Below are 288,358 nucleotides of genomic sequence, written 5' to 3'. Positions count from 1 at the left end.
ATGGCTTGCCGCGATAGGCTTGGAGTCCAGAGTCAATAAACTAGCTGCTGGAGGACTTGGGCGGTTTACACCGATTCATATTAACTGACTCAAGTTTGTTAGTATAGTTAACAAATGCATCTAGATACATCCATATCTAGACAAAATTGAGTCAATTAATATGAATCAGAGGGGAGTGCCTAAAAGTGTTTCATGCTACCAATTAATGCGCTGGCAGGACTGGCTGTAGAAGTAATTGTGCTACTACTCATACGATGAACTGATTGTGTGGGTGTCAAATTTTGCAACGCGATCATCCACTGAGTACTTAATTATAGTTCTAGCACCAAAGGCATACAAATCATAACAAAGATAGTACATACTACAGCACCAGAACATAAAAGTACGAATCATAAAGTAGCTCAACATTTTGCATCAGGGCTAGGTGGTCCTGAGACTACCGGGACGCCCCTGATGATCTCCGGGCGTGCATCCGCTTCAACGCAAAGCTGTGTACTCGGTCCACGGCCTCCTTACGTAGGCTGGATAATCTCAGGTGCAGGGACCTTCGTCTATGAAAGGCTCGTCATCAGTACCATCCACAGGTGCATCAGGGCTGGGTGGTCTTGAGACTACCCGGACGCAACTGATGATCTCTGGGCGTGCATCCACTTCAACGCAAAGCTGTGTACTCGGTCCACGGCCTCCTTCTGTAGGCTGGATAATATCAGGTGCAGGACCTTCGTCTATAAAAGGCCCGTCATCAGTACCATCCACAGGTGCATCAAACTGAGATTCATCTTCAAATCTCCCATCAAACTGAGAGACCTCTTCAACTCTATGCTTCTGCAATTAGTACATCAACAGATTAGACAAACATCTAAGGGATGCAACCTTGAACAAATGCCGTTTTACATATTTACCTTCTCATACGGCACTGACACATGTCCCAGAGCTGAAACCCGGTTCCTGAAGCAAGCGCTTTTTCTCTCCTTCCCGTCCATCCATCTGCAACAAGTTAGATTTGAGTACAGAACTTGCACAGCAATGCAAACTATTGATCGAAACAGCGGTAGCATCAATATAAATAATTAACTACATATGCCAGCACACATACAGTGTGAGCAAGATCTGCTTCTCCCGCTGAAGGATCATTATGTGGTTCACCATGATAAACCCACCTAACATATGTGCGGTCCATCCCAAAAATGTGTAAATGATCTTCCACTACATGGTGAGGCCCCTTCTCACCATTCATACATGTGCAGCGCGGGCAATACACGTCCAGGTCGTGACCTTCATGAGCTCTAATAAACCCCATAAAGGGTTGAACACCATTTATATATGAAGGGGAACATAAGTGTCCATGCAGTATCCAAGTTCTGTCCATCTGTTGAATTATGAGATACAATGGTTGGTGATTAATTTAAGGCGAAGTAGGAAATGTATATCCATCGAGTACAAAACTATACTAGTACATGATTATGCATTTCAGCAATCATGTCGAGTACAAAACAAAAAATGCCCATCGACATTTTAGCAAACAGATCATGTACAAATCTCTGCCATGGCATTTCAGCAAATTAACGGATCGAGTGCAGAACTGACTCTATATGCCCACGCAAATGAACAAATTGATCGAGGACAAATCGAGCGGAAAACTATAAAGTGCCAATTAGTTCGAGCATGCGACGATTTTTAGCAGCATCAAGAAAATATAAATCGTTAGGCCGTCTTGCCCGATGCATGATTGAGCTAGAGATAGCAACCCTACCGTGGATCAACTTGACCGCCGGTGCGTCTCGAGAAGAACGACGGGGAGGGGAAGCTTCTTCTTCGCACGGACGGGACGGGGAGGGGAAGCTCTTCGCACGGACGGGGATAAGTTGTGTAGCGGTGGGTGGGGGGTCATGCGGCCGGGCCGCCCGGCAGGTGGTGTTTAATGGAGTTGCGTATGTAATTTGCCGTGCACAAGGTTGAGGAATAGGCGGTTCCCTTTTCCGCGCGCACAATTCAAACTATCCCGCCCATGTAGTTTAAATTCGCCCTATTTTCGCTAAATCGACATAAAGTCATGTGAGTGGGTGGAAATTAGCAAAGTTGCTTGAAAAATAGTAAAACTCTGGAATTATCCTTTAAATATGCTCTACTTCCTGTGAAAATCGGGGTGTGGAGGCATGTTGAGCTGTTTTATTTGTACCTTCTTCATTAAAACTCCCATTTTATGCACTTTGGATGGAAAGAAATCATTTGTACATAAATTTTGACAACGCCATTTGCAAAAATTAATTGTTTTACATGCCAAGATGCACCCATCCACCAAATATGGGGCAAAAGTTTATCACAATCTAGATATATATGTATAATTAGTGAGGGACCCCTTTTGATTTTGTGCAATTTCCACTAATTAGCTAGAGAGAAGGGGTCAGTTAATTAGGCCATGTTAGGGGCTATGTGTTTTAGATTAGGGTTGTGTGGATTCAAATACAACTTCTATATTTGTGTGCTATGATTAATCAAAACTAGACCGATCGACTGCGCACACATTATTAGAGGCACATGCCTTTGCGCACAAAGTGCATGTGTGTGTTGTTGGCCACCAACGAGAGAGCGGCGAGAGAGCGATTGAAATCTCCAAATTAAACACATATATAAGCATACATGGTTAGGCCATGCATGCATATTTATTATATATATTGTGAGGCAAATAAATTAAAGTACATGTGTATATATATAAGTGTGTTTCTTGGCCACCAATGATATATAGATCGAGAGAGAGAGAGATTGAAATATATATATCCCCAAGAATATCTTCAAACATGTATTGAAATATATGCACGAATGATATGCAAGGTATGCCATGCGCACATGCACACTAATTATATATATTATGAGACAACTTAATCAAATGTGTTTTCATTGGAGATCGAGAACTTGTCAAAAATCAAGTTAATTAATTTATCAGCGCTAATTAGTTAATTGGTCGCCTACTTGATGAGCAATTAAGTGTCGTTGGCCTATATATATATATATATGTAGGGTTTAATTAGGGTTTAGGGTTTAGGGTTAGCTAGCTAGGGTTTTAGGGTTAGGGTTTACGGTCTAGGGTTTAGGGTCTAGGGTTTAGGGTTTAGTGTTTAGGGTGTTTAGGGTGTACATTTAGGGTTTATGATCTAGGGTTTAGGGTCTAGTGTTTAGGGTGTTTAGGGTGTACGTTTAGGGTATAATTAGGGATTAGGTATTAGGGTTTTAGGGTTTAAGGTTTAGGGATCAACGATCGAGTGCACACACACATTATTAGAGGCACCCGCGCCTTTGCGCATAAAGTGCATGCGTATATATATAAGTGTGTTTCTTGGCCACCAACGATATATAGATCGAGATAACAGAGAGATTTAAATATATATATATCCCCAAGAATATGTTCAAAAATATATTGAAATATATGCATGAATCAAGTTAATTAATTTATCAGCGCTAATTAGTTGGTCGCCTGCTTGATGCGCAATTAAGTGTCGTTGGCCTATATATGTAGGGTTTAGGGTTTAGGGTTAGCTAGGGGTTAGGGTTTGGGTTAGGGTTTAGGGTTTAGGGTTTAGTGTTTAGGGTTTCGGGTTTAGGGCTTTAGGGTTTAGGGTTTAGTGTTTAGGGTGTTTAGGGGGTGTATGTTTAGGGTATAATTAGGGATTAGGGATTAGGGTTTTAGGGTTTAAGATTTAGGGATCATCGATCGAGTGCACACACACATTATTAGAGAGGCACCCGCGCCTTTGCGCATAAAGTGCGTGCGTATATATAAGTGTGTTTTTTAGCCACCAATGATATATATATAGATCGAGAGAGAAAGAGATTGAACTATATATATTTATCCCCAAGAATATGTTCAGATATATATTGAAATATATGCACGAATGATATGTGCAAGGTATGACATGCGCTCATGCACACTAATTATATATATATTATGAGGCAACTTAATCAAATGTGTTTTCATTCGAGAGAACTTATCAAGATTCTAGTTAATTAATTTATCAGCGCTAATTAGTTGGTCGCTTGCTTGATGCGCAGTTAAGTGTCGTTGTCCTATATATATGTAGGGTTTAATTAGGGTTTAGGGTTTAGGATTAGCTAGCTAGGGTTTTAGGGTTAGGGTTAGGGTTAAGGTTAATTAATCAATTAGGGTTTAGGGTCTAGGGTTTAGGGTTTAGGGTTTGGGGTTTGGGGTTTAGTGTTTCATTAGGGTTTAGGGTATAGGGTTAGGGTTTAGGGTTTAGGGTGTAGTGTTTAGGGTTTAGGGTCTAGGGTTTAGGGTTTAGTGTTTAGGGTGTACGTTTAGGGTATAATTAGGGATTAGGGTTTTAGGGTTTAAGGTTTAGGGATCATCGATCGAGTGCACACACACATTATTAGAGGCACCCGCGCCTTTGCGCATAAAGTGCATGCGTATATATAAGTGTGTTTTTTGGCCACCAACGATATATATATAGATCGAGAGAGAAAGATTGATATATATATATTTATCCCCAAGAATATATTCAGATATATATTGAAATATATGCACAAATGATATGTGCAAGGTATGCCATGCGCGCATGCACACTAATTGTATATATATTATGAGGCAACTTAATCAAATGTGTTTTCATTCGAGAGAACTTGTCAAGATTCAAGTTAATTAATTTAGCAGCGCTAATTAGTTGGTCGCCTGCTTGATGCGCAATTTAGTGTCGTTGGCCTATATATGTAGGGTTTAATTAGGGTTTAGGATTTAGGATTAGCTAGCTAGGGTTTTAGGGGTAGGGTTAGGGTTAAGGTTAATTAATTAGGGTTTGGGGTTTGGGGTTTAGGGTTTAGGGTTTGGGGTTTGGGGTTTGGGGTTTAGGGTTTAGGGTCTAGGGTTTAGTGTTTAGTGTTTAGGGTGTTTAGGGTGTACGTTTAAGGTATAATTAGGGATCATGGATTAGGGTTTAAGGTTTAAGGTTTAGGGATCATCGATCGAGCTAGTGCACAGACACATTATTAGAGGCACCCGCGCCTTTGCGCATAAAGTACATGCGTATATATATATAATAAGTGTGTTTCTTGGCCACCAACGATATATATAGATCGAGAGAGAGATTGAAATATATATATATCCCCAAGAATATGTTCAGATATATATTGAGATATATATATGCATTAATGATATGTCCATGGTATGCCATGCGCGCATGCACACTAATTGTATATATATTATGAGGCAACTTAATCAAATGTGTTTTCATTCGAGAGAACTTGTCAAGATTCAAGTTAATTATTTTATCAGCGCTAATTATTTGGTCGCCTGCTTGATGCGCAATTAAGTGTCGTTGGCCTATATATATGTAGTGTTTAATTAGGGTTTAAGTTTTAGGGTCTAGGGTTTAGTGTTTAGGGTGTTTAGGGTGTATGTTTAGGGTATAATTATGGATTAGGGTTTTAGGGTTTTAGGGTTTAAGGTTTAGGGATCATCGATCGAGTGCACACACACATTATTAGAGGCACCCGCGCCTTTGCGCATAAAGTGCATGCGTATATATAAGTGTGTTTTTTGGCCACCAACGATATATATATAGATCGAGAGAGAAAGATTGAAATATATATATTTATCCCCAAGAATATGTTCAGATATATATTGAAATATATGCACGAATGATATGTGCAAGGTATGCCATGCGCACATGCACACTAATTGTATATATATTACGAGGAAACTTAATCAAATGTGTTTTCATTCGAGAGAACTTGTCAAGATTCAATAAAGTTAATTAATTTATTAGCGCTAATTAGTTGGTCGCCTGCTTGATGCGCAATTTAGTGTCGTTGGCCTATATATATGTAGGGTTTAATTAGGGTTTAGGATTTAGGATTAGCTAGCTAGGGTTTTAGGGGTAGGGTTAGGGTTAAGGTTAATTAATTAGGGTTTAGGGTTTAGGGTTTAGGGTTTGGGGTTTGGGGTTTAGGGTTTAGGGTCTAGGGTTTAGGGTTTAGTGTTTAGGGTGTTTAGGGTGTACGTTTAAGGTATAATTAGAGATCATGGATTAGGGTTTTAGGGTTTAAGGTTTAGGGATCATCGATCGAGCTAGTGCACAGACACATTATTAGAGGCACCCGCGCCTTTGCGCATAAAGTGCATGCGTATATATATAATAAGTTTGTTTCTTGGCCACCAACGATATATATAGATCGAGAGAGAGAGAGAGATTGAAATATATATATATATATCCCCAAGAATATGTTCAGATATATATTGAGATATATATATATGCACGAATGATATGTCCACGGTATGCCATGCGCGCATGCACACTAATTGTATATATATTATGAGGCAACTTAATCAAATGTGTTTTCATTCGAGAAAACTTGTCAAGATTCAAGTTAATTAATTTATCAGCGCTAATTATTTGGTCGCCTGCTTGATGCGCAATTAAGTGTCGTTGGCCTATATATATGTAGTGTTTAATTAGGGTTTAGGTTTTAGGGTCTAGGGTTTAGTGTTTAGGGTGTTTAGGGTGTATGTTTAGGGTATAATTAGGGATTAGGGTTTTAGGGTTTAAGGTTTAGGGATCATCGATCGAGTGCACACACACATTATTAGAGGCACCCGCGCCTTTGCGCATAAAGTGCATGCGTATATATATAAGTGTGTTTCTTGTCCACCAACGATATATAGATCGAGAGATAGAGATTGAAATCCCCAAGAATATGTTCAAATATACGCACACACATGAATTATTAGAGGCACCCGCGCCTTTGCGCATAAAGTGCATGCATATGTGTGTTGTTCTGGCCACCAACGATAGATCGACAGAGATAGATAGATTGAAATCCCCAAGAATTAGAGGACCCCTTGCACAAGTGTTGGCCATCTATATATAATATGATCCCAATAATGTTCATACATGATAGGGCATATGGTGTGAAGCAATTTTTTTTGAGAACTTGTAAAGATTCAAATTTATCAGTGCTAATGGAAACTAGTGCACATTAGAGGACCCCCTCTTACACGTGTTGGCCATCTATGTATAGTTTGAATCCAAATAATGTTCATACATGATAGGCTATATGTGAATCAATTTTTTCTTCCAAGAACTTGTCAAGATTCAAATTTATCGGTGCTAATGGAAACTAGTGCGCACTAGACGAGCCCCTTGCGCAAGTGCTGGCCATTACATATAGTTTAAAACTCAAGAATGTTCGTACATGATAGGCCATATGTGCAAAGGAATTTTTTTCCCGTGAACTTGTCAAAATTCAAGTTTATCGGTGCAAATGGAAACTAGTCCAAAAAATTACATAGAGGTCCAAGAGAACTAGACAATAACTAATAGGACCTGCAACTTTACAAAAAGGACCCCAAAACATATAGCAGAAAATCAATCGAGTCCTTCTGGACCGCACATCAGATCTCAGCTCCGCATCCTTTCCAGCAACTCCGTCGCTGGGGACGCACCACTTGGGACGGTGTCGCCGGTAGTCGCCAGGACGAAGGAGAAGAAGGGCCTCAGCAACGGCACATTGGCTCTGAGAAGGGCCGCTGAAAGGCCAAGATGTTCACGGGCAAGACGTATGACGCCGTCGTATGCGTCGAGCTTGTGAACGTTAGCAGCTTGACTTCCCCATTGACCAGATCTGAAGCACTGACCAAAGCAAGCCTCACCGTTAGCGCCATCACCTTGATGGCACCAGATTGGGGTTTGGCCGGCAAGATCCGCCAGATTCACCGTAGGCCAGATCTGAAGCCGATGACGAGATCCCCGACTCCATTGCGCCATTCTGCTCATGGGAAACACTGGATCTAAGCTTACAACAACATGAACTCCCTCGGATCCAAATTAACTGACTCAACTTTGCTTATCTAAATATGGATGTATCCACACATGTTTTTACTCGAGATACATACACGTCTAAGGAAAGTTGAATCAATTAATTTAGTTCGGAGGGTGTACGATATACAGAGAGAAGTCGGCCTCGTCTCCGGCGGGCGAGGCTGCCGGAGAGAAGGGGGAGAGGAGCCAGGGGAGTGGGAGAGACTCGAGAGAGAAAGAGAAGAGGAAGAAATGAGAGCTCCCTGGGGAAGAACATTATTTTTGTCGTTCTGCTCGTAGCTTGAAACTAAAAATTTCGGCCGCGCGCCAAATCATCCCGCCGCATCCATTCGAAAATCCCGTGACCAGTTTTACCCTTTTAACCCTGGTCCGGAAGCTACAACCCACCGAGCATGGAGGGCTCATTCGGTAACAATGAAATATCTTGCCTAGATCCCGAACCCTCCCCACAGGCCCACACCCACCCACCAACCATTCGCCCCATTAGCTCAAAAATACTCTCACACGCCAAAGCTCTGACTCTCTACAGTACTAGATCTGCTTCGTCGGCGGCATACTCCTCCACAGCCTAGCCTTGATCGTGTTGGCTGTCCACCCACCTGATCCGCTCCCCCGCCGCCCTCGCCACCGACGGATCTGCTTCACTGCCGACCTTGCCACCGACGGATCTGCTTCACCGCCGACCTCGCCACCGACGGATCTGCTTCACCGCCGACCTCATCCACAGCGTAGCAATCAACGCCTTTCCTGTCGACGCACCAGATCCTCTCCAACGGAACCGTGTCTACTTCACCGCGCCCCCCCCCCCCTCCACAGAAGCCGATCTATTCCACCGACTACCTCGGCGCAGCGGCTGTATCAACTTCACCGAATCCCTTGCCAGCCAACCAGATCTACTTCACTAACGCCCACTTCTACTGAAACAGGGTCGACTCATCGTCTCCCGCGTTCGCCGCCGCTGGAATGCAAGTTGCCGCCCCCGTCCACCCCGCCGCAGCTTGGTTAGTACGCTGGCCCGTTAGATCGCGGTGTTTCTTTAGCCATGTTTTGTGTAGTTATTTGCAGATCTCATATGCCATTAAATTTCTTGATGTGTTACTTCGCATGAAGTTCGTTTAAATATTGTACAGTACCAAAGCATTATCCGGTCGCTACCATCCTGTTCATTCTACTGACACCTGTGTGCATCCACATATTTATAGGGGACCCATTCATTTGCTGCAAACTATTTTTGTACTGCATGCTATTCCTTTTATAGTCATGCTATGGGCATTTCCAATCTGGTTGTTCTTATACCACGTCATTAGCTCACCGCTAGCCGCTAGCTGTTTTCTCGTGTCTGCTATTCTTTTACTGCTTTTATAATCATGCTATGTGCATTTCCAATCTGCTTGCTCTTATACCTCGTCTTTAGCTTATAGCTATTTTTTTCCATGAATGCTCTGTCCGCACAGACTTGTATAGTTATTGCTGCGTGCATGTCTGGTCTTTGTATTATCGTAGACTAACTTGTCAATGTTATTTTTCCTAGGGATTGATCATGCGAACCACTTATTAGAATATCCAACATTAACAGCGGGGACGCTAGGGAAGGTTGGAATCTGAGTTCTTGGTTGGTAACTTTGGCAGTTTACTTCCGTTATTATCTATAACCTATATGCATTGTTCCTTATGCAAGAGATAAACACTTGGAACCCTGCCATAGCAATGCCATCCATGCTTTACTACGTTTCTGCCTATTTGATATGCTTGTCTTGGAGCAACTGCGAAGGTGATTTGAACCTGACATTATTAGAGGCACCCGCGCCTTTGCGCATAAAGTGCATGCGTATATATAAGTGTGGTTTTTTGGCCACCAACGATATGTATATAGATCGAGAGAGAAAGATTGAAATATATATATTTATCCCCAAGAATATGTTCAGATATATATTGAAATATATGCACAAATGATATGTGCAAGGTATGCCATGCGCGCATGCACACTAATTGTATATATATTATGAGGCAACTTAATCAAATGTGTTTTCATTCGAGAGAACTTGTCAAGATTCAAGTTAATTAATTTAGCAGCGCTAATTAGTTGGTCGCCTGCTTGATGCGCAATTTAGTGTCGTTGGCCTATATATATGTAGGGTTTAATTAGGGTTTAGGATTTAGGATTAGCTAGCTAGGGTTTTAGGGGTAGGGTTAGGGTTAAGGTTAATTAATTAGGGTTTAGGGTTTAGGGTTTAGGGTTTGGGGTTTGGGGTTTAGGGTTTAGGGTCTAGGGTTTAGGGTTTAGTGTTTAGGGTGTTTAGGGTGTACGTTTAAGGTATAATTAGGGATCATGGATTAGGGTTTTAGGGTTTAAGGTTTAGGGATCATCGATCGAGCTAGTGCACAGACACATTATTAGAGGCACCCGCGCCTTTGCGCATAAAGTGCATGCGTATATATATAATAAGTTTGTTTCTTGGCCACCAACGATATATATAGATCGAGAGAGAGAGAGAGATTGAAATATATATATATATATCCCCAAGAATATGTTCAGATATATATTGAGATATATATATGCACGAATGATATGTCCACGGTATGCCATGCGCGCATGCACACTAATTGTATATATATTATGAGGCAACTTAATCAAATGTGTTTTCATTCGAGAAAACTTGTCAAGATTCAAGTTAATTAATTTATCAGCGCTAATTATTTGGTCGCCTGCTTGATGCGCAATTAAGTGTTGTTGGCCTATATATATGTAGTGTTTAATTAGGGTTTAGGTTTTAGGGTCTAGGGTTTAGTGTTTAGGGTGTTTAGGGTGTATGTTTAGGGTATAATTAGGGATTAGGGTTTTAGGGTTTAAGGTTTAGGGATCATCGATCGAGTGCACACACACATTATTAGAGGCACCCACGCCTTTGCACATAAAGTGCATGCGTATATATATAAGTGTGTTTCTTGTCCACCAACGATATATAGATCGAGAGATAGAGATTGAAATCCCCAAGAATATGTTCAAATATACGCACACACATGAATTATTAGAGGCACCCGCGCCTTTGCGCATAAAGTGCATGCATATGTGTGTTGTTCTGGCCACCAACGATAGATCGACAGAGATAGATAGATTGAAATCCCCAAGAATTAGAGGACCCCTTGCACAAGTGTTGGCCATCTATATATAATATGATCCCAATAATGTTCATACATGATAGGGCATATGGTGTGAAGCAATTTTTTTTGAGAACTTGTAAAGATTCAAATTTATCAGTGCTAATGGAAACTAGTGCACATTAGAGGACCCCCTCTTACACGTGTTGGCCATCTATGTATAGTTTGAATCCAAATAATGTTCATACATGATAGGCTATATGTGAATCAATTTTTTCTTCCAAGAACTTGTCAAGATTCAAATTTATCGGTGCTAATGGAAACTAGTGCGCACTAGATGAGCCCCTTGCGCAAGTGCTGGCCATTACATATAGTTTAAAACTCAAGAATGTTCGTACATGATAGGCCATATGTGCAAAGGAATTTTTTTCCCGTGAACTTGTCAAAATTCAAGTTTATCGGTGCAAATGGAAACTAGTCCAAAAAATTACATAGAGGTCCAAGAGAACTAGACAATAACTAATAGGACCTACAACTTTACAAAAAGGACCCCAAAACATATAGCAGAAAATCAATCGAGTCCTTCTGGACCGCACATCAGATCTCTGCTCCGCATCCTTTCCAGCAACTCCGTCGCTGGGGACGCACCACTTGGGACGGTGTCGCCGGTAGTCGCCAGGACGAAGGAGAAGAAGGGCCTCAGCAACGGCACATTGGCTCTGAGAAGGGCCGCTGAAAGGCCAAGATGTTCACGGGCAAGACGTATGACGCCGTCGTATGCGTCGAGCTTGTGAACGTTAGCAGCTTGACTTCCCCATTGACCAGATCTGAAGCACTGACCAAAGCAAGCCTCACCGTTAGCGCCATCACCTTGATGGCACCAGATCGGGGTTTGGCCGGCAAGATCCGCCAGATTCACCGTAGGCCAGATCTGAAGCCGATGACGAGATCCCCGACTCCATTGCGCCATTCTGCTCATGGGAAACACTGGATCTAAGCTTACAACAACATGAACTCCCTCGGATCCAAATTAACTGACTCAACTTTGCTTATCTAAATATGGATGTATCCACACATGTTTTTACTCGAGATACATACACGTCTAAGGAAAGTTGAATCAATTAATTTAGTTCGGAGGGTGTACGATATACGGAGAGAAGTTGGCCTCGTCTCCGGCGGGCGAGGCTGCCGGAGAGAAGGGGGAGAGGAGCCAGGGGAGTGGGAGAGACTCGAGAGAGAAAGAGAAGAGGAAGAAATGAGAGCTCCCTGGGGAAGAACATTATTTTTGTCGTTCTGCTCGTAGCTTGAAACTGAAAATTTCGGCCGCGCGCCAAATCATCCCGCCGCATCCATTCGAAAATCCCGTGACCAGTTTTACCCTTTTAACCCTGGTCCGGAAGCTACAACCCACCGACCATGGAGGGCTCATTCGGTAACAATGAAATATCTTGCCTAGATCCCGAACCCTCCCCACAGGCCCACACCCACCCACCAACCATTCGCCCCATTAGCTCAAAAATACTCTCACACGCCAAAGCTCTGACTCTCTACAGTACTAGATCTGCTTCGTCGGCGGCATACTCCTCCACAGCCTAGCCTTGATCGTGTTGGCTGTCCACCCACCTGATCCGCTCCCCCGCCGCCCTCGCCACCGACGGATATGCTTCACTGCCGACCTTGCCACCGACGGATCTGCTTCACCGCCGACCTCACCACCGACGGATCTGCTTCAGCGCCGACCTCATCCACAGCGTAGCAATCAACGCCTTTCCTGTCGACGCACCAGATCCTCTCCAACGGAACCGTGTCTACTTCACCGCGCCCCCCCTCCACAGAAGCCGATCTATTCCACCGACTACCTCGGCGCAGCGGCTGTATCAACTTCACCGAATCCCTTGCCAGCCAACCAGATCTACTTCACTAACGCCCGCTTCTACTGAAACAGGGTCGACTCATCGTCTCCCGCGTTCGCCGCCGCTAGAATGCAAGTTGCCGCCCCCGTCCACCCCGCCGCAGCTTGGTTAGTACGCTGGCCCGTTAGATCGCGGTGTTTCTTTAGCCATGTTTTGTGTAGTTATTTGCAGATCTCATATGCCATTAAATTTCTTGATGTGTTACTTCGTATGAAGTTCATTTAAATATTGTACAGTACCAAAGCATTATCCGGTCGCTACCATCCTGTTCATTCTACTGACACCTGTGTGCATCCACATATTTATAGGGGACCCATTCATTTGCTGCCAACTATTTTTGTACTGCATGCTATTCCTTTTATAGTCATGCTATGGGCATTTCCAATCTGGTTGTTCTTATACCACGTCATTAGCTCACCGCTAGCCGCTAGCTGTTTTCTCGTGTCTGCTATTCTTTTACTGCTTTTATAATCATGCTATGTGCATTTCCAATCTGCTTGCTCTTATACCTCGTCTTTAGCTTATAGCTATTTTTTTCCATGAATGCTCCTGTCGCACAGCTTGTATAGTTATTGCTGCGTGCATGTCTGGTCTTTGTATTATCGTAGACTAACTTGTCAATGTTATTTTTCCTAGGGATTGATCATGCGAACCACTTATTAGAATATCCAACATTAACAGCGGGGACGCTAGGGAAGGTTGGAATCTGAGTTCTTGGTTGGTAACTTTGGCAGTTTACTTCCGTTATTATCTATAACCTATATGCATTGTTCCTTATGCAAGAGATAAACACTTGGAACCCTGCCATAGCAATGCCATCCATGCTTTACTACGTTTCTGCCTATTTGATATGCTTGTCTTGGAGCAACTGCGAAGGTGATTTGAACCTGACATTTGGTCATTCTTAATGCCAGTTTACTTTATGTGGAAAACCTTGGCATTACCCTACTCTAAATCTGAATGTCTGAAATTCGTATCTCATGCAAAGCAACATCTAGTTGGTTTTAATCTGATATCTGGTAAATATTGGCTTATTCATTTGGCAGCTCAAGTTTTTTGTTATTTGAAACCAGCTGACTTGGTCTTAAATGTGATATCTAAACACAGATTAAGGACAATGGAGCAGGAGGATTAGCATTTCACTTGATGGCTGAACCTAAAATGACAGGCATGTCGACCACGACTAGTGCACGCAAGAGAAGGACTGCAATGAGCCAAGATGTTCTGCTACATGCTGTTATCTGATCTCTACATTGCGTAATACATGTTTGAATAGTTAATTGTTGTAACTATTTTTGCAATATTACCAGAATGCAGTTTTAGTGAAGCAGTCATCATTAGAAGATAGTCGCCAAAGCGACCCTGTGCAACATTATGATGTAAGTCTGCTTAGTACAAGTTCCATACATTGTCTTATTTATGCAACTTGTTATTATCTTATATCTACATTGCATAATAAATGTTTGAATAGTTCACTGTTGTAACTATGTTTGCAATATTACTAGAATGCAGTTGTAATGAAAAAGTCCTTAGTAGAAGATAGAGCGCAAAAAAGGTTCCGGCGTGAGCCTATGCAACGATATAATGTAAGTCTGCGCTTAGTACTTGTGACTATCTCATATCGACAATGCTTAATACATGTTTGCATAGTTCATCGTTTAATCTTTTTGCATTATTATCAGAATGCAGTTCTGCTGAAGCAATCTTCATTAGAAGAGAAGCCCACAAAAAGTTCTGATCTTTGTTCTGATGCATCCTCTCATAGCCATCAACCTAGACCATTCTTTTCATCAAATAGTGAACATCTCAAGGCTGTACTTTATAAAAGACATGGTATTCACTACAAGAAAAGTTGCCATGGCCGACGAAGTTGAAGTCGCGCCGTGGTTGCTGGTGTACCATGGCCGACGATTTTGGGTCCCTCCGTGGTGCATGTCAAAACTTTTTTTTTCTCGTTTTTGAGGCCACCTAGCCCGACGAAAGCGGCCAAAACGTCGCGTATGGTGGCCCGGGACGTGGTGCATCTCGAAATCTCGGGTTCGCCGGCCGAGTAAACGCAAATCCGCACCGCCGAGGGATGTAGGGCCCAGATGGCAGCCTCTCTGGCATTTTTTTTTTCTCGATCGCGCCATCTCGTTCAACGTTCTCCGATCGAGCCATTTACGATGCAGGATCATGGGTCCCGCATGTCATCCTCTATGAACCAAAATTCTTTCTATTCTTGGATTTTTTTTGACCCCCTGATTTCTGGCTACTTCCTTTTTCTTTTGATCCCTTGCCGCCTTGGAAACGTTGAGACCGCTGCTGCTAAATGGGACCCGCATGTCATCCTCTATGTGCAATCAACTTTCTTTTCTTGGAGTTTTTTTTGGCACCTCATATTTGGTCACTTGCCTTTTTTTTCGATCCCCTGCCGCCTCTCAAACGGTGATACCGCTGCTGCTAAATGGGACCCGCATGTCATCCTCTATGTACTATAAAACTTTCTTTTCTTGGATTTTTTTTGGCACCTCATATTTGGTCACTTGCCTTTTTTTTCGATCCCCTGCCGCCTCTCAAACGGTGATACCGCTGCTGCTAAATGGGACCCGCATGTCATCCTCTATGTACTATAAAACTTTCTTTTTTTGGATTTTTTTTTGGCACCTCATATTTGGTCACTTGCCTTTTTCTTTCGATCCCCTGCCGCCTCTCAAACGGTGATACCGCTGCTGCTAAATGGGACCCGCATGTCATCCTCTATGTACTATAAAACTTTCTTTTCTTGGATTATTTTTGGCACCTCATATTCGTTCACTTGCCTTTTCTTTCGATCCCCTGCCGCCTCTCAAGCAGTGAGACCGCTTGACTAAATGGGACCCGCATGTCATCCTCTATGAGCAATCAACTTTCTTTTCTTGGAGTTTTTTTTGGCACCTCATATTTGGGCACTTGCCTTTTTCTTTCGATCTCATGCCACGTTTGAAATGTTGAGGAACCTGCTGGCTCATGGGACCCGCATGTCATCCTCTATGTGCTATAAAAGTTCATTTTCTTGGGTTTTTTCACCCTCTGATTTTTGGCAATTTCTTTTTTCTTTTGAACCCCTGCCGCCTCTCAAACGGTGATACCGCTGCTGCTAAATGGGACCCGCATGTCATCCTCTATGTACTATAAAACTTTCTTTTCTTGAATTATTTTTGGCTCCTCATATTTGGTCACTTGCCTTTTTCTTTCGATCTCATGCCACGTTTGAAACGTTGAGGAACCTGCTGGCTCATGGGACCCGCATGTCATCCTCTATGTGCTATAAAAGTTTCTTTTCTTGAATTATTTTTGGCTCCTCATATTTTTTCACTTGCCTTTTTCTTTCGATCTCATGCCACGTTTGAAACGTTGAGGAACCTGCTGGCTCATGGGACCCGCATGTCATCCTCTATGTGCTATAAAAGTTTCCTTTGTTGGATTTTTTTTCACCCTCTGATTTTTGGCTTGCCTTTTTCTTTTGATCACCTGCCCCCTTTGAAACGTTGAGTAAGCTGTTGGCTCGAGGGACCCGCATGTCATCCTCTATGAGCAATCAACTTTCTTTTCTTGAATTTTTTTTTCACCCCCTAATTACTAGCTACTTTCTTTTTCTTTTGATCTCAAGCCGCATTACAAACATTGAGACCGCTGCTGCTAAATGGGACCCACATGTCATCCTCTATGTACAATAAAGTTTCTTTTCTTGGATTATCTTTTGCTCCTGATATTTTGTCACTTGCCTTTTTCTTTCGATCTCATGCCGCCTTTGAAACGTTGAGTAAGCTGCTGGCTCATGGGTCCCGCATGTCATCCTCTACGAACAATAAAAGTTTCCTTTCTTGGAGTTATTTTTTACCCCTAATTTCTGGCTATTTGCCTTTTTCTTTTGATCTCCTGCCCCCTCTGAAACGATGAGGACGCTGTTGACAGGTCGGTCCCACATGTCATCCTCTATGAACAATAAATGTTTCCTTTGATGGATTTATTTTGAACCCCTAATTAATTTCTGGATATTTCCCCTGCCGCCTTGGAATCGTTGAGGATGCTGCTGCCTCATGGGTCCCGCATGTCATCCTCTCAGAACGGTAAATGTTTATTTTCTTGGATTTTGTTGACCAAACGATTTTTGGCTTATTTTTTCTTTCAATCACCTGCAGCCTTTAAAACGTTGAGGACGCTGCTGGCTCACGGGTCCCACATGTCAACCTCTGTGAACAATAAACGCTGAGGATGCTGCTGCCTCATGGGTCCCGCATGTCATCCTCTCAGAACGAAAATGTTTCTTTTCTTGGATTTTTTACCAACAGATTTATGGTTTATTTTTTCTTTCCATCCCCTGCCGCCTTTAAAACGTTGACGACGTTGTTGGCTCATGGGTGACATGGGCATACCCTTCAGGTACCCATTATTAGTATACCTGGCTCGGCCCAATATGGAGAAGACCCAATATGGAGAAGGCCCAACAAGGCAACCCGAAGAAGTAGTCGACTAGGACTCTTGTAAAACCCTAGGCTGGTTGCATATATAAAGCTAGCCAAGACACCCGAAATAAGGGAGACAACATATAAACATAGAGATAGACAACATAGCTCCGCATATGGCGGCACCCTGTAAACATACATATGATATTATACTGGATTGCTAGCAGCACGTAGGGATCCTCCACCGAGGGGACCCGAAGCTGGGTACGTCGTGTGCCTAATCTCGACCCCGGAATCTCCATCGTCGCTCTCTCCCGAAACCCTAGTCTACAATACGTAGGCATTGCCGAGGTATTCCCTTGTCAATTGGCGCCGTCTGTGGGGATCGCGACGACTGGATTTTGTCATCCGGGCGGGATCCATCGAGTTCGTCATCAACTACTTCATTGATCGACCGGCCAGATTTTTTGTTTTTGCGTCGCCATCTGACTTCTTCGGCAGCTTGATCGGAAGAGAGCGTCCTGCTCTAATCTGAACTACTTCGACTTCTCAAAGGCAGCCCGAGTCCCAGAACAAGTTTACTCTAGCAGCGATCGGATTTAGACGACAACACAGCGAATCGGGCAGCCCCACGAGCTTGACGACAGAAGTTTTCCTTTTAATCTTTACCTCTATTTTTCTTTCATTAATTATTGTGCTCATTAAATCTTTTATCTAACCACCACCTGCATGCTGATTTGATGTGCACGCATCACATGGGAAACGAGGCCATAGACGTGTACTAGTTGGCTTTTTGGTGATCACACGAGTCAGCCAAAGGAGGTGGATCGACCCACTTTTCCATCAAGCGAAGACAAGTGAACAGTTCAGTAATACCGACCACCCGATAACTCTGTTAACGGATCGTCTTTCGCCAACTTGCTGTCCGACAAAAAGACTACCAGGTGCTTCGTATTCAATTTATACCGTTATTTTCTCAAATTTATTGCGTTTATCATGTTGATTCTAGGAAAAAATATAATATATATCTACAGCTATATTATTTGTCGCGCACAAGTATGTCTATTCCAGACTCTTTCAGGCGCTGGAAATAAGCCCGAACCACAGAGCAAACGATTTTCATCCCAGCCTCACCCGACGGTGGTGGAGTTTTGCTTTGCATCCGCGACCAAGGACTCCGCTGTCGCAACTCCATCCGATCATATCCCAGTATTTAGGGCTCATCCTTGGCGGATTCACCCGTCGGGAATTGGTCATTTAGCACAAAGATCATCGGGTGCTATATTTCTACTTCGACTACTTTGCTCGGACGACCGCGCCAGCCGTCACGCACTCGTCATATTCGGAGGCTCGCCCGTCGTGGACTCGACATCACGAACTCGATATATTCGGATGCCCACACGACGCGCGACCATATCAATTGCGTCCTCTTCATCGACTACTTCCGGCCAGGCGCCACGCGACTACATCGACTGTGTCCGCCACATGATTTGCTTCAACGTTGGCTCCACTGCAGCCGATAAAAAAAGTTAAGTGTTCCTCTTCCGAGAGTCAATTATTATTTACTTTCGTCACACCTGAATACTCGGGGGCTGCGCCATTACATTATTATAGCAAATTCACCGACACTCGGGGCTGCGCCATTACATCGTTACGGCAAGTACACCACTGGATTTATTTTCTTCGGCTTAGTGGATTTATCTTCTTCGGCTCTGGATATATCTTCCCCGGCTCAAAGGAATTATTTTCTTCGGATCAATGGATTCATCTTTTTCGGCTTACTGGATTCTTTTTCATCGGATTCATCTTATAAGATTCATCTATATGAATATTACTGGCTTACTCTTATACAACATTACCTGAGGCGTTTCGGGTCACTGGATTTATCATCGAGGATTATTACTGGATATATTTTCTTTGGCGGATTCATCTTATAGATTACTGGATTCTTCGGTTCAATGGATTAATCTTTTATGATTATTACTGGAACTATTTTCTTCGGATCAATGGATTCATCCTGTATGATATCAGCGAATTCATCTTCTATGGGTATTATTGGATTCTTCGGGTCAATGGATTCATCCTCTATGATATCGATGGATTTATCTTCAATATATGCTCTATATTTAATGGCGTAATCTTCAATACGGATTCATCTCAAATACTTCATCTGGGGTTCATCTTCATATATTATTGTCTATGGCTTCATCTTAAATTGTGTCACCATATATGACGTCGCAACTCCGTCAACTTCTTTCGACATCATGGCTAAACACTCGGGGGCTCGACCATGACTTCGCCTCGGGTCGCAACTGCGACACAACATCTAAGCAACAATCATGATATCACCTCAGCAGCGTTTGGGGGCTCGGCTATTTCTCCATCAATAATTTGGCGACATCTACTTTCATTATTTTATGGTTTCTACTTCGGCTCGACTTTTTCGCTGCATTCGAAGACCTCATCGCGCATCAACTTCGTCGTGTCCAAAAAGCTAAGTGTTCTTTTATTTTGCACAAAGTTGATTATCATTTACTTTCGCCGCACCCGATGCTCGGGGGCTGCGCGGCGTATATTCACTTTACATAAAAGAGAACCCGACGAAATTGTCTACAGGGAGAACTCGACGAAATTGTCTTCAAGAAAGGACAGGACCCGACGAATTCAAAAAAGCACCCGACGAAATCTTCTTCAAGGAGGAACCCGACGAATTCAAAAAAGCACCCGACGAAATCTTCTTCAGGGAGGAACCCGACGAATTCAAAAAAGCACCCGACGAAATCTTCTTCAGGGAGGAACCCGACGAAATCAAAAGAGTACCCGACGAAATTGTCTTCAAGAGGGAACCCGACGAATTCAAAAGAGTACCCGACGAAATCTTGAGAGAACCCGACGAAATTTTATTCAAGGAGAACTCGACAAATTATCTTCATGGAGGTCCCGAAGAATTATCTCCAAGGAGGTCTCGACAAATTATCTTCATAGAGGTCCCGAAAAATTATCTTCAAGGAGGTCCCGAAAAATTGTCCTCAGGAAGGACCCGAAGAATTAGGGAGGACCCGAAGAAATTTTCCTGAAGGAGGAACTCGACGAAATTATCATCACGGAGGAACCAAAAAAAAAAAAAAAAGAGAGAGAGAGAGAGAGAAAAGAAGACAGACAAATCTTCGGGTCCATTGACTCGTCATTTGTTCCGAACAAGAGTATCAGCGATGTGCCTGCCGACAATATAGAAGAACCCAATATATTTGGATGTCTCATCACGCTCGAGAAAAATATAGAAGAACCCGCAAAATGGGTCATTGCATTAGCCGAACAAAGCACTTGACAAAATATTCTCAGAGCGCCAAAGTCGCGAACAATCTCTGAATGCCGCAAAACTCTGCGAAGGTAAGACCCCAGGTCCGTCCTGTGTGGCGTGGCATCGCCAAAGACTGCGCTCTGCTACTTTTTTCCACATCAACAGATGTGAAGAAATATCCCAGCGGACGCGCTGTGGACCCGATAAAACATGACTGGGACTCGACAGAATGGTAAGACCTTAAGCGGCACCTGTCGAGTTTACACCAGTATCCCGAGATCATGTCCGGGGACGTGATCTTGAAGTAGGTTTTTGCGGATTGCCACTAGAGCAGTTAACTAGTACCTGATCCGTCAGATGAACTAGCCCCAACTACCATTATCCCTGTACAATATAGATATGGATGTCAAATAAAAATAGCAACGGCTTGGAGTCGATAAAAAGAGGGGCTGCGCCAAGTTCTTTATTGAGTAGTACAACTTGAGCCTATGCCAGGTGCAAGCACCTGTTCATAGGCTCGGGGGCTACTCTTATCGAGAGCATTGTTTACCCTCTCGATAAGATACAAGAAAGAGAAAAATTGTGGAGTCGATTAAAAGCAAGTTGAGCCTACACCCAAGTGCAAACACTTGGCTGTAGCCTCGGGGGCTACTCCCATCGGGAGCGCTGGTCGCGCACCCGATAAATGTGAAAAGCTCAAGAAAGAATGAAAATATAGCGGCATAAAGAGTTGAGCCTACAACCAAGCACAAGTTCTTGGCCGTAGCCTCGGGGGCTACTCCCATCGGGAGCGCTGGTCGCGCACCCGATAGAAAAGTAACTTCGACAGCATCTACAACGATCAGGGTTTGTAGACTCAACTCGATTCTACGACTCGAGTGGAGCCTACTCCCATCGGGAGCGCATGATTTCATCAAGTCCTCCAGAAATATAGTGAAGTTCTTCATCGAGTAGTACAACTTGAGTCTATGCCCAAGTGCAAGCACTTGCCCATAGACTCGGGGGCTACTCCCACCGGGAGCGTTGCTGCGCACCCGATAATTTCAAGAATCATCGACATCATCTACGCTGCACATGATCTTCGACATGGACCTCGCCTTGTATTTCTTCGAGATCAGAGATGGTTATGCTTGGAGTTTCTACGCAAGTCTTCGACTTCCCTATAAACTCGGGGGCTACTGACATGGGCATACCCTTCGGGTACCCATTATTAGTATACCTGGCTCGGCCCAATATGGAGAAGACCCAATATGGAGAAGGCCCAACAAGGCAACCCGAAGAAGTAGTCGACTAGGACTCTTGTAAAACCCTAGGCTGGTTGCATATATAAAGCTAGCCAGGGCACCCGAAATAAGGGAGACAACATATAAACATAGAGATAGACAACATAGCTCCGCATATGGTGGCACCCTGTAAACATACATATGATATTATACTGGATTGCTAGCAGCACGTAGGGATCCTCCACCGAGGGGACCCGAAGCTGGGTACGTCGTGTGCCTAATCTCGACCCCGGAATCTCCATCATCGCTCTCTCCCGAAACCCTAGTCTACAATACGTAGGCATTGCCGAGGTATTCCCTTGTCAATGGGTCCCCGATGTCAGCCTCCCCGTACAAGAAACATATGATATCTTGATTATTTTGCAGATAATAAACAATGTATTGCGCTCTGAGCTATTTCAAACGGATAATTAAATCTTTATTTTTACATAAACAAACTTATATGTTGAATCTCCTTGTTTTTTCGTCTTTGCGAAGCATAGGACTTTCCTGTTTTTTTAGAAAATTCGGAACTTTCCTGTTTTGGAGTGGGCTGAAATTGTACGAGTCAAAAGGCCCAGAAGGATAGTTCGAAGGCCCAGATGTCCAGATGCAGCCCAATTGAAATCTTTCTTCTTGGATATTTTTCACCCCCGGATTTCTGGCTACTTCATTTTTCTTTTGGTTCTGTGCCGCCTTGGAAACGTTGAGACCGCTGCTGCAAAATGGGACCCGCATGTCATCCTCTACGTACAATAAAATTTCTTTTCTTGGATTATTTTTGGCTCCTGATATTTGGTCACTTGCCTTTTTCTTTCGATGCCGTGCAGCCTCTCAAACGGTGATACCGCTGCTGCTAATTGGGACCCGCATGTCATCCTCTATGTACAATCAAGTTTCTTTTCTTGAATTATTTTTGGCTCCTGATATTTGGTCACTTGCCTTTTTCTTTCGATCTCATGCCACGTTTGAAACGTTGAGGAACCTGGTGCTAAATGGGACCCGCATGTCATCCTCAATGTACTATAAAACTTTCTTTTCTTGGATTATTTTTGGCTCCTGATATTTGGTCACTTGCGTTTTTTTCTTTCGATCTCATGCCACGTTTGAAAATTTGAGGAACCTACTGGCTCATGGGACCCGCATGTCATCCTCTATGTGCTATAAAAGTTTATTTTCTATGGTTTTTTTTCACTCTCTGATTTTTGTCTATTTCCTTTTTTCTTTTGATGCCCTGCCGCCTTGGAAACGTTGAGTAAGCTGCTTACACATGGGACCCGCATGTCATCCTCTATGTACAATCAAGTTTCCTTTCTTGAATTATTTTTGGCTCCTGATATTTCGTCACTTGCCTTTTTCTTTCGATATCATGCCACGTTTGAAACGTTGAGGAACCTGCTGGCTCATGGGACCCGCATGTCATCCTCTATGTGCTATAAAAGTTTGTTTTCTTGGATTTTTTTTCACCCTCTGATTTTTGGCTATTTGCCTTTTACTTTTGATCCTGGCCCCTTTGAAACGTTGAGTAAGCTCGGCACATGGGACCCGCATGTCAACCTCTATGTCCATCAACTTTCTTTTCTTGGATTTTTTTTTGACCCCCTAATTTCTAGCTACTTTCTTTTTCTTTTGATCTCAAGCCGCATTTCAAACATTGAGACCGCTGCTGCAAAATGGGACCCGCATGTCATCCTCTATGTACAATAAATCTTGGATTATTTTTGGCACCTCATATTTGGTCACTTGCGTTTTTTTCTTTCGATCTCATGCCGCCTTTGAAACGTTGAGTAAGCTGCTGGCTCATGGGTCCCCCATGTCATCCTCTATGAACAATAAAAGTTTCCTTTCTTGGAGTTATTTTTGACCCCTAATTTCTGGCTATTTGCCTTTTTCTTTTGATCCCCTGCCCCCTTTGAAACGATGAGGACGCTGTTGTCAGGTCGGTCCCACATGTCATCCTCTATGAACAATAAAAGTTTCCTTTGGTGGATTTATTTTTTACCCCTAATTAATTTCTGGCTATTTCCTTTTTTTTCTTTTGATCCCCTGCCGCCTTGGAAACGTTATGATGCTGCTGCTTCATGGGTCCCGCATGTCATCCTCTCAGAACGATAAATGTTTTATTTTCTTGGATTTTTTTACCAACTGATTTTTAGTTTTTTATTTTATTTTCGATCGCCTGCCGCCTTTGAAACGTTGACGACGCTGCTGGCTCATGGGTCCCCGATGTCAGCCTCCCCGTACAAGAAACATGTGATATCTTGATTATTTTCCAGATAATAAACAGTGTATTTCGCTCTGAGCTATTGCAAACGGATAAATTAAATCTTCATTTTTACATAAACAAACTTATATGTTGAGTGTCCTTATTTTTTGTTTTTGCGAAGCATAGGACTTTCCTGTTTTTTTTTGAGAAAAAACCGAACTTTCCTGTTTTGGAGTGGGCTGAAATTGTACGAGTCAAAAGGCCCAACAGGATAGTTCGAAGGCCCAGATGTCCAGATGCAGCCCAATTGAAATCTTTCTTTTCTTGGATTTTTTCACCCCTTGATTTCTGGCTACTTCATTTTTCTTTTGGTCCTGTGCAAAATGGGTCCCACATGTCATCCTCTATGTACAGTAAATTTCTTTTCTTGGATTATTTTCGGGTCCTGATATTTGGTCACCTGCCTTTTTCTTTCGATCTCATGCCGCCTTTGAAACGTTGAGGAAGCTGCTGACTCATGGGTCCCGCTTGTCATCCTCTATGAACAATAAAAGTTTCCATTGTTGGAGTTATTTTTTACACCTAATTTCTGGCTACTTCCTTTTTCTTTTGATCCCCTGCCGCCTTTGAACGTTGAAGAATCTGCTCGCTAATGGGTCCCACATGTCAGCCTCTATGGACGATAAACCTTTCTTTTCTTGGAGTTATTTTGACCCCTAATTTCTGGCTATTTTGCCTTTTTTTTGGATCCCGTGCTGCCTTGGAAACGTTGAGGATGCTGCTGCCACATGGGTCCCGCATGTCATCCTCTCAGAACGATAAATGTTTCTTTTCTTCGATTTTTTTACCAACTGATTTTTGATTTATTTTTTCTTTCGATCCCCTGCCGCCTTTATAACTTTGACGACGCTGCTGGCTCATGGGTCCCGATGTCAGCCTCCCCGTACAAGAAACATGTGATATCTTGATTATTTTGCAGACAATAAAAAGTGTATTTCGCTCTGAGCTATTGCAAACGGATAAATTAAATCTTTATTTTTACATAAACGAACTAATATGAATCTCCTTGTTTTTGTTTTGTTTTTGCGAAGCATAGGACTTTCTTGTTTTGGAGTGGGCTGAAATTGTACGAGTCAAAAGACGTCCAAGAGTTAGAAGGCCCAGATGGCCAGGCTTCCCCATTTTATTTCTTCCTTATCTTGGATTATTTTTTGATCTAAAGGCCCAGCTGGTGTAGATGGATTTTCTTTTGGTACTGTGTGCCGCCTTGGAAACGTTGAGGACGCTGCTGCCTCATGGGACCCGCATGTCATCCTCTATGGACTATGAACTCTAAAAGTTTCTTTTTTCTTGGATTTTTTTTTCACCCCTCTGATTTTTGGTTATTTCCTTTTTCTTTTGTTCCCCTGCCGCCTTGGGACCCGTATGTCATCCTCTATGTACAAAAAACTTTCTTTTCTTGGAGTTTTATTCCCCCTAATTTCGGGCTACTTTCGTTTTCTTTTGATCTCAAGCCGCATTTGAAACGTTGAGACCGCTGCTGCAAAATGGGACCCACATGTCATCCTCTATGTAAAATAAAAGTTTTTTTCTTGGATTATTTTTCACGCTCTGATTTTTGGCTATTTCCTTTTTCTTTCGATCCCCTGCTGCTTGGAAACGTTAAGGATGCTGCTGCCTCATGGGTCCCACATGTCATCCACTATGAACAATAAAAGTTTCTTTTCTTCGATTTTTTTCACCCTCTGCTTTTTGGCTATTTCCTTTTCATTTGATCCCCTGCCGCCTTGGAAACGTTGAGGATCTTTGCGGCGTCATGGGACCCGCATGTCATACTCTATGTACAATAAAAGTTTCTTTTCTAGGTTTTTGGCTCCTGATATTTGGTCACTTGCCTTTTTCTTTCAATCTCATGCCGACTCTCAAAGGTACAATAAAAGTTTCTTTTCTTGGATTATTTTTGGCTCCTGATATTTGGTCACTTGCCTTTTTCTTTCGATCTCATGCCGTCTTTGAAACGTTCAGACCGCTGCTACAACATGGGACCCTATGTCATCCTGTATGTACAATGAAAGTTTCTTTTCATGGATTTTTTTTTGCTCCTGATATTTGGTCACTTTCCTTTTTTCTTTCGATCTCATGCCGCCTCGGCCCTCTGAAACGACGAGTAAGTTGTTGGCTCATGGGACCCGCATGTCATCCTCTATGTACAATAAAGTTTTTTTCTTGGATTTTTTACCCCCTGATTTTTGGTCACTTGCCTTTTTCTTTCGATCCTGTGCCGCCTTTGAAATTGTGGACGCTGCTGGCTCATGGGTCCCACATGCCAGCCTCTATGAAAAATAATATTTCTTTTCTTGGATTAATTTTTACCCACGATTTACGGCTATTTGCCTTTTTCTTTGGATCCCCGACCGCCTTTGAAACGATGAGGACGCTGCTGGCGCATAGCTCCCACATGTCAGCCTCTAAGAACAATAAACATTTCTTTTCTTGGATTTATTGTTGACCCCTAATTAATGGCTACTTCGCTTTTTTTTTCGATCCCCAGCCGCCTTAGAAACGTTGAGGACGCTGCTGCCTCATGGGTCCCATATGACAGCCTCTATGAAAAGTAAAACATTTACTTTCTTGGATTTATTTTTGACACCTAATTAATGACTACTTGGTTCTTTTCTTTTGATCCCGTGACGCCTTTGAAACGTTGAGGGCCCTGCTGGCTCATGGGTCCAACATGTCAGCCTCTATGAACAATAAGAGTTTCTATTGTTGCATTTATTTTTGACCCCTAATTTCTGGCTATTTGCCTTTTTTCCATTGCCTGCCACCTTAGAAACGTTGAGGACGCTGCTGGCTAGGTCCCACATGTCAGCCTCTTTGTACGATAAAAGTTTCCTTTGCTGGATTTATTTTTGATCCCTAATTTCTGGCTATTTGCCTTTTTCTTTCGAACTCCACCGCCTTTGAAACGTTGATGACGCTGCTGCAAACTGGGTACAATATGTCAGCCTCTTTGTGCGATAAACCTTTCCTTTCTTGGATTTTTTGGACACCTGATTTCGAGCTACTTGCCTTTTTCTTTCGATCTCCTGCCCCCTTTGAGAAACGTCGAGAACGATGCTGGTTCGTGGGTCCCACATGTCATCCTCTCTGAATGATAAATGTTGAGGCCGCGGCTGCAAGATACGTCCCACATGTCAGCCTGACTGTTGAATAAACGTTTCCTTTCTCGAATTTATATTTGACCCCTGATTTCTGGCTACTTTGCGTTTCTTTCGATCCCCTGCATGTCTGCTACTCCACCGAAAAACAGACCGGCATGTATTCATTACAATACTGGTAGCTAATTTAGGAAAAATGTGTTCATCACGGGATTCAAACAAAGATCTTCATCTCTGCTAAATTTTGATTTCACCAAAAACCGAACAGCGTGTGTTCATGACTTTAAGTTCACAAACACTATGGTTTCTCTATAAAATAAGGTCACCATCCGTTCCTTTATTGAAGGCATTTGCGAAAAGTGTCTTTGGCTAATGGGCACCAGTGCTCCTGCTGTTTTAAAAAAAATCAAATATCATACATATTTGTTTCAAAAAAATCTGAAAATGAATGTAGACATAATAAATAAAGTAACCTACAAGCGTGTAAAATTTTAATATGACATTCTTTATATTGTAGACTACACAAAAAAGACAAAATCTGTTGAAATTTGGAGATTTGAAATATGCATACCCAGATCCACACGTTTGTTACTTTTGTGTAGCCCAGAATTTTTTGTATTTGAAACTGAAATTTTGCACGTTTATGGGACAATTCATTAGCTACTCCATGATTTTTTCTAATTTTTTGAACAAATAAATATATTTTTTATTTTTTCTAAAATAGCAGGAGCACTGGTGCCCAAGAGCACCAAATCTCTTAATAGGCATTTGCGCCTAATAGCGTGAGCTTAGCTAATTTTTGAAGAAAAAAAAGATGTCCATTGTGGTATTCAGGACAAAGATCTTCATGTCTGCTACGGCACCAAACAACAAACCAGCATGTATTCATCACAATACGGGTAGCTAATTTGTGAAAAATATGTTCAGCACGGGATTCAAACAAAGATCTTCATCTCTGCAAAATTTTGATTTCAGCAAAAACCGAATAGCGAATGTTCATGAGGTTAAGTTCACGAACACTATGTTTTCTCTATAAAATAAGGTCACCATCTGTCTCTTATTTCTCAAGGAAAAACAGGTGGAAGTGTTGGGACGAACCACATGGGTGCTTCGGCTCTATGTTCAATCTTCTCTTTTTGTACTGCAATCTTGAGCCTATGGCAGGACCTCCATTGACGTGCATTCTGCACCAATTTGGCCTTGGACGTATCCATGTATCACGGTAGCGATTGTGGGTAGCAAAGACACGATCAGGTTTGAACAATTGGAAATCTGGTTCTGCAGCCTCTGCGTCGATTGGCGGGGGTAGCATGAAAATTGGGTGATTGAGTCCAAGAAATAAAGAACGCCCCTTCAAATTGTTCAATCTTTCCCACCTTGCCTCTTCTACAGGGTCCAAGGTATGGGCAGATCTCAAGAAAACGTAGCACCGTACCAAAGGATAAGACCTCAGCTTGTTACCCATATGTAATATTGAAGGACCGAGGATGGGCCGATAACCTTTAACCTGAATCCACGCGAGATCAGATTCACCAGTAATGGACTCTGCTCTCATTGGTGCCAGGAACCAAGTGCGCTGGTCAAAAAATCCAAGAAATACATCTTCATCTTCATAATTATGATTATCACCATCATCATCTAATTCTTCATCATCTAATTCTTCATCATCGAATTCGTCTTCTTCTAATTCTTCTTCTTCTAATTCTTCTTCATCAGCATCATTATCTTCATCGGCACCTCCATCGCCTTGAGCCACATTTGCTTCATCATCTTCCATGACAGCATCTCCCTCGATTTGAGCGAAAATTGCAGCCACTTCTGCTTCTTCATCTTCAATGACAGGGGCGTCAATGAGACGCAGGGCTGCATGTGTCCCTGCAATGCACAAAGATCAACCACAATGCAGCAAGTAGGAACTACACTGAAAATTATCTCTTCTCTTCTATCTTCTATTTTCTACTACTATAAGGCACCAGTTTTTAACAAGACATGTAGCAGCAATTCCAAGCTGTTGGTGTCCAAAATCTAACGGTTGGGATTAGAGGTATTCGCGTGAAAAATACCACACCAGTGTCCACTTGTTTCTAGAACCGTCATGTTTCCATTGTGAAGAAAAATCAGAGCAGTCTCACACCGATATCACACGTCCCACTTGATAGTGATTAAGAAAGGTTCCAAATTTTTGTTCATATTTATAAACTGTATGCTCACACTTATTTTGATGGTATAACCAAATTATTAGTTGTATTGAAAGTTTGAACAACATTTAGAACGCAACTTTTGTACATCGATTGCGAATCGTAATTGGTCCAACATGTGCAGCATGCCATTTACTAGTTAAGACATAAAACAAAGACTCACCACAGGTATATGGTTCCCAAACCAGAACATCTCCATACGGATATGTAACTGCGTATACACGATGTAGGTGTGAACTTGTACCATATCCAGGAATGCCCATGGCATCGACATAGCTGTTTCTATCAAAGAATTCAGGGTTTCTCAGGATATTCCACTCCTTTTCTAGGGGCGCTTGTAGGATAGCGATCAATTCGTCAAATACAACGATTACCTCGTAATGCCATGGCCCTGCTAGATCATCTTTGTACGGCCTCTTGACGATCCGTACTTTGAGCAGTTCCAAACTTTTATCTATTTTGTATTTGAACAGGAATGGTGGGCTGCCATGCCACCATTCACTAGTAGGGCCCAAAGAAATTCCTGCATCTTGCAGAGATGGAAGAGGTATAATAGTATCTGATATGTATATGTTGCGGATCGTCAAGTGCCCGTCCTGCTGGACAAATGCCACCCAGTCGCCGTTACAACCCACCCAGTGCATGGGTCCATGTCCATCCAGTTCCTCCTTGGTATGGATAAATGCTGGAACTGTCGGTTGTCTAATGGCATCAGCAACGCGTGAATGCCCTGCAAATAGGATTTGTTTCAAAATTGTCTATGCATGCAAGGTATTCGACAGAATGAAGAGCGGATTGTGCAGAACTGAAGCACAGATGTAATGGATAAATAAAGCAATTCCGAAGAGTACATGTGCATAGTGAAGGCAGCAAACCTTACAGTACTCCCAAATCAGGTGATGATGTTGAGTCTAAATTCATGCATGATGTTTGGCAATAAGAAAAGTTGATTGAAAAAACACAAGCTGAAACGAGATGAGTAAATAAATAAATACTCTTACAGTATTGTCGCGGTCGTCTGGCCATGTCTCGGGGTCGCAGTGGAGCAGGCTCGGTAAACCGAACGGAACCTTATGCGCTCCGCGGATGGCATGCCGCATGCCGATCATGCCTCGAGCGAGGCGACCAGTGCTGAGGATATCCGCCCGCTCAGCTATGTTCTCCACCAGTGGGTAGTGGAGGTTGCCCCACCCCATGGACTGGTGGTAGCAATCAGGAATCTCCTCAACCTTACGCTTCTGCTTCATTGGAGTCGGTAATCTAATGCAAGGGAGAGAGGGGTGAACGGGAGAAAGAGACAGAAGAGGTTTTTTTTTGGAGAAGATGCAGTAGTAGTACTACGATACTAGGAGGTGGAGATGCGGGGCATGTTTCCGGGGGAGAGGAACCACTATTTCCCTTTAAGAAAATAACAGCACTTGCGCATTAGAACTTGGGGCGGGGATATAGCGGTAAGAGGTATTGACCAACTTTCCCTCACCTTGACCCCACGTGGTTGTGAACCCGAGATAATTCTTTTTGATGAACCCGATATACTTATTATAGTACTAAAATAGTACAAGCATATACCTTGTACTCCTATATACTAGTAACATTACTATTTTAAGGACTTTTGTTCCATGAGCAACAACTTCCCCCACTCCGCTCATCCGAAATCCTAGCCCCTCCAACTTCAAGGACTAATCAACATAGCTATGGCCTTCTAATTTGGCTCAAGTCGCCGCACACATAGTCCTCCCGCCGACAAGGAATAGGAGCATCAGCCCTTTCGTCGCTTGTTGTTATACATAATCATATACAGTACCATATATATTTCAAATTTCCATATCAAAAAATAGTTCAAATCTGAATTTTAACATCTCAAGCTAAACCCTCGCTTGCTCTTAAACATAAGCATACCATAGTTCTACTTTTGTCTTCACCGAACAACGAACACAATGTGTTCATCACAACATCGCCAACCGGAGTACCTAGTAATGTAACTAGAGAAGTGAACCTATAGTTGATCAAGCCTTCAACTTTAACACAATAATACCCCCACATTATGTGTTGAGGAGCCACACCAATATATTTAAGAGTACCATCATGTAGACCACAAATGCATCAATGAAGAGAGGGGTATACTTATAGACCACCTCTTTACAAAACAGTTGTAATTAGTAGACCACAATTGCCTCGTTCATTAGCTATGAAATTACATACTATCAGTAGCTACAATGGCTCAGGGCCCTGTTTCAGAATTAAACATCACACTTGTTCCAATCCGGGCGTTGGCGAAGTTTGGGATGAACCAAAGCGGTGTCTTTACCAGGTACCTATCTTTTTTGTTTTGCATGTTTTCTCCAAGGCGTTGGTTTGGAAACCAACGGCGCAATCTTCACGATTCAGACCGAATCGGCATATTTCAGCAGCTGCGAATTGCAAAGCCATGCTTCATTCGGCAAGGTGTACACACAATTTCTTCTCGTCGGACATCACAGGGACAACATCTCGCACCGCCTAATGGCAGCATAATCGGATAGTTCACTCCAAGGAAAAGAGAATATTCTCCAAGGTCATCAATCTTTTCCCATGGAATACCTTCATTTAACTTACTAGTGTCCTTCGTGAACACTAGGCAACCAAACCCAGAAGCATAGTTGCCAACGGTGCGACCATGATGAACACGACGATCGAAGCGTATGGCAAACTTTACAGGAATATTCCCTTTCATCGGCAATGCCCAGTGTATGGATCAGGAAGAAGTCTAGAACCATCTATAGATCTTGCTAACCACCACATGCCATAATCGACCTCGTGATCATGGCCAAGAGCATCATCAAGTGCACACCGCCATTCAAACACAATGGGCGGTGGCTCTACGATCAGCGGAGGACCTGCTTGAAAATGAAATTACCGTTAAGAAGGGTATGTTTGGTTTGCACAAATCTGAAAACGTAAGAATTGGGAAAACGCATTAGGATTCAGAAGGGATGATATAATGGCATTTCCATTCAATAATACAGCATATTGGTGTATTTGAGTACATCACATGGGAAACCAAGGATTCATTTCAAGAAGTTCAAGTAGAGGTCAAAATCCAACATAATTCAATCTGAGAATAAAACTCCTAATTATACAATCCTCAAATTTTTCTATGGTAATCATCTCGAATAAAAAGTCTAAATACCAATGAAATTTCATCCGAAGCAAATATGCCCCAAGCCTCCAAGTCAGATCAGTCAGGTTCGAAAATTAATAAGTTTGTGCATTAAAATTATCTTTACAGCCATCAATAATGAAGCTCATCATACACTACGTCCGGAGGAAAATTACCAGCTTGCTGAGGATTCCATGCGTGAACAGTGCCAGTATGAGTTGTGGCAAACACAAGCCCATTGTGGAGAATTGCATCGCTATAATTGTAAAAGATGTGGGACTTGGGCTCTGTAAGAACTGTCCATCCAGAATCTTCGCCGCAAAGGAGGGCAACTCTGATGTCAAAAACAGCAACAAGAGAGAAATTTTTGTACCCCCAAGAATTTGTGGGAACTTGGCAAATATATATCTTGTGAAATATAATAGCACGAAGGTTGTGGTGGTATATATTTGGAATGTGGGTGGTTTCAAATGGCACAGGGAGAGGAATTTCACGGCGAGTGTAGACGTTGACAAGTTTCCATTTGCAAGCAGGAAAGCCAGTGTCAACCATGGCAACCCAATCTCCATTGGCACCTACCCACTGCTTACCCGTACCGTCTGGCATCACAGCGTCGGAGGAGAACCTGTCCAGTGGCGTCAGCTTGCAATCCCGTGCTACCTTCGTCGGGTGAGAATGAAGAACACATGGCAGGCCAAACGGGAGAGAAAAAGATAGAGTTGCACTATCATTTGCAGAGTCGAAAAATAGTTTGGACGAACCGACGAGGCTCGCGGCGGTGATGACGTCGCATCTTGTTATGAGTTCTTCAAGGGGACCTTCGGAAAAGACCTTCTGAAACAGTTCAGAGTCATCATTTTCCTTGTTCGATGCCGCCATCGCAGGGCAGGGGGTGGGTCTATGAGGTTTGGGTTCAACTGATTGGAGTTTAATTTGGGTTCGATGGCGGCAGGTGGCGGGGAAGATGAAGAATGGAGGCTCTCAAACTGGGCGGTGGAATTGATTCTAAAGCTGCATGGCGGCGGCACTGGCGCGTGCTATGGAAGGTGGTCGATTGGTGCGGGCGGGGGCGGAGGTAGACGATGGAGGTGAACCGAAATAGGGCAGGTGGGGGCGGGGCGCTTGACTTCGCTCCTCTACACTCTACAGCATCTCCTCCTGTTTCTTGGAAAGTGTATAGACCCATAATAAAAAGTCACTGTTCCCTCTGAAAAGGTGAAGAACAAGTCACTGGTCTAACGTGCAAATTTGGACATCCCAAGCTATGTGTTGTCATGTCAATTCAATGTCCATGGCAGTATTTTGAATTTTGCGTGACCAAAAGAAGTACGCCTTGGCCTTTCACAATCGGGGTTTCTTTAGAGCAAGAACAATAGAAGAGCCAACAGCTGGCAAAAGTACCACGTAGGCGGGCTATAAGCGCCCACTATTGTCCTACTTCCTCTTGGCGTGATACTCCCTCCGTCCACAAATAAGTGGACGTGCGGGATTTTCAAGGTAAATTAGTAAAAGGAAAGAAAAAAATGCATTGGAGCACTCGTATCTTAAGAAACACATGTACTCAACCACGGTTGTAGATTTTCTCGGCGCAAGACTTTTCCCCAGCTGTTGTGGCTTTCAGTTATTCGTGGTTGTGGGGAGGAGCTCTGCCGCATCGGTAGAAAGCAAAGAGGGACGGCGGCTCTCGATCGTGCGGTGTACTCGTAAATCATGTGTGACCCATGCCCTAATAATTCACAATGCATTGATGAGGGCTATCACTTCATCATCCAATAAAATGTACTTAGTAACTATGGTAATAATATTGTCTTCTCGCAAAAAAATGGTAAAAATATTGTCTCTTAAGCCATGTACTAGTACAGTGCAAGATGCTTTAGAGAAATAAACCTATATTTTATTGCTACTCCGTAATACACATGGTTATTTATTCTAGGCAAATGCCTACCGAAAGATGTAGGAATAGGGAAATGTAGGATTGCAATGTCATGTCCACTCCAATCCTATAGGAATTCATAGAATCCAAACTTTGTTTGATTCCACCATAGGAAAAGTAAAGCATTCTTAAAAAGAGGCATGAGTAGATGATTAATTTTCTATGGAATCTGTGCAAAGAAATCCTTAGGAAAAATTCCTATCGGAAACAATCCTACAAATCAAACAGCCAAGGATTCAATTGTACCAATTTCCTATGCAAATCCTTGGTGTTCACCCAATCCTCTCGAATACTCATCCAAAAAATGCACTAATACTTTGATGGGGAGTTTTTGTATTCTAGGCAAGAATAGAGGGTTTGCGGGGATCACTTGAGAAGTGTATTAACCAAAGAAGGCATAAGTAATACACCAACACACACTAACATGCCCTTAATGGATGTATCTCCATAAACTCCCTCTATTCTTTATTACTACTACTAGTTTATGTACTTCTTAACTAATATGGGATAATCATGAAATATATTTTCTAACATTCAGCCAAAATATAGTGTTTTGACATTTTAAAATACTGAAAAACTAGTAATTAAAAATATTTGAGCTATCAAATCTAGGAAGTTTGAAAATATTTTGTATTCCGTCTGAAAGTTGTGTTACTTGGTGTAAGATTCACACAAAAATGATGAAAATATCAAACCTTCAAAAAAATTGTAGTAATTCAAACGTTATGTGCGTTTCATAATTTTGCAAAATCGAATCTATTTGCAATTAAAACTATAGTAGTTGGTGGTCCCCGATCATCTGATTTGCTCTTAAACAGCTCAATCCTAAATTTGAACCTCCCTGCAACAGAACACGATAGTTGGTGGTTTGTGCGGAAAAAAATTACAGTTTAAAAAAGTGTTTTACGCAACGAAGGCAGTAATATGGGGTAGTTTGTGCAATTTCCTCGTGTAAACAACATGTAGCGTCGAAGTAATAGTACTAGGAGTACAGAAATCTTGTGTAATTTCTAGTTCTACATATTACTAGTGTCCACTGTTTGAGAGTTGATGGTGAATGGGTCTAATTTTCAATCGAATGAGAATTAGCAAATTGATTTTTATGACAAAAGCATACAAAGGGAGTAAAACAACATACCCGCATTCGCCGCTGCTACCAGCATGCGATGCCTCCACGAGTGCATTGACGGCTGCTGCAAATCCTCGGAAGGCATCTAGGTTTTGCAGATCGTCGATTGCCGCTGTCCGGCTAAGCTTAACCAGCATAGCTGCCGCCAAGATATCTTGGATTTGGACCACAGGCAGAAGCTGATTGGGGTCGAAGGATTGCCTGATTCGGAATTTGAAGTACCAAGCCCTCGGCTCCGATGATGGAAGTTTGGAACTCGGCCCGGCCAGAACCTCCCAAATCTGTGTGTGGCATTGGATGCCCATCGGCATCCCCAATGCTGCCGACACCGTGATGTGGTCGGTCGCACTTTGGTCCCCACTAAAGGCTGGGGCTGCAGCACGTCGCCGCCGCCCCCGACGTCCCCACGACGGCAACGCCATGGACCGAGGCGCTGAGTTTGTTGGCGAACCCGAAGCCCTGGATGGCAAGTGCTTCTTCACAATGGAAGCATCCTCACCCGGCGAGGTTCGCCCCCGGCGCATGCCTATGCTCCGACCAGCCCACTTTGCCGCTGCTGCCGCCGATACCTGGGCCACCGCCGCTTCATGGGACCCCCCTCCCTCCTCTCCCTCTCCTAGATCAAAGGGCGCCAGGAGTCTAGCCACAGCAAGACACAGAGCCGCCTGCTTCATCGCACACCAATGGCACACAGACATTTGCGAGCTTTTAGCGCACACCCCTCCGAGGCTGAGTCATGGAGCCTGGGTGCACGGGGCTATGGCTGGAGGAGTCGCCATGGGATGAGGGGTGTCGAGTGCTCGGGTAAGTACGGGAAAGGCGAAGTTTTGCATAACCTTATATGATCACATCAATGCTTCTCAAGGAGCCAAATACTGTATGAGAAACCGGAAAAGTTTGAATGTTTGAAAACTTTGCCGGCATAATGCATCCTTCCAATGCACGCCTACTAAGGTAGAAAGCCAACTCAATTGCGGAAATTCAATTCGGCTCCCGGGTGCATATGCTCCCTCTACCAAAAAATTATATTTCAAAATGTCAAAAAACTTGGACAAAACATTCTACATGTACATCTCCATAATATACGTGTGTTCGTCAAGTTTCACGAAAAACCAATATTTTGTATGGTCTATATAAAAAAGAGAAAGTTTATCTTGTAAAAAGCATTATTTTTAGCACTGAATTTTGTCTTTTTTACACACGTCACATGATAAGTCGATTTGTTATGAAACCACTTTGTGAGCACGTAGCACGTGAAGATGTATGTGCGAACTTTTAGTTTCAATTTTTAAAAAATTTAAAATGTATGTAAGATGCATTTCAAAATATAGGGAGCATATGCACCCATGTTCCAAAACACCGCTCCCAATTGATTGCGGAAATTCAATTCGGCTCCCGGGTGCATATGCTCCCTCTACCAAAAAATTATATTTCGAAATGTCAAAAAACTTGGACAAAACATTCTACATGTACATCTCCATAATATACGTGGCAAAATGTACCATGGCTCAATCTTAGGTCACACACCCATGAAGCCAAGTTAACACATCTATCAATTGGTATATTTTGGTCATATTAAAAAATTTACTTGAAACTTGTTGGTCATGCCATTCTACTACTCGCCTAACACTTTTTCTACGCGGGAAGGAGGGGGTATGATGCTACCCTGAATTTTTATGCCCATTTGTATCTTGGTCAAATCCTAGGTTTGACCAAAATTTAAAACATGAAAATGAAAAATTAAGCCTGGATCCACTACAAGAAAAGTTGCCAAACTTTTCTTGTAGTGATCCTTCTTAATTAGTAACTTCAAAATGAAGCTTTTGGAAGGTTTTTGAAATTTCCATGTCTGAAACCCAAAACACCTCTTCATGATTGACTTCATAAGACAAATCGAGTTTAGGGTTAGCGGTAGATACATGATTTTTCTAGTTTGAATATGTCTAGACCTGGCTTATCAACTTGAATGCTTAATATATGACATAAGAAGATGTACTATGTGCATTGGTTTTTCATTTATTTGATTTGTTTTGAATTTTTATGCCGAATCAAATTTTGGTCAAATCATAGGTTTAACCAAGATTTAAACAAGTTTAAAACATTAAAAAGAAAAATTAAGCATCGATCCTTCTTAGTCACTCCAAAATGAAGCTTTTGGGAGGCTTTTGAAATGTCTATGTTTGAAACCCAAAACCACTTCTCTTCATGCTTGACTTCATAAGACAGATGAGTTTAGGGTTAGGGGTAGATACATGATTTTCTGGTTTGAATAGGTCTAGACCTTGTTATCAAGTTGAATGGCTTACTATGTGACATAAGAAGACTATGTGCTTTGGTTTTTCATTTTTGATTTTTTCGATTGTTTTTATGCCCATTTGAATCTTGGTCAAATCCTAGGTTTGAACAAGAATTTAAACAAGTTTAAAACATGAAAATGAAAAGGTAAGCATGGATCCTTCTTAGTCGATCCGAAATGAAGCTTTTGGGCGGTTTTCGAAATTTCCATGTTTGAAAACCCAAACCACTTCTCTTCATGCTTGACTTCATAAGACAAATTTAGGGTTAGGGGTATAGATACATGATTTTTCTTGTTTGATATGTCTAGATATTGTTTATCAACACTTGAATGCTTACAATATATGTGACGCAAGAAGACTATGTGTTATGGTTTTTCATTTTTGGGGTTTTTTTCGAATTTTTTATGCGCACTTGAATCTTGGTCAAATCCTAGCTAGCTAGGTTTGACCAAGCTTTAAACAAGTTTAAAACATGAAAATGAAAAAGTAAGCATGTATCCTTCTTAGTCACTCCAAAATTAAGCTTTTCGGAGGTTTTTGAAATTTCCATCTTGTAAACCCAAAACCACGTATCTTCATGTTTGACTTCAAAAGACAGAGTTTAGGGTTAGGGGGCAGATACATGATTCTTCTTTTAATATGTTTAGATCTTGTTTTATCAACTTGAATGTTGACTGTATTACATAAGAAGACTATGTTTTTGAATTTTTTATGAATCTTGGTCAAATCCAAGGGTTGACCAAGATTTAAACAAGTTTAAAACATGAAAATGAAAATGTTTCAAGTTCACCTTTGGTTCGATCTTTCAGTAACCAGGCGCATATATATATGGATGCAAATTGAGATAATTAATTCGTGAAACATTGGAAATGTCCATCGTGTGTCATGTTTCCCCCTCACATGAAAATTGGATTGGTGGCAGACAAGTAAAAGCACATTTATGTGCGACAACCCAAAATGCACATATTTTGCTGAGTTTTCATGCATGCATTAAAAGTTGTGAATATATACATAAAATGCATGTGGGTCATGATTGAAAAGTTTGACATGTATATGTTTCTTGTGTAGTAGTACTATAGTAGGTACGCAAACTCCCAGCCATCTTCTTTGTCAAGAGAAGACGCGCACCAGGATGCGTAGTGGAAGTCGTCTCTGGATCCTACAGATGTCCCTCTCACGGAAAAGAAAAAGAAAAAAACATCTCTCTCATTCTCGGCCTCGCTCGACTCGCTCGCTCGCAGCCTCGCACCTCCTGCGCACTGACAAACGTGCACAACAGTCAACATCATTAGAAAAAAGATATACACCATAAATAATAAGAGGGGCCCCGTGACTGCTATCCCTTCTTCTCCTTCCGTGTGATCCCTCTTCCTCCGAGTTTCACTGGACGGGCAAACACACATGTGCTGCATAGTAATAATAAAAAAGTAAAAAATCGACCTATGAATCTATGATTAAATAGGTAAAATCCTGGGTTTTATCAAGGTTTAAACAAGTTTAAAACATGAAAATGAATAGGTAAGCATGGATCCTTCTTAGTCACTCTAAAATGAAGCTTTCGCGAGGTTTTTGAAATTTCCATGTTTGAAACCCAAAACCACTTCTCTTCATGCTTGACTTCGTAAGACATAGTTTAGGGTTAGGGGTAGATACATGCTTTTTCTGGTTTGAATATGTCTAGACCTTGTTTATCAACTTGAATGCTTACTATATGACATAAGAAGGCTATGTTCTTTGGTTTTTCATTTTTTCTGTTTTTTTCTGATTTTTTATGCCCATTTAAATCTTGGTCAAATCCTAGGTTTGACCAAGATTTAAACAAGTTTAAAACATGAAAATGAAAAGGTAAGCCTGGATCCTTCTTAGTCACTGTAAAATGAAGCTTTTGGGAGGTTTGTGAAATTTCCATGTTTGAAACCCAAAAGCACTTCTCTTCATGCTTGACTTCATAAGACAGAGTTTAGGGTTAGGGGGTGTAGATACATGATTTGTCTGGTTTGAATATGTCCAAATCTTATTTATCAACTTTTGAATGCATGCTACTCTCTCAAAGAAAAACTTTTGAGTGCTTACTATATGACATAAGAAGACTATATGCTTTTAAAATTCAAACATATGGTAAGCATTCTTATGTCATATAGTAAGCATTCAAGTTGATAAACAAGCAAGGTTTGGACATATTCAAACCAGACAAATCATGTATCTACCCCTAACCCCTAATTAAATTGTCTTATGAAGTCTAGCATGAAGAGAAGTGGTTTTGGGTTTCAAACATGGAAATTTCTAAAACCTCCCAAAAACTTCATTTTAGAGTGACTAAGAAGGATATACAAGCTTCCCTTTTCATTTTCATGTTTTAAACTTGTTTAAATCTTGGTCAAACCTCTAGGATTTGACCAAAAGATTCAAATGGGCATGGAAATTCATAAAAAATCAAAAGAATGAAAAACCAAAGGACATAACATTATTATGTCATATATATATAGTAAGCATTCAAGTTGATAAACAAGGTTTAGACATATTCAAACCAGAAAATAATGTATATATCTACCCCTAACCCTAAATTCTGTCTTATGAAGTCAAGCATGCATGAAGAGAAGTGGTTTTTGGTTTCAAACATGGAAATTTCGAAAACCCTCCCAAGATCGAGCTACATTTTGGAGTGACTAAGAAGGATATATAGATGCTTAATTTTTCATATTCATGATTTAAACTTGTTTAAACCATGTTCAAACCTAGGATTTGACCAAGATTCAAATGGGCATAAAATTTTAAAAAAATAAAAAAATAAAAAAACAAGGCACATAGTACTCTTATGTCATATAGTAAGCATTCAATTAAGTTGATAAACAAGGTCTAGACATATTCAAACCAGGAAAATCATGCATCTACCCCCTAACCCTAGCTAAACTCTGTCTTATGAAGTCAAGCATGCATGAAGAGAAGTGGTTTTTGGTTTCAAACGTTTAAGCCAAAAGCCCCTTTTCAAATATTTCAAACTTATTCAAATTTGGTTCAAATATGAAAGACATACAAGTTATAGCACACATAGTGCATACATTTTCACACATACTGCACTAGATGCTAACCCTATAGTTTGAGGCCATTTGGGTGACCTAGGTCGAAAAAATTCTTGGATTAGAATCGTGTTGTTCGAACCCCGTAGTTGGATTTTTTTGAACCCTTGATCTGTAGAACTGGGCAAAACCCTAGTTTAACCTATTTAATTACAGATTCGTATATCGATTTTTCTATGAGTACTACCTTTTTATTACTCCACTATGCAGCACATGGGTGTTTGCCCGTCGAGTGAAACTCGGAGGAAGAGGGATCACTCGGAAGGAGAGAAGAAGGGAGAGCATTATGGTGTCTCCCCTTTTTCGGGTGATGATGTTGACTTTTGTGCAGGGTTTGTCAGTGAGCAGGAGGTGCGAGCGAGCGAGCGAGTCGAGCGAGGCCGAGAATGAGAGAGATTTGTTTTTTGTGAGAGGGACAACGGAAGGATCCGAAGGACCCACAGACTTCCAATACGCATCCTGATGCGTCTTCTCTTGACAAAGAAGATAGCTGGGAGTTTGCGTACCTATTGCACGTGACTTGTGCTCACTGAAGTGTGGGACCTCAAGCGTGGGCACCACACGTAAGTGACAGACCTGTTGGTGTAAAAACTCGATTGATTATAATAGTGCATTAGAACAAAGTTTCCTATGGATTCAAGGGTAGGAAATCCAAGTTAACTCATTTACGTGTTAAACTCGTCTAAATCTTGGTCAAACCTAGGATTTGACCAAGATTCCAATGGGCAGAAAAATAAAAAACAGAAAAATGAAAAATCAAATCACATAGTCTTCTTATGTCATATAGTAAGCATTAAAGTTGATAAACAAGGTCTAGACATATTAAACCAGACAAATCATGTATCTATACCCCTAACCCCTAAACTCTGTCTTATGAAGTCAAGCATGTGAAGAGAAGTGGTTTTGGGTTTCAAACATGGAAATTTCAAAAACCTCCCAAAAACTACATTTTAGAGTGACTAAGAAGGATACATGCTTCCCTTTTCATATTCATGTTTTAAGCTTGTTTAAATTATCTCGGTCAAACCTAGGATTTGACAAAGATTCAAATGGGCATCAAAATTGAAAAAAATCAGGAAAAAGAAAAACCAAAGCAAATAGTTTTCTTATGTCATATAGTAAGCCAATTAAGTTGATAAACAAGGTCTAGACATATTCAAACTAGACAAATCATGTATCTATACCCCTAACCCCTGAACTCTGTCTTATGAAGTCAAGCATATGAAGAGAAGTGGTTTTGGGTTTCAAACATGGAAATTTGAAAAACCTCCCAAAAACTTCATTTTAGAGTGACAAAGAAGGATACATGCTTCCCTTTTCATATTCATGTTTTAAGCTTGTTTAAATTATCTCGGTCAAACCTAGGATTTGACAAAGATTCAAATGGGCATCAAAATTGAAAAAAATCAGGAAAAGAAAAACCAAAGCAAATAGTTTTCTTATGTCATATAGTAAGCCAATTAAGTTGATAAACATGGTCTAGACATATTCAAACTAGACAAATCATGTATCTATACCCCCTAACCCCTAAACTCCGTCTTATGAAGTCAAGCATATGAAGAGAAGTGGTTTTGCTCCCAAAAGCTTCATTTTAGAGTGACTAATTAAGAAGGATCCATGCTTACCTTTGCATTTTCATATTTTAATCTTGTTTAAATCATTATCAAGCCTAGGATTTGATCAAGATACAAATGGGTGGGCACAAAATTCAAAAAAATCAGAATAATGAAAAACAAAAGCACGTATAGTACGTCTTCTTATGTCATATCGTATGCATTCAAGTTAAACGAGGTCTAGGTATATCCAAACCAGACAAATCATGTATCTACCCCGTGTTGATCTTATGAAGTCTAGCATGAAGGAGAAGTCGTTTTGGGTTTCAAACATGGAAATTTCAAGAACATCCCAAAAGCTTCATTTTAGAGTGACTAGAAGGATACATGCTTCCCTTTTCATTTTCATGTTTTAAACTTGTTTAAATCTTGGTCAAACCTAGGATTTGACCAAGATTCAAATATATGAGCATAAAATTCAAAAAAAAAAAACAAAAAAATGAAAACCAAGGCACGTAGTCTTCTTATGTCATATAGTAAGCAATCAATTAAGTTGATAAACAAGGTCTAGACATATTCAAACCAGGAAAATCATGTATCTACACCCCCTAACGTACCCTAGCTAAACTCTGTCTTATGAAGTCAAGCATGCATGAAGAGAAGTGGTTTTTGGTTTCAAACGTTTAATCCAAAAGGTAAGCATGGATCCTCCTTAGTCACTGTAAAATGAAGCTTTTGGGAGGTTTGTGAAATTTCCATGTTTGAAACCCAAAACCACTTAAGACAGAGTTTATGGTTAGGTGTAGATACATGATTTTTCTTGTTTGAATATGTCTAGACCTTGTTTATCAACTTGAATTTTTTACTATATGATATAAGAAGGCTATATATATGTGCTTTGGTTTTTCATTTTTTGATTTCTTTCGAATTTTTTATGCCTATTTAAATCTTGGTCAAATCCTAGGTTTAAACAAGTTTAAAACATGAAAATGAAACGGTAAGCATGAATCCTTCCTTACTCACTCTAAAATGAAGGTACTTGAAAATTTTATGTTTGAAACCCAAAACCCCAGTTCTCTTCATATGTTTGACATCATAAGACAGAGTTTAGGGTTAGGGGTAGATATGATACATGATATTTCTGCTTTGAATATGTCTAGACCTTGTTTATCAACTTGAATGCTTACTATATGACATAAGAAGGCTATATATGTGCTTTGGTTTTTCATTTTTTTGAATTTTTCTGAATTTTTACTCCCATTTGAATCTTGGTCAAATCCTAGGTTTGACCAAGGTTAAAACAAGTTTAAAACATGGCAATGAAAAGGTAAGCATGGATCATTCTTAGTCTCTCTAAAATGAAGCTTTTGGGAGGTTTTTGAAATTTCCATGTTTGAAACCCAAATCCACTTCTCTTCATCCTTGACTTCTTCATAAGACAAAAGTATAGGGTTATATATATATGCATGTGTAGATACATGCTTTTTTCTGGTTTGAATATGTATAGACCTTGTTTAAAATTATCAACTTAATTGAATGCTTACTATATATATGACATAAGAAGGCTATATATGTGCTTTGTTTTTTCATTTTTTCATTTTTTCCTGATTTTTTATGCCCATTTGAATCTTGGTCAAATCCTAGGTTTGATCAAGATTTAAACAAGCTGTTTAAAAAATGAAAATGAAAAGGTAAGCCTGGATCCTTCTTAATTAGTCACTGTAAAATGAAGCTTTTGGGAGGTTTGTGAAATTTCCATGTTTGAAACCCAAAAGCACTTCTCTTCATGCTTGACTTCATAAGACAGAGTTTAGGGTTAGGGGGTGTAGATACATGATTTGTCTGGTTTGAATATGTACAAATCTTATTTATCAACTTTTGAATGCATGCTACTCTCTCAAAGAAAAACTTTTGAATGCTTACTATATGACATAAGAAGACTATATGCTTTTAAAATTCAAACATATGGTAAGCATTCTTATGTCATATAGTAAGCATTAAAGTTGATAAACAAGCAAGGTTTGGACATATTCAAACCAGACAAATCATGTATCTACCCCCTAACCCCTAATTAAATTGTCTTATGAAGTCTAGCATGAAGAGAAGTGGTTTTGGGTTTCAAACATGGAAATTTCAAAAACCTCCCAAAAACTTCATTTTAGAGTGACTAAGAAGGATATACAAGCTTCCCTTTTCATTTTCATGTTTTAAACTTGTTTCAATCTTGGTCAAACCTCTAGGATTTGACCAAAAGATTCAAATGGGCATGGAAATTCATAAAAAAATCAAAAGAATGAAAAAACAAAGGACATAACATTCTTATGTCATATATATATAGTAAGCATTCAAGTTGATAAACAAGGCCTAGACATATTCAAACCAGAAAATCATGTATATATCTACCCTAACCCTAAACTCTGTCTTATGAAGTCAAGCATGCATGAAGAGAAGTGGTTTTGGTTTCAAACATGGAAATTTCGAAAAACCATCCCAAGAGCTACATTTTGGAGTGAGTAAGAAGGATATATAGATGCTTAATTTTTCATATTCATGATTTAAACTTGTTTAAACCATGTTCAAACCTAGGATTTGACCAAGATTCAGATGGGCATAAAATTTTAAAAAAATCAAAAAATAAAAAACAAGTCACATAGTATTCTTATGTCATATAGTAAGCATTCAATTAAGTTGATAAACAAGGTCTAGACATATTCAAACCAGGAAAATCATGCATCTACCCCTAACCCTAGCTAAACTCTGTCTTATGAAGTCAAGCATGCATGAAGAGAAGTGGTTTTTGGTTTCAAACGTTTAAGCCAAAAGCCCCTTTTCAAATATTTCAAACTTATTCAAATTTGGTTCAAATATGAAAGACATACAAGTTATAGCACACATAGTGCATACATTTTCACACATACTGCACTAGATGCTAACCCTATAGTTTGAGGCCATTTGGGTGACCTAGGTCGAAAAAATTCTTGGATTAGAATCGTGTTGTTCGAACCCCGTAGTTGGATTTTTTTGAACCCTTGATCTGTAGAACTGGGCAAAACCCTAGTTTAACCTATTTAATTACAGATTCGTATATCGATTTTTCTACGAGTACTACCTTTTTATTACTCCACTATGCAGCACATGGGTGTTTGCCCGTCGAGTGAAACTCGGAGGAAGAGGGATCACTCGGAAGGAGAGAAGAAGGGAGAGCATTATGGTGTCTCCCCTTTTTCGGGTGATGATGTTGACTTTTGTGCAGGGTTTGTCAGTGAGCAGGAGGTGCGAGCGAGCGAGCGAGCGAGTCGAGCGAGGCCGAGAATGAGAGAGATTTGTTTTTTTTGTGAGAGGGACAACAGAAGGATCCAGAAGGACCCACAGACTTCCAATACGCATCCTGATGCGTCTTCTCTTGACAAAGAAGATGGCTGGGAGTTTGCGTACCTATTGCACGTGACTTGTGCTCACTGAAGTGTGGGACCTCAAGCGTGGGCACCACACGTAAGTGGCAGACCTGTTGGTGTAAAAACTCGATTGATTATAATAGTGCATTAGAACAAAGTTTCCTATGGATTCAAGGGTAGGAAATCCAAGTTAACTCATTTACGTGTTAAACTCGTCTAAATCTTGGTCAAACCTAGGATTTGACCAAGATTCAAACGGGCAGAAAAATAAAAAACAGAAAAATGAAAAATCAAATCACATAGTCTTCTTATGTCATATAGTAAGCATTAAAGTTGATTAACAAGGTCTAGACATATTAAACCAGACAAATCATGTATCTATACCCCTAACCCCTAAACTCTGTCTTATGAAGTCAAGCATGTGAAGAGAAGTGGTTTTGGGTTTCAAACATGGAAATTTGAAAAACCTCCCAAAAACTACATTTTAGAGTGACTAAGAAGGATACATGCTCCCCTTTTCATATTCATGTTTTAAGCTTGTTTAAATTATCTTGGTCAAACCTAGGATTTGACAAGATTCAAATGGGCATCAAAATTGAAAAAAAAAAGTCAGAAAAAAGAAAACCAAAGCAAATAGTTTTCTTATGTGATATAGTATGCATTAAAGTTGATAAACAAGGTCTAGACATATTCAAACTAGACAAATCATGTATCTATACCCCCTAACCCCTGAACTCTATCTTATAAAGTCAAGCATATGAAGAGAAGTGGTTTTGGGTTTCAAACATGGAAATTTGAAAAACCTCCCAAAAACTTCATTTTAGAGTGACAAAGAAGGATACATGCTTCCCTTTTCATATTCATGTTTTAAGCTTGTTTAAATTATCTCGGTCAAACCTAGGATTTGACAAGATTCAAATGGGCATCAAAATTGAAAAAATCAGGAAAAAGAAAAACCAAAGCAAATAGTTTTCTTATGTCATATAGTAAGCCAATTAAGTTGATAAACAAGGTCTAGACATATTCAAACTAGACAAATCATGTATCTATACACCCTAACCCCTAAACTCCGTCTTATGAAGTCAAGCATATGAAGAGAAGTGGTTTTGCTCCCAAAAGCTTCATTTTAGAGTGACTAAGAAGGATCCATGCTTACCTTTGCATTTTCATATTTTAATCTTGTTTAAATCATTATCAAGCCTAGGATTTGACCAAGATACAAATGGGTGGGCACAAAATTCAAAAAAATCAGAATAATGAAAAACAAAAGCACGTAGTCTTCTTATGTCATATCGTATGCATTCAAGTTAAACGAGGTCTAGGTATATCCAAACCAGGACAAATCATGTATCTAACCCCTGTTGATCTTATGAAGTCTAGCATGAAGAGAAGTCGTTTTGGGTTTCAAACATGGAAATTTCAAGAACATCCCAAAAGCTTCATTTTAGAGTGACTAAGAAGGATACATGCTTCCCTTTTCATTTTCATGTTTTAAACTTGTTTAAATCTTGGTCAAACCTAAGATTTGACCAAGATTCAAATATATGAGCATAAAATTCAAAAAAAAAACAAAAAAATGAAAACCAAGGCACGTAGTCTTCTTATGTCATATAGTAAGCAATCAATTAAGTTGATAAACAAGGTCTAGACATATTCAAACCAGGAAATCATGTATCTACCCCTAACCCTAGCTAAACTCTGTCTTATGAAGTCAAGCATGCATGAAGAGAAGTGGTTTTTGGTTTCAAACATTTAATCCAAAAGGTAAGCATGGATCCTCCTTAGTCACTGTAAAATGAAGCTTTTGGGAGGTTTGTGAAATTTCCATGTTTGAAACCCAAAACCACTTAAGACAGAGTTTATGGTTAGGTGTAGATACATGATTTTTCTTGTTTGAATATGTCTAGACCTTGTTTATCAACTTGAATTTTTTACTATATGATATAAGAAGGCTATATATATGTGCTTTGGTTTTTCATTTTTTGATTTCTTTCGAATTTTTTATGCCTATTTAAATCTTGGTCAAATCCTAGGTTTAAACAAGTTTAAAACATGAAAATGAAGCAGTAAGCATGAATCCTTCCTTACTCACTCTAAAATGAAGGTACTTGAAAATTTTATGTTTGAAACCCAAAACCCCAGTTCTCTTCATATGTTTGACTTCATAAGACAGAGTTTAGGGTTAGGGGTAGATATGATACATGATATTTCTGCTTTGAATATGTCTAGACCTTGTTTATCAACTTGAATGCTTACTATATGACATAAGAAGGCTATATATGTGCTTTGGTTTTTCATTTTTTTTGAATTTTTCTGAATTTTTACTCCCATTTGAATCTTGGTCAAATCCTAGGTTTGACCAAGGTTAAAACAAGTTTAAAACATGGCAATGAAAAGGTAAGCATGGATCATTCTTAGTCTCTCTAAAATGAAGCTTTTGGGAGGTTTTTGAAGTTTCCATGTTTGAAACCCAAAATCACTTCTCTTCATATGCTTGGCTTCATAAGACAAAGATATATTAGGGTTTAGGGGTAGATATATACATGTTTTGGGAGGTTTTTGAAATTTCCATGTTTGAAACCCAAATCCACTTCTCTTCATCCTTGACGTCTTCATAAGACAAAAGTATAGGGTTATATATATATGCATGGGTAGATACATGCTTTTTTCTGGTTTGAATATGTATAGACCTTGTTTACAATTATCAACTTAATTGAATGCTTACTATATATATGACATAAGATGGCTATATATGTGCTTTGTTTTTTCATTTTTTCCTGATTTTTTATGCCCATTTGAATCTTGGTCAAATCCTAGGTTTGATCAAGATTTAAACAAGCAGTTTAAAAAATGAAAATGAAAAGGTAAGCCTGGATCCTTCTTAATTAGTCACTGTAAAATGAAGCTTTTGGGAGGTTTGTGAAATTTCCATGTTTGAAACCCAAAAGCACTTCTCTTCATGCTTGACTTCATAAGACAGAGTTTAGGGTTAGGGGTGTAGATACATGATTTGTCTGGTTTGAATATGTACAAATCTTATTTATCAACTTTTGAATGCATGCATGCTACTCTCTCAAAGAAAAACTTTTGAATGCTTACTATATGACATAAGAAGACTATATGCTTTTAAAATTCAAACATATGGTAAGCATTCTTATGTCATATAGTAAGCATTAAAGTTGATAAACAAGCAAGGTTTGGACATATTCAAACCAGACAAATCATGTATCTACCCCTAACCCCTAATTAAATTGTCTTATGAAGTCTAGCATGAAGAGAAGTGGTTTTGGGTTTCAAACATGGAAATTTCAAAAACCTCCCAAAAACTTCATTTTAGAGTGACTAAGAAGGATATACAAGCTTCCCTTTTCATTTTCATGTTTTAAACTTGTTTCAATCTTGGTCAAACCTCTAGGATTTGACCAAAAGATTCAAATGGGCATGGAAATTCATAAAAAAATCAAAAGAATGAAAAAACAAAGGACATAACATTCTTATGTCATATATATATAGTAAGCATTCAAGTTGATAAACAAGGCCTAGACATATTCAAACCAGAAAATCATGTATATATCTACCCTAACCCTAAACTCTGTCTTATGAAGTCAAGCATGCATGAAGAGAAGTGGTTTTGGTTTCAAACATGGAAATTTCGAAAAACCATCCCAAGAGCTACATTTTGGAGTGAGTAAGAAGGATATATAGATGCTTAATTTTTCATATTCATGATTTAAACTTGTTTAAACCATGTTCAAACCTAGGATTTGACCAAGATTCAGATGGGCATAAAATTTTAAAAAAATCAAAAAATAAAAAACAAGTAACATAGTATTCTTATGTCATATAGTAAGCATTCAATTAAGTTGATAAACAAGGTCTAGACATATTCAAACCAGGAAAATCATGCATCTACCCCCTAACCCTAGCTAAACTCTGTCTTATGAAGTCAAGCATGCATGAAGAGAAGTGGTTTTTGGTTTCAAACGTTTAAGCCAAAAGCCCCTTTTCAAATATTTCAAACTTATTCAAATTTGGTTCAAATATGAAAGACATACAAGTTATAGCACACATAGTGCATACATTTTCACACATACTGCACTAGATGCTAACCCTATAGTTTGAGGCCATTTGGGTGACCTAGGTCGAAAAAATTCTTGGATTAGAATCGTGTTGTTCGAACCCCGTAGTTGGATTTTTTTGAACCCTTGATCTGTAGAACTGGGCAAAACCCTAGTTTAACCTATTTAATTACAGATTCGTATATCGACTTTTCTACGAGTACTACCTTTTTATTACTCCACTATGCAGCACATGGGTGTTTGCCCGTCGAGTGAAACTCGGAGGAAGAGGGATCACTCGGAAGGAGAGAAGAAGGGAGAGCATTATGGTGTCTCCCCTTTTTCGGGTGATGATGTTGACTTTTGTGCAGGGTTTGTCAGTGAGCAGGAGGTGCGAGCGAGCGAGCGAGCGAGCGAGTCGAGCGAGGCCGAGAATGAGAGAGATTTGTTTTTTTTGTGAGAGGGACAACGGAAGGATCCAGAAGGACCCACAGACTTCCAATACGCATCCTGATGCGTCTTCTCTTGACAAAGAAGATGGCTGGGAGTTTGCGTACCTATTGCATGTGACTTGTGCTCACTGAAGTGTGGGACCTCAAGCGTGGGCACCACACGTAAGTGACAGACTTGTTGGTGTAAAAACTCGATTGATTATAATAGTGCATTAGAACAAAGTTTCCTATGGATTCAAGGGTAGGAAATCCAAGTTAACTCATTTACGTGTTAAACTCGTCTAAATCTTGGTCAAACCTAGGATTTGACCAAGATTCAAATGGGCAGAAAAATAAAAAACAGAAAAATGAAAAATCAAATCACATAGTCTTCTTATGTCATATAGTGAGCATTAAAGTTGATAAACAAGGTCTAGACATATTAAACCAGACAAATCATGTATCTATACCCCTAACCCCTAAACTCTGTCTTATGAAGTCAAGCATGTGAAGAGAAGTGGTTTTGGGTTTCAAACATGGAAATTTCAAAAACCTCCCAAAAACTACATTTTAGAGTGACTAAGAAGGATACATGCTCCCCTTTTCATATTCATGTTTTAAGCTTGTTTAAATTATCTTGGTCAAACCTAGGATTTGACAAGATTCAAATGGGCATCAAAATTGAAAAAAGTCAGAAAAAAGAAAACCAAAGCAAATAGTTTTCTTATGTGATATAGTATGCATTAAAGTTGATAAACAAGGTCTAGACATATTCAAACTAGACAAATCATGTATCTATACCCCCTAACCCCTGAACTCTGTCTTATGAAGTCAAGCATATGAAGAGAAGTGGTTTTGGGTTTCAAACATGGAAATTTGAAAAACCTCCCAAAAACTTCATTTTAGAGTGACAAAGAAGGATACATGCTTCCCTTTTCATATTCATGTTTTAAGCTTGTTTAAATTATCTCGGTCAAACCTAGGATTTGACAAGATTCAAATGGGCATCAAAATTGAAAAAAATCAGGAAAAAGAAAAACCAAAGCAAATAGTTTTCTTATGTCATATAGTAAGCCAATTAAGTTGATAAACAAGGTCTAGACATATTCAAACTAGACAAAACATGTATCTATACACCCTAACCCCTAAACTCCGTCTTATGAAGTCAAGCATATGAAGAGAAGTGGTTTTGCTCCCAAAAGCTTCATTTTAGAGTGACTAAGAAGGATCCATGCTTACCTTTGCATTTTCATATTTTAATCTTGTTTAAATCATTATCAAGCCTAGGATTTGACCAAGATACAAATGGGTGGGCACAGAATTCAAAAAATCAGAATAATGAAAAACAAAAGCACGTAGTCTTCGTATGTCATATCGTATGCATTCAAGTTAAACGAGGTCTAGGTATATCCAAACCAGACAAATCATGTATCTACCCCTGTTGATCTTATGAAGTCTAGCATGAAGAGAAGTCGTTTTGGGTTTCAAACATGGAAATTTCAAGAACATCCCAAAAGCTTCATTTTAGAGTGACTAAGAAGGATACATGCTTCCCTTTTCATTTTCATGTTTTAAACTTGTTTAAATCTTGGTCAAACCTAAGATTTGACCAAGATTCAAATATATGAGCATAAAATTCAAAAAAAAAATGAAAACCAAGGCACGTAGTCTTCTTATGTCATATAGTAAGCAATCAATTAAGTTGATAAACAAGGTCTAGACATATTCAAACCAGGAAATCATGTATCTACCCCCTAACCCTAGCTAAACTCTGTCTTATGAAGTCAAGCATGCATGAAGAGAAGTGGTTTTTGGTTTCAAACATTTAATCCAAAAGGTAAGCATGGATCCTCCTTAGTCACTGTAAAATGAAGCTTTTGGGAGGTTTGTGAAATTTCCATGTTTGAAACCCAAAACCACTTAAGACAGAGTTTATGGTTAGGTGTAGATACATGATTTTTCTTGTTTGAATATGTCTAGACCTTGTTTATCAACTTGAATTTTTTACTATATGATATAAGAAGGCTATATATATGTGCTTTGGTTTTTCATTTTTTGATTTCTTTCGAATTTTTATGCCTATTTAAATCTTGGTCAAATCCTAGGTTTAAACAAGTTTAAAACATGAAAATGAAACGGTAAGCATGAATCCTTCCTTACTCACTCTAAAATGATGGTACTTGAAAATTTTATGTTTGAAACCCAAAACCCCAGTTCTCTTCATATGTTTGACTTCATAAGACAGAGTTTAGGGTTAGGGGTAGATATGATACATGATATTTCTGCTTTGAATATGTCTAGACCTTGTTTATCAACTTGAATGCTTACTATATGACATAAGAAGGCTATATATGTGCTTTGGTTTTTCATTTTTTTGAATTTTTCTGAATTTTTACTCCCATTTGAATCTTGGTCAAATCCTAGGTTTGACCAAGGTTAAAACAAGTTTAAAACATGGCAATGAAAAGGTAAGCATGGATCATTCTTAGTCTCTCTAAAATGAAGCTTTTGGGAGGTTTTTGAAGTTTCCATGTTTGAAACCCAAAATCACTTCTCTTCATATGCTTGGCTTCATAAGACAAAGATATATTAGGGTTTAGGGGTAGATATATACATGTTTTGGGAGGTTTTTGAAATTTCCATGTTTGAAACCCAAATCCACTTCTCTTCATCCTTGACGTCTTCATAAGACAAAAGTATAGGGTTATATATATATGCATGGGTAGATACATGCTTTTTTCTGGTTTGAATATGTATAGACCTTGTTTAAAATTATCAACTTAATTGAATGCTTACTATATATATGACATAAGAAGGCTATATATGTGCTTTGTTTTTTCATTTTTTCATTTTTTCCTGATTTTTTATGCCCATTTGAATCTTGGTCAAATCCTAGGTTTGATCAAGATTTAAACAAGCAGTTTAAAAAATGAAAATGAAAAGATAAGCCTGGATCCTTCTTAATTAGTCACTGTAAAATGAAGCTTTTGGGAGGTTTGTGAAATTTCCATGTTTGAAACCCAAAAGCACTTCTCTTCATGCTTGACTTCATAAGACAGAGTTTAGGGTTAGGGGATGTAGATACATGATTTGTCTGGTTTGAATATGTACAAATCTTATTTATCAACTTTTGAATGCATGCATGCTACTCTCTCAAAGAAAAACTTTTGAATGCTTACTATATGACATAAGAAGACTATATGCTTTTAAAATTCAAACATATGGTAAGCATTCTTATGTCATATAGTAAGCATTAAAGTTGATAAACAAGCAAGGTTTGGACATATTCAAACCAGACAAATCATGTATCTACCCCCTAACCCCTAATTAAATTGTCTTATGAAGTCTAGCATGAAGAGAAGTGGTTTTGGGTTTCAAACATGGAAATTTCAAAAACCTCCCAAAAACTTCATTTTAGAGTGACTAAGAAGGATATACAAACTTCCCTTTTCATTTTCATGTTTTAAACTTGTTTCAATCTTGGTCAAACCTCTAGGATTTGACCAAAAGATTCAAATGGGCATGGAAATTCATAAAAAAATCAAAAGAATGAAAAAACAAAGGACATAACATTCTTATGTCATATATATATAGTAAGCATTCAAGTTGATAAACAAGGCCTAGACATATTCAAACCAGAAAATCATGTATATATCTACCCTAACCCTAAACTCTGTCTTATGAAGTCAAGCATGCATGAAGAGAAGTGGTTTTGGTTTCAAACATGGAAATTTCGAAAAACCCTCCCAAGAGCTACATTTTGGAGTGAGTAAGAAGGATATATAGATGCTTAATTTTTCATATTCATGATTTAAACTTGTTTAAACCATGTTCAAACCTAGGATTTGACCAAGATTCAGATGGGCATAAAATTTTAAAAAAATCAAAAAATAAAAAACAAGTCACATAGTATTCTTATGTCATATAGTAAGCATTCAATTAAGTTGATAAACAAGGTCTAGACATATTCAAACCAGGAAAATCATGCATCTACCCCCTAACCCTAGCTAAACTCTGTCTTATGAAGTCAAGCATGCATGAAGAGAAGTGGTTTTTGGTTTCAAACGTTTAAGCCAAACGCCCCTTTTCAAATATTTCAAACTTATTCAAATTTGGTTCAAATATGAAAGACATACAAGTTATAGCACACATAGTGCATACATTTTCACACATACTGCACTAGATGCTAACCCTATAGTTTGAGGCCATTTGGGTGACCTAGGTCGAAAAAATTCTTGGATTAGAATCGTGTTGTTCGAACCCCGTAGTTGGATTTTTTTGAACCCTTGATCTGTAGAACTGGGCAAAACCCTAGTTTAACCTATTTAATTACAGATTCGTATATCGATTTTTCTACGAGTACTACCTTTTTATTACTCCACTATGCAGCACATGGGTGTTTGCCCGTCGAGTGAAACTCGGAGGAAGAGGGATCACTCGGAAGGAGAGAAGAAGGGAGAGCATTATGGTGTCTCCCCTTTTTCGGGTGATGATGTTGACTTTTGTGCAGGGTTTGTCAGTGAGCAGGAGGTGCGAGCGAGCGAGCGAGTCGAGCGAGGCCGAGAATGAGAGAGATTTGTTTTTTTTGTGAGAGGGACAACGGAAGGATCCAGAAGGACACAGAGACTTCCAATACGCATCCTGATGCGTCTTCTCTTGACAAAGAAGATGGCTGGGAGTTTGCGTACCTATTGCACGTGACTTGTGCTCACTGAAGTGTGGGACCTCAAGCGTGGGCACCACACGTAAGTGACAGACCTGTTGGTGTAAAAACTCGATTGATTATAATAGTGCATTAGAACAAAGTTTCCTATGGATTCAAGGGTAGGAAATCCAAGTTAACTCATTTACGTGTTAAACTCATCTAAATCTTGGTCAAACCTAGGATTTGACCAAGATTCCAATGGGCAGAAAAATAAAAAACAGAAAAATGAAAAATCAAATCACATAGTCTTCTTATGTCATATAGTAAGCATTAAAGTTGATAAACAAGGTCTAGACATATTAAACCAGACAAATCATGTATCTATACCCCTAACCCCTAAACTCTGTCTTATGAAGTCAAGCATGTGAAGAGAAGTGGTTTTGGGTTTCAAACATGGAAATTTCAAAAACCTCCCAAAAACTACATTTTAGAGTGACTAAGAAGGATACATGCTCCCCTTTTCATATTCATGTTTTCAGCTTGTTTAAATTATCTTGGTCAAACCTAGGATTTGACAAGATTCAAATGGGCATCAAAATTGGAAAAAAAATCAGAAAAAAGAAAACCAAAGCAAATAGTTTTCTTATGTGATATAGTATGCATTAAAGTTGATAAACAAGGTCTAGACATATTCAAACTAGACAAATCATGTATCTATACCCCCTAACCCCTGAACTCTGTCTTATGAAGTCAAGCATATGAAGAGAAGTGGTTTTGGGTTTCAAACATGGAAATTTGAAAAACCTCCCAAAAAAACTTCATTTTAGAGTGACAAAGAAGGATACATGCTTCCCTTTTCATATTCATGTTTTAAGCTTGTTTAAATTATCTCGGTCAAACCTAGGATTTGACAAGATTCAAATGGGCATCAAAATTGAAAAAAATCAGGAAAAAGAAAAACCAAAGCAAATAGTTTTCTTATGTCATATAGTAAGCCAATTAAGTTGATAAACAAGGTCTAGACATATTCAAACTAGACAAATCATGTATCTATACACCCTAACCCCTAAACTCCGTCTTATGAAGTCAAGCATATGAAGAGAAGTGGTTTTGCTCCCAAAAGCTTCATTTTAGAGTGACTAAGAAGGATCCATGCTTACCTTTGCATTTTCATATTTTAATCTTGTTTAAATCATTATCAAGCCTAGGATTTGACCAAGATACAAATGGGTGGGCACAAAATTCAAAAAAATCAGAATAATGAAAAACAAAAGCACGTAGTCTTCTTATGTCATATCGTATGCATTCAAGTTAAACGAGGTCTAGGTATATCGAAACCAGACAAATCATGTATCTACCCCCTGTTGATCTTATGAAGTCTAGCATGAAGAGAAGTCGTTTTGGGTTTCAAACATGGAAATTTCAAGAACATCCCAAAAGCTTCATTTTAGAGTGACTAAGAAGGATACATGCTTCCCTTTTCATTTTCATGTTTTAAACTTGTTTAAATCTTGGTCAAACCTAAGATTTGACCAAGATTCAAATATATGAGCATAAAATTCAAAAAAAACAAAAAAAATGAAAACCAAGGCACGTAGTCTTCTTATGTCATATAGTAAGCAATCAATTAAGTTGATAAACAAGGTCTAGACATATTCAAACCAGGAAATCATGTATCTACCCCCTAACCCTAGCTAAACTCGGTCTTATGAAGTCAAGCATGCATGAAGAGAAGTGGTTTTTGGTTTCAAACATTTAATCCAAAAGGTAAGCATGGATCCTCCTTAGTCACTGTAAAATGAAGCTTTTGGGAGGTTTGTGAAATTTCCATGTTTGAAACCCAAAACCACTTAAGACAGAGTTTATGGTTAGGTGTAGATACATGATTTTTCTTGTTTGAATATGTCTAGACCTTGTTTATCAACTTGAATTTTTTACTATATGATATAAGAAGGCTATATATATGTGCTTTGGTTTTTCATATTTTGATTTCTTTCGAATTTTTTATGCCTATTTAAATCTTGGTCAAATCCTAGGTTTAAACAAGTTTAAAATATGAAAATGAAACGGTAAGCATGAATCCTTCCTTACTCACTCTAAAATGAAGGTACTTGAAAATTTTATGTTTGAAACCCAAAACTTGATTCTCTTCATATGTTTGACTTCATAAGACAGAGTTTAGGGTTAGGGGTAGATATGATACATGATATTTCTGCTTTGAATATGTCTAGACCTTGTTTATCAACTTGAATGCTTACTATATGACATAAGAAGGCTATATATGTGCTTTGGTTTTTCATTTTTTTGAATTTTTCTGAATTTTTACTCCCATTTGAATCTTGGTCAAATCCTAGGTTTGACCAAGGTTAAAACAAGTTTAAAACATGGCAATGAAAAGGTAAGCATGGATCATTCTTAGTCTCTCTAAAATGAAGCTTTTGGGAGGTTTTTGAAGTTTCCATGTTTGAAACCCAAAATCACTTCTCTTCATATGCTTGGCTTCATAAGACAAAGATATATTAGGGTTTAGGGGTAGATATATACATGTTTTGGGAGGTTTTTGAAATTTCCATGTTTGAAACCCAAATCCACTTCTCTTCATCCTTGACGTCTTCATAAGACAAAAGTATAGGGTTATATATATATGCATGTGTAGATACATGCTTTTTTCTGGTTTGAATATGTATAGACCTTGTTTAAAATTATCAACTTAATTGAATGCTTACTATATATATGACATAAGAAGGCTATATATGTGCTTTGTTTTTTCATATTTTCATTTTTTCCTGATTTTTTATGCCCATTTGAATCTTGGTCAAATCCTAGGTTTGATCAAGATTTAAACAAGTAGTTTAAAAAATGAAAATGAAAAGGTAAGCCTGGATCCTTCTTAATTAGTCACTGTAAAATGAAGCTTTTGGGAGGTTTGTGAAATTTCCATGTTTGAAACCCAAAAGCACTTCTCTTCATGCTTGACTTCATAAGACAGAGTTTAGGGTTAGGGGGTGTAGATACATGATTTGTCTGGTTTGAATATGTACAAATCTTATTTATCAACTTTTGAATGCATGCATGCTACTCTCTCAAAGAAAAACTTTTGAATGCTTACTATATGACATAAGAAGACTATATGCTTTTAAAATTCAAACATATGGTAAGCATTCTTATGTCATATAGTAAGCATTAAAGTTGATAAACAAGCAAGGTTTGGACATATTCAAACCAGACAAATCATGTATCTACCCCCTAACCCCTAATTAAATTGTCTTATGAAGTCTAGCATGAAGAGAAGTGGTTTTGGGTTTCAAACATGGAAATTTCAAAAACCTCCCAAAAACTTCATTTTAGAGTGACTAAGAAGGATATACAAGCTTCCCTTTTCATTTTCATGTTTTAAACTTGTTTCAATCTTGGTCAAACCTCTAGGATTTGACCAAAAGATTCAAATGGGCATGGAAATTCATAAAAAAATCAAAAGAATGAAAAAACAAAGGACATAACATTCTTATGTCATATATATATAGTAAGCATTCAAGTTGATAAACAAGGCCTAGACATATTCAAACCAGAAAATCATGTATATATCTACCCTAACCCTAAACTCTGTCTTATGAAGTCAAGCATGCATGAAGAGAAGTGGTTTTGGTTTCAAACATGGAAATTTCGAAAAACCATCCCAAGAGCTACATTTTGGAGTGCGTAAGAAGGATATATAGATGCTTAATTTTTCATATTCATGATTTAAACTTGTTTAAACCATGTTCAAACCTAGGATTTGACCAAGATTCAGATGGGCATAAAATTTTAAAAAAATCAAAAAATAAAAAACAAGTCACATAGTATTCTTATGTCATATAGTAAGCATTCAATTAAGTTGATAAACAAGGTCTAGACATATTCAAACCAGGAAAATCATGCATCTACCCCCTAACCCTAGCTAAACTCTGTCTTATGAAGTCAAGCATGCATGAAGAGAAGTGGTTTTTGGTTTCAAACGTTTAAGCCAAAAGCCCCTTTTCAAATATTTCAAACTTATTCAAATTTGGTTCAAATATGAAAGACATACAAGTTATAGTACACATAGTGCATACATTTTCACACATACTGCACTAGATGCTAACCCTATAGTTTGAGGCCATTTGGGTGACCTAGGTCGAAAAAATTCTTGGATTAGAATCGTGTTGTTCGAACCCCGTAGTTGGATTTTTTTGAACCCTTGATCTGTAGAACTGGGCAAAACCCTAGTTTAACCTATTTAATTACAGATTCGTATATCGATTTTTCTACGAGTACTACCTTTTTATTACTCCACTATGCAGCACATGGGTGTTTGCCCATCGAGTGAAACTCGGAGGAAGAGGGATCACTCGGAAGGAGAGAAGAAGGGAGAGCATTATGGTGTCTCCCCTTTTTCGGGTGATGATGTTGACTTTTGTGCAGGGTTTGTCAGTGAGCAGGAGGTGCGAGCGAGCGAGCGAGCGAGTCGAGCGAGGCCGAGAATGAGAGAGATTTGTTTATTATGTGAGAGGGACAACGGAAGGATCCAGAAGGACCCACAGACTTCCAATACGCATCCTGATGCGTCTTCTCTTGACAAAGAAGATGGCTGGGAGTTTGCGTACCTATTGCACGTGACTTGTGCTCACTGAAGTGTGGGACCTCAAGCGTGGGCACCACATGTAAGTGACAGACCTGTTGGTGTAAAAACTCGATTGATTATAATAGTGCATTAGAACAAAGTTTCCTATGGATTCAAGGGTAGGAAATCCAAGTTAACTCATTTACGTGTTAAACTCGTCTAAATCTTGGTCAAACCTAGGATTTGACCAAGATTCAAATGGGCAGAAAAATAAAAAACAGAAAAATGAAAAATCAAATCACATAGTCTTCTTATGTCATATAGTAAGCATTAAAGTTGATAAACAAGGTCTAGACATATTAAACCAGACAAATCATGTATCTATACCCCTAACCCCTAAACTCTGTCTTATGAAGTCAAGCATGTGAAGAGAAGTGGTTTTGGGTTTCAAACATGGAAATTTCAAAAACCTCCCAAAAACTACATTTTAGAGTGACTAAGAAGGATACATGCTCCCCTTTTCATATTCATGTTTTAAGCTTGTTTAAATTATCTTGGTCAAACCTAGGATTTGACAAGATTCAAATGGGCATCAAAATTGAAAAAAAAGTCAGAAAAAAGAAAACCAAAGCAAATAGTTTTCTTATGTGATATAGTATGCATTAAAGTTGATAAACAAGGTCTAGACATATTCAAACTAGACAAATCATGTATCTATACCCCCTAACCCCTGAACTCTGTCTTATGAAGTCAAGCATATGAACAGAAGTGGTTTTGGGTTTCAAACATGGAAATTTGAAAAACCTCCCAAAAACTTCATTTTAGAGTGACAAAGAAGGATACATGCTTCCCTTTTCATATTCATGTTTTAAGCTTGTTTAAATTATCTCGGTCAAACCAAGGATTTGACAAGATTCAAATGGGCATCAAAATTGAAAAAAATCAGGAAAAAGAAAAACCAAAGCAAATAGTTTTCTTATGTCATATAGTAAGCCAATTAAGTTGATAAACAAGGTCTAGACATATTCAAACTAGACAAATCATGTATCTATGCACCCTAACCCCTAAACTCCGTCTTATGAAGTCAAGCATATGAAGAGAAGTGGTTTTGCTCCCAAAAGCTTCATTTTAGAGTGACTAAGAAGGATCCATGCTTACCTTTGCATTTTCGTATTTTAATCTTGTTTAAATCATTATCAAGCCTAGGATTTGACCAAGATACAAATGGGTGGGCACAAAATTCAAAAAAATCAGAATAATGAAAAACAAAAGCACGTAGTCTTCTTATGTCATATCGTATGCATTCAAGTTAAACGAGGTCTAGGTATATCCAAACCAGACAAATCATGTATCTACCCCCTGTTGATCTTATGAAGTCTAGCATGAAGAGAAGTCGTTTTGGGTTTCAAACATGGAAATTTCAAGAACATCCCAAAAGCTTCATTTTAGAGTGACTAAAAGGATACATGCTTCCCTTTTCATTTTCATGTTTTAAACTTGTTTAAATCTTGGTCAAACCTAAGATTTGACCGAGATTCATATATATGAGCATAAAATTCAAAAAAAAACAAAAAAAAATGAAAACTAAGGCACGTAGTCTTCTTATGTCATATAGTAAGCAATCAATTAAGTTGATAAACAAGGTCTAGACATATTCAAACCAGGAAATCATGTATCTACCCCCTAACCCTAGCTAAACTCTGTCTTATGAAGTCAAGCATGCATGAAGAGAAGTGGTTTTTGGTTTCAAACGTTTAATCCAAAAGGTAAGCATGGATCCTCCTTAGTCACTGTAAAATGAAGCTTTTGGGAGGTTTGTGAAATTTCCATGTTTGAAACCCAAAACCACTTAAGACAGAGTTTATGGTTAGGTGTAGATACATGATTTTTCTTGTTTGAATATGTCTAGACCTTGTTTATCAACTTGAATTTTTTACTATATGATATAAGAAGGCTATATATATGTGCTTTGGTTTTTCATATTTTGATTTCTTTCGATTTTTTTATGCCTATTTAAATCTTGGTCAAATCCTAGGTTTAAACAAGTTTAAAACATGAAAATGAAACGGTAAGCATGAATCCTTCCTTACTCACTCTAAAATGAAGGTACTTGAAAATTTTATGTTTGAAACCCAAAACCACAGTTCTCTTCATATGTTTGACTTCATAAGACAAAGTTTAGGGTTAGGGGTAGATATGATACATGATATTTCTGCTTTGAATATGTCTAGACCTTGTTTATCAACTTGAATGCTTACTATATGACATAAGAAGGCTATATATGTGCTTTGGTTTTTCATTTTTTTGAATTTTTCTGAATTTTTACTCCCATTTGAATCTTGGTCAAATCCTAGGTTTGACCAAGGTTAAAACAAGTTTAAAACATGGCAATGAAAAGGTAAGCATGGATCCTTCTTAGTCACTCTAAAATGAAGCTTTTGGGAGGTTTTTGAAATTTCCATGTTTGAAACCCAAAATCACTTCTCTTCATGCTTGACTTCATAAGGCAGAGTTTAGGGTTAGGGGGTAGATACATGATTTGTTTGGTTTGAATATGTCTAGACCTTGTTTATCAACTTGAATGCTTACTATATGACATCAAAAGACTATGTTCTTTGGTTTTTTCCGTTTTTTTGAATTGTTATACCCATTTGAATCTTGGTCAAATCCTAGGTTTGACCAAGATTTAAACAAGTTAAGAAATTGAAAATGAAAAAGGTAAGCCTGGATCCTTCTTAGTCACTGTAGAATGAAGCTTTTGGGAGGTTTGTGAAATTTCCATGTTTGAAACCCAAAACCAGTTCTCTTCATATGTTTGACTTCATAAGACAGAGTTTTTATCAACTCCAGTGCTTACTATATGACATAAGAAGGCTATATATGTGCTTTGGTTTTTCATTTTTTGATTTTTTCTGAATTTTTATGCCCATTTAAATCTTGGTCAAATCCTAGGTTTGACCAAGGTTTAAACAAGTTTAAAACATGAAAAGAAAAGGTAAGAATGGATCCTTCTTAGTCATTCTAAAATGAATGAAGCTTTTGGGATGTTCTCACAAATCGATCTAGTCTAGTACATGACTTTGATAAATTTTAATTAAGAAGCAACAACTTAACAATAATTACCCAAAATCTAACAGCTGGTTCGACAACAACCTGGACGTTACGCTAAAATGAACTGCGAAAACAACGAACAGCACTTTTGTAATCTTGTACTCGGTACTCCGTACTTGCTCGAGATAATCCCCATTGCTTCACTACTACGAGTAATCTTTGTACTACCACGGCTCGCATTCATTGTTTCCCACGACTATTCGAGCTTTGGACGTCCATCGAGTTGTACTCCGATGGTACTGATCGCTAGCTCGATTAATGGCGTGCTATAAAATTCTATACTAGCCGACGAGATGTCCATTCCTCGGGTTGCGCGCAGAGCCTTGAAGAGAAGGTAGCCGCTCTGTCCCGTTGATTTGCGGTGGACGGACAGGATACTCCGGACCGCTCTCGATTCATTTGCTTCTGCTCCCGCGTCCTGACCCTTCGCGGACTGAGATCCAGTGACTTCACTAAGAGAAGTCACCATGCGACTTTACACACGTGAGCCATTCGATCAAGATCCAACGCTCGCGGTTGATCCAAATTTCGAACTTAAACTAAACTAATATTTTAAATGGACTGGAACTTTCCGAGAATACGTCTTAATGTAAAGTTTTTCTATTTTTTTCTGAGCTACATAAATTTTAATTTCAAATTTTAGATCGACCATGTTCGTTGGATCTTAACCTGATGGCTCGTATAGGTAAAGTTCATGGTAACTTCTGTTGGGTAAAGTCACTGGATCTCAGTTCGCAAGGGAGCCCCCTCTCGGCCGTTGATTTAGGATGGGCGGACCAGGTTGCTCGAAGCGAGGGCAGTAGACGGTTGTCTGGTTTTAATAGGGGGGAGTACTTCTTCCATCCCCTTCTTGCTTTCACTTCCAGTCTCCTTCCACTTCCAGCGATGCCTCCGAAGTCAAGGCCACCATCTCGCTTGAAGAAGCACCATCTAGTGTTGACCAAGGACGCGGAGAGTTCCCGCCAGCGGTCTATCCAGATGCTGGCCGCGAGAAAGGGCCCGCGTAAAACGAAGGCCCCGCTTCACGCTCGTCTCGGAACGGCGTCGGTCGTGCGGTCGAAGATTCTGGTTGGTTTCCATCGCCATGTTTCTTGATTCTTCTGGCCCGGAGGTCCCAACTCTTTATTCCGTATTAATCCTTTTTATACATATCTCAGTGCCCCACGACGCACCCTGACATCTTCTCGTGACGACTTCAACCCCTGTCTCCTGCGCTTAGAGGTTACCACTGATTGGACATTTTCGTCTTCCTCTCGTCACTTTGTTTCGGTACTGATGATATTGCCATGCAGGAAGCATCGGCGTGTTTCAGAGATGAGCTTAAAACTCTCGTGGAACTCGCCTCCAACTTTTGCGATGATGTCGATACTTTGAAGGACGAGGTCACCGGCCGGGGCAAGCTGCATGATGTGAGCGTTCCATCAAGTGAGGAAACGAACTCTGTCATCAAGAAGCTCAAGGGCGAGAATTTGATGCTTAAGATCGAGTGCGGCTTTCTTCGCGAAGAAAACGTCGAGCTATCAAACAGGTGCGTTCAAGCTCTCAACGGGAGCCTCAACACCCAACATGATGCGGTGAAGAAGATGATGGATGACAGCATCTTGAAGAAAAACAATATGGTGGAGGACACGCGCGGGATGGTCGATCCAATCCAGGCACCGCAGAGGGAAGTCGATGCGCTCCGAGTCCAGCCACCTTTGCGTAGGTCGCCGAGGCGCCCTCGCGCAGGTCACTGAGGAGCGCACGTCGCCGAGTAGGCTGGGGGATAAGGAATTCCAACGAGAGAAGCGGATCACCACCTGTACGTCCTGATGGAGGGCCACTCCGCCAAGTAGGCTGGGGGAGAGAAACACTGCCTCTCATTGTTCTTTAGCTAGTCCTCCGATCCATATTACTTGATGTTAAAATGGATGTATCTACAACTGAAATATGTCTAGATACATATATTTTAGTATCACAAAGTAAGTATCAACGTTTATATTGCCCAAGTCTTATTATCCATCCCTAAGGTGGGTCGCTTTTGTAACTACTGATTGCAGATTTGACTCTTCTGCAGACCGAAAGATTTTTAGAGTGACTAAGAATGATTCATGCTTAGCTTTCCATTTTCATGTATTAAACTTGTTTAAATCTTGCTCAAACCTAGGATTTGACCAAGATTCAAATGGGTTTAACAATTAAAAATCAGAAAAATGAAAAACCAAAGCACATAGTATTCTAATGTCATATAGTAAGCATTCAAGTTGATAAACAAGGTCTAGACATATTCAAACCACACAAAACATGTATCTACCCCCTAACCCCAAACTCTGTCTTATGAAGTTAAGTATGAGGAGAAGTGATTTTGGGTTTCAAACATGGAAATTTCACAAACCTCCCAAAAGCTTCATTTTAGAGTGACTAAGAAGGATCAATGCTTACCTTTTCATTGCCATGTTTTAAACTTGTTTTAACCTTGGTCAAACCTAGGATTTGACCAAGATTCAAACGGCGTAAAAATTCAAAAAAATAAAAAAATGAAAAACCAAAGCACATATATAGCCTTCTTATGTCATATAGTAAGCATTCAAGTTGATAAACAAGGTCTAGACATATTCAAACCAGAAATATCATGTATCATATCTACCCCTAACCCTAAACTCTCTCTTATGAAGTCAAACATATGAAGAGAACTGGGGTTTTGTGTTTCAAACATAAAAATTTCAAGTACCTTCATTTTAGAGTGACTAAGAAAGGATTCATGCTTACCTTTTCATTGTCATGTTTTAAACTTGATTAAACCTTGGTCAAACCTAGGATTTGTCCAATATTTAAATGGGCATAAAAATGAAAAAAATGGAAAACCAAAGCACATATATAGCCTTCTTATGTCATAAGCATTCAAGTTGATAAACAAGGTCTAGACATATTCAAACAAGAAAAATCATGTATCTACACCTAACCAAAAACTCTGTCTTAAGTGGTTTTGGGTTTCAAACATGGAAATTTCAAGAACATCCCAAAAGCTTCATTTTAGACTGACTAAGAAGGATACACACTTCCCATTTCATTTTCATGTTTTAAACTTGTTTAAATCTTGGTCAAACCTAGGATTTGACCAAGATTCAAATAAGTAAAAACATGAAAATGAAAAGGTAAGCATCGATCCTTATTAGTCGCTCTAAAATGAAGCTTTTGGGAGGTTTTTGAAATTTTCATGTTTGAAACCCAAAACCACTTCTCTTCATGCATGCTTGACTTCATAAGACATAGTTTAGGGTTCGGGGTAGATACATGATTTTTCTGGTTTGAACATGTCTAGACCTTGTTTATCAATTTGAATGCTTACTATATGACATAAGAAGGCTATGTGCTTTGGTTTTTCATTCTTACGATTTTTTCTTAATTTTTATGCCCATTCGAATCTTGGTCAAATCCCAGGTTTGACCAAGATTTAAACAAGTTTAAAACATGACAATGAAAATGTAATCAATCCTGGATCCTTCATAATTAATAAGTTAGTCTAATTAAAATGAAGCTTTTGGGAGGTTTTTGAAATTTTCGTGTTTGAAACCAAAAACCACTTCTCTTCATGCTTGACTTCATAAGATAGAGTTTAGGGTTAGGGGTAGATACATGATTTGTATTATTTGAATTGTCTAGACCTTATTTATCATCTTTTAAATGCTTACTATATATATGACATAAGAAGACTATGTGCTTTAGTTTTTCATTTTTCTGATTTTTTTAATTTTATGCCCATTTGAATCTTGGTCAAATCCTAGGTTTGACAATGATTTAAACAAGTTTAAAATATGAAAATGAAAAGATAAGCATGGATCCTTCTTAGTCACTCTAAAATAAAGCTTTTGGGTGGTTTTTGAAATTTCCATGTTTGAAACCCAAAAGCACTTCTCTTCATGCTTGACTACATAAGACAGAGTTTAGGGTTAGGGGTAGACACATGATTTTTCTTGTTTGAATATGTCTAGACCTTGTTTATCAACTTTAATGCTTACTATATGACATAAGAAAACTACGTGCTTTGTTTTTTCATTTTTCTGATTTTTTTTGGAATTTTGATGCACATTTGAATCTTGGTAAAATCCTAGGTTTGACCAAGATTTAAAAAAGTATATAACATGAAAATGAAAAGGGAAGCATGTTTCCTTCTTAGTCACTCTAAAATGATTTTTTTGGGAGTTTTTTGAAATTTCCATGTTTGAAACCCAAAACCATGCACTTCTCTTCATGCTTGACTTCATAAGGTAGAGTTTAGGGGTTTGCGGATAGATACATGATTTGTCTAGTTTGAATAAGTCTAGACCTTGTTTATCAACTTTAATGCTTACTATATGACATAAGAAGACTATGTGCTTTGGTTTTTCATTTTTCTATTTTTCTATTTTATGCCCATTTGAATCTTGGTCAAATCCTAGATTTAACCAGGATTTAAACAAGTTTAAAACATGAAAATGAAAAGGTAAGCCTTGATCCTTCTTAGTCACACTAAAATGAAGCTTTTGGGATGTTCTTGAAATTTCCATGTTTGAACCCAAAACGACTTCTCTTCATGCTAGACTTCATAAGACAGAGTTTAGGGGTTAGCGGGTAGATACATGATTTGTCTAGTTTGAATAAGACTATACCTTGTTTATCAACTTTAATGCTTACTATATGACATAAGAAGACTATGTGCTTTGGTTTTTCATTTTTCTATATTTTTATTTTATGCCCATTTGAATCTTGGTCAAACCTATATTTGACCAGGATTTAAACAAGTTTAAAACATGAAAATGAAAAGCTAAGCCTTGATCCTTCTTAGTCACACTAAAATGAAGCTTTTGGGATGTTCTTGAAATTTCCATGTTTGAAACCCAAAACGACTTCTCTTCATGCTAGACTTCATAAGACAGAGTTTAAGGTTTAGGGGTATAGATACATGATTTGTCTGGTTTAAATATGTATAGACCTTGTTTATCAACGTGAATGCTTACTATATGGCATAAGAAAACTATGTGCTTTGGTTTTTCATTTTTCTGATTTTTTTAAATTTTGATGCCCATTTGAATCTTGGTCAAATCCTAGGTTTGACCAAGATTTAAACAAGTTTAAAACATGAAAATGAAAAGGGAAGCATGTATCATTCTTAGTCACTCTAAAATGAAGTTTTTGGGAGGTTTTCGAAATTTCCATGTTTGAAACCCAAAACCACTTCTCTTCATGCTTGACTTCATAAGACAGAGTTTAGGGGTTAGGGGGTAGATACATGATTTGTATGGTTTGAATATGTCTAGACCTTGTTTATCACCTTTAATGCTTACTATATGACATAAGAAGACTATGTGCTTTGGTTTTTCATTTTTTCTTTTTTTTTTAATTTTCTGCCCATTTGAATCTTGGTCAAATCCTAGGTTTGACCAATATTTAGACAAGTTTAACACGTGAAAACGAACTGATAATCCCATTTGTTGACTCATTTAACTAGTTAATCCCATTTGTTGACTCTCTGTTGACCAGGCACTTGAGGTAAAACTGAGTATATTGCACTAGCCAGTATTAGTACTCAATGGGAAAACTGAGCACACAAAAAATGCTACGGTATAAGACTCGAGAGTATATCTAAATTTCCAGGGTTAGAATCGAGTACGCGTGTTGCGGTGCGAAGTGGAAGACGTGCAATTGTTGACGGCATCGACGCGAGTCGCGGTGCAGAAGTCGAAGACGTGCAATCGTGGACGCGTGTCGCGTTGCAGAAGCCCAAGACGTGCAGACGTTAAATGGTGGACGCGTAGGACGCGGGTCGCATTAACCACCCCTCCCCTTTATAGAAGCCTCCTCGCACTCTCTCTGTCTCTCTCACTAGCTGATGCAACGCTTCCTCTCACGTCCCATCATCATCTTTTCCAAAGAGAAAAACCCTCTCCCTCTCTGCCGGCGAGATGATGTGCAAGGAGAATGCGAATCCCATCGTCCATGACGCCGTCGGCTCCAAGCGCGACGCCTCCCTCTTCGATGCCGTCCCCTCAACGGCCGTCGCCGCCGCCGGTGGCGGTCGGATCCCGCCGGGATGGGACCCCTATGAGGTGGTGCCGTACATCCCGCCTCCGAACCCCTACGACACCTGCATGGACGACCCATGGAACGAGGTAACTATGGTTTGCTCCCTTTTTTTGTTCCCCATTCCTCTTTGAACCCTATTTTTGCTGGTTCCCTAGTAACTATTAGTGCCGATCTGTAGATGGATGAGTATTGGGTTAATATTTGCGCCGATTTTATTCCATTTTGCTTTGACCCCTTCTTGATTTCGTCGAAGATTTGGAGTTCGGCCGTTCGGTTAATTTATGCAAGTAATAATGAGATCTCAATCAGTTAATTTATGCAAGTAATCATGGGATCTCAATCAGTTATTTTATGCACGAGTCAAAAGATATAAACCATTTAATTTTGCAAATAATCTGGATTCTGTTCAAATTCAGATCTGGAATCTGTTTCTTTGCCTATGATGAATCGTTGGGCACAAATTTTTACAGAGTGGGTTCAGCGAACCATTGCTGTGTACAAATCTGTTATGCATGAGCTTTGGTTCGCTAACACCATCCCTGTAGACATATAATCGTCTCCACTCTAACTGAGGCTGGCTCTGTTTTTCCTTACTTTGTTATCATGCACGTTAGACATCGTTGCAACTCCTTCACTCAAGTTCCAGTTTGATATGGATCAGGTGTCTGGCAGCGACGTCGGCAGCGACGACGAGGACCATCACACCAAGACTCGCCAGGTGCTGCGGAGGCTGCAGGTCGGCCAGTACGTCTCCTACCTCGACGTCGCCAAGGGTGTCTACAGGTGCCCCTTCTGCACTAAAAGACTCGGCGGCACTGACTTCAACTGCCTCCTCACGCATGCCGAGAACATCGGCAACATCTTCCCCAAGGTCGGCGCGTCGGTGAACCCCTACTCCTTCCGCGCCAAGCACAAGGCGCTCGGCATGCACCTCCGCAGCGTCCAGCGGGTGGAGATCTCCGCCGGGCGCATGCCTCCACTCAAGCCCAAGGCTCCCAAGGGGAGCAACAAGTGGAGGCAGAGGCAGATGGGGTAGGCGGAGTCCTGGACGTGTGCTGCTGCTGCAAAGCAGCTTCTATTTTGTTGTTACCTAGGGATCCCTTGTTGTTATATTGTTAGTATGATGGTGTTGTGAAGAACCTGGAACCTGTTACTATGTTGGCTGTTGTGTATGCGGCTTATTATCTATGGAGGGATCCCTATTCTACTATATTTTGTTGGCCCTACTATGTTTTCTAGATTTACTATGACTGTGAATTTGGCGTACATTACCCTGGAGATTTGCTTCTAGATTTAACTACATACATATGGACCAGAGGGAGTACTAGATTTGCTGCCATATTGGGCAAACAACGAGGGCCAAAAGGCACAAATAATTGAAGAAAGACAGAAATGCAAGCTTCTCTAGATTTGATACTAATTTGGTTAATAAAGACAAAGAGACAGAGGGGGAGAAGGTGCTCTTAAAAATGCCAATTCGCGCCGAGAGAGACAGAACCTAGCTCCTGCTCACGTACAACCAAACGCGGTCTCGTCCTGTCCCACGCGGTCCCTTTCTACTAGCCCCACACGTCAGCACGGAACGGTCAACTAAACTGGAATCCTCCCGTCTGAGCTCCTTCTGCGGGTTACAAATAAGGGCTTGGAAAACTGAGGAAAAACATAAGGCAATCTTATTGACTAATATAGCTGCTTATAATTAATAAAAGGATTAGCTACAACGTGCTCAGTTTGCCCATTTATTAAGGTATAATAAGACTGGCAGGAGAGAAAGTAATCGCTAGTTTCCTCATTTTGCCCCTGCATGCTCGCACGATTAAAGCTCCTTGCGCACGCGCTGGACTCCTCGTTTCCTTAAACCTCCTCGTTTCTCGGGATAGACCAACAGTTTTTCAGGATCTTGGTTTTTTTTTTTTGACAATCAATACCACATATATTCATAGCAACAAATAGTACATGGTAGAGATACATGAACTGACTCCAACGATTACAAAATAAAGTCTAAAAGATAGTAACAAATCTTCGAGGTCTTCAATTTTTTTCTTCTTCCAGAACACAATCTTGTACTTTTCTGAAGGCAGCCAAAAATAGATAACTAACCATAGACCTGTAGATACCGATGAAAGTTCTCCCATGATTTTTTGAGCCGCAATGCCAAAGCTGCGTGCACGCACGCAACCATTAAAGCAGTCATACAACATCGGCAAGAGTACCAACACCAGTATATCAGGGAATAATAACTGACTAGCTTTGTCATCGTCGATGGAGAGCCGAGAGTACGAATCACCATTGTCGAGGACGTAGCAGCTGGGACAAAAACTGCGAGGATAATCCTCCCCACGGCAACAAAGACAAAAGATCCAAAATCGATCTGGCGAAGCAAGATCCAATGGCCCATACCTAGAAAATTGTGATCGTTCAAGACCACCATTGACGCCGGGAAGAAGATCTCATCGCCGAACGAAAGGCCGAAGATCACTTATTGCAGACGATGCCATCTCCATTGAGGGGAAACCAACAAGAAGGCGGCTACCAAAATCCTAACATAATCTAATATAATCTAATGAAAACAGTACTTTTATTCGGAACTCCACGCATAGATCGGGTTCCCCACTCCTCCTGACGCCGGCGAAGCCAACCGGAGGAGGGGGAACCAATCTATGGAGGAGGAAGAACTGGAGGCGGCTAGGGTTGAGGCGGCGGCTTCAGGATCTTGGGTTAATGTGGCCAGGTTTCGACTTTCGACTAGTGGAAACGGGAAAGCAGGTGCAAATTAGGGAGATAACTGAACCACAACCACCCGCGCCTTAAGCATCGAGTAATATCGGGAAAAATGCGCCTTTTGGCTATGATTACGATTTGACAAGGGCTCCCATCAGTATGGGGTGAACAAGCCCTCCCATCAGTATATCAGAGGAATTTGACAAGGGCTACATGACGACTAGATACATCACCAAAAAAGGTGATGCATGTCTCCTTCACCAAAACAGCTGAAACAAGTACATGAACGCAAGTACACCACCATAATAATACTACTACATTAACACAAGTACGAGTAATAAAGTAAGAGTACTACTCCCTCTAATCTAATTTAAACCAAAATAAAACTTAAACTTCATCCTAAATTTGAACTAGTGCCTCGTCCTCGTTCTTCGCTCATTTTCTGATCCAAGACGGCGCAGAGTGCCAGAGTGCATGGCACAGAACTCTTCATCGGTGGCATGCCATGGGCATGTCACCGGATGCATGATTTTTTTTGCAATGTTTTAAATTTGAATTTAGGCCGCATGTCACCTGGTGGTGGTAGGCAACTACCCTCATTTACGGCGGCGTAGGCGACTGGACGCCGCGTGGCCAGCCGCTGCCTCGTGGCCGCTTCGGTTTCCACGCGGGAGACCATTAAACGCCGACGACCAACATTCCCGCGTCACGGTTAGCGACTATGACTATAAGGGCAAAACGCTAAACTCTCTCGTTCCATTCACTTTCTTCCTCTCTCCACCTAACAAACATTTGTTCGTCGCTCTCTCCTCCAGCAATGTCTTCAAAATTCAGGTCGTCGGCGGTCAAGTACGCGAAGAAAAAACGCCGGCTCGAAATTTCGAGAGACGCTTCCAGAAACCAAATGGGCTCGCCGTCGCCACCGCCGCCGCCGAAACGCGTCCGTGCTATGCTCACCGGGTTAGTTTCCTTCGCCATGTACTTTCGTTTCTTTCGTCGCTCTCTCCTCCAGCAATTAATGTGTTCAAACTTCAGGTCGTCGGTGGTCAAGTACGCGGATAAAAAATGCCGGCTCGAAATTTCGAGAGACGGCTCCAGAAACCAAGTGGGCTCGCCGTCGCTGCCGCTGCCGCCGTCGCCGAAATGCGTCCGTGCTGTGCTCACCGGGTTAGTTTCCTTCGCCATGCACTTTCGTTTCTTCTTGCCCGGGCTCAAGCTCTTTAAGAGTCTCTATGGTTATACATCTTAAAGGGTTGGAAGTTCCAACGACGCCTGTACTGCACCAACTTCCACGACCAAGGAATCATCGTCGTCCGATGATTTCAACCCGGCCCTACCCCGGCGAAATGAGGTAGCACCAAGCACTGTGTAGTTATCTTCTTCTTCTTCTTCTTCCTTTGCGCTTACTTGCTACCGATGATTTCGCCCTGAAGGAAGCGGCACCGACTATCGACACCACTGTCGCCATCTTGATGGAAAAAAACGAGGAGCTCAGCTTAGAGTGTGATCGCCTCCGAGACGATTTGGCTGCCAAGAAGAAGAATTCGAAAACTCTTGTGGAGCTCATTTGCAGCCTTCGCAATGAGCGCGATATGTTGAAGAACGAGCTGATTAAGCAGAAAGAGAGGAACATTGCATCAGCGGAGAAAGCCAGCAGCATACTCAAGACTGTGTGCCTCGAAAGAGACAAGTCTGATATAGAGTACAAAATCCTTCTTCAGGATAAAGTACAGCTCCAAAAGTTGAACCTTGAATATGCTGACATCGCCATCCTTGCCCTTCTCGAGAGGCAGAAGGCACAAGATAAGTTGATGCACCTGATATTGGAGAGCTGCAGTGAAAGAGAAGAGACATTGAAAGAAGTGAGCAGTTTGGTGGGATACATGAGTGATGTCGGGCGAACTTCGCAGAATCCACCCCGGCTGAGCTCAAATTCCAGCGGAACCAGATTTCAGCAATGCATGTTATGCGCACCTACAACTTCTACTCATTGATTAGAGGTCGCACGACATGGCATTTTCCCTCGAAATAGTAGTACTGTACTAATAGTTGTACTACTTAATATGTACCTTTTTGTAAAATAATTTCTTACATGTATTAGAAACTACCCCTCTCGTTTCTGGATGCACCCGGGACATTGTCATCCGGCCCTCTTACGGACAAACCCCTCGGGAAGGACGGTATATTTTGCACATTTCGCTACTAGTACTTCTAATTCCACCGCTTATTTTTCTAATCCGTTAAATCGTTAATTGGATGACCAACTGATGGAAGCTGCGATAGATTAGACCAACAAGTGGTGAATTGTGCAAAAGATATGTCCGTGTTTTATGCAAAAGAGTGATATGGGGATCTGGTGGAATCTTGAATTTTCTCTTCAGTGGTAGGCATGCTTCACTTGTATAGCTGGAGTACATTGCGGACCTGGTGCATTTCGTCAGTACCGATCAGCTATTTTTGCTTATCCGGGAAGAAAAGGTAGTACTAGCCTTTTCTGTGAGATGTCTTTTCAGTGCTAAGGAGTTGTCACATTCCTTTGCTTGCTTTGTCTGTCGGTGACTTTGCCAAGCTGACTTTGCCATGACTTTGGGTGACCGATATGTGGACCACGGTTGTAAGTGACTCAAAGTCAACGACTTTGGGGACTCCTGAATGCTTCGTAATTTCGATCAAGTTTTCGAATTATGTACTCCGTACAACTTTTGTAATATTGGTCAAACTAGTTTTGACCAAGGTTTGTGTAGGGTGTTTTTTTTGGTTGGTCCAAATGGTGTTGTGTGGTCCAAATGTGATGTATCATCACACCACCATGTGCCCCCCCTCCCCCCACCACACCCCTAGGTTTTGGTAATGCCATTCTAATACATGCTTCTTAGAAGGAGTACATTTTTTCCGTTAGGGCATGACAATTTTGAAAAATTCAAAAAAAATGGGAAGACAGAATGGTAACATCATTTTCCATGTGATGATGCACCCCTGTGCCAAATTTTGGTTCATTTTAAGAATGTAAGGTGACAAATTACTCGAGGAAGCTAGTTGGAGTAGACGGGCATGATCGGATTGGCATAGGGGATTTATTTTTTGAAGGATGTTATTTTTCATAGACAATATCTGACACAAAAAATAAAATGTTAAGGTCTCATATTATTCTGAATGATTTTGAATTACTTATGACGTTTGGAAGTATTGGTATACATGAGTCCCACATGAAGTTAAATGGTCCCAAAAAAAAGTTTCGTACACGTCTCCCGTAAAGTGGAAAGTCGAGCACATGCATGACTTCACGCGTCCACTACGGATACGAGAGAGTCAGAGGCTATAACATAATCGGCCTCATCATCTCTCGCGAGCTCGTCCTCTCCACTCCCCCAACTTGCCTCCCCCACACTGTGAAAACCCCCCATCCACTCACCGCACCTCTGAGGCATCGACTTTCCCGTTTCCAACCGCAGCAGCATGAAGATAGGTATTGCATACGAGGCGGAGCAATAGGCGACCGCCCACGCAGAGGATGCCTCTACGGTAGTGGTCGTCGCGGTGGGTGAGGCTTCACCGGGCACCCAGGCCGCTCGTCTCCTCTGCTTGTCGGATTCTTCGACCTCGGTCGAAATGGGCGTCCTGGCCGTCACGACGGGTGAGGCTTCACCGGGCACCCATGCCGCTCGTCTCCTCTGCTTGTCTGGTTCTTCGACCTCGGTCGAAACGGGCGTCCTGGCCGTCGAGCAGAAGGTGGATACCAATGTTGTTTATCCCGCCGAAGATGTGCACGGCGTTGCAGGCCACCACGGCGAGGTCTTCCTAGGCCCGATGCTGGACGCGAACCTCGACCCCTTCGACGATTTCGGCCCAAACGTTCAGTTCCAGGAGGATGTTGAGGGTGATGACGAGGAGGTACTTCTCTTTTACCGAAACTGTCCCAACCCTCTTTGTGTCATATTGCTGTTCACATGGTTTGCACGAGCCTGGTTCTTGATTGATTTGATATCCTACCTTGTTCTTGTAGATGTAATTGATTCTACGATTCGTAAGATCAGATTCTAGTTTAATTTCGACTAATCTGCCATGTAGTCATATAATCAATTTATGTGTTCATACTTAGTGGACTTGCAATTGTTGTGGCTTATGTTCATGGTTGTTCATCGGGTTTCTCATGATTTATTATGATTTCTTCTGCCATTTACTTGTTCTACACATTTAATTTTAGGGTTTCTAAGGTTTGATTATGTTAGTGGAGTATTTATTCGATCTGTCATAAAAAACCTGATTATGTAGTACTTAATAATTCATAGGAGTATTCTGATGACATGGACAACAACAAGGTGCGCAGGGACCGGAAAAGCCGCTATGTTCTCAAGCGGCTGAAGGGTGGTGAAATTCGTTTCTCCATGCGCGGGGAGCTATTTTGCCCATTATGTGGCAAATTTCTCTAGAAGGACATCCACAGCCTGATCCAACATGCGATGGGTGTAGGCCTAAGTACATAGGGGGAAACACCGCCCTGCAACCAAGGCCAAGCACGCATCATATGGCCTCTTCCTCCAGAATTACGTCTTGCCTAGCTTGCTCCACGTCAACGCCCCTGCTGCTGGCCGTCATGCTCCTGGTCATGTTTAAAGTTCATATGTGTAATCTTAATCCCTTTGGAAGTTCAGCATTAAACTCTACTAGTACAACCGTGGTGGTCTTGTGATGTAGTACTCTTTTGATGCATTTGTGATGTAGTAGTACTTTTTTTGAAATGATATAGTACTATCTAAGAAAAGTACTCCCTCCGATTCACATTCATTTCACATCAAGAAATATGGATCAGAGCGAGGGAGTAAATTAAACATGGCATCTCGTGCATGAAGCTTGACATATCGATCAGGTTGGCTAGAATAGCAATACAATGCTGCTCATTAGGCAAATGCATGCCATGTACGATAGTATACATCCAGTAAAGAAGTCTATACTGACATAAAAAACTACTTTGGGGATGAGAGTCAATTGGGGCATCTACAATATAGAAAATCTTGCTCGTAGATGATTTTGGCCAAGAGGGTTTTACTCACATTACACGTGCCACTTTCCTTGTCTGCAAAACAAGTTCCAATAAAGGGAGAGGAAAGAAGAGGGTATTGTGGGCGAGATTGAACACCTTTTTTATGTGTTAAGCTGAGGCCTCGTTTAGATGAGGATTTCGACTTATGCCTAACAGCTCAACACACCCACAAATAATTCTGCTTGCGCGCACCACCGTTCATTAAAATAACAATATTAGCTCGCAAGATTAAGAACGAAGTGAATTTAAGTAACTTGGTAAGCTTTTCAAGCAATATATTCAGAGAAAAAGCACACATGTTCGGCTCAAAATAATCATAAGAGAAGAACAATAAATCTAAGGCACCACATGGATTCATACCTTGAGTCGACGCTGGCTCGTAGAAGGGCGGCCGCGCCTCGAGGATGCCGGGGACGTCTCCACCTCGGTCTCACATGTGACTGCTTATCGGCGGGTGGTGCGCCGCGCCATGTAGAAGATCTATCAAGAGAGGAGAGCCCGATGACGCTACCGACGCCTCAACCTTGATAGCACCGACCTGTTGCTCCGCACCGAGATGCGCCACGTGCAAGATTTAGCGGATGCACCAATTTTAGAGATATGTCATGATCATTGTAACAAATTTCAACGTGATGATGATTTGATCTTGTACTCGGCCTTGAACATAAGAACTAGTACAATCTCACATTTTTTATCATTATCCTTTGCGAGATTTAGCGGATGCGCCAAATTCAGAGAAATATCATGATCATGGTAACACAATTTTCAATGTAATGATGATTTGATGTTGCACTCGACCTTGAACATAAGTACTAGTACGGTCTCACAAATTTGTATCATTATACTTTGCAAGTTTTAGTGGATGTGCCCATTTTCAGAGGTAGATCATGATCATGGTAAGTTGGTAACAAATTTTCAACGTGATGATGATTTGATTTTGCACTCGGCCTTGAACAGAGGTACTAGTACGGTCTCACAATTTTTTATCATTATACTTGGACGGTGGCCAAATTCAAAATCTCATAGCGGCAAAACTTCCCGCCCACAAAATACAAAAATTTCACACGCTTCCAAATTCCCATTCTACCCCTGTGGAGATGGCAGCAAAGTCGGTTGGTGGGGTCTGCCCGTCATTTTTGGATCACCACCTCCCTAGCCCGAAACCCTCCCAAAAAAAATACATTTCCTTCAGACCACCCACCGGAACTTCCCAAGTCCCTCTCTCCCACCTCCACGACCACCGCACCGGAACATCCCCGCCGGACTTCCCTGGCCTACCCGAGCCCTCGCGATCCTCGTCATCCGGCTGCTCGCCGAGCCGCTTCATCGACGCCGTCATCAACCGGACCGGATCATCCCTGCCGAACCTCGAAACCATATGCTCATCCAGCAGTCTACCGCAGTCGCTTCAACTGCGGTATCGTCCACCCCACCGGAGCCGCTTCGCCGGATCCGTCGTCCACCGCATCGTATCTTGCTCACCGACACCGTTGTGCATGAACCGGATCTGCTTCACCGGCGCCTTGCATGATCTAAACTCTTCTACTGTCGCTTTTCTATTGCTTGCCTGCAAGTTCTTGTTTAATCTTGGGGGAACCTGTTTGTGCTAACCACGCGCCGTTACGTTTTTGCAGATGAGATGAGTAATCATGAAGTGTAATGGCCGTCTCTCCAACCCCAAGTAGCACATGTAGCGTACTTCATCACCGGATCTATCAACCCCAGGAAGATCTGCTGTGACTCCCACAGTGCTTCTCCTAATGTAAGTCCCTTGTTTTAGCGCCATGTTACGGGTTGGATGCTTGTTTGTCTGAAGCTCTTTTAGTTCATTCCTAGCTATGACCGTAACACGTTGCTATTTTCTACTTCATTGCTAACTTTAAGCGATTGAACATTTTGGTTTGCATTCCTGCTCCGTAGATGTAGCCATCATAACTTCTATCTTGCTCGATCGTTGTGACAAAAATTATAGGTATTATAGTAACATCCTGCTATTATTTAGTTCATGGCCAATTTTAAGTAATTGCACATGTTGGTTCGCATTCCCTGCTCTATAGCTTTTGGCATCGTAACTTCTATATTTGGTTTACATTCCCTGCTCTGTAGATCTAGCCATCATAACTTTATCTTGCTCAGTCGTTGTTACAAAAATTATGGCCTGCTACTATATTGTTTGTGCCAATTTTTTACTCCATGAACATGTTGGCTTGCATTCCCTGTACTACAGGTGATGCCATTGTTTTGTATCTAGTTCATTGTAAGCTAACAAAGTAAGGACTTAGTTTGGCATGCTATCACTCTCCTATCTAGCCTGTAGTACAAATAAACTTGTCATACTACTAGATAATAATTTTGCGTGCCATCTTGTTCTTCAAAAGCTGCATTATTGACTTGTTTCTCTGACTTGGCATGACGCTCACATATGGAAAGCTGAACATATTGGTTTGCATTCCCTCTTATACAAGTTCACGGGGATCCCACTATATTACATGTATCTGGTCCATCCTAAGCTCCAGCATTAACTATCCTCTATGTGTTGCTCATTACAAGTTTATATCCGAAACATCTTAATTTGCATCCCCTTCACTATAAGTTCAGGAGTATTATTTAGTTCACGGCCAAAATGAAGTAATTGCACTTGGCACATGTTGGTTCACATTCCCTCCTCTTTAGCTTTTGCCATCGTAACTTCTATTTTTGGTTTACATTCCTCGCTACGTAGATGTAGCCATCATAACTTCATCTTGCTCGATCGTTGTTACAAAATTTATAGTCTGCTACTATGTTGTTCATGCCAATTTTGTACTCCCCGAACATGTTGGTTTGCATGGGACTCGACAAAGTAGTAAGTCTCATTGTTTCATTCTAACATGCTCTGTTATATTGGCTGTTGGTATGCGGCATGCACTCTTTGTTTGCTTATTGTGCGCATTACTGATCTTGTTATAACGACGAAATGATGAGTTCCAAATTCTTTGACAAACAATATTGCGGTGTCTTTGCGTTTCCATTGTTCTTTGTCTTAACTTGTAATGTCTTTGTTTCAGATATAGGTGCTGCATGGACAACTTAAAAGATTGCCGGATCGCTTCATTGTATTGCTAGGTTTAATTACCATTCAATTTCTCTGGGTTCTGTAATATTTTTTCAAAGCCTTGCAGCTGATGTAATATTTAGTTAGTTTTTATAGTTCTTTCGCGCATTTTTTCTTTGGTGCTTGTGGTAAGTGAGGCTATCCGACAGAAATCAATGCTGCGTAAATATTCTCAGTATCTAAATCACGAATTCCTATCCCTTAGACCGCCCAATTAAGCGAAATCACATACGTGCCGGCCCGCAAAATCCTAAAGCGCCTTTTACGCCGGCATATAAACTGCAACTAAACGGGCTGGCCCACTTACTTATTGGGCCAGCCCACTTGATTTACTGTGGACCCCACACTTTTATTGGGCCGGCCCACTTGCTTTAAGGTGGACCCCACCCACTACTGGGCCGGCCCACTAACTAGTTGGGCCAGCCCAATTGCTTTTGTGGTGGTCCCCACATACTAAACGGGCCGGCCCTTTAAGACGAAAGTGGGACCCACCTGTGTTTTTGGCCCGGCCCACTAGCGTGTTGGGCCGGCCCACTTGCTATATGGTGGACCCCACATACTAAATGGGCCGGCCCTTTAACAGGAAAGTGGGACCCACCTGTGTTTTTGGCCCGGCCCACTAGCATGTTGGGCCGGCCCACTTCCTATACGGTGGACCCCACATACTAAATGGGCCGGCCCTTTAACAGGAAAGTGGGACCCACCAGTGTTTTGGCCCGACCCACTTGCTATATGGTGGACCCCACATACTAAATGGGCCAGCCCTTTAACAGGAAAGTGGGACCCACCTGTGTTTTTGGCCCGGCCCACCATCTTGTTGGGCCGGCCCACTTGCTATATGGTGGACCCCACATACTAAATGGGCTGGCCCTTTAACAGGAAAGTGGGTCCCACCGGTGCTTTTGGCCCGGCCCACTGGCTTGTTGGGCCAGCCCATTTGATCAAATGTGGACCCCACGCACTAAATGCGCCGGCCCAATAGCAGGAAAGTGGGACCCACATGCTAATTGGGCCGGCCCAATAACTTCTTGGGCCGGCCCAGTTGCTTTAATGTGGACCCCACTTTATAAATGGACCGGCCCGATACCAGGAAAGTGGGTCCCACATGTCTTGTGGGCCGGCCCTTTTGCCTGTTGACCGGTCAAACGAGTGCATTCGGCCCAGCCCACATGCTTAGTGGGCTGGCCCATTAAAGTTTTGACCAGTCAACCTTAGAGGTTAGGCCCGGCCCACGTAACTAATGGACCAGCCCAGCTATATAGTTGACCGGTCAAACTAAGTCAGCTGGCCCGGCCCGCAAACTTAATGGGCCGGCCCGCTTAAGACGTGGCAGGCCTCGTGTGGGCCTACCATCTACCACGGGGTTTCAGGTTAATGCACGTTGCGCGATTAACGGCGTACGCACGTGTCGGTTGCATGACGTCGACGGTCCAACGGGCTCCCGGAAACACTTGGGCAACGGTCCGATTTTCCGTGGCTGAAGGGCGCCCAAGCGCGACGGACCGAAAAAATCGTCGTAGGACTTTGCCTGACGCAGTTTCCACAACAGAACCCGTATCGTCGGGTTAGGCCCATAGGCGACGAAAAATACCCCTTAGCGGACGATTTTGAGACGTTGTCTATCAGAACTTTTCTTGTAGTGATTGCTGCTTTAAGGTCTGTAGCTGATATGTTGACCAAGAGTACACAAGATTCAATCAAGGCGATTGCCAAATGTCAACATGTTATTGATGATGCTAATAGAAGTCCTCAATGATTCTATGTAATTTTTTATTTGGGCACATTAATTGCCTTGTAATTTTCCTAGTTATTTTATTTGTGTATGTAATTGTGTGTATCATTGATATCAGATTTTAGGCTCATGAAATTTAATGCAAGTTGACTAGTCAAACAACCAGGGCCCTATAACAGATTGGGCCGGCCCATTAACAGTAGTGTGGGACCCACTTTCATTTTGGGTCGGCTCACTTACTTACTGGGCCGGCCCGTTAACAGGAAAGTGGGACCCACCTGTGCTTTTGGCCCGGCCCACTCTCTTGTTGGGCCGACCAACTTGCTACATGATGGACCCCACATACTAAATGGGCCGGCCCTTTAAGAGGAAAGTGGGACCACCTGCGTTTTTGGCCCGGCCCACTAGCGTGTTGGGCCGGCCCACTAGCGTGTTGGGCCGGCCCACTTGCTATATGGTGGACCCCACATATTAAATGGGCCGGCCCTTTAACAAGAAAGTGGGACCCACCTGTGCTTTTGGCCCGGCCCACTATCTTGTTAGGCCGGCCCACTTGCTATATGGTGGACCCCACATACTAAATGGGCCGGCCCTTTATCTGGGAAGTGGGACCCACCTATGTTTTTGGCCCGGCCCACTATATTGTTGGGCCGGCCCACTTGCTATATGGTGGACCCCACATACTAAATGGGCTGGCCCATTAACAGGAAAGTGGGATCCACCTGTGCTTTTGGCCCGCCATCGGCTTGGTGGGCGGCCCATTTGATCTAATGTGGACCCCATGCACTAAATGGGCCGGCCGATTAACAGAAAGTGGGACCCACTTTGACTAATTGGGCGACCCAATAACTTCTTGGGCCGGCCCACTTGCTTTAAGGTGGACCCCACTTTGTAAATGGGCTGCCCGATAACATGAAAGTGGGTCCCACATGTTTTGTGGGCGGCCTTTTACTGTTGTCCGGTCAAACGAGTGCATTCGGCGCGGCCCACCTGGTTAGTGGGCCGGCGCATTAGTGTTTTGACCGATCAACCTTAGAGGTTAGGCCCGGCCCACGTAACTAATGGACCAGCCCGGCTATATAGTTGACCGGTCAAACTAAGTCGGTGCCCGGCCCGCATAAACTTAATGGGCCGGCCCGCTTAAGACGTGGCGAGCCTCGTGTGGGCCTACCATCTACCACGGGGTTTCGGCGGTTAACGCCGTTGGCTTGCGATTAACGCGTACGCACGTGGCGGTTGCATGACGTCGGCGATCAACGGGCTCCCGGAAACACTTCTGCAACGGTCCGATTTTCCGTGGCGGAAGGGCACCCAAGCGCGACGGACCGAAAAATACGTGGTAGGACTTTGCCTGACGCAGTTTCGACAACAGAACCCATATCGTCGGGTTAGGCCCATAGGCGACGAAAAACACCCCTTAGCGGACGATTTTGAGACGTTGCCTATCAGAACTTTTCTTGTAGTGACCCGCAGATGACGCCGTCGTCGGCACAGGTCAGAACCATGTGCTGCTTTCGCCGAGGTCCAAACCTAGATAGAAATTCCGGACACCGTCACGAGGACGTAGAGCGAACAAGGCGGAGATCACCGCCGCGCCTCCAACCTAAGTCACACTATGAGCTAGCCCCAACTAAACTCATCCGCAGGAAACACGTGCTAGCTGGCAGAGGTATCGGCCAGACCCAGATCTAGACGTCCAAGACCGTAGATTGGCGGCACCACGATGTACACCATCCCCAGCGCGCGAGCACACCAGCACAAGCACGACCACGTTGGTCGGAGGGAGAACAGACTGCAGCCGCCGGAGTAGCTACAGTACCGAGCCGGCCCAAGGACCTCGTCCCAGATAACTAACCCCAACGGCGCCCCACCGTCGGAAGCTCAACCGAGCTCCGACAAGCCCGAGCGGGCAGATCGCCAAAACCGGCGTCGCCAGTCCAGTCCGAGCACGGCACAAGCCGCGACGGATGGTGGGCGAGGAGGCCTCTACGTACAGACAGAGAGAGACCCCAAAAAGGTCGGGCCCGACCGGCCCAGATCTAGGCCCGCGGGCCCAGATCGGCCGCCGCCACCATGGACGCAGGAGCGTCGGCTGGCGAGGCGCAGGGCACCACCGCCGCGACCGCCCGCCTCGCCGCCAGCCACGGCGAGATCCGCCGGCCCGGGGCCGGAGCCGGCGCCCTCCAACGTCGCCAGGTCGAGCCCGCCCCGTCGGGCCTCCCAAGCGCACGGGAGAGGAGAAAACCGCCGCCACCAGCACCGCCCGGGCTTTGCCCGGCGGCTCCCGCCAGCGGCGGCGGCGGGGGAAGGAGGGGGAAGGGGGAGAGGGTGGGGAGGCCGGGGCGCCCCGGTCGCCCACAGGGGAGGCGATGGGAGCGGGGGTCCTTTTCATTATCCTTCTTTACAAATCAACATATGTAACTTGCAACATAACAAGTCACAAGATGTTCATTTCATTGTCAGTTCCTTCTATCCCAAACATAAATATAATTCTTTACAGATTACACACACAGTACAACTGATATAGCAAACGAGCTCATCTGATTTCATTCGAAAAGAAGAAGCTCATGGAGATCAATATCTGGCGGCCGAAGACAAGAACGTCTAGGACGGCAGAGTAGAGGTCTTTGTGGTGGATGAAGCTGGAGACGACGGGACGGCTGCCGATCTCGCCCACGAGGTAGGCGTCGGTCATGTCGTAATTGGCCTGTCGATCGGCGAGCATGGTCGCGTAGGGTTCGCGCTCGTGTTTACTTCGGCGTGAAATATGTGACATGCCTTCCTTTTATCGTGGGGTGAGCAGAAGTGAACTCGTATATCGACAAGGAAAGAAAAGAAACCAACAGTGTTCCAAACTCCGCGAAGCGCATCGTGCGTGCCCATTAAGTCAAGTTGTCTACACACACACCACACTCACACGCGTGTGCGCACAAACACACATACACACATATTTGAATATGAGAAACTGGGTCATCAGCACTCCAAACTCCACGAAGCGCTTCGTGCGTGCCCATTAAGCCAAGTTCTACACACACACACCACACCACACACAAACGCATGCCAAGTTGTCTACACACACACCACACACATGCACCCGCGCGCACGGACACACATACATATCTGAATATGAGAAACTGGGTCAATCATCGCGCGCACGGACACACATACATATCTGAATATGAGAAACTCATCAGCACTCCGACTGCTACACCTGTATAAAGGTAGTAGGGAACCACCTAGCGAAGAGGCGGCGCTTCAGTATCAGTGCAACCATAAACCCTACGTAGCAGGGAACCTGGAGCAGTCCCGCTACAACGTACCTGCACGTATAGTACGTTAAGATCCTTTTTCAGCCTGTTTACCTTTTGAACAAAAATGTAACAGAAAATTCTTACCACAGAGGCGCCCAGGGACTCGACACGTTGAGGAAAGGGTACGGCCACCTGTACAATTTTAAATCACTGATTATAAAATATGTCATTTATTTCGATAAGTATGAATATCAGTTCATTAATTGAGGAAAGAAATGTGTTAGGGATCTGACTACTCTAGAGTTGTTGCCGGATGAGCTACAGAAGCCACCTGAAGAGCTACCAGAACCAATAGCAGATGAGGTAGAGCAATGGGCTGAAAGTTCATTGGGCCAAGCCCAGCCCAGAAAGTTCAAGAGGGGCCTTGCTCCATCACCGTGCTACATAGACCAAGACTGGACTTGCTGAGATAAAAGGGAAGGCAGAAGCTACAGACACAACATGGAAGATCATGGCGAACAAGCGGCTTGTTCCTCACCGACTACTATGCTACTCGCTAGCATGGTTGAGTTCCCAAGGGAACAAGTCTATTGGAGCGATCAGCAATTGACCACTGTGGTCACGAGGTCAGGCCTTGGGGTGGTCACACTGATGCAGCACCAGCAGCCCATACTACCGAGACCAGACGGTGGTGGGGCTGGATCTGCAGGCCTAGATGGGCATCATGTGCACACTGGATACCGTGGGTCTCAATCTAGACATTCGGACAATGGTAAGCTCATCACTCCCCTAAATGATTCAGGTGGCGCTGAAGTGATAGAGTTTGATTCAGCAGATGCTAGAACTGATAATATGACGGGGATATGATCTCGGTCTGATATTCATGGTTTTCAGGGGGATAACCCAAAGTGGTGGAAACACAATTGTGACAAATACTTTAGACCGTGTAGGATCCATTCTATGTACTGGAAGGACCTAACCACAATGAATTTTACTGGTCAAGCTACTCTCTCGTTGCAGTCAGTGGAAAATAAAATTGAAAACATTAATTGGAAAGAGTTCTATGAATTTCTACGTGAAAAAATTGGGAAAAATTAGCATAAAAGTTTGATTAGAAGGATGAGGAATGTATGAAATGTTGGCCCATAACGCCAATATTGATCCTGAAATTTTCACCACTATCTTTATTGATGGGCTCAAAGATGAATTTCGTTCAGTAGTTGTTATTCAACAACTAGAAGATTTGGATGCTCCTAGTTCTTTGGCTATAATGCATGAAGGGCTGCTGAAGAGCTTGAAGCACGAAGACAACAAGAGAAGGGATGCCTCAGATTGGGCAAAGGCTATGTCAGTATTCTAGTGTATCCAATTTCACTCCAGTAGTTGAACGGAACGCTATAATCACTCCCAATGCGAAATGCAGGAGGCTCCTGGGAACTCCAAGAGCTCACTCTTCCGATGAGCAGGCCAATGCTCTGATATCTTACGAGAAATGGGGACAACACAAGTGTGGGCAAACTGTACAACTAAAAGTAGTTTGCGAATTGACGCAAAATGCTGCAGGCAGAGGAGCCTATAGTTACTGAAACTACTGAAGGCAGTGAATCTGACACAGAAGAACTGCATGCAATATCATAATAGGCTCAAAAGAGGATAGAAGGAAATGCTACTATGAGGTTGAAGGGAAAATTCAAGAAATATGCTGTAATCATATTGATTGACTCTGGCAGTTCCACCAGTTTTATCAGTGACATATGCTAGCAAGTAAGCTTACAGGGATACCACCCTTGCAGAAAAATGTAAAGGTAAAGGTAGCCAATGGCGGAATCTTGGAGGGCACTGGAATTTTCCCTAAGTGTGAACGGAAGTGCCAAGGGGCTACTTTTCAGGCCGATTAACTTCAAGGTGCTGCCATTAGATTGTTATGGTGTCATCACTGGTATGGACTGGACTGGTTAGAGGCACATAGTCAAATGGAATTGGATTGGGGCTGAAAATGGATGGCAGTTCCTCATTTGAAGCAGATAGTTACAATATTATGCCCAATGTGGCAGAATGTGCAGAGATACCAGGAGGATTTGGAAAAGTATCCTGAAAATTTTGCTGATTTGTTTGAGGAGCCAAAAGGTTGGTTGCCACCTAAAAGGGAATTTCACCATGCAATACCTTTATTGCCTGGGGCACAATCAATTAATGTGAGACAATTAGTTACAACATGTAATCCTGTTGCAAACCTCAGGCCACTTCCGTTTCAGCTGTTTCAGCCGTTCGATCCGTAGCTACAGCAATATGGGCCGTACACTTTTTTGGTCGGTGAAATTTTCGTCACTTTACCCTGCGTCTCTTTACTGTCTGTCATTAGGACCCATCCTAGCAGGCCCATAATTTCCAGTGTACATATATAACCCTGAGCAAAAAGATGAGATTCAGAGGCAGATTGCCAAGATGTTAGCAACTGGAATAACCCAACCCAGCACAAATCCATTCCCATCTCACTTATTGTTGGTAGCTAAAAAAGATCTGAGTTGGCGCTTACGCACTAATTTCGGGGCATCTAAATGCAATCACAGTCAAGAACAAAAATTTCCAATTCCTACAGTAGAGGAACTATCAGATGAATGACAAGGGCTTCTTATTTCACCAGTGTGGATATGAGAGCAGGCCAGATCCGAATGAGAGAAGAGAATGAAGCAAAAACTGCTTTCCAAACACATGAAGGTCATTATGAATATGAAGTAATGCCTTATGGGTTAACTGGAGTTCCAACTACATTCCAAGGAAGAACGAAAAAGACTTCGGCACTCTCGCTGGGAAAGCCGGTTCCAGATTTTATTGATGGCATTCTTATTTAATCACCTCAGTGGGAAGAATACCTGACACTAGTCAAACAAGTGTTTTTGGTGCTGCAACAACATTAGTTAAAAGTGAAAATAACAAAGTATAAATTTGCTAAGAGGAAGCTGGCTTTTATAGGACATGAGATTAGTGCTGATGGAGTAGCAAAAGATAGTAGCAAAATTCAGGCAATTAAGAACTGGACAGTGTCAACCAATGTAAAGGAAGTGAGAACTTCTCTGTGCATGGTGGGGTATTACTGGAGGTTTGTGAAAAGATTGGAGTCTGTAGTAGATCTTTATTTGACATGCTCAAAAAGGGACTGTACAAACTGAAGAATCATTTCAAAAACTAAAGCAAGCATTAATATCAGCTCTAGTGCTAGCCTTACCAAATTCAAGGAATCATTTGAAATTGAGACTGATGCATACAATAGCGTGGGAGCCGTACTAATGTAAAAATACCACCCAATAGCACTTTTAAGCAAGGCTCTAGGACCCAAAAACAGGGAGTTGTCAACTTATAAAAAGGAGTGCTTATCAATCTTGATGTCAGTGGAAAAATGGTGATCTTATTTGCAAAGAGAAAAAATTATTATCAAAACTGATCAGAAGGCATTGACTCATTTAGATGATCAAAGACTATCAACTCCATGGCAACACTAGGCACTTACCAAATTGTTGGGGCTGAATTAGAAAATTGTATACAAGAAGGGACATGAAAATAAAGTAGCAGACCTCCTGTCCAGGTCTTGTCCACTTGAACTCCAACATGGTTAGGGGAAATCATGGAAAAACATTTGCAAGATAGTAGAGCTAGGAAGAGCTACAGGAATCGATAGCAGATGAGGTAGAGCAACGAGCTGAAAGTTCATTGAGCCAAGCTTGACCCAGGAAGTCAAAGAGGGGCCTTTTTCCATCATGGCGCTACGTAGGCCTAGACAGGACTCACTGAGGTAAAAGGGAAGGGAGGAGTTACGGACACGACATCGAAGATCACAGCGAACAAACGGCTTCTTCCTCACCTACTCCTCTCGTCCTCACCCCTTGCTTGTTCTTCCTCCTCACCTCCAAATTCCTTGTATCTTTCAGATCTAATTGTGTATCTGGAACCTGGTTTGTAATAGCTAATGCCTATTTCGTTATCAAGTAAATAAGATCATATCAGAGCGGAAGAAGTAAGACTTACCAGATCATTGCTGATAATGCATGTAAAGACAATTGGAATATGACATATATAGAAGTCCAAAGCAGGAAGTAGCCTATCCGGAACAATGGATAACGCTGTATAGTTGATAGAATTAGACTGTATGAGTAAACCTTAAATTACATACATCGGTTGAGTGATCAAATTCAGCAACTGTCGTCTTACCATGCTGTTAAGGGCACCATCGCCAAGGAGGAAGATGAAGTTGAACGAGTGTGGCATGATGTTCCACTGTCACAAAATAAGAGTTAATTAGTGAACTAATGAACATTGTGATAGTAAGTAGAAAAGGATAGAAGCATTTTTCACTTACGAAGGTTACATGGTCACCACCTCTCTTGTGAATTATGTTAGGAAAAATGATAAGCCAGTAGATGGTGTCAGTAAACATAACAGCTCCTGCGGTTGTCTGTGAGTAATAGACAATAGTTAATAATCAATCATAATACTATGTCCAGATGATCCCTTTATATGGACTGCCCAAACGTCCAATGTGATCTATGCCAAACATTTTTACCTGGAGATCTTTATGCAAAGGTGATAAATAGACTAATGTTACGATGTATTCCGAATTGAATGCTAGATGGCCCACGCGAGTTCTTTTTTCCTGAGGAACCGTGCAAGTTCAAATTTGATGGTGAAACAGTGACACGTTGACGGAGAGTTTGGGCTAGGCCTTCTTGGACCAGTGGAACAGATGTGGTCTGCTACTTGGACATGATCCAGGATTCAGGCAGTGTGTGGGCCCACCCCGTGTGTGAGGGCAGAAAAATTAGGCCACGGAACGGTTCAGGAAAGACATTCTCCTTCCAGGAAACAGAGTAGCTCGTCTTCCCCCGAAACTAACTAGAGCTTGGAGCTCGAAAAGGAGAGGGGAAGTGGTGGATGTGGATGGGTGATGATGATGAAAGCTGCATGGCTCAGACAGAATTTCGTCTAGATCCAGTTCGCAGGTAGGGGATAATTTTCTTTTTCACCCCGCAGCCCCGAAATTTCTTTCTCGGTCAGTGATGTGGGTGTATCAGGCCATATTGTTTCTGAGCGAAGGTGAAGACATGGATAGCAGCACCATTGGTGCTATGATGGCGGGCATGGGTGCGATTGGTGACATGGCAGCAGAGCAGTCTACGATTCGTGCTGTAGCGACAGCAAAGCAGTCGGTGTTTGGTCCCATGAGGAGGGAACTGTACATGTTGGGTATAATCCTACCAAGGAGGATCTGCAACGAGGCAAATGGAAAGGTTTGGCTTGGCAGGTCCTGCCGAGGATGGACCAGCAGAGTCAGCTCGGTGAACTGAGAAATACGGATTATGGACCGGAAAGCTCCACGATGGACAAAAAGGTACATTATCGTTTCAATTTCGTATTTGAATTCTGAAATATGTAGGTTAGTTAGTGTCCAATGTTTTGTTAATGGGCAACAAAAAGTAACCTGGTGCAACAATTCAACCAATCAACCCTTGATGCTGCGAACACAAACTTAAGTATGTATCCCCACTGTACGATTCGACCCATTCTCATATTGTTGTAGGAATCACAGCTGGGAAGCTGGCCTACCATTTTGCGTTTCCTCTTATTTATTTAAAACATTTGGCAGTGCACATCATTGTAAATTAACAGAAAATACAATGAGCTAGTGAATCCTGAGATAGTGTGCCGGCACTGTAAGATGAGCATTTTTTCAACTTTTTCTATGAAGAGAAACTGACTAAAATTGTATGTTTAGTTTTATGTGTTCCAAACTAAACTGAGAGTAACAAGAACTATGCTAACTAATTTCCTTTTGAACAGAGTGGTGTTGTGGTGCAGTTCAGTTTTACTATCAAAAGGTATATGCTAGCAAGATATGATCAGCACGACCGTGGAGCTGCAGCCTTTCACTCTGTAGCATATGTGCAGAATTGAGAAGTAATGACTAATGTTAACTCAGATGCAAAAGCTAGAAAATTCAGATGAAATGATGAGTCTTGTTCGGGGCAGAATTCAGATATCGTAACCAAATAAATTTGTAGTTCATGAGTGTTGTTCTGGGACCAACCATACCAAGAAAATTGCAATTAGAAGTGCTGCTACCGAAGAAAATGCAGATGTATCATTAATAATAACTCGCATACAACATGACGATATTGAGCTTGGAGTTCGTTCGAAACTGCCCATGATTGTGAGGTTTATAGTCTTTAGTTCTTTACACTTGTTAACAATTTCGTTGAATTTATCATTCTAAGCCAACTAACTAAATTGGACATAGCAGCCTAAAGTTCAATCTAGCTCAGTCGCCAATAAAATTTGACAGATTGGACATCACCTTATTGTGCACCACCAAATCACGCACCAAATTTAACTTATATACACAAAAGGTACACCAAATTTCTCTACTGCTATACAAACAGAGAAGAAATTCTCAGCAGGGGAAAAAACAGAGCAACGTATAGTGAAGAAAATAAGGCAGAGGTGAGCATCACCTTCAAGCGAGTGGGCGCTCCGGGCAGATGAGTTAGCGCATCACCTTATTGTTTTCTTGCAGACGAGATAAACGTGCAGCGCGCGTGGGGGCAAAACGCCGGCGCGCCTAGGTGAACTCTTGGAGGCGGCGCGATTGGGGCAAGCGGTGGTGGGTTGTGCCCATTATTTCTTCCATGATAGGCAGTCGCTCTGGGTCGAAGTCGCGCCGCTACGGAGGAGCAGCTGGCCGGCGCCGTGCGGGAGGAGCAGGGAGCGCCCGAGCTAGGTAAGCAGCGGCGACGTGGAGTGGCGGGGGCGGCGGCGGCGGCGGCGGGGTTCAAGTATTTTTTTTTTCTCTTGAGGGGAGCGGGGTTCAAGTGCTGTGTTCGGTCGCTCGTTTCCTTTCCACGTGAGAAGATGGGCCAACTAAGTGCTGGGCTGCAACTGGGGCCCAGTAAAAATCTATATACCTAGTAGGCCAAAATATTTGCTGCGTCCTGTCCATGGCCTTTGCTACCCGCTTCGGCAAGACTTTTACTTGGCCTCCTCTACCATGTAGTTCTGGTTGACTAATTTGTTACTATTACATTCAAATTTGTGTTGACAGTTTCTTTTACTGTATCTATGGCGGCCAAGCATCCACACGGAGGTCAAGATGATGCAAAGTTTGCGTTTTCTTTCAGGGAACATAAACTGAGATGTTTATAGTCATTACCTGGTAAAGAACTTGGAGCAAGTACCCAAAGAATCCAGCTACCTCTCGTAAGCCCCCTTGTCCATCCAAACTTGGCTTCTTTCTCCATCCGTAGATGGACATCCCTGTGGCAAGCTGCGACGAATGTGATTTTTAGTGAATGCATGTATCAACGTCAGATTCATTGGAATGCACAGAGGTACTCAGTGAAAATTCAATATATTTCCTACCCAGAAGTACACCGTCGCAAGAAGAAAAGTCCACCTGCACAAAAAAATTACCGATGATCAGTTCCCTCAAAAAACATTACCGATGATCAATGTCAAGTGTTTATGAGATACTCACCAAGTGTAGAAGTAGAGGAGAGTGTGTAGGCGAGATATCGCGATAATACCGAGCGTGGTAAACATCGCTGAGCAGACGAGCCGGTAGACCATCAGCACGCGTGGGTCGATCTTCTGGAAACACGTCCGCCACGTCTCGTCATTGTACACGATCCCCGGGGGCCTGCAAGAGAAAATCAAGTGGGCCTTTCTATGTACTCCGTATATAAATGTACACATTTTTTCTTTACCAACAGCAAAACAAATCCTTAGGTTAGCTGTTGGTACTTTACACTCCTGTTTCTTTTATACAGAATACACTCTTGGTTAGTACAATTTAGAATGGCTCTTAATTTAATTTATATTGAAGTTTCTGTCATCTTCTATCATCTAGGATCTTGAGATTATACAGTTCCATATATCTTAAGAAAACAAAGCACCCATTTATTGCTGGTGTACTTGTGCATTTAGTAAACTATCAACAAAAATAGAATCATATGAGGGCATGTTGTATATGTGCAGGTGCAAGAATATATTTATGTATTTACTGTGTAGGTACATTTTTCTTCTATTCTCATGAATGATAAAACAGCACAGCAGGTTCTTCAAATGTTGTTGTTTCTTCAAAATCTCATGAATAATGCAACAGAAAAATAAAGTTCCTAATCAGTACACCATCAGTGCAGGTTCTGTTACAACCCGGTCCCCTAAATTATCGTTGCATTATGTTGAGATTTATTCTTTATTTTCAGAGGTACGCACTTCATGGTATTTATCCATGAGATACATCATACATGCCACCCACAAGAATCCCAATTCTCTCTATGTATACCTTTGGTAAAAAGTTTTTAAGGTGAGCATCGGAAACACATAGGAAGACATGCAAGATCACACTGTGAACAACCTTGTACAAAGTGGTGGTTTGATTATGGATTTGGGAGAGATTGGGTGATAGGGTCAAGTACCTCAAATACGTTTGATATGCATATATACAATACCTGGGCTGTGGCCCCTCAGAACTCTGGCCCTGCGCAGCTGCCCGGCCTGAGCCCTCGTACCTCCAGATGAGGTACACGGACGCGGCGACGCAGGCCAACACGCAGACGGCGCAGAGCGCCAGCTCCCAGGTGAAGTGCAACATCCTGCATGCATCAATACAATGGGAAAGAAAGAAAACCACAAGTCATAAGCATACAAAATACGTAATCGGAATTCAAAACCGGAGTATTTCAATGCCCGGCCAATGAATAATGAGCGGAATTTGGACGAAAACAGACCGAAAATGTACCAAACAATGGAAATACTGCAGCAAAGGAAACAGAGCATATCTAAACTGAATCGCAACAATCCTTTGATTGCTTACACCAAGGAATCGACTCAGTTGCCCTAAACTCCAATCTGGGATTCGATTTAGCACATTACTTACTACTCATCTTGCTCCTGTGTTAGTACATCGATAGAGCTGCCTAGGTACGAGCTCCACCCTCCTGTTCCCCTTCTGCCCGTTTGGACTAGCCCGCCTGCGTTGCAACCAGCCGCGTAAGCAGGCGCTCGCCGTGGACACTCAGCGGGAACGGAGCCGTTCTACCTAGCCAGACTCGCAGGGACACCGCGCTCGTCCTTTTGGAGGACGACCGCGTGGAGGCCATCCTGGCGCTCCTCGCTGCGGCGAGCTGCCGCACTCACATCACATGTAGACAGCATCAGCCAACGTCATGAAGCTGTAGCAGAGGCTATGCGCTCCAGGAGGAAGCGACCCGGCGGTGAAGCAGAGGCTATGCTTGGTTGTTCTTTTGCTGATCATATGAATGTTTTTGTGTTGCTGTTGGTGAATGCATATACTAAATCCTAGTTCACAAAAGGTACAATCTTATTCCCGTGATCACACCAACAAATTCAATCTAATCCCATTCTGGTTGAGGCAGAATTAGGAGAGCAAAGAACCTTAATTCAGACTACACAACGGATCGGAGCGGTAAGGCCCGGCACGAAATAACTCACCGGCGACGGGCCGACGGCGATCCTTTCTCTCACTGCCGATCGCTGCTGATCCCTGTCGCCGTTCGCTAGCCTCTGCACACCTTTCTCTGGCTTGACGATGTTGGAGGCCGAGTGGGTCTGGCATCGCCGGCAAGTTGATTGCTAGCTAAATCGATCCGTTCCATTTCAAAAAGGACTTGCTAATTAAGTTTTTTTTTCCAGAATGCTCCAGCAAGTTTTAGTTCATGCTCTGTTCACACGGAAGTAACTTCATGTTCCGAAATAGAAGCGAGGTTATCAGTTCGGGATTGTGGAATCGTATGGTACTGTCATAGGGTGTGTCTAGGGAGCGCATGGGCGCTAGATGGTCGATTCTGGCACACCCTCCATATAAGGCAATATTTTGTCCGACTGATGTCCGAAACCCAGAAAAGGAAATTCCTATCGAAGCAAACCGGTTCATGACCGCACCAAAAAAACCTTAAAAAAACGGCCACGATGAAGTTACGTGCATGCAATTGGCCAGCTGACAAAATCTTCGTGTCCATGCACTTGAAATGTCAATACAGATCCCACGCACATACACTTATTACTTATTGATTTTAAAAAACTGCAACTTTTGAATCCGTTGGTGAAATTAGGATCCGTTTTCATATTTGGATCTTGGAGATGAGATCTTTAAAACTAGATTCCACTTGCATATGTTTCGATGAATAATTTTTAAAAGCAACTTTAGTGCGCAACAAAGCAAGTTTGGTGCGCGATGAATCAACTTTGCTAGGAAAATTCATATCAATGGTAGGCAATAGGCTCACCGTCCCCAACCTCCCTCGAATCCCATGCTCCTCGTCGCCCGAAAGGCTCCATGCCTTGCTGCCACCCCGGAGTCTCTCCACCGCCATCCCTAGCATCGGCGCCGCTGAAAGAACCAAAGTTGCTCGGTCACGCTCCATAGTTGCTCTGTTGGCACCAAAGTTGTGTCGTCAGGCACCAAAGATGCTATGTAAGACATTAAAATTGCTCCTACGGACACCAAAGTTGCTTTGTTGAACACACATTTGTTATGTCGGACACCGAAGTTGCGCCTCGGCTCACCAAAGTTGCGTCACGTACTAGAATTGCATGCTAGAGTTCCAAAATTGCCTTGTCAGGTACAAAAATTGCTTTGTCGGTCACCAATGTTGCTGCACCAAAGTTGCGTCGTTGGCATCAAAGTTGTTGTCTTGGGCGCCAGAGTAACTTCTCACAGCAACAGTAGGCATCTTCAGTGCTAATGTAGGCAAATTACAGCGGCATGGGACGACTCCAATGCAGTTGTAGACAACTTTACTATAGCGGTAGACAACTATGCAACAACACAAGGCAATTTTAGTGCGGCCATAGAAAACTTCACTATTTCGGACTAGGTTAGACAACTATGCTGCGTATCAACTGCTGCAGGCAACTTTTTTTAAAAAAAGAAGGCAAAAGTTTTATCTCATCCATTAATTAAGAAGAGGATGTCTGATTTTTAGGAGAAAACAGGTTAAAAACCTACAACTACTGGGCCAAGCCCACATAAACAACACACCCTTATAGACCACAAAGCGACTCCAACAAACACTCAACACAACACTCCAAAGCCGCACCGAAAAAGACAGGCCACGACAACTTAGGAACAACAATAGACGAGTTGTAAGTATTGATAAACAACTTTACACCATCGCTAGGCAAGACAAATTTTTAATAAAGAGTAGCAACTTCACATCAACAGAATTACTCGGCCACGGAGTTGGAAAAATAGCACAAAAAATCCAAAATACCATTACGCGTTCGATTTTTGTTACCAAAACACGAGCTGATGCGCCTTCGTCATCACCGAATCTGTTGGAGACTCCTACCGTTGCGGCGTTGCGCATGTGAGCTCGAAAATGGGAAGCGCTGCAATTTTGACGTCGTGTGCTGCACGTACTAGCGGCGGCTTGGGCTGGAGTATGGAGTTGGAGGCACAAGGGCTTAGACTCGCTCGCCACGGACTCCACGAGACCACGAACTGATCCGCATCTGTCGCCGCCTTCCCGTGCGACTCCGGCGCCGGCCAGGCGCGCGTCGCCGTCGACGACCGAGGGCGAAGAAGCAGCGGTGTGCGCTAGCCAGAGAAGCGCGGCGGCGCCATCGGCCTGGCTCGCCGGCACGCGCTCTCCTTCCGGCTCCTGACGGCCAACTTGCCGGGACGGCGGGATGGCCCAAGTCGGGAGTTGGGGAAGACGAGGCGGTGGGTGGAGGTGGTTTCGTTTCTCTTTTTTTTTAATCTTTTCTTTTCTGTGGAGACGCGGGGTGAGTCGAGCTAATTTCCTGAGAAGACAGGTGCCCATGCGGTGATGATGCATCTCCTGTCCTGAGAAGAGCGAGCAGAAAGGTCTTCTGGCAAGGATTTTCTTTTTTGCTTAAATCGATATTAACAAAGATTTGGACGTTATATATGCGCTGATGATGCATCTCCTGAGAAGAGCGAGCAGAAACGTGATGGGACATCTATCAGCTATCAACTTTCTCAAAAGGGAACCTTAGTCCATCCAAATTTGCTGTACAACTACTATTCTGAAAGAGTCATCCTCATAGACCATTTTGTTCTGTTTTAGGAAAGATAATTATGATGAAAGTTTTCTTGACCGTGATTATGTACATTAGTGGATGACTGTGACACACTAGTGGAGAAGAGGCCTTTGGTCCCAAGCCCCTGGGAGCAAATGTCCCCGTTCTGAACCAAGCCGGGACTAAAGGTGAGCATTGGTCCCGGTTCGTTTCGCGGTGGGCGACCCCACTCGGTGGCGTTTGTCCGTTAGCGGCCTTTAGTCCCGGTTTGTACTAAAAACCGGGACTAAAGGGTCGGCGGCAGGGCGCGGCAGGCCGTGTCAGGCGTCGGAACCCTTTAGTCCCGGTTTGTAATACAAACTGGGTCCATAGGCCCACCCTTTGGACCCGGTTTGTATTACAAATCGGGACAAAGTCCCCAATCTGGCTATATAACCTTGCCCCTGCCCAAGTGTGAGCCACACTTGGCCATTTTTTCACTTTCTTCACAAGAGGGGTGTATTGCTTTGCTCTCTTCTTCACATGCAAAAGAGGTGTTCGATGAAATGCTTAAGAGGATTTGCCACTTGAGTTTACACAAATCAAGCCACACTTAACTTGCTTTTTTCTTCTCCATCGAGGTTAACAACTTTATCCTGTTCATCTGTAATTGATAAAATGCATGTGTATATATACATCGTGATGTTCTGTAATGGTTTTGATCAGCTTAATTATATCATGCAGATAAATCGGCAATGGCTGTACATTGACCGACGCTTTGACGAGTTCACTTCGGGCCTGAGTAATTTTATGGCCGTGGCTGAGGCAAAAAAACATGGTGGCTTCATGTATTGTCCATGTGTTGACTGCAAGAATACCATAAATTACGCTCACTCGAGTACCATTCACGGCCACCTTCTGCGATCTGGTTTCATGCCCAGTTACTATTGTTGGACCAAGCACAGAGAAAGAGGGGTTATGATAGAAGACAATGAAGAAGAGGAAGAGGATGATGACGGTTATCCCAATTTCCCTGAATACGATGATACTGCAGAAGGCAATGAAGACAATGAAGTAGAAGATCAAGAGGCACCAGATGAGTCTGCTGATGATGATCTTGGTCGGGCCATTGCTGATGCAAGGAGAGAATGTGAAACTGAAAAGGAAAGGTTGGCCTTCGACAAGATGATAGAAGATCACAACAAATTGTTATACCCAACTTGCGAAGATGGCCATAAAAAGCTAGGCAGCACACTGGAATTGTTGCAATGGAAGGCAAAGAATGGTGTCACTGACTCAGGATTTGGAAAGTTGCTGACAATAATTAAGAGGAAGCTTCCAAGGGGTAACGAATTGTCCGCCAGTACGTACGAAGCGAAGAAGATTGTCTGCCCTCTAGGATTAGATGTGCAAAAGATACATGCATGCATTAATGACTGCATCCTCTATCGCGGCGACTACGAGAATTTGGATGCATGTCCGGTGTGCACTGCATTGTGGTATAAGATCAGACGAGGTGACCCTAGTGATGTTGAGGGCGAGCGCCCCAGGAAGAGGGTTCCTGCCAAGGTTATGTGGTATGCTCCTATAATACCACGGCTGAAACGCTTGTTCAGAAATAAAGAGCACGCTGGGTTGTTGCGATGGCACAAAGAAGACCGTAAGAAAGACGTGATGTTGAGGCACCCTGCTGATGGATCCCAATGGAGAAAAATCGATAGAGAGTTCCCAAACTTTGCACATGATGCAAGGAACTTAAGGTTTGGTCTAAGTACAGATGGCATGAATCCTTTTGGAGAGCAGAGCTGCAGCCATAGCACCTGGCCTGTGACTCTTTGTATATATAACCTTCCTCCTTGGTTGTGCATGAAGCGGAAGTTCATTATGATGCCAGTGCTCATACAAGACCCGAAGCAACCCAGGAACGACATTGATGTGTACCTGAAGCCATTAGTCAAAGAACTTCAACAGTTGTGGTCCATAGCAGGTGTACCTGTGTGGGATGAGCACAAGCAGGAGGAATTTGACCTACGAGCGCTGCTTTTCGTAACCATCAATGACTGGCCTGCTCTTGGTAACATTTCAGGACAGTCAAACAAGGGATACAATGCATGCACACACTATTTACATGAGCTCGAAGGTGATTATTTGGAAAAATGTAAGAAGGTCGTGTACCTGAGGCATCGTCGATTTCTTAGGCATACCCATCCCGTAAGAAAGAAAGGCAAGCATTACAACGGTGAGGCTGATCACCGGAGGAAGCCTCCCCATCGTGATGGTGTTGATATATTTGGTATGGTCAAGGATCTAGATGTAATATTTGGAAAGGGTCATGGCGGACGGTCTGTTCCGAATGACGCTGCCGGACACGCGCCCATGTGGAAGAAGAAATCTATATTTTGGGATCTACCCTATTGGGAAGTCTTAGAGGTCCGCTCTTCAATCGATGTGATGCACGTGACGAAGAATCTTTGCGTGAACCAGCTAGGCTTTATGGGCGTGTACGGGAAGACAAAAGATACACCAGAAGCAAGGGAGGACCAGCAACGTAGGAAATACCCCAAAAAACTACATAAGACAGATAAAGGACGTCATTACTCCAGCTACGCTCTTACAAAAGCAGAGAAGGAAATATTTTTTGAATGTCTGAGCAGTATCAAGGTCCCGTCTGGCTTCTCCTCCAATATAAAGAGAATAATAAATATGGAGAAGAAAACATTCCAAAACCTGAAGTCTCATGACTATCACGTGATAATGACACAGTTGCTTCCGATTGCATTGAGGGGGCTTCTACCGGAAAATGTTCGACTGCCCATTGTGAAGCTATGTGCATTCCTCGATGCAATTTCTCAGAAGGTAATAAATCCAGAAATTCTACCGAGGTTGCAGAATGATGTGGTTCAATGTCTCGTTAGTTTTGAGCTGGTGTTCCCACCATCCTTCTTCAATATTATGACTCATCTCCTCGTTCACCTGGTCGATGAGATTTCCATTCTCGGTCCTGTGTTTCTACACAATATGTTCCCCTTCGAGAGGTTCATGGGAGTCTTAAAGAAATATGTTCATAACTGTGCTAGGCCAGAAGGAAGCATCTCCAAGGGCTATGGAACAGAGGAGGTCATTGAGTTCTGTGTTGACTTTATTCCTGACCTTAAGCAGATTGGTGTTCCTGAATCGCGGCATGAAGGGAGACTAAGTGGAAAAGGCATGCTAGGAAGGAAATCAATGATATGTAGGGACGGGATTTCTTTGACTCAAGCACACTACACAGTTCTCCAAAGTTCCACATTGGTGGCTCCGTATATCGGTGACCACAAGAACTTTGTACGCTCCCAGAACCCGGGGCAGTCGAACGATTGGATTAGACGTGAACACATGTCGACTTTCGGCGGTTGGTTGCAAAAACATCTCCTGAATAACATCGATATTGAAGATCAGCTGTACTTGTTGGCCCAGACACCATCTTCGACTGTAGTGACTTTCCAAGGGTACAAGATAAATGGGAATACATTTTACACGATCGCCCAAGATAAAAAGATAACCAACCAAAACAGTGGAGTCCGATTTGATGCAATAATGAATGAAGGCCCAAATGACACATATTATGGTTACATAGAGGATATAGGGGAACTTGACTATAAACCTTCTTTTAAGGTCCCTTTGTTTAGGTCCAAATGGGTCAACAAAACAGGAGGCGGGGTTCAGGTAGACAAGGTGTATGGAATGACAACAGTGGACCTCAACAATCTTGGGTATAGAGATGAACCATTCGTCCTAGCCAAGGATGTGGCCCAGGTTTTCTATGTGAAGGATATGTCTACCAAACCAAGAAAAAGGAAACATAAGGAAACAAATACATCAAACGATGAGCCAAAGCGCCACATAGTTCTTTCTGGGAAAAGAAACATCGTGGGAGTGGAGGACAAGACAGACATGTCAGAGATTATAATAAGTTTGAAGAAATTCCACCCTTTAGAGTGAACATTGTTCCAAGCATCAAGTTAAATGATGAAGATGCTCCATGGTTACGGCCGAAAAAGGTTAAATGATGAAGATGCTCCATCATCAAGTTAATTGAAGAATGTTCATGGCACAAATGAGTATCTCAACATGGCAATCAATTTCCCATTTATTTTTGTGTAATCATGTAACTGTATGTAAGATATTAAAAGTGGAGATGTGTTTGGCTTTTTGTACCATATATATAGAGGAGATGTAGTCGTTCACGGGCTTGCAGGGAAAAAATTCCGAGGCGCAGTTTCCGAAGATGCCGTAGGGCGTGTGCACCAACGACATCTTTGAGAAACTGCGCCATGGGAGATTTCCCAACCCTTTCCCCAACACTGTTAGAGGAGATGTAGTCGTTCACGGGCTTGCAGGGAAAAAATTCCAAGGCGCAGTTTTCGAAGATGCCGTAGGGCGTGTGCACCAACGACATCTTCAAGAAACTGCACCACGGGAGATTTCCCAACCCTTTCCCCAACACTGTTAGAGGAAATGTAGTCGTCCACGGTGTAGGGATTCGTTGCATAGAAAACAAAAAATTTCCTACTGCGAGAACGCAATCCAAGCCAAGATGCAATCTAGAAGACGGAAGCAACGAGGGGATGAACGAGACTCACCCTTGAAGATTTCCAAAGCCTACAAGATGAGGCTCTTGTTGCTGCGGTAGACGATCACTTGCCGCTTGCAAAAGCGCGTAGAAGATCTTGACGGTGCCACAATCGGGCAGCACCTCCGTACTCGGTCACACGTTCGGTGTTGATGAAGACGACGTCCACCTCCCCGTTCCAGCGGGCAGCGGAAGTAGTAGCTCCTCCTTGAATCCGGCAGCACGATGGCGTGGTGGCGGTGGCTATGGAGATCTCCGGCGGAGCTTCGCTAAGCGTTGCGGGAGAGGGGGAGGAGTGGGGTGGCTAGGGTTTGGGGAGAGGGGGTGGCCGGCCTCTATGGGGTGCGGCCAGGCTGGTGGCTTGTGGTGGCCGGCCCCCTCCCCTTGGCCCCTCATTATATAGGTGGAACCCCCAAGTGTTGGACTACAAGTCTTCGAATAAGACCCCAACCCAAAACCTTCCATGTGTAGGGAAACCTACCCAAGGTGGGACTCCCACCTCAAGTGGGATTCCCACCCTTCCATGAGGGGGGGGGGGGTGGCCGGCCCCCTTGGTGGAGTCCACCTCGGACTCCCCCCTCTAGGGTTGGCCGACCATGGGTGGTGGAGTCCCACCGGGACTCCGCCTTCCAAAGTGAATTCTTCCGGACTATTCTAGAACCTTCCATAAATTCACCGGATCATTTTAAAACTTATAAAATGACTTCCTATATATGAATCTTATTCTCCGGACCATTCCGGAACTCCTCGTGATGTCCGGGATCCCATCCGAGACTTGGAACAATACTTCGAACTCCATTCCATATTCAAGTTCTACTATTACAACATCAAACCTTAAGTGTGTCACCCTACGGTTCGCGAACTATGTGGACATGGGTGAGAACTCTCTCCGACCAATAACCAATAGCGGGATCTGGAGATCCATAATGGCTCCCACATATTCAACGATGACTTAGTGATCGAATGAACTATTCACATACGATACCAATTCCCTTTGTCACGCGATATTTTACTTGTCCGAGGTTTGATCATCGGTATCTCTCTATACCTTGTTCAACCTCGTCTCCTGACAAGTACTCTTTACTCGTACCGTGGTATGTGGTCTCTTATGAACTTATTCATATGCTTGCAAAACATTAGACGACATTCCACCGAGAGGGCCCAGAGTATATCTATCCGTCATCGGGATGGACAAATCCCACTGTTGATCCATATGCCTCAACTCATACTTTCCGGATACTTAATCCGACCTTTATAACCACCCATTTACGCAGTGGTGTTTGATGTAATCAAAGTTCCTTTCCGGTATAAGTGATTTACATGATCTCATGGTCGAAAGGACTAGGTAACTATGTATCGAAAGCTTATAGCAAATAACTTAATGACGTGATCTTATGCTACGCTTAATTGGGTGTGTCCATTACATCATTCATTTAATGATATAACCTTGTTATTAATAACATCCAATGTTCATGATTATGAAACTAATCATCTATTAATCAACAATCTAGTTAAGAGGCTTACTAGGGACTCATTGTTGTTTACATAACACACATGTATCAATGTTTTGGTTAATACAATTATAGCATGGTATATAAACATTTATCATAAACACAAAGATATATAATAACCACTTTTATTATTGCCTCTTGGGCATATCTCCAACACACGGGCTTGCAGGGAAAAAATTCCAAGGCGCAGTTTCCGAAGATGCCGTAGGGCGTGTGCACCAACGACATCTTCGAGAAACTGTGCCACGGGAGATTTCCCAACCCTTTCCCCAACACTGTTAGAGGAGATGTAGTCGTTAAGGGGCTTGCAGGAAAAAATTCCGAGGAGCAACTTCCGAAGATGTCGTAGGGCGTGTGCACCAACGACATCTTCGAGAAGATGCACCACGGGAGATTTCCCAACCCTTTCCTTCATCCATGGGAATGAAACTCTGCTTGGCTTGTTGATCTTCTTGGCAAGGCGTATCGATGCTCCTTTTATAGGCACGACACCTCTTCTACTTTGTCTTGTTCCTTCGACAGGGCGTCGTGCACTACATGCTTTATCTCATCGAGCAGTGCGTCCACCCATGCATTCTTATCCTGCCGACATCTTTAGTCCCGTTTGCACCCACCAGCCGGGACTAAAGGTTACCCACACGTCCTTATCCCACCGACAGTTTTGTTAGATGACAAAAAAAGATCTTTAGTCCCGGTTGTACCCACCAGTCGGGACTAATGTTTGCCTGACTAATCCTCCCCAGATAATGCAGAAACCAGATAAGCCTCCCCCAGATAAGTTTCCGGCGCCACTGCGTTCCCGCCTATTTTTCTTCCCGCGCTTTCCACTGCTTCCCGCCTCCGTCCTCCCGCCATTTGTTCACTATATATTAGGCTTGGCCTTCATTTACATCTCACATCTAGACTCATATCTGCAAACCTCATCACTCTGTCCCATGGCTTCCATCGTATCTCTAACCCTCCGGGAGGCGGAGGCGCTTTGCGCGTCGAACTGCCCCTGCCCGCCGGGCTACCGCGTCCCGACCGACTGGTTGCTGAGCGTCGGAGGCGTACCGGTCCCTCCTGTCCCTCTAGGTGTGGCGCGCGAGATGGCCATCACGAACCACTACTACTTCGAGCTCACGCCAGAGCAGCGGAGGAATCCCCAGTGGCATCCCGACTACAGCCCGACTTCGGAAAGCTTCTTCATCAGTCGGCGTGAGAGGGCGCTTGCCAGGCACAAGGAGGGCGGCCCGCCTCCTTCGAACTTCAACGAGGCCGGCCGTCGGCTGTGGTGGCGCGGCCGGACTCTCCAGGGCGTCATGGCCTACCGTGGCCCCCGCCTGCGCTACCCTTAGTCCCAGCCCACGCGTGCTCTCCCGCCGAGGTTCGACTACCGCGACCCCGATGCCAGCGATGATGATGACGACGACTACGACGACTACAGTGGCGACTACTATAGGGCTAGGCACGAGTATGACTGAATGATTCGAACAGTCGAATCTGGCCATGTATCTTAATTTTCAGTTGAGCTCTGTACTTTAATTCCAGTTCAATCGTAATAATTTTTTATTCTGCCCATTGTTTCCCGCCCTTTTCCTCCCGTGCGCCGTCGTGGCGGGAAACTTTTCTCATCATCAGCGTCTGCCACAATGACTTTATTGAAAATACAATTAAAATAGATAAACAACTAGTCTAGTCGATCTACTCGTCGTCGGAGGTTGTCTCGGTCCAAATGTCGTCCCACCGAGGGTCGTTGTCGGCCCAAGTTGTATTCGGGTTGTCAAGCTCGAACTCGGCGACGGCTCGACGGTGGCGCCTGTTGGACCTGCGATGTGCCCGGAGGTCAGCGAAGAACGCGTCGGTGTTGTCGACGTCATTGGGGAACTGCGCCCACCACTGGCGCATCAACTCCTTGTCGTGCTCGGCGATGGCGATCCGGCGCTGCACCTGGCGGTGGCGGCGACGGTCCTCCTCGTCGACGAGGCACGGCGTCGGCGCGAGGAACTCCGCCTACTCTAGCGATTCGACGTCTGGGAAGTTCATGTCGCGTCGTGGCCGCCGAAATCGCCATGCGGCTGCGTCGTAAGTGCGCACCGCCAGCTCCGGGGTGTTGTACGTGCCGAGGGTGAGCCGGAAGCCACCGGCGCGTATCTCGGCGTAGAACCTACCGTTCGGACGCGCTCGTACGCGACGTGTGATTGCGCGCGCACGCGGCGCTTTATAGCACACGAAGCGACGCGGCAAGTTTGGCGACAGGTGGCACGGGGAAACGGCGGGGCGTGGCACGTGGAAGCGGCATCTACACGTCGCACGCCGGCGGCGGCGGGGCGAGGCACGTGGAAGCGGCGGCGACACGTGGCACGGGGAAGCGGCGGGGCAAGGCACGTGGAAGCGGCGGCGACACGTGGCACGGGGAAGCGGCGGCGGCGGTGGACACGTGTTGCACGACGGTGTACAGTACGTGGCCTTTTTTTGATTTGAAATAAGGCGGGAACGAATTTTTTTTTTAAAATTGGCCTTTGGTCCCGGTTTTTATTACAAACCGGGACTAAAGGCATATTTTGCGCGCGCAGCGAAAATCGCAGCAAAATAGGCCTTTAGTCCCGGTTTGTATTACAAACCGGGACCAAAGGTTTTGGTCCCGGTTTGTAATACGAACCGGGACCAAAGGGGGTATAGTGCAACCGCTTCGTCTCCGCGGAGATCAATCCCGCGGAGACGAAGCCGACACGCACTGACGCGCGCCGCCAGGGCTACTTCCGCCCGCGCGCCCACGCGCCGCCGCCGCGCACTGTCGCCGCCGACACACCGTCCTCCGCCGCCGCCTCCGCCACCGCCCCCTTTCCTGCCAATGGCTACGCCCTCCGTCCGCATCCTCCCCGCATGGCCGCGCGCGTCGCGTTCCCGCCGCCGCCCGCCGCCCGCTGTCCGGTGCCGCGTCGCCTCCACCACGCGCCGCTATCGGCGCCCTCCGCCGCCGCCCGCCACCGCGCCTCCCCGCAGGTATGGCGCGCCCTCCCTCTCCCTCCTCCGGCCGGCCGACCGGCGGCCGCGGCCAAGTTGCATTTTTTTGTTTTTATGTTAGATTAATTAGTTTAGTTACAAAAGTAGTTAGAAATAGTTAGAAAAGTAGTTAGTAAATTAGTTAGAAATAGTAGTTAGTAAATTAGTTAGAAGAGTAGTTAGTAAATTTGTTAGTACAAAAGTAGTGAAGTTTTTTTTATTTAGCACAATATCCCGCCGTCGTTCCCGACCCCCGATCCGGATCGATCGATCCGGGGTCGTGGAACGCGGCGTCAACCCCGAACCGGCCCGAACGCGGTCGTGACATTATATGTTAGAAATATTTGTTAGTACAAAAGTAGTGAAGTTTTTTTATTTAGCACAATATCATGTTTTTTTATTTATATTAGTACATATATGAATTGGTTTCGTAGCTCGATGCCGCGACAGCTGCCGCGCTGTGGTGTGACTATTATGGAGGAGATGCAGCAGATGGGGGAGGTCCGGGACTGGGCTTCGCCGGGGTTGCACTGGGAGGTCTTAGCTTCCGGGGCGCGCACCTTGGTGCGGAATCCGGATCCCATCGTCGACCCGGATATTCTCTGGTGGAGGTCTTATGGGCCACGATCGTTTCAGAGGGAGCCGGCCCCGCCGGAGGAGGTAGCTCAGTGCATTGCAGCGGAGGACGAGCACGTTCGCCGTTACATGTATGCGTTAGACCGGATGGTCAGTTATGCGGGGATCTCATGTTAGCTATGCTCCCGTGACTGTTTCGTGGCTTTGGGGGTTCACCCGGCGCGGCTCAGGACCCGGTCGGCGCGTTATAGGACCCGGTCGGCGCGGTTGAGAGGTTGTAGTAGTGATTGATGTATTAGGGTTAAATAAACATGAACCCGATCTATGTATGCATGAAACTGCACTATCTGCTTTCAGCACTATATTATCGATCCTTAGTTAAGAACTACATATGTAACTCCATTTTCAGTTTTCTGCATTATCCTTAATTTGATCATATGATGGTTCCTATATATAAAATGCAAAGTCATTTATAGCTCAATGCGGGGTGCTTGTTAGGGACCACGTCCCGATCACCATTCGAGAATGGAACAAGCCGAAGGGACTACTGCTGTCTGTAGAGGAAGAAGCTCAAGGTCTTTATATCGATGATGTAGCCAAAGATAGCATTCTGACCAAGCTCATGGCACATTTCAACATAGTACCTCCAGAGGGGGATACCTATGAAAAGGCAAAGATGGAGCAGGCCCTCTGATGACCCACAAGTATAGGGGGTGTATCGTAGTATTTTCGATAAGTAAGAATGTCGATCCCAACGAGGAGCAGAAGGTGTTGACAAGCAGTTTCGATGAAGGATTCACTGTAAATGCTCACAGACAAGTATTCAGGGGGTTTTAGTATAGCAGATGAATAAAGTACGAGTAAGTAAAGTGCGAGAGTAACAATTGCAGCGAGTGACCCAATCCTTTTTAGCACAAAGGACAAGCCGGTTTGTTTACTTATAATGACCAAACGTTCTCGAGGACACACGGGATTTTAGTCTAGTGCTTTCGCTACATACGGCTAAATAATCTTCATTGTTATGATAAGTGTTGTGTGGGTGAACCTATGCTAATGTACCGCCCTTCCTAGGACTAATACATACTTGTGATTATATCCCTTGCAAGCATCCGCAACTACAAGAAAGTAATTAAGAATAAATTTAACCACAGCCTTAAACTCTGAGATCCTGCTATCCCTCCTGCATCGATATACCAACGGGGGTTTAGGTTTCTGTCACTCCGGCAACCCCACAATTGGCAAACGAGTACAAGATGCATTCCCCTAGGCCCATAAAGGTGAAGTGTCATGTAGTCGACGTTCACATGACACCACTAGAAGAATAACACCACAACTTAAATATCATAGCATTGAATATTACTCAACCATAGTTCACTACTAACAGTTAGACTTCACCCATGTCCTCAAGAACTAAACGAACTACTCACGAGACATCATATGGAACATGATCAGAGGTGATATGATGATGAATAACAATCTGAACATAAACCTTGGTTCAATGGTTTCACTCAATAGCATCAACAACAAGTAGAAATCGATACCGGGAGAGTTTCCCCTATCAAACAATCAAGATCAAACCCAAATTGCTTCGGCGGTGACGATGTCCAGCGGTGGAGACGGCGGTGATGATGGTGGAGATGATGATGATGGTGATGGAGATGATGTCCAGCTCGATGACGGTGACGATGGCGTCGATTTCCCCCTCCCGGAGGGAATTTCCCCGGCGGATCTCAGCCCGCCGGAGAGCTCTTTTCTCTCTGGTGCTCTCCGCCCCGCAGAGGCGGCTGTAACTCTTTGTGAGGTATCCTCTGTGGCTTAGGTTTTCGGGACGAAGGGTTTCGCGAAGAAAAGGAGGCGAAAGGGGCTGTGGGCCCCCCCACACCACAGGGTGGCGCGGCCAGGCCATGGGCCACGCCGGCCTGTGGTCTGGCCCCACCTTGGGTCTTCTCAGCTCCCCCTTCTGGCTTCCTTCGTCATCTGGAAAAATAGGATTTTTGGTATAATTTCCTTCCACAGTTGATCTTCCGAAATATTGCGTTCTGACGGTGCTTTTTCCAGCAGAATCCTGGCTCCGGTGCTTGATCCTCCAATAATGATGAAATATGCAAAATAGATGAAATAACATAAGTATTGTGTCCAAATATGAAATATATCAATGAATAACAGCAAATTATGATACAAAATAGTGATGCAAATTGGACGTATCAACTCCCCCCAAGCGTAGACTTCGCTTGTCCCCAAGCGAAACTGAACTCAGTAAACAGGACCGCATGTTTATGGAGTGAAGAGTCGATAAATAAAATACGGACAAGAAGCATCATATTTATTCACACAAGACATTCTAGTAAACAACTTCCTCATATAACTCAACTTGAAACAAGTATAAAGTAATCAAAAATAAAGGTGCATAAGAAATCATTAGTTGGTGATGGCAAACTTCGTTCTTGGTCAGGGAACAATTAACAGATTATACTTATCTCATTGAGCAGCGCTCTCATGTTAAAGTTTATATGGCACATCTTGCATACTCAATCATAATAGTCTCCTCATGATCATTGATAACTTGCAAAGCTATATTCATTCAGATAAAACTTGTACTAAACAAAGAAGAATAAAAGACATGATGAAGCAGATCACAGTATAATGGTTTGATCACAACTACTCAAATGCTTGCTTGAGATGGAGGGAAATAGGTTTACTGACTCAACATAAAGTAAAAGACAGGCCCTTCGCAGAGGGAAGCAGGGATTAAATCATGTGCTAGAGCTTTTCAGTTTTGAAATCATATAGAGATAATAAAAGTAACATTTTGAGAGGTGTTTGTTGTTGTCAACGACTGGTAGCGGGTACTCTAACCCCCTTGCCAGACAACCTTCAAAGAGCGGCTCCCATTTTATTTTTATTTTGTGTGGCACTCCTTCCAACCTTTCTTTCACAAACCATGGCTAACCGAATCCTCGGGTACCTGCCAACAATCTCATACCATGAAGGAGTGCCTTTTTATTTTGGTTTTATTATGAATGATGACACTCCCCCCAACCTTTGCTTACACAAGCCATGGCTAACCGAATCCTTCGGGTGCCGTCCATCAATCACATACCATGGAGGAGTGTCTATTTAGTTTAATTAATTTGGGACTGGGAATCCCATTGCCAGCTCTTTTTGCAAAATTATTGGATAAGCGGATGAAGCCGCTAGTCCATTGGTGAAAGTTGCCCAACAAGATTGAAAGATAAAACACCACATACTTCCTCATGAGCTATAAAACATTGACACAAATAAGAGATAGTATATTTTGAATTATTTAAAGGTAGCACATGAAGTATTTACTTGGAATGGCAGAAAATACCATGTAGTAGGTAGGTATGGTGGACACAAATGGCATAGGTTTGGGTTAAGGTTTGGATGCACGAGAAGTATTCCCTCTCAGTACAGGTCTTTGGCTAGCAAGGTTAATTAGCAAGCATAAGAGTCGAAGGAAACAAACAAATATACATGTGATATAAACAATCATGCATCTTCCTTGTAAGCACAAACAATTTTAACTTCAGAATAATAAGCTATGAGCTAACAAGAAAGAAAGACAATGAAACATCTACATGTATTTCTCTTTTCTACTTAAACCTCAAAGTGTTGTTGCTATTGACCAATGCTAAGTTTGCCAAAACCAAATAGATTTATTCAATGCTCCCAAAGTGATACCAATACTATCAACAAGGTAAATCATATAGTAGAGATTGCAAACTAAAATAAGATGTGCAATATGTAAATGATAAGACTTCTCATTAATATTCCATAACGATAACTCACACCAAGGGATACATAGACAACCAACTAAAGGAGAGATACTTCCAAACTGCAACCCATCTTATATGATAACTTCCCTACTCATGATATGACACTACTTGACAGTAAAAAGTAAAAGGTAGTGATGATGTGATACCGCGGCACTCCCCCAAGCTTGGAACAAACCAAGGGGATGCCAATACCGATGATGAATTACTCCTGCGGCGATGGTGGTGATGAATTCCTGACAAGCTTCTCAACAAGCTCCTGAAGCTCATCAATCTTGTATGTGAGGTTGCGAATCATCTCCGAATTGTGCTCGACGCGGTTAAGAAGTATGTCCGACGGCGAGTCCCAACTTTTGGAGCTATTTCCCCACTCTTCACCCTCAGGCTTCGTCCTTCCTGCAGTGTTAGAACGATCTATATCCCAATCGCTAGGCAATGCTACCCTGGGTATCCTTTCAATTTGATTATTGAAAATTAGATTGTGGAAGGGATGGTGAGTGCCTGAGAAAGATGTCTTCGGAGATAGGTAATGACGTGGAACTCCTCCTCCGGTGCTAATTCTTACGCTCTTGTTTGCACTGAAGGGGTTGTCCACCACCTTGACGCTTGCGATGGTAGCACGCGGATGTGTACGCGAGTCTTCCTCCACCTCTTCTTCATCCTCTTCCTGACGCTCTTGTCCTCCTCTTTCCACTCAAGATCTTGATTATCTTCATCCGGAAGCTCCTTGCCCTTGTTCTTGGAGACCATGGTGCTTCTAAACTGAAAACAGATCCTGGCAGAAACAGCTCAAAACAAAACACGTCGAGAAAACGATACACGGACCTCCAGGGGTCCGGGGGATTATATAGCAAAAATTTTCACGACAAAAGGAAAGTACCAGATCGAACCAGAGTCGGAAAGGGGCGATGAGGCGGCCAGACCATAGGTCGGCGCGGGCCCAGGCCAGGCCGCGCCGGCCTATGGTGGCACGCCCTCGTGCGTCTTTTCCACTCCGTTTCGATCTCGTAATTTTTCATATTTTCCAAAAACAGCAAAAATATTGTTCGGAAAGTAAATTGCGAACTTTTCATTACCAGTACTGTTACCTATTCAAAGTCGAGTTCTGGCGGACTGTCAATTTGTCCTTTGATGAAAGCCTCCGGTGTTTCCACTCGAATAATATCAACATCAACATTATAAGAATCACCTGAGATATAATGCTTGAGTCTTTGTCCATTCACCACTTGCGTGGCATTGCCTTGGAGAGAGCTAATTTTAATTGCTCCTGAACGATACACCTCCTCGACAACATACGGTCCTTCCCATTTCGAAAGTAATTTCCCTGCAAAGAATCTGAGACGAGACCGATACAATAGGACTTTATCTCCAATATTAAATTCTCTTTTGATAATCCTTCTATCATGCCATTTTTTAACTTTCTCTTTAAAGAGTTTAGCATTTTCATAAGCTTCACTTCTCCATTCATCTAGAGAACTCAATTGCAACAACCTCTTATTACCGGCAAGTTTAGGATCTTTATTTAATTCTCTAATAGCCCAATAAGCTTTGTGCTCTAGTTCTAAAGGTAAATGACAAGCTTTCCCATAAACCATTTTATAAGGTGACATTCCCATGGGATTTTTATAAGCAGTTCTATAAGCCCAAAGTGCATCCTTCAATTTACTAGCCCAATTCTTTCTAGTTTTATTAACAGTCTTTTGCAAGATAGATTTAATCTCTCTATTTGATAGTTCTACTTGCCCACTAGTTTGAGGATGATAAGTGGAAGCAATTCTATGATTAATACCATATCTAGCAAGAGTTTTTCTAAAACCACCATGAATAAAATGAGAACCTCCATCAGTCATAATATATCTAGGAACTCCAAATCTAGGAAAAATAATATCTAAAAGCATTCTTAAAGAGGTCTCACCATCAGCACTTTTTGTAGGTATGGCTTCCACCCATTTAGTAACATAATCAACAGCAACAAGTATATGAGTGTTACCTTCTAAAGAGGGAAAAGATCCCATGAAGTCAAATCCCCAACAATCAAACGGTTCAATAACAAGAGTATAATTCATAGGCATTTCATTGCGTCTAGAGATATTACCAACCCTTTGGCATTCATCACAAGATAAAATAAACTTCCTTGCATCTTTGAAGAGAGTTGGCCAATAAAAACCTGATTGTAGAACCTTTTGCGCGGTTCTTTCTCCGGCGTGATGTCCTCCATAAGGACTACCATGGCATTTACTCAATATCTCTTGTTGTTCATATTCGAGAACACATCTTCGCAGAATACCATCCACTCCTTCTTTATATAAGTGTGGGTCATCCCAGAAATAATGCCTCAAGTCATAAAAGAATTTCCTCCTTTGCTGAGCTGAAAAGGTTGGAGGCAAGTACTTGGAAACAATAAAGTTAGCATAATCAGCATACCAAGGACTGTCTCGCGCACTCACCTTTATTGCAGCTAATTGTTCATTTGGAAAACTATCATTAACAGGAACAGGATCATAAGCAATATTTTCCAATCTAGACAAATTATCAGCAACAGGATTATCAGCACCTTTCCTATCTACAATATGTAAATCAAATTCTTGCAACAGAAGTACCCATCTAATAAGCCTTGGCTTAGCATCTTTCTTTTGCATAAGGTATCTGATTGCAGCATGATCAGTATGAATAGTAACTTTTGAATCAACAATATAAGATCTAAACTTATCACAAGCAAAAACTACAGCTAACAATTCCTTTTCAGTAGTAGCATAATTTCTTTGAGCGGCATCAAGAGTTTTACTAGCATAATGAATAACATTCAGTTTTTTATTTACCCGCTGTCCAAGAACAGCGCCTACAGCAAAATCACTAGCATCACACATAATTTCAAATGGTAAGTTCCAATCAGGAGGTTCAACTATAGGAGCAGTTGTTAAGGCTTTCTTAAGAGTTTCAAAAGCTTCCTTACAATCATCATCAAAAACAAAAGGTACATCTTTTTGAAGAAGATTAGTAAGAGGCTTTGAAATCTTGGAGAAATCTTTAATAAACCTCCTATAAAACCCAGCATGACCAAGAACACTACGAATACCTTTAACATCCCTGGGATAGGGCATCTTCTCAATTGCTTCAACTTTAGCTCTATCAACTTCAATACCTCTCTCGGAAATTTTATGTCCCAATACAATTCCTTCATTAACCATAAAGTGGCATTTCTCCCAATTAAGAACAAGGTTAGTTTCTTCACATCTCTGCAAAACTTTATCGAGGTTCCGCAAGCAATTATCAAAAGAATTCCCATAGACAGAAAAATCATCCATGAATACCTCTACAATACTCTCGCAAAAACCATGAAAAATAGCAGACATGCATCTTTGAAAAGTAGCAGGAGCATTACATAAACCAAAAGGCATACGTCTATAAGCATAAGTTCCATAGGGACAAGTGAAAGTGGTTTTCTCTTGATCTTTAGTTTTAACAGCAATTTGTGAAAATCCAGAATAACCATCAAGAAAACAAAAATGAGTATTTTTAGATAACCTTTCTAACATTTGATCAATAAAAGGCAAAGGGTAATGATCTTTCTTAGTAACCTTATTAACTTTTCGATAATCAATGCACATTCTATACCCTACAACCACTCTTTGAGGTATGAGCTCATCATTATCATTAGGCACAACAGTCATTCCTCCTTTCTTAGGAACACAATGCACAGGACTAACCCATCTACTATCAGCAATAGGATATATAATACCAGCTTCAAGAAGTCGTAATACCTCATTTCTTACCACATCCTTCATCTTGGGAATTAGACGACGCTGGGGTTCAACAACAGGCTTCACATCTTCTTCCATATTGATAACGTGTTGGCAAATAGAGGGAGAAATCCCCTTCAAATCATCAAGAGTGTAGCCAATAGCACCTCGGTGTTTCTTCAATATTTCCAATAGCCTTTCTTCTTCAAACTCTGTAAGCTTAAAACTAATAATAACAGGATATATTTTCTTATCATCAATATGAGCATATTTAAGATTATCAGGCAATGGTTTTAAATCAAAGACAGGATCTTCCTTTGGTGGTGGTGTTGTACCCAGATCTTCCACCGGTAAATCATGCTTAAGAATAGGTTGGCGGAGAAAAATTTCCTCAAGATCATCTCTTTCTTTCCTACAAACTTCACTCTCGCTATTCTCCAAATGTTGCTGCAAAGGATTATTAGGAACAAGAACAATAGATGCACACTATTCCATTTTAAAATCATTACTAGGCAAATTAGCTTTATAAGGAGTTTTGGTAAATTTAGAGAAGTTAAACTCATATGATTCACCAGCAAATTTAGTCAAAATTTTCTCTTTCTTGCAATCTATAATAGCTCCACAAGTATTTAGAAAAGGTCTACCAAAAATAATAGGACAATAATCACTAGCAGCAGAACCAAGTACCAAAAAGTCAGCGGGATATTTAATCTTACCACATAGAACTTCCACATCTCGAACAATACCAATTGGAGAAATAGTTTCTCTATTGGCCAGCTGAATAACCACATCAATATCTTCAAGTTCACAAGAACCAATTTCGTGCATAATCTCCGTGTAAAACTCATAAGGAATAGCACTAATACTTGCACCAATATCACATAAACCATAATAGCAATGATCACCAATTCTAACAGATAGCATAGGAACACTAGCTTGCTTGGGTTTATTAGGATGTGAAACAATATTAGAAGCATCTTCACAGAAAATAATATGACCATCCTCCACATTTTTAGTCACAAGATCTTTAACTATTGCAACAACAGGTTCAACTTTTATTTGTTCTTCAGGTTCTATAGGTTTCTTTTCACTTTTATGAACCGCACTATTTATGACAGAGTACTCCTTCATTTTAGCAGGGAAAGGTGTTTTTTCAATATAAGCTTCAGGAATAACATGATCAACAGTTTCAACTACAACGCATTTATTAATAGATGAATCAATTTTATCTTTATACGGTTCATGATCCATAAAGCTTTATAAAGATTTGCAGCAACTTGAGAATCAAGACCATAAGTAGCACTCATATTACGAAATTTATCAGTATCCATAAAAGCTTCAATGCATTTGTAATCATAATTTATACCTGATTCTCGATCTTTGTCGATCTCCCATCCTTCAGTATTTTCCTGGATCCGATTAAGAAGGTCCCTCTTAAACTCTTCCTTATTGCGCGTGAATGATCCAGAACAAGAAGTATCCAGCAAGGTCTTGTCTTCAAAAGAAAGTCTTGCATAGAAATTATCAATAATAACATTACCAGGAAGCTCATGAATGGGGCATTTGAGCATTAAAGACTTCAATCTCCCCCAAGCTTGGGCAATACTCTCTCCATCATGAGGCCAAAAATTATATATGCGATTCCGATCCTTGTGAATTTCACTTGGAGGATAGAACTTAGAATAAAACCGGGGCACAATATCATTCCATTCAAGAGAATCCCCATTATCCAGTAATTTATACCAATGCACCGCTTTACCAGACAGCGATATAGCGAATAGTTTCTTCCTCACTTCATCCATAGCAATACCTGCACACTTGAATAAACCGCATAATTCGTGCAAGAACAATAAATGATCTCCAGGGTGGACAGTTCCATCCCCTGTATAACGGTTATTCACTACGCGTTCAATAATTTTCATAGGTATTTTGTATGGTATCTCTTCTTTACCTGGCGCCTCATCCACTACCTTTGCAGTAGTAGCAGATTTTCCAAATAAACATTCGAGAGAAGATCTCTCCATAATGAATTATGGCAGCAGGCAGAAATAAAATCAGCACAAATAGTAGATATTTCCCTTACCAATTCCACTTACCAATAGCGCTTAGCTCCCCGGCAACGGCGCCAGAAAATAGTCTTGATGACCCACAAGTATAGGGGGTGTATCGTAGTATTTTCGATAAGTAAGAATGTCGATCCCAACGAGGAGCAGAAGGTGTTGACAAGCAGTTTCGATGAAGGATTCACTGTAAATGCTCACAGACAAGTATTCAGGGGGTTTTAGTATAGCAGATGAATAAAGTACGAGTAAGTAAAGTGCGAGAGTAACAATTGCAGCGAGTGGCCCAATCCTTTTTAGCACAAAGGACAAGCCGGTTTGTTTACTTATAATGACCAAACGTTCTCGAGGACACACGGGATTTTAGTCTAGTGCTTTCGCTACATACGGCTAAATAATCTTCATTGTTATGATAAGTGTTGTGTGGGTGAACCTATGCTAATGTACCGCCCTTCCTAGGACTAATACATACTTGTGATTATACCCCTTGCAAGCATCCGCAACTACAAGAAAGTAATTAAGAATAAATCTAACCACAGCCTTAAACTACGAGATCCCGCTATCCCTCCCCGCATCGATATACCAACGGGGGTTTAGGTTTCTGTCACTCCGGCAACCCCGCAATTGGCAAACGAGTACAAGATGCATTCCCCTAGGCCCATAAAGGTGAAGTGTCATGTAGTCGACGTTCACATGACACCACTAGAAGAATAACACCACAACTTAAATATCATAGCATTGAATATTACTCAACCATAGTTCACTACTAACAGTTAGACTTCACCCATGTCCTCAAGAACTAAACGAACTACTCACGAGACATCATATGGAACATGATCAGAGGTGATATGATGATGAATAACAATCTAAACATAAACCTTGGTTCAATGGTTTCACTCAATAGCATCAACAACAAGTAGAAATCGATACCGGGAGAGTTTCCCCTATCAAACAATCAAGATCAAACCCAAATTGCTTCGGCGGTGACGATGTCCAGCGGTGGAGACGGCGGTGATGATGGTGGAGATGATGATGATGGTGATGGAGATGATGTCCAGCTCGATGACGGTGACGATGGCGTCGATTTCCCCCTCCCGGAGGGAATTTCCCCGGCGGATCTCAGCCCGCCGGAGAGCTCTTTTCTCTCTGGTGCTCTCCGCCCCGCAGAGGCGGCTGTAACTCTTTGTGAGGTATCCTCTGTGGCTTAGGTTTTCGGGACGAAGGGTTTCGCGAAGAAAAGGAGGCGAAAGGGGCTGTGGGGCCCCCACACCACAGGGTGGCGCGGCCAGGCCATGGGCCGCGCCGGCCTGTGGTCTGGCCCCACCTTGGGTCTTCTCAGCTCCCCCTTTAGCTTCCTTCGTCATCTGGAAAAAATAGGATTTTTGGTATAATTTCCTTCCACAGTTGATCTTCCGAAATATTGCGTTCTGACGGTGCTTTTTCCAGCAGAATCCTGGCTCCGGTGCTTGATCCTCCAATAATGATGAAATATGCAAAATAGATGAAATAACATAAGTATTGTGTCCAAATATGAAATATATCAATGAATAACAGCAAATTATGATACAAAATAGTGATGCAAATTGGACGTATCACGCTCCGCGACTTTGCCAAGAAGAAGATGGCCGAACTATTCAAAAACCACAAGAAAAGATTGCGCGGCTTTATCAAGAAAGACAAGACTCCGGACAGTGAGAAGGTAAAAAATCACTGGGATGAATTCGTGAAGTACAGCACGGAGTCAGAAGAATTTAAGAAAAGGTCGGAAACAAATAAGGCAAATGCTGCGTTGAAGAAATATCACCAAGTTATGGGTCTAGGTGGATACAGGGCTAACCGTCTGATACGTCCAAAACGTATCTACTTTCCCGAGCACTTTTGCTATTGTTTTGCCTCTAATTTGTGTATTTTCAATACAACTAACACGGACTAACGCTGTTTTCAGCAGAATTGCCCTGGTGTCTTGTTTTTTTGCAAAAACTCAACTTTCAGGAAAATCCCCGAAAATAATTGCAATGGGCCTATTTTCACAGAAGATCGTCGAAGCCAGAAGACGAGACGGAGGGGGGCCACGAGGCGCCCACCCCACAAGGCGGGGCGGTGGGCCCCTGGGCCGCGCCGCCCTATGGTGGCGACGCCTCGGGCAGCCCCCGACGCTCCCCTCTGGACTACTTAAGGGTTTCGACCTAAAAACGCACGGGGGTTCGACGAAATTGCCAGAAGACATCCAGAACTCCACCCCCATTGCGAAACTCCGTCTCGGGACCAAAAACTCCGTTCTGGCACTCCACCGGGACGGGGAATTGGAGGAGATCATCGCCATCATCACCACCGACGCCTCTCCATCAACCAACCATGCTTCCCCCATCCATGTGTGAGTAATTCCCCCCCTGTAGGCTGAAGGGGATGGTACGGATTGGATGAGATTGGTCATGTAATAGCATAAGATTGTTAGGGCATAGTGCCTAGTATCTGTTGTTGGTACTTTTATGATATTGTTGCAACTTGTTATGCTTAATGCTTGTCACTAGGGCCCTAGTGCCATGATCTCAGATCTGAACATATTATTGTTTCATGATGATATTCATTGTTTTATGATCTTACCTACAAGTTGTATACACATATTGCTGTCCGGAACCCGAGGCCCCAAAGTGACAGAAATTGGGACAACCGGAGGGGAATGCGGTGATATGAAGATCACATGTGTTCACGGAGTGTTAATGCTTTGCTCCGGTGCTCTATTAAAAGGAGTACCTTAATTACCAGTAGATTCCCAAGAGGCCCGGCTGCCACCGGCTGGTAGGATAAAAGATGTTGTGCAAGTTTCTCATTGCGAGCACGTACCACTATATACGGAACACATGCCTATGGTTGTTTAGTACTTGGATACCGTTTTATTATTATCTGTAAATGCCCTACCTTGATTGTTACATGAGTTCTCTCATCCATGCGGTGCCCGTTCATCCATCCTTGTGCCTACAGTATTTTAATCCAGATGTTTACTATAATCACTACTACTGTCTTTGTTACACTGCTGCTGATATTTCACCACTGCTACTGCTATAAAACTGTTGCTACTGATAAACTCTTGCGAGCAAGTCCGTTTCCAGGTGAAGTTGAATTGACAACTCCGCTGTTAAGGCTTACAAATATTCTTTGGCTCCCCTTGTGTCGAATCAATAAATTGGGTTTTACTTCCCTCGAAGACTGTTGCGATCCCCTATACTTGTGGGTTATCACCGTCCTAAGTGGCAGGTAGCTGAGGCGGAACTGACCAGGAAAGGGATCAGATTGGGGACACACGGTTGGACCGAACGGTCGAAGGAGTGGTTCTACGGGATTGGGGGAAATTTGGATCCAGAAACAGGGAAGTGCATCTATAAGAAAGCTCATCTGAAGCATCCCATTATTAAAGCCCGGGAACAAGCACATAAGGACGTGGAGGAGGGGAGGTTCCAGCCCGAAAGATAGAACGATGAGCTGACATGCGCCCTTGGGAACAGAGAACACGCCGGACGAACACGGGGCACAGAAGGCTCCGTTCCGTGGAAGTATGGCTTTCCTGCGGAAAGGAAGAGATTTCCTGATAAAAGCCATGAGAGGAGAAAGGCAAGGGAAACAGACCGCATAGCGTCCTTAGAGGATTCTATGAGCACCATGGAAGCTCAATTAACCATAGTAACCCAAGTACTTACATCCCATATGGCTCAGGGGCAAGCTGTAGATCCTGCATTGCTCAATGCTATCGTCCCGCTGCAATCTCAACACCGGAAAAGCAGTGTGGCTTCCACTCAGCAGGTGGATAATGATGATGATGACCAGGTGGTCGAGCCTCCTCGCTACCCCCCCGTGGATGATCTCACTGAGAGCCGTCCTTGTGAGCCGCATGTTAAAGTTTTCAACCTATCCTTCTGTAGGAGAACGTTGCAAAGAAAACAAAAAAATTCCTACCGCGAACACGCAATCCAAGCCAAGATGCAATCTAGAAGACGGTAGCAACGAGGGGATAATCGAGTCTCACCCTTGAAGAGATTCCAAAGCCTACAAGATGAGGCTCTTGTTGCTGCGGTAGACGTTCACTTGCCGCTTGCAAAAGCGCGTAGAAGATCTTCATCACGGCGCCACGAACGGGCAGCACCTCCGTACTCGGTCACACGTTCGGTTGTTGATGAAGATGACGTCCACCTCCCGTTCCAGCGGGCAGCGGAAGTAGTAGCTCCTCTTGAATCCGATAGCACGACGGCGTGGTGTCGGTGGTGGTGGAGAAATCCGGCGGAGCTTCGCTAAGCATGCGGGATGTGGTGGACGAGAGAGAGCCGCTAGGGTTTGGGAGAGGGGGGCGCCGGCCTCAAGGGGTGCGGCCACCTTGGTGGTTGTTGGGGTGGCCGGCCCCCTCCCCTTGGCCCCTCATTATATAGGTGGAAGCCCCAAGTGTTGGACTACAAGTCTCCGAATAAGACCCGAACCCAAAACCTTCCATGTGATAGGGAAACCTACCCAAGGTGGGAATCCCACTTGGGGTGGGATTCCCCCCTTCCATGTGGGGGGGTGGCCGGCCCCCATAGGGGGAGTCCACTTGGGACTCCTCCCCTTCTAGGGTTGGCCGGCCATGGAGGTGGAGTCCCTCCCGGACTCCGCCTTCCATAGTGGTTTCTTCCGGACTTTTCTAGAACCTTCTAGAACCTTCCATAGAACCTTCCGGATCATTTTAAATCTCATAAAATGACTTCCTATATATGAATCTTATTCTCCGGACCATTCCGGAACTCCTCGTGATGTCCGGGATCTCATCCGGGACTCCGAACAAATATTCGAACTCCATTCCATATTCAAGTTCTACCATTTCAACATCCAACTTTAAGTGTGTCACCCTACGGTTCACGAACTATGTGGACATGGTTGAGTACTCACTCCGACCAATAACCAATAGCGGGATCTGGAGATCCATAATGGCTTCCACATATTCAACGATGACTTTAGTGATCGAATGAACCATTCACATACGATACCAATTCCCTTTGTCACGCGATATTTTACTTGTCCGAGGTTTGATCATCGGTATCACTCTATACCTTGTTCAACCTCGTCTCCTGACAAGTACTCTTTAATCGTACTGTGGTATATGGTCTTTTATGAACACATTCATATGCTTGCAAGACATTAGACGACATTCCACCGAGAGGGCCCAGAGTATATCTATCCGTCATCGGGATGGACAAATCCCACTGTTGATCCATATGCCTCAACTCATACTTTCCGGATACTTAATCCCACCTTTATAACCACCCATTTACGCAGTGGCGTTTGGTGTAATCAAAGCACCTTTCCGGTATAAGTGATTTACATGATCTCATGGTCATAAGGACTAGGTAACTATGTATCGAAAGCTTATAGCAAATAACTTAATGACGTGATCTTATGCTACGCTTAATTGGGTGTGTCCATTACATCATTCATACAATGATACAACCTTGTTATTAATAACATCCAATGTTCATGATTATGAAACTAATCATCCATTAATCAACAAGCTAGTTAAGAGGCATACTGGGGACTCTTTGTTGTTTATATATCACACATGTACTAATGTTTCGGTTAATACAATTATAGCATGGTATATAAACATTTATCATAAACATAAAGATATATAATAATAACCACTTTATTATTGCCTCTAGGGCATATCTCCTTCAGTCTCCCACTTGCACTAGAGTCAATAATCTAGATTACATTGTAATATACCTAACACCCATGGCATTCTGGTGTTGGTCATGCTTTGCCCTAGGGATAGCTTTAGTCAACGGATCTGCTACATTCAGACCAGTGTGTACTTTGCAAATCTTTACTTCTCCATCTTCGATGTACTCGCGAATCGAGTGGTAACGCAGCTTGATATGCTTCAGCCTCTTGTGTGACCTTGGCTCTTGTGCATTGGCGATGGCACCCATGTTATCATAGTAAATGATTAATGGGTCCAATGCACTAGGAACCACACCGAGCTCTACAATGAACCTCTTCATCCATACCGCTTCTGATGAAGCCTCTGAAGCCGCTATGTACTCTGATTCTGTTGAAGACTTCGCCACCATGCACTGCTTCGAGCTTGCCCAGCTTACTGCAGCACCATTCAATATAAACACATACCCAGACTGTGACTTAGAGTCATCAGGATCAGTGTTCCAACTTGCATCGGTGTAACCACTTACAACGAGCTCTTGGTCACCTCCATAACAAAGAAACATATCCTTAGTTCTTTTTAAGTACTTTAGGATATTCTTGACCGCTGTCCAGTGTTCCATTCCTGGATCACTTTGATATCTGCTAGTCAAACTAACAGCATGTGCTATATCCGTGTTGGCGTCAGAAACCCACCGGCGAGTAGCGACGGGCAACACGTAGAGCCGGGAGGCTCCCAAAACTGCGGTTGGCCCTGGTCCCTCGAGCGACGGCCCGCAAAGCTCCGGCACGCACGTCCGATGCTGGTGCAAGGGCGTGCCACCTGACCTATACCTGGTCAGGAAGGTGATGGATTGCTTCGCTTAGCTTCCTGCATGGCATACACGTAAACATTAAATACGAGCCTCAATCGGCTCTCAGGTTGTCCTGTGAATCGGCTCAAGGAGCCAATCCACCCATGATTCGTATGAGGTCTACGATAACATGGTGGTCCTGCTTGATCAATATAAAGCTAAAACGACCTACGACGATTTAGGGTTTTCACCACATAATCGGAACATCCTACACGTGATTGAGCCTGGCAGCCACGCAAGATGATAATAAACCAGCCCTAGATAAGGCCTAAAAACCAACACGGAGTTGATTCCCGGAACATCTTGTCTAGGGCTAGCAAACTACACCCTACATGCTACTGGATCCTTCAACCCGTTTGCAAGGCCTAACTATGTAGATATTAAACTAATCCTTGAAGAACAAGGAGTAATCTTAACGGATCGGATCTACTAAACAATGACTAAGCAGGGTGCCACCCTTGCACCTCAGATTGGTACAAGGGTGGCTAGATATCTAGAGGTAGCATGGCTAATCAGAAACATCAAGAAAGTACTGATGCTAACCCTAACACATCTATGATAACTACGTTGCTCGCCATCAACAAGGCTTCAGCACGAGCAACGCATGAACAACGAATAAACGTATACTGCCTAGATCGCAAGATGCGATCTAGGCAGCATGATGCTTACCCGGAAGAAACCCTCGAAACAAGGGGTGGCGATGCGCCTAGATTGATTTGTTGTGAACGTGGTTGTCCTCTTTCTCAATAACCCTAGATACATATTTATAGTCCGTAGACTTTCTAACGTGGGAATAATCCCAACCGTGTACGAGCCAAATTCTACCTAACCGACACGTATCCTACTATATTTACAGATACACGGGCAAACTAGCCCAAACTTCGTGTACAAGGCCGATTCATGTATATCTTCCGTGTATATTCTCCAAGCCCATCTTTAATCACGGCCCACCTCTGATCCGGTTAAATTCTGGTGATAACACATGCCCCCTGGTTTTGGTAATGATAATTCCAAAACCACTCTGCTTTCTCTTCGTCGGGTCATGTCGTGGCAGAGCAGAACCGCCGCAGTATCCTTCATCATGATGCCTTGCCTTCTCGACTTCTCTGCAAGATTTGATAGTGTTTTGGCATCACCACCTCGAAAACTGCCATGGCATTAAATTTCCACTATATCCCCCTTATTTAACCGCGCCGAATAGTTCACCTCTTCATCCCCTTGCTCTGTTCTAGCCATCGGCACCAAAAAACCCTCTTTCCCTGTAGCAATGTCTTCCTCTTCCTCCGCCTCATCGGGCCTCTCTTTTCAGTCCTCCTTCTCCAGCGACGACCTTCCCCCAGTCGCCGTCGGTCGGATGGTGACCTGTCAATGACCGACGGGGAGGTGGACCTCCGGTTCCTTGTCGAAGGGGAACTGGAGGGCGAGAGCGAGGACGACCTCCACTCCTGGGCGAGCTTTACCTCCTCTGACGAGGAGGAGGAAGAGGAGGAAGAGGAGGAAGAGGAGGAGGATGACTCCTCCTCCGCCGGATACCCACCGGCCAAACGCTTCCGAGCCTGGTCGGAGAGCGACGACGATGATGATGACGAGGAGGAAGAAGCCCCGGCCGAGGCTTGGGGCAGCAGTGACGAGGAGTTCTCCGGAAGCAGCGCCGACGGCAGTTACGACGCCGACGACGAGGCTAGCGAAGACTAGTAGAATAGGATTAGTAGTTCTTGAGCAATCGGCTCTTCTTTTGTTCTTCCTTCTTTGAGCAATCGGCTCTTCATTGTAAAAATTCCCTTTTATTAATGAAGAAATGCTTCCAACTAATTCTTGCCGATAGTCAAAGTCAGTCAACTCCCAAAGAGCCGATGGCATCACATCGGCCTTTACCATAAAACGCGAGCAAGGCCAAACCGGTTGTCTCTTCAAACGGTAACCTGCGACCTCCGCCTGAGAGAGTAAACTCAGATCCCCAAATCGCCGCTCGAACAGATCCAACTCACAGCCACCCGAATCTCAAATCTCAACCACGCTAATCCAACTCCACAGCGCATCCAATGGCGGAATCATCCAACGCCAACGCTATGGTCTCCGGTCTGAAGGTAATCCTTAACCGCCCCTCGCCATCCGAATAAATGTTAGGATTAACAGCAAACACCTGAATTAATATCCTATTTCGTTATTAATTTTAGGTTTCAGACATCCTGCTGCCGCATCCTTCTCTCCCAAATTCCATGTGTCTTGGTCCCCGTTCTTCCGAGAGTCCCGCTCACTTAATCTCATGCGAGGCCAACAGAATCCCCTTTGTGAACCAGAATTTAGATCTGACCTCCTGGGCCGACTGCCTGCGAGCCTGGCCTAATCCTCCTGAGGGCTGGGTAGCATAGTACAGCAGAGTGTCTAAAACCCATTATGCCACCTGGGAAACTATAGGGATAGCCGATGCCTTGTCGTTATCATTGTCTCCTCTTGAGAAGAATGAGAACATTCTGAAAACCATCGGCTACTTCTGGTCTGATGCACTGAATTGCTTCATGTTTGGCCATGGCCCCATGACACCAACTCTGCTGGACGTGGCCATGATCACAGGCCTAGACATTGCATCCCCATGCCCTTCTGCTTTTATGCTGCCAAAGGTTCCTTTCACCCTCTCCTCCAAAACAGAATGCACAAGATGGGGTGCCTACCTCAAACGTTACATGAAGACCAAAGGCCCTGTGACAGAGAGAGAACACACGGCCTTCCTGAACTTCTGGTTGGAGCATTTCATATTCTGTGGCCCATCACTCGCCCCAACCAAGAATTACCTCTCCCTGGCCTATGAACTCGCCAAAGCCACTCAGCTCGGCGTCGGCAAACTGCTTCTTGGGGAGGTTTATCGATCTCTCCAACTGATGATTGTCAAACTGTTCTCCCAAAAGACAGTTAAAATAGGAGGCCCCTGGTGGTTTATTCAGTTATGGGCTCAGCTGTATTTCCAAAACCAGATCCCAAACTTTCCACCTTTGGCCACCTGCACCTTCCCAGATGCTAATGGGAAGGAGATCCGATGCACCAGCTACGGCCAAGCCCTGTATAGCCTCCCAGGCAGCAGGCTGATCCCTAAGGAAGCATTAGAGTGGTTCAGAACTTTCTTCCAAGGCTTGGACAATCCTCTGTTCTTTCCTTACACTGAATCTGAAAATTTTGAGAACCCTGTTTCCTTCAGGTTGGACAGCTTTGCCGATGACCCCAGCACTCGGCACTTGTACTCTATCATGATCCGTCCTTGCTTTCTTCCAGTTGGCATGAGTACCTCAAACAGGATCATCAAGCCTGGTTATGAGTCTTACCAGCCGGTGGTAGTAGCCCGGCAGTTTGGTCTCGGGCAAGTGTCTCCACACTTCTTTCTTCACCACTTGACAGAAAGCAGAGCTGAACTGCCTGACATCCTTACTGGTCAGAGGTGCTATTCCTTCTTTGACGCTCTGGCCATTCCAATTCCTCACAACCTTCGTTTCACCACCACTACCGATGGTTTTGAGACTTGGTGGTCCATGTGGAAGACCCACGCCTTCAGAAGAGCCCTAGGACCGTTGCTGAAGCAACTCGACGCTGAATATGATGTTCCTGCAGACCAGGTACCACTACTTATAAATTTCTTGCAATGCCTCACGATGACTGTCTGTAATCTGGTTCTATTTCCTTGCAGCAGCAAGATGGCCCAGAACCCGTGCAAACTGATGGCTCCCCCTTCAAGTTCCTTCCACCAGCTCCAGTGGTTCTCTTCTGCCAGAGCTCACCACCCCTGAAGAATGTTACGATGCAGGGTCAGCCGATTTCACCCAAATCGGCTCCTAAGAGTAAAGCATCCTCTGGGACAGCTGCCCCCCGAGCCTCAATCCAGGCGAGGAAAGCAGTGAGGAAAGTAGCTGCCAGGAAGACCTTGAAGCGTCAAACCCCTACTCCTGCCCAAGAAAGCCTGCACGTAAGCTGATCTATGCCTTGATTAATTTCATCTGTCCTTCCAGGCTTTTGCAACATGCTTGCATTTCTTTTACAGACCTCCACCGAGGAGAACCCCAGCGAGGAGACACAGTCCAGTCGAAGGGACTCGAGCTCAGGTGATTCTAGGAGAACCACCACACAGAGCCAGACGGGCCCGCCATCGTCGGCTTCTAAGAAAAGGCCAGCTCCTGAGCCTGCTGCTTTTCAAGCTCCGATCAAGGCAGGGCTACGCACGAAGAGCCGATGCGTCAAGAGGGCTCGCAAAGGACCGCGAGCTTCTTCATCAAGCCAGGAGGTTTCAAATGTAATTACCTCCCTTGGTTGATATTCCATACTATCCCATCACTGCTCGGATCGGCTAACCATTTCCTTTGTAGACTGATGACACCTCTAGTGAGGACGTTGAAGAGACAGTGATGCCATCCGCCACCCTGGATCTAGCAACTTCAAAGATCGTGGCTGACAAGGTGGCCAACCTAGCCAAGTCCACAACAAAGTCGATCATCACCACATCGGCTGCCCCTCCGGTCTTAGGAGAGGTATATTCCATTCCCTTGGCTCTTCCCTTTTCTTTTGCTGCATACTAATGCTGTTCTTGTTCATCTGTCAGGGTTGTGATCTCTCAAGCTTGTTGACGTTCGACCCTGAATCCATCGAACCAGCTACTTCCAGAGCAGGTGAAGAGCCAAGACCTAGCACGACCCATGGTCAACTCCAGCGTCTCAAGGCTTTGCTCTCCTCCTAAGTTGAGACCTTGGTTGAAAACCCCGAGGAAGTAAAGGGCATTCTCGAAGACATCCAGCCCCATCTCCCAGTGACACTGCAGGTGAAACTTTGGCCAGCTGTGACTCTGTCGGTCTTCAGGTCAAGGGTGCAGTCGGCTCGTCAAAGAATTAACCTTCGCCACGCCCAGCTACCGTTGAGAGCCGATATTGCAGACAAGTGTCAACGGCTCAACGAGAAAAAAGCTGCCTTGGACGCCAAAACTGACACCTCTGCCAACAGTGCCGAACTCGAAACCCTGCGTAAGGAACTGGAGAACCTTGAAGAGAGGGTCAGGGTGACCAAGCAGCTTATCCAAGACAAGGAAGCTCTTATTGCCCGCTCTCAAGAGGAAGCAAAAGGCCTCACGGCTGATCTGAAGACCGATCTGGCTGAAATTCGTGCCCTGAGCAGTCAGCTGGTGATGGGCAAAGACGAGGACGATGAGGCTGAGATCGCCGAGGTGGATCGTATCCGTGCTGACGCCCTTCATGCCCTCAACGCGTTTCTTCAGTAGAGCCTCTCTGTGTAAACTGATAAATGAACTTGTACCTCCAGAGTCGATGGCTGTGCATCGACTTTACTTGTATACTGTTGTCTTCGCGTATTTTCTCAAGTCGATGTCTGTGCATCGGCTGTGACTTGCATGTACATTTTTTTTACTGGCCGATTTTTCTATCGGCCCCCCATATTTCACTGTCCATGTATCGCACATGTTCATCTGATTAGGTGCCCCCCGAGCCGAATCTGTCAGGTTACTGCAGATATCGGCTCTGCAGTCATCCAAAGAACTATACCTGAACATCGGCTCTATCATGACCAATGTCGACTTCTTCTAGCTCATCAGCCGATGTAAACCCATACCCTAGCTTTCCATCTCCTGTTAGATCAATGCTCAACACAGGCAAAACGTATGGCGAGGATAATATGGGCCGATTGCTGGAATCGGCCCCCACTTTGATCGCATTGCTCAATGAAGGTTTACATCTTGTTCATGCTTTACTACGACTACGTGATATGCTTGAGATAAGATCATCACTTTTTATTTTTTGGGGCCGATCGCTGGGATCGGCCTTGTCACGTGCGTCCATAGTCTTTGATCTTGTTACACGGTCAGGCCGGTGGATAAGACCAGCCTCACCCCGTTTTTTGTCACGTCAATGCGCTCACAGTCGTCCAAAGTGATTCCGGAGAGTGGCTCTTGGCCTGCCGTCTCCCAAACGTTCATGCCAGCCGTTGAGATCTCGGCCGAGTCATCTGCGTGGACGATCTCTACTTCATCTCCATCCCACTGTATTAAGCATTGATGCATCGTGGATGGAATGCAGCAGTTGGCGTGAATCCAATCTCTCCCTAGCAGGACGGCGTAGGTGCTCTTGCTATCGACAATGAAGAACGTCGTAGGGATGGTCTTCCTTCCTACGGTCAGATCCACGTTCAGAACACCTTGTGCCTCTGATGCTTGGCCGTTGAAATCGCTCAATGTGACATTGGTCTTGATCAGATCCGAGCTAGAGCGTCCCAGACGACGTAGCATGGAGTATGGCATGATGTTGACTGCCGCTCCGGTGTCGACCAGCATCTTGTTGACCGGCTGCCCATTGATATAACCTCGTAAGTACAGGGCCTTCAGGTGTCTGTAACTTCTTTCTCGTGGCTTCTCAAAGATAACCGGCCTTGGGCCGCAGTCAAGTTGTGCCACAGGTGCCTCTTCGGTTCCAGTAGCACAAAACTCCGCCGGAAGAATGAACACCATGTTGGTGCCAGCCGATGTCTCATCATCGGCTTTCTTTTGTTTGGGGCGCCACTCTTTCTTCTGTGGTCGACCCTCCTCGTCCAGAGTTCGCTGAATTTTTGCGGCTAGATCAGGCCGCGCTTTCCTCAACGTATGCAGGTATAACCTTTCGGCTTCCTCCAGCTGAACCCTGCGTTTTTGGGAGTGGCTGAGTCCATCAGGGCACCACCTTGGGCGGTGGTATTTATCTTCTTCTTCTTCTTCGTCTTCAAACTCCTCGAGATCTTCCACCCGAGAGGACTCAGCTTGCTTGTTCCGAGATGGGAGAGGTCCTAAACGCTTGAATACTGACACGTCTCCTGTGCCATTCTTCTTCTGTCTACATTCTGGACAGTTGCCGATTGTGGGCAATCGGCTCATTCCTGAATCCCAGCAGTGTTTGAAGAAGGGACAATCCCAATGCATGTCCACGTCATCCTGCTCTCTTGACTTTTCCTTGGCATGTCGCTCATATCTTTCATCATCCTGATCATGCTGACGATACTTCCTGGCGTACCTGCTAGCCCGACGATCTCTTTCGTTGTCGTCGTTGTATCGCCGGCGTTGGTCGTACTGACGCTCATATTTGTTGAGGAGATGATCAGAGAGAGGTCGCTGATATCGCACATTCTTCACTTCTCCCTCTGTGATGTAGCGCTTGCCATCGTGTCGGGGCCGGTCGTGTGGAACGGCCTCCTCCTTGTCCTTGCTACGAGAGCAGGTGCCCTCGTCTCTGTCCTTACCAGGGTGGTGCACAGGCCTGACCATGTTAATGCTGAACGAGAAACCGGGCTGGCACCTCCCGGGGTAAGTGCACTCCACCATGTTAACGGCGGGAAAGGGGTGCGTGTCGACTTTCATGGCGTACTGGCTGAAAATTAGACGCCCTTGTTCTATCGCCATTTGGATCTGCTGACGCCACACCCTGCAGTCGTTGGTGGTATGGGTGAACGTGTTATGCCACTTGCAATATGACTTTCCGTTCAGCTCTTGCGCCGTAGGGATTTTACGGCCTTCGGGTAACTTCAGCTGCTTCTCCTTGAGTAAGAGGTCAAAAATCTGCTCAGCTTTGCTTACGTCGAAGTCAAACCCTCTTGGAGGACCTTGTGGCTTAACCCACTTGCAAGACACGGGGTTTGCCCCCCGAGTCCATTCAGCTACTGCTACCTCCTGATCTCCTGCAGAGCCTTCATCTTCCTCTGTTTCAACCAGGACTACCGCAAGCTTGAACTTGTCCTGGTACAACTCTGGGTGGCGCTGTTCATATAATGACAGTTTCTGAACCATATGCACCAGTGAAGCGTACTCTGCTTGGGAAGCCATATCCTTGATCGGCGATGCGAGACCCACCACCGCCAGCTCGACTGCTTCTTTTTCAGTCAAACGAGCCGAATAGCATCGGTTCCTGATGGTCCTGAAGCGCTGAATGTATTCTGACACTGTTTCTCCGCGCTTCTGCCGTACTTGTGCTAGATCGGCAATGCCAGCCTCGGAAGCCTCTGAGTGATACTGCATGTGGAACTACTCTTCCATCTGCTTCCAAGTCCGGATTGAATCTGGTGGCAGCGAGGTGTACCACCCGAAAGCCGATCCTGTGAGGGACTGTGCGAAGAACCTCACACGTAATGGGTCCGATGCTGAGATCGTGCCCAACTGCGCCAAATATCGGCTCACATGCTCGATTGAACTGGAGCCTTCTGACCCGCTAAACTTGGAGAATTCAGGGAGCCGATATTTGGGTGGTAGTGGGATCAAATCGTATTCGTCGGGGTACGGCTTGAAATAGCCGATTGCCCTCCTTTTCGGCACCATGCCGAACTGGTCTCTCAAGATTGTACCGATCTGATCCACGGTGCTAGCTGCAGGAGTCGAGCTTTGAAGATTTGCTGGAGTGGCATACTTAGCTAGCCACGCCTGCTTCTCAAGATCTGAGCTAGCTGCAGGAGTCGAGCTTTGAAGGTTCGTTGGAGTGGCATACTTAGCTAGCCACGCCTGCTTTTCAAGATCTGATCCAGAAGCCCCTCCTGCTATTCCAGAAATCCCTGCTGTTGCAGTCTGGCTCGTGCGTGCCCAGCTACTGCAGTCTGGCACATATGCGCACATGTATCCGTGCGAGATCTCCTTAGGCGCCTCGTACAAGAACTGGTAATCACTAGGATCGCCACCGATCTTTTAGACGACGTATGCCGGTGAATTCGGCACTTCTGGTGCTGCCAGCGCGAATGGCAGTGGTGGTCTGGTCTGGAGTGGTATCTCTCCTTGGTGAGTCCCTAGAGCAGGTCCTGATGGAGAATACTGATGCTTCATGATTTCCTGGACCACGCGCAGCGCGACACGCTCCAAAGCGTTCACCAGGCTCTCAGAATGGCGGTGTAGCGAATGAGCTACCATGTGATTCACCTCCTGACACAGAGACCTGGTGCGTTCTTCTGAAGGAGTAGACAGGTCCACTCCATCGAGCGCGCCTTCAGGTGAGAACCCTTTCCACCTGATGCCGTGTGAGCGGGTTCTCTGAAAAGAGCCGATGAGGTCGGCTTCGAAGAGAGCTTTGACATCGTCATACTTCTTCTTGAGCTCCTCCGTCAGATCCTCGTACGTGACTGGATCTTCTGCCATCTCTGATGCGGATGACGATGCAGTTGATGTCGAAGACTGTCCCACCGGGCGTGCCAGAATGTGTTGGCGTCCGAAACCCACCGGCGAGTAGCGACGGGCAACACGTAGAGCCGGGAGGCTCCCAGAACTGCGGTTGGCCCTGGTCCCTCGAGCGACGGCCCGCAAAGCTCCGGCACGCACGTCCGATGCTGGTGCAAGGGCGTGCCACCTGACCTATACCTGGTCAGGAAGGTGATGGATTGCTTCGCTTAGCTTCCTGCATGGCATACACGTAAACATTAAATACGAGCCTCGATCGGCTCTCAGGTTGTCCTATGAATCGGCTCAAGGAGCCGATCCACCCATGATTCGTATGAGGTCTACGATAACATGGTGGTCCTGCTTGATCAATATAAAGCTAAAACGACCTACGACGATTTAGGGTTTTCACCACATAATCGGAACATCCTACACGTGATTGAGCCTGGCAGCCACGCAAGATGATAATAAACCAGCCCTAGATAAGGCCTAAAAACCAACACGGAGTTGATTCCCGGAACATCTTGTCTAGGGCTAGCAAACTACACCCTACGTGCTACTGGATCCTTCAACCTGTTTGCAAGGCCTAACTATGTAGATATTAAACTAATCCTTGAAGAACAAGGAGCAATCGTAACGGATCGGATCTACTAAACAATGACTAAGCAGGGTGCCACCCTTGCACCTCAGATTGGTACAAGGGTGGCTAGATATCTAGAGGTAGCATGGCTAATCAGAAACATCAAGAAAGTACTGATGCTAACCCTAACACATCTATGATAACTACGTTGCTCGCCATCAACAAGGCTTCAGCACGAGCAACGCATGAACAACGAATAAACGTATACTGCCTAGATCGCAAGATGCGATCTAGGCAGCATGATGCTTACCCGGAAGAAACCCTCGAAACAAGGGGTGGCGATGCGCCTAGATTGATTTGTTGTGAACGTGGTTGTCCTCTTTCTCAATAACCCTAGATACATATTTATAGTCCGTAGACTTTCTAACGTGGGAATAATCCCAACCGTGTACGAGCCAAATTCTACCTAACCGACACGTATCCTACTATATTTACAGATACATGGGCAAACTAGCCCAAACTTCGTGTACAAGGCCGATTCATGTATATCTTCCGTGTATATTCTCCAAGCCCATCTTTAATCACGGCCCACCTCTGATCCGGTTAAATTCTGGTGATAACAATCCGGTCAAGTACATAGCATGGCATACATGATAGATCCTACTGCCGAGGCATAGGGGATATTACTCATCCTTTCTCTTTCTTCTGCCGTAGCCGGTCCTTGAGTCTTACTCAAGACCTTGTCTGGTAACATAGGTAAGAACCCTTTCTTACTTTCGTCCATTCTAAACTTCTTTACAATCTTGTCCAGGTATGTACTCTGTGATAGCCCTATTAGGCGTCTTGATCTATCTCTATAAATCTTGATGCCTAATATATACGATGCTTCACCAAGGTCTTTCATTGAAAAACTATTATTCAAATAACCTTTTACACTGCTTAATAGTTCTATATCATTTCCGATCAATAATATGTCATCTACATATAATATCAGGAATGCTACAGAGCTCCCACTCACTTTCTTGTAAATACAGGCCTCTCCATGACACTGTATAAACCCGAAGTCTTTGATCACCTTATCAAAGCGTCGGTTCCAACTTCTTGATGCTTGCTTCAGTCCATAGATTGAACGCTGAAGTTTGCATACTTTGTCAGCATTTTTAGGATCGACAAAACCTTTGGGTTGTACCATATACAACTCTTCCTCAATGTCTCCATTAAGGAACGCCGTTTTGACATCCATCTGCCAAATCTCATAATCGAAAAATGCAGCTATTGCTAACAAAATCCTCACAGATTTTAGCTTTGCTACAGGTGAGAAAGTCTCATCGTAGTCAACTCCTTGAATTTGTCGGAAACCCTCTGCGACAAGTCGAGCTTTATAGACAATAATATTACCATCAGCATCTGTTTTTCTCTTGAAGATCCATTTATTTTCGACAGCCTTTCGGCTATCAGGTAAGTCTACCAAAGTCCATACTTTGTTATCATACATGGATCCCATTTCGGATTTCATGGCTTCTTGCCATTTGTTGGAATCTGGGCTCATCATCACTTCTTCATACGTCGCAGGGTCCTCATCATTGTTATCCACAATCATGACATTTAGACAAGGATCATACCAATCAGGAGTGGCACGTTCCCTTGTCGATCTGCGAGGTTCAGTAGTTTCCTCGTTCGAAGTTTCATGATCATTATCATTAGCTTCCTCTGTTGCCGGTGTAGGCGGTACAGTTACAACTTCCGGTACTGCGCTACTCTGATCAACGAGTATAGATTCATCAATCTCATCGAGTTTTACTTTTCTTCCAGTCACTTCTTTAGTGAGAAATTCTTTTTCAAGAAAGGTTCCGTTCTTAGCAACAAAGATTTTGCCTTCGGATTTGTGATAGAAAGTGTACCCTATAGTTTCCTTAGGGTATCCTATGAAGACGCATTTCTCCGCTTTGGGTTCTAGCTTGTCCGGTTGTAACTTCTTTACATAGGCTTCGCAACCCCAAACTTTCAGAACGATGACTTAGGTTTCTTATTAAACCATAATTCATACGGTGTCGTTTCTACGGATTTTGATGGTGCTATATTTAAAGTGAATGCGGCTGTCTCTAATGCATAACTCCAAAATGATAACGGCAAATCAGTAAGAGACATCATAGAACGAACCATATCTAAGAGAGTTCGATTACGACGTTCAGACACACCGTTTCGTTGTGGTGTTCCTGGCGGTGTCAATTGTGAAAGTATTCCGCATTTCTTTAAATGCATGCCAAACTCATAACTCAGATATTCACCTCCACGATCAGATCGTAGAAATTTAATCTTCTTGTTACGTTGATTTTCTACTTCACTTTGGAATTCCTTAAACTTCTTGAAAGTTTCGGATTTATGTTTCATGAAATAGATATACCCATATCTACTCAGATCATCTGTGAAGGTTAGAACATAACGATAACCACCGCGCGATGCTACACTCATTGGTCCGCACACATCGGTATGTATGATTTCCAATAAGTCAGTAGCTCGCTCCATCATACCAGAAAATGGAGTCTTAGTCATTTTTCCCATTAGACATGCTTCGCATCTATCAAGTGACTCAAAGTCAAGTGATTCAAGTAATCCATCAGTATGGAGTTTCTTCATGCGTTTCACTCCAATATGACCAAGACGACAGTGCCACATATAAGTAGAATTATCATTCAATTTAATTTGCTTAGCATCAATGTTATGTATATGCGTATCACTACTATCGAGATCTAACAGAAATAAGCCATTCTTTTCTGGTGCTCGACCATAAAAGATATTATTCATAAAAATAGAACAACCATTATTCTCAGACTTGAATGAATAATCGTCTTGCATTAAACAAGATCCAGATATAATGTTCATGCTCAACGCGGGTACAAAATAACAATTATTTAGGCTTAAAACTAATCCCGAAGGTAGATGTAGAGGAAGTGTGCCGACAGCGATCACATCGACTTTGGATCCATTTCCAACGCGCATCGTCACTTCATCTTTCAGTAGTCTTCGTTTATTCTTTAGTTCCTGTTTCGAGTTACATATATGAGCAACCGAACCAGTATCAAATACCCAGGTACTAGAACGAGAACCAGTGAGATAAACATCTATAACATGTATATCAGATATACCTTCTTTCTTTTTCTTGACAAGGCCGCTCTTCAGATCAGCCAGATACTTGGAGCAATTACGCTTCCAGTGTCCCTTCTCCTTGAAGTAATAGCACTCAGCATCAGGCTTAGGGCCGTTCTTAGGTTTCATAGGAGGCGTGGCAGCTTTCTTGCCACCCTTCTTGAATTTTCCCTTAGACTTGCCCTGTTTCTTGAAACTGGTGGTCTTGTTGACCATCAACACTTGCTCTTTCTTGATCTCAATCTCAGCAGCTTTTAGCATGCCAAAGAGTTCAGGTAACTCCTTGTTCATGTTCTGCATATTGTAGTTCATCACAAAGTTCTTGTAACTTGGTGGCAGTGATTGAAGGACACGATTAATCCCCAGTCTATTAGGAATCACTATTCCCAAGTCACTGAGTTTCTTCGCATGCCCGGTCATGGCGAGCATGTGCTCACTAACGAAGCTGCCTTCTTCCATCATGCAGCTGAAGAAATGTTTCGATGCTTCATAGCATTCCACGGCTGCATGAGTCTCAAAAATAGCTTTCAGCTCTTTCATCAACTCATGAGGATCGTGGTGCTCAAAACGTTTTTGAAGATCGGATTCCAGACTGCACAGGATGGCACACTGAACTTGAGAGTACCGAGTTTTCCGAGTCTCGTAAACAACTTTTACTTCATCGGTTTCAGTTTCTGCAGGAGGGTCACCTAGCGGTGCATCAAGCACATATTGCAGATTTCCGCCAGAGAGGAAGATCCTCACATTACGGAACCAGTCGGTGAAGTTGCTACCGTTGCTCTTAAGTTTTTCTTTCTCTAGGAACTGGTTAAAATTGATTGGGGACGCCATCTCTACAACATATATTTGCAAAAGTTTAGACTAAGTTTATGACAAATTGAGTTCAAATTTTAATTCAACATAATTAAAAATCTAGGTGAACTCCCACTCAAAACAATATCCCTCGCATTATCTTAGTGATCACACGAACCAAATCCACCGCACCTAAGTCCGATCATCACGAGACAAGGTGTGATTTCAATGGCGAACACTCAAAGTGTTCATCATATCAACCATATGATTCATGCTCTACCTTGCAGTATCACGTGTTCCGAGACCATGTCTGTACATGCTAGGCTCTTCAAGGCCACCTTAGTATCCGCATGTGCAAAACTGTCTTGCACTCGTTGTATGCACTTGTTGATTCTATCACACCCGATCATCACGAGATGCTTCGAAACGACAAGTCTTGGCAACGGTGCTACTAAGGATGAACACTTTATTATCTTGAGATTTTAGTGAGGGATCATCTTATAATGCTACCGTCGCGATCTAAGCAAAATAAGATGCATAAAAGGATTAACATCACATGCAGTTCATATGTGATATGATATGGTCCTTTTGTCTTTGCGCCTTTGATCTTCATCTCCAAAGCACGGACATGATCTCCATCATCTTCGGGCATGATCTCTATCATCGTCGGTGTAGCGTCAAGGTCAATGGCGCCGTCTTCATGATTGTCCTCCATGTAGCAACTATTACAACTACTTTGAAATACTACTCAACATGAAATTTAAAGACAACCATAAGGCTCCTGCCGGTTGCCACAATACAATAATGATCATCTCATACATATTCATCATCACATTATGGCCATATCACATCACCAAACCCTGCAAAAACAAGTTAGACGTCTCTAATTTGGTTTGCATATTTTACGTGGTTTAGGGTTTTCGAGAGAGATCTAATCTACCTACGAACATGAACCACAACGTTGATACTAATGTTGTCAATAGAAGAGTAAATTGAATCTTCACTATAGTAGGAGAGACAGACACCCGCAAAGCCTCTTATGCAATACTAGTTGCATGTCGAATGAGGAACAAGTCTCATGAACGCGGTCATGTAAAGTTAGTCCGAGCCGCTTCATCCCACTATGCCACAAAGATGCAAAGTACTCAAACTAAAGATAACAAGAGCATCAACGCCCACAAAACCATTGTGTTCTACTCGTGCAACCATCTATGCATAGACACGGCTCTGATACCACTGTAGGATAACGTTGCAAAGAAAACAAAAAATTTCCTACCGTGAACACGCAATCCAAGCCAAGATGCAATCTAGAAGACGGTAGCAACAAGGGGATAATCGAGTCTCACCCTTGAAGAGATTCCAAAGCCTACAAGATGAGGCTCTTGTTGCTGTGGTAGACGTTCACTTGCCGCTTGCAAAAGCGCGTAGAAGATCTTGATCACGGCGCCACGAACGGGCAGCACCTCCGTACTCGGTCACACGTTCGGTTGTTGATGAAGACGATGTCCACCTCCCGTTCCAGCGGGCAGCGGAAGTAGTAGCTCCTCTTGAATCCGACAGCACGACGGCGTGGTGTCGGTGGTGGTGGAGAAATCCGGCGGAGCTTCGCTAAGCGTGCGGGATGTGCTGGAGGAGAGAGAGCCGCTAGGGTTTGGGAGAGGGGGGCGCCGGCCTCAAGGGGTGCGGCCACCTTGGTGGTTGTTGGGGTGGCCGGCCCCCTCCCCTTGGCCCCTCATTATATAGGTGGAAGCCCCAAGTGTTGGACTACAAGTCTCCGAATAAGACCCGAACCCAAAACCTTCCATGTGATAGGGAAACCTACCCAAGGTGGGAATCCCACTTGGGGTGGGATTCCCCCCTTCCATGTGGGGGGGTGGCCGGACCCCATAGGGGGAGTCCACTTGGGACTCCTCCCCTTCTAGGGTTGGCCGGCCATGGAGGTGGAGTCCCTCCCGGACTCCGCCTTCCATAGTGGTTTCTTCCGGACTTTTCTAGAACCTTCTAGAACCTTCCATAGAACCTTCCGGATAATTTTAAATCTCATAAAATGACTACCTATATATGAATCTTATTCTCTGGACCATTTCGGAACTCCTCGTGATGTCCGGGATCTCATCCGGGACTCCGAACAAATATTCGAACTCCATTCCATATTCAAGTTCTACCATTTCAACATCCAACTTTAAGTGTGTCACCCTACGGTTCACGAACTATGCGGACATGGTTGAGTACTCACTCCGACCAATAACCAATAGCGGGATCTGGAGATCCATAATGGCTCCCACATATTCAACGATGACTTTAGTGATCGAATGAACCATTCACATACGATACCAATTCCCTTTGTCATGCGATATTTTACTTGTCCGAGGTTTGATCATCGGTATCACTCTATACCTTGTTCAACCTCGTCTCCTGACAAATACTCTTTACTCGTACCGTGGTATGTGGTCTTTTATGAACTCATTCATATGCTTGCAAGACATTAGACAACATTCCACCGAGAGGGCCCAGAGTATATCTATCCGTCATCGGGATGGACAAATCCCACTGTTGATCCATATGCCTCAACTCATACTTTCCGGATACTTAATCCCACCTTTATAACCACCCATTTACGCAGTGGCGTTTGGTGTAATCAAAGTACCTTTCCGGTATAAGTGATTTACATGATCTCATGGTCATAAGGACTAGGTAACTATGTATCGAAAGCTTATAGCAAATAACTTAATGACGTGATCTTATGCTACGCTTAATTGGGTGTGTCCATTACATCATTCATACAATGATATAACCTTGTTATTAATAACATCCAATGTTCATGATTATGAAACTAATCATCCATTAATCAACAAGCTAGTTAAGAGGCATACTAGGGACTCTTTGTTGTTTATATATCACACATGTACTAATGTTTCGGTTAATACAATTATAGCATGGTATATAAACATTTATCATAAACATAAAGATATATAATAATAACCACTTTATTATTGCCTCTAGGGCATATCTCCTTCACCTTCAAGGTGGCGGTCGGCATCCTCTTACCTAGAAGGACTTAACATTGCCGTCCGGTCCAAGACGACTTTGCTGTTGTGATGGTGGATGAAGTGTTGAGAGATTATGAGGGGTTGGTGCTTGAGCACCCTGCAGGTGAAGATGGGGAAATCAAAGAACTGGGAGAAGCCCGTAGAACCACCGTGCAATGGCGGAAGGAGAACATTGTGTTTCCAGGTGAGAAGCCACCAAGCAGGCCACTTCGTCCGCCTCCTCCGCCACCTGCGCAGTCTCCTCCGCGTGATGATTCTCCTATGCGCGATGACGATTCCCCTGTGCATGAGCAGTCTCCTCCTCAGGAATCACAGGCGGCTCCCACGCGTGACAATACTTCGCCGCCTCCTCCTCCTCGTTAGGAGACTCTGTCGCCTCCACCTAAGCAGAAGAGGAAGCTAAACGCGGCACCTCCTACAGCTCCGAAGAGATCATCAACTCCGATGAGGGCACAGACTCCAGAGTTGTTACCACATGAGCAGACTGATGAGCAAAAGACGTTTCTTTCGCCAAAGAAGATGTTTATTGCACCGCATACAATGAAGCACTTTGCCGAGACGAGAATAAAGAGAGCTGAGCCGAGAAGTGATCATGACCGCTCTCTTGGACAGTCCTATAGAGCGGGCAAAGCAAAAAAAAGTCGCCCAGCTTGGACAGCAGGACATTCAGTCCATACCCCACTTCGTCGTGCAGTCCTATGATGATCCAGAGACGACATCGATGATCGAACGGGAGGCTGGAGCTCGGGGAGCATCAGTTCAGTACGAAGATTACTATCCAACTGCTCAAGTCGTAAACAAGTATAGATACAGATGTGATCTCGTCAAACCTGGCGAGCTCGCGCGTCTAGGGACTCAGATGCGAAGGTTGCATGAATGGTACCTGAAAGCCTGTCGAAGAGGTGATCGCTACCTCACGGTGTATCTTAGATATGAGCTTTACATCTAGGGGGACGAGGAGATAAACCTTGAGTTAGAAGAACTATTTCAGTTATTCAATCAAGACGCCCTCGACAAAGCTGTCATCAGTTGCTACTATCTGTAAGTGATTTATTTATGTAATTAAGTCTGTAGCTCAGCTCATTCATTTGCACTAACAATTATCCTCACTATATTCTTTGTGTACGCTATATATTAATTATGCAGAATGAAGAAGCTCGAATGCAAAAGAGGCAAGCTCCACGAGCTGGGGTTCATTGACCCAGACACAGTTCATGAAGTTACGGTTCTACAGTACCCCAAGGACATAGAGGACAACATGCTAATGTTTTTAGTGAAGCAAGCAAACAAAGAGGATATATTCTTTCCCTACAACTTCAAGTGAGTGTTATATATAACATACATTATGCTTGTGCAGCTTCCACTTTATTCTCGTAATCATTGAGCTATGATTGTGCAGATTCCACTTTATTCTCCTAATCATTGATCTTCACAAAGGAGTCGTAAGTGTCATGGACTCAAAACGTAAAGAACATGCGGAATGGGCGGACATGGCTGCCATCCTCCAGAGGTAATTTCAATCAATTTCGTATTGGCATCTTCATCTGTTCTAATTCGACGATATCATCAACTAATCAATAACTCATTTACTCATTATTTTTTGCCGGGCAGGGCTTGGAAACGGTTCATCAATACTGTTCCGGGTAAATGGAAACTGGAGCTTACATTTAAAGATTACCCTGTAAGTAGTACTATATATATATAGCTATGTCCGCGAAACTCTATGATATTTACTTTCAATACGATGCTTGATTATTAGTTTGATCGAACTACTTGTTCGTAAAGTGTATGAGGCAGGAACCCGGGAATAACTTATGTGGATACTACGTCTGCAACTTCATTCGTGACATGGCCTGCCACAGGGGTGCGGATGCCGCTATACTCCACACTCGTGTACGATAACAAATTTTCACAATTAATCTTAGTACCATCTTAGTACCAGCACTATTCTGCAACCGGTTGCAGAATAATATTCTGAGCACCGACTTGTACTTCCCTGGACACAAGGTTATACTTCCCGGATAACAGGGTTCAACTTTCTGTCGAACTTACCTGAACTTCCCATTTTCTTCAGAGCTACTGATTCTACTTCGTGTTTCCCAACCATTTGTCCGAACTATGCAAATGATATACCGTTGGATAGATAATGAAAAACCGCAACTTTTTCATGTTGACACTTTTCACAGATTTTGCACGGTTCAAATTTAATTTTGAAAATACAAAACGCTTCTATATGGCCAGAAAAAGAACTTTTAGTTCGGTTTTTGAATCGCTTATCGAAACTGTGCAAATGATATACCGTTGGAAAGATAATGAAATTATGCAACTTTTTCATGTTTATGTTTTTTCAAAATCGTCACAGTTTTCGAACAATTTTGAAAATACCAAAATTCGGACGTACTCAAAAAACGACCAAAAAGTAATTTGGATGATTTGTTTCAACCGTATATCGGAATGATGCAAATGATATGGCGTTGGAAAGCTATGGACTAGGCGCAACTTTCTTATTCTAATTGTTTTCTCTAATTCCTTACAGTTTAATAGAATAACACGAATTACTGTCCGCCTTTTTTATGTGACGGGCACCGAATGATTTTCCCCACGATTTCCATGTGGTATATTTAAACAATACAAATGATATACAGTTGGAAAGGTCTCAAAATGGTGCATCTTTTCCGTATCTACCATTTTTGCCAACTCCAAACGATTTGAAAGTATTTTTAGATGTTTTGAAATCATGTTTCCGGTATATTTTGTGGGATAACAATTTGAATTTAATAGATTAGATCTATTTATTTGTTGTAAACTATTGTAGGTAATGAAATTATACATATACTCTACCATATAAAGCTTTTGGTGACAATGATTGAAGTGGTTGGTGATCAAATCGATGAGATTTGAACAATAGATTTCCGCCCCGTAAAAAACAGAGCATTGAACTTCCCTCGACACGAACTTACACTTCTTGGGAATTGCGTTTGTACTTCTCGGCGCTGTTTCACGAAAGAGTTCAGTAAAATGACTATAAGTTTCTCATACGGTGTCCGTTTAAGGTCCATGGCCACACAAAATGCTCAGCACAACCACATGCATCTGAACTTCCCGCGACATGTCCTTGTACTTCCTAGCCTTCATGGTTGTACTTCCTGGAAATGTTTTTATTCTAGTGTGTTTTACAAAAACTAGCATGTGTGCTTCGAAATGATAATTTTAGATTTTCCCTATATTCTATTTAAGAGATTCTGTACTTCCTGGATCCTAATATTTGAACTTCAGAACGTTGCTATGTGAACTTATGTGGGGGTATTTTCTTGATGTAATTGCCGCTTGTACTTACTGTTGTGTCCGCCTGTACTTCTCGGAATCACTGCTCGTACTTCCTCGTAGATGATGGGATTATTTTGTTTTTTTCTAAATTTGGACTATATCGGGTTTCTTGTACTTCCTATATTTAGTGGGTTTATTGCTCGTGTAGAACGGTTGTACTTCTCATTGTCAAGTATATGAACTTCCTTACAGGTGATGGGATTATTATTGTTTTTTGTACATTTGGATTTTGTCGGTCTTCTTGTAGTTCCTATATTAAGTGGGTGTACTACTGGTGTCAAATGGTTGTACTTCTATAATAGGTGCTTGTACTGCTCGTGTAGAATGGTTGTACTTCTAGTCATCAACTATTTGAACTTCCTTGGGGGTGATGGGATTATTCCATTTTAACTACATTTGTATTTTGTCGGTTTCCTTGTACTTCCTATAATAAGTGCTTGTACTGCTCGTGTCAAATAGTTGTACTTCTCATCATCGATTATTTGAACTTCCTCAGGATGACGGGATTATTTCATTTTTTCTTCGTTTGGATTTTTGTTGGCTTTCTTGTACTTCCTATATTAAGTGTATGTACTGCTCGTGTCGAATTGTACTTCTCATCATCGATTATTTGAACTTCCTCACTGATGACGGATTATTTTTTTTTTACTATATTTGGATTTTATCGGTTTTCTTGTACTTCATATGGATGAAATTTTTATTTTTTCCTTATATTATTTTGGATACATGTACTTCTAGGAATTTGTCCTGCATGTCACGCGAACTTGCACTTCCTAATGCATAATCGTTGTACTGCTTGATGTTACTACCTGTACTTCCTTCAAGATAATTGATTTTTGGATGATTTATTTATTTTTGAACACTTCTTGGTAAGTTGCGTACTTCCGACATTTCTTATATGTACTTACCGGAACCAAATTCTGAACTTCCGTGAGGTAAATAATTAGATGATTTTTATTAGCAAGAAGGTTTATATGGAACAAGAACTAGTTTAATATTCTGAGGACCGACTTGAACTTCTCCGGACAAGGGGCTGTACTTAACAGAATGATAGACTTGAACTTCGTTGAATTTGGCTGAACATCACATTTGTATTTATCATGTAGGCATGACTTGTACTTCTCGAAATCACTGCTTTGCGCACAAAAATCGCAAATAATTCTCGCAAACCATTTTGTGTGCCGGGTAGTGGCCCATTACTTTTTCTATATTCCACGTGTACCACCATCAATAGAAAACTCACCATTTTTGGAGGTCCTACTTATTTTCATTGGCTTCAGAATAGTAGAATAATTAAGAATAGTGGCCAAAATCTTGGGAAAATCTAACTTAATGATCAATAGGTTTGGATTTGGATAAATAATTTAGGACTAATTAATGAGTTATTCAATCATTTGTTCGTATAATTCCCAGACGACTATTTTCTGAACTGAATAATACAAAGAAGATGAACCATTTTTATTGGTTGCATTTGCATATTCATTTATAACAAAGTAAAGTAAATTATGAGCAGGTCATTTGGCTATAGTAGTGAACTTTATCTCCACCGCACGTGGTTAATCTCTATGCGTTTTGCGTTTTACAATAGTGTGAGTAAAATCAGGCCAGCAACACCTGAAGCTTCATTCGAATAGAAAATAAGTGAAATTCCATAGTAGCAGCTCCACACCTCCACACCTTTTGCCTGCTCGACAGCAGCACCATACAAACAAACAGCAACAAAAATGCAGTAGCACCGGTGCTAGCTTTTTTTTTCTCTGGAAGTTTATGCGTTTTAAGCCGTATGTTTCCAGTTTATGAAATACATCAATTCAGACTCAGCCGTGGCAAAATTTGCATCTGTGGTGAAGTACAGCCAAAAAAAACTACCGCCGGGAGCCCAGAGACGGGGGAGGGGGTGGGGGGTGGAGGGAAGGGCGGCCGCTGCCACGTGTGATGGAGGGGAGGTCGGCCGCCGACGTGCGTGCTGAAGCCTGTCGGCTGCGCGTGTAGGCGGGGGATGGGGCGCTGTGGTTGTACTGCTTGTACTTCTCACCGTCAAGTGTACTGCCGAGGTACTTGCAATTGGAGTTCCCTACCGTAGTGTATTTGACACAAGAATTATAATATACTTTGAAATCCGTGTGAAATTTTGACAAAATTAAAATCTGTTGCGTTTTAAGAGTATGCATACTTCGGGGATTCATTTTTAATCAAAATGTGTTGCGCTGTTACAGCTTCCTGTGGGGAAGTGACTTTTTCATGTATTGGCGGATAACTACCTTCAGGCAAATTGATGTTTTGAACTTCCAGAGGTTGATACCTACCCTACATTTTTAATTTCTTAAAAAGGTCGACTCTCAAAATTAAAATTGTGCACTATACGGCAAGACAAACATGGGTTCTCGATGAGTGGTTTTTTAAGGGTTTCCTCTACACTAGATGTGCAGTACCTGGATCGGAAGAGTGTATTCAGGGATAAGGACATCTATACTTTGCAAATAAAACAAGCGCATTGCTTTTATGCAGTATGGATGCACTTCCCGAACTCAGATAACATGGCTATAAACACCTGAATTAACATTGCTGAACTAAAACAACCGGTTATAAACACCTGAATTTCCAGCAAAACCCGAATTTTAAACAAATCCTAAAACAATCTGATGCGGCAACTGTTTACATGAAGATGCACGTGCTGGAAGAAGCACAATATGATGCCATTCTCATTCGTTGGTTCAGTCATGTGTCTCGTATATGGGCAGAACACCACTGTGTACCAGGCAGTACATGAGTGCGTGTTAGGCAGTAAAAAAGGTCCATTGCCCGACGATCGTCAAAATAAAGTGCACTGCCTACAAGATTCAGTAGATAGAGTCGTAGAGTAGAACACAGAGATAGAGAGAGGCACGCTGTGACTGAAATCAGAGGATACGGTCATTCTGCCCAATGAATCAATCAAAAGAATTCTCGAACCCTTTCTGAACTTCCGGGTGTTTTCCTAGTGAACTTCTCGACGGAATACCAGAATTGTATGTTCGTGCGGATAGTATTTTCATGATGATTTTCAAACCGCTTATCGGATTGATGCGTATAATATACCGTTGGATTCGCACGGAAATTTCGCAACTTTTTCGTGTTCATTGTTTTCCCAAATTCTATATTGATTAAAACTAATTTGAAATATACAAAATGACGTTTTCGCGGATTTCTCTATTTATGTACAGTTTTGGGGTTCCAGTTTTCAAACCGTTTATCGGAATGATGCGTATGATACGCCGTTGGAAAGGTGCTGACTAGGCGCACCTTTTTCATGAAAAACACTTTTCTAAATTCTTTATAGTTTAAGAGCAGATTTGAAAATACGTGATTACGTTTTTTGAACTTCTCGGTTTTTTGAACTGTTTTTTGGGGCTTATTTCCGAACCACTTATTGGAATGTTTCAAATGATATTGCGTTGAAAAGATATTGATTAGGTGAATCTTTTTCATGTTGAATGTTTTTCCAAATTCTAAATGATTTTAGTTTAATTTCAGAAATACATAAAAGTGAAGATAACGCCGACACAAGAACATTTCGAAATTGGCTCATCTAGATTGATTAGGTGTGGCATTGCGATATGTTGGAGTATTAGTAGAGTTATATTAGTGCTAATTGTACGTTGAGTTGGTCGATTTGTGCAATCGGTGGTTGTACGGACGATTTCTATGCGTATGATTTTCGTCCAGAAAAACAGAGTGCATTAGGTGCTCGAATATAGAAGTGAACTTCCTTATATCTGTTAGTGAACTTCCGATCGCGGTATAAAAGTTTCAGGCATGTAATAAAATTATAGCGAACTTCTGTGGATGTGAACTTCTTCTCCCCTAAATCTGAACTTCCCGACGGACTTGAATATTGTACAGGGTGAACTTCCGAAACTTTAGTCTAGTTTGAAGTGAATTTCAGAAAATATAGCAAACTTCCGTCGCATCTGTACTTCTTTGAATACAAATCTGAACTTCCCCTTATCTGCATCATGGATTCTCTGTTTTCATGCACGCAGTTCTTACCGCCATTTTTTAAACTCATATCGGAATAATGAAAGTGATATACCGTTGGAAAGATGTTGAAATTTTGCAACGTTTTCGTTTAGACGGTTTTTCCAAATTCATGATGATTTAATATTAATTTTAAATATACTAAACTCTATTTTCGCGAATTTCACAGTTTTCATACAGTACTTTGGCCGCTATTTTCGAACCGCTTACCGGATTGATGCATACAATATACCGTTGAAATGGTATGAAAATTGCGCAACTTTTTGTTTTAGATTGTTTTCTCAAAGATGTTACGGTTTAAGAGCAGATTCGAATTTACAAAACTCTGTTTTCACGAACTTATCCAATTTCGTACTGTTTGGGTTGATTTTTTTCGAAACCGTTTGTCGGATTGATCCATATGATATACCATTCGAAAACTGTGAAAATTGCGCACCTTTCTCATGTTGTAAGTTTTTCCAAATTATCTACCGATTTAAACTAATTTTAAATATACTAAAAGTGGAGATGGTGGACGTTTTACTAACGGTTCGAAACTAACACAGATTTGATGCTTGGGTGGGGCGGTGCGGCATGTTAGTGGGAAAGTAAGCTCATATGGTGCCCAATTGTTCGAGATTGTGGTCTCTTTAGGCAATCGCTGCTTGTAGCTACTAGTTTGGCACGTAGGATTTCCGCTCATGCAAAACCAAATATATAACTGTCCCTGTCATGCATGTGAACTTCCCGTTATATGTTGGTGAACTTCCAGGCGTGATATAGATGCTCTCTGCCGTGTCCAGTCTTTTCGTCATTTTTCAAACTGTTTATCCGAATAATACAAATGGTATGCCGTTGAAAAGCTATGCAAATTCCACAATTTTTTTTATCTACTCCACTTCTCGAAATTCTTAACAATTTAAGAGCAGATTCAAATATACAAAAGTATGTGTGAACTTCAATGTTATATCGAGAGTGAATGAGCTAACTTCCACATGTGAAGAAACAAGAACTTGTGTGGTGCTCGAAGTGAACCCCTGAAGAACAAAAAAGAAATAGGTGCATTCCAGGTGAACCTTCCGAGCGGTACTAAATGAATTCCAGCCATGTCAAATAAAACTCCTGAAAAACTTAAATTTCTGGCACCTTTCATGTTATATTTGAACATGTTTAAAGTGAACTTTCAAGGTGTTCATAGTGTACTTTATATGGGTCCAAAGTGAACTTCAGAGCGAGGCAAAGTGAAGTTCAGAGCATGGATACATCAAGTGAAGTTACACATGACAAATCAAAAATACATTTTTGTCAACACTACACTGGATACATTTTCTCCAGGCCTCGATTGGGAGAAAAAGACATACAGAATAGTGCAAAATTTTGATGAGGCATCTCTGAACTTCCAATCATGCTATTTAAACTTCGCGCTCTTGCTTTCTCTCTCTTAACTTTACTTGACATCAACATATGCATGTACTTCTTCACTAAAAATTTATGCAATACACCTGCACGAGCATATGTTATATATAATCCAAAGACAGCAATTAGGCGCCTGTGAACTTTTTCGACTCCATCGGTGGACTCCATGTGGCGGCGTCGGTGAACTTTGTCTGATCCTCGACATTGTAGGAGGATGGCAGTGGAGGTCCAGATGTATATGCTCCGCTGGCATTTCAGAGGAGGACCAGGAAGAGAGTCTCTCGTCCACTCCACGCCGAAGAGCAGGTACACGCTAGCAGATGAGGTCGCAAGTATGAGAAGAGGCCTGAATCATTTAGTAATTTAGACAAGTGATGGATAATTACCAAGAAATTTTGGCTATCATCATCGAGAGTATGGCAACCTGGCCACAATTACCTGGGATATTAGGATCCCCCAATTGAACACCTCCTGGAATCCACCAGATGGACAATGAATACCAGCCTGCTGCTCACCGACCTTGCTGCACAGTGGTCCTGTCATGCTAAATTGAGTCAGCAAAATTGATGTATCATGGAAAAAAATGTCCATGTTCAGTTGCATCTACATGATTGCTGCAGCTGCTGACATTGTGTTCTCTATAAATAAAGACATAACATATTTTCTAGAATTCTTGCATGAAAAGCAGTAGCAAAAAAAAAAGAATAGTCAATATCTTAATCTGCAATAGAGTCCACTAGCTGACTGCAGATTCAGTCAATGCGCACACAATCATATGACAGTTAAGAAACTAAGTTTGAGTCTGAGCAATGTTCGTGATTTTATTGACGAAACCTGACATCTATCAAGGTGGATATCCTGATCATAACCACCTCTTTGCGCCGCAGTGGTTGGATCGACATTACAGCGGTGCTGGTGTATGTGATGGTCGCCGCTGGCATCTTCGAGGGATTCCTCAATGGCTGGTGTATGTGATTTTTTCAGTGAAATATGTGTACTGCTGAACAAATCATGAACTTTTTGAAAAAACAAAAATGAACTTCCCAATAATTAAGTAAATTCATTGAAAAAAACTTAAAACTGAGCTATATATGTAGACAATTTGAACTTCTATTTTATTATAGTCAGGCACGCATAAACACTTACATATGCCGTATTAGTTTTTTTTATTAAGTGAACTTCTACTCTGTTTGTCATAGATAAAGAGAACTTCCATGATGAAATTGCAAGGTTCAGAACCATGCTTATTACTTTCTTTTTAAGTGCAAATGCTATTTATTTGTTCTGAACCTCACGCATGGATGTAGTGAACTTTCTAAAACTAAGAAGTGCACTGCTAAAACATAGACATCGACATCATTAGTGCCAACATTCGGTGGAGGTCCTAAACAGTGAGGATGGCAGGGCAAGCATGCTGCCAAGGCAACAATCAGGAGTTCAACTATGAACTACTAATAGTTCTGAACTGAAATTGTCGTTCAGCTTTGAACTATGCGCAATTCTGAACTAAAACAACATTAGTTAACATGTGTTTCATGAGTGAACCGCAGATAAGAAAAATGAACCTCACATGCGTACAAGATGAAATTCTCGGGCTTAACTACTGAACTTCTCCAATTTAACAGTTTTACTATGTATGTGGTTTTTTACAGCTATTCACAAGGAAATTTGACAAAGAAAAGATAGCAGAAAATAGCATAGCCTCTATTGGCAGGAGCAGTTCACATCAGCACTCCACACATATAAGAAATGCACTTTCAGGAGGGGGAACAAATTCATGAAAAGATGAACATCCCAAATTTTTTCTGACAACTTCTAATGTTCAATTTCATATATGATCATCCAATTTTCTATTAGTGCCAAACCCTTATAATGAAGTAGGAATTAATTTGATGACTACAAATTACAACTGAACAGAACCATACGGATGCAAAAAAAAAGGCAGAACCATATAAACTTCACATAGGCTAGGCTATCTCTAAACGTCATAATCATGTCTATGTGAACTTCACATTTCTCTATCCCTGAACTTCAAAATTTTAAAGAATATAATGAAAGGGAATTTAAAATTTCTACTCTAAACTTCTGGACAAATAAAGTGTGCTCCTTAATTGAATTGTTTAACTTCACCTACCAATGTTTTTCTACTGAAACATCATATGTGAACAAAGTGAACATCCCAATGAAATAATAATTTCTCATTCAGACAAAGTGAACCTTCCAACAAAATAAATGAACTCCACATAGCAAATGTACTGCTTATTTTACAATCCATGGCTGCTCCGTTTGCTAAAGATTTAATTTGTAAAGCATGAAGTCATAAATTGAGTACCTCATCGCCCATATGCTTCAGCCCCTATATAGCTTGTTCCTTTCAAAATAAATTAGTCCGGCCCTCATGCATGAAAAGGGGAATCAAAAAATGATAGTCAGTATCATACGCATAAAAACTAGGTTTGGCAATACTAGGGAATTCCTGTGCATGGGTACACTAAACTGGAATATTGAAAGACAATGTACACTACAGAGGAGATTTACCATAGCATACTCATCCATATCGGACACTATTATAAATGGTGGATTAATCCGAAAGAAATTCAGTCATATATGGTCGAACATAATAGTTTGTAATTGCAAGCTACTTTTCACATATTATCATCGCTTCCAGAATAAATGAGATCAACACTTCAATCAGCAAATGCTACTGTGTTGACATCAGACTGAAATGTAAAATAACTCATAGCGGAAGCAAGCAAGGATTTTATTACACTGTTGCAATGAGAAGCAGGGGGAAAACCTTTGCTTCCCATGTACTACCTGTGTAGGTGTGGTTGAGGCTGCCAGCGGAGGAGGGCCAGACGCCCAGGTGACCAGTTCCCTAGCAGCGACTAGGGCACTGGGGCGAGGAGGCCTGGCGTAGGCTCCGCTGGACTGCAGCAGTAGGCATTGCGAACCAAGTGAGCTTCCGAAAGAAGTTGAGGTGAACTTCCAAACTATTTTTTCCATAAAAATGGAGCTAACATATGTACAAATAGATCTTCCCTGAAATCAAAGTTTAAGAATTCTCCGAAATACACAAGTGTACTGCCCAAATCCGTCTAATAAAGTGAACTCACCTGTAAAAAGAAATGAAACCTCAGTTACAAACAAAGTCACACCCAAAGATCAACAGATTTTTGAAACACAAATTTACTTGCCAAAAAAACTCCTAAAAAATGAACTTCAACGACCGACGTAGTGCACTTCTCGACAAATTTAAACTCACACTTCAATAAACAAAAGAAACCAAACTTGCAGAATGTCATGATTTTGGAATCGTTTTTGGTTATTTCCGTTTCTTTGTTTGAGTGAACTGCAAGAAGAAATGAACCTCCCATGCGCCCAAAGCAAACTTCCAGTTGAGTTTCAGCGAGCTTCTAAAAAAAAAAATTCTGGCAAACGTCGATAAACCTCTAGACAAAAGTTTTTTTTTTCTGTATGAGACAAAGTGCACTTCTGTGTTAACCAAACTCGAATTCATGTGCATGGGTACACTAAACTGGAATATTGAAATAGACCATGTACACTACAGGGGAGATTTACCATAGCATACTCATCCATATCGGACACTTTTATAAATGGTGAATTAATCCGAAAGCAATTCGGTCATATATGGTCGAACATAATAGTTTGCAAGTGCAAGCTACTTTGCACATATAATCATCGCTTCCAGAATAAATGAGATCAACACTTTCATCAGCAAATGCTACTGTGTTGACATCAGACTGAAATGTAAAATAACTCATAGCGGAAGCAAGCAAGGATTTTATTACTGTTGCAATGAGAAGCATGCAAGGACTCTTATTACACTGATTTTTTTTTACACTTCCTGAAACAAACTTCGGTTTTTATGCCTAGCGAACCTCATTTTTATTTGCGGAGTGAACTTCGCTTTTACTTACTCCTAATGATTTCACTGTGATCCTTTAGTTTGTTTCACAGATGATTAAAACGAACTTTCTCAATCTACAAATTCAACTTTCCCTTATGTCCCAAGTGAACTGTCCAACAAAAGACAAATTCGCTCAATTTTATTTGAACTTCGTGAATGCACGAGGTGAACTTTCTGACACGAAGAATTAAATTGTCATATGGCCTTAAAAATCTCACGAACAATTAAAAAACCCACGCACGCAACACATAATGAACTGCACCAAATGCCCATCTCTGAACTTCCAGAAAGGGAGAACAAGAAGGTATCTAGGTCAGGAGACTCACTGGGTCGATGGTAGTCCATTCGCAAGGCCCAACAGAAGTCCATTCACAAGACTCGGCTGCCCTCTTTGCAGCTGATAAAAATGCAGAACTGCAAAAAATTAATGACTGAACAGGATTGGCCTCCACCCCCTCGTCCCTCGTTACTCTGAGACGACGACGCTAGCACGAGCATGCCGTATGCAGATGGCAGAAGAAGGAACAGAAGCAGTGGCACCCATGTTTGTGTCGGTGCAATGCCCTGTTTATACATAATATAAAGACTGAATAATCCATCAATCCGGGATCATCTAAACTAAGTAAACTTAATGAATAATCTATCTATCATGGATCATCTACACTGTAGTATGACAAGTGAACTCCACGTAATAGGATGAACTGAACTTCAGAAAATGTAGAACTAAACCATGAGCAACAGATGAATTAAGTTGCAGAACAATAGCAAAACTGAACACCAAATCGGGAAGTGAATTGCTACCTCTGCCGACTCGGGAATTCTCACAATGAGCAAGTGAACTGATGCATATGTCTAATCCTGATTCGCATGAGCCAGGCTTCCCCTGAACCACATGAAGCCCCTATCGTCCACACACAGCAAGACCACAACTTTCTCCCTCGCTTGCCACATAGGAGTTGTTGCAATAGGGCAGTGCCAATGGTAGGTCGAAGATGGCACCGCGCCGAAAAAATCCAGTGGGAGGCACGCCGACAACCGTTCGAGCTGAGCGGTGGAGCACCGGACAGGGGACAAGTACCTTGCTATGGAGTTCGGCCGGGGATGCGGGCGGCGTCAGGGAATCAGAGGGCGGCGGGCCGATGAATTAGGAGGTCATCTTCCTCGGGTAGATGGTGTGCGCGCGGCAATAGGTGGGGCGGAGGCGGCCGTGCGCGCGGAAGGTGGTGTGGGCGCCGAAGGGGGGCACGCGGCAGGTGGTGTGGGCGCCGGAGGGCGGGCGCGCGGCGGGTGGTGTGGGCGGCGGCGGGCGGACGCGCGGCAGGTGGTGGAGGCCGTAGCCGCGCCGTGCAGGAGGGAGGCTGCGCCGCGCGGTGGAGGTGGGAGGTCGGGGATGCGCCGTGGAAAAGGGAGGTGGAGTCGGGCGGTGGAGGTCGGAGGCCGGAGCCGGGCCATGGTGGTAGGGCGGGCGTCCCGCTTGAAGGAATGAGGGTCGGGGAGCTGGTGGATGGAGAGCAGCACCGACCGGCGGCGGGAAGCAGAAGGCGAGCGGGATCTGGGCGGTGGCGCACGGACGGGGTTGGGGGAAGTCCAGAAAGAAGGTGGTTTGGTTAGGTGTAGTTGCTGGGCCGGGTCGGGTGGGTTCCGTTCGGGTGGGTCGGTGCAGATTTTCTGTGCGGGGTGAGAGAGGCTGTAGGGTTCGAGAATAGCTATTCTAGAACCCCTCTTAAGGGGGTTCGAGAATAGTTCTGCTCTATATACATACTAGATTTAGATGTGCGCCTTGGCGCACGATCCTGTGAAGCTCGTGTATTAGTAGGAAAATAATAATAATTTCTGTATGCATACAACAACATAGTGATGATCATTTTGTAATACACTTAATAAAAAACTGAAACTCTACGTTATTGAGATATTGATTGATCTTTTTTCTGTTTTCTGGTAGTACATCAACACGACTCACTGGACACTCTCCCTCCAGGTTCGTACATAAGATCCATCAAGGCGGATTAATAATTGGCAATTGGTGCCAATTGCAGTTTAGTCCTCCTTTTGTGACCTGCAAATGACAAGAATCCATATACACATAACTTCGGGTTCACCCTCCCTGTCAAAGAAAATGCACAAACATTTAATTTGGAATTACAAAGTTACCTATAAAATATAAAGAAAAGAACAATCTGATAGATGACAAAGAGAACAATATGCATTGGGCCGAGAATGATCCAGCTAAATACACTTGACACCACATAATATGGGATTTTTTAAACTGCAAATAAGGCATTGCTGTATTACCTCACTATAGGACACACCTCACATAGTTAATATATTCAGTACATTAACTTTTATAAATACTCATACAAAAAGCCATTAGTCTGGGTGACTAACTTAACCAATATGCATGGGCATTATAAACTTCAATTGGAAAGACATGTGCACAGTTTTGAACTAAATATAATATTAGATCTAACATAACTATTAAGATATTAACATAAATGAATGACTCTCCAAGATTAATTTTTTTACGGAGAATGAGCACCAAAAGAGAAATAATGATATATCATCATCAACTTCATTTATTTGATCCTTTGAGGACAGCCATGTGGTTTACGCGTTCATCAATACAAAGTAGATTTTCTTATGGGCAGTATATCCAAAGAATAACCATGCTTAAAGAAGCAACATGATACCATGTAGTTTTCGGTATGAAGGAAAACGTACACATAACTGGAACGATAAATCCAAAACCAAATTAAAAGGAAACACCATTATCTCTAAAATGAATTAGTTGCGATGAGATGGTAACAAAGGAGAAACAACCTTTACCTGGACATAACAGTTACAGAGATGATAAAATGAGAAAAGGAGGCATCTCCAAATTAAATTCATATGCGAACAACAATACAGAGATGAAGCAAAGGCAAGGTAGTCACCTCTAAAAAAGACGTAGAGGAAAATCTAAAACCTTTATGTTTGCCTATATGGCTATTATAATGCACGGGCCCCTCCAACCTGCAGATTGTGGGTATCACAAAAATCAAACACCGCTCAACAATAAAGTTGTTAAGATACTCAATGCTTAGGGCATGTACAATGCTACACTCTTATATAGGAGCTTGGACAGCTAAAAAGTAATAATTATTGTAAAGGTCTATGGATAAGAGTCTCTAACTACAACGTGCAGCGCTGGTAGAGGTGCTAAAACAATTTATTTAGCGCGTTGACATGACCTGTAGTTGGGTTACATGCAGGAAAAAAGGCCGGAGTGCCAGGCGCATGGGTAAGAGCCGATGTAAGATGTATTCCTGGGATCGGCAGGGATTTGATCAAAACGGCCAGGATTACTATCCCTAGCGCATGTGCTAAGCGCCGCATTGTACATGCCCTTAGTACCTGCAGAAAGAACCGGAGACTCGAGTTAAAATGAACAGAAATCATAGCCATGTTTTCATATATATGTATCTACCAAACAAAGTGAAACCAAGCAATGCGGCAAATTTCCCAAAGTGAGCTATATACTGTGTAATGACCAACGATGGTGCTAATAAAAATTCTTCTTTTATGCAAGGATAAATGGGGGAGTAGAAAAATCAAGTACAAAGTTATTTCTTCCGGACTAAGAAGATAGACAGGGCTGTAGAGAATCAAGTACGATGAATTATTTTTATGGAATAAGAAAATAAAATACTACAAAAATAAATGCTTCAAGCCTAACCAAAGATAAAATGATGCATCTATCTATATGCAAAGATAAAATGATGAATCTATCTATATGGATTATTTATTTAAATAAACGCTTCAAGTCTTTAGCAGTTTTTTTAATGCTTCTTGCAAACCATGATAATCTGTAAATTTTCTCACCGATTTTACAGTTTGATCCTTCAGTGACTAAGAAGGAACACTGAGTCAATGTTGGTGTAAATGGTTGCTATAATACTTTCTATCTTTTTTATCCATAGATTATTCTAGGAACAGGAATACTGAACTTTGCATGAACAGACAAAGAGAAGCAACATGACATACCTCATTTAAAACTCGGGTGAACATATATGGCCGAACACAATGCCACGTGAGGCGGTGCAGGGCCAAGGAAAGACTTAAATGCCATATAGAAAAGAGTACTAATTGTGTAAACAAAAGCACTGCTCACTAAAAACTACGCACAAACTAAATGTTGTAGCTCACTCTATTAACAAAAAAAGTTATTGGAAAAAGGGACATGGGTCTACTTTGAGCCACTGGACAAAGTAGGCTAAAATGTAAATATATGTGGAACCAAAGTAACTACAAAGCAAGTTGAATTTTAGTTTAGTCAGCCAAATTATATTCATAAATAGCCGCTCTATCTTTCTATGGTCATCTCCCTTGAGTTCACACACTAAATAAGAAATGAATGTGTTATTTTTGCAACTCACACGTATCATTTGCCGGCAAAATTGTTAAGCCAAATTTTCTAGGAACTAAGAACCTATTGAGGAACGGCTTATATTAACTAATTGCGGAGCTGCTTCTTACAACCAAACCAGACCATAGGTATGATAGTACATAAACACACCTGAACGACAACCTATCTTTTATCAAGCACTTGCTCATGACTGACTTCTTTTTTTCGAAAGACCAAAAACAAACTAACATGGGGAGGAACCCCTGTTATTAAGATAGGTGGTGAGTCTCTGAACCCTAGCTGCCAAGACATTTTGCTAGACAGGAAGCTAATGTGTACAGGAAAATATACAGACTATGTAAAGTATGACAGTACAAAAATAGCAATTTACAACAGAGTTACATGTATTTAGTGGACATCCCAGGTTGATGGCAGAACTACTCAGAGGATTGTAAACTCTATCTTTTCAATGAAATGAAATTGCGTTTTCAAGAAAAAAAATAGCAATTTCACTCAGTGACAAAAGCCACATGGTTTTCGTTTTAGACATGTATAAAAGACATGTAAAATGGGGATTTTAATTTTTAAGAACTTATTAAAAGGCTTGGTGCAGCCAAGAAGACGATCCAAAGAAACTACTGTAAGTAGTCACAAAAATGCAAGACTGGCTATTCTAATGAACTATCATAAAGCTAACTAAATTATATTAATACACAGTAGGAAATCTGTGCTAGCTTGTCCTGTAGCAGTAAGATGGACAATAACATCTAAAAGAAAGATACATCTTTTTTACTTTATCATTTAAGACTATGTCAATTATATCTGGGAGTACTTAAACTTGTTTGCATAGCTTGAGAAGAACCTTTCCAGTTCCAATATCAAACCTGCATTAGTATTTTCAATTCCAGTTGCAAATTGACCAAAAGCTCCAGCATTGCACGTGTGGAAATCAGTACCAAGGAGAACCTATACAAGTATTAGAGCAGGTTAAGAAAATACTGCTAAACCACTAAACCACAAGCGGTCAGTAGAATACCTCGTCTAGTCAGCAGCGGGCCTTCTTGAGCGGGCACAATCTGGCAAACACCTCTGTATTGTGAATTTTCCTACAACATAAGTGTAATCTTTTGAGTACACAAATATTATTTTAAATAAATAAACTCTAAAATGGTCCCACATTAAAAAAATGAATGGGACTAATCAATAAGGCATACTCCAAAATGGATGAGGTCTTTGATGGCATAAACATACCTAATCTTCCACTCGTTGCAGAAGTCCCCAGTTATCGGTTCGCCCGCTCGTCGCTGGTGAAGATGAGTGGCCGGGGATGATGACAATCTTCTCACGGTTCCACACCTTTTGTGTCAAACCTGAGTTCCTTATTCTATAAATTTATAGTATCAGTAAAACAAAAGGTAGTGTTGAACCTTCTCAAGGGCATCTTCAATGGCTTCATCACTGATCTTTTAAATGCAGCTTTTCTTCAAAATGTTGTCACAGAAGCCATCAAAGGCTTCTTTAAGTGTTTGAACAAAGAGAAGTTTGAGAATGAGACACCAATTTTGATTATTAATGGCAAAATGACATATGACTGTATCAACCAACAGACCTTTTGGAAGAGTGTATGACCCTGAAAACAATCTATGTAGATTCAACATGCTCGTCGCCTAAGAATTGCTTCTAAAAAGTCCAAAAGAATGCTCGTCGCCGAAAGTGCTATCAGAAGGCCTCCTCTGAGACTGTAGCTAGCAGCACTTAATAGACATGTTATACTTTGTGCATTCCTATGAATTAGTAAATATGTAGACACGTTTCAATAAATATGGATGCAAATAAAGGAAGATCAAAAATAATATATGTTGGATGATTCCCTTCTATTTTTTAAATATCACAAATATAAGGGAGGCATGTTAAAGTTTAGGAAAGAAATGGTTCACGAGAAAAGGGATCAATAGTTTACAAATTAAGGTTTTGCATGAGGACCTATATTTACCCGATCTCTTGACAAACTTACATACAGAGAAACAAAGCATATTACAGGAGACACCATAATGGACAATGTTCATGCAACAGGAAATTATCAATTCATATCACATAGGAGTATGTCGTAAGAGGTTACTGATGGTACATGAAATTACTATGTGCTTACTTGAATATTTATTACTCGGTAATATGAACCAATATCAAAAGAAAATTTAACGGTAACTGAAGAACTAATACCTTAAAATCAAGTTGAAAACAAGCAGCCAAAATGAGATAAATAGCTACCAAACAGAGCACCTTCTCTTGAACATAAACATCCAAGTTATCACATTATGCGTACTTTCATGAACTAATAACAATATAGATTTTCTATTCAATCATCCCTATTTGGGATGACCATGTAATTATAATTTTCCATCATATTTCCTCAATCTCCCTAACTCTACTTATTTCTGAGATTGGTCGTTACATACGCATACCATAATTGTATCGGTAAACTATATGAAAAAAAAAGGACAGGTACATTATCCTACTGTCACACCATCTCTATTGCTTGGGAATTGGTGTCATGTTCAGCCAAATAATCATCGAGACTGAAATCTGCACATTTCAAAGCACATCAAATTTGCGAAAGAAAAATACAACCTTGAAGAGTTCTCTATGCATAACAAATGAAAATTGTGAGGCGAGGACGATGGCGTGGATGGGTTGTCAATGGACTACCCGGAAAAAATGAACGTGAGAAAATCAAAGGAAGCAACCGATCTCTGTCATATTTCCTAGAATTGACCCGTGCTACCATGAGGAAGAGGCAGTGTGACAACAGACTAATGTACCATGTCAAGTTTATCCATTTCTAAGAGCTGCACCATGCAAGAAAATTGTATCTATCATAACCTAATTCAGTCTACCAGCAAATCTATCGATGATTCAAATAGAAAAGAATATTGAAGATCACAACAAATTGACCACATTCAGAAAGTTGATTATCTCATCATTGAATTTACAGTAAATTTTAAGCTTAGTGATCTTGGATTCAAAAAATAAGAACTTTACACGAAGGTAATTGTGCAGCTAACCATACAGATACAGTCCTTCATAACCTGGGCTTTACATAAGCGAAGGTTTGGCAAACAGTGATACTTTATTTATGAATATTTGAATCAATGATTTTGTTGTTGCTAAATGCACATAGTAATAGTACTTGACTTGAGAAATTTCCTGAACCTGGGTATAATGTACACCGAATTGTATTGTTTCAAAAGTAGTACAACTACTACAGCTATGCAGTTGCATAATCTCTTCTCTGAAGTAATATGGTTCAAGTCATTTCTAAACTCTACACTTAACTCAAATAACCATTAAGAAAAGCAATTAACCACAAAGCAACACATATGTTCTAAGTTATTAGGAATAAGAAGATAATTGCATACTCGGTTCAAAAACAAGTGTGCAGTTCTATAGTAAGTCACTTAGAATTTAATTAGAACCAATTATAGTAATCTTGTGTGTTGCATCTGCATGGTCTGTATCTTTTATGCTACCATGATTAAGTATGATTCTTTTATGCTACCATGATTCTTTTATGCTATTAGGATTCTTTAGCATGGTACCATGATTTAGTCTATCACAAATAGCAGGTTACTAAAGAATCTAGATTTTCTTTTAAGCATACAAGCAAGACATGCAAAAGATCAATGAAACTAAAGCTCCCCGTTTCCCCAAATCACAAGCTATGTTTTTTTTCTGAACTGAGCATCAACTATCAAACACAAACAACTTAAGTCATGAGAATAATTCACTTCCATGGCCTACTGACGACGGGTGATCCAAGGGCAGATGAGTGCATGGAAGGCAGCCGAGGACATCGCCTCAATGGTGCTATCCAGCAGAGGCGGGGATCGCGAGCTGCCACACGCGACAAAGAGGTGCAAGTGAAGAGGATGGAGATTGGGAGAGGGTGGGATGGACATACGAGATAAGTACGGCTGCGACAGCGCCACGGACAGCTCAGCCTCCTCGTTCATTCCTGCGCCAATGCACCTCCTGCCGAACCCCGATGAACTGCGACGAGGCCGCAGACTGGTTATCAACACCTATCCACAAATAGAAAATAGAAACAATCGCTTATTTATTTCACTCAGAAACATTAGAATTTGCATCAAAAGGAGACGAAGCTCGCATCCCCTGATGGGCAGTTCCAATCCAGTGAAGGCAACCAGCAACTCTTCAAAATCAAAAGAAAAAGAAGCTGACCTGGGTCTTGGGAACTTCGGTCTGGCCATGGGACGCTAGAAGTTGAGCAAACCCTGGGTATGCATCGAGTGAGTCATTGAGGAGTTCGCCCGAACCAACTGCATCCCCGGCGAGGTGCTCGTCCAAAAATCAATTTGGCATCAGATTGGATAGGATGTGGGAGGTCGAATGACGAGCGGCCAGGAGGCCGACGTGCTCGTCCTCCTCCAGCTCGGCCAAGGGAGAAGGACATGCCGCACGACGGCGGCGACGGACAGAGGAGGCCGTCGCGCTCATGGCCGGGCCGACGCATCACACGAGGAGAGAGGTCGACGGGGCACTGGTCCGCCTACAGCTCCGTCAAGGGAGAAGGCTGCGCCCCTTCCCAGCGATGGCCCGCGCGGCCGAGATCCTCGCGCTCGCCACCTCTACATCGTCGCCGCCGGCTGCTTTTTAGAGAGGGAGAGGAGATGACACGGGCGAGGGAGACAGTAAAGACGAGGGAGGGAGAGGGAGGCGTACCCGGGAGCGACCCCTCCATAGTCGCCACAGGCGACAATGACGACATACACGCCGCCACCGCGCTCGGACCTAGGTTGCCCTCCCGTTGCTCTTCCATGGAGCCAACAAGCTCAGATCTGGTTGCATCTAGGGTTTGTGATGGGTCAAACCCCACTTCTGTCAAGTCTCGTGCAGAAGCACATCTATGGCCAGCGAGGGGGCTCCGGCCGTGACCACTAGCTGTAACACGTCATTGTGTTGGTGCTCGGGAGTGGAGGCGCAGCGCGCAGAGATGAGAGCAAGAGCGAGGCGGAGATGAGCATGGGAGGATACAAGCGCGGCGGTGGCGCCGTTGTAGAGAAAGAGGACCGTGCAAGATACTCGGGTGGCGCCTCCCTGCACGCTCGCACCGTGCTTCACCAGCGGCGCCGCTTCCAGAGAGGAGAAAGACGATGGGGAGGGGATTGGAGGAGTAGGGCGGACGGTGGTGGTGCTTTGACCAATCTACCCCGCGCGGAGTAGATCTTTTCGTCGGCGGCGCAAGGCGAACCCCAACCTGAAAACGAGCCACACCGACTGACGTGTGGACCCAACCGACCATGGGCCCAGACGCACCCAGACGCGGGTAGACAACCGCCAATGCATGGCTTTTTCTAGTGCCAGGGACAGACGCGCGCGTGTGAGGCAGCCAACCAGCAGCTGTGTTGTTGTGACAAACCAACGGCCAAGATGAACGCACCGTAAAGATCGGACGGCTCACGTGGTCAGATCGCTGTGAAGCCCCCTATGGGGGGCATCGTTTATACCTTTAGATTCAATTTACTTTAGTCAGGATGGCATGAGACTATCCATGATATTTTTTTATAACTCAAAATATTAACTCAAAAAGACTATCCTCTAGACTTGTGCTTTCAAAATATTAACTCAAAAAGAAAGGGTTACCATGATATTTTTTTATAACAAAATGTACGTTGTTGTCTCATTTTCAATGCAAGGACACTGACATGAAGATTATGAAAATATATTTGGATTTCTGTAGCAAAATTTGGATTGAAAGACATTTAATAAAATTGAAGCATACACTTACATGAAGTTTATAAAGCAGGAGCATAATTAATTCACATAGCATGCTATTAAGAAGCTGCTATCTTGCATTAACCTATTCTTTGTTCCTAATCTTATCTATCATGGAAAGACCAGAGTTGAGCTGTTGTTTTACAAATGCTTTACACCGTAGAAAATCACGAGGAGATCAAAGAGCCTCGGGTTGGAAATGTCACTTTATAAGACAAATACTTAGGGCTGAGGTACCGATGAGGGTAAATGGAAATTCCAAAGTTTGCAATGAGAACTTTGCAAAAGATTAAAGCTTAGGCACATCATTTTGTTACTTGGTCAACATGGTGGTTGATCTTGAAACGTTGTGTTATAACTTGAAATGTAAGTTCTGTTACATTCGCTAAATTATCGTTCTCTTTTACCGTTCTCGGGTTTACGTTGATGCTCAAACTTCTTCATTTTCTATTATATTTTATGGTTTCGAGATTTAGGTGCAGTTAAACCTTTAAAATTTTGTGTTAATTGTGTGATGAACCTGTGATGCACTAGAGGAGACCAATGAATATAATCAGGTATTTACCTAGCTTCCTAATCATAGACTCATGATGATCATATGAGAGGTCACCGGGTTCCGATTAAAAACTATTGCCGTGCAAGTAAAACTCTTATAATTTGTATACCGTTTTACTATACGAAAATAAGTTCCATATTTAATTTCGTCCATAGTATAGTATTACTAACATCATCATGTCGACTTTTATTGACCTTTTATTTGAAGTAAATGGGAAAAAATTCTCCGTGAATGTATACTCAATTCTTTGTTTTTCCTAACTTCTAATAGAAATTCATAATACAATATTAAAGTTGGTATTTCCTTGAGTAGGGTGGCATCAAAATAATCGAAGGGTCTGTACAATAGTTTTCCAAGAATGTTCTCTCGTGAAATTTTGGTGTTCATACAAAAATATTTTTGGTGCATCGTCACGGAAACTCTTCCTGGAAATCATATAAGGTTCTCGACTTTGTTGCGCTCTTTTGTAACATTGTTGCGCTTTTCAGCCTCATAGCTAAATTAAATTTTAATGCGATCTGATCGAGATATGTTTGCATAATCATCCCAAATGATGTACTTACCTCAACCTAATCCCAATTTGTTGCGAATCCAGATGTCCTATGTTGTTATGTAATTATATTTTGAAGAATACACTAAATTAGCCATGCATTGTGAATTCAAATTAACCAACATAATTTCAAAATGCAACTATAATGTTGCAACGTGTACATATTTGTTTTGTATGTGTGACCAAATAAGGTATTGCAAATATTACAATACGGAAATACTTAGTTCAGTTATGATGTTGACTCAACAAAAAGTATCATTGTCTTCTCTTCTTCAATCAAAATTTCAGGAGATACAAGTGATGAATTTCCACAAGGTATACCATTTTAGTGCTAATCTAGCTATAAGTTACAACGACAATGCAGGTTGTAAATATAATTGATATGCATTTGGCTTAATGAAAGTTTTTTATAACTACTAAAATAACAGATATATTAAATGGTTGCCCGCGCATGTGCGCGGGCCACTTTGCTAGTGTTCACTAACATTGTCTGCATCTCATCATGCAGTCCATTCAGGAATCTTTCCTTCTTCTGTTCATTGGTGTTGGTCTCATCCGGGGCGTACCTAGACAGAGTAAGGAACCTATCACGGTATTTCACCACGGACATCCTTCCTTGCTTGAGTTCCCTGAACTTATCCCTCATCTTCTTGATCAGACCTGGTGGCACATGGTATCTTCTGAACTTGAGCTTGAAGTCCTCCCAAATCATCATTTGTCCGGCATTCATTGCACGAGCACTGTTCCACCAGGCTCTGGCAGGTCCTGACAGGTAGTGAGTGGCAAACGATACCTTCTCAGCAGCTTCAACTCCTGCAACTTCTAGGTTGTTCTCCATTGATTGGAGCCAGTCATCTGCATCTAAGGGCTCCTCCGTCTTGCTAAACATTGGGGGATTAGTATTCTGGAAATTCTTCAACTTGGATCCAGGATGATCATGATGTCCATGTCCTTGGTTGTTCTGGGCTAGCTGTTGCAGTACAACAAGGTTGGCTTGCCGCTCAGCTCTTTCGACTTCTCTATCTGCCACCAACATTTGTAGAATCTGCATCATTGCATCTTGGTTGTTGTTACGGGTTGGAGGGGCCATCTGAACATTGAGGTAGATCATAATATAAGAGGTAATTTTCTAAGGTTTGTTTGGGTAAAGTTTAAAAAGTTTAAAACTTGAGTAGTGCTGAGGTGGTAAAAACCAACAACACTTTTTCATTCACTCCAAACAACACACATTACAAACTACTCAAACAGATGGTTTTAAGAACCATTTTCTCGTACTACGATACATTGGGATGGATACAAACTCACACCTACGCAAGTGCTCTAGTGATACTACTCATCATCTGGAATGGTGGGTTCTTCGTCTTCATGGGTAACGTGCTTGGCGAAAGGCGCGGGCGTTGTCCAACTCCTTGCGGGTCTTGTATAGCATAAAGTCCAGGTATGCAACATAGTGGTTCATCTCCGGGTGCGGTGGCATGGTTATTGGCCTTCCCATGGGGTCATGTCTTGGGTAGTAAAAGAAGCGAGTGTTCTTGATCTTGTTCACATTCTGTCCACACAGACGGGCAAGTGCTTCTTGCATGGCTTTGGCTATCCCTTTCTTCCAAGTGTTTCCCCTTACAGAAAACCATATGGTTTCCCAAATTGGGGCTCCCAGCTTTCCTCTCAGATCTGCAGTAACTTCCCACTGAGGTTGTTTTCCTGACTGATTATTGAGTGGAACTCCAAAGAACTCAGGATACGGGCGTCCTAAATATTCGACTAGTTGCTCCAAATCCTTCTCGAACATTAGGTCTCCTCCGTGGCCAAGCTGATAGAACTCATAGTGGTACTCCATCTGTGAGCAATTAGGATGAGTAAGTTAGTGAAGTGATCAAGTGTGCAAAATTTTATGTAGAATTACCAGGAAAAGTAGAGCATAGATTTCTCTTTTTGAAAAGATCTCAAGGATAAGAGTGAGAATAAGTTTTCATAAATATTCACTTCCTTTGTTTTGAAACTAAGTTTTTCAGACGTCCATTCTAACTAGGGCCTCCTAAGGTCAAACAATGGCTCTGATACCAACTTGTCAACACCCAGATTTTTAAGTCCAGATGCCTATTATGGCATACATCGCAATCCCAGGAAGATTGTTTTTAAGAGACATAGCATTCGATATCACAGAACATCATACATTACAAACCATAATAGTCTTACAACAAAGGATCTCATGATCCAAGTCTTACAACAACAGGTTATCTAAGGATCAATTACAAAACACACAGCGGAAGAAACGTAGTAGCGGTCCATCTGTTCCACAGGCAACGCTTGACGTCAGGAGATGATCCTAGTTATCATAGACGTCCTGCTGTCCATCTTCCTGGTACTGGTGCTCCTCTTCATAGTCTAGCCATTTGAATAGCCAGGGAGAAAGCGATGAGTACTTTTAAAGTACTCGCAAACTCACACTAATAGAATTACTAATAGCTCTAAGTGTGTTCTAAGCTCTAGGTTCATTTGCACAAAGCCAGTTTTATTTCATAAGCACTTACTAGTCAAGACTCTTTATTTACCTAGACTTACTCAAGTGGGAACATTAGTGTCATTCCCACAACTCTGTTGTGATTCAAGTTAAAGTCACATTTCAAGTCACCCTTCATTTTAGAAAACATCTGACAACGGAACAGTATGGCCATCCAACTGTCCATGACCGCGGACACTGCTATTCGAATAGTTTAACACTCTGCAGAGGTCGTACTCTTGTGCCACAACTTTTGATTACATCCGTCAGGGATAGCCCTGAATCATCATAACTCAGTATGCGGATCAGCAACCATTAACCTTTAACTTACATACCCTAGTATAGGCACCTCCCCTATGAGCTTGGCCTCCTAGTGATGGCAATCTGTCATCCTAGGAACTGCACAGGGCTTGGGTAGGACATTCAACTCTTTTTCACGTCATTTCACTTTCAACGGAGGCAGCCTCAGCATAACCTCTATGACACTTATTCAGAGGGAACCCATACTAAGATACATAAATTTCTAGCTAAAGCCTTACCCATTATCAGGTATTGTGGGAGTACTCTAAAATTGGAATGGTATCGCATCCGAACCCAACCATCAGTTTTTATCAAATTCACCATGTCACTCAAAGTTCATATTCACCTTCAAAACTTTCAATAGAATGACTCATCATTCCAAGGTTTTCAAAGTCATTTGATTCACAAGTTCCCATCTAGAGTAGGAAATTTTAGTTTTAGCACTAGCAATTAGTCATGAGGGGTGCTAACTACATTTTAGCTCTTCTAGGCTAAGTTTGACTCTCTTGTGGTACTCTATACTTAAACAAGAATTAACTCCAACAAGTATGCCTTGGTAACAAAAGTAAAAAAGCTTGTAAGATAAAAACTTGGACTTGAAGAGATAAAACTTTAAACAACAATACTAGTGACATGGTATCTTGCACTAGTATCTTGGCATTAGTAGAGCTTGCCTTGGTTGGTGTATTGATCAAAGTGTTCCTCCTCTTCTTCGTAGAAGACCTCCTCCTCCTCGTAGCCTTCGGTACTAGCGTCTATAAACGGATACGAGGTAACAATCACCAAATAATACTTAAGGAGACTACTTAGCCTTAATGGCTCACTCAAGATGATCTATCATCATCACAATCATCACTCAACATCATACTAGGGTTTTCTTATTTAGGGTTAGGAAAATAATTTCCTCTCATTGAAATATACTAAGATTTAATACCTACTAGGGTTTCCATTTATTTCCTTTGAAAGTAATTTCTTCTCATTGAACATTACTAAGATTTAATTTCCTCAAATAATAAAGTATGAGATTATGTTGACCAAAGTCACCACTTCATATTTATCTATTTGGGAAAATGATTTAAATGAGATACTTCATCTCATACAATTTTCATACTACTTTGGAAATGATTTAATATTCTCAAGTAATAACATATGAGGTCATGAAGACTAATGTCATCACCTCACATTGAATTACTTGGAAAGGGGATTTAAATGAGATACTATATCTCATAGATTTGAAATACTAAATTTGAGATAATTTAAATGAGCTAGAAATGACTACATAGCCATTATTTGATTCTAGCCCATGATCATATGAAACAATTATGTCATATTTTTTCATATTCAGAAAGACAATGTGAAATGTGATTTTTGAGAGTTGGAATCAACTCAAAATGAATTATGGTTGGTTTTTAATAAATGTTTGAATTTTGAAAAGGTACTGCCAGCTATAGCCAATCCAAAATATAAGAACATCAAAGAAAACAACAAAAAGAAAATCACCTCCTCAGGCGACCAAACACCATGAATGGGCGTTACAGTGGACAACATTGGTAAAATGGCGTTGGATGTGCTCCACAACAATATCATCCATAGAAGCACGTTGATAAAAAAAACCATGCCAATTTAGCTCCTTTCAAACATGCCGACCAAATATCATCGATGGATTGTGCTTCTGGACCTATTTGAACTTACAAAATTCATTACAACTTTGGGCCTGTGACATTACTATGTGGTAATTATTTTTTCGATAAAAGAAATATATTAATGTCGAGAAGATACCAATTACACCTAGCATCTGCAACAACGCATTGTAGTGACCTAACGGCAATATGGATACACATAGCCAAAAAATAAATAAGAATTACAAATCATATCTCCTGGTAAGGTGAAATAGTTATATGAGCCCACAAGACTGATTACTGCACAATATACGTCTCAAGGGGTTCGAGCTTAGGTATTTTCCTATTAACTTTCTATAAGTAACAGTTTTAGTCTACGTATGTAAAGCTGAAGGTACACCGTGACATTAAGTTTTGACATATATATATATATGCATGTGTTGATTCCAGCATCACATTTATTTTCTTACATTGCCATGCTGAACTTGCTCAGTCCATGTCGCAGTTCATACCTCTTGAAAACAAGTGCAGCGAGAACCAATAACTAAGGGTGGAGGTCATGCAGCCATAGGTACGTAATGGCATATCTCTACTACTTAAAAAAGGGGACGATGTTCCGTAGTCAATCGGTACGTACGTTTCGTCAACATCGGACATTTTGCATTTTAACCCCGCAGTTCACTCGAACCGTCCGACGATGGGGCTTTCGTGCACGAGGCCTGCCCCACACCGTCGCTCCCTTGATCCCCGTATCCATCGCCTGCTCACCGCCACCGATCTCCAACAACACCGCCATCCCATTGATCCCCAACACCACCGCCGCCCTCTTTGATCCCTAGCGCCCCCTTGATCCCCATCACCACCGGTGCCCCTTGATCCCCAACACTACCGCCAGCCCCGTTGATCTCCGTCTCCACCGCCGCCCTCCTTGATCCCATCACCGCCACCGCCGCCCCCTGCCCGGAGCACCGCACACGGACCATCCAGTTTGCCTGCCTGGGTTCTTCGGAGGCCGTCGCAATAGTGCGGAGGTCGTCCTCGATCTGCACCCGATGGGAGGTGGGCTACAAGGACAGCGCCGCGGCCCTCCTCCGGCTTCCACGGAGTTGCCAGCATATATGTGTGTTTCCGCGGCCCTGGAGGCATCCCCTTTTGAGGATGACAGTGCAGCTTTGGAGATGTTTGGTGAGGCCGTTCCCAACCTGGAGTTTGTCTCCAACAATGCTTTCGTCCGCATCCACGATTTCGTTGGCATCATTTGCATCTTCCTCTTCATACATTCGGGTGACTTCACCCAGATTTATTTTGTATAACTTCACACCATAAGCATACAAGAATTTGTGTTTGATGCTTTGGCTATCATATCGATGTTGTCTATACTCATGCTCAAGGAGTTCTCACACTCATCATATCTTTTGTGAACCCGTAAAGTGGATTATTACCTGTATATGTTAATCCTTCCTACGAGATTAGGGCTAATTTAATTATTATTGCTATGATTTTCATTGCATTCCCGCTGTTCTGTAAGAGATATGCTAGGAAAGTTTTATCCTGATACATCCATACTGGTTTTCATATCGATTTTGTCTACAAATTTATGAAGCCCCAGTAGTCCATCTACTAAATCTTTCATGTCATGTTTTTATAACTTGCCAAATAGATTAATTTTTGAATAGGTAAAGTTTTAGAAGGATAGGATGGGAATTTTCATATCGCAGGTAAGCTGAGCAGGCAGACAACTTCATGTATCAAACTGAAACATCTCCTTTTGCTATTCTCACTAAGTTTACTGCTCCAATTTGGTCCACAACGTCGCGCACCGCGTTGATGCTCCAGCTCTTGTGCATGTGGCACATCTGGAAACACCGCAACGGTGTGGTGTTTAACGGGCTTGCTCCCTCAATCTCCCTAGCGCGCAAGAACTGCCGGGATGATGCCGTCCTCTTGCACGCTTGCCTCCCCATGTAACTTCGCTGCGACATGGACCTCTGGCTCATGTTCATGCAGCCCGAGCGACCGTGATCTCCCCCCTCCCCTTGTTCTGCTGGGTATGTATGTTTGACCTCGCCTCCACGCGTGAGGCGGCCCCCCTCCCCCTTCCCATGTTTGCATCTGCTTCCGGGCTGTTTTCACCCCTTTCATCTGAAAAAGTGAAAATAAAAATCAGGTGGGAGGCTTTGTGCTCCTCCTTGACCACTCAATTTTTGTTTGGTCCGCATGTAGTATCATTATGCAGTATCTCACAAATGCATAATGCATCAGTTTGGATTGTATCCTGCAGTATCATCTCTGATGGGAGAGTCCTCTTTCAGTTTAACTATGATAATTGACATGTCATCTACTTACAGAAAATATTATACTTTGTATCGTATATGCGATCACAAATTCTACCATAAGTTCTATCAGATAGTAAATCCTATTTATTTTGTACTACTAGAAGCTTCATTATGTTTGGAACATCAGCCATACGTCCTTTGTATGCCGTTGTTTGTGCAATCTATTTCATGCAACCTCTTTGAATTACATGTTTGTGCAACCTATTTCATGAAACCCTACCATATTGTTGTTGTTTGTCCAACCTGTTTCATGCAGCCTCTTTGAATTAAATGCTTCCTATCATGTACAGCAAAAAGGCTCCTCATTGATGAAATGAAAATATTCATCTGTACTTTTCTTGGAATTCTAACTATGGATCCCGGAGTGATATCTTTTATACCATTATTAATGTGATTTCCTTTCTCATAATTTTTTGTTAACATGAATTTTAGTTAGACCCATAATTTTCAAGAAGACAAGAAACATTGTTTTTATTTTCCAAAAAATAAAGGCATTGGAAAGCTTGTTTCATTTGTCATTGTTCTTCCAAGATAAACAATTATCAGGTTCTATCCTCCTTTTGTTTTATATAGTCTGATAGTAGTAAATTGGAAAACTAAAAGGTTCTGAGAAGTAGCCAGTATTATGTTCTAATACTTATCTACAATATTCTATTTTTTATTTCATTATTAGCGAAATCGTCTGCCCCTGTAATATCTCAGTTACTCTCTTGCATCTTTCAGCACTGCAGTACATGTTTAATATTTTGACGAGCTGTGATGATATCGCTCCCTCCCTCTCTTTTGTTTGAACTGTGCATATCACTAACTTATCTGCTCTTTCAGGTATGTTAGAAATTCTATTGAAAGATGCTCTTTAACAAATTTATCTGAACCCACAGATCTGGACTTTTCAAGTTACGACGTATAAAGAGAACTTTATTTGTTTTTGACACAGTATTTTGAGACCGATGGGAAACTGCTACCAATAGCGTGTCCTAAGATCATTGACATTGTACGCCTGTTTTATCCATAGAAGTTAGATTCTAGATATTCTAAGCCTGTACTATAGCTGGTTACTGAACAAGTGATTGGAGAGAGACCACATATAGAAGAAATTCGGAAGATCCATGTTCTCTTGAGTCTTGCAGAAATGAGCTTAAAGTAAGTACTCTGAACTACTCATTTAGAGATACTTTACAAGTGCAAAGGTATGAATATACGTGACAAAGAAATTTATGATACTCCGGTTGTACTCTACAGGTATATAAATCTTCTTTTTTTGGAGAATACCAGGTAGATATACATCTCTTATTAAGAATGTGAAAACATGGCTCTGTTTTACATAAATGAAAAGTAACTTCCGCTTCAGGCTTAGAGTACTTTGAGGAATTATACCAAGTCAAATAAAATTAATTTCCCTAATAAGAACTTCTGCTTATGCTTGCCAGGCTTGGAAGCTCTGTCATCCTGATGTTGGACATGTATTTCAATATTTTAGGAAGGTTGGTATTAAACTTATGCCCTTTCCGATTATGATACTCGTCAATGACCACTTCTACAGGTCTTGAAATGTAATCACTGGTTTGATGCGGTTTGCCGTGTCTGCTGAGGTAAATTGACTGGTATTTTTACTCCTTCTACCTGTCATTGAGATATGGCTTAGATGTAAGTTACAGTGCTCAAGAAAGCTACATAACAGAAACTGTTTTTCGGCTTCTGCAGCTGAAACGTCTGCAGGGAGGCTTCAGTTAGATTCAGATATGGTGTTTCACAGATGAGAAGGACATCTCATGCATTGAGATATTGGAAGCAATACAAACTAGCTTGACAGTGGATCTTTTCCGGAGGGAGTTGTCGCTGACGCTCCAGTGGACAGCGACTATCAAGCTTGCTATGCCAATCTTGTTTCACTCCTTTTTTGGGGAACTTTTTTTTCTCTCCTTGTGGTCTCATTTCTTTGTAAGTGAATATATGTATGGTTTTTCCTTCAATGTGATATGACTAGCAATCTGATATGATTTTGCATAGACACTTTTCTTTTGAGAATACTAGACCGTTAAAAAACATGAAACCAAATGAACTCCTGTTGATGATATTTTGCTACAATGTGTGGCTAATGTAGACATAAGTTACTTCAAATTTCCAGAGTTTGTTGTAAGAAAGGGCTGCAAGTTAGCATTATTTCAGATTGTTAACAGGAAATGAGCCAAAATACTCTAAATAAAAAAGCGAGGAAATTTCTTAGTTAGTCTGCAGTTCCCTAAATTACTGTTGTTATGCCTGTGATTGGAGAAATATTTTATTGCATGTGACTTTATTTCTCTTGCATTTCCTGATTTAGTTTATTTCTTTATTTTTCCAGGTTCAAAGCTTTAGTTGTACCTACCTTAATTTGGAGATATTGCCTATTAGGTGTTAAACTTGGTTGTAGCTAGCTTGGTTCGGAGTTGCATTTCATTGCTAGCTTGTAGCAAGCTATTGGTGTTTAATGTTTACTTGGGTCGGCATTCATGTAGGCTTGAGAATACCGGCACACGGAGGAAATCTACAATATTCTCCGATTTGGGGTTTACTTTGAGGTGCAGAATTTACCAAATAGAACCACTATGCAAATGGTTTAGTCCCTTTTGGAGCCTTTGTCCATTAATGTTCGAAACAACTGCTCCATAATATCCATATCCTCTTTGAATTAAATGCTTCCTATCATGTACAGCAAAAAGGCTCCTCATTGATGAAATGAAAATATTCATCTGTACTTTTCTTGGAATTCTAACTATGGATCCCGTAGTGATATCTTTTATACCATTATTAATGTGATTTCCTTTCTCATAATTTTTTGTTAACATGAATTTTTGTTAGACCCATAATTTTCAAGAAGACAAGAAACATTGTTTTTATTTTCCAAAAAATAAAGGCATTGGAAAGCTTGTTTCATTTGTCATTGTTCTTCCAAGATAAACAATTATCAGGTTCTATCCTCCTTTTGTTTTATATAGTCTGATAGTAGTAAATTGGAAAACTAAAAGGTTCTGAGAAGTAGCCAGTATTATGTTCTAATACTTATCTACAATATTCTATTTTTTATTTCATTATTAGCGAAATCGTCTGCCCCTGTAATATCTCAGTTACTCTCTTGCATCTTTCAGCATAAGATACATGTTTAATATTTTGACGAGCTGTGATGATATCGCTCCCTCCCTCTCTTTTGTTTGAACTGTGCATATCACTAACTTATCTGCTCTTTCAGGTATGTTAGAAATTCTATTGAAAGATGCTCTTTAACAAATTTATCTGGACCCACAGATCTGGACTTTTCAAGTTACGACGTATAAAGAGAACTTTATTTGTTTTTGACATGATTTTGAGACCGATGGGAAACTGCTACCAATAGCGTGTCCTAAGATCATTGACATTGTACGCCTGTTTTATCCATAGAAGTTAGATTCTAGATATTCTAAGCCTGTACTATAGCTGGTTACTGAACAAGTGATTGGAGAGAGACCACATATAGAAGAAATTCGGAAGATCCATGTTCTCTTGAGTCTTGCAGAAATGAGCTTAAAGTAAGTACTCTGAACTACTCATTTAGAGATACTTTACAAGTGCAAAGGTATGAATATACGTGACAAAGAAATTTATGATACTCCGGTTGTACTCTACAGGTATATAAATCTTTTTTTTTTTGGAGAATACCAGGTAGATATACATCTCTTATTAAGAATGTGAAAACAAGGCTCTGTTTTACATAAATGAAAAGTAACTTCCGCTTCAGGCTTAGAGTACTTTGAGGAATTATACCAAGTCAAATAAAATTAATTTCCCTAATAAGAACTTCTGCTTATGCTTGCCAGGCTTGGAAGCTCTGTCATCCTGATGTTGGACATGTATTTCAATATTTTAGGAAGGTTGGTATTAAACTTATGCCCTTTCCGATTATGATACTCGTCAATGACCACTTCTACAGGTCTTGAAATGTAATCACTGGTTTGATGCGGTTTGCCGTGTCTGCTGAGGTAAATTGACTGGTATTTTTACTCCTTCTACCTGTCATTGAGATATGGCTTAGATGTAAGTTACAGTGCTCAAGAAAGCTACATAACAGAAACTGTTTTTCGGCTTCTGCAGCTGAAACGTCTGCAGGGAGGCTTCAGTTAGATTCAGATATGGTGTTTCACAGATGAGAAGGACATCTCATGCATTGAGATATTGGAAGCAATACAAACTAGCTTGACAGTGGATCTTTTCCGGAGGGAGTTGTCGCTGACGCTCCAGTGGACAGCGACTATCAAGCTTGCTATGCCAATCTTGTTTCACTCCTTTTTTGGGGAACTTTTTTTTCTCTCCTTGTGGTCTCATTTCTTTGTAAGTGAATATATGTATGGTTTTTCCTTCAATGTGATATGACTAGCAATCTGATATGATTTTGCATAGACACTTTTCTTTTGAGAATACTAGACCGTTAAAAAACATGAAACCAAATGAACTCCTGTTGATGATATTTTGCTACAATGTGTGGCTAATGTAGACATAAGTTACTTCAAATTTCCAGAGTTTGTTGTAAGAAAGGGCTGCAAGTTAGCATTATTTCAGATTGTTAATAGGAAATGAGCCAAAATACTCTAAATAAAAAAGCGAGGAAATTTCTTAGTTAGTCTGCAGTTCCCTAAACTACACTGTTGTCTGTGATTGGAGAAATATTTTTTTGCATGTGACTTTATTTCTCTTGCATTTCCTGATTTAGTTTATTTCTTTATTTTTCCAAGTTCAAAGCTTTAGCTGTACCTACCTTAATTTGGAGATATTGCCTATTAGGTGTTAAACTTGGTTGTAGCTAGCTTGGTTCGGAGTTGCATTTCATTGCTAGCTTGTAGCAAGCTATTGGTGTTTAATGTTTACTTGGGTCGGCATTCATGTAGGCTTGAGAATACCGGCACACGGAGGAAATCTACAATATTCTCCGATTTGGGGTTTACTTTGAGGTGCAGAATTTACCAAATAGAACCACTATGCAAATGGTTTAGTCCCTTTTGGAGCCTTTGTCCATTAATGTTCGAAACAACTGCTCCATAATATCCATATCAGTTCTGGTGTCTTCATCTAGCTCATCGCTGCAATTGGGAAATTATCTTCTTGGAAAATCTATGGATATGGTACAAAACAATAGATGCTCCTACTTTGAGTGTAAAAATTCCGAGCATATATATCTTGCTGGATTATACTTTGAGAAAAATAGTTTGGAAGGGGAGGCATTCCAGGGAGCAAAACTCCTGTAAAAATACAAGTGCCGTGAGTTTTCCAGACCATAACTTGTTCAGTGTATCTGTTTTGTATAGTAATAATTATTGCAAAATTTTGAGGATTTGCTAAGTTCTCATATTGAACTCTCCAATGTTGAACAACGATAAGCAATGATATTGGTTTACCTTTGTGTTAGTACTAATTTTAGCACATGATGTCTGGTGAATCCTGGAAATCTGCATGGGTGTATACTTTTTAGGTTTTGATCCTTGGATTGACTAATTGTATAGGCTGCCTATGAGTACATTTTATGTTATATGGGCATCATATGTGACAACCAAATATATGTATGTCACCCGTAGCAACGCACGGGCATTTAACTAGTTAACTCAAAAAGACTATCCTCTAGACTTGTGCTTTCAAAATATTAACTCAAAAAGAAAGGGTTACCATGATATTTTTTTATAACAAAATGTACGTTGTTGTCTCATTTTCAATGCAAGGACACTGACATGAAGATTATGAAAATATATTTGGATTTCTGTAGAAAAATTTGGATTGAAAGACATTTAATAAAATTGAAGCATACACTTACATGAAGTTTATAAAGCAGGAGCATAATTAATTCACATAGCATGCTATTAAGAAGAGAAGCTGCTATCTTGCATTAACCTATTCTTTGTTCCTAATCTTATCTATCATGGAAAGATCAGAGTTGAGCTGTTGTTTTACAAATGCTTTACACCGTAGAAAATCAGGAGGAGATCAAAGAGCCTCGGGTTGGAAATGTCACTTTATAAGACAAATACTTAGGGCTGAGGTACCGATGAGGGTAAATGGAAATTCCAAAGTTTGCAATGAGAACTTTGCAAAAGATTAAAGCTTAGGAAAATCATTTTGTTACTTGGTCAACATGGTGGTTGATCTTGAAACGTTGTGTTATAACTTGAAATGTAAGTTCTGTTACATTCGCTAAATTATCGTTCTCTTTTACCGTTCTCGGTAGGTTACGCTGATACTCAAACTTCTTCATTTTCTATTATATTTTATGGTTTCGAGATTTAGGTGCAGTTAAACCTTTAAAATTTTGTGTTAATTGTGTGATGAACCTGTGATGCACTAGAGGAGACCAATGAATATAATCAGGTATTTCCCTAGCTTCCTAATCATAGACTCATGATGATCATATGAGAGGTCACAGGGTTCGGATTAAAAACTATTGCCGTGCAAGTAAAACTCTTATAATTTGTATACCGTTTTACTATACGGAAATAAGTTCCATATTTAATTTCGTCCATAGTATAGTATTACTAACATCATCATGTCGACTTTTATTGACCTTTTATTTGAAGTAAATGGGAAAAAATTCTCCGTGAATGTATACTCAATTCTTTGTTTTTCCTAACTTCTAATAGAAATTCATAATACAATATTAAAGTTGGTCTTTCCTTGAGTAGGGTGGCATCAAAATAATCGAAGGGTCTATACAATAAACGGAATCCTCATGCATCTTCTATTGCGTTTTCGAGTTTGGACGTCTTCACCGTTTCTTGACAGTTGGAGACTCCCTCTCTAAAATCATCTAAAATATTTTTGTTGGGGTTCTATTCGTCGTTATCTTTCCAACAAAATTGGTTTATGTGAATCGGAGTTCGGGAGCATTAGTTATTTAAGAAAAAGGAAAAAGGGAAAAAGGATAAAAAGAAAAAGAAAAAAATGGGCCAGCGGACCGGTCGGCCGGACCGAACCAGCCACCGGCCCACCCGGTCCGCGTCGGGGTTGGGACTGGTGCCTTCCGGGCCGGATCCAGTGGCCTTGGGCCTGTGACCGGCCGCAGGCCCAGTCCGCCGACTGGCCCACCCGGCGCACCTCCCGGCCCCGCCGGTTGCCACGCTGGGCCGCCTTCCCCCGCGCGGCCCACACCGTGGCCGGCGCCCCCAACTCGCCCCGCCTGGGCCTGACTCCTCCGCGCGGCCCATGCGCCCCGCCCGGCTGGCAGGCAGGCCCGACCGGACAGACCACCGGCCTCCTCAGCGCCATTTCCGGTCGGCCGGCTGGGCCACATTTTCAGCCCGATTTTCTTGTTGTTTCCTCTGTCTTTTTCCCCCAACGGGTATATTTGCTTCCTAGCTATAAATAGCCCTTACTTCCACCTTGAGCTAACTAGTTCTTCTATTCTCCCACCTCCATTGTTGTCTTTGAAGAACTTGCTCTCTTTCTCTTGTCTCCCCCCATGATTCTTGCTCATTCTTGAGGGATCTAAGAGAGGAGATCTAGATCTACACTTCCACCAATCCATTTCTCCTCTAAGTGAGGGGAACTCTTGGGATCTAGATCTTTGAGTCTTTTGTTGATTTTCCCCATTGTTCTTCCTCTCCAATCTCATCCTAGCATTCGTTGCTTTGGTGGGATTTGAGTGTGAAGGACTTGAACACCTCTAGTGTTCTTGCTTTGCATCATTGCATAGTGTTGAGCTCTCCACCACGATTAGTTCGAGTGAGAGACCGTGAGCTTCTTACTCTTGGAGGGAGACCTCCTAGTTGGCTTGGTTGGTGCCCCGGTGATCTCTTCGTGGAAGATTGTGAAGGGCACGGGCTTCTCCTTCGTGGAGCTTGTGAAGTGGTTGTGGAGCTTGCCATCTCCGGAGCGGAGGAAAAGCTAACCAAAAGGAAAGGGCCATTATCCTTCATGGGTGTGGTTCGGAGAATACGGTGAGCCCTCGTGGCGCGGGGAATCCTTCGTGGGACCTCCACTCCTCCAAACGTGACGTACCTTCTTGCAAAGGAAGGAAACACGGGAATACATCCTCGTCTCCGCGTGCCTCGGTTATTTCTATACCCGAGCTCTCTTTCCTTGTGATAGTCATCGTGCTTGAAGTACATATATCTTGCTATCACTTGTGCTACGTATATCTTGTGCCTATCTTGCTTAGCTCTAGTTGCTACTGTTACACTTAGTTGAGCTTAGCATATTTAGGGTTTGTGCTTGTAAACTAAACGATAGTTTAATTCCGCATTCTTACAAGACAAATCCGCAAGAGTTTTTAATTGCCTATTCACCCCCCCTCTAGGCGACATCTCGATCTTTCAAAAACTTTTACGAGATGGGCTTAACAAATGCGGAATAAAACTAGCGTTTACTTTATCAAGCCCAAAGCCTGTATACTATGGTTCACCTATGTGCACCAACAACTTATGCTAAGCAATATAAGCAACTAGGTGATAGCAAGATATATATCTTTAAGCACGAAGCTATCACAAAGTAAAGTGCATAAGTAAAGAGCTCGGGTATAGGAATAACCGAAGTGACGCGGAGACAACGATGTATCCTGAAGTTCACACTCTTGCGAGTGCTACTCTCCGTTGGAGCGGTATGGAGGACAAGTCACTCCAAATGCATGAGGGCCACCGTATTCTCCTCGAGAATTTCCACCAAAAGGGATGTCCTCGATCCACTATGGAACCTTAGGAAGGTCACCGAACCCGCACAAAGTTTGGGGCTATCTCCACAACTTAATTGGAGGCTCCCAATAAATTGCCACAAAGGCCTTGCCCTTGAAGAATCTCCACAACTTAATTGGAGTCCCCAAGAACACCACTAAGATGCCACAGAGGTCTTGCCCTTGAAGAATCTCCACAACTTAATTGGAGTCCCCAAGAACATCACAAAGACCACAAAGACCACTAAGCCGTCTAGGGTCCAAGGATCCAAGAGTAACAACCTTATTGCTTTCACTTCCACGAATCACCGTGGAGAACTCAAACCTATGCACCAAATGCAATGGCAAGAACACCACAGAGATGCTCAAGTCCTTCTCTCTCAAATTCCAACAAAGCTACAAAAGCTATTGGGAGAATAAGAGAGGAAGACAAAGATGAGAACACAAAATTCTTCAAGATTCTCCAAGATCTAGATCTAGGTGGTTCCTCTCACAAAGAGATGGATTTGATTGGTGAAGATGTAGATCTAGATCTCCTCTCTCTTTTCCCTCAAGAATATGCAAGAATTATGGGAGGAATCAAGAACTAGGGTAAGCTTTGAAGGACAAAAATGGAGGAGAGAGAGAGTGAACCCACCAGCCCAAGGAGGAAGAAGGGGGGTCTTATATACCCCCTCCCAACGAAATATGACTGTTTGGGACCTCCCAGGCCGGAAAATTCGCCCCCGGGCCGGATTATCCGCCCCCCGAAAATCGCCCTGGACTCGGGCCAGATATTTGGCAAGGATATTTCATCCGGGCCAGATTATCCGCCCCCCAAAAAAACTGGCAGAACCATTAAATTGAAACGGGCATAACTTTAGCATCCGGACTCCGATTTTGATGATCTTAGGCTTGTTTTGAAGCTAGGAACAAGCTCTACAAGATCATGCAGGGAACCATCATAGTCCAACAAGTGAGGATATAAATAAATGATGAAAGGTTTGACCTATCTAAAAAAGACATGCCGGTAAAACCTCCAACCTCGAAAATGCAACAAGTTGCCCGTGCAAAAACTATTCCCTAACTAAGACTCAGTTGCAGCTATTGAGTTTTGTTGCGCTGAAATTATTTCACAATTCAGTATGAGTATACGAAACATTGGTTAGCTTGATTTTACAAGCTAGATTATTATAAACTATCACAATGCCAAATGCAGCCTAACTATGTGATCACAATTGTTTATACTTCCTTCACAAAAAAAGTTTATTTTGCAACTTGGCCGGCTGATAAATAAGTTCTTATCAAAAATAAAATAAATCAAATCAAGGGGCAACACATACTTTTGGAGATCAAACACAAAAGATGGGGATATGATGTGTGGGATGGGACTGCAAATTCACAACCAACCCCATTAAGCTTTTCATATCAAACTGGGTTTATCGTATGATAAAAGTAGTGCATAGAGATATCTTACCTAAATAATAGAAGTCTTCGTGTAATCTTAGCTATTCATATGCACCAGGCCTGCTAGCGAAAGGATGTCCATGTCATTACCTTCGGTAGCGGCTTAAAATACATATTAGAATGAGAGATGCAGTACGTATTAAATCCAGTGCATGTGCATCTGATTTGTACTCGCTCGATCGTGGTGTGGTCAGTACGGTTAATGGAATCATCATCTCGGATATGATTAATCAGTTTTACTTTGGTAAAGATACAGTTGGAATTGCATTTCATTGACAAAATACATACTGGCAAAGAAAAGTGTAGATCTTCGTATCTTGGCCTTTTGGGAGAACAGACCTTATCAGACAGTGGAGAGAAAAAGCTGAATCCTTTTGTGATAATAATCTGAAACTAAATTGATCTGAGAGATCTATGTTGTCATCTAAAGAAATAGCTGAAATAGTAAAAGAAAAGCCTATGTTGTCTTGCCTGACTTTAACTGTCCGGCTTGGTGTATCGGCAAGTCAAATTGGGTTGATCGGTCCCTGTTACATCGCTGCAAAGTTTGCATAGTGCATGCATGAGGCAAAGATGAAAACCTAATCCATTGATGCTTGCAAAGAGAATCGACCAGCTTAAAGTAGGTACGCATAGGGGTTGGATAGAAAATTTCACCTAATTTCACCCAAAATTGGAATCACCCAAATTGGATGTAGATTTGTTTTTATTCAATTTTAAATCAAGCAGTAGTATTGAATTGCAGCTAATAAGAATAATTCGAATTTGAATTCGTGGGCTCGGGCGGGAAAGCTAAACGGCCAGAGAGAGAAAGAGAAGAGGGACGGCCCAGCAGTGCGTCTCGCACGCGTGGGCTTCCTAAAAGTGGGTCCCACTGTCAGCGGCTTATAAACACACCGAAACAGTATGCGAACGGTGGTCGTTGGATTAGAGTGAGATCGAACGGCAGAGGGTCGTCTCCGTCCTCGACGGCGAGCGAACCCTGGGTGCGGCAGAGAGGGTCGACGGCGGCTTACCGGCGGTCCGGCGAGGGTTGGCGAGGTGGGCGATCGGCGTGGAAGACGAAGGCGAGGCGAACGAGGGTCGTGGGAGAGGTTGAGGGGTTCGGAGTCGTCGTCTCCGTCCAACTACTGCCGCGGCGAACTCCGGCCAAATTCCTGCGATAGAGCTCAAATTGGGAGGAGGGGATTGGCTAGCTTGATCAGTGGCGAGAGGGGAAGAGAATGGTGTGAGAAATTTGCAAGGGGGGGGGGGTCTCTTTTTATAGGCTCGCGAGGTGCTGCGGCTCACGGACAGGTCATCGGCGTCGACGGTGCTACATCGGCGGAGATATGTGGGCGAGGTGCTAGGACGGTTCAGCGTGTCCTGGCGGTCCTTGCGAGCGTCATGGCGCAGCAGGAGGGGGACGGGATGGCTTGGGCGACGTTGATGTCTGTCACGGGTTCGGCGGGTCTCGTCGACGGTGGCGAGGGCTACAGTCGTCGAGAGGGCCAATGGGGATGTCTGGAAGGTTGTTGGGGTCATGGTGATGGCGTGTGCGAGAGGAGAGGGCGAGGGGAAGACGGAGTCAACAGGGCGATGTCGTGCTCTGCAGAGCCCGTGGCGTGGCCGTGCACGCTCTGGCGCGTCATGGCGTCACGGGGCACGCCGCGTTCCAAGCAATGCAGGGTTTCTCTCGGACAATGGCTTGTGTGAGCATGATCAGGGGAGCAAGGTCAACTTCCAGGACAAGGTGAGGTAGGACAGAGGTGAGAGGAGAGGAGGGTTGGCATGGTGGTTGGCATGTGAGTGACATAGGCCTAGTTTGGTCCTTTTCCTCCTGTGAACAAAGGTGCAAATGCATGGCTCAGTCCAGGGGATGCAAGAGGGAGTGAGTGGTGACTTAAGAACTGAAGGTTTAGTCAAGAATCCATTGGATAAAAGGATGTAGGCACATAGTCAAATGGTGCACACCGTGTGTTTGATGAAATGGCCGCAAGAAATTCAAATTTGAATTTGGCCAAAATCTTTTATGGGTGTGAATTAAATAAAGTTTGGCACCTCTTGATGTCCTTGGTTTGAAATTTGGAGTTGGGTTGGTGAAATTCAAAAATGGGATGATCTAGAATCCGATTCAATGTTGCTACTTTGAATGCTTATAATAAGCAATAGAAATTGAATCAGCAAGGTTGGGAACCTACAAGATGATCACCTTGATGTGTTCTTGGATGAGGAGCAAAGATATGAGAAAGTTTAGTTTAGAAAAGATTAACCACATGGGCTCAAAGTGGGCATCATGTTAAAATTGTCACAAGTGACCATTATCACATGTGCCTTGCATTTTTCAATTTCTTTTCTTTTGTTTTGATTTTCTTTGACCAAAAGGTATTATTTTGGGTTAGTTAAGTGTTAGGTTGAGTTTTTTGAGGGTTTCAACTATTTAGGTAAAGTAAATATGGCATAGGCCAAGATTTGCAAATAGGGCATAAGCTCACATACAATTATATTATATTTTATTTTCTTTTTCTTTGTTTCCCTTGGATCCAAATAGGCATGGTTTAGGGTTTAGAACATTGTTAAACACTCAAGCAAACATCATGGCAACAATACAAGATTCATGCATGAACACTATGCACACAAATTAATTCTATTCAAGTTTTTGTTGGCTCCAAATTTTGGGAAAAGGGAATTGGTCTTCTTCATTGTTTTGAAATTTTGGGGTGTTACACCCAGGTTCGAGTCCAGGGACTTGAGCTTGAAGTAGGTTTATGCTGGTTTGCCACGAGAGCAGTTAATTGGTACCTGATCCGTCAGATGAACCAGCCTCATTTACCATTATCCCTATACAAAATAGACATTAAGCAAAAATCTCAGCATGATTCGAAAGTTTTTACGATGGAGATTTTACTCGACTATACGATTCAAGCAAAATCTCGATGGCTACTGACATAGGTATGCCTAGTGAGCATGCTGAATAAAGTACCCTGGGTCTATGAGAAAGTATCAAGCCCATGGACTCGAAGCTTTGGAGGCCCGGGGGGTTGAAGGCTTTCGGGTTAAGAAAGTAGAGTTGTAATAGGAAACTAGTATCAATATAGGAAAGGCCCAACACGGCTCAAATAGTTTGTAACTTGTATGACACAGAAAGCCTCGGCTTCGCCTCCTATATAAAGGAGAAGCCGAGGCAGAAAGAAGGGATCGAGGTCATTGTAACCAAGCCACCATAATCTTGAGTTGAGCACCTTTGGTCAGCTGAACCTTCGAGATCTACTTTCTCTCTACTTCTTACAAAACCCTAAGTCTAGAATCTGTAGGCATTGACGAGTTAATCCCTCATCAGTGAGAGAGAACCTTGGGTGCAAAAACTAATGCCTTTTCCTGATAAGAAACATAAATCGAAGGAGGAAGAACATTATAACAAGTTCTTTGAATGGATGAAACCTTTGTTTTTGCAAATTACTTTGACTAATGCTATTAAATTGCCTCCTTATTCAAAGCATATGAAAGATATTGTCTCTAATAAAAGGAAGATTCCAAATTAGGAAATATCCACTATACTCGCTAATTACTCTTTTAATGGTAAGGTTCCAAAGAAGATTGGTGATCCAGGTATACCCACTATTTCATGCTCCATACAAAATAATTATGTTAGAACTGCTTTATGTGATTTGGGAGCAGGAGTTACTATTATGGCATTTTTATTTCTATAGAAGATCGACTTGATCTAGAAAAATTAATACCAATTGATATATCCTTGCAAATGGCTGATAAATCTACTACTATTCCTGTTGGTATATGTGAGGATGTTCATGTTCAAGTTGCTCATAATTGTATGATATGAACTGACTTTGTTGTGCTAGAAATACCTGAAGATGATATTTCTATTATTATAGGGAGACCTTTTCTTAACACTGCAGGTGCTGTTATTGATTGCAACCAAGGAAAAGTAACTTTCAATGTTGATGACAAAGAGCATACGGTTTATTTTCCCAAGAAGATTGATGGGAAATATGGTTTAAATGCGATTATTAATGTTGATACCATCCAAATTGGGAAATTTCATTTGCCTTTGCCCAAGCCGAAGAAAGAGAATAATATTGTCATGATTGGGACTATTCCCATTGAGATTGAGGTAACATAATCATATTGTGAAATGCAAAGTATTGATTCATATAATTTTTTTCTTATAACAAGACTTGATCAAACTTGTTAACAAAGTAATTTTGAATGAATGAAACTATGTTTTCACCTATGTACTATTGATTGACTTTATATTAGAATGTCTTAGAATTGCTGTATATTTGGTTTTGAATTGGTTTCGAATTGGTTTTTCATCATTCCATAATTTTTTTCATGCGTTAGAATCATTATTCAAATTCTGAAAATTCCCCAAAAATAATGTTTCTCGAAAAATTCCATAAATTATCTCTAAATTTTTTACGCATGAAAAGGGGCAGGGAGGTACCTGGTCAGCCCAGGGGGACCGACAGGAAGGCCACACCATGTGGTGGCGCGACTGCCACCCAGGCCGCGCCAAGGCCTGGTGTGGCCCCCCTGGCCCTCCACTTGATCCCTCCTCTGCCATTCCACGCACTACACCGGGCCATCCTCGAGTTCATTCCAGGACGAAGGTGCTTCTTCATCGTATTACGGGGGCAACACTTCTTTTGCTGCTTGGTCCCCCTGGGATTTATATCCACTTAGGCCAAAAGCCTAATCTTGGGGGGAGGTATACCAACATCCCGCTAATCTACATATCATATTTCGTCGGAACTTTGTATATCCATGTTTCGCTTTCTTTTGCTCTTGTTTAGTTTATTTCTATAATTTATCTTTGTTGAATATTGGGAGTTGTTACTACTGTAATAACCTCTCCTTATCTTATTTATTTCGTTTTTTATACCAAGGATAGCCTCTAATAGGAAGGAGGGAGGTAAGAATTGGGGAAGTTGCTGTCCAAAAACAGATTCTGTGCTGTCATCGAAAACATTTGTATGCCCAGACAGAATGGAATTTTGAGCTGACAAAGTTTGAGCATATGCCCTAGGTTATTATCTAACTTTCGTTAGTTGATCACTTTTCGAGCTGAGCTACAGAACATTTTCAAAAAAATCGACATTTTCTTGCTGTTCTGGGTTGGCAGATTTCTGCCACTAGTTGCATTTGCATGTTTATGTTAGTTTTCTTTATTTTTGGTGTTCTTGCTTTTGTTTCTACTTTACAAAACAGAAAAATAACAAAAATATTTCTACTGTTTCTCTTCATTTGCTTCTTGAGTTTGCTTCATTTTCTCTTTATGGTTTGCTATTCGAAAATCTAAAAAGATTTTGCTTTGTGTGTTGATTAAAAATTGAAAAACCAAAAATATTTGTTATTCTTCTTTGGTTTTGTAAAGTTTCTGCAGGGTTGATACGTCTCCAACGTATCTATAATTTCTTATGTCCCATGCTAGTTTTATGAAAATACTTACATGTTTTATATACACTTTATATCATTTTTATGTATTTTCCGGGACTAACCTATTAACAAGATGCCGAAGCGCCAGTTCCTGTTTTCTGCTGTTTTTGGTTTCAGAAATTCTACATAGGAAATATTCTCGGAATTGGACCCCACGAAGATAGAAGTCAATATTTTGCCGAGATGGACCCAGAGAGCCAGAGAAGGGCCAGAGGGGGTCCAAGGGGCACCCACACCATAGGGGGGCGCGGGCCCACCCCTGGCCGCGCCACCAGGTGGGGAGGGCACCCTGGGGCCCCTCCGAGGCCGCCCTTCCGCCTATATATTCTCCCATAAGTAAAAATCCTAGAACGATCAGTCATATTCCATGAAGGGTTCTGCAGCGCTGCCGCCATCGACGACAAGTTTCGGGGGATAAAATCTCTGTTCCGGCACCCTGCCGGGATAGGGAATTGCCCCCAGAGTCATCTCCATCGACACCACCGCAATCTTCATCGCCGTTGCTGTCTCCCATGATGAGGAGGGAGTAGTTCTCCCCCGAGGCTGAGGGCTCTACCGGTAGCTATGTGGTTCATCTCTCTCTCCCATGGTGTGATCTTTATGTGATCATGAGCTTTGTAATCTAGTTGAATATGTAGATGTTGCTCTTGTCTATTATGCACTCTAGAGGTTACTTTAATATGAACTCCGGAGTCACTCTCCACGGTGTGATGGTGACAGTGTGCGCATCGTGTGTGATTCCTTTATGACGTTGTGGAGCTTGTTTACTCTGGCTTGAGGTGTGCTTTTGCAGCCCTACACAATGAATGGTGTTTGTTATCCAACAAGAGAGTGTTTGAGAGTAGCATTTATTTCAATTATGTGATCATTGTTGAGAGTGTCCACTAGTGAAAGTATGATCCCTAGGCCTTGTTTCTAAGCATTGAAACACCGTTTCCAACAAGTTCTGCTACATGTTCGCTTGCTACCATTTTTATTTCAGATTGCAGTTTCTACTTATAATCATCCATATTACTTGTATTTCACTATCTCTTTGCCAAACTAGTGCACCTATACATCTGAAAAGTGTATTAGGTGTGTTTGGGAAACAAGAGACTTCTTGTATCTTAATTGCAGGGTTGCTTGAGAGGGATATCTTTAACCTATACCTCCCTGAGTTGATAAACCTTGGGTGATTCACTTAAGGGAAACTTGTTGTTGTTCTACAAACCTCTGCTCTTGGAGGCCCAACACTGTCTACGGGAATAGAAGCGTGCGTAGACATCAAGCTATTTTCTGGCGCCGTTTTCGGGGAGGTAAGGTAAAAGGTATTCACATCCTCTGACTACTAAGCTATTTCCTAGCACTGTTGCCGGTGTGTGAGTGCTCGAAGCTATTTCCTTTAGATTCTGCAATTATATCTTTTTGTTTCTTGTTTTTATTTCACTAGTTAGGCTTAATGGAAAACAACAAAAAAATTAGAGATCTTTATGAAATTTATATTGAATTAGGACATGATGCTTTTGAAGAGAAAATTAAAAAACCTATGGAAGTTTGTCTGCATAATAGTGGTAGTAATGTTATTAGTATAAATTCTTTGGACACCATTATTTTTAATGCTATGGAAAAACCCAAGCTAGGGGAAGCTAGTTTATATAAAAATAATCTTTTTTGCTCCTCAGCTTTGGAAGAAGTATTTTTCCTTGATAATGCTTTGTCTCCCATATGTGGTAATTCGAATGATGCTTGTGATATCCCAAATCCACCTGTTGAAAGTATTCCTTTTAAAATACCTATGAAAATTGTTGAAAGGGTTATGAATGATCAGTATGTAGGGGATGGATCAGTCCATCCAAGTGTTCACTTGTCTAAACTTACAGAACTTTGTGAGTTATTTGAGATTGCAGGTTTATCAAGAGAAAATATTATGAGGAAACTATTTCCATTGTCACTTAAGGACAAAGCAAAGGAATGGTATAGGCTGCTGGATGAACAACCATCGAATTGGAAACATCTTGAATCTCTCTTTTACTCTAAATTTTATCCTCTTCATAAAGTGCATCTAGATAGGAATCGCATTTATAATTTTTACCCTCATGATGGAGAAAGCATTGCTCAAGCTTGGGGAAGACTAAAAACATTAATACTCAAATGTCCTAACCATGAGCTTTCTGAGGAAATATTTGTTACTAATTTTTATGCAAGGCTTTCAAGTCATTACAAGTATTATGTAGATGCATGTTCAAAGGGTTCTTTCACAAGTAAGAAGGTTGAAGCTAGATGGGATCTTCTTGAAAGAATTCAAGTCAATACTGAAGATTGGGAGAACGACAAAGGTAAAGAATCAGGTATAAACTATGAATATGAATGCATTAAGTCTTTCATTGAAACTGCTGGTTTTCAAAAGCTTAGTGATAATTATGGTCTTGATTCTCAAATTATTGTTGACTATTGTAGAACCTTTGCTTCTCATATTAATGTTCCTAAAGAAAATTGGGACGTGTATCATGAACCTTTCAAAAATACTTGCATGGAAAATGAAATTGTTGTTAATGATTGCAATAAACATGCTCAAACTTCGGAAAATACTAGTTCTTATAAGCATGTTAATTTTTGTGGAATGCATAGACCCTGTGGAATTAATCAAATCGAAGATGAATATTGTATCCATCATAGGAATGAAAAAACCAGAATGTGATACAAGGCTCTAAATAATCTTGGTGAAAAAGTTTGTGACCTCCATCCTTTATTTGTGAACTTTGCTATGAAGTGGGTCATTTTAATTTTCAATGTTCTGGTCATAATGATAGTATTTTGAATTTAATGAGTACTTCAAGTCTATATTGTGATAGCATGATCATTCCTAATCAGCATGATGAACTTACTTTATTTTTGGGGTGTGAAGAGTTATCAAGAAAAATTTCTTTGTTAGATATGAGTGATCTTGATATGAATAGTGTGTTGCATGGATGTTATCTCTATTGTGTTAATAATTGCCATGCCAACACCTACATACAAAATGTTATAAAGGATGGGATTTTACCAAAATATGACAGGACTAATATGTGTTTTGTTCTTATTAATGAAAGAGAGGTATCCTCCCAAGTTTCTTCTATTATTTCTAATAATAAACCAGGTTATGTGGAGAAGCTTCCTTTCAAGCCTCTCCCTCCTAAAGAGGAAAAGAAGAAGAAGAAGGGAATGAAGAAGAAGAAGAGGAGTAAAAGGAGAGAGGAAACGGTATCTTATCCCAAACTTGTTGCTCCTATTACAATTGATACTTATAATTCTGAACTCGATGATTCTGAACTTGATGATGAACCTATGCATGTTATTTATATTAGTGATCATGATTGGGAAAACCACACTTCTTTTGATATTGAAGATCTCTGGGACACTAATACTGAAAATGATGATGTTAATAATTGCCATAGTATTAGTACTATCCATGTTTCTTCCCATGATGATATAGAAAGCTCTAAGCTTGGGGATGAGGTGTTTGAAAATCCTTTTGCTACTGATGATTATATGTTTGATACATCTCCTTCTAGTAACAATGATGGTATGTTTACAGATGAGCACACTTTGGAAGATAACTATTCTATTTCTTATGATGACACTATGCCTCCAATCTTTGACAATTATTATAAAGAATACTATAACATAGGTTATAATTACAGTCATCCTCATGAAACTTGTCATAGTTATGGAGGGATTACCCTAAACCAGCTCTCTAATATACAGCTTGTCTATCATATTCAAGTTCGTTATGGTGATTGTGACATTTTCAGTCCATCTACTATTGAGGATAAAATTCATTATGATTATTCTATGCCTCCAATTTATGATGATTATAATGATGGATGTGATAGTTTTACTCCCACTATTACTAATAAAATTGATTATGCTTGTGTGGAGAGTAATGATACTTTTATGCATGTGGATCATGATAAGAATGCTTTATGTGATAGCTATATTGTTGAGTTTATCAATGATACCACTGAAAATTACTATGAGAGAGGGAGACATGGTTTTATATATCTCAATAATATTAAGTCACCTCTCTTTTTGTTGAAAATTTTGAAGTTGCACTTGCTTTGTCTTTCTATGATAGTAGCTTCATGCTTCAATAATTTGTTTTCTTACAAGATTCGTTTGCATAGAAAGTGGGTTATACTTAAATGTGTTTGGTATTTGCTTTTTGATGCTCTCTTATATTCAACTCTCATCTTTATAAGAGCATCATGAAAATTATCATGCCTAGCTAAAAGACTTTAAAGAAAAGCGCTCTTGGGAGACAACCCATTGTTTTATTTCTGCAATTTTTGTTTTATTTTTGAGTCAAGGTACTGCCTACTACTGTAGCAATATCTTTGTATCTTTATTTTATTGCATTGTTGTGCCAAGTAAAGTCTTTGATAGAAAGTTGATACTAGATTTGGATTTCTGCGCAAAAACAGATTTTTAGCTGTCACGGTTTTGAGTTTTTCTCTCTGCAGAAAAATCATAAAATCCTGAAAAATTCATGAGTAATCCTCAGATATGTACGCAACTTTCATTCAACTGGAGCTTTTCCATCTGAGCATGTTAAGTGCCTCAAAAAAATTTGTCTTTACGGACTGTTCTGTTTTGACAGATTCTGCCTTTTATTTCGCATTGCCTCTTTTACCGTGTTTGAGTGGGTTTCTTTGCTCCATTAAATTTCAGTAACCTTGGGTAATGTTCAGAAGTGTTGGGAATGATTGTGTCCTTGCTGAACATGTGAATTTTTGATTATGCACTAACCCTCTAATGAGATTGCTTTGAGTTTGGTGTGAAGGAAGTTTTCAAGGATCAAGAGAGGAGGATGATATAATATGATCAAGAAGAGTGAAAAGTCTAAGCTTGGGGATGCCCCCGTGGTTCATCCCTGCATATTTCAAGAAGACTCAAGCGTCTAAGCTTGGGGATGCCTTAGGCATCCCCTTCTTCATCAACAACTTATCAGGTCACCTCTAGTGAAACTATATTTTTATTCGGTCACATCTTATGTGCTTTACTTGGAGCGTCTGTGTGTTTTTATTTTTGTTTTGTTATTTTCATTCTCTGAATAAATCGGATCCTAACATGCTTGTGTAGGAGAGAGACACGCTCCGCTTTTTCATGCTAACACTGGTGTTCTTCGTTTTACTTTTAATGTTTATGGCAAAAGCTGAAAGCCGTTGCACTTATTGCTATTTGGTTGGAAACAGAAAATGCTTCATGTGGTAATTGGTATATTGTCTTGAATAATTTGATACTTGGCAATTGTTTTGAGCTCTCAAGTAGATCATGTTTAAGCTCTTGCATCATGTAGTTTAAACCTATTAGTGGAGAACTACCGTAGAGCTTGTTGAAATTTGGTTTGCATGATTGGTCTCTCTAAGGTCTAGATATTTTCTGGTAAAAGTGTTTGAGCAACAAGGAAGATAGTGTAGAGTCTTATAATGCTTGCAATATGTTTTATGTAAGTTTTGCTGTACCAGTTTATACTTGTGTCCGCTTCAAACAACCTTGCTAGCCAAAGCCTTGTACTGAGAGGGAATGCTTCTCGTGCATCCAAAACCTTGAGCCAAAACCTATGCGATTTGTGTCCACCATAACTACCTACTATGTGGTATTTTTCTGCCATTCCAAGTAAATACTTCATGTTCTACCTTTAAACAATTCAAAACTTTATTACTCCTTATTTGTGTCAATGTTTTATAGCTCATGAGGAAGTATGTGGTGTTTTATCTTTCAATCTTGTTGGGCAGACTTTCACCAATGGACTAGTGGCATATACATCCGCTTATCCAATAATTTTGCAAAAAGAGCTGGCAACGGGGTGCCCAGCCCCAATTAATTAACTTTCATTAATAATTCTCTTCACATGTTTTGCCCTGATTTATCAGTAAGCAACTTAATTTTGCAAAAGACACTCCTCCATGGTATGTGAAATGTTGGAAGGCACCCGAGGATTCGGTTATCCATGGCTTGTGAAAGCAAAAGGTTGGGAGGAGTGTCATCTATAAATAAACTAAAATACATGTGTAAACAAAAGAGAAGAGGGATGATCTACCTTGCTGGTAAAGATAACATCCTTCATGGGAGCCGCTCTTTGAAAGTCTATTTGACAAGGGGGTTAGAGTGCCCACTACCATTCGTTGACAACAACAAACACCTCTCAAAACTTTACTTTTATGCTCTCTATATGATTTCAAAACTTGAAAAGCTCTAGCACATGATTTAATCCCTGCTTCCCTCTGCGAAGGGCCTTTCTTTTATTTTATGTTGAGTCAGTTTACCTACTTCTTTCTATCTTAGAAGCAAACACTTGTGTCAACTGTGTGCATTGATTCTTACATGCTTACTTATTTCACTCATCATATTACTTTGTGTTGACAATTATCCTTTGTGTTGTTTCAAAACTTTCTATTAAGAATCTATTGCTTTATGAGTTAACTCTTATGCAAGACTTTTTGATGCTTGTCTTGAAAGTACTATTCATGAAAAGTTTTTGCTATATGATTCAGTTGTTTAGTCATTATCTTTTTGTTAGCAAACTATAGACCATTGCTTTGAGTCACTTCATTCATCTCATATGCTTTACAATAGTATTGATCAAGATTATGTTAGTAGCATGTCACTTCAGAAATTATTCTTTTTATCATTTACCTACTCGAGGGCGAGTAGGAACTAAGCTTGGGGATGCTTGATACGTCTCCAACGTATCTATAATTTCTTATGTTCCATGCTAGTTTTATGACAATACTTACATGTTTTATATACACTTTATATCATTTTTATGCATTTTCCGGGACTAACCTATTAACAAGATGCTGAAGCGCCAGTTCCTGTTTTCTGCTGTTTTTGGTTTCAGAAAGTGTACACAGGAAATATTCTCGGAATTGGACCCCACGAAGATAGAAGTCAATATTTTGCCGATACGGACCCAGAGAGCCAGAGAAGGGCCAGAGGGGGGCCAAGGGGCCCCCACACCATAGGGGAGCGCGGGCCCACCCCTGGCCGCGCCACTAGGTGGGGAGGGCACCCTGGGGCCCCTCCGAGGCCGCCCATCCGCCTATATATTCTCCCAGAAGTAAAAACCCTAGAACGATCAGTCATATTCCACAAAGGGTTCTGCAGCGCTGCCGCCATCGACGACAAGTTTCGGGGGACAGAATCTCTGTTCCGGCACCCTGCCGGGACAGGGAATTGCCCCCGGAGTCATCTCCATCGACACCACCGCCATCTTCATCGTTGTTGCTGTCTCCCATGATGAGGAGGGAGTAGTTCTCCCCCGAGGCTGAGGGCTCTACCGGTAGCTCTGTGGTTCATCTCTCTCTCTCCCATGGTGTGATCTTTATGTGATCATGAGCTTTGTAATCTAGTTGAATATGTAGATGTTGCTCTTGTCTATTATGCACTCTAGAGGTTATTTTAATATGAACTCTAGAGTCACTCTCCACGGTGTGATGGTGACAGTGTGCGCATCGTGTGTGATTCCTTTATGACGTTGTGGAGCTTGTTTACTCTGGCTTGAGGTGTGCTTTTGCAGCCCTACACAATGAATGGTGTTTGTTATCCAACAAGAGAGTGTTTGAGAGTAGCATTTATTTCAATTATGTGATCATTGTTGAGAGTGTCCACTAGTGAAAGTATGATCCCTAGGCCTTGTTTCTAAGCATTGAAACACCGTTTCCAACAAGTTCTGCTACATGTTCGCTTGCTGCCATTTTTATTTCAGATTGCAATTACTACTTATAATCATCCATATTACTTGTGTTTCACTATCTCTTCGCCAAACTAGTGCACCAATACATCTGATAAGTGTATTAGGTGTGTTGGGGACACAAGAGACTTCTTGTATCTTAATTGCAGGGTTGCTTGATAGGGTTATCTTTGACCTCTACCTCCCTGAGTTCGATAAACCTTGGGTGATTCACTTAAGGGAAACTTGCTGCTGTTCTACAAACCTCTGCTCTTGAAGGCCCAACACTGTCTACAGGAATAGAAGCGTGCGTAGACATCAAGGGTTCAACGGCCTTTCATGATTTCATTGGAGCTTTGTTATCATTTCATATTATTCAAGTTACACAAGTGAAGAGCAATAATGATGGTCACGACAATTCGAGTTGTGCTGAGAGGCTGGTATGGACTCTATTTGTTTTCATTTTTGTGCATATACTCATTTATGTGGACATGCTTAGTTTTTTTGTGTAAGGTGTATGCTACTTAATGATGCTCAGTAGTTTATGCTCTCTCATGATTAGTCCCAATTTACTAATAGTAGGTAACATATCATCTAGATGTTTGCTTGCATTACTCTATTCATATAACGGTATGACATTGTGGTATCCTCCTCTGAATGCTTCAATTGAATCGACTTGGCACATGCTCAAGCATGCATAAGACTAAAACAAAAGTCATTTAAGCCCTGATGATTTATCTTGCCTCCGACTTCTTGTATTACTTTTATACTTCCGTTAATTTTGTCTGTCGCGAGCATGATTATCACAGCCGCTGCTTTCTTGGTTGTCGCTTCCCAGTCTATTGCTAGCCCTCAGTTGTACTGAGTATGAGCTCTACTCGTGCATCCAACCACTAAAAACCAAAATGTCAATTGTGTCCACCATACATACCTATATGTGGTATTTCACTGCCACTTCAAAGTTAATTGCTTGTGTGCTACCTTTAAACCCTCAAAATTACCACTTGTTTCATGTTTTGTTTTAGCTCATGATGAAGTATTAAGTGCTTTATTGTCCTTTCATGACTTCATACTGCGACTAGCATGCATAATGTGCCGGTCCATAATTTTGCAAATAAAATATAAAATGAACAAATAAACAAATATAAAATGAACAAATAAACAAACATTGCTCCGCACATTATGTACTGGAGAGATCCTAAATAATGGTGTGCATTGGAGAACTACATGGGAGCCGCCCTTGAGGTCACTATATGAAGGGATGATAAATCATTTAATGCCAGTCATTGACATAGACATGCATACCTCTCAAAATATATTTTTTGAACACTCCTATTGCATTTGAAATGAAAATCTCTAGCACATGAGTAATTTTCTTCCATCTGCGTAGGGCCAATCTTTTTTTATGTTGAGTCACCATACTTTCTTCGAGCACTTTATTGAAAGCATAGTTGTCATTCTTAGTGTAATATGCTTGTCCCGGAATAAGATTAATTGTGGTATAATTGTGATGCTTGAATCTTTCGGTATTTTTACTTCTAGTCTTCTCTTGAACTTCAGAGGTGCCCCGGCATTTATGTTTTGCTCCACAAATAGGGAAAGCGAGATACCACTCTATCATATCATATTATGAACATTGCAATCCTGCAGATACTTATGTTTTCATGTTTCTTATTATTGTGTCGATATCTTTTCATGACTTGCATAACTATTGAGTAGCCTTAGTTGCATGCTTCTTAGTATGAATTGCCTAAGCGTTTGGTCATGTAATGAGAATATATACATCATATGAAGCAAACAGGTTCGTGAAAGTTTCTTTTATCGCACTCAGTGTCACTGAATTGCTTGAGGACAAGCAATAAGCTAAGCTTGGGGGAGTTGATACGTCCAAAACGTATCTACTTTCCGAACACTTTTTCTGTTGTTTGCCCTCTATGTTGTGAGTTTTGAATGCAACTAACACGGACTGACGCTGTTTTCAGCAGAATTGCTCTGGTATCTCGTTTTTGTGCAGAAATTCAAGTTTCAGGAAAGTTCCAGTAAAATATATATCGCAAAATCCATATTTCACCCGAAGACTCACGGAGCCAGAAGACGAGACGGAGGGGGACCATGAGGGGCACACACCAGCCCTAGGCACGGGCCAGGCTTGCCCGCGCCTAGGGTGGTCTGGCCGCCTCAGCCACCCCCTCGACCTCTCCTCCGCACTATAAGAAGCCCCTGACATGAAAATACCCGGGGGTTCGACGTTTTTCCAGAAAGAGTTCCATTGCTCCGCCGCCACCAGAAACCCCAATCCGGGACCAGAAACTCCGTTCTAGCACCCTGTCGGGACGGGGAATTGGAGAAGATCATCGCCATCGCCATCACCGATGCCTCCCCATCAACCATCCATGATTCCCCCATCCATGTATGAGTAATTCCATGTTGTTGGGTGACGGGGTTGGTAGGGATTGGATGAGATTGGTCATGTAATATCTATAAGATTGTTATTGGCATAGTGCCTAGTATCCGTTGTTAGTATTTTTAACATTGTTGCAACTTGCTATTCTTAATGCTTGTCACTTTGGGCCCGAGTGCCATGATCTCAGATCTGAACATGTTATTGATTCATGAGGATAATTATTGTTTATTATCATACCTGCAAGTTGTATACACATATTGTTGTCCGAAACCTGAGGCCCAAAAGTGACAGAAATTGGGATAACCGGAGGGGATGGCTATGATGTGAGGATCACGTGTGTTCACGGAGTGTTAATACTTTGCTCTAGTACTCTATTAAAAAGATTACCTTAATTACATGTAGTTTCCCTTGAGGCCTGATATGTCTCAAATGTATCTATAATTTCTTATGTTCCATGCTACTTTTATGATGATACTGACATGTTTTATACACACTTTATGTCATATTTATGTATTTTCCGGCACTAACCTATTGACAAGATGCCGAAGAGCCAGTTGTTGTTTTCTGCTGTTTTTGGTTTCAGAAATCCTACAAAGGAAATATTCTCGGAATTGAACGAAATCAACGCCCAGGGTCTTATTTTTCCACGAAGCTTCCAGAAGACCGAAAGGATTACGAAGTGGGGCGACGAGGCGCCGCCACGCTAGGGCCGCGCGGCCAGGGTGGGCCCCGCGCCGCCCTAGTGTGTGGGGCCCCCGCGCCGCCTCCAACCCTACCCTTCCGCCTACTTAAAGCCTTCGTCGCGAAAACCCCAGTACCGAGAGCCACGATACGGAAAACCTTCCAGAGACACCACCGCCGCCAATCCCATCTCGGGGGATTCAGGAGATCGCCTCCGGCACCCTGCAGGAGAGGGGAATCATCTCCCGGAGGACTCTTCATCACCATGATCGCCTCCGGATTGATGTGTGAGTAGTTCACCCCTGGACTATGGGTCCATAGCAGTAGCTAGATGGTTGTCTTCTCCTCATGTGCTATCATTGTTCGATCTTGTGAGCTGCCTATCATGATCAAGATCATCTATTTGTAATGCTACATGTTGCGTTTGTTGGGATCCGATGAATATGGAATGCTATGTTATGTTGATTATCAATCTATCATATATGTGTTGTTTATGATCTTGCATGCTCTCCGTTGCTAGTAGAGGCTCTGGCCAAGTTGATACTTGTAACTCCAAGAGGGAGTATTTATGCTCGATAGTGGGTTCATGCCTCCATTTAATCTGGGAAAGTGACAGAAAGTTCTAAGGTTGTGGATGTGCTGTTGCCACTAGGGATAAAACATCAGTGCTTTGTCTAAGGATATTTGTGTTGATTACATTACGCACCATACTTAGTGCAATTGTCTGTTGTTTGCAACTTAATACTGGAAGGGGTGCGGATGCTAACCTGAAGGTGGACTTTTTAGGCATAGATGCACGCTTGATAGCGGTCTATGTACTTTGTCGTAATGCCCAATTGAATTTCACACTACTCATCATGATATGTATGTGCATTGTTATGCCCTCTTTATTTGTCAATTGCCCAACTGTAATTTGTTCACCCAACATGCTTTATCTTATTGGAGAGACACCACTAGTGAACTGTGGACCCCGGTCCATTCTTTTACATCTGAATACAATCTACTGCAAACATTGTTCTTAACTGTTCTTCGCATACAAATATCATTTTCCACACCATACATTTAATCCTTTGTTACAGCAAGCCGGTGAGATTGACAACCTCACTGTTAAGTTGGCGCAAAGTATTTGGATTGTGTTGTGCAGGTTCCACGTTGGCGCCGGAATCCCTGGTGTTGCGCCGCACTACACTCCGCCACCAACAACCTTCACGTGTTCCTTGACTCCTACTGGTTCGATAACCTTGGTTTCTTACTGAGGGAAAACTTGCTGCTGTACACATCACACCTTCCTCTTGGGGTTCCCAACGGGCATGTGCTTTACGCGTCATCAAGACAGTTTTCTGGCGCCGTTGCCGGGGAACTAAAGAAAAGGTACACCACAAAGATTTCTAACTCCCACGTCAACTACACGCCAGCAACAGTTTTCTGGCGCTGTTGCCGGGGAGATCAAGACACGCTGCAAGGGGAGTCTCCCACTTCCAATCTCTTTACTTTGTTTTTGTCTTGCTTTACTTTATTTTATTTACTGCTTTGTTTGCTTTCTTATATCAAAATACAAAAAAATTAGTTACTTGCTTTACTTTATTTACTGTCTTGTTTGCGTTCTCCATATTAAAAACACAAAAAATTAGTTACTCGCATTTACTTTATTTAGTTTGCTTTATTTACTATTGCTAAAATGGGTAATCCTGAAAATACTAAGTTGTGTGACTTCACTAGCACAAATAATAATGATTTTCTATGCACACCTATTGCTCCACCTGCTACTACAGCAGAATTTTTTGAAATTAAACTTGCTTTACTGAATCTTGTTATGAGAGAGCAATTTTCTGGTGTTAGCTCTGATGATGCTGCTGCCCATCTTAATAATTTTGTTGAACTATGTGAAATGCAAAAGTATAAGGATGTAGATGGTGACATTATAAAATTGAAATTGTTTCATTTCTCCTTAAGGGGAAGAGCTAAAGATTGGTTGCTATCTTTGCCTTAGAATAGTATTGATTCATGGACTAAATGTAGGGATGCTTTCATTGGTAGATATTATCCTCCTGCTAAAATTATATCTTTGAGAAGTAGCATAATGAATTTTAAGCAATTGGATAATGAGCATGTTGCTAAAGCATCTGAAAGAATGAAATCTTTGGTTAAAAATTGCCCTACCCATGGGCTGACTACTTGGATGATCATCCAAACCTTTTATGCAGGATTGAATCTTTCTTCGCGGAACCTATTGGATTCAGCTGCTGGAGGTACTTTTATGTCCATCACTCTAGGCGCCGCAACAAAGCTTGTTGATGATATGATGATTAATTACTCTGAATGGCACACGGAAAGAGCTCCACAAGGTAAGAAGGTAAATTCTGTCGAAGAAACCTCCTCCTTGAGTGATAAGATTGATGCTATTATGTCTATGCTTGTGAATGGTAGATCTAATGTTGATCCTAATAATGTTCCTTTAGCTTCATTGGTTGCTCAAGAAGAGCATGTTGATGTGAACTTCATTAAAAATAATAATTTCAACAACAATGCTTATAGGAATAATTTTGGGAACAACAACTATAGGCCATATCCTGCTAGTGGTAATGATTATGGTAATTCTTATGGTAGATCTGTTTCGCCTAATGAGGAAAAGATGTTAGAAATTGAAAGAGCTACTAAGAGCTTTATGCAATCACAATATGAGCAAAATCAATTGTTTACTAAAACTATGAATGAACAATCTGCCTTGTTGAAAAATATAGAAAATCAACTTGAAAATTTAAATATGGAGATTTCTGGTTTGCAAACTAAGCTTTCAAATGTTGAAAACCGATCTCATACATGTCTGCATCACAATCTTCTTTAATTAATAAAATGGCTGCCAAACCTGAGGATAATGATAATAAAATTGTTACTACAGCAAACGCCATCCAAGTTCGAATTAATGAAAACATTAGATTGATGGCTGAATTGCGTGCTAGGTGGGAAAAAGAAGAAAATGCTAAAGAGAATAATGTAGCTAAAGTTTGGACTATTACCACCACTAGTAATGCTAATGCTTCACATGTTGCTACACCTCCTACTATCAATGGAAAAATAATTGGTGTTGGCAATGTTTCTACTCCTAATGCAAAGCGTGAAAAACTGCCTGAAACTGCTAAAACTGCTGAAACTGCTTGTGATAAAACTGCTGAAATTTTTAAAAATATTGGGGACAATGATCCCATTGCTGTAGATCATAATCGTTTAGATTTTGATGATTGTCACATCTCTGAAGTTATAAAGTTCTTGCAAAAACTTGCTAGAAGTCCTAATACTAGTGCTATAAATTTGGCCTTTACAAAACATATTACAAATGCTCTCATAAAAGCTAGAGAAGATAAATTAAAACTTGAAACTTCTATTCCTAGGAAGTTAGAAGATGGTTGGGAGCCCATCATTAAGATGAAGGTCAATGATTTTGATTGTAATGCTTCATGTGACCTTGGTGCAAGTATTTCTGTTATGCCTAAGAAAATCTATAGTATGCTTGACTTGCCACCATTGAAAAATTGTTATTTGGATGTTAATCTTGCTGATAATTCTACAAAGAAACCTTTGGGGAGGATTGATAATGTTCGCATTACGGTTAACAATAACCTTGTCCCCGTTGATTTTGTTGTCTTGGATATTGAGTGCAATGCATCTTGTCCCATTATTTTGGGAAGACCTTTTCTTCGAACTGTTGGTGCTATTATTGATATGAAGGAAGGTAATATTAAATATCAATTTCCTCTCAAGAAAGGTATGGAACACTTCCCTAGAAAGAGAATGAAGTTACCTTTTGATTCTATTATTAGAACAAATTATGATGTTGATGCTTCTTCTCTTGATAATACTTGATTCACACTTTCTGCGCCTAGCTGAAAGGCGTTAAAGAAAAGCGCTTATGGGAGACAGCCCACTATTTTACTATAGTATTTTTGTTTTATATTTGAGTCTTGGAAGTTGTTACTACTGTAGCAACCTCTCCTTATCTTTATTTTATTGCATTGTTGTGCCAAGTAAAGTCTTTGATAGTAAAGATGATACTAGATTTGGATTACTGCGCAGAAACAGATTTCTTGCTGTCACGAATTTGAGTAGTATTATCTGTAGGTAACTCAGAAAAATCTGCCAATTTACGTGTGTGATACACAGATACGTACGCAACTTTCATTCAATTTGAGCATTTTCATCTGAGCAAGTTAAGTGCCCCAGAAAAATTCGTCTTTACAGACTGTTCTGTTTTGACAGATTCTGCCTTTTATTTCGCATTGCCTGTTTTGCTATGTTTGATGGATTTCTTTGTTCCATTAACTTTCAGTAGCTTTGTGCAATGTCCAGAAGTGTTAAGAATGATTATGTCACCTCTGAATATGTGAATTTTTGATTATGCACTAACCCTCTAATGAGTTTGTTTTGAGTTTGGTGTGGAGGACGTTTTTAAGGATCAAGAGAGGAGGATGATACAATATGATCGAGAGGAGTGAAAACTCTAAGCTTGGGGATGCCCCCGTGGTTCATACCTGCATATTTCAAGAAGACTCAAGCATCTAAGCTTGGGGATTCCCAAGGCATCCCCTTCTTCATCGATAACTTATCAGGTCACCTCTAGTGAAACTATATTTTTATTCCATCGCATCTTATGTGCTTTACTTGGAGCGTCTTTATGTTCTTGTTTTTGTTTGTTTGAATAAAATTGGATCCTAGCATTCTTTATGTGGGAGAGAGACACGCTCCGCTGTTGCATATGAACACATGTGTTCTTAGCTTTATTCTTAATGTTCATGGCGAAGGTTGAAACAACTTCGTTCATTGTTATATGGTTGGAAAAAGAAAATACTACATGTGGTAATTGGTATAATGTCTTGAATAATTTGATACTTGGCAATTGTTGTGCTCAAATAGATCATGTTTAAGCTCTTGCATCATGTACTTTGCACCTATTAATGAAGAAATACCATAGAGCTTGTTGACATTTGGTTTGCATGATTGGTCTCTCTAAAGTCTAGATATTTTCTGGTGAGGGTTTGAACAACAAGGAAGACAATGTAGAGTCTTATAATGCTTGCAATATGTTCTTATGTAAGTTTTGCTGTACCGGTTCATACTTGTGTTTGCTTCAAATAACCTTGGTAGCCTAGCCTTGTATTGAGAGGGAATACTTCTCGTGCATCCAAAATCATTGAGCCAAAAACTATGCCATTTGTGTCCACCATACCTACCTACTACATGGTATTTCTCTGCCATTCCAAAGTAAATTGCTTGAGTGCTACCTTTAAAATTTCATTCCTTTGTCTTTGCAATATATAGCTCATGGGAAAAATAGCCTCAAAAACTATTGTGGTATTGAATATGTACTTATGTATCTTATTTCTTATAAGTTGCTTGTTGAGCGGTAACCATGTTCCTGGGGACGCCATCAACTATTTCACCTTTGTTGAATATCATGTGAGTTGCCATGCATGTTCGTCTTGTCTGAAGTAAGGGAGATTTATCATGATCAAATGGTTTGAGTATGCATATTGTTAGAGAAGAACATTGGGCCGCTAACTAAAGCCATGATCAATGGTGGAAGTTTCAGTTTGGACAACAATCCTCAATCTCATATGAGAATATTATCTGTTGTTGAATTCTTATGCATTAAAGAGGAGTCCATTATCTGTTGTCTATGTTGTCCCGGTATGGATGTCTAAGTTGAGAATAATCAAAAGCGAGAAATCCAATGCGAGCTTTCTCCTTAGACCTTTGTACAGGCGGCATAGAGGTACCCCTTTGTGACACTTGGTTGAAACATATGCTATGCAATGCTAATCCATGTAATCCAAGCTAATTAGGACAAGGTTTAGGCACTATTGGTATACTATGCATGAGGCTTGCAACTTATAGGATATCTTATACATAACACATATGAATTATTACTACCGTTGACAAAATTGTTTCTATGTTTTCAAAATAAAAGCTCTAGCACAAATATAGCAATCCATGCTTCCCTCTGCGAAGGGCCATTCTTTTACTTTTATGTTGAGTCAGTTTACCTACTTCTTTCTATCTTAGAAGCAAACACTTGTGTCAACCGTGTGCATTGATTCCTACATACTTGCTTATTTGCATTCATCATATTACTTTGTGTTGACAATTATCCATGAGATAAACATGTTGAAGTTGAAAGCAACTGCTGAAACTTATATCTTCCTTTGTGTTGCTTCAAAGCTTTCTACTAAGAATATATTGCTTTATGAGTTAACTCCTATGCAAGTCTTATTGATGCTTGTCTTGAAAGTACTATTCATGAAAACTCTTTGCTATATGATTCAGTTGTTTATTCATTGTCTTTACCATTGCTTCGAATCACTTCATTCATCACATATGCTTTACAATAGTATTGATCAAGATTATGATAGCATGTCACTTCAGAAATTATCTTTGTTATCGTTTACCTACTCGAGGGCGAGTAGGAACTAAGCTTGGGGATGCTTGATACGTCTCAAACGTATCTATAATTTCTTATGTTCCATGCTACTTTTATGATGACACTCCTTTGTTTTATACACACTTTATGTCATATTTATGCATTTTCCGGCACTAACCTATTGACAAGATGCCGAAGAGCCAGTTGTTGTTTTCTGCTGTTTTTGGTTTCAGAAATCCTACAAAGGAAATATTCTCGGAATTGGACGAAATCAATGCCCATGGTCTTATTTTTCCACGAATCTTCTAGAAGACCGAAATGATTACGAAGTGGGGTGACGAGGCGCCGCCACGCTAGGGCCGCACGGCCAGGGTGGGCCCCGCGCCGCCCTAGTGTGTGGGGCCCCCGCGCCGCCTCCAACCCTACCCTTCCGCCTACTTAAAGCCTTCGTCGCGAAAACCCCAGTACCGAGAGCCACGATACGGAAAACCTTCCAGAGACACCGCCGCCACCAATCCCATCTCGGGGGATTCAGGAGATCGCCTCCGGCACCCTGCCGGAGAGGGGAATCATCTCCCGGAGGACTCTCCATCACCATGATCGCCTCCGGATTGATGTGTGACAAGAGGTTAACTTGTCAATGCCTACAGGTTGTAGACTAGGGTTTTAGCTAGAAGTAGAGGGCAAGTAGATCTCGAAGGTTTCAGCCGAAAAGTACTCGACGATATGAAAACTAGGGTTTGTGAGACAATGAATCGATGCTTTCTTTGTCCCTCGGCTCCCCCTTATATAGGAGGTGGAGCCGAGGGATTCGTGATACACAAGTTACAGAGTCCGGGAGGGTTTCCAACTCATCCCGCAATATTACAAGTGTTCTCTCCTAAAACAACTCTAGCTTTCCTTAACTAGCAACTTGGGCTTCCGATTCTTCTTATCCTTCGGGTCGTGGGCCTTCAGTAAACCCTGGGTACCATCTCCGGCAGGCCCATTGGGGATGCCTATGTCAGTAGCCCCCGGGATTTTACTTGAATCGCAGAGTCAGGGAAAATCTCCACCTTTATATTTATTCGATAACTCTGAACTTTACCACATATCTTTGCATACGAATTTATATATTGTACAGGGATAATGGTAGTTGGGGCTAGTTCATCTGACGGATCAGGTACTAGTTAACTGCTCTAGTGGCAATCCGCAAAAACCTACTTCAAGATCACGTCCCTGGACATGATCTCGGGATACTGGTGTAAACTTCAACTGGTGCCGCTTAAGGTCTTACCATTCTGTCGAGTTCCAGTCATATTTATCGGGTACCTAATGCGTCCGTTAGGATTTTTCTTCGTATCTGTTGATACGAAAAAAAGTAGCAAACCGACGTCAGAGACGGCGCCATGCTTCTGGCGCAAAGTTGACGTGGGAGTTAGAGATCCCTGTGATGTAACTTTTCTTCAGGTCCCCGGCAACGGCGCCAGAAATTTGCTTGATGCGTGTGGTTGGCACGTCCGTTGGGAACCCCAAGAGGAAGGTGTGATGCGCACAGCGGCAAGTTTCCTCGCAAGAAACCAAGGTTTAATCGGACCAGTAGGAGTCAAGAAGCACGTTGAAGGTTGATGGCGGCGAGATGTAGTGCGGCGCAACACCAGTGATTCCGGCGCCAACGTGGAACCTGCACAACACAACCAAGATACTTTGCCCCAACGAAACAGTGAGGTTGTCAATCTCACCGGCTTGCTGTAACAAAGAGTTAACCGTATTGTGTGGAAGATGATTGTTTGCAGAAAACAGAGAAACGATTGCAAAGAGATTGTATTTCAGTAATGAGAATTGGACCGGGGTCCACAGTTCACTAGAGGTGTCTCTCCCATAAGACGAACAGCATGTTGGGTGAACAAATTACAGTTGGGCAATTGACAAATAAAGAGAGCATGACCATGCACATACATATCATGATGAGTATAGTGAGATTTAATTGGGCATTACGACAAAGTACATAGACCGTCATCCAACTGCATCTATGCCTAAAAAGTCCACCTTCAGGTTATCATCCGAACCCCCTCCAGTATTAAGTTGCTAACAACAGACAATTGCATTAAGTATTGCGCGTAATGTAACTAGTGACTACATCCTTGAACATAGCACTAATGTTTTATCCCTAGTGGCAACAGCACATCCATAACCTTAGAGGTTCTTGTCACCCCTCCAGATTCACGGAGACATGAACCCACTATCGAGCATAAATACTCCCTCTTGGAGTTACTAGCATCAACTTGGCCAGAGCATCTACTAATAACGGAGAGCATGCAAGATCATAAACAACACATAAGCATAACTTTGATAATCAACATAACAAGTATTCTCTATTCATCGGATCCCAACAAACGCAACATATAGAATTACAGATAGATGATCTTGATCATGTTAGGCAGCTCACAAGATCCGACAATGATAGCACAATGGGGAGAAGACAACCATCTAGCTACTGCTATGGACCCATAGTCCAGGGGTAGACTACTCACACATCACACCGGAGGCGACCATGGCGGTGTAGAGTCCTCCGGGAGATGATTCCCCTCTCCGGCAGGGTGCCGGAGGCGATCTCCTGAATCCCCCGAGATGGGATTGGCGGCGGCGGCATCTCTGGAAGGTTTTCCGTATCGTGGTTCTCGGTACTGGGGGTTTCGTCACGGAGACTTTTTATAGGCGAAAGGGCAGGTCAAGAGGCGGCACGGGGGCCCCACACCACAGGGCCGCGCGGCCAAGGGGGGGGGCCGCGCCGCACTAGGGTGTGGCCCCCTCGTCGCCCCTCTTCGTCTCTCCTTCGGACTTATGGAAGCTTCGTGGAAAAATAGGCCCTGGCCTTTGATTTCGTCCAATTCGAGAATATTTCCTTACTAGGATTTCTGAAACCAAAAACAGCAGAAAACAAGAATCGGCACTTCGGCATCTTGTTAATAGGTTAGTTCGAGAAAATGCACAAATATGACATAAAGTGTGCATAAAACATGTAGATAACATCAATAATGTGGCATGGAACATAAGAAATTATCGATACGTCGGAGACGTATCAGCATCCCCAAGCTTAGTTCTGCTCGTCCCGAGCAGGTAAAACGATAACACAGATAATTTCTGGAGTGACATGCCATCATAATCTTGATCATACTATTTGTAAAGCATATGTAGTGAATGCAGCGATCGAAACAATGTATATGACATGAGTAAACAAGTGAATCATATAGCAAAGACTTTTCATGAATAGCACTTCAAGACAAGCATCAATAAGTCTTGCATAAGAGTTAACTCATAAAGCAATAATTCAAAGTAGAGATATTGAAGCAACACAAAAGAAGATTAAGTTTCAGCGGTTGCTTTCAACTTGTAACATGTATATCTCATGGATATTGTCAACATAGAGTAATATAATAAGTGCAATAAGCAAGTATGTAGGAATCAATGCACAGTTCACACAAGTGTTTGCTTCTTGAGGTGGAGAGAAATAGGTGAACTGACTCAACATTGAAAGTAAAAGAATGGTCCTCCATAGAGGAAAAGCATCGATTGCTATATTTGTGCTAGAGCTTTGATTTTGAAAACCTGAAACAATTTTGTCAACGGTAGTAATAAAGCATATGCATCATGTAAATTATATCTTATAAGTTGCAAGCCTCATGCATAGCGTACTAATAGTGCCCGCACCTTGTCCTAATTAGCTTGGACTACCGGATCATCACAATGCATTGTTTTTACCAAGTGTCACAAAGGGGTACCTCTATGCCGCCTGTACAAAGGTCTAAGGAGAAAGCTCGCATTGGATTTCTCGCTATTGATTATTCTTCAACTTAGACATCCATACCGGGACAACACAGACAACAGATAATGGACTCCTCTTTTATGCATAAGCATATAACAACAATTAATAATTTTCTCATTTGAGATTTGAGGATTATTGTCCAAAACTGAAACTTCCACCATGGAGCATGGCTTCGGTTAGCGGCCCAATGTTCTTCTCTAACATATGCATGCTTGACCATATGGTGGTAGATCTCTCTTGCTTCAGACAAGGCGAACATGCATAGCAACTCACATGAAATTCAACCAATGAATAGTTGATGGCGTCCCCAGTAAACATGGTTATCGCACAACAAGCAACTTAATAAGAGATAAAGTGCATAATGACATATTCAATACCACAATAGTTTTTAAGCTATTTGTCCCATGAGCTATATATTGCAAAGGCGAATGATGGAATTTTAAAGGTAGCACTCAAGCAATTTACTTTGGAATGGCGGAAAATACCATGTAGTATAGGTAGGTATGGTGGACACAAATGGCATAGTGGTTGGCTCAAGTATTTTGGATGCATGAGAAGTATTCCCTCTCGATACAAGGTTTAGGCTAGCAAGGCTTATTTGAAACAAACACAAGGATGAACCGGTGCAGCAAAACTCACATAAAAGACATATTGAAAACATTATAAGACTCTACACCGTTTTCCTTGTTGTTCAAACTCAATACTAGAAATTATCTAGACCTTAGAGAAACCAAATATGCAAACCAAATTTTAGCATGCTCTATGTATTTCTTCATTAATGGGTGCAAAGCATATGATGCAAGAGCTTAAACATGAGCACAACAATTGCCAAGTATCACATTACCCAAAACATTTATAGCAATTACTACATGTATCATTTTCCAATTCCAACCATATAACAATTTAACGAAGGAGAAACTTCGCCATGAATACTATGAGTAGAAACCAAGGACATACTTGTCCATATGCTACAGCGGAGCGTGTCTCTCTCCCATAAAGTGAATGCTAGGATCCATTTTATTCAAACAAAACAAAAATAAAAACAAACCGACGCTCCAAGAAAAAGCACATAAGATGTGATGGAATAAAAATATAGTTTCATGGGAGGAACCTGATAATGTTGTCGATGAAGAAGGGGATGCCTTGGGCATCCCCAAGCTTAGACGCTTGAGTCTTCTTGATATATGCAGGGGTGAACCACCGGGGCATCCCCAAGCTTAGAGCTTTCACTCTCCTTGATCATGTTGCATCATACTCCTCTCTTGATCCTTGAAAACTTCCTCCACACCAAACTCGAAACAACTCATTAGAGGGTTAGTGCACATTATAAATTGACATATTCAGAGGTGACACAATCATTCTTAACACTTCTGGACATTGCATAATGCTACTGGACATTAATGGATCAAAGAAATTCATCCAACATAGCGAAAGAGGCAATGCGAAATAAAAGGCAGAATCTGTCAAAACAGAACAGTTCGTATTGACGAATTTTAAAATGGCACCAGACTTGCTCAAATGAAAATGCTCAAATTGAATGAAAGTTGCGTACATATCTGAGGATCATGCACGTAAATTGGCTTAATTTTCTGAGCTACCTACAGGGAGGTGGACCCAGATTCGTGACAGCAAAGAAATCTGGAACTGTGCAGTAATCCAAATCTAGTACTTACTTTTCTATCAACGGCTTAACTTGGCACAACAAAACACAAAACTAAGATAAGGAGAGGTTGCTACAGTAGTAAACAACTTCCAAGACACAAAATAAAAACAAAGTACTGTAGGTAAAACATGGGTTGTCTCCCATAAGCGCTTTTCTTTAACGCCTTTCAGCTAGGCGCAGAAAGTGTGTATCAAGTATTATCAAAGGGTGGTACTTCTACAGTGGGGTGTGGGCTTTTCTCAACCAGGCATAGTATATTAGATACATAAGTTTCTGCATCTCCCTTTTCATTAGTCTTAGGCGTGCTACTCTCATCAAACAAATTTTCAGGAACAAGCCAAGCATAGTTATTTTCTAGTGCATCATTCATAGCTAGGAGCTTACATGGTATTGGTGCTTTGATCTCCCCTCCATCATCAATATTGTCAGTGAATCTTATTCTATCCATATCCATCTTTTCAAGGAGACTAACAAAATTAGTAGGAGAACCAAGCATATTAAATTTAGCAAACACCTTTCTAGCTTCTCTTGCTAGACCACCAAATTCTCTAAGAAGGGTTTCTAAAACAAAATCTTTCTTTTCCCCTTCTTCCATATCGCCAAGTGTGAAGAACATGTGTTGGATTATAGGATTAAGATTAACAAATTTAGTTTCCAACAAGCGAACTAAATGCGCAGCAGCAATTTCATAGGTAGGTGCAAGGTCTACCAAGTGTCTATCTTCAAAATTTTCAATTGTACTAACATGATTGAAAAATTCTTCTATATTATTTCTCCCAACTATAGACCCACGTCCTACCGGTATGTTTTTTGTGGTAAAATTAAAAGGAAATATGATGAATAAAGTAAATGCAAGTAAACTAATTTTTTTTGTGTTTTTGATATAGCAAACAAGATAGCAAACAAAGTAAAACTAGCAACTAATTTTTTTGTATTTTGATTTAGTGCAGCAAACAAAGTAGTAAATAAAACTAAGCAAGACAAAAACAAAGTAAAGAGATTGAGAAGTGGAGACTCCCCTTGCAGCGTGTCTTGATCTCCCCGGCAACGGCGCCAGAAATTTGCTTCTGGCGCAAAGTTGACGTGGGAGTTAGAGATCCCTGTGATGTAACTTTTCTTCAGGTCCCCGGCAACGGCGCCAGAAATTTGCTTGATGCGTGTGGTTGGCACGTCCGTTGGGAACCCCAAGAGGAAGGTGTGATGCGCACAGCGGCAAGTTTCCCTCAGTAAGAAACCAAGGTTTAATCGGACCAGTAGGAGTCAAGAAGCACGTTGAAGGTTGATGGCGGCGAGATGTAGTGCGGCGCAACACCAGTGATTCCGGCGCCAACGTGGAACCTGCACAACACAACCAAGATACTTTGCCCCAACGAAACAGTGAGGTTGTCAATCTCACCGGCTTGCTGTAACAAAGAGTTAACCGTATTGTGTGGAAGATGATTGTTTGCAGAAAACAGTAGAACAGTATTGCAGTAGATTGTATTTCAGTAATGAGAATTGGACCGGGGTCCACAGTTCACTAGAGGTGTCTCTCCCATAAGACGAACAGCATGTTGGGTGAACAAATTACAGTTGGGCAATTGACAAATAAAGAGAGCATGACCATGCACATACATATCATGATGAGTATAGTGAGATTTAATTGGGCATTACGACAAAGTACATAGACCGTCATCCAACTGCATCTATGCCTAAAAAGTCCACCTTCAGGTTATCATCCGAACCCCCTCCAGTATTAAGTTGCTAACAACAGACAATTGCATTAAGTATTGCGCGTAATGTAACTAGTGACTACATCCTTGAACATAGCACTAATGTTTTATCCCTAGTGGCAACAGCACATCCATAACCTTAGAGGTTCTTGTCACCCCTCCAGATTCACGGAGACATGAACCCACTATCGAGCATAAATACTCCCTCTTGGAGTTACTAGCATCAACTTGGCCAGAGCATCTACTAATAACGGAGAGCATGAAAGATCATAAACAACACATAAGCATAACTTTGATAATCAACATAACAAGTATTCTCTATTCATCGGATCCCAACAAACGCAACATATAGAATTACAGATAGATGATCTTGATCATGTTAGGCAGCTCACAAGATCCGACAATGATAGCACAATGGGGAGAAGACAACCATCTAGCTACTGCTATGGACCCATAGTCCAGGGGTAGACTACTCACACATCACACCGGAGGCGACCATGGCGGTGTAGAGTCCTCCGGGAGATGATTCCCCTCTCCGGCAGGGTGCCGGAGGCGATCTCCTGGATCCCCCGAGATGGGATCGGCGGCGGCGGCGTCTCTGGAAGGTTTTCCGTATCGTGGTTCTCGATCGGGGGTTTCGTCACGGAGACTTTTTATAGGCGAAAGGGCAGGTCAAGAGGCGGCACGGGGGCCCCACACCACAGGGCCGCGCGGCCAAGGGGGGGCCGCGCCGCCCTAGGGTGTGGCCCCCTCGTCGCCCCTCTTCGTCTCTCCTTCGGACTTCTGGAAGCTTCGTGGAAAAATAGGCCCCTGGGCTTTGATTTCGTCCAATTCCGAGAATATTTCCTTACTAGGATTTCTGAAACCAAAAACAGCAGAAACGACAAGCGGCACTTCGGCATCTTGTTAATAGGTTAGTTCTAGAAAATGCACAAATATGACATAAAGTGTGCATAAAACATGTAGATAACATCAATAATGTGGCATGGAACATAAGAAATTATCGATACGTCGGAGACGTATCACGCCACGCCACACAGAACGGATATGGGGTCTTACCTTCGCAAAATTTTGCGGCATTCAGAAATTGTTCGCAACTTTGGCGTTCTGAGAATATATTGTCGAGTGCTTTTTCGGCTGTTGGAATAGCACATTTTATCGAGTCAACGGATGACTTATATTGCTTTCCCGATGGGAGTATATGTAGAGTTATTTATCTAACTCGAAATATGCTCACTTTTCCTTCTTCCTTCTATTTTCTCTTTTTTTTATAATTTCATGGGGCACGCGAACAGCGTTCACGATGGGAGTAGCCCCCGAGGCTACAGCCAAGGACTTGTGTTTGGGTGTAGGCTCCACGCCTTATGTTGCTATATTTTTCTTCTCTCTCGAAGTTTTCAAATCTCTCGGGTGCGCGAACAGTGCTCCCGATGGGAGTAGCCCCCGAGGCTATGAGCAAATACTTAGATTTGATCATAGGCTCTCGCCATTTCTATTTTGTCATTCTTCTAATTTTTCATTTTTTCCAAAGTAGCCCCCGAGCATTTGATCAAAAACTTGTATTTGATCAAAGGCTCTCGAAATAATCCACAATCTTTTGTTGTCGCCATTCTTAAGAAGCTGCTTAGCCAAATTTTTTCTCTTGTCAAGGTGACATCACTGCTGACGATAGCCACGACCGCTATATCGTGAAAACGCGAGAACTACCCTCTCGCTGCCTTGCGGGCCCAAATTGCCCGTCAAGCTGACACGTCGTGCAAGTGGGGGACACACGTCCTCCGCTTTTTCTGGCGCACGTACTGTAGCTCCTGTTCTTTCTCGTCTGAATGAAATTACTTTTTACCCCTTGTCCACATGTACACCATCTGCCCTGCAATCTCTTCATCCAACGGCGCGTCGATTCACCGCACCTCTATATAAAGTCATCGTCTTCCTCCTTTAGCACTTTCGCTTGCGCCGCACCTCTGCTTCTCCTCTGCCAAATCCTCCATTGCTCCTATTGCTTCAAGCGCTCAACCACGCTCTCACCTTTCTCCTCCGCGCTCATTGATGCCACCTCGCGCGCGTCTAACCAGGCATAGCACTCCGGAGTCCAAGATGGCCGCCGAAGATCTAGAGTGGGAGAGATCCAAGATCTCGAACCAGGACATGAACCTGCTGAAGAAGCTGGGGTTCACCAAGAAGGAGAAGGCGCTCCGCTTCCCCAAGGAGGAGAGCTATCCAACACCTCCAATCGAGTATCGGGTCAGTTTTGTTGACCATCTCATCCGAGGTCTTTCTCCCCCATCCACGAATTTCTTCAGGGTCTTCTTTTTGTCTATGGGCTTCAGCTACACCAGCTGACGCCCAACTCTATCCTCCACGTGTCGATTTTTATCACACTGTGTGAGTGCTTCCTCGGAGTCCAACCTAATTGGGCTTTGTGGAAGCGTATCTTCTGCCTCCGCCGTAATGGCTCCCACAACGCTGCCTACAACATTGGCGGCGTTGTTATCTATGTTCGTTCTGATGTCGAATATTTCGACGTCAAATTCCCCGACTCCGTCCAAGGTTGACGGAAGAGATAGCTGTACGTTCATGAAGAAAGCTCCAATTCAGTGGAGGACAGCATCGCCCCTTTTGACGGAGGAGCCAAAATCCTTCGCCGCCGTTCCTGGGATGCTGAAGCTACCGAAGCTGAGAAGTTGGCGACAGAAGCGCTAATGACTCGCATCCACGAGCTACAAAATACCCGCGGCAAGGAACTGTCGGTTATTGAGATCACCGCGTATTTCATTAGGATTAGAGTGCAGCCTCTCCAGGCTCGCAAAAATCCCCTCTGGAAGTATGCTGGTGAAGAAGACGTCGATAGGCTCTCAAAAGACCTTCCTTTGAAGGATTTCGAGAAGCTTATCCGAAGAATCTCATCGCTCAGCAAGAAGGATACCATTCCATCTTCTTGTCGCATTACGCCATATAGTGGCGCCAATCCCCTCCCCGAGGTAATTTTTCCTCTTAGTCGCTATATTGTCTTGTCGAGTTTTACTATTTACCGACTACTATCTTGCTAGCTTTTTGCATAACTTCCTTTTTTCTCGACACTCTTTCTTTTTCTCAGAACCACCCCGTTCTTGCTTCTCTTCCTCCTCTTCCTGAGGGTGGAGAAGTTGAAGATCGTACCGTTGTCGATGATGACAACCAAGGTACCTCACGCCCTGAGAGTGAAGTTGCGGGTTCTCACAAATCCGCGGCTTCCTCTGAAAAAGAAGCTAAGTCTGAGGCCACTGCCTCAACACACTCCCTTTCTTCCGCTGTTTCTCCAAGGAACAAGAGGAAAAGGGATGAAGTCGAAGATTCCGGCACCTCCAAAGCCGAAGAAGCTGGTCCTTCAGAGAGGAAGGCGGCTTTCAATCCATATGATGATGCCCTCATCAGCTCGTAAGTTCTCTATTGCTTCTTGTTGTTTTGCTCTCGAAGTTGTTGTCTATCTTGCTTCTTATATTATCTCGATTTGATTTTAGTGGTGACGAGGAAGAAGCACAACCTATTGACACGACTGCTCGAACGAGTACGTCGCATACTTTAGTTGTCTCTGAAGCTCAAGCTGATGGAGATGAATCTTCGCCTCCTCAGCAACACACCGAGTACCCAACTCCACCTGCAAGCCCCCGTGCCCCTTCACCAAAAAGGGCAAGGGTCGAGTCAATCACGGAGCTTGCTCTACAACTTGGTGGTTCGATGACTCCTCTTCTGGATGATGTAAGTCCCTTCTTCTCCTTTATACAAAGTATTTTTCTACGCTATCGGCTTTTCTACTTGTTACTTCTTTTTTCCTTTTTGCTGTCGAACTTTTTGCTATATTGACGCTTTCTTTCTCTTTCTTTCTTCGCCAGCCTTTGATTAAGGAATTCATCCGCTTCGGTACCCAATTCATCGGGTATCGTGATCATCCTAACAAAGCCGAAGGTAATATTTCACTACTTCTTCTGGCAAATGACTTCTCACTCCTTTCTCTTCGTGATTTTGACTGATTTTGACTATTTTGGTAGAAAATCTTGCGGAAGCCAACAAACGTGCTGATGCACTTGCTAAAAAACTGGAGCAAAGTGAAAAGGCTCGTAAGAAGGCTGAATCAGATGCTAAGAAAGCCAAGGCAGATGCTGCTGCTGTCGAAGATCTTCGGAAGAGACTTCACGATGCAAAAACTGCTTTAAGCGACAAAGTGACCGAGCAAGCTGCTCGAGAAAAAGTAATCCTCAGTCGCTTGCAGTCGCAGAGTCGACGTTTTGTTAGTAAGTGCTCGAATCCTTGTGCATTTCTTCGGGTTACTTCACGTTTTTCGAGCGTTCTTATTGACGAGCTACCCTTTGCTTGTTTTCAGGGAGAACTCATCAAGAATACGAAGTGGAGGAACCTGAAGGCGATCAACTCCTTGACGCACTTTCTCTTCTTGAAATCCATGGGGATGAAGCACGCGAAGGCCTTGCTGACGCTGAAGCAGGTCTGTCGAAGCTTTTCCCCTATTTCTTCCCGAAGAAAGAGGAGCCCAACACTTTTACTGCTCTCGCCAAAAGCTTCAACGTGCCAGAAGATCTTGGGGTCAAACTTCACCAAGAAGGCCTGAAGATTGGTGTTGAAGGCACCATCGCTCTGATTGCTGATAGCCAGCAAAACATCGACTGGACCACAGTTGGCGACATAGGGGAGATGGAGATGAAGAAGTGGCAATCTCTAATTAGAGCTGCCAAGCCCCCCTCAAAGCCGATCCTCGCCTACCTTGGTGTCAAGCCAACTCCTGCTCCAAGCACATCCAAGCCGGAGGTCAAGGAGACCACCCTGTCTTTCTTTTTCTTTTTCCTTTTGATGCTATCGCCAAAGTAGCTTTGGCGACACTTACCTCACTAGTTTGTTATGGCGACCTCCGTTATAATATCTTGTAAATATTCTGAAAATCAATGGAATTATATTTTGCTTGATAATTGATGTCGAACCTTTTGTTTCAGTTGATATTTGACAACTATACTCCAACTCCTCATCCTTCCGATGTTTTTCCTACTTCCTCCCGCTCGAAGAAAACGCCTATTAATAGTGAGCTTGGTGAAGACTCCTCGAGTAAGGGTTCAGCGCAAGACTTGGAAGAACTTTGTCAGCAGCTTTAGTATGCGAAGAAGCAAACACTTGTGATGATGGAGCAATCTCGAAAGGCATCCGAGAAAGAGAAAGTTGCACTACAGCAAGCTCAAGAAGCCATAGCTGCCAAGGAAGCCGCCGTTTCTGAAGCTGCAAAAGCGACCACTCGAGAAAATTTTATGCTCGAGATAATGAATGAAGCCAGTTTGGATATGTCAGGTATGCTTTTGCAAACCAAAACTTATGTTTTCCCACTGTTTCCTTTTTGAAATTCTTGTGCTGTCGCCAAATAGGTTCCTTTCTCGACGCTGCTGCTGAAGACCAAAGGGTAGATGCAAGGACAAATCTCCTGGTTAACCTTTCTCTTGACCATGGTTCTTTGTTCTGGGCCACTCCAGAACGTACCCGAAAGATTGTCAGGTTTCAAGACCGCGCTTGTCAAGTTCGTGAATTCCTTGATTTCTGCACCAGAACCCTGTCCCTTGTTTACAAGACGATGTTTCCTCGGAACGAGACACCCGACACTCTTCTTGGTCTGATTGAAAAATTTCGGGATGCCCCTCTTATCCATAACTTTGTGCGAGCTCAATTGTCTGCTGGAGCAAGATTCGCCATGATTATGATACAGATCTGCTACCAAAAATTAGATTTGACGAAGATTGTCTCCAAGTGCCTGGCCAAGCAATCGAAACGAAAAAGGAACATCGACAAAATCAATGATATTGTAACTCCTGTAGCCGAAGAAATGATGGACGAACTTCTTCGGATGGACTCTGAATTCTTTGTCAAAGGGAGCTATGCTGAACATACGACAACTGCTGCAAATAATAAGGGTCTATCCATAGATAGTATATTAGGCATTTAACTGATTTGTACTATATTGCGAGAAATCATGTCTTTATTTTTTTTTGTCAAATTCTTCGTGATAATGAAGTTGTCTATATTGTGAAGTGTAATCTATATTGCGAAGCCCCCGAGCCTTCGGTCGGAGCTCAAACTATTTTTTGCGTCTCGATGAATTTACTATCTTGCGAGAATATGTTTATTTTGCTGTCGTGGGTTATGAGCCCCCGAGCCTGTCGATGAAAAAAGATGTATATCACCAATATCTTTTACTATATTGCAGCACCGCGAGCCCGCCTCATTAAAAACCTTTCCAGCCCCACTCGGTGCCCTGAAAAGGAAAAGAGTGCGTATGAAAACTCGCGGGCATTTCAGTACATTGTATTTTTTACAAAGGAGGACTATATTTCGACTCTAAGCGTAGAACCGCCAGAGTTGCGCCACGTTCCAAGGGTTTTTCTCGGGAACCCCCGTGATCTTGTCCTTGATCCTGTATGCTCCTCCTTCGATTACTTCTGTGACGATGTAAGGGCCAAGCCATGGCGATTCGAGTTTTTCGGTACTCTGTTGATTGAGCCGTAGAACTAAATCTCCGACCTGAAAAGACCTTGGTCGCAGTCGTCGACTGTGATAGTTTTTCAAGTCTTGCTGGTACTTGGTGACCCGTGATAGTACTTCATCTCGAGATTCGTCAAGTGCATCGACATCGTCCTCTAACGCTCTTCTGGAAGCTTCTTCATCATACTCTGTGACTCTTGGGGAGTCATGCTCTATTTCTATTGGTAGTACTGCCTCAGCTCCATGGACCAGAAAAAACGGAGTTTCCTGTGTCGCTGTATTTGGCGTTGTTCGAATACTCCACAATACACTTGGCAATTCTTCTGGCCAGGTATGTCGAGCTTTTTCTAGTGGTCCCAACAAATGCTTCTTGATGTCGTTGCATATGATACCGTTGGCTTTCTCGACTTGACCGTTGGTTTGCGGGTGCCCAACTGACGCGAAGTGCAATTTGATGCCTACTTCTGCGCAATATGCCTTGAATTCATTGGATGTGAAGTTACTGCCATTGTCCGTGACGATGCTATGAGGTACTCCAAACCGAAAAACAATGCTTTTCACGAACTTTATTGCTGACGCAGCATCTGGTGAATTTATTGGCTTTGCTTCTATCCACTTAGTGAATTTGTCGACAACGATGAGCATATACTCGTATCCTCCTGGCGAGGCATTGTGTAACTTTCCCACCATATCGAGACCCCATTGAGCAAAGGGCCAAGACAACGGTATTGGCATCAGTTCCGCTGCCGGAGAGTGAGGTTTTGCGGCAAATCTCTAGCACGCGTCACAAGTTCGTACTATCTCCTTCGCGTCCCCGATTGCTGTCAACCAGTAAAATCCAGCCCTAAAAACCTTGGCCGCAATAGCTCGACTGCTCGCGTGGTGACCACATATTCCCTCGTGTACATCCTTCAAGATTATCCTTCCTTCTTCGGGTGTGACACACCTTTGTAACACGCCCGAAATACTGCGTTTGTACAACTCCCCTTTGACCACTGTAAAGGCTTTGGATCGTCGAATAACTCGCCTTGCTTCAACTGGGTCGTCGGGTATTTCTTTCCTTAAGATGTATGATATATATGCTTGCATCCATGGGACCTGCACCATCATTACTAGCTCCTGGTCCTCTTCTTCTTCTGGTGCTTCCTTAGGAGTCGTCGATGTTTTCTCTTCCTTCTGCTTCTTCTGCGCCTTCTTTGGCTTTGTGGATCTCTCGGTTATCTCTTCCCAAAACACACCTGGTGGAATTGCGAGGCACTGCGACCCGATATTTGCAAGAACATCGGCTTCATCGTTGCTCAGCCTACTGATGTGATTTACTTCGCATCCATCAAATAACTTCTCGAGCTCATTGTACACTTCCTTGTATGCTACCATGCTGTCATTGACTGCATCACATTGGTTCATGACTTGCTGAGCCACCAATTGTGAGTGGCCAAAGATTTTTAATCGAGTTGCACCACAAGCTTTCGCCATCTTCATCCCGTGTATAAGAGCTTCATATTCTGCTTCATTGTTAGATGCGTTTGGGAACGTCATCCGTAGGACATACTTCAGTTTATCGCCTTCAGGTGACACAAGTATCACGCCTGCACCAGCTCCTTCTACTCTCTTGGACCCGTCAAAGTTCATAGTCCAAGTTCTCGATAAATCTGGGGGTCCTGTATTTTGCAGCTCCATCCACTTTGCGATGAAATCTGGCAAAATTTGCGACTTTATTGCTTTTCTTTTTTTCATACGTGATGTCCCGAGGAGAAAGTTCTATTCCCCAAAGGGAGACACGACCTGTAGCTTCTGGATTGTTTAGTATATTTGATAGAGGCGCTTCATTGACCACTATTATCGGGTTTGCCGAAAAATAGTGGCGCAATTTCCTTGCGGTTGTGAACACTCCATATGCTAGCTTCTGGTACTGCAGGTACCGCTGTTTTGAAGGCGATAAAACTTCACTGATGAAATATACCGGCCTCTGCACTCCATGGAGTTTTCCTTCTTCCTCTCTTTCGACAACCAGCGCCGTGCTGACCACCTGAGGTGTGGCTACAATGTATAACAAGAGGGGTTCCTTCTCTTTTGGCGCCACTAGGATTGGTGGTGTCGAAATTGTACGTTTAAGATCCTCGAAGGCTCTATCTGCTTCTTCATTCCACTGGAACTTCTCTCCTTGTTTGATTAAAGCGTAGAATGGTAACGCCTTTTCTCCCAGCCTGGCGATGAATCTGCTTAAAGCTGCGACTCGCCCAGTTAACTGCTGTATTTCTTTCAACTTTGTTGGCTTTCTCATTGTTACGATAGCTTGTATTTTTTCGGGATCAGCTTCAATCCCACTTGCTGAGACTAAGAACCCGAGAAGTTCTCCTGCAGGGACGCCGAAAGAACACTTCGTTGGGTTCAACTTGAGGCAGAATTTGTCGAGGTTGTCGAAAGTTTCCTTCAGGTCCTCGATTAGCGTTGCCCCCTTCTTTGACATTATGACGACATCATCGATGTACACTTGTACGTTTTTTCCAATCTGTGTTGCTAAGCACTTCTGCATCATCATCTGATATGTTGCTCCCGCGTTTTTCAGACCAAAGGGCATTGTTCTATAGCAAAACACGCCGTAAGGTGTGATGAATGTTGTTTTGACCTCATCTTCTTCTTTCAATCTAATCTGGTTATAACCAGAGTATGCATCCAGGAAGGAAAGACGTTCACATCCTGCCGTGGAGTCGATAATTTGATCGATCCTCGGGAGGGGAAAGTGATCCTTTGGACAATGTTTATTGAGACACGTAAAGTCGACACACATGCGAAGGACTTTAGTGTTTTTCTTCGGCACCAACACTGAGTTTGCTACCCATGTGGTCTCTGTATGCAGCTCCTTGATGAAACCAGCTTCTCTCAGTCGATCAATTTCTGACAGCATAGCTTTGCGGTTTGGCTCCGAAAAATGCCGCAAAGGTTGTTTGATTAGCCTCGCTAGTGGATCCAAGTTTAGGTGGTGCTCGGCAACTTCCCTGGGTACTCCTGGCATGTCAGCTGGACACCATGCGAAGATTTTCCAGTGCTCACGGAGGAATTCGACGAGCGCGCTTTCCTATGCGAGGTCCATGTCTGTCGCGATGGACGCCGTCTTCTTTGGATCTATCGGGTGAATCTGCACCTCCATAGAATTTTTCGCAGTATTGAAAGTTGATTCCTTGTTAGGCCTTCCTACATCTGGAAACACATCGTAATCAGTCGTGAGCCTTGACGCCATGTACTCTGCTTGCATCCCGAAGGTTTCTGACAGTCGATGAAAATCCTTGTCACATTTATCGGCTAACGCGAAGCTTCCTTTGACTGTGATTGGTCCCTTAGGTCCAGGCATTCTCCATAACAAATATGTATAATGTGGTACCGCCATAAACCTAGCATATGCCGGCCGTCCCAACAAAGCGTGATACTGCGACGGGAAATCCACGACTTCAAACTCCAGCCTCTCTATCCCGTAGTTTTCTCGGGTCCCAAACTGAACATCGAGATTGATCTTCCCAAACGGATAGCTTGGCTACTCTGGCGTGATGCCATGGAAACGTGTGTCAGTTGGTGAAGCGATCCGACCCGGTACGGGTTGAATCTCTGTGCTTAATAGTGCTAGTCCCTGGATCAATCGCTAGCACACACAGTTTAAGATGTAATACCAAGAAACAAAGGTCTTTATTACATCGCATGATCCAAAATTACATAATAACTTACAAATTTCATAGCACAAGGCTAGCTCAATATCAGAGTTCACAACGATCCATAATAGCATGGAGTCCTTCGTCTCCATGTGCCACAGGCAAGCATGTCGAGTATAGACTCGTAACCATAACCATCGAACCTCACTCGTTCATTGGAATATCTGCAACATAAAACGTTGCAGCCACGCAGGGTCAATACATTTGGAATTGTATTGGCAAGTATCACTAGAGACTTATAACAAACCTATCAAGTACATTTTCAAGGTGAGGGTTCAAACTTTTATTTTACACAAAGCAATCATAGTATCGTCCTAGTTTTATCCCAGCGATTTTAATCTCCGAACTCCTATAGTTCACATGTGAGTAGGCCAAGCTCAAGGCCCCTACAATGCTAATCTCCTTTTCTTCATTGCACATGTCAGTAAGTCAGGCTCAATGCCCTTGCCATGCCAATCTCCATTCCACTGGTGTACATGTCAGCAAGTCAGGCTCAATACCCTTACCATGTCACTCATCACCAGTGTACATGTCAGTAAGTCTGGCTCAACACCCTTACCATGCCACTCACCACCAGTGAACATGTCAGTAAGTCAGGCTCAACGCCCTTACCATGCCACTCACCACCAGTGAACATGTCAGTAAGTCAGGCTCAACGCCCTTACCATGCCACCCTCCCATCAACTAGTGTACATGTCAGTAAGTCAGGCTTTCTGCCCTTACCATGCCACTCGACCTATACATGTCAGTAAGTCCGGCTCAAAGCCCTTACCATGTCGGTCGACCTACAACCTTCTCAAATACTATTCATATCCGCCCCAATTCATCCAATTATTATTTTGTCGACTAAAACTAACCTTTCAACTAATAAATACCCATGACATGATATTCCACCCACTTATAAAGTAAGCGTATCCAAGCAATCAAACATAGGTTGACGACCAATGAATCCAATCATAATAAACATATGGCTATCCTGCGCGGGTTTCATAGCAATAGCACACAATCCATCAATAACAATCCTACACATGTACTTGTACTAAAATCCTACTGCACATATAGGAAAACAATAGATGTTATGATCAAAAGTTCAACTTGCCTTATTTGTTGTTGTAGCCCGCACTCTTCGCAATCACACAAATAACAATCTGGACAATCTAACGATGGCAAACAATTCACAATCAATAATCAGCGCAATACAAACAGAGAAAACATAGTGTGTACATGTTCTGAAAACGAAAATTAAATCAAAAAGAAACTTTATAAACATTTTCTACATTCAATTAGGATTTTAAATAGGGTTTTGACACAACAGCAACTTTCAGTATATTATAATTAAATAATTCATTTGTAGACATACGACTGGATAGATAATTCCATTTATTTGCATTCACAATTGGAATCAACTCAAAAGGAACTACATATTTCTAGATATCACTAGAATATGGTTCAAATTCACAATTTTAGTTTTAGATTTGAAAATTTGATAATTCAAATAACTTGTTGCACTGGTTAGAAATTTTAATTACAAATTCAACGCAACCAATTTTTTTAATTAAAACAAGACTCTGAATCTAAAGATATGAAATTTCCATGTTGGTGACATGAACTAGCACAATATGAAACTTATGGATCGGCCGATCAGTCGCAGCACATGCGCATGGAGAGAATAAAAACAAATAGACAGATACACATGCCAGAGTATGGTCAGCTGAAGTTAGTTCAGTATATTGATCTAATCTAACCGTATGCTACTGTTGAAACGGTGCAAGCTCATGATGATTACCAGCCGCGACAAGACTTCAGCGATGGCATTGGCTCGGACGGTGCTGGTTGACGGCGTTCCGGCGGTCTTAGGCTGCGGCGGTGTAGACGGCGAGAAGCGTCTCCTCACGGCTCTCACGATAACGTACATGGCGTAGGCTTCTCCTTCCTTGAACAACGGTGACTCTCCCGGCTCCGGCGAAACTTGGCGAAGTTCTGTGATAGCTTGGATGTGACGAGGGGAAACGGTTCAGGACGGTGAAGCAAGGTGGCGGAGAAAGAGAGGTTCGGAGGCTCCAAATGAGCGGCGACATCAACCTTCCGAACACAGCCATGGTGGCGGCGGCGAACTACTCCGGCGAGAAATTTAGACTGGCGGCGTAAAGATTAGGGATTTTATGGGGCAAAACGGAAGGTGATTATGTGTATTTATAGGAGAAGAAATCGTGGCGAGGGACACCAACTTCCGTGCGATCTTCGGGGGATTTGGATCGGTATCGATCTCGTGCTTGCGTGGACTCCTGGCTGAAGGTTGAGGACGATCTGTTGCTTGGAGGCAGTCAAAAGAAACAAAAACAATTACAGTGCCTAAAAGAAACGCCGACGCGGCTACTGGCTTGCATTGCTGATTTGGTCTGGCACGCATGCGTGATTGCATCGGTCTAGGCTGCATCGCGTGCGGGGTAAGTCCAGCTTTCCTACTTGATTTTTTTTTCTTCTAATTCTTCTATTTACCTAGGAAAATAAAAGCGGCTTCAAATACTGCCTAGATTTTTTCCGTATCCCACCAAATCAAAATACCTCTACAGGTCTTGGAATTTTTGTTTCCTGCCCAGCATAATTTTTGAAAAACAATTGTGTCTTTATAAACTCCATCATGACTATATTTGAGTCGCTAAAATAACATTTTAGATTTTAAATACTAACAAATTATTATTTTTTGAGTCCAGACTCCACAACTGTATTATACGAAAAAAAATTCCAACCCGATATTTTTAAGACATCATTTTATCTCCTCTCTGTTATTTTTCTTTGAATTGGAAATTTTCAACAAAACTCCACAAATGTACACAAAAATTCAAATATCCAGTTATGATATTTACAAACATGATTCTTATACTTTGGATAGTCATGTTAACCCATTTAAAAAAAAAACGAGGTTGAGAAACTTCGAAATAGTCCTCGAAAGTTTCAACTTCCTTAAAAATTACCGCAAGCCAATCAAGTTAATCGTCTTATATTTATTTATTTGACATTCCAAAATTGTAAAAGTTTTGGGATGTTACAGTTGGTTTCAGATTTGCTAGAGATATGTTCATTTTCCTTAGTGTATCTGCATACATAAGGTTTAGACTGCTGCCTCCATCTATGAACACTCGAGATACGTCGAATCCTGCAATTACTGCTGGTAAGATAAGTGCTGACTGCCCTGGTCGAGGAACTTGCTGCGGATGATCTGCTATTGTAAAGCCAATGTCTTGTCCTGACCAATTGAGGTACTCAATCGTTGGTGGAGGCATTGATACGTCCAAAACGTATCTACTTTCCCGAACACTTTTGCTATTGTTTTGCCTCTAATTTGTGTATTTTGGATGCAACTAACACGGACTAACGCTGTTTTCAGCAGAACTGCTCTGGTGTCTCGTTTTTGTGCAGAAATCCAACTTTCAGGAAAATCCTCGGAATTTATGCAGAAGGCCCTATTTTCCCAAAATATTGGCGGAGCCAGAAGGACAAGTCAGGTGGAGGCCCGAGGGCCCCATACCATAGGGCGGCGCGGCCCAGGGGGCCCGCGCGGCCATGTGGTGTGGCCCCCTCGGCCGGCCTCCGACGCCCTCGTTCGGACTATATATTGCCTTCGACCTAAAAACGCACGGGGGGAGAAGTCGAAGTCGCCAGAAAGCCTCCAGAACGCCGCCACATCGCGAAACTCCGTCGCGGGAGCCAGAAGTCTCCGTTCTGGCACTCCGCCGGGACGGGGAATTGGAGGAGATCATCGCCATCATCACCACCGACGCCTCTTCATCAACCAGCCATGCTTCCCCCATCCATGTGTGAGTAATTCCCCCGCTGTAGGCCGAAGGGGATGGTAGGGATTGGATGAGATTGGTCATGTAATAGCATAAGATTGTTAGGGCATAGTGCCTAGTGTCCGTAATTGGTACTTTGATGATATTGTTGCAACTTGTTATGCTTAATGCTTGTCACTAGGGCCCGAGTGCCATGATCTCAGATCTGAACATGTTATTGTTTCATCATGATATTCATTGTTTATGGTCTTACCTGCAAGTTGTATACACATGTCGCTGTCCGGAACCGATGGCCCCGAAGTGATAGAAATCGGGACAACCGGAGGGGATGGTAGTGATGTGAGGATCACATGTGTTCACGGAGTGTTAATGCTTTGCTCCGGTACTCTATTAAAAGGAGTACCTTAATATCCAGTAGATTCCCTTGAGGCCCGGCTGCCACCGGTTGGTAGGACAAAAGATGTTGTGCAAGTTTCTCATTGCGAGCACGTACGACTATAATTGGAACACATGCCTATTGATTGCTTTGTACTTGGACACCGTTTTATTATTATCTGCAAATACCCTGCTATGATTATTACATGAGTTTCTCTCATCCATGCAACACCCGTCATCCGTCCCCGTGCCTACAGTATTTTAATCCTGCTGTTTACTATAATCACTACTGCTGTCTTTGTTACTCTGCTGCTGTTATTTCACTACTGCTAGTGCTATAAAACTGTTACTACTGATAAACTCTTGCGAGCAAGTCTGTTTCCAGGTGCAGCTGAATTGACAACTCCGCTGTTAAGGCTTTCAAGTATTCTTTGTCTCCCCTTGTGTCGAATCAATAAATTGGGTTATACTACCCGCGAAGACTGCTGCGATCCCCTATACTTGTGGGTCACCAAGACTGTTTTCTGGCGCCGTTGCCGGGGAGCATAGCTTTATTTGGAAGTTCACTTGGATTGATATTGTTCGCTGCAAATTCTCCATCATGGGTAAAGCTCGCGATTCTAAAGTCGCCATATTGCCATCCACTACAAGAAAAGGTACAACTCTGAGTACCTCCGCTACTCTTGATTCACCATCTGTGATAAGTCAACTTGTTTCACCGCCACAAGCTTCGCTTGGTGGTACGTCTGCTGAATCTGAAAACTCACATAATATTGATAATGTTTCTGCTGTGCTTGATGATAGTGGTTCATTGGGATCCTTTCTAGATGCTACAATTGCTAGGTCTAGACAAATTGAAAATGCTGAAACTCCTGATGAAAATGCCACTACACCTGTTAGTTCACCTGAACTTGATTATTCTAGTGATGATCCTGATGAAGATTATGTGGAGCTTAATGATGATTTTATTAATAGATGCAATGCTACTGATGCAAGAAACATTAAAAAGTTTCTCACACAATATACTGTTAGACATAAGCTATCTCCTGATCCTAAATTTGCCACATCTCCTATATGCATTAAAGATAAAGATTATGATTTTTCTCTTGATCTATCTCATATAGCTATTGTAGAGAAAGCACCCTTTTGTGGTACTGAAAAAGAAAGTGCTGTAGAACACATGAATGAACTTTCTTCTATGAGTAGCTTGTTCTCTGATGATGACAAGATGCGTACTTACTTTGTCATTAAAAAATTTCCTTTCTCATTAAAGGATGATGCTAAAACTTGGTATAATAATTTGCCTCCTGGTTCTATTAAAAGTCCAGCTGATCTGCGTGATGTTTTCTTTCGAAAATATTTTCCTGCTAGTGCTCAACATGCTGCTTTACAGAGAATTTATAGGTTTGACCAGGGAGATGAAGAGAAATTGCCTGCGGCATGGGCAAGATTTTGTTCTCTTATTAGAGCTCGACCTGGACATGATTTAGAAAAGAATGATCTGCTTGATATATTTTATAGTGGACTAACCATTGAATCTAGAGCATATTTGGATAGTTGTGCTGGTTGTGTTTTCAGGAAAAGAACTCCAGACGAAGCTGAAGAATTATTGGCTAGGATAAGCCGGAATCATGATGATTGGAATACACAGACCAACTCCAACGCCAATATTGAAGAAGAGGGGTTTAATTGAATTGAATGATGATGATATGCGGGAAGCTAAGAAGTCTCTCAAGGAGAAAGGTATTAAATCCGAAGATGTGAAGAATCTACCTCCCATAGAGGATATATGTGAGATAATTCCCCCTTCATCCATGATTGAGGTAAACTCCCTTCAACGCTTTACTAGGGAAGATATTCCGTATTCAAAACCTCCTGCACAATGCTTAGATGAGTTTGATAATTATATTGTTAAGCAAGAAAATTTTAATATGAGAGTAGAGAATCATCTAATGGAAAATTCTCAAGCTATTAGCAATTTGCATGATATTGTGGAGAGAACCTCCAATGATGTTAAGATGCTTGTTAAACATTTTCAAATGATTCAAACTCAAATTGATCAACTCACTAAAGTGCAAAATGACTTGCTAAATAATAATTCTAAAGAGAAACATGCTTATGAAGTAACAACTAGAGGCGGTGTCTCTACCCAGGATCCTCCATATCCTGAAGGGCACCCCAAAAGAATTGAACAAAATTCTCAACGCATTGAACCTAGTGCTCCTTCTAAGAAGAAAAAGAAGAAGAAACATAAAAATGTTGTAGAATCCTCTGAACCTGCTAATGATCCTAATAGTATTTCTATTTCCGATGCTGAAACTGAAAGTGGAAATGAACATGATAATGATAATGATAATGATAAGAATGATGCTTCTGATAAAGAAGAGGTAGAAGATGAACCTGAAAAGCATGCTAAAAATAAAAAGTATACTAAAGAAGATTTTATTGCTAAGAAACATGGTAATGAAAGAGAACCTTGGGTGCAAAAGCAAATGCCTTTTCCTGCTAAGAAACTAAAATCTAAGGAAGAAGAACACTATAATAAATTTTGTGATTGGATGAAACCTTTATTCTTGCAAATTCCTTTGACTGATGCTATTAAATTGCCTTCTTATTCAAAGTATATGAAAGATATTGTTACTAACAAAAGGAAAATCCCCAATGAGGAAATTTCCACTATGCTTGCTAATTACTCTTTCAATGGCAAGATTCCAAAGAAATTGGGCGACCCAGGTATACCTACTATTCCTTGTTCTATTAAGAATAATTATGTTAAAACTGCTCTATGTGATTTGGGAGCCGATGTTAGCGTTATGCCTTTTTCTCTTTATAAGAGGCTTTATTTAGATAAGTTGATACCTACTGATATATCTTTGCAAATGGCTGATAAATCTACTGCTATTCCTGTTGGTATATGTGAGGATGTTCCTGTTCAAGTTACTAATAACTGCTTAATATTAATTGATTTTGTTGTGTTGGAAATGCCTGAAGATGATAATATGTCTATTATTCTTGGGAGACCTTTTCTTAACACCGCAGGGGCTGTTATTGATTGCAATAAAGGAAAGGTTACTTTCAATGTTGATGATAAGGAGCATACCGTCTATTTCCCCAAGAGGATTGATAAAGTATGTGGAGTTAATACTATTTCTAATGTGAGAACTATCAAAGTTGGAACTATCGACTGTGCTATATATGAGCCTAAAGAAGGTTATCAAAATCTTATGATTGGATCCATATCGATACAATTCAAGGTAACATGATTGATTTGAGGTTTATTTCTTCATATGCTATGTAAAATTTATTTGGTGGCAAGACTTGATCAACCTTGTTAACAAATACCTTTTATATGCATAGAGGAGGTAAACAACATCTCTTTCTCCCTCCACTTGTTTTACTTGCTGTAGCACTTTTGATTTGCAAGATTCCTTAGTTAATTAGAGATTTCAAAAAATTTCCTGGCCAGTAATAATAAACTTAATACCTAGAAATGTGTATTTTTCAAAGTTTTCAAAAATTCACAAAAATTATACCGTTGGTCCTATTTTTCGAAGAGGCACCTGGGAGCACCAGAGGATGACCTGCGGGGCACCCCAGGGTGCCACACCACCAGCCGGCGCGGCCAAGGAGGGGGGCGCACCACCCTGTGGTGTGGGCCCCTCCTTGCCCCACTTCTTCATCTCTTTCTCCCAGAATCTTCTCTCTCCCGAAAAAACTTGAACCAGCTTTCTCTCACTCGCGTTTTTTGCTCAAGAGCTCAGGATTTTTCGATCTCTTTGCTCAGCCCAGATTTCTGTCTAAAATTTGGCACATTTGCTCTCCGGTATGTGACTCCTCCGATTATCCAAGTAGAATTTTGTTTGGTTGAGTATATCTTGAATATTTTGCTACTGTAGGTAACATGTTTAGTGAGCTTGCATGCTTGTTCTAAGTTGTATAAACTAGTTTTGATGCATGATTAGTACTCTAGCAAGTTCCTATAGCAGTTCCCCTTGATTATATGTCACCAAATCAAATTTTATATTGTTTGTTGAAAAATTTCAGAAAATGGAGTGGAATAGATATCAACTAAACCAACAAGAATTGGAGGTGCAACAAGTCATGAGAGTGAACCGTGAGGAGGGAGTATACCCCTCTTACTACCCGTGCACAGATTTCATGAGAAGCGCAGGAATACTGGAAGATGTTCAGAGTCTAATTTCTCGTGCAAGGTTGAGTGATTTTGTTGATGGAGAACCTAGCCAATATGCAAAATTGACTATGTCTATTGTGCAGGACTTTAAGTTTAATTGGTCGCGATCTAACCCCATGGTTCAATATAAGATTTATAATAAAGCTGTCAACTTGCCATTCAGTGACTTTTGTGCAGCAATTAGAGTACCGCAATGGGGATCATGCGAGAAGATAAGGGGATCGCCGCGAGAGCTCGTAAGCCTCTTCGAGATGATTTGTCATGGAAGGAGTTTCTCAGAGGATGGTGGTAAAATTACTAGCATTCAACTCCCAGCTATCCGCTACTTTGCCTATTTCGTTACTAAATGTGTTCTTGCTAGAAAGAGTGGTGGTAAACTCTCTATCCAGGATTTAGCTTTTCTAGCTACGGCACTGCAAGGTAGTAGGACTTATAATTTGGGGGCATTGATAGCTTATAGACTTACTACCAACCGTGAGAAAGGTGGAATTTGTGGAGGTCTCATCGCCTCCCGTTTACTAGCTTTGCATAATGTAGAACCTCATCATCTTGATGTTCCACTTTCTATAGAAAAACTTGACATAGTCTCTATGATTAAACATGAATTTGTTTCTGCTTCATCTAATTTGGGAAACCTGCTTTACAAGATGACATTTTATAAGAAAGTCTGGAGAATAACTAAGAAAACTGAGAAACTAGTAAGATTGCCTACACCTGTTCTATTTAACCTTGATTCCAGGGAAGATTGGTCGGTCACGGAAGGTGCACTGAATGCACACATAGAGGGAGGAGGCCATCATGCAAGAGACAACACGGAGGAGGCCGAGGAACACCTCGACTCATCATCCGATGCAGCAAGTTCCTCGCGTCAACATTTTGGGCATGTGGAGCCTCCACGCTTTTCTTCTGCACAGGAACCTTACTATGACTACGCCATGCATTATCCACCGGCAAGGAACAGCGACCCTCGTTGGGGTTGAACTCCACTTAGGCCAAAAGCCTAAGCTTGGGGGGAGGTATACCGGCATCACTCATTCTTTGCATATTATGATTGCTGGATACTTGTATATACTTGTTTTGTTGGTTTGAGTGGTTTTCTAATGAGAGGAAGATGATATTTGGGGAAGTGCTGCCTGAAAACAGATTCTGGACTGTTACCGAAAAAATTCTCAAAAATAGCCAGAACAGTATTTTGCGAAGCCAATTTTTGTGCATGTTCCCCAGGTTGTTATCTAACTTTTATTAGTTGAACACTTTTCGATTTGAGCAGTGGAAGAATTTATTAAAAATCGAGTACTGTACTGTTGTCAAGTTTGACGAATTTCTGCTGCTTTGTGTTTATGTGAGTTTTCTAGTTTGCCATTTCTTGTTTTTGCTTTGTTTCCTTCCCAAAATACAAAAAGACCAAAAATATTTCTGTTGTTTCTCTTCACCATTTGTTTGCTTTGGTTTCTTGCATTTGTTTCGCTTTATTTGCTATTGCTAGTTTGCTATAAGAAAACCCAAAAAGATTTTGCTTTGTTCGCTTGTTTCCTTTTGTTCTTGTTTCCAATTCGAAAACTCCAAAAATATTTGCTGTTCTTCTTTGGTTTGTAAATTTCATCATGAGTTCAATGGTCTTCGGTGGCTGGAGCGTGGTTTTCATTTTACATTATCCAAGCTACACAAGTGAAAGGCAATAAGGACGATCTACGACAATTGGATTGTGGTGAGAGGCTGGTATGAACTCTATTTGTTTTCATTTTTGTACATATACTCATCCATGTGAGCATGCTTAGTTGGTTCATGTGAGGTATATGTCATTTGAGAAAGTCTAGTAGTTCATGATCTCTCATGTTTAGCTCCAATTTATTAATATGAGTAGCATGTCATGGATGTTTGCTTGCATTGTTTTATTCATAAGTAAGTATGGCATTGTGGTATCCTCCTCTGAATAATTCATTTATATCGACTTGGCACATGCTCACGCATGCATATGACTGAACAAAAGTCAATTAAGCCTCAATGATTTATATTGCTTCAGAGTTCTTGTATCACTTTTATGCCTCCGTTAATTTATTTTGCCGCAAGCATGATTATGACGATTCTTTGCTCTCTTGATTTGTCGCTCCCTAGTCTATTGCTAGCCTTCACTTGTACTGAGCGGGAATGCTGCTCGTGCTTCCAAACACCTGAAAACCAAGTTGTTCCAAAGTGTCCACCATAAATACCTATGCATGGCATTTCAAACCATTCCAAGTAAATTCTCATGCGCTACCTTTAAAAAAACCTTCAAAATGCTTCTCAATTTGTGTTAATGTTTCATAGCTCATGAGGAAGTATGTGGTGTTTAACTTTCAACCTTGTCATTTACTTTTGACGGACTTTCAATATGGACTAGTGGCACATCCGCTTATCCAATAATTTTGCAAAAAGAGCTGGCAATGGGATTCCCAGTCCCAAATTAATTAACTTAAATAGACACTCCTCCATGGTATGTGATCGTTGGACGGCACCCGAAGGATTTGGTTAGCCATGGATTGTGTAAGCAAAGGTTGGGGGGAGTGTCATCATAATAAAACTAAAATAAAAAGGCACTCCTTCATGGTATGTGATTGTTGGCAGGCACCCGAGGATTCGGTTAGCCATGGTTTGTGTAAGAAAGGTTGGAAGGAGTGCCACATAAACATAAAAATAATTCATGGGAGCCGCTCTTGGAAGTCTGGTTGGCGAGGTAGTTGGTGTACCCATTACCATTCGTTGACAACAACAAACACCTCTCAAAATAATTTTACTCCTGTTTTAAAAATGAAAAGCTCTAGCGCATGTTAATCCCTGCTTCCCTCAGTGAAGGGTCAATCTTTTACTTTTATGTTGTGTCTCCATTCTTTCTTTGAGCACTATCTTGAAAGCACAACTGTCATTCTTAGTGTAATATGCTTGTCTCAAAATATGATTGATTGTGGTATAACTTTGATGATTTTATCTTTGACAATCACTACTTCTAGTCTTTCTATGAACTCCAGAGGTGCCTGGGCATTTATGTTTTGCCGACCAAATACGGGCAAGCGAGATACCACTTTATCATACTCTCTTATGAACATTGCAATCCTGCTTATATACATGATTCATGATGCTTATTATTAATTGTTGGTACCTCTCCATGATTGACATAGCTGTTAGATGATCTTATTTGTATGCATCTCATTATGAACTGTTTAAGTATTAGCCATAGCATGAGAATATATACATCATATGAGCAAATGTGTTTGTGAAAGTTCTTTTATCGCTCAGTTGTTAACTGAATTGCTTGAGGACAAGCAATAAGCTAAGCTTGGGGGGAGTTGATACGTCCAAAACGTATCTACTTTCCCGAACACTTTTGCTATTGTTTTGCCTCTAATTTGTGTATTTTGGATACAACTAACACGGACTAACGCTGTTTTCAGCAGAACTGTTCTGGTGTCTCGTTTTTGTGCAGAAATCCAACTTTCGGGAAAATCCTCGGAATTTATGCAGAAGGCCCTATTTTCCCAGAATCTTGGCCAGACCGAGAAGGTCAAGTAAGGTGGAGGCCCGAGGGCCCCACACCATAAGGCGGCGCGGCCTAGGGGGGGCCGCGCGGCCCTATGGTGTGGCCCCCATCAACCAGCCATGCTTCCCCCATCCATGTGTGAGTAATTCCCCCGCTGTAGGCTGAAGGGGATGGTAGGGATTGGATGAGATTGGTCATGTAATAGCATAAGATTGTTAGGGCATAGTGCCTAGTGTCCGTAATTGGTACTTTGATGATATTGTTGCAACTTGTTATGCTTAATGCTTGTCGCTAGGGCCCGAGTGCCATGATCTCAGATCTGAACATGTTATTGTTTCATCATGATATTCATTGTTTATGGTCTTACCTGCAAGTTGTATACACATGTCGCTGTCCGGAACCGATGGCCCCAAAGTGACAGAAATCGGGACAACCGGAGGGGATGGTAGTGATGCGAGGATCACATGTGTTCACGGAGTGTTAATGCTTTGCTCCGGTACTCTATTAAAAGGAGTACCTTAATATCCAGTAGATTCCCTTGAGGCCCGGCTGCCACCGGCTGGTAGGACAAAAGATGTTGTGCAAGTTTCTCATTGCGAGCACGTACGACTATAATTGGAACACATGCCTATTGATTGCTTTGTACTTGGACACCGTTTTATTATTATCTGCAAATGCCCTGCTATGATTGTTACATGAGTTTCTCTCATCCATGCAACGCCCGTCATCCGTCCCCGTGCCTACAGTATTTTAATCCTGCTGTTTACTATAATCACTACTGCTGTCTTTGTTACTCTGCTGCTGTTATTTCACTATCACTCTTGCTATAAAACTGTTACTACTGATAAACTCTTGCGAGCAAGTCTGTTTCCAGGTGCAGCTGAATTGACAACTCCGCTGTTAAGGCTTTCAAGTATTCTTTGTCTCCCCTTGTGTCGAATCAATAAATTGGGTTATACTACTCGCGAAGACTGCTGCGATCCCCTATACTTGTGGGTCACCAGGCATCTTCTCTGCCATGAACACCTATCGCGAGATTACTTTCTGAGCTCTATTGGATGGCCTGCCTTTCTGAATCATCGAGACCACTCCATTGGAATTGGGATCAAGGTAAGGTGGTGGCGCTGGTGCTGCCGCTATTCTGAGCTGATGTCGATTTTCGTCCGTAATTGCGGGAGGATGTGGCAAGTGGATCTCACTCCTGGGCCCTTGAGGATTTCTATTTGTCGCCCGGGCATTGGCGTGCCCTTCCCATCTTAGCATTGCCTGAAAATTTAGGCAATCCTTTTGCAAGTGTCCTGACTATCTCTTTCCGTTGTTGTCGAGTTAAAAATGCATCTGAAACGGCCCGTTCATCATATCCTCGGGAGACACGAAAGGTCTCTGGAACCTTGGCCCATTATTTGGCCTGTTGTTTCGGGAGTCATCTCTATTGTCGCCTCGCTGCTCGTTGCCCCTTTGATAGTCATCTCTATTGCTTCCTCCAGCACCTGCTCGAAATCCAGCCGAGATTTGGCCAGGAGCATCGTAATTCGAGAATTGCCGAGAAAATCGACGTCTATTTTGATAATTTCGACCACGGTCATCCTCTGGTGACCTATGCCGTTTGTTGTGGACAACATCTTCTCCATCTGCCCATTTGTTTGCTATCTCCATCAGTGCGGATACTGTCTTTGGGTTGGTTCTCCCCAAGTCCTTGACAAAATCTCCTCGTCGGATTCCTGCGACAAACGCATCTATCGCTCTCTCGTCAGATATATTCTCTGCCGAGTTTTTAATGATATTCCACCTTTGGATATATTTTCTCATCGATTCATCCTGCTTTTGTCGACATGCTCTCAAATCTTCCAACGACGCAGGTTTTTTGCAGGTGGATCGAAAATTCTTGACGAACACGTCCTCAAAGCTATCCCAACTGTCGATAGAACCTGGAGGAAGCTTCTTTATCCAATATCGCGCAGCTCCACTCAGGTGTACTTGGATGCTCTGCATGGCTGTTGCTCTGGTTCCTCCTATCAGCTTCACCGTCTCGAGATAATCAACTAGCCAATCCTCTGGATCTTGCTGATACGTCTCCGACGTATCGATAATTTCTTATGTTCCATGCCACATTATTGATGATATCTACATGTTTTATGCATACTTTACATCATATTTATGCATTTTCTGGAACTAACCTATTAACAAGATGCCGAAGTGCCAGTTGCTGTTTTCTGCTGTTTTTGGTTTCAAAAATCCTAGTAAGGAAATATTCTCGGAATTGGACGAAATCAACGCCCAGGGTCCTATTTTGCCACGAAGCTTCCAGAAGACCGAAGAGTCAACGAAGTGGGGCCACGAGGTGGCCAGGAGGGTGGCCGGCGCGGCCCCACCCTTGGCCGCGCCAGCCTATCTCCTGGGCCCCTCGCGACGCCCCCTGACCTACCCTTCCGCCTACAAATAGCCTTCGTCGCGAAACCCCCAGTACCGAGAGCCACGATACGGAAAACCTTCCAGAGACGCCGCCGCCGCCAATCCCATCTCGGGGGATTCAGGAGATCGCCTCCGGCACCCTGCCGGAGAGGGGAATCATCTCCCGGAGGACTCTACGCCGCCATGGTCGCCTCCGGAGTGATGTGTGAGTAGTCTACCCCTGGACTATGGGTCCATAACAGTAGCTAGATGGTTGTCTTCTCCTCATTGTGCTTAATTGTCGGATCTTGTGAGCTGCCGAACATGATCAAGATCATCTATCTGTAATGCTATATGTTGTGTTTGTTGGGATCCGATGAATAGAGAATACCATGTTATGTTGATTATCAATTTATATCTATGTGTTGTTTATGATCTTGCATGCTCTTCGTTATTAGTAGAGGCTCTGGCCAAGTTTTTGCTAATAACTCCAAGAGGGAGTATTTATGCTCGATAGTGGGTTCATGTCTCCGTGAATATGGGGAAGTGACAGAAATCTCTAAGATTATGGATGTGTTGTTGCCACTAGGGATAAAACATTGGTGCTATGTTCGAGGATGTAGTTACTGATTACATTACGCGCAATACTTAATGCAATTGTCTGTTGTTAGCAACTTAATACTGGAGGGGGTTCGGATGATAACCTGAAGGTGGACTTTTTAGGCATAGATGCATGTTTGGATAGCGGTCTATGTACTTTGTCGTAATGCCCAATTAAATCTCACTATACTCATCATAATATGTATGTGCATGGTCATGCCCTCTTTATTTGTCAATTGCCCAACTGTAATTTGTTCACCCAACATGCTGTTTATCTTATGGGAGAGACACCTCTAGTGAACTGTGGACCCCGGTCCAATTCTCTATACTGAAATACAATCTATTGCAATTGTTCTACTATTTTCTGCAAACAATCATCATCCACACTATACATCTAATCCTTTGTTACAGCAAGCCAGTGAGATTGACAACCTCGCTGTTTCGTTGGGGCAAAGTACTTGGTTTGTGTTGTGCAGGTTCCACGTTGGCGCCGGAATCCCCGGTGTTGCGCCGCACTACATCTCGCCGCCATCAACCTTCAATGTGCTTCTTGACTCCTACTGGTTCGATAAACCTTGGTTTCTACTGAGGGAAACTTGCCGATGTGCGCATCACACCTTCCTCTTGGGGTTCCCAACGGACGCGTGTCGAACGAAAAGACAATACATCAACCACGTGCATCAATCAAATTTCTGGCGCCGTTGCCGGGGAATGAAGGAAAGCTACACCATTTCCTCCCTCGTCAACTACACGCCAGCAGCAAATTTCTGGCGCCGTTGCCGGGGAGATCAAGACACGCTGCAAGGGGAGTCTCCACATCTCAATCTCTTTACTTTGTTTTTGTCTTGCTTAGTTTTATTTACTACTTTGTTTGCTGCACTAAATCAAAATACAAAAAAATTAGTTGCTAGTTTTACTTTATTTGTTATCTTGTTTGCTATATCAAAAACACAAAAAAATTAGTTACTTGCATTTACTTTATCTAGTTTGCCTTATTTACTATTGCTAAAATGAGTAATCCTGAAGTTGAAGTTCGTTCGTTTAAGCAACAAGGGGGAGAATGTTTAAGAGATGCTTGGTATAGAATTAGTAATGCCCATAATAGGTGCACTAAGAAACACTCCACCACTATTTTACTCAGGAATTTTTATGTTGGTATCTCTAGCTGGAATAGGTATGTTCTTGATTGTCTCGCGGGAGGTAACTTCCTAAGTACTCCTGCATTAGAAGCTAGCTGCATTATTGAGAGTCTATTTGGAATACCCCCTGTTGATGAAGTTAAAATTGAAATCTCTCTTGAAGATGTTATGAAAAAAATTGGAAACCATAGAGAAATTTTTTCCAAGTATTGAAACTAAATTGGAAATGTTACTTGATAAAACTGATGAACTTGATAAATCCTTAGGAGGAATTGATGAAAGAATTAGTGTCCTAGGAACTTGTGTTGTCCATGATAATCAAACCAATAGGATTGGCGAACTTGAAAAAGCTATGGGAACCTTGAGTTCAACTTTTTCTTCTCTTAAATGTGAGGGGAAAGCTTATGTGGGTAAGGAGCAAAAGTTTATGTATGTCTCTAAAGTGCCTAAACCAAAGAAATATTATTATAGGCCTAAAATTGACAAAGCCCTTAGTACCACTACGGATGGGAGAGCTTATGATAACGATGCACCGTCTCTTGACAATACTTGATACACACTTTCTGCGCCTAGCTGAAAGGCGTTAAAGAAAAGCGCTTATGGGAGACAACCCATGTTTTTACTACAGTACTTTGTTTTATATTTGAGTCTTGGAAGTTTTTTATTACTGTAGCAACCTCTCCTTATCTTAGTTTAGTGTTTTGTTGTGCCAAGTAAAGTCGTTGATAGTAAGGTTCATACTAGATTTGGATTACTGCACAGAAACAGATTTCTTTGCTGTCACGAATCTGGGCAAAATTCTCTGTAGGTAACTTAGAAAATTATGCCAATTTACGTGAGTGATCCTCAGATATATACGCAACTTTCATTCAATTTGAGCATTTTTATTTGAGCAAGTCTGGTGCCTCAATAAAATTCGTAAATACGAACTGTTCTGTTTTTGACAGATTCTGCCTTTTATTTCGCATTGCCTGTTTTGATATGTTCGATGGATATTTCGATTCCATTGACTTTCATTAGCTTTGTGCAATATCCAGAAGTATTAAGAATGATTATGTCACCTCTGAACATGTATATTTTGACTGTGCACTAACTCTCTAATGAGTTGTTTTGAGTTTGGTGTGGAGGAAGTTTTCAAGGATCAAGAGAGGGAGATGATACAACATGATCAAGGAGAGTGAAAGCTCTAAGCTTGGGGATGCCCCGGTGGTTCACCCCTGCATATATCAAGAAGACTCAAGCGTCTAAGCTTGGGGATGCCCAAGGCATCCCCTTCTTCATCGACAACATTATCAGGTTCCTCCCCTGAAACTATATTTTTATTCCATCACATCTTATGTGCTTTGCTTGGAGCGTCGGTTTGTTTTTTTTTTGTTTTGTTTGAATAAAATGGATCCTAGCATTTTTTGTGTGGGAGAGAGACACGCTCCGCTGTTGCATATGGACAAATATGTCCTTAGGCTTTACTCATAATATTCATGGCGAAGTTTCTTCTTCGTTAAATTGTTATATGGTTGGAATTGGAAAATGATACATGTAGTAATTTGCTATAATGTCTTGGATAATGTGATACTTGGCAATTGTTGTGCTCATGTTTAAGCTCTTGCATCATATGCTTTGCACCTATTAATGAAGAAATACATAGAGCATGCTAAAATTTGGTTTGCATATTTGGTCTCTCTAAAGTCTAGATAATTTCTAGTATTGAGTTTGAACAACAAGGAAGACGGTGTAGGGTCTTATAATATTTACAATATGTCTTTTATGTGAGTTTTGATGCACCGCTTCATCCTTGTGTTTGTTTCAAATAACCTTGCTAGCCTAAACCTTGTATCGAGAGGGAATACTTCTCATGCATCCAAAATACTTGAGCCAACCACTATGCCATTTGTGTCCACCATACCTACCTACTACATGGTATTTCTCCGCCATTCCAAAGTAAATTTCTTGAGTGCTACCTTTAAAATTTATATCCTCTACCTTTACAATATATAGCTCATGAGACAAATAGCTTAAAAACTATTGTGGTATTGAATATGTACTTATGCACTTTATCTCTTATTAAGTTGCTTGTTGTGCGATAACCATGTTCCTGGGGACGCCATCAACTACTCTTTGTTGAATATCATGTGAGTTGCTATGCATGTCCGTCTTGTCTGAAGTAAGGGCGATTTACCACCTTTATGGTTAGAGCATGCATACTGTTAGAGAAGAACATTGGGCCGCTAACTAAAGCCATGATCCATGGTGGAAGTTTCAGTTTTGGACAATATCCTCAATCTCATATGAGAAAATTAATTGTTGCTACATGCTTATGCATTAAAGAGGGGTCCATTATCTGTTGTCTATGTTGTCCCGGTATGGATGTCTAAGTTGAGAATAATCAATAGCGAGAAATCCAATGCGAGTTTTCTCCTTAGACCTTTGTACAGGCGGCATAGAGGTACCCCTTTGTGACACTTGGTTAAAACATGTGCATTGCGATAATCCCGGTAATCCAAGCTAATTAGGACAAGGTGCGGGCACTATTAGTATACTATGCATGAGGCTTGCAACTTGTAAGATATAATCTACATAACACATATGCTTTATCACTACCGTTGACAAAATTGTTTCTTATTTTCAAAATCAAAGCTCTAGCACAAATATAGCAATCGATGCTTTCCTCTTTGAAGGACCATTATTTTACTTTTATTGTTGAGTCAGTTCGCCTATCTCTCTCCACCTCAAGAAGCAAACACTTGTGTGAACTGTGCATTGATTCCTACATACTTGCATATTGCACTTGTTATATTACTTTACATTGACAATATCCATGAGATATACATGTTATAAGTTGAAAGCAACCGCTGAAACTTCATCTTCCTTTGTGTTGCTTCAATGCCTTTACTTTGAATTATTGCTTTATGAGTTAACTCTTATGCAAGACTTATTGATGCTTGTCTTGAAGTACTATTCATGAAAAGTCTTTGCTTTATGATTCATTTGTTTACTCATGTCAAATACATTGTTTTGATCGTTGCATTCATTACATATGCTTACAATAGTATGATCAAGGTTATGATGGCATGTCACTCCAGAAATTATCTTTGTTTATCGTTTACCTGCTCGGGACGAGCAGAAACTAAGCTTGGGGATGCTGATACGTCTCCGACGTATCGATAATTTCTTATGTTCTATGCCACATTATTGATGATATCTACATGTTTTATGCATACTTTACATCATATTTATGCATTTTCTGGAACTAACCTATTAACAAGATGCCGAAGTGCCGATTCTTTGTTTTCTGCTGTTTTTGGTTTCAGAAATCCTAGTAAGGAAATATTCTCGGAATTGGACGAAATCAACGCCCAGGGTCCTATTTTGCCACGAAGCTTCCAGAAGACCGAAGAGTCAACGAAGTGGGGCCACGAGGTGGCTAGGAGGGTGGCCAGCGCGGCCCCACCCTTGGCTGCGCCAGCCTGTCTCCTGGGCCCCTCGCGACGCCCCCTGACCTACCCTTCCGCCTACAATTAGCCTTCGTCGCGAAACCCCCAGTACCGAGAGCCACGATACGGAAAACCTTCCAGAGACGCCGCCACCGCCAATCCCATCTCGGGGGATTCAGGAGATCGCCTCCGGCACCCTGCCGGAGAGGGGAATCATCTCCCGTAGGACTCTACGCCGCCATAGTCGCCTCCGGAGTGATGTGTGAGTAGTCTACCCCTTGACTATGGGTCCATAGCAGTAGCTAGATGGTTGTCTTCTCCTCATTGTGCTTAATTGTCGGATCTTGTGAGCTGCCGAACATGATCAAGATCATCTATCTGTAATGCTATATGTTGTGTTTGTTGGGATCCGATGAACAGAGAATACCATGTTATGTTGATTATCAATTTATATCTATGTGTTGTTTATGATCTTGCATGCTCTCCGTTATTAGTAGAGGCTCTGGCCAAGTTTTTGCTATTAACTCCAAGAGGGAGTATTTATGCTCGATAGTGGGTTCATGTCTCCGTGAATCTGGGGAAGTGACAGAAATCTCTAAGATTATGGATGTGCTGTTGCCACTAGGGATAAAACATTGGTGCTATGTTCGAGGATGTAGTTACTAATTACATTACGCGCAATACTTAATGCAATTGTCTGTTGTTAGCAACTTAATACTGGAGGGGGTTCGGATGATAACCTGAAGGTGGACTTTTTAGGCATAGATGCATGCTGGATAGTGATGCATGTAGTTGACACGTCCGTTGGGAACCCCAAGAGGAAGGTGTGATGCGCACAGCGGCAAGTTTCCCTCAGTAAGAAACCAAGGTTTAATCGAACCAGTAGGAGTCAAGAAGCACGTTGAAGGTTGATGGCGGCGGGATGTAGTGCGGCGCAACACCAGAGATTCCGGCGCCAACGTGGAACCTGCATGTTGGGGGGATAACCCCCGGTATGCCAAAGGCATGCCAAACCGGATGGTTTGAGCCATCGAGATACCGGTTTAATGTTCTTACCGGAAGCCTAGTAGAAATCCGGGAAAGCAAAGCTAAGCCGGTATCCCCAAAGGGGTATGCCGGAACCCGGTATAGAAGATACCGGAAAGGAGAGCCTGTCGGCAGGACTGGTCAAAGATTCTCTTCAGAGCAAGAAGACAAGGATGAGCTAAGCAAAGTAACTTTATTCAGAGCCCTGGCGCCAAAGAGAGAGGTGACGGAGAAAGAAGCCGGAGGACGTCAGCTTCTATGATAAAAGAAGGCCCCGGTGTCATCTATGATTAAAGTAGCTTTGTACAGTAACTCTGTAAAGTAGTTTGTCCAGTCAAAGATGCCATTAGGGTTTCTTGCACTGTAAGCCACCCTCTCCCCTATATAAGGAGAGGGGGCAGCCCTTCTTCACGGGCACGATGAGATAGAGGTAGACAGAACCTGTAACCATGTTGTGATCAATGAAGCTAGCGATCTAGTAAAGAGTTCTTCCTCTTGTCTCTCTTCTTGTATACCGGTCTCTGGCTGTGTTCTTGAGGAAAGCATCCGGAAGTTCTTCCCATCTAATCGCAAACCCTCCCCCGAATCCTCTTGCGTCCATTCGGCCCCAATCTAAGCCATCCTATGGCATCTGCTCGTTCACCACGACGACAGTTGGCGCCCACCGTGGGGCATGAAGTGGCGCTTGACGGAGTTCACATTCGGGCGGGCGTCCTCGAGATCTCCGGCGAGCGTACGGTGTCCGCGTTGGTGCAGCGCATCTACGCCATGGACTTCATCAACGACAACGCGGGCTGCTTCGCCAACGGCGGCGTCTTCCCCAAGAACGGCCGCATCATCGAGTTCGGCAGCCACCGCGTCTACGTCGGCATCGTCCCCGTGCGCCAGCGCCTCTCGCCGGTGCTGGTGGCACCGGACCCGCCAAAATGGCTCTGTGCTGGCCGCGCCGCTGGCAGCGTCGAGGTAATGATGACCGGTGTGGCTGGTGCAGGAAAAGAGGTTGCGGCTGAAGGTGCCGGTCGCGCGGTCTCGACCCGTGCGGCTAAGCCACCGCTGGAGCGCGGCGCAGGCGCAGCGGGAGCATCATCCGCGCCACCGGAGACACCGCTCCAAGCGGCGATGAACGTCCTCGCCACCCCCATTGCGCAGAACATCGACCCGGCAGCGGCTCAGGCGGAGCTGGAGGCGCAGCGCCAGAAGATGCTGGAGAGCGGCAAGGACATCGTCAGGGCGCAGCGCGAGCTCAACCTAACCGTACGTGAGTATAACGCTGCCCATGGCTTTGCTTCTGTTAGCGCGCATGCTGCTAGGATGCCGGAAAACCGGCTAAAAGCTCGCAACCTAGATCAAGATTTGCGCAAGGAGATTCTTACCGGCAAGAGTGCCTCTCCATCTGTTAGCATCGTGGAAAAGCCTAAGTATAGCAGCCCGGATAAAACTATAAAAGCTGCTAAGGCTGCAGTAGAGCTATGCGAGTCGCTTTCCGGAGAGGCTTTGGCAAAGCAGCAAGAGCGTGTTAGAGAGCTGCTGGAAACCATAGAGCAGCAAAATGCTGAGCAGCTGGCTAAGCTGAACAAGGCAGCGGCCTCAAAATCCGCGCGTTCGACAAAGAATGCCGGTAGCAAGTCCCATGGGCAGGCATCGTCCCCCCATCCGGATAGAAGAAGAGAAAAAGATGTAAATGTGCAGCAGATGACTGTGTATGATCCGGTTCTCGCCGGAAAGCAACAAGCCGGGCAACATGATGCCGGTAGAAAAAGCCAAGGGGCAGAGCGAGGCTACGCCAGAGGCTATGCCGGAAACAATCATGCCGGTAGATATAAGACCGGGCAAAACTATCGAGCTGCAAGGGCGGCGTACGATGAGGAGGAAATAGATCCCCCAAGGTACCGGCAGGCAAGGGCCGCGGTACCGGAATGTTACGATGAAGCCGATTCTGCAAGACCGGCAGCATACCGGAACCCATTGGGAGAACGCCTGGGGGAGAGATACTTACCGGAACGGGATGCAAGGCACCGTCTGGATAGAGTGTACTTGTCAGAAATGATCGAGGAGGAAGGTCCTCCAGGTCCAAAGTGCTTTGGCCCAAGGATCATGAAAGAAAAACCACCAGTTCGCAACTTTATGTTGCCCCGTGACACAAAGACATACGATGGCACCACAAAGCCGGAAGACTGGCTCGCGGATTACGTGACCGCAGTATACGTTGCAGGCGGTGGGGGAACCGTAGCAGGAGGAGGAAACCGGCGTTGGGCCGTGAGGATCATACCATCGTTTTTGGTTGGACCGGCAAGAATTTGGCTAAACAACTTGCCGGCAGGAAGCATAAATGGCTGGCTGGATTTTGAGGAGGCCTTTGTGAGCAATTTCAGCAGCACCTATCAGAGGCCAAACAGGCCGCAGCAACTTGCCCTGTGCGTGCAGCGCCCAAACGAAACAGACCGGGATTATCTAGCCCGGTGGAACACTACAAGGAACTCCTGTGAAGGGGTAATCGAGGCACAAGCCATTGCTTGGTTTAGCAGTGGATGCAGAAGAGGTTCACCGTTGTGGCAAAAGTTGCAGCGCAACATGCCGACAACGTTGGCAGAGATGATACGTGTGGCTGATAGCTATGCGTTGGGAGACCCAACGCAGCCGGCAGTGCAACCGGAGCCGGAACAGCTGCGCCACGAACAACACCGGGATAACCGGAATAACAAAAGAAGAGAAGATTTTCCGGATCGAAGGTACGGTCCGCAGCAAGTTGCTGCTGTGCAGGAAAACTCTGAGGCCAGCGGCAGCCAGAGGCAAAAAACCGGATCGCAGCCGTGGGCAGGTCCAAAGAAACAATGGGTGGAAAAGAAACCCTGGGTCCAGAAAAGAAACTGGCAAGAACCCGCAAAATACACCATGGAAGCTGCCATGGACCAACCTTGCCGGTGGCACACACCGAATCCGGCACACCCGTCAAACCATCTGACGAAGGATTGTACCTGGACCAAGTACTTGATGCAAAAGGGAACGGTAAAAGATGCGCAGCCACCACAAGACATGCCGCGGCAGCAGCAACAGCTACCGCCACCACCGCCACTTACCGGGGCAAACGCCTTACCGGTGCAGCCAAACCGGCAGCAGTACCAGCAGGTTAACCGGGTGGAGCAAAACGATAACCAATCACCTCCACCGGCACCTTTGGGCCGGAATGTTTACGAAGACCCGCATCTGTGCTGCGTTGTCTTTGTCACTGAGCCAACAGACAGGCAAAGTGTGCACCGCCGCTCCATGGAGGTCAATGCTGTGATGCCGGCAGTTCCCAAGTACATGATGTGGTCCAATCAGGAAATTACCTGGTCATCTAAGGATCACCCAAAGATCATGCCGAATCCGGGTGGATATGCTCTTGTTGTGGACCCAATCATGAAAGGGCCGCAAACTCGAGTGAAGTTCAGCAAGGTGCTGATAGACAATGGCAGCAGCATCAACATCATGTACAAGCACACCATGCATACGCTGGGCATAACAGAAAACATGCTTCAGCCAACGCGCACGACGTTCCACGGAATCGTTCCTGGCTTGTCCTGTGCCCCGATAGGAAAAGTTCGGGTGGACGTGGCATTTGGAGGACGTGACAATTGCCGGGTGGAAAATCTGGAGTTTGAGGTGGTGGATCTAGACAGTCCCTACCATGCATTGCTGGGAAGACCGGCATTGGCAGCCTACATGGCCACAACTCATACGGCTTACCTCAAAATGAAGATGCCGGCACCTCGTGGACCATTGACTGTGGTGGGAAACTATAAGGTCTCACTTTAGGCGCATCTGCCGGATCGAACCTAGCGGAATCGCTGGTGATCGCGGAGGAAAAGAAAAGAATGCAGACAGCTGTTGCGCTGGCTCAGTCCTCACAATTGAGCTTAGCGGCAATGAGTGAAAACATGGGCTCACCGGCATTCAAGCCAACCAATGAAACAAAGGACACGTGCTGGATCCGGCTTACCCAGAGCGCACCGTTCGTATCGGTGCCGGCCTTGACCAAGCATAGGAAAGCGCGCTCGTCAGCTTCCTCCGTGAGAATCGGAATATCTTTGCCTGGTCAACTGATGATTTGGTAGGTGTTCCGAGGGAGCTGGCTGAGCACTCTCTTAACGTCCGGAAAGATGCCAAGCCGGTGCGGCAACCACTACGCCGGTTCGCTGAAGATAGAAGAAAGATCATAGGAGAAGAGGTAACCAAACTGCTTGTTGCCGGATTCATCGTGGAGGTCACGCACACAGAGTGGCTGGCCAATCCGGTAATGGTTGAAAAGAAGAAAGATGAGAACCTGGAGGCAAAAGCTCCGAAGGTGTGGCGAATGTGCATCGACTACACCAACCTAAACAAGGCTTGCCCAAGAGATCCTTTTCCTTTGCCACGAATCGATCAAGTGATTGATTCAACTGCTGGGTGTGAGTTGTTGTCCTTTCTGGATGCCTATTCCGGTTTCCACCAGATTCCCTTGAAAAAGGAAGATCAAATAAAAACTGCGTTCATTACCCCGCACGGGGCTTATTGCTATGTCACTATGCCTTTCGGTTTGCGCAACGCTGGTGCAACGTACCAGCGCTGTATGCAAAAATGCTTGTTTGATCAAATCGGAAAGAATGTGCAAGTCTATGTGGATGACATTGTGATAAAAACTAAGGTAAAGAACACCTTAATCGATGACATCAGGCAAACGTTCGATAACCTAAGACGGTTCCGGATGAAACTCAATCCGGCAAAATGCACCTTCGGTGTCCCTGCCGGCAAGCTGCTCGGTTTCCTGGTATCAAGCCGGGGCATAGAAGTTAATCCGGTAAAGATCCGGGCAATAGAAAGAATGGCTATCCCTCGAGAGTTAAAAGATGTGCAAAAGTTTACCGGAAGCTTGGCATCGCTAAGCCGGTTTGTAAGCAGGTTGGGAGAAAAAGCTCTGCCACTCTATGCTCTCATGAAAAAATTCTGACACGTTCGTCTGGACCCCCCAGGCAGACGCAGCGTTTAAAGAGCTAAAAACAATGCTAGCCACAGCACCCATACTGGCTTCACCTCTAGAAAGGGAGCCTATGCTGTTATACATAGCAGCAACAAACCGGGTTGTGAGTGTAGTGGTTGTAGTTGAAAGAGAAGAGGAAGGAAAAACCGTCCAGAGGCCGGTATACTACCTGAGCGAGGTGCTCTCCCTCTCAAAACAAAACTACCCTCACTTCCAAAAAATGACTTATGGCGTGTACATGGCCGCCACCAAACTCAAGCACTACTTTGAGGAGCACCCCATGAAGGTGGTGAGCGAAGCACCAATTTCCGACATCATGTGCAACAAAGATGCCAGCGGCCGGATTGCAAAATGGGCAATCCAGATATCACCGTACGTGCCGGTATATGAAAGAAGAGATGCCATAAAATCACAGGCTTTGGCTGATTTCCTTGTTGATTGGGCGGAGATGCAATACAAACCGCCAGATCAGAGGATAAAGTACTGGAAAATGCACTTTGATGGATCCAAGCTCAAGGAGGGTCTGGGTGCCGGTGTGGTGCTTACTTCACCAAAAGGAGACCACCTCCGGTATGTTCTGCAAGTACATTTCAGGGCATCAAACAATGTCGCTGAATATGAAGCTTTGATCCATGGGCTTAAGGTCGCAAAAGAAATCGGTGCACACCGGATCATTTGCTATGGAGATTCAGACCTTGTGGTACAGCAGTGTTCCGGAGATTGGGATGCAAAAGATGCCAACATGGCCTTGTACCGGTTTCACGTGCAAAAGATTGCCGGATTCTTCGAAGGGTGTGAGTTTCACCATGTGCCGCGAGCAGAAAATGAGGCCGCGGATGCTTTGTCCAAGCTGGGCTCATCTAGGCAAGAAATTCCTCCCGGAATAGCTTTGGCTCACTTGAGAGTGCCATCGATCAAACCAAGCCCGGAATCGGAATCAATTTTTGTACCGGAGTCGCACGTGGTGCCCATGGATATCGATGAAGGGAACCCGGGGACTGCTCCGGTAAGCTCGGGGACTGCTCCGGTAGGCTCGGGGACTGCTGTACCCGTACCGGAAGAGATGATGCTGGTGGATAGCATGGAGATAGATGCGCCGGTGTTTTTGGTTCGAGAGATACCGTCATGGGTTAAACCTATTAAGGAATTCCTGATCAACGGCACCTTGCCGGCTGACGAAAATGAGTCAAGGAGGATACAAAGAAGGTCCAAAGCTTACACATTTATCAACGGTGAGGTGTACAAGAGAAGAGTTACCGGTGTCCTTCAAAGATGTGTGGAACCGGAGGAAGGGAAAGAAATGCTTGAGGAAATTCACCAAGGGGAATGTGGGCATCATGCTTCATCAAGGGCGCTAGTAGCAAAGGTATTCCGGCATGGGTTTTATTGGCCCACTGCTTTGGAGAATGCTGAGGATTTGGTAAGAAAATGCAACGGCTGCCAGAGGTATGCCAAGCAAAATCATACACCAGCATCCGGTTTAAAGACAATACCGTTAACATGGCCATTTGCCGTTTGGTGCCTTGACATGGTTGGACCATTCAAAACTGCAAGAAGCAGCATGACTCACATCTTGGTAATGGTGGATAAGTTCACCAAGTGGCTAGAAGTAAAACCTATCGCAAAGTGTGATGGGCATACAGCGGTGAAATTCCTAAAAGATGTCATTTTGCGGTATGGGTACCCGCATAGCATCATCACTGATAATGGAACCAACTTTGCTCAAGGTGAGTTCAAAAGGTTCTGTGAGGACAACAACATCCGGTTGGATTTGTGCTCAGTGGCACACCCTCAAGGCAATGGCCAGGTGGAAAGAATGAATGCCTTGGTGCTTTCCGGTATCAAGCCTAGACTCATTGATGCAGTGGAAAAGTCACCGGGTTGTTGGATCGATGAGCTACCATCAGTTCTGTGGAGTATAAGAACGACTCCAAACCGGTCTACCGGATACACTCCCTTCTTCATGGTTTATGGAGCAGAAGCGGTCATACCAACCGACATCATTCATGATTCACCAAGGGTACAGCTCTATACTGAGCAAGAGGTCAAAGAGGCCAGAGAAAACGATGTGGACTTGCTAGAAGAAGCAAGAGAGCTGGCTTTGGCAAGAACAGCCATTTACCAGCAAAACCTAAGACGCTATCATAACCGGAAGGTTAACCCGAGAGTTTTCCGGGAAGGAGATCTTGTACTTCGCCTGGTGCAGCGCACTGAAGGCCGGCATAAGCTTTTGCCACCATGGGAAGGTCCCTTCATTGTAAGCAAGGTGCTTCACAATGATGCGTACTACTTGATCGATGCACAGGAGTGGAAGAAAGGAAAGGCGGACAGGTCCGGAGAGGAGAGCAAACGTCCATGGAACGTAGCTCTGTTGCGTCCTTTCTACTCTTGAAGTGGTGGTGTAAGAAGTTCCTTTTTGTACCTTATATGCTATGAATAAAAGATGCTGGAACCTTGAATGAATCTCGGGGACTACCCCAACTTAAGTTGCATGTAACTTGTTTATTTTTTCAGTTACCGGTTGCTTATTGAACGTTTTTTCTTTCCGGTTTAGTAGTGTGCTAAATCCTACCGGAGTCTTCGACTCTGCTGCTGTCCGCAAACCGGCTTCATGGCAAGCAAGATAAACCGGTAGGAGATAAGCACATGAACTGCGAAAAGGGAGAGCAGGAAAGAACAATCCGAAAAATATAACTAACCCCGGTTAGACCGGTTTTTTGCAAAATTTCAAAGTTATTTCTAAGTTCAAGAAGATGCTTGTTTGGTGAAAGAACCTTGTGCTCATACGCCAAAGAACGCCCAGAGAAGGCAGGCAGAGCCAAGGCAAAAGAACCAAGTATGCATCAAATTGGATGCGGAAACAATTGGGAAATCTTTGCAGTACAGGATAAAAGCAGAACCAAAAGCAAATGTGCTAAAGCAAACTTAGAAATACTTAGCCACCGGTATAACTTACCGGCAGGAAATGTTGTACCACAACCACAAGCAAACTTAAGTTTTACATCATAGACCCCGGCATACCGGGGCAGAATTTAACAAATATTGTCTTAAGGCAAGCAGGACCAACAGATATAGCAAGCAAACACTTCAAACAGAATCATCACGCAGCAGGGGCTTCCGGAGGAGCATCGCCGGCATCAGCGTCGTCCAGGAGCTCTTCTTTGGCTTCATCCTCCTCCTCGTCGAGATAGTCCTTGACGTCAGGAGGGGGAGGGATGAAGGTGCGCATGTCGGCGTACTCCGCGATGTGGTACGCGCGATCCTGCCGCTTAGCGGTGAGGATCGGGTCCAGATCCGTTTCTGCATCTTCACGCACGCCGGTAAGGGCGTCCAGATCGAGCTCCGGGTACCAGGAGCAGGCGACGCGGAGGGCGGAGTCCGCTCCAGCGCGGGCAGCAGAGCACTGCCACTCGCGGATCCTCCTGCCGGCGCCCTTGAGACGATCGCTGATAAGGGAGAAGGTGTCCGGCACCTCCTCGCCAGGCCATAAAGTCCTATAGAGCTGGGTAGCTACATCAGGGATGTCCGACAGATTGCGGTCTATGGCGCGCATATGGGACACCCGCGCGTTAAGCGCGACCAGATGGTCCTTGGGCGTCCATGGCACGGTAAGATCCGCTCGGCCTTGGTCCTTGCGGCGCGCGTCGACCTTCTTGACAGCGTACCTCTGCGAGTCCGGAAAGAGGCCTGTGCGAAGAAAGAAAAAGGTTAAGGAAAAGAGTCCGGAAGAAAAAGAGACCGGAGAGAAAAGAGTCCGGAAGAAAAAGAGACCGGAAGGAAAGATAACGGAAAGAAAATGGGGTCGAAGGAAAAAAGGCTCATATGCAGTAGTCAAAGTGTAAAAGAAAAGAACTTACGGTGGGCGAGTGTGTCGGTTTGCAGGATCAACTGATCGCATTCCTTATGCTCCTCCTCCAGCTGCGCGGCCTTCTCCTCAGCACCCTTCCGGGCCTTGGCCATCTCCTCCAGCTCTGCCCACAATACCACAGTGGCATTGCAGGCATCCTCCAGAGCCTCGTCCAACTTGGCCGCTGCGGTCACTTCAGCGGCTTTGAGGGCCGTGGCGTGGTCAAGCCCCAGCTGAATCAGCTGAGACTTGAGCTCCTGGTAGCTGGTCTTGAGGGCGTTCAGCTCCTCCTGGTGCTGCCGGCTGAGCTGGTCCTTCTCCCCTGTAACCGGAAAAAAGAGTGTTAACAAGGTTATACTAGTAAAAATGAAAAGAAACCAAGTTCAAAGGAGAAAGGAAAAGATCGTACGTTGGGCCGCGGCGAGCTGCTCCTTGAGAGCATCGATGGAAGCTTCCGGGATCACTGTTAAACAGAAATTACGAATGTCACAAGGAAAAAAGGTTTCCGGTAGCAAAGATGCCGGTGGAACAAAAAACTTACCTTGGCACTTGTCATGTGCCTCAGCGAGCTCCCGGTGCTCCCATAAAAGCTCCTCGAAGAGGGCCTTCCGAGCGTCAGCCGTGAGCTGTTCAAGAAAAAGAAGAAATGAGTTAAGTTTTGCGCTAAGAACAAAGTTCTTAACCCGAAACTCGGGGACTGGCAGTGCCGGTTTTGCGCGTTTCTAAGGTAAATTGTGTGTTAAGAAGAAGGTGTTTAACCCGAAACTCGGGGACTGGCAGTGCCGGTTTCACGCTAAGATCTTAAGTTAAGTTTTGCGCTAAGAGCTGCGCTCTCACCACAAAACTCGGGGACTGGGAAGATGGACAAGAGAGAAACCGGCATGAAACTAAGGAAAAGATAAAACAGAGCCGGAAACGAAGAAACCGGCAAAGATTGAAAGTTAGTAGAACGTACCGTCAGATTGTTCGTGGAATCGTACCACGCGCTGTCAAGCTCTTTTACGGCACTGCGAAGCCGCATAAAATGCTCCTCAGAACACCGATCCCCGACAGGATCAGGTGCCGGCAGCCGATCCTTGCCCATTCCGCGGGTCGCCGGAGTGATGTCCGCGGCGTTCCACTTTTGAGCATAGGGCAGAAGGTGCCCCAGGTCCCGGCCTTGGCGCTGGAACTCCGTGATGCGGCCAAGGAGGCCGGTGGCCTTCATGCTGGCACCTTTGGCGGCCTTGGAGACGTGCAGCACCAAGGGCTGCTGGCCGCCGGAAGGGGCGCTGGAGGCCGTCGCCTTCCCCTTGATGAGCTTGGAAGGCTTGGGCGGCGGCGCGGTAGAGGCGGCACCGGAGGTTTTGGCCGGCGGCGCGTTAGGAGCGGCCCTGGAGGGCTGGGCGCGAGGAGCCTCTGGCGGAGGCATGAGGATGGTGCGTGGAGAAGGGGGAGCGCTAGGAGCGTCACCCGTGTTGGAGCCTTCCGGCGCGGAAGATTCCGGCGCGGAAGTTGTCTTTTCAGGGACGGGAGGAGCAGGAGGCTCCGCCCGCCCGGCAGCTTCTTCTTCTCCGGCGCCGATGTTGCTGGCGCCGGTGTCCTGGTGTTCTGGGAGGAAGGAAAGATCCTCCTCCGTGCGGTGATCTGACAATGAAGGGGCCGCACGCCCCGAATTTGTTGTGCCCCCCGAAAGGGAGGCAGAGGTGTTGCCGGCACCAGATGGTGCCGGGCTTAAGCGAGGAGGAGGGGTTGAGGTCCTTGCGGATCCCTCAGAGCCCGATGGCCTTGGGCCAAGCTTGAGAGCGGGGCTGAGAAAAAGAAAAGACAAATGGTTGAGAAAAAGCAACCGGAAAAAGAACTTAGCAAAAAAGAGGCAAGCCGGAAAATAAAAATTACCCGGAAGCAGTTGGCATCGCCTTGCGTCCGTAGCGGCGCACGCCCACTTCTTTCTCCCCCACGGGCTCCGTCCGGAAGCGCTTGGAGGGAGGAGCATGGCTGGAGCCGGCAGTAGATGCCGGCTGCTTATTCTTTTGGCCCTGGGCCATGAGTTTGTCCACAAACTCAGAGCCGGCCTCGGCGCGCAGGGGCGGCACACGCTCGTGGATCTGTGAGTTGGATATGGCTAAGAGGCAATTCGCAAGAAAGCGATAGCGGCAAAATACAGGGAACCGGAAAGGAAAGTACCTCGAGCACGGTCAGGTCGTCAGGGCTTCCGGTTGGCTCCGGCGGGTCCCGGCCAAGGCGCGCAGCCGGAGTCTTCCCCATCTTCAGATCCTTCCAAAAGATGTAGGGATCCGGGTCGAAGGAGTCAAGGGCGCGCTTCCGGAGAGTTCCTCGCCGCTCTGCCTGGATGAGAGGGAAGCGGTCCCTGGCCTGAAACAAGGTAAAAAAGAAGGTTAACAAAAGCAGAAAGTTACCGGCAAAGACAACCCCAAATTACGCAATCTCTTACTTCTTGAGTCGGAGGGTTAGAAGAACTGAGGGGAAGGAGGCCCCATTCCCACGCAAAAGGCATAGCAGTTTGACAAATCTGCTTAGCCTTGCGAACAACGTCCTTCTTGCTGAGAGGACGGCCTGTGATCTTGGTAGGATCGCCTGGGCCATACATCTCGCTCATCCTATGTGCGCGGCGCTTCAGAGGAAGCACCCGGCGCGATATGAAAGTCCGGATGACATCATCAGAACAGATGTTGGTCTCCTTCTTCAAAGAGGCCAAGAAGCGCACTACCCGGTTGGTTTCGGCGTGTTCCGTCCTCGGGTTGTAGCTCCAATTGGTTCTGCTGGGGGGCCCCGCTCGATATGGAGGAAGATTGATAAGATTGGCGCGGCCGCTGTTCTTCACATAGAAGAAAGTTCCTTGCCAGGCGCGGCAAGACTCGAGGCCGGAAAACTTAAGAAAGGTGCTCCCTTGGCGGGAGCCGACGATGCAAGAGCCGCACTCCACGGGCGGCTTGGGCTTAGGGATTTCCTTGCCCTGGACGGAGTTGATCCGCAAGTTGAAGAAGCGGGCAAACGTCTCACGAGTGGGACGAATGCCGATGTAAGCCTCCATGAAGGTGGCATAGCAAGAAAGATAGAAAATGGCGTTGCCAGGAAGGTGGTGAGGTTGGAGTTCGTAAAAATCTAGAAACTCCCGGAAAAAAGAGGAGGCAGGAAGGCCGAAGCCACGCTCAAAGTGAGCAAGAAAAACAACATACTCATCGTCTTCGGGATCCGATTCGATCTCGTCATCAGGAATCCGGCAGGTAACTCCTTCCGGAATCCTCCGAGACCGGTACAACCAATCGATCTCAAACTCAGTAACGTTGGAGCCCATCCAGGCTCCGCGGGTGATTGGGGAAGGCTCCTCGCCGGAAGATTGGCTGGAGCTGCTAGAGGCTTGGCCAGAGCTACTTGCTTCTTGGCTACCGGTAGCTTGGCTAAAGCTACCAGATTCTAAGTGGCCACCGGACTCTTGGAGGCTACCGGATTCCTGCTGATTGCCGGAATCGGTCTCCATCGGATCTGAAGCCGTGGATTCACCGGGAGAGGGTCTACGGCGCTTAAGAGAAAGGGAAGAAGAAGATGCGGAGGAAGATTCCTCGTCAGACATCGCAAGGGTAGGCAAAAAAACAGGAATCCCAGACTTGAACCCCGCGTGAAGATCTACGAGTAAGAAGAAAACCAAAGAAAAAGAGGAAATAAGAACACCAAAGACCCAAGATCTGAAAAGCAAGCAGAGGGCGAGTGAAGCGAGATTGGTACCAACCTTAAGCGGCGCAGTCGCTGAGGGAAGTGTTTGCTGGCGGCGGAGCGGACCTGCGGTCGCCGGCGAGCACCGTCGACGGCGAGGTGGAGAAGCTCGCGAAGAAGCGCAAATGCGGCGGGCGCGAAGAAGTTGCTGCCGAAGATCTCCGCACAGCGAAGTCCGGCGGAAGCACGGCGTGAGTTCGCCGGGTGCCGGAGCTTGAACGAGCGACGGCGGATGGAGAGCGGCGGTGGCGCAAAGGCGTGGAGCTCTGTGCGCGAAGGATGAGAATGCGAAGAAGATGAAGAAGAAGGGGCGGTTGTGTTTATAAAGGAGAGAGAGAGTGGGCAGGGAACCGCTGGGCCGCGGCGGTTCGCCTCGCGGCCCGCGACGGTTCGCACCTTGGGCCGCCACGTGGCGAAGGGATACACGCGAGAAAATGGACGCCACACGGAGGCGCACACGGGATCCCGAAGAGGTAGTGGGATCCGCAGCGGTGCATTAAATGGGCGTGCGAGAGTCGAAGCGATGTGACAACGGACACTGGCGCGTCAGACACAGTGCGCATGTCTCTGTCAGGCGCGGGGCCCGAAATATTCTCGACTTCGCCGAGGAAGGAGTAAAGACACATGATACCGGAAAAGAGAGATGCCGGAACGAGCCTTGCAAAGAGAAGAGAAAGAACAAGGGTAAAGGTGCCGGAACTAAGCTCAAGACATGAGTGATTAAACCGGTATCTTAAAGAGATGAAAACCTGGCATGGTCTGTAGGATAGAATCCTCCAGGCTATACCAGCTTCGGGGACTAATGTTGGGGGGATAACCCCCGGTATGCCAAAGGCATGCCAAACCGGATGGTTTGAGCCATCGAGATACCGGTTTAATGTTCTTACCGGAAGCCTAGTAGGAATCCGGGAAAGCAAAGCTAAGCCGGTATCCCCAAAGGGGTATGCCGGAACCCGGTATAGAAGATACCGGAAAGGAGAGCCTGTCGGCAGGACTGGTCAAAGATTCTCTTCAGAGCAAGAAGACAAGGATGAGCTAAGCAAAGTAACTTTATTCAGAGCCCTGGCGCCAAAGAGAGAGGTGACGGAGAAAGAAGCCGGAGGACGTCAGCTTCTATGATAAAAGAAGGCCCCGGTGTCATCTATGATTAAAGTAGCTTTGTACAGTAACTCTGTAAAGTAGTTTGTCCAGTCAAAGATGCCATTAGGGTTTCTTGCACTGTAAGCCACCCTCTCCCCTATATAAGGAGAGGGGGCAGCCCTTCTTCACGGGCACGATGAGATAGAGGTAGACAGAACCTGTAACCATGCTGTGATCAATGAAGCTAGCGATCTAGTAAAGAGTTCTTCCTCTTGTCTCTCTTCTTGTATACCGGTCTCTGGCTGTGTTCTTGAGGAAAGCATCCGGAAGTTCTTCCCATCTAATCGCAAACCCTCCCCCGAATCCTCTTGCGTCCATTCGGCCCCAATCTAAGCCATCCTATGGCATCTGCTCGTTCACCACGACGACACTGCACAACACAACCAAAGTACTTTGCCCCAACGAAACAGTGAGGTTGTCAATCTCACCGGCTTGCTGTAACAAAGGATTAACCGTATTGTGTGGAAGATGATTGTTTGCAGAAAACAGTAAAACAAGTATTGCAGTAGATTGTATTTCAGTATAGAGAATTGGACCGGGGTCCACAGTTCACTAGAGGTGTCTCTCCCATAAGATAAACAGCATTTTGGGTGAACAAATTACAGTTGGGCAATTGACAAATAAAGAGGGCATGACCATGCACATACATATTATGATGAGTATAGTGAGATTTAATTGGGCATTACGACAAAGTACATAGACCGCTATCCAGCATGCATCTATGCCTAAAAAGTCCACCTTCAGGTTATCATCCGAACCCCCTCCAGTATTAAGTTGCTAACAACAGACAATTGCATTAAGTATTGCGTGTAGTGTAATCAGTAACTACATCCTCGAACATAGCACCAATGTTTTATCCCTAGTGGCAACAGCACATCCATAATCTTAGAGATTTCTGTCACTTCCCCAGATTCACGGAGACATGAACCCACTATCGAGCATAAATACTCCCTCTTGGAGTTACAAGCATTTACTTGGCCAGATCATCTACTAGTAACGGAGAGCATGCAAGATCATAAACAACACATAGATATAAATTGATAATCAACATAACAAGTATTCTCTATTCATCGGATCCCAACAAACGCAACATATAGAATTACAGATAGATGATCTTGATCATGTTCGGCAGCTCACAAGATCCAACAATTAAGCACAATGGGGAGAAGACAACCATCTAGCTACTGCTATGGACCCATAGTCTAGGGGTAGACTACTCACACATCACTCCGGAGGCGACCATGGCGGCGTAGAGTCCTCCGGGAGATGATTCCCCTCTCCGGCAGGGTGCCGGAAGCGATCTCCTGAATCCTCCGAGATGGGATTGGCGGCGGCGGCGTCTCTGGAAGGTTTTTCCGTATCGTGGCTCTCGGTACTGGGGGTTTCGCGACGGAGGCTTTAAGTAGGCGGAAGGGCAGGTCAGGGGGCCACACGAGGGCCCCACACTACAGGTCGGCGCGGCCAAGGGCCAGGCCGCGCCGCCCTAGGGTGTGGCCACCTCGTGGCCCCACTTCGTCTCCTCTTCGGTCTTCTGGAAGCTTCGTGGCAAAATAGGACCCTGGGCGTTGATTTCGTCCAATTCCGAGAATATTTCGTTACTAGGATTTCTGAAACCAAAAATAGCAGAAACAAAGAATCGGCACTTCGGCATCTTGTTAATAGGTTAGTTCCAGAAAATGCACGAATATGACATAAAGTGTGCATAAAACATGTAGATATCATCAATAATGTGGCATAGAACACAAGAAATTATCGATACGTCGGAGACGTATCAGCATCCCCAAGCTTAGTTCTGCTCGTCCCGAGCAGGTAAAATGATAACAAAGATAATTTCTGGAGTGACATGCCATCATAACCTTGATCATACTATTTGTAAAGCATATGTAGTGAATGCAGCGATCAAAACAATGTATATGGCATGAGTAAACAAGTGAATCATATAGCAAAGACTTTTCATGAATAGTACTTCAAGACAAGCATCAATAAGTCTTGCATAAGAGTTAACTCATAAAGCAATAATTCATAGTAAAAGCATTGAAGCAACACAAAGGAAGATTAAGTTTCAGCGGTTGCTTTCAACTTATAACATGTATATCTCATGGATATTGTCAACATAGAGTAATATAATAAGTGCAATATGCAAGTATGTAGGAATCAATGCACAGTTCACACAAGTGTTTGCTTCTTGAGGTGGAGAGAAATAGGTGAACTGACTCAACAATGAAAGTAAAAGAATGGTCCTCCATAGAGGAAAAGCATCGATTGCTATATTTGTGCTAGAGCTTTGATTTTGAAAACAAGAAACAATTTTGTCAACGGTAGTAATAAAGCATATGTATCATGTAAATTATATCTTACAAGTTGCAAGCCTCATGCATAGTATACTAATAGTGCCCGCACCTTGTCCTAATTAGCTTGGACTACCGGATCATCGCAATACACATGTTTTAACCAAGTGTCACAATGGGGTACCTCCATGCACTTTGTACAAAGGTCTAAGGAGAAAGCTCGCATTGGATTTCTCGCTATTGATTATTCTCAACTTAGACATCCATACCGGGACAACATAGACAACAGATAATGGACTCCTCTTTTATGCATAAGCATGTAACAACAATTAATTCTCTCATTTGAGATTGAGGATATTGTCCAAAACTGAAACTTCCACCATGGATCATGGCTTTAGTTAGCGGCCCAATGTTCTTCTCTAACAATATGCATGCTTAACCATAAGGTGGTAGATCTCTCTTACTTCAGACAAGACGGACATGCATAGCAACTCACATGATATTCAACAAAGAATAGTTGATGGCGTCCCCAGAAACATGGTTATCGCACAACAAGCAACTTAATAAGAGATAAAGTGCATAAGTACATATTCAATACCACAATAGTTTTTAAGCTATTTGTCCCATGAGCTATATATTGCAAAGGTGAATGATGGAATTTTAAAGGTAGCACTCAAGCAATTTACTTTGGAATGGCAGAGAAATACCATGTAGTAGGTAGGTATGGTGGACACAAATGGCATAGTGGTTGGCTCAAGGATTTTGGATGCATGAGAAGTAATCCCTCTCGATACAAGGTTTAGGCTAGCAAGGCTATTTGAAACAAACACAAGGATGAACGGTGCAGCAAAACTCACATAAAAGACATATTGAAAACATTATAAGACTCTACACCGTCTTCCTTGTTGTTCAAACTCAATACTAGAAATTATCTAGACCTTAGAGAGACCAAATATGCAAACCAAATTTTAGCATGCTCTATGTATTTCTTCATTAATGGGTGCAAAGTATATGATGCAAGAGCTTAAACATGAGCACAACAATTGCCAAGTATCACATTATCCAAGACATTTTAGCAAATTACTACATGTATCATTTTCCAATTCCAACCATATAACAATTTAACGAAGAAGAAACTTCGCCATGAATACTATGAGTAGAGCCTAAGGACATACTTGTCCATATGCTACAGCAGAGCGTGTCTCTCTCCCACACAAGGAATGCTAGGATCCATTTTATTCAAACAAAACAAAAAAACAAAAAACAAACCGACGCTCCAAGCAAAGCACATAAAATGTGATGGAATAAAAATATAGTTTCAGGGGAGGAACCTAATGATGTTGTCGATGAAGAAGGGGATGCCTTGGGCATCCCCAAGCTTAGACGCTTGAGTCTTCTTAGAATATGCAGGGGTGAACCACCGGGGCATCCCCAAGCTTAGAGCTTTCACTCTCCTTGATCATGTTGTATCATCTCCCTCTCTTGATCCTTGAAAACTTCCTCCACACCAAGCTTAGAACAACTCATTAGAGGGTTAGTGCACAATCAAAATATACATGTTCAGAGGTGACATAATCATTCTTAACACTTCTGGACATTGCACAAAGCTACTGAAGGTCAATGGAATCGAAATATCCATCGAACACAACAAAACTGGCAATGCGAAATAAAAGGCAGAATCTGTCAAAACAGAATAGTTCGTATTGACGAATTTTATCGAGGCACCATACTTGCTCAAATGAAAATGCTCAAATTTAATGAAAGTTGCGTACATATCTGAGGATCACTCACGTAAATTGGCATAATTTTCTGAGTTACTACAGAGAAAACAGCCCAGATTCGTGACAGCAAAGAAATCTGTTTCTGCGCAGTAATCCAAATCTAGTATGAACTTTACTATCAACGACTTTACTTGGCACAACAAAACACTAAACTAAGATAAGGAGAGGTTGCTACAGTAGTAAACAACTTCCAAGACACAAAATAAAAACCAAGTACTGTAGTAAAAACCATGGGTTGTCTCCCATAAGCGCTTTTCTTTAACGCCTTTCAGCTAGGCGCAGAAAGTGTGAATCAAGTATTATCGAGAGACGGTGTGTCAACCTTACCTTGGGCTTTACCCTTACCTTTCTTGTTGTTTTTCTTTCCCTTTGATTTAGGAAATATATGATTTCCCCCCGGTGTAGAGGTGAATTCCAGGGTGCCTTCTCCCACATCAATGACTGCTCCCAATAGTTTCAGCAGGGATCTTCCGAGTGTGATTTTTCCTGTCCCTACACATTCAATAACAAGATAATCAATGGATATTGTTCTTCCAAGAATGGTTGTATGCACACCTGCGGCTATTCCCTTAGGAATTATAACAGAGTTATCAATGAGAGTTATTTCTTCTCCTCCTTCATCGACTCCCCAAAGTTTCAAAGATTTATAAATGCTCTCAGGTATAAGGCAAAATTCAGACATAATATCACAGTTGGCACGAAGAGTTCGATCACCGATAACAATTTTAACAGTAGGATCCCATAATGAAAGTTTAGAGTTCACTAAAACTTGTTCAAGACGATTACGAACATGGTGATAGTTGTCATCCAAGCGGGATGTACTTATCTCGAGATTGTTTAATCTATTATAAATGCTAGTAAAGGCTGAATCAAAGTTATTAGCTGAATCATGTGATGCAACCAACTTCTTTATGGCATTAAAAGCTTGATCCCCATTGCAATGAAGGAAATCTCCTCCCACTAAAGCATCCAAAGCATATCTATAGCGAATCGTAAGACCAAAATAAAAATTACTAAGGAGCAAACTTAGAGTCATTTGAGGTTCAGTTTTACGATAAGAAGTAAAAATTCTAGACCAAGCATCCTTAAAACTCTCCTCATCCCCTTGTTTAAAAGTGAAGACTAATTCTTCAGGCGAAGAAGTAACAGGTTCAGAGCTAGACATGGTAACAAAAGTAACTAATTTTTTTGTATTTTTAATATAGAGTGCAAGACAGTAAATAAAGCAAACTAGATAAAGTAAATGCAAGTAACTAAATTTTTTTTTTGTGTTTTTGATATAGAGTGCAATAAAGACGGTAAAATAAAGTAAAACTAGCAACTAATTTTTTTGTATTTTGATATAGTGCAGCAAACAAAGTAGTAAATAAAACTAAGCAAGACAAAAACAAAGTAAAGAGATTGGGAAGTGGAGACTCCCCTTGCAGCGTGTCTTGATCTCCCCGGCAACGGCGCCAGAAATTTGCTTGATGCGTGTAGTTGACACGTCCGTTGGGAACCCCAAGAGGAAGGTGTGATGCGCACAGCGGCAAGTTTCCCTCAGTAAGAAACCAAGGTTTAATCGAACCAGTAGGAGTCAAGAAGCACGTTGAAGGTTGATGGCGGCGGGATGTACTGCGGCGCAACACCAGAGATTCCGGTGCCAACGTGCAACCTTGATACGTCTCCAACGTATCGATAATTTCTTATGTTCCATGCCACATTATTGATGTTATCTACATGTTTTATGCACACTTTATGTCATATTCGTGCATTTTCTGGAACTAACCTATTAACAAGATGCCGAAGTGCCGATTCTTTGTTTCTGCTGTTTTTGGTTTCAGAAATCCTAGTAAGGAAATATTCTCAGAATTGGACGAAATCAAAGCCCAGGGGCCTATTTTTCCACGAAGCTTCCAGAAGTCCGAAGGAGAGACGAAGAGGGGCCACGAGGGGGCCACACCCTAGGGCGGCGCGGCCCCCCCCCTTGGCCGCGCGGCCCTATGGTGTGGGGCCCCCGTGCCGCCTCTTGACCTGCCCTTCCGCCTACAAATAGCCTCCGTGACGAAACCCCCAGTACCGAGAGCCACGATACGGAAAACCTTCCAGAGACGCCGCCGCCGCCGATCCCATCTCGGGGGATCCAGGAGATCGCCTCCGGCACCCTGCCGGAGAGGGGAATCATCTCCCGGAGGACTCTACGCTGCCATGGTCGCCTCCGGTGTGATGAGTGAGTAGTCTACCCCTGGACTATGGGTCCATAGCAGTAGCTAGATGGTTGTCTTCTCCCCATTGTGCTATCATTGTCGGATCTTGTGAGCTGCCTAACATGATCAAGATCATCTATCTGTAATTCTATATGTTGCGTTTGTTGGGATCCGATGAATAGAGAATACTTGTTATGTTGATTATCAAAGTTATACTTATGTGTTGTTTATGATCTTGCATGCTTTCCGTTACTAGTAGATGCTCTGGCCAAGTAGATGCTTGTAACTCCAAGAGGGAGTACTTATGCTCGATAGTGGGTTCATGCCTGCATTGACACAGGGACGTGTGAGAAAGTTCTAAGGTTGTGTTGTGCTGTTGCCACTAGGGATAAAACATTGATGCTATGTCTAAGGATGTAGTTGTTGATTACATTACGCACCATACTTAATGCAATTGTGCATTGCTTTGCAACTTAATACTGGAGGGGGTTCGGATGAGAACCCGAAGGTGGACTTTTTAGGCATAGATGCAGTTGGATGGCGGTCTATGTACTTTGTCGTAATGCCCAATTAAATCTCACTATACTCATCATGATATGTATGTGCATTGTCATGCTCTCTTTATTTGTCAATTGCCCAACTGTAATTTGTTCACCCAACATGCTGTTCGTCTTATGGGAGAGACACCTCTAGTGAACTGTGGACCCCGGTCCAATTCTCTTTACTGAAATACAATCTCCTGCAATACTTGTTCTACTGTTTTCTGCAAACAATCATCTTCCACACAATACGGTTAATCCTTTGTTACAGCAAGCCGGTGAGAGTGACAACCTCAACATTTCGTTGGGGCTAAGTTGTTTGGTTGTGTTGTGCAGGTTCCACGTTGGCGCCGGAATCCCTGGTGTTGCGCCGCACTACATCCCGCCGCCATCAACCTTCAACGTGCTTCTTGACTCCTACTGGTTCGATAAACCTTGGTTTCTTACTGAGGGAAACTTGCTGCTGTACGCATCACACCTTCCACTTGGGGTTCCCAACGAGCGTGTGCTTTACGCGTCATCAAGCTAAATTTCTCGGCGCCGTTGTCGGGAGATCAAGACACGCTGCAAGGGGAGTCTCCACTTCTCAATCTCTTTACTTTGTTTTTGTCTTGCTTAGTTTTATTTACTACTTTGTTTGCTGCACTAAATCAAAATACAAAAAAATTAGTTGCTAGTTTTACTTTATTTGCTATCTTGTTTGCTATATCAAAAACACAAAAAAATTAGTTTACTTGCATTTACTTTATCTAGTTTGCTTTATTTACTGTTGCTAAAATGGCCAACGCTGAAAATACTAAGTTGTGTGACTTCACAACCACAAATAATAATGATTTCTTATGCACACCTATTGCTCCACCTGCTACTACAGCAGAATTCTTTGAAATTAAACCTGCTTTACTGAATCTTGTTATGCGAGAGCAATTTTCTGGTGTTAGTTCTGATGATGCTGCTGCCCATCTTAATAATTTTGTTGAACTATGTGAAATGCAAAAATATAAAGATGTAGATGGTGATATTATTAAACTAAAATTGTTCCCTTTCTCATTAAGAGGAAGAGCTAAAGATTGGTTGCTATCTCTGCCTAAGAATAGTATTGATTCATGGACTAAATGCAAGGATGCTTTTATTGGTAGATATTATCCCCTGCTAAAATTATATCTTTGAGGAGTAGCATAATGAATTTTAAACAATTAGATACTGAACATGTTGCTCAAGCTTGGGAAAGAATGAAATCTCTGGTTAAAAATTGCCCAACCCATGGACTGACTACTTGGATGATCATCCAAACCTTCTATGCAGGACTAAATTTTTCTTCACGGAATTTATTGGATTCAGCTGCTGGAGGTACCTTTATGTCCATCACTCTTGGTGAAGCAACAAAGCTTCTTGATAATATGATGATCAACTACTCTGAATGGCACACGGAAAGAGCTCCACAAGGTAAGAAGGTAAATTCTGTCGAAGAAACCTCTTCCTTGAGTGATAAGATTGATGCTATTATGTCTATGCTTGTGAATGGTAGGCCTAATGTTAATTCTAACAATGTTCCGTTAGCGTCATTAGTTGCTCAAAAAGAATATGTTGATGTGAATTTCATTAAAAATAACAATCACAATGATTCTAGGCCATACCCTGCTAATGGTAATTCTTATGGTAGATATGCTTCACCTAATGAAGAAAAGATGCTAGAAATTGAAAGATCCACCAAGAGCTTTATGCAATCACAATATGAGAAAAATAAATTGTTTACTAAAACTATGAATGAGCAATCTACCTTGTTGAAGAATATAGGGAATCAACTTGAAAATCTGAATAAGGAGATCTCGGGGTTGCAAACTAAACTTGCTAATGCTGAAACCCGAATCTCATACATGTCTGCATCACAATCTTCTTTAATTAATAAAATGGCTGCTAAACCTGAGGATTTAGATGATAAAATTACTACTACAGCAAATGCCATTCAAGTTAGAATTAATGAGAATATAAGATTAATGGCTAAACTGCGTGCTAGGTGGGATAGAGAAGAAAATGAAAAACTAGCTAAAGAGAAGAATATAGCTAAAGTTTGGACTATTACCACCACTAGTAATGCTAATGCTACACATGTTGCTGCACCTCCTACTAATACTAATAAAAGAATTGGTGTTAGCAATGTTTCCACTTCTAATGCAAAGCGCGAAAAAGCACGAAGCTGCTAAAACTGCTGAAATTGCCTGTGATAAAGCTGCTGAAATTTTTTCCAACATTGGGGATGATGATCCCATTGCTTTAGATTATAATGGTTTGAATTTTGATGATTGCCACATCTCTGAAGTTATAAAGTTCTTGCAAAAACTTGCTAAAAGTCCTAATGCTAGTGCTATAAATTTGGCTTTCACGCATCATATTACAAATGCTCTCATTAAAGCTAGAGAAGAGAAACTAGAGCGTGAAGCCTCTATTCCTAAAAAGCTAGAGGATGGTTGGGAGCCCATCATTAAGATGAAGGTTAAAGATTTTGATTGTAATGCTTTATGTGATCTTGGTGCAAGTATTTCTGTTATGCCTAAGAAAATTTATAATATGCTTGACTTGCCACCGCTGAAAAATTGTTATTTGGATGTTAGTCTTGCTGATCATTCTACAAAGAAACCTTTGGGTAAGGTTGATAATGTTCGCATTACCATTAACAATAACCTTGTCCCTGTTGATTTTGTTGTCTTGGATATTGAATGCAATGCATCTTGTCCCATTATATTGGGAAGACCTTTTCTTCGAACTGTTGGTGCTACCATTGATATGAAGGAAGGTAATATAAAATATCAATTTCCTCTCAAGAAAGGTATGGAACACTTCCCTAGAAAGAGAATGAAGATACCTTTTGATTCTATTATGAGAACAAATTATGATGTTGACACTTCGTCTCTTGATAATACTTGATACACACTTTCTGCGCCTAGCTGAAAGGCGTTAAAGAAAAGCGCTTATGGGAGACAACCCATGTTTTTACCTACAGCACTTTGTTTTTATTTTGTGTCTTGGAAGTTTTTTACTACTGTAGCAACCTCTCCTTATCTTTGTTTTGTGTTTAGTTGTGCCAAGTTAAGCCGTTGATAGAAAAGTAAGTACTAGATTTGGATTACTGCACAGTTCCAGATTTCTTTGCTGTCACGAATCAGGGTCCACCTCCCTGTAGGTAGCTCAGAAAATTAAGCCAATTTACGTGCATGATCCTCAGATATGTATGCAACTTTCATTCAATTTGGGCATTTTCATTTGAGCAAGTCTGGTGCCATTTTAAAATTCGTCAATACGAACTGTTCTGTTTTGACAGATTCTGCCTTTTATTTCGCATTGTCTCTTTTGCTATGTTGGATGAATTTCTTTGATCCACTAATGTCCAGTAGCATTATGCAATGTCCAGAAGTGTTAAGAATGATTGTGTCACCTCTGAATATGTCAATTTATATTGTGCACTAACCCTCTAATGAGTTGTTTCGAGTTTGGTGTGGAGGAAGTTTTCAAGGATCAAGAGAGGAGTATGATGCAACATGATCAAGGAGAGTGAAAGCTCTAAGCTTGGGGATGCCCCGGTGGTTCACCCCTGCATATTCTAAGAAGACTCAAGCGTCTAAGCTTGGGGATGCCCAAGGCATCCCCTTCTTCATCGACAACATTATCAGGTTCCTCCCCTGAAACTATATTTTTATTCCATCACATCTTATGTGCTTTTTCTTGGAGCGTCGGTTTGTTTTTGTTTTTGTTTTGTTTGAATAAAATGGATCCTAGCATTCACTTTATGGGAGAGAGACACGCTCCGCTGTAGCATATGGACAAGTATGTCCTTGGTTTCTACTCATAGTATTCATGGCGAAGTTTCTCCTTCGTTAAATTGTTATATGGTTGGAATTGGAAAATGATACATGTAGTAATTGCTATAAATGTCTTGGGTAATGTGATACTTGGCAATTGTTGTGCTCATGTTTAAGCTCTTGCATTATATGCTTTGCACCCATTAATGAAGAAATACATAGAGCATGCTAAAATTTGGTTTGCATATTTGGTTTCTCTAAGGTCTAGATAATTTCTAGTATTGAGTTTGAACAACAAGGAAGACGGTGTAGAGTCTTATAATGTTTTCAATATGTCTTTTATGTGAGTTTTGCTGCACCGGTTCATCCTTGTGTTTGTTTCAAATAAACCTTGCTAGCCTAAACCTTGTATCGAGAGGGAATACTTCTCATGCATCCAAAATACTTGAGCCAACCACTATGCCATTTGTGTCCACCATACCTACCTACTACATGGTATTTTCCGCCATTCCAAAGTAAATTGCTTGAGTGCTACCTTTAAAATTCCATCATCACCTTTGCAATATATAGCTCATGGGACAAATAGCTTAAAAACTATTGTGGTATTGAATATGTAATTATGCACTTTATCTCTTATTAAGTTGCTTGTTGTGCGATAACCATGCTTACTGGGGACGCCATCAATTATTCATTGTTGAATTTCATGTGAGTTGCTATGCATGTCCGTCTTGTCTGAAGTAAGAGAGATCTACCACCTTATGGTTAAGCATGCATATGTTAGAGAAGAACATTGGGCCGCTAACTAAAGCCATGATCCATGGTGGAAGTTTCAGTTTTGGACATATATCCTCAATCTCAAATGAGAAAATTATTAATTGTTGTTACATGCTTATGCATAAAAGAGGAGTCCATTATCTGTTGTCTATGTTGTCCCGGTATGGATGTCTAAGTTGAAGAATAATCAATAGCGAGAAATCCAATGCGAGCTTTCTCCTTAGACCTTTGTACAGGCGGCATAGAGGTACCCCTTTGTGACACTTGGTAAAAACAGTGCATTGTGATGATCCGGTAGTCCGAGCTAATTAGGACAAGGTGCGGGCACTATTGGTACACTATGCATGAGGCTTGCAACTTATAAGATATAATTTACATGATGCATATGCTTTATTACTACCGTTGACAAAATTGTTTCATGTTTTCAAAATCAAAGCTCTAGCACAAATATAGCAATCGATGCTTTTCCTCTATGAAGGACCATTCTTTTACTTTCAATGTTGAGTCAGTTCACCTATTTCTCTTCACCTCAAGAAGCAAACACTTGTGTGAACTGTGCATTGATTCCTACATACTTGCTTATTGCACTTATTATATTACTCTATGTTGACAATATCCATGAGATATACATGTTACAAGTTGAAAGCAACCGCTGAAACTTAATCTTCTTTTGTGTTGCTTCAATGCTTTTACTTTGAATTATTGCTTTATGACTTAACTCTTATGCAAGACTTATTGATGCTTGTCTTGAAGTGCTATTCATGAAAAGTCTTTGCTTTATGATTCACTTGTTTACTCATGTCATATATATTGTTTTGATCGCTGCATTCACTACATATGCTTTACAAATAGTATGATCAAGATTATGATGGCATGTCACTCCAGAAATTATCTGTGTTATCGTTTTACCTGCTCGGGACGAGCAGAACTAAGCTTGGGGATGCTGATACGTCTCCAACGTATCGATAATTTATTATGTTCCATGCCACATTATTGATGTTATCTACATGTTTTATGCACACTTTATGTCATATTCGTGCATTTTCTGGAACTAACCTATTAACAAGATGCCGAAGTGCCGATTCTTTGTTTTCTGCTGTTTTTGGTTTCAGCAATCCTTGTAAGGAAATATTCTCGGAATTGGACGAAATCAAAGCCCAGGGGCCTATTTTTCCACGAAGCTTCCAGAAGTCCGAAGGAGAGACGAAGAGGGGCCACGAGGGGGCCACACCCTAGGGCGGCGCGCCCCCCCCCCCTTGGCCGCGCGGCCCTATGGTGTGGGGCCCCTGTGCCGCCTCTTGACCTGCCCTTCCGCCTACAAATAGCCTCCGTGACGAAACCCCCAGTACCGAGAGCCACGATACGGAAAACCTTCCAGAGACGCCGCCGCCGCCGATCCCATCTCGGGGGATCCAGGAGATCACCTCCGGCACCCTGCCGGAGAGGGGAATCATCTCCCGGAGGACTCTACGCCGCCATGGTCGCCTCCGGTGTGATGAGTGAGTAGTCTACCCCTGGACTATGGGTCCATAGCAGTAGCTAGATGGTTGTCTTCTCCCCATTGTGCTATCATTGTCGGATCTTGTGAGCTGCCTAACATGATCAAGATCATCTATCTGTAATTCTATATGTTGCATTTGTTGGGATCCGATGAATAGAGAATACTTGTTATGTTGATTATCAAAGTTATACTTATGTGTTGTTTATGATCTTGCATGCTTTCCGTTACTAGTAGATGCTCTGGCCAAGTAGATGCTTGTAACTCCAAGAGGGAGTACTTATGCTCGATAGTGGGTTCATGCATTGACACAGGACGATGTGAGAAAGTTCTAAGGTTGTGTTGTGCTGTTGCCACTAGGGATAAAACATTGATGCTATGTCTAAGGATGTAGTTGTTGATTACATTACGCACCATACTTAATGCAATTGTCTGTTGCTTTGCAACTTAACCGGAGGGTTCGGATGATAACCTGAAGGTGGACTTTTTAGGCATAGATGCAGTTGGATGGCGGTCTATGTACTTTGTCGTAATGCCCAATTAAATCTCACTATACTCATCATGATATGTATGTGCATTGTCATGCTCTCTTTATTTGTCAATTGCCCAACTGTAATTTGTTCACCCAACATGCTATTCGTCTTATGGGAGAGACACCTCTAGTGAACTGTGGACCCCGGTCCAATTCTCTTTACTGAAATACAATCTACTGCAATACTTGTTCTCTTGTTTTTCTGCAAACAATCATCTTCCACACAATACGGTTAATCCTTTGTTACAGCAAGCCGGTGAGATTGACAACCTCACTGTTTCGTTGGGGCAAAGTAGTTTGGTTGTGTTGTGCAGGTTCCACGTTGGCGCCGAAATCCCTGGTGTTGCGCCGCACTACATCCCGCCGCCATCAACCTTCAACGTGCTTCTTGACTCCTACTGGTTCGATAAACCTTGGTTTCTTACTGAGGGAAACTTGCTGCTGTACGCATCACACCTTCCACTCCCAACGAGCATGTGCTTTACGCGTCATCAAACCTGCACAACACAACCAAAGTACTTTGCCCCAACGAAACAGTGAGGTTGTCAATCTCACCGGCTTGCTGTAACAAAGGATTAACCGTATTGTGTGGAAGATGATTGTTTGCAGAAAACAGTAGAACAAGTATTGCAGTAGATTGTATTTCAGCATAGAGAATTGGACCGGGGTCCACAGTTCACTAGAGGTGTCTCTCCCATAAGATAAACAGCATGTTGGGTGAACAAATTACAGTTGGGCAATTGACAAATAAAGAGGGCATGACCATGCACATACATATTATGATGAGTATAGTGAGATTTAATTGGGCATTACGACAAAGTACATAGACCGCTATCCAGCATGCATCTATGCCTAAAAAGTCCACCTTCAGGTTATCATCCGAACCCCCTCCAGTATTAAGTTGCTAACAACAGACAATTGCATTAAGTATTGCGTGTAGTGTAATCAGTAACTACATCCTCGAACATAGCACCAATGTTTTATCCCTAGTGGCAACAGCACATCCATAATCTTAGAGATTTCTGTCACTTCCCCAGATTCACGGAGACATGAACCCACTATCGAGCATAAATACTCCCTCTTGGAGTTACAAGCATTTACTTGGCCAGAGCATCTACTAGTAACGGAGAGCATGCAAGATCATAAACAACACATAGATATAAATTGATAATCAACATAACAAGTATTCTCTATTCATCGGATCCCAACAAACGCAACATATAGAATTACAGATAGATGATCTTGATCATGTTCGGCAGCTCACAAGATCCAACAATTAAGCACAATGGGGAGAAGACAACCATCTAGCTACTGCTATGGACCCATAGTCCAGGGGTAGAGTACTCACACATCACTCCGGAGGCGACCATGGCGGCGTAGAGTCCTCCGGGAGATGATTCCCCTCTCCGGCAGGGTGCCGGAGGTGATCTCCTGAATCCCCCGAGATGGGATTGGCGGCGGCGGCGTCTCTGGAAGGTTTTTCCGTATCGTGACTCTCAGTACTGGGGGTTTCGCGATGGAGGCTTTAAGTAGGCGGAAGGGCAGGTCAGGGGGCTGATACGTCCAATTTGCATCACTATTTTATATCATAATTTGCTGTTATTCATTGATATATTTCATATTGGGACACAATACTTATGTTATTTCATCTATTTTGCATGTTTCATCATTATTGGAGGATCAAGCACCGGAGCCAGGATTCTGCTGGAAAAAGCACCGTCAGAACGCAATATTTCGGAAGATCAACTGTGGGAGGAAATTATACCAAAAATCCTATTTTTCAAGATGACGAAGGAAGCCAGAAGGAGGGGCCAGGAGGACCCAGGGTGGGCCCACACCCTAGGGCGGCGCGGCCCATGCCCTGGTCGCGCCGCCATGTAGTGTGGGGGGCACACGGCCCCTTTCGCCTCCTTTTCTTCGCCAAACCCTTCGTCCCGAAGACCTAAGCCACAGAGGGTACCTCGCGAAGAGTTACAGCCGCCTCTGCGGGGCGGAGAACACCAGAGAGAAAAGAGCTCTCCGGCGGGCAAGAATCCGCCGGGGAAATTCCCTCCGGGAGGGGGAAATCGACGCCATCGTCACCGTCATCGAGCTGGACATCATCTCCATCACCATCATCATCATCTCCACCATCATCACCGCCGTCATCACCGCTGGACACCATCACCGCCGTAGCAATTTGGGTTTGATCTTGATTGTTTGATAGGGGAAACTCTCCCGGTATCGATTTCTACTTGTTGTTGATGCTATTGAGTGAAACCATTGAACCAAGTTTATATTCAGATTGTTATTCATCATCATATCACCTCTGATCATGTTCCATATGATGTCTTGTGAGTAGTTCGTTTAGTTTTTGAGGACATGGGTGAAGTCTAAATGTTAGTAGTGAACTATGGTTGAGTAATATTCAATGGTGTGATATTTAAGTTGTGGTGTTATTCTTCTAGTGGTGTCATGTGAACGTCGACTACATGACACTTCACCATTTATGGGCCTAGGGGAATGCATCTTGTATTCGTTTGCTAATTGCGGGGTTGCCGGAGTGACAGAAACCTAAACCCCCGTTGGTATATCGATGCAGGAGGGATCGCAGGATCTCAGAGTTTAAGGCTGTGGTTAGATTTATTCTTAATTACTTTCTTGTAGTTGCGGATGCTTGCAAGGGGTATAATCACAAGTATGTATTAGTCCTAGGAAGGGCGGTACATTAGCATAGGTTCACCCACACAACACTTATCATAACAATGAAGATTATTTAGCCGTATGTAGCGAAAGCACTAGACTAAAATCCCGTGTGTCCTCGAGAACGTTTGGTCATTATAAGTAAACAAACCGGCTTGTCCTTTGTGCTAAAAAGGATTGGGCCACTCGCTGCAATTATTACTCTCGCACTTTACTTACTCGTACTTTATTCAACTGTTACATCAAAACCCCCTGAATACTTGTCTGTGAGCATTTACAGTGAATCCTTCATCGAAACTGCTTGTCAACACCTTCTGCTCCTCGTTGGGATCGACATTCTTACTTATCGAAGATACTACGATACACCCCCTATACTTGTGGGTCATCAAGACTATTTTCTGGCGCCGTTGCCGGGGAGTGAAGCGCTATTGGTAAGTGGAATTGGTAAGGAAAACCTTTACTGTTGTGCTGATTTTATTTCTGCCTGCTGCTATAAGTCATTATGGAGAGATCTTCTCTTCAATTTCTATTTGGGAAATCTACTACTACTGCAACGGTAGTGGATGAGGCGCCAGGTGAGGAAGTGATACCATATAAAATACCTATGAAAATTATTGAACGTGTTATGGATAACCGCTATGAAGGGGATGGAACTGTCCATCCTGGTGATCATTTACTGTTTTTGCATGAATTATGCGGGTTATTCAAATGTGCAGGTATTGCTATGGATGAAGTGAGGAAGAAACTATTCTCTTTATCGCTGTGCAGTAGCGGCGCATTGGTATAAATTACTGGATAATGGGGATTCTCTTGAATGGAATGATATAGTGCCCCGGTTTTATTCTAAGTTCTATCCTCCAAGTGAAATTCATAAGGATCGGAATCGCATATATAATTTTTGGCCTCATGATGGAGAGAGTATTGCCCAAGCTTGGGGGAGATTGAAGTCTTTAATGCTCAAATGCCCCATTCATGAGCTTCCTGGTAATGTTATTATTGATAATTTCTAAGCAAGACTTTCTTTTCAAGACAAGACCTTGCTGGATACTTCTTGTTCTGGATCATTTACACGCAACAAAGAAGAGGTTAAGAGGGACCTTCTTGATCGGATCCAAGAAAATACTGAAGGATGGGAGAATGACAAGGATAGAGAATCAGGTATAATTTATGATTATAAATGCATTGAAGCTTTTATGGATACTGATTTATTTCGTAATATGAGTGCTACATATGGTCTTGATTCTCAAGTTGCTGCAAATCTTTATAAAGCTTTTGCCTCTCATTATGAATTGCCTAAGAAGAATTTTGATAAGTATCATGAACCGTATAAAGATAAAATTGATTCGTCTATTAATAAATGCGTTGTAGTTGAAACTGCTGATCATGTTATTCCTGAAGCTTATATTGAAAAAACTCCTTTCCCTGCTAAAATGAAGGAGTACTCTGTTATAAATAGTGTGGTTCATAAAAGTGAAAAGAAACCTGTAGAACCTGAAGAACAAATAAAAGTTGAACCTGTTGTTGCAATAGTTAAAGATCTTGTGACTGAAAATGTGGAGGATGGTCATATTATTTTCTGTGAAGATGCTTCTAATATTGTTTCACATCCTAATAAACCCAAACAAGCTAGTGTTCCTATGTTATCTGTTAGAATTGGTGATCATTGCTATTATGGATTATGTGATATTGGTGAAAGTGTTAGTGCTATTCCTTATGAGCTTTACACGGAGATTATGCACGAAATTGATTCTTGTGAACTTGAAGATATTGATGTGGTTATTCAGCTGGCTAATAGAGAAACTATTTCTCCAATTGGTATTGTTCGAGATGTGGAAGTTTTATGCGGTAAGATTAAATATCCTGCTGACTTTTTGGTACTTGGTTCTGCTGCTAGTGATTATTGTCCTATTATTTTTGGTAGACCTTTTCTAAATACTTGTGGAGCTATTATAGATTGCAAGAAAGAGAAAATTTTGACTAAATTTGCTGGTGAATCTTATGAGTTTAACTTCTCTAAATTTACTAAAACTCCTTATAAAGCTGATTTGCCTAGTAATGATTTTAAAATGGAGCAGTGTGCATCTATTGTTCTTGTTCCTAATAATCCTTTGCAGCAACATTTGGAGGATAGCGAGAGTGAAATTTTTAGGAAAGAAAGAGATGAGCTTGAGGAAATCTTTCTTCGCCAACCTATTCTCAAGCATGATTTACCGGTGGAAGATTTGGGTACAACACCGCCACCAAAGGAAGATCCTGTTTTTGACTTAAAGCCTTTACCTGATAATCTTAAATATGCTCATATTGATGATAAGAAAATATATCCTGTTATTATTAGTTCTAAGCTTTCAGAGATTGAGGAAGAAAGGTTATTGGAAATATTGAAGAAGCACCGAGGAGCTATTGGCTATACTCTTGATGATTTGAAAGGGATTTCTCCTTCTATTTGCCAACATGCTATTAATATGGAAGATGATGCAAAGCCTGTTGTTGAACATCAGCGTCGTCTAATTCCGAAGATGAAGGAAGTGGTAAGGAATGAGGTATTACGACTTCTTGAAGCTGGTATTATATATCCTATTGCTGATAGTAGATGGGTTAGTCCTGTGCATTGCGTTCCCAAGAAAGGAGGTATGACTGTTGTGCCTAATGATAATGATGAGCTCATTCCTCAAAGAGTAGTTGTAGGGTATAGAATGTGCATTGATTTTCGAAAAGTTAATAAGGTTACTAAGAAAGATCATTACCCTTTACCATTTATTGATCAAATGCTGGAAAGATTGTCTAAAAATACTCATTTTTGCTTTCTTGATGGTTATTAAGGTTTTCACAAATTCTTGTTAAAGCTAAAGATCAAGAGAAAACCACTTTTACTTGTCCCTATGGAACTTATGCTTATAGACGCATGCCTTTTGGTTTATGTAATGCTCCTGCTACTTTTCAAAGATGCATGTCTGCTATTTTTCATGGTTTTTGTGAAAGTATTGTAGAGGTATTCATGGATGATTTTTCTGTCTATGGGAATTCTTTTGATAGTTGCTTGCGAAACCTTGATAAAGTTTTGCAGAGATGTGAAGAAACTAACCTTGTTCTTAATTGGGAGAAATGCCACTTTATGGTTAATGAAGGAATTGTATTGGGACATAAAATTTCTGAGAGAGGTATTGAAGTTGATAGAGCTAAAGTTGAAGCAATTGAGAAGATGCCCTATCCAAGGGACGTTAAAGGTATTCGTAGTGTTCTTGGTCATGCTGGGTTTTATAGGAGGTTTATTAAAGATTTCTCCAAGATTTCAAAGCCTCTTACTAATCTTCTTCAAAAAGATGTACCATTTGTTTTTGATGATGATTGTAAGGAAGCTTTTGAAACTCTTAAGAAAGCCTTAACAACTGCTCCTATAGTTGAACCTCCTGATTGGAATTTACCATTTGAAATTATGTGCGATGCTAGTGATTTTGCTGTAGGCGCTGTTCTTGGACAACGAGTAGATAAAAAACTGAATGTTATTCATTATGCTAGTAAAACTCTTGATGCTGCTCAAAGAAATTATGCTACAACTGAAAAAGAATTATTAGCTGTAGTCTTTGCTTGCGATAAATTTAGATCTTATATTGTTGATTCAAAAGTTACTATTCATACTGATCATGCTGCAATTAGATACCTTATGACAAAGAAAGATGCTAAGCCAAGGCTTATTAGATGGGTATACATTTGCAAGAATTTGATTTACATATTGTAGATAGGAAAGGTGCTGAAAATCCTGTTCGATAATTTGTCTAGATTGGAAAATATTGCTTATGATCCTGTTCCTGTTAATGATAGTTTTCCAAATGAACAATTGGCTGTAATAAAGGTGAGCTCGCGAGACAGTCCTTGGTATGCTGATTATGCTAACTTTATTGTTTCCAAGTACTTGCCTCCAACCTTTTTAGCTCAGCAAAGGAGGAAATTCTTTTATGACTTGAAGCATTATTTCTGGGATGACCCACACTTATATAAAGAAGGAGTGGATGGTATTATGCGAAGATGTGTTCCCGAATATGAACAACAAGAGATATTGAGTAAATGTCATGGTAGTGCTTATGGAGGACATCACGCCGGAGAAAGAACCGCTCAAAAGGTTCTACAATCAGGTTTTTATTGGCCAACTCTCTTCAAAGATGCGAGAAAGTTTATTTTATCTTGTGATGAATGCCAAAGGGTTGGTAATATCTCCAGACGCAATGAAATGCCTATGAATTATACTCTTGTTATTGAACCGTTTGATTGTTGGGGATTTGACTTCATGGGACCTTTTCCCTCTTCAGAAGGTAACACTCATATACTTGTTGCTGTTGATTATGTTACTAAATGGGTGGAAGCTATACCTACAAAAAGTGCTGATGGTGAGACCTCTTTAAGAATGCTTTTAGATATCATTTTTCCTAGATTTGGAGTGCCTAGATATATTATGACTGATGGAGGTTCTCATTTTATTCATGGAGGTTTTAGAAAAACTCTTGCTAGGTATGGTATTAATCATAGAATTGCTTCCGCTTATCATCCTCAAACTAGTGGTCAAGTAGAATTATCAAATAGAGAAATTAAGTCTATTTTGGGGAAGACCGTTAATAAAACTAGAAAGAATTGGGCTAGTAAATTGAAGGATGCACTATGGGCTTATAGAACTGCTTATAAAAATCCCATGGGAATGTCACCTTATAAAATGGTTTATGGGAAAGCTTGTCATTTACCTTTAGAACTAGAGCACAAAGCTTATTGGGCAGTTAGAGAGTTAAATAAAGATCCTAAACTTGCCGGTGATAAGAGGTTGTTGCAATTAAGTTCTCTAGATGAATGGAGAAGTGAGGCTTATGAAAATGCTAAACTCTTTAAAGAGAAAGTTAAAAAATGGCATGATAGAAGGATTATCAAAAGAGAATTTAATATTGGGGATAAAGTCCTATTGTATCGGTCTCGTCTCAGATTCTTTGCAGGGAAATTACTCTCGAAATGGGAAGGACCATATGTTGTCGAGGAGGTGTATCGTTCAGGAGCAATCAAAATTAGCTCTCTCCAAGGCAATGCCACGCAAGTGGTGAATGGACAAAGACTCAAGCATTATATCTCGGGTGATTCCTATAATGTTGATGTTGATATTATTCAAGTGGAAACACCGGAGGATTTTATCAAAGGGCAAATTGACAGTCCGCCAGAACTCGACTTTGAATAGGTAACAGTACTGGAAATGAAAAGTACGCAATTTACTTTCCGAACAATATTTTTACTGTTTTTAGAAAATATGAGAAATTACGAGTTCGAAACGGAGTGGAAAGGACGCACGAGGGCGCGGCACCATAGGCCGGCGCGGCCAAGCCTGGGCCCGCGCCGACCTATGGTTTGGCCGCCCCGTCGCTCCTTTCCGACTCTGGTTCGATCTGGTACTTTCCTTGTGTCGCGAAAATTTTTGCTATATAATCCCCCGGACCCCTGGAGGTCCGTATATCGTTTTCTCGACGTGTTTTGTTTCGAGCTGTTTCTGCCAGGATCTGTTTTTGGTTTAGAAGCACCATGGTCTCCAAGAACAAGGGCAAGGAGTTTCCGGATGAAGATGATCGAGATCTTGGGTGGAAAGAGGAAGACAAGGACGTCAAGAAAGAAGATGAAGAAGAGGTGGAGGAAGACTCGCGCGCACACCCGCGTGCTACCATCGCAAGCATCAAGGTGTTGGACAACCCTTTTAGTGCAAACAAGAGCGCAAGAATTCGCACTGGAGGAGCGGTTCCACGTCATTACCTAGCTCCGAAAACATCTCCATCAGGCACTCATCACCCCTTCCACAATCTAATTTTCAATAATCAAATTGAAGGGACTCCCAAGGCAGCATTGCCTAGCCAGTGGGATATAGATCGCTCTAACACTGCAGGAGAGAAGGAGCCTGAGGCTGAAGAGTGGGGAAATAACTCCAAGAGCTGGGACTCGCCATCAGACAGACTCTTTAACCGCGTCGAGCACAACTCAGAGATGATTCGCAATCTCATATACAGGATTGACGAGCTTCAGGAGCTTATTGAGAAGCTTGTCAGGAATTCATCACCACCATCGCCGAAGGAGTAATTCATCATCGGTATTGGCATCCCCTTGGTTTGTTCCAAGCTTGGGGGAGTGCCGCGGTATCACATTATCACTACCTTTTACTTTTATTGTCAAGTAGTGTCATATCATGAGTAGGTAAGTTATCATATAAGATGGGTTGCAGTTTGGAAGTATCTCTCCTTTAGTTGGTTGTCTATGTATCCCTTGGTGTGAGTTATCGTTATGGAATATTAATGAGAAGTCTTATCATTTACATATTGCACATCTTATTTTAGTTTGCAATCTCTATTATATGATTTACCTTGTTGTTAGTATTGGTATCACTTTGGGAGCATTGAATAAATCTATTTGGTTTTGGCAAACTTAGCATTGGTCAATAGCAACAACACTTTGAGGTATAAGTAGAAAAGAGAAATACATGTAGATGTTTCATTGTCTTTCTTGTTAGCTCATAGCTTATTATTCTGAAGTTAAAATTGTTTGTGCTTACAAGGAAGATGCATGATTGTTTCTATCATATGTATATTTGTTTGTTTCCCTCGACTCTTATGCTTGCTAATTAACCTTGCTAACCAAAGACCTGTACTGAGAGGGAATACTTCTCGTGCATCCAAACCTTAACCCAAACCTATGCCATTTGTGTCCACCATACCTACCTACTACATGGTAATTTCTGCCATTCCAAGTAAATACTTCATGTGCTACCTTTAAACAACTCAAAACTTAGTATCTCTTATTTGTGTCAATGTTTCATAGCTCATGAGGAAGTATGTGGTGTTTTATCTTTCAATCTTGTTGGGCAACTTCTACCAATGGACTAGTGGCTTCATCCGCTTATCCAATAATTTTGCAAAAAGAGCTGGCAATGGGATTCCCAGTCCCAAATTAATCAAACTAAATAGACACTCCTCCATGGTATGTGATTGATGGATGGCACCCGAGGATTCGGTTAGCCATGGCTTGTGTAAGCAAAGGTTGGGGGGAGTGTCATCATCATAATAAAACCAAAATAAAAAGGCACTCCTTCATGGTATGAGATTGTTGGCAGGCACCCGAGGATTCGGTTAGCCATGGTTTGTGAAAGAAAGGTTGGAAGGAGTGCCACACAAAATGAAAATAATATGGGAGCCGCTCTTTGGAGGTTGTCTGGCAAGGGGGTTAGAGTACCCGCTACCAGTCGTTGACAACAACAAACACCTCTCAAAATGTTACTTTTATTCTCTTTATATGATTGCAAAACTGAAAAAGCTCTAGCACATGATTTGATCCCTGCTTCCCTCTGCGAAGGGCCTGTCTTTTACTTTATGTTGAGTCAGTAAACCTATTTCCCTCCATCTCAAGCAAGCATTTGAGTAGTTGTGATCAAACCATTATATTGTGATTTGCTTCATCATGTCTTTTATTCTTCCTTGTTTAGTACAAGTTTTATCTGAATGAATATACCTTTGCAAGTTATCAATGATCATGAAAAGACCATTATGATTGAGTATGCAAGTTGTGCCTTATAAACTTTAACATGAGAGCGCTGCTCAATGAGGTAAATATAATCTGTTAATTGTTCTCTGACCAAGAACGAAGTTTGCCATCACCAATTATGATTTCTTATGCACCTTTACTTGTGATTACCTTATACTTGTTTCAAGATGAGTTATAAGAGGTTGTTTACTATAATGTCCTGTGTGAATGAATATGATGCTTCTTGTCCGTATTTTATTTATCGACTCTTCACTCCATAAACATGTGGTCCTGTCTATCGAGTTCAGTTTCGCTTGGGGACAAGCGAAGTCTAAGCTTGGGGGGAGTTGATACGTCCAATTTGCATCACTATTTTATATCATAATTTGCTGTTATTCATTGATATATTTCATATTGGGACACAATACTTATGTTATTTCATCTATTTTGCATGTTTCATCATTATTGGAGGATCAAGCACCGGAGCCAGGATTCTGCTGGAAAAAGCACCGTCAGAACGCAATATTTTGGAAGATCAACTGTGGGAGGAAATTATACCAAAAATCCTATTTTTCAAGATGACGAAGGAAGCCAGAAGGAGGGGCCAGGAGGACCCAGGGTGGGCCCACACCCTAGGGCGGCGCGGCCCATGCCCTGGCCGCGCCGCCATGTAGTGTGGGGGCCCACGGCCTTTCGCCTCCTTTTCTTCGCCAAACCCTTCGTCCCGAAGACCTAAGCCACGAGAGGGTACCTCGCGAAGAGTTACTGACCGCCTCTGCGGGGCGGAGAACACCAGAGAGAAAAGAGCTCTCCGGCGGGCAGGAATCCGCCGGGAAATTCCCTCCGGGAGGGGGAAATCGACGCCATCGTCACCGTCATCGAGCTGGACATCATCGCCATCACCATCATCATCATCTCCACCATCATCACCGCCGTCATCACCGCTGGACACCGTCACCGCCGTAGCAATTTGGGTTTGATCTTGATTGTTTGATAGGGGAAACTCTCCCGGTATCGATTTCTACTTGTTGTTGATGCTATTGAGTGAAACCATTGAACCAAGTTTATGTTCAGATTGTTATTCATCATCATATCACCTCTGATCATGTTCCATATGATGTCTTGTGAGTAGTTCGTTTAGTTCTTGAGGACATGGGTGAAGTCTAAATGTTAGTAGTGAACTATGGTTGAGTAATATTCAATGGTGTGATATTTAAGTTGTGGTGTTATTCTTCTAGTGGTGTCATGTGAACGTCGACTACATGACACTTCACCATTTATGGGCCTAGGGGAATGCATCTTGTATTCGTTTGCTAATTGCGGGGTTGCCGGAGTGTCAGAAACCTAAACCCCCGTTGGTATATCGATGCAGGAGGGATCGCAGGATCTCAGAGTTTAAGGCTGTGGTTAGATTTATTCTTAATTACTTTCTTGTAGTTGCGGATGCTTGCAAGGGGTATAATCACAAGTATGTATTAGTCCTAGGAAGGGCGGTACATTAGCATAGGTTCACCCACACAACACTTATCATAACAATGAAGATTATTTAGCCGTATGTAGCGAAAGCACTAGACTAAAATCCCGTGTGTCCTCGAGAACGTTTGGTCATTATAAGTAAACAAACCGGCTTGTCCTTTGTGCTAAAAAGGATTGGGCCACTCGCTGCAATTATTACTCTCGCACTTTACTTACTCGTACTTTATTCAACTGTTACATCAAAACCCCCTGAATACTTGTCTGTGAGCATTTACAGTGAATCCTTCATCGAAACTGCTTGTCAACACCTTCTGCTCCTCGTTGGGATCGACATTCTTACTTATCGAAGATACTACGATACACCCCCTATACTTGTGGGTCATCAGGGGCCACACGAGGGCCCCACACTACAGGTCGGCGCGGCTAAGGGCCAGGCCGCGCCGCCCTAGGGTGTGGCCACCTCGTGGCCCCACTTCGTCTCCTCTTCGGTCTTCTGGAAGCTTCGTGGCAAAATAGGACCCTGGGCGTTGATTTTGTCCAATTCTGAGAATATTTCGTTACTAGGATTTCTGAAACCAAAAACAGCAGAAAACAGCAACTGGCACTTCGGCATCTTGTTAATAGGTTAGTTCCAGAAAATGCACGAATATGACATAAAGTGTGCATAAAACATGTAGATATCATCAATAATCTGGCATAGAACACAAGAAATTATCGATACGTCGGAGACGTATCAGATAGCGGTCTATGTACTTTGTCGTAATGCCCAATTAAATCTCACTATACTCATCATAATATGTATGTGCATGGTCATGCCCTCTTTATTTGTCAATTGCCCAACTGTAATTTGTTCACCCAACATGCTGTTTATCTTATGGGAGAGACACCTCTAGTGAACTGTGGACCCCGGTCCAATTCTCTATACTGAAATACAATCTATTGCAATTGTTCTACTGTTTTCTGCAAACAATCATCATCCACACTATACATCTAATCCTTTGTTACAGCAAGCCAGTGAGATTGACAACCTCGCTGTTTCGTTGGGGCAAAGTACTTGGTTTGTGTTGTGCAGGTTCCACGTTGGCGCCGGAATCCCTGGTGTTGCGCCGCACTACATCTCGCCGCCATCAACCTTCAACGTGCTTCTTGACTCCTACTGGTTCGATAAACCTTGGTTTCTACTGAGGGAAACTTGCCGCTGTGCGCATCACACCTTCCTCTTGGGGTTCCCAACGGACGCGTGTCGAACGAAAAGACAATACGTCAACCACGCGCATCAAGCAAATTTCTGGCGCCGTTGCCGGGGAACGAAGGAAAGCTACACCATTTCCTCCCTCGTCAACTACACGCCAGCACTTGCAGGCCGTCGAATTTTTTGAAGTTATCGGGTAATTTGAACCCCGAAGGAACTCAAGTTTTTCGGACCCTCCTTGTGAAGCACAGCAGCCCGCACATATCCTCGTTATCTATCTCTGGGGAGTGCCGATGTTCCCTTCTATTTTGTCGTGCTCTGTCCACCCTCGCTTGCGCTGCTGTGTCTCTTGCTCCACCTGTTCTTTCAAGAACTGTTGCTGCTGCCGCAGGTCGTGGTCTATTTTGCCTTGCTGAACCTTCGGGAGGCATTGTTACAAACGCTATTCCCATGGCCCCAACTCCTGCCATAGCCATGTTGTATAATGCTTCTCTTGGATCTCCGGGAGGTGGCTTGGATGCGAGGATAAAGGCTTGTGTTGCCATATACCCAGTGCTGACCCACAAGTATAGGGGATCGCAACAGTCTTCGAGGGAAGTAAAACCCAATTTATTGATTCGACACAAGGGGAGACAAAGAACACTTGGAAGCCTTAACAGCGGAGTTGTCAATTCAGCTGCACCTGGAAACAGACTTGCTCGCAAGAGTTTATCGATAGTAACAGTTTTATAGCAGTAGCAGTAGTGAAATAACAGCAGCAGAGTAACAGAGACAGCAGTAGTGATTTTAGTAAACAGCAGGACTAAAATACTGTAGGCACGGGGACGGATGACGGGCATTGCATGGATGAGAGAAACTCATGTAACAATCATAGCAGGGCATTTGCAGATAATAATAAAACGGTGTCCAAGTACAAAGCAATCAATAGGCATGTGTTCCAATTATAGTCGTACGTGCTCGCAATGAGAAACTTGCACAACATCTTTTGTCCTACCAGCCGGTGGCAGCCGGGCCTCAAGGGAAACTACTGGATATTAAGGTACTCCTTTTAATAGAGTACCGGAGCAAAGCATTAACACTCCGTGAACACATGTGATCCTCACATCGCTACCATTCCCTCCGGTTGTCCCGATTTTTGTCACTTCGGGGCCATCGGTTCCGGACAGCGACATGTGTATACAACTTGCAGGTAAGATCATAAAACAATGAATATCATGATGAAACAATAACATGTTCAGATCTGAGATCATGGCACTCGGGCCCTAGTGACAAGCATTAAGCATAACAAGTTGCAACACTATCATCAAAGTACCAATTACGGACACTAGGCACTATGCCCTAACAATCTTATGCTATTACATGACTAATCTCATCCAATCCCTACCATCCCCTTCGGCCTACAGCGGGGGAATTACTCACTCATGGATGGGGGAAACATGGCTGGTTGATGTAGAGGCGTTGGCGGTGATGATGGCGATGATCTCCTCCAATTCCCCGTCCCGGCGGAGTGCCAGAACGGAGACTTCTGGCTCCCGCGACGGAGTTTTGTGATGAGGCGGCGTTCTGGAGGCTTTCTGGCGACTTCGACTTCTCCCCCGTGCGTTTTTAGGTCCAGGCCGATAAATAGTCCGAAGGAGGGCGTCGGAGGCCGGCCGAGGGGGCCACACCATAGGGCCGCGCGGGCCCCCCCTAGGCCGCGCCGCCTTATGGTGTGGGGCCCTCGGGCCTCCACCTTACTTGACCTTCTGGCTCCGTCGATGCAGGAAAATAGGGCCTTCTGCATAAATTCCGAGGATTTTCCCGAAAGTTGGATTTCTGCACAAAAACGAGACACCAGAACAGTTCTGCTGAAAACAGCGTTAGTCCGTGTTAGTTGTATCCAAAATACACAAATTAGAGGCAAAACAATAGCAAAAGTGTTCGGGAAAGTAGATACGTTTTGGACGTATCAACTCCCCCCAAGCTTAGCTTATTGCTTGTCCTCAAGCAATTCAGTTAACAACTGAGCGATAAAAGAATTTTCACGAACACATTTGCTCATATGATGTATATATTCTCATGCTATGGCTAATACTTAAGCAGTTCATAATGAGATACATGCAAATAAGATCATCTAACAGCTATGTCAAACATGGAGAGGTACCAACAATTAATAATAAGCATCATGAATCATGCATATAAGCGGGATTGCAATGTTCATAAGAGAGTATGATAAAGTGGTATCTCGCTTGCCCGTATTTGATCGGCAAAACATAAATGCCCAGGCACCTCTGGAGTTCATAGAAAGACTAGAAGTAGTGATTGTCAAAGATAAAAGCATCAAAGTTATACCACAATCAATCATATTTTGAGACAAGCATATTATTCTAAGAATGACAGTTGTGCTCTCAAGATAGTGCTCAAAGAAATAATGGAGACACAACATAGAAGTAAAAGATTGACCCTTCGCAAAGGGAAGCAGGGATTAACATGCGCTAGAGCTTTTCATTTTTGAAATCAGGAGTAAAATCATTTTGAGAGGTGTTTGTTGTTGTCAACGAATGGTAATGGGTACACCAACTACCTCGCCAACCGGACTTTCAAGAGCGGCTCCCATGAATTATTTGCATATTTATGTGGCACTCCTTCCAACCTTTCTTACACAAACCATGGCTAACCGAATCCTCGGGTGCCTGCCAACAATCTCATACCATGAAGGAGTGCCTTTTTAGTTTTAGTTTTATTATGATGATGACACTCCCCCCAACCTTTGCTTACACAATCCATGGCTAACCGAATCCTTCGGGTGCCGTCCAATAATCACAAACCATGGAGGAGTATCTATTTAAGTTAATTAATTCGGGACTGGGAATCCCATTGCCAGCTCTTTTTGCAAAATTATTGGATAAGCGGATGTGCCACTAGTCCATATGAGAGTCCGTCAAAAGTAAATGACAAGGTTGAAAGCTAAACACCACATACTTCCTCATGAGCTATGAAACATAAACACAAATTGAGAAGCATTTTGAAGGTTTTTAAAGGTAGCGCATGAGAATTTACTTGGAATGGTTTGAAATGCCATGCATAGGTATTTATGGTGGACACTCTGGAATAACTTGGTTTTCATGTGTTTGGAAGCACGATCAGCGTTCCCGCTCAGTACAAGTGAGGGCTAGCAAAAGACTAGGGAGCGACAAATCAAGAGAGCAGTAACTGTCGTAATCATGCTTGCGGCAAAATAAATTAACGGAGGCATAAAAGTGATACAAGAACTCTGAAGCAATATAAATCATCGAGGCTTAATTGACTTTGGTTCAGTCATATGCATGCGTGAGCATGTGCCAAGTCGATATAAATGAATTATTCAGAGGAGGATACCACAATGCCATACCTACTTATGAATAAAACAATGCAAGCAAACATCCATGACATGCTACTCATATTAATAGATTGGAGCTAAACATGAGAGATCATAAACTACTAGACTTTCTCAAATAACATATACCTCACATGAACCAACTAAGCATGCTCACATGGATGAGTATATGTACAAAAATGAAAACAAATAGAGTTCATACCAGCCTCTCACCACAATCCAATTGTCGTAGATCGTCATTATTGCCTTTCACTTGTGTAGCTTGGATAATACGAAATGAAAACCACGCTCCAGCCACCGAAGACCATTGAACTCATAATGAACTTTACAAACCAAAGAAGAACAGCAAATATTTTTGGTGTTTTCGAATTAGAAACAAGAACAAAAGAAAACAAACAAACAAAGCAAAATCTTTTTGGGTTTTCTTATAGCAAACTAGCAATAGCAAATAAAGCGAAACAAATGCAAGAAACCAAAGCAAACAAATTATGAAGAGAAACAACAGAAATATTTTTGGTCTTTTTGTGTTTTGGAAAGGAAACAAAGCAAAAACAAGAAATAGCAAACTAGAAGAAACACAGAAAAGCGAGATGGCAGAAATCTGCCAAAACCTGACAGCAGTACAGAAATCAATTTTTAACAAAATCTTACGTTGCTCAGCTCGAAAAGTGTTCAACTAATGAAAGTTAGATAACAACCTGGGGAACCTGCACAAAAATTGGCAGCTCAAAATAACGTTCTGGCTGTGTGCACGAATTTTTCTAGTAACAGTCCAGAATCTGTTTTCAGGCAGCACTTCCCAAAATATCATCTCCCTCTCATTAGAAAACCACTCAAAGAGACTAAACAAGTATGTGCAAGTATCCAGCAACCATAATATGCAAATAATGAGTGATGCCAGTATACCTCCCCCCAAGCTTAGGCTTTTGGCCTAAGTGGAGTTCAACCCCAACGAGGATCGCTGTTCCTCGCCGGTGGATAATTCATGGCGTAGTCATAGTAAAGTTCATGTGCAGAAGAAAAGCGTGAAGACTCCACATGCCCAACATGTTGATGCGAGGAACTTGCTGCATCGGACGATGAGTCGAGGTGTTCCTCAGCCTCCTCCGTGTTGTCTCTTGCATGATGGCCTCCTCCCTCTATGTGTGCATCCAGTGCACCTTCTGTGACCGACCAATCCTCCCTGGAATCAAGGTTAGACAGAACAGGCGCAGGCAATCTTACTAGTTTCTCAGTTTTCTTAGTTATTCTCCAGACTTTCTTATAAAATGTCATCTTGTAAAACAGGTTACCCAAGTTGGAGGAATCAGAAACAAATTCATGTTTAATCATAGAGGCTATGTCAAGTTTTTCTATGGAAAGTGGAATATCAAGATGATGAGGTTCTACATTATGAAAAACTAGTAAACGAGAAGCGATGAGACCTCCACAAATTCCACCTTTCTCACGGTTAGTAGCAAGTCTATAAGCTATCAATGCCCCCAAATTATAAGTCCTACTACTTTGCAATGCCGCAGCTAGAAAAGCTAAATCCGGGATAGATAGTTTACCACCAATCCTTTTAGCAAGAACGCATTTAGTAATGTAATAAGCAAAGTAGCGGATAGCCGGTAGCTGAATGCTAGTGATTTTACCACTATCCTCTGAGAAAATCCTTCCATAGCAAATCATCTTGAAGAGGCTTAAGAGTTCTTGCGGCGATCCCCTTATCTTCTCGCATGATCCCCATTGCGGTACTCTAATTGCTGCACAAAAATCTCTGAATGGCAAGTTGACAGCTTTATTATAAATTTTGTACTGAACCGTGGGGTTAGATCGCGACCAATTGAACTTAAAGTCCTGCACAACAGACATAGTTAGTTTTGCATATTGGCTTGGCTCTCCTTCAACAAAATCACTCAGCCCTGCACGAGAAATTAGACTCCGAACATCTTCCAATATTCCCGTGCTTCTCATGAAATCCGCGCACGGGTAGTAAGAGGGGTATACTCCCTCTTCACGGTTCACTCTCATGACTTGTTGGACCTCCAATTCTTGTTGGTTAAGTTGATATCTATTCCACTCCATTTTCTGAAATTTTCAATAAACAATATAAAATTTGATTTGGTGACATATAATCAAGGGGAACTACTATAGGAACTTGCTAGAGTACTAATCATGCATCAAAACTAGTTTATACAACTTAGAACAAGCATGCAAGCTCACTAAACATGTTACCTACAGCAGCAAAATATTCAAGATATACTCAACCAAACAAAATTCTACTTGGATAATCGGAGGAGTCACATACCGAAGAGCAAATGTGCCAAATTTCAGACAGAAATCTGGGCTGAGCAAAGAGATCGAAAAATCCTGAGCTCTTGAGCAAAAACGTGAGTGAGAGAAAGCTGGTTCGAGTTTTTCGGGAGAGAGAAGATGCTGGGAGAAAGAGATGAAGTAGTGGGGCAAGGAGGGGCCCACACCACAGGGTGGCGCGCCCACCTCCTTGGCCGCGCCGGCTGGTGGTGTGGCACCCTGTGGTGCCCCACAGGTCATCCTCTGGTGCTCCCAGGTGCCTCGTCGAAAAATAGGACCAACGGTATAATTTTTGTGAATTTTTGAAAACTTTGAAAAATGCACATTTCTGGGTATTAAGTTTATTATTACTGGCCAGGAAAATTTTTGAAATCTCCAATTAACTAAGGAACTTTGCAAATTAAAAGTGCTACAGCAACTAGAGCAAGTGGAGGAAGAAAGAGATGTTGTTTACCTCCTCTATGCATATAAAAAGTATTTGTTAACAAGGTTGATCAAGTCTTGCCACCAAATAAATTTTACATAGCATAAGAAGAAATAAACCTCAAATCAATCATGTTACCTTGAATTGTATTGATATGGATCCAATCACGAGAGTTTGATATTCTTCTTTAGGCTCATATATAGGACAATCAATAGTTCCCACTTTGATAGTTCTCACATTAGAAATAGTATTAACTCCACACGCTTTCTCAATCCTCTTGGGAAAATAAACGGTATGCTCCCTATCATCAACATTGAAAGTAACCTTTCCTTTATTGCAATCAATAACAGCCCCTGCGGTGTTAAGAAAAGGTCTCCCAAGAATAATAGACATATTAGCATCTTCAGGCATTTCCAACACAACAAAATCAGTTAATATCAAGCAGTTATTAGTAACTTGAACAGGAACATCCTCACATATACCAACAGGAATAGCAGTAGATTTATCAGCCATTTGCAAAGATATATCAGTAGGTATCAACTTATCTAAGTAAAGTCTCTTATAAAGAGAAAAAGGCATAACACTAACACCGGCTCCCAAGTCACATAGAGCAGTTTTAACATAATTATTCTTAATAGAACAAGGAATAGTAGGTATACCTAGGTCGCCCAACTTCTTTGGCACTTTGCCATTGAAAGAGTAATTAGCAAGCATAGTGGAAATTTCCTCATTGGGGATTTTCCTTTTGTTAGTAACAATATCTTTCATATACTTTGAATAAGGAGGCAATTTAATAGCATCAGTCAAAGGAATTTGCAAGAATAAAGGTTTCATCCAATCGCAAAATTTATTATAGTGTTCTTCTTCCTTTGATTTTAATTTCTTAGCAGGAAAAGGCATTTGCTTTTGAACCCAAGGTTCTCTTTCATTACCATGTTTCTCAGCAATAAAATCTTCTTTAGTGTACTTTTTATTTTTATCATGCTTTTCAGGTTCATCTTCTACCTCTTCTTTATCAGAAGCATCATTCTTATCATTATCATTATCATGTTCATTACCACTTTCAGTTTCAGCATCAGAAATAGAAATACTATTAGGATCATTAACAGGTTCAGAGGATTCTACAACATTCTTATGTTTCTTTTTCTTTTTCTTAGATGGAGCACTAGTTTTAGTTCGTTGAGAATCTTGTTCAACTCTTTTGGGATGTCCCTCAGGATATAAAGGATCCTGAGTAGAAACACCGCCTCTAGTTGTTACTTCATAAGCATGTTTTTCTTTAGAATTATTCCCCAACAAGTTATTTTGCACTTTAGTGAGTTGATCAATTTGAGTTTGAACCATATGAAAATGTTTAACAAGCATCTTAACATCATTGGAGGTTCTCTCCACAATATCATGCAATTCACTAATAGCTTGAGAATTTTCCATTAAATGATTCTCTACTCTCATATTAAAATTTTCTTGCTTAACAATATAATTATCAAACTCATCTAAGCATTGTGCAGGAGGTTTCGAATACGGAATATCTTCCCTAGTAAAGCGTTGAAGGGAGTTTACCTCAATCATGGATGAAGGGGGAATTATCTCACATATATCTTCTATGGGAGGAAGATTCTTCACATCTTCAGATTTAATACCTTTCTCCTTGAGAGACTTCTTGGCTTCCTGATACGTCCAATTTGCATCACTATTTTATATCATAATTTGCTGTTATTCATTGATATATTTCATATTGGGACACAATACTTATGTTATTTCATCTATTTTGCATGTTTCATCATTATTGGAGGATCGAACACCGGAGCCAGGATTCTGCTGGAAAAAGCACCGTCAGAACGCAATATTTCGGA

At 42.4% G+C, this 288,358-nt stretch overlaps 1 protein-coding gene across 1 annotated transcript; it reads right to left on the bottom strand.

Annotated features, from left to right (window-relative positions):
- Positions 1–84,226: 84,226 nt before the first annotated feature.
- On the bottom strand, positions 84,227–91,489 carry LOC127306313 (uncharacterized). Its single transcript, XM_051336931.2, has 6 exons — positions 91,128–91,489; positions 88,979–89,074; positions 88,831–88,896; positions 88,648–88,742; positions 84,769–84,816; positions 84,227–84,693 (listed from the first exon to the last, which is right to left on the bottom strand). The coding sequence occupies exons 2-6, from the start codon at positions 89,054–89,056 to the stop codon at positions 84,579–84,581; spliced, it is 402 nt and encodes a 133-aa protein (XP_051192891.1). The 5' UTR covers positions 89,057–89,074; positions 91,128–91,489; the 3' UTR covers positions 84,227–84,578.
- Between the last annotated feature and the right edge of the window lie 196,869 nt (positions 91,490–288,358).

This window comes from Lolium perenne, chromosome 6 (genome assembly GCF_019359855.2).
Source record: "Lolium perenne isolate Kyuss_39 chromosome 6, Kyuss_2.0, whole genome shotgun sequence".
Classification (NCBI taxonomy): domain Eukaryota; kingdom Viridiplantae; phylum Streptophyta; class Magnoliopsida; order Poales; family Poaceae; genus Lolium; species Lolium perenne.
This window is presented reverse-complemented; position numbering and strand designations above follow the sequence as displayed.

Coding starts and splice junctions, on each gene's coding strand:
- LOC127306313 (XM_051336931.2), bottom strand. CDS start 89,056: ATGTTTACTGACACCATCTACTGGCTTATCATTTTTCCTAACATAATT. Junction 88,897..88,978: donor GTGGTGACCATGTAACCTTC/GTAAGTGAAAAA, acceptor ATTTTGTGACAG/TGGAACATCATGCCACACTC. Junction 84,694..84,768: donor AGTCCCTGGGCGCCTCTGTG/GTAAGAATTTTC, acceptor CTATACGTGCAG/GTACGTTGTAGCGGGACTGC.